This window comes from Serinus canaria, chromosome 2, assembly GCF_022539315.1.
Source record: "Serinus canaria isolate serCan28SL12 chromosome 2, serCan2020, whole genome shotgun sequence".
NCBI classification, from domain to species: Eukaryota; Metazoa; Chordata; class Aves; order Passeriformes; family Fringillidae; genus Serinus; species Serinus canaria.
The window spans coordinates 104,873,348-105,112,013 of record NC_066315.1 but is presented as its reverse complement, the minus strand read 5'-3'; the positions used below and the strand labels follow the sequence as shown (position 1 = coordinate 105,112,013).

Below are 238,666 nucleotides of genomic sequence, written 5' to 3'. Positions count from 1 at the left end.
TGACCAAATTTCCTTCATGGTCAGTGAAAAGAGGGCTGCCCTCACAGAGATGATCCTTCTTGAATGTATTGCTGTGTTGGGAAGTGCATATTTCTCTGTAGATAGAAACTAGTAACTAGTCCAGACAAAAGACACATGGTTTCTACAAGGCTACAGTTACTGGAGGCTTCAATCTAACAAATTCCTCCAAATGGGCTTGAAAATATGGCTACATTTTAATTTCATGTAAAACACCATAGGTTAACAAGGAAGGTAAATTTTGCAAATGTTTGCAGTCAGTTTCTATGACTGGAGAATTTTAGAAAGAGATTAGTTGGTTTTCAAAAAAAAAAAAAAAAAAAAAAATTGCTGCAAAGAGAAGCTTGTAAGAGAAGTACTCTGGTCAATATTGTACCTAAGCTTATCTCAGTCTGTCACAAAAGGTCTCTTCATATGGGCATGTTGTCTGTGCATGCTGGGTCCCACTCTCTCTCTCTTGAGTTTGGCATGAGCCATTTTTTAGCCAGGTGGTGACACTCAGGTTTGGGAAGAAAGGGGGAAGAGAGGGACAAGCATTGTAATGGGCGCCACCTGTAAAATCCGTGTCTCCTGGGCTGTTCTTTGAGTCCACTCCAGCTAGCTATGGACCCTGGCCCACATGGTGTCATATGGATGAAATCAAAAGACGAGAAACGCTCTTCTCCACGTGGGGACAAGTGTCCTATTCAAGGGACACCTCAGACTCTGGCAACCCCCCCAGGTAGGCAAGAGCCTATCCCCTTCTTGCAGGGGACTTTTATACCGGAGGGAGTGGAGTGGGGTGGGGGAAGAGGACCGCAGCCAATAGGATAGCATTGAGGAGGGGCGAGGGGAAGGGTAACCAGGGGGGCAGGCCACCAGGGGTTTAGGGCAGAGGGAGAGACCATGTGATGGGAGAAAGGAATAACAATTCGTGCAATATAAGGACTACTCAGTGCAAATTTCAAATCACCCATTGCAAAACCACAACTAAAGAAACTACTTAGTTCAATACAACAAAGCATGAAACAATAAATGGAGCACTAGTCCAGAAACCAGCATGATCCATGTGGGAAGTTGGGCCCATACACCCATACACCCATGAGCCATGACACAGCTAGCCATGGGTCCTATTGGCATTCCAGTCTGTGAATTCAGACAGTGCTGGGAGTGATGGCTGCAGCATTCTGGCTTTCCCCAGACAATTGTCTCTGCCAGCCAGTTGTGCCAATGCAGTAGAATCCTTGCTGTGCCACCTTTCTGCTGACTTTGAAGTGAATAGTGACCCTAGGAGACCTCATGGAAGAGTCCCTGCGTGACTGCCGAGGTTTTGCAATCGTAGCTGGAACCCTTGCTGTGGGAAAAGCTCATCTTGTACCTCTCTTCTTGCATAACTTTCAAGGGTAGGCTGCAGTCTGTTGTGTTTTTTTCTTCCTCTATCTTGCCTGTGCTGTTCATAGCAATGTGCAGAACACCCATTTGCTTTCTTGCTGGTGGTCTCAGTGGAAAGGCACTGGCCAAACCAACAGCCAGGGCTGCAATAGCACTTTGATCAGAGGGCATCTGGGCATGGCTGCAGGGAGCTTGTTTGGCTGCAGCCAGCATTTCTGTTGTCTGGGCTCTGGGGGAATTCAGTGCCTGCATTAGTATCCTCCTGCACAGTAAGGCAGCTGCCTTTTTATTTAACTCACGCTTGTTAAACAGCACTGAACTGTTTAACTTCTGCTTGCATTTTTTTGTGCCTTAGTGCAACCTGCTTGCATTTCTGAGACTCTGCTCAAGGTAAGTAAAAAGCACTGGTTTTAAACTGATTGCTACGTAAGCAAATCAAAGAACCACAGTTAGCAGTGGAGTTGGGCTCCTCTGTCAAGCACAACTGGTTCAGTACTCTCTGAACCCTGTGGAGCAGCATGAAGCTCATCAGTCTTGCTGAAAATTGAGATTAGGGTGGAAATAGAGCTTAGTGGCCTTCAGAATCCATTTTTGCATATTTGGACTTGACTTAAGGTGTTGAAGGCACGGCTTGGTGTCCTTCTTGCTCAGGCTGTGGCAGAGGGGGCAGCAGGGCCAGGTTCCAGTGTGGCATCTGCCTCTGGGAGAGTTCTGTGAGCCAAGTTCAGTGCTGCTCACAGTGAGCTATGAAAGGTGGGGCAAGCAGTGATGGGGACTTCTGGCTGTTGTAACAAGTGGTGCCTTTCTCAACACATGTGTGCTGAGTTGGGAATGCCAGCCAGGAGCAGGTCACCAGCAGCAGCTGCAAAGCCCCAAGATGGCATCTCAGCTGCCAGCACAGAGCAGGTCATACAAACCTAAAGGTCAGCTCTGGAACAGCACCAAGAAGACTCTGGCTCTCCACCACTGCCCTTGGGAAGGTGTCTGTTCCCACCAGTGGCATCCAAGAGAGGAGAGACACAGAGCTGGTTGGGCTCCCTGATCCTCACAGCCCTGGGTGAGCAGGCAATGGCAGCAGAGGAGAAATGTGGGCGGGGCAGGCACTACTGGCTGCTTGCAGAGGTTGGGGGCTGGAGGGGATGGGGTAGAGCAAACCTGGTGATTTCCTGAGAAAGCAGTGCCCTGGTCTTTCATTCAGCTCTGCCACAGAAGGAGGGATGCTGCATAATAAAGAACACACTTCAGGGTTGTTAAAGTGATCTTTAAAGCAGGAAACCTCAGAAGCTCAAGCTTAAAATGGCTCTTGCAAGACTCGTGAATGGTCATGTTAAGTAATTTGAAGCAGGAACATGCAAGGTTGGACCACTTATATCTAATTGACCTTTTTTGAGTCATTCAAAAATACAAAGTGCCGAACACACAGCTCTGAGGAAGGAGGAGCTCCTTTAGGTTGCAGAGAAGCAATGACACTGATTAATGCCTGAATGCAAAGCGCTGGCTCTGTAGCTCAGCTGATACAAAACACTCCACATTGATCGGTATCCAGCATTTAAGGAATTTACTGTTCTTGGGTTGTCAACACATGAGACTGGAGAGAAAAAATGGAGCGTGCTGGTCTTTCTAAAAGGCAGCAGGTGCTGGAGGCTGTCCCATCATGCCCTTTTCACATCTACTGGTTTTGATCAAATCACTGACAGAGATGGTCCTGAATCATGTCCTACCTTTTTGATTCTACCTTGCTTACACCTATTTTCCAAGTGTCTTTTTTTTTTCTTACAAAGTAATTGGGACAAGGCTTTTGTTATCCACTGCAGTGGCATGACTCATGCGTGTGGCTGGCCTTCATCATAGAGAGCATCTGCTTAAAGCCAAGTGCCATCAAAAGAAGACTTGAAGAGTAAAGCTGCTGGATATGGACTACAAGTGGATTACAAAAATGCAGGCCACAGGGATTCTGTTTTGAAACAGTCTTCTGGATCTGGCGGCTGTAACATAGCTTCCATCAGAAATGTTATTAAATTAATTAAATGAATCTGATACTTAACACTGAAGTGAATCTTTTGTTGCTTGTTGCTACGTTGTGTTGGCAGAGAATTTATGCCAGCCTTTCAATAGAAGCTGAAAATTTGCAGAGCAAGTGATCTTAGCAAAAAGCGATCGGAAAACTTTTAAAATCTTTTTAAAAGAAGCTCTGTACATGTTAAAATATTTGGTAAGGGATATAATTCTGATTTACCATTACTTTTTGTAACACCTATATCTGAGTTGGTGGATGAGTATATATATTTATATATATGTATATATATATGTTCGTTTCCCACCCTCAAACAAGATGTAAAGAATTCAAGAAATGTGATGTCAACATAGCATATGCTTTGAAAGCAATGCTTTATTAAGTATTGTTGAAAAGTTAGTTGCTGGGAGCTGTACTGAGGAAAGGTTTTCTCAACTGAGTGCCAAGGAAAGGTTTTCTCAATCTCCTGTAAGCTGAAGGAGATGATGGGTTGAAGAAAACTCCATGGCGAATTTGCCTTGCCCAGAGCTGAATGAACATCTTGCAAACAGATCATCTGCTACTGTGAACCCAGCAGCAGGCTCAGTGTGAAACTTTAATCCTGTTCCAGAGGATAGACACAGGGACAGGCTCATTTGGTTTGAAAAGAAGGCGTGGGTGAGGGGAAGGAGATTGGGGGCAGGACTAAAAAAAATTGAGGCTGGCATACTTTTGTACAAGGAGATAAAATAGGATGAGATTTGCTTCTGAAAATGTGTTTCTTATTCATAGGTTTGGGGAGTGGAGGATGGGGCTTTTCTTTGTGGGCTTGTTTTGCTTTTTTTAAATTAGGATGTATTACAAATACATGTCTGTTTAGTCCCAAAAAGGAATTAGAGGAGCCTATGAAGGTTGTGTAACTATTTCCATATTATTTGCCTGGTTTGGGAAGCTTAACCCTTCTTTTAACTCAAGTGTCCTTGTGTAAGCCTTGATTTCTTCTGGAAAATGGACTGGTTCTTGTGATAATGCTGGTAAAAAAGTTGTTCTCTCTTCTTGATCACCAAGATGGGGAATCTTCAGTACCTGTGATGGGAAAGAGTCACACTACTCTTCTACCTTTTAATCATTGCCTTGGCTTCCACAGTAAGTGAGAGTAGCCTGCCAGCATGTTAAGTTCTTGGTTTGATGGTATGCAAAACCCCTTAGAAAGCCACACTGGGAGCATGATTAGTAAATTTTGTCTCTTGTTCTGTCATTAAGATTTGAAAACACATAGCCCAGGACTTGTTCAGCTGTGAACTCGCTGCCCCTATAGAGAAGGATGTATATAGGAGAATATTGTGACATGGGTGTGTCTCTCTCTATGCCCCTGCCAGGCAATGGGTGCAATCCCATAACTGCACTCACAGATGTGGCTGTGGGAAACCCTTTGACTGCTTGAGCTTTTCTGCTTCCTGTTTGCCGTCAGCAGTCCTGTACCTTTCATGACTCCTGACCATCATCGCTTTGAGAGGGAGGAAAACTTACACATTCATAGGTGAGGCTGGTGAAGAAGTGGTTACTCTACCCTAAGATTCTTGTTGGTTCAAGTACTTCAGCTTGGGAATCAAAGGCCAGGCCCATTTCCCTGTAGGAGTTTGATCCCTGTTTACATTTAAACTTCACATTTCTGTACCACACTGATGGGGAAAGCTGGTGCACCAGCAAGTTTGTTTATGCTGCAGTTGCAGGCAACCAGTGCCTTGTGATACTGTGTAAGAACAGCACCTGCCTGGAGCAAGCTGGCTGAATAAAACAACCAGCACAGCCCTTTTGAAACTGATAAGGAGAAGGGCTGATGTTGTTTGGAGGAAATGGTTATTCAGATTGAATCTGGGTCATTAGGCAATGAAGATGGAAAGTGGAGAGCTGGGAATGCTGCTTGCCATGCATAAGCACAGAAGAAATATCACTGACATCAGTTAGACTAACAAGAGGGCTGGAGTTTCTGCTAAAAGGACTGTGTTTCAGGCATGAAGCTGTTGTTAAGCAGAAAGGTTTTGGAGATTTGCAGATGTCCACTGTAAGGACTGTGTGGCTGTAATTAGCAGTCACATGGCAAAAGCAGAAAACATTCATTGACTGGGATGGGAAACACCTCGAGGCAAATAATTCTCAGATCTTCCTTTGAAAGCTGTGGAGACCGAGCTAGTCTGGCTAATCATCCCCTCTAGCCCTGGCTGGAGACAGAAACCAAAAAGGTTTTTTTGCTCTTTCTCTGTCACATACCTTCTGGGACACCAAGGGATGAGCTTGGTCTCAAACATGGAAAATATCTCTTAAGGAGTCACTTCTCCCTTACTGATCACCTAGAAACTGGTCTGTTCTTTCCCTTCTCAGGAAGAGGTCTATGTGCCAGTTGCCATCACAAGTTCACAAGTTAGCAAATTAAGTTCCTTCAGGTTTGGGCAGGCAGGAGAAATTTTAATTGAGACTCTTCATGCCCATAAGTCTGCAACCCTGTGGGCAGTCCAATGCCTGGAAAAAGATTATCAGCATGTTGCAAAGGATGCTCAGCATGCTCAGCCCTTACAGTGAATTTTTCCATTTAAGCTGAATGACAGAAGTAACAACCCCATTTCAGTGTCAGTGGAGATCAAGCTGGAGGTACCACTATTATGTGACTCTGCAGGCATTGCCCTGGATCTTGCCTGCCAGCCTTTGAACAACCCAGTCTACTGGTACAGGAAGCTTCAGCAGTTGGTAGAGAACATCCCCATAGCTGCAGTGTAAGAAGCACAATAAATTTTAGCAGGCAGAAACAAACAGCCTCCAAGTTCTCTTCTCCATTTTGCTGTCGGCTGACTCCCTGCCAAAGCCTGAGATCTGCAAATCACTCCCATAATGGCCACTCAGAAAACATAGTTGAACTTTCTTTTAAGCATTGTGTTCCTTTTGGGTGAAGTTAATTGTTTTCCCTCATTTGGTGTCTCCAGTTATGGTCAAAGAATTATGATGTAGGATAGACACAGAAGCTAAAAATTTCAGCAAGGCAGCTTTTATTTCTTTATTATAGTTCTCTGTTCATATTGTCTTCAGCATGGGTTCTCCTTGGTCTTATTATTGATGATGAATAAGAACAGACTGTGCAGAGATTAACACAGATGGTTGTAGCCTCAAGACTTGATGAGCTGTTACCAAAGAAAATAAATCTCTACTTTGAAGGAGAGCCTTACACAACAGAATTTCATGTGGTTCAGCTGTATTCAAAGGGGAATATTAAAATTGCTGAGCAAAAAATTGAATGGCTGCTGTTGTGAATAGCCGTCTGTATGGGTAAGTTGCTTACCACAGTCTCTCAGATGGAAAAAACTCAACTATAGTGTTTTCTTTTGGGTTAAAACAAACAAACAAACCCATAAAACAAACGCTCTGTGATTCAGAAATGTTTGGAGAGAAGCAGTGTAGCTCACCAGAGCAAATGCTGAATTGCAAAGGCAGCGCCACTGAAAATTTTGACAGAGGAACCCTTAACCTCCTGCTACAGAAATAAGCGCAAAAGCTGTAGGATAACTTCCCCTTTCCTTTCAAAATCCCTCTTACATTTTTACTCTTCTTGTCTCTGAAAACGTGACACAAAGGCACCATTCTGGTTCAAACCCCTCTTTGAAACTGTAGAAAGTCAGTTTTAAAGGAGTATCTGCAGTGGAAAACAGCTGAGATGGCTGTGTAACCTTTTGCTGCCAGCATCTGGGGCTCCACCAGATCGTGGGAGGGTTTTTTAGACTAAAGGTAACTTGGGTCTACCACATGTTCTGCTAATAAGCCAAATCTTTTAAACTGATGCAAATCAAATCTTCTATGTCAATCATGTTCCTGTCGTCCCTTTGTATGGGCTTCAGGCTAGATACAGCTCCTGTAAACAGATGGCTGTGCTGATGGGAATGTCTTAGGCTGTGGCTTCAGCTAGGAGGAGGAAAAGAATGGAATATTATGTTGCACCACCTCCCAGTCCTTGCACTAATTTCATCCAAAAGTAAAGACTGGAAAGGTTTTGCAAGCGTTTGTGTTTCTTAGGGAAAGGAGAGAATGGAACATGCTCTTAACTGTGTTGGTCTGTCTGGGAGACTTCATGAACTCACTTCATGACAAATTCTTTCACGGGCTGGAGATTTGGCTGTCTTGCCTTAATAGGAAGGTACCAAGTTGTCCAAAATATTTTTGACCACTCCAAAAATATGTTCCTGCTATAGAATTCTATCATCATTTTCCATGTAACAGTTTAAAAACAAACAATAAAGCAAGACCATGGCATGAGATTTCTGCTAGAGGATTCTTTAAGGTTTTGTTTTCTTGGGGAGGGTGTGGGGGGGGTGGTCGTAAAATGAATTAAGTTTCCATTTCATCATAGTGGTTTCATTTCCCCCTGTATTCTATGGTAGTTTTATATAAGTAGCCATAATTACAGTGATACTTTTACTTTATTGCTACACTGTTAACTGCAAAAAAAGAAAAAACATCATATGAGGACAGTATTGTTATTATGTCAATCAGTGGGTTTTAAAGCTGCAATTCTGCTTGGTTTTACAGCTTTTAATTTAATTTTCCCCTAGGAATCCCATTGCTAGGCTCTAAGCTTGGTTGGGATTTGAAAAGTCTCTTCACTGATTCATTGTCTTCTGCTTCATGGACAGCAGCAATCCATGTGCAGATTGTTTTCCATGTACCTTGAGGGGCTTCCCCAATGTCTCATCAGGTTTTTATTAAAGGTGACTTCTCTAAGCCCTTTATTCGAATGAAACTGCAGAATTACTTCTTCAAGATTCCTATCACTTTCTCAAATCAGATGGGTGTCATCAGATATGTCTCACATCTTTGAGAGGTGAATAACTTGGATGGTTAGCAAATAACATCGCAGTGAAAGGGGTTCTGTCCTGTGTGTTCAATTTTGCAAAATGTTTGAACTTCCTGCTGGTGAAGAATATTTTAATTCCATAGCCCTGTGGTCTTGCAGACGTCTTGTGACCCAAGGATCTGCTTTGGGTCAAAGACTGCCATTTCTTTAATATCTGCCTGTAATTATTGTGCTGTCTCCATCAATTAAATTCTCCAGATATTTTTCTTCCTGGTCTCCTGCAGCTTTAATCTGAAACTTTCCATTTTCCTGTCCGTGGACACCATCACAGCCTGAACAGGGTCCAATTTTCCATTAATGGACACAGCAGGCTTTTAAAATAAATCAGACGAAGGGTGGAGTCTGCAGCTCCAGATGCACCATGTGAAAGAGTAAGCCAGACCCAACTCCCAGCACTGCATCAGCTTCTTTCTGTTTATCTTTGTGCTTATTGAAATAATAAAAGGTGAACAAAAAAAAAAAAAAAAAAAAGGTGGGTGAGGGGAAAGGAAAGTCAGATGCCTGAACAGCAGCAAAGAGAAAAGCACATAACATGGAATAAAAGAGGAAATGGGGTCTAGTTCTTTATCCATCTGCACAATACATAATTTAAACTGTCATCTGAAGTGCTCCTTAGAAAGTACATCTGAATGCAATGCCTCCTATGTTCCACTGACTGGTGGAGGTCTGACTTGGCATGATATTTCTCAGGTTTGAGGAGATGCAAGATTATGTACTTGACCAAAAAAAGGAAAAGTAATTTTTTTTTTAATTTGGGTTGTTGTCTTCATTTATGTCCATTCTTGCAGAGTCTTGTATTTAGAAAATATGAATGAACCTTTTGGGCTGTCATGGCAGATGAGCACTTTGCAGTTCTGGTGCTTGTTTTCTGTGAGTTGTCATCTTGGCCCATGGGAATAGCCCAGATGTTGGTACCACAGTCTCTGCTGCTCATGGGAGGATGTTGCTGTGGAGGAAGGCATTAAATATCGAGCTTTCAAAAACATGCTGTGCTTTTGGAAGATCTGCATGTAAATGATGTAAATGCCTTGGGGTTGCTTATTAAGCTGGAGTTGGTCTAGCTTTGACTAGAAAAAATGTTCACAACTAGAAGAGACTGACATAGTTGCAACCTACTGATGTTTGGAGATGTGTTGGATTTAGTTCACCCCAAAAGTGGAAGTCTGTGCTTTGATGATTTCCTGAAATGCTTGTGTTCCCCAGGGCAGTCATGCCTGGCTGTGCTGTGGAAGGTCAGAGCTCAGACTAAGCCCTCTTCCAATAGCCCACTTCAGACCTTGGAGGCAGAAGGAAGGTTGCTATCAGTTGCACTTCAATAATGCTGTTGATTCAGCAACCTCTTAGTCCTCTCACAGCTGCTGGGAGAAGAGAGGCCCACTTCTTAAGATGAGATGAAGGTGAAGATGATGATGATGATGCTGACTATATTGACAATGATGATGACTGGGTAGTCACTGCATCAGTTCTCCCTCCTTCTCCCTTTTCCTCTAGGGATGTTACCATGGACAATTGTCTAATGATCGCTTCCTTCCCTTCTTGTCAGTGCTGTGGGTTCCTTTGCAAGGGAAACTGAATGGGTGTGGGTGGATCCACAGGGCTTATCCCAGCAGGTAACTAAGAAGCAGCCAATGTATCCAGGTGGGAATCAGGCCTGCACTGAGGACAGAGCTGCATCTTTCCCAATTAAAAAGGACTGCATGAGGCACTTTAATTGACAGGTGTTAATTGCTTCACAGGCTGTGAAGCTCTGAGCTGTGAGCTCTCACTCACAGATGCAGAGCAACATGAAGGAGGTGTCTGGGGCTCGGGCTTCTGGTTACAGATGTGCTGGCAAGTGGCAAGGGACTGGGGGAACAGTGTGGTCTAGACCATTAATCCAAATCAAATGGTAGCAATTCAGTCTTTTTTGACTCTGTGGGAGCAGTTTAGAAATAAAAGTGTCTTACGTGTCTTTTTAAAACTTCACAGCTACTGTTTCTTCAATAGTTTTTTCTCTTTTTTAACAGAACTCCCACCCCAATATTCAGCCTTCTTTGGTTGTCAACAAAAAATACCACTAGAAACCACAGCCTCCTGTTGTTTTCTGCATATTTATAATTCTGCAAACCATTCCTCCTTCCCTCACGCAGCCTGTCAGACCCTTCAGCTCTGCAATTCTTCTGAATCTATTCCTGGCATGTTGTCTCCCCTCCCCATCCAGCGTGGCTGTTTAGTTAACAGCATGTTCAGTTGTGAAGGGCTGGGGGAGGCTGTCACGAGTGTGCTGCATCCCCAGCCAGTGACTGCCATGAGCATTCCTTGCAAGAAGGGAGCAAACCAGCATGAAAGTCTTGTGCTTACTGTTTGGTGAGCTTGCTCTTTTCTTAGCACTCTATAAATATGTTGAGATTTGGCATCTTACCTCCTTTTTATTTTAATTTGGATGTATGTGATGACTGGAGAAGTGTGAGATGAGGAGAAAGAGCTGAGACCTGTGCACTCCCAGAGAATCCTGATACACAAACAGATGGGAAGAAATCTGGGGACCAGAACAGGGTTGGTTCTTTTAGTCTTCTGGTGTGGGAGTTTAAAAGCTGGTGCCATGCCTGTAATTTTTGTGCTGTGAAACACTGCCACTGTCCTTTGTAAAAACCCAGCACAGTTCAGCCCTGTGGGCAACATAAATGGTACACCAACAGGAGAAGAACAGCTGGCTTAAGATAGTCTAGATGTCTCCAAACCCTTCCTTGCTGGAAGGCTTCAGCCTAAAGAAAAGTTTAGCTAAAGCTCTGAGAGAAAATCCCAGTATTCCTCTCCTAAGTCAATGAACAGAATCCATTCCTGGTAAACCAGTCTTTGTTTTTGAACACAGGTGATTTAGTACTGGTTTGTAAATTAACCCTTCTGTCTCTTCATCCTTTTGCTCTCCCAGTTAACTCTCAAGAGTAAAAATCCTCCAGGAAGCAATGGAGTAGAGGGGAAAGTTGCCCTTTGGGTGAAAGAAGGGCTAGAAGGGTATAAAGGCTTGCTCATGGATGCTGCTGCATTGAAAATGAGGGAAGTTTAGGTCTTGTGTCAGTGTTTCTGAAAACCTGACTTGCACAGCTTCTTCCCCGGTGGTTGTACCCACCGATGTTAACCAAGACTACACTTCACTACACTTGGAGGCCCCTGGGAGAGGATTGGCTTTCCTGCCTCTACTTTCTCCTTTTTGTGTCTTGCTTAACTAAATTCCAGAATATTATTAAGGATTGGTGTTAAAGAGCACCACACACCAGAGTTCACTTAGGGGAGAGATTTCAGTTTCAAGTTAGATGAAAAACTAACATGAATTCAAAAAGGTACAAATTGGTCACCAGTGAAATCTGACTGCAAACTGGAAAATTTCTTCAGGTTTGAGGAATTAAGCCCTGGAGCATCTTGTCTAAACAGAGGCAAGGGCCTAGCTGGCTTAAGATGTTTAGCAAGGTTATGGAAAGGAGTGTATGGCAGGATAGATGTGTGTGTAGGAAGGGAAATTTATGATAGCAGCCAATATTTAGGTCTTGTTAAGGGCAGGATGTGTTTGCTGCTCAACTCAGCAGCAAATTCTTGGTTTACCCCTGCCTTGCTTTGAAGGTTTGCAGGCCACTTTCCAGGATCATGGTTCCGGCTCTTTCCCAGCACCATGTTACAAGCACAGCTTCTCTCTCTCTGGTGGTCCTGGTATTTGCTGCTGGGTCTGGGCACAGTGTATGTTTGTTGTTTTTTTTCAGGGACTGAAGAGCTCTCCTCTGAGCTCATCTGGACCACCAGGTTCCAGGCTGAGGTGGGGACCTCTGCCTGTTACTGGTTCTCATGACTTTGATGCGAAGTTTAGGATTGATGCATCAGTTTAGGATTTTGCAAAGGCCTTTTTTGCTTTGCACACAACATTCTGTGAAAGGATGCACCTGATGCTTTTTTCCCTCTTTTTTTCCTCCCTCTTCAGTACAGAGTTTACAGTGGCAGATGAACAAATTAACTTCAAATCTGCTTCCCACACTCTCCTCCCTTCCCAAAGGTGCAACTTGGGACAGATTTCAGTCTCAGCTAGTGATGTTGGCATTGTTACTCTGATTGCTCAGTCTCTCACCTCGCTCAACTACTTTTACCTTGTTTGTGTATTTTTACATGTTTATTGTGGGGCCTGGTGCCAAAATCCTTTAGCATCGTGGGAAGGTGCAATCATCTCTTAGCAAATTACTCCTCACTGCTTCCACACAAGTCTCATGCTCTGTATTTTAGGAGGCTGGAGCAATTAGCTGAAGTTGTGTCATTTAGATATGTTACAAACTATCCCAAATAAGCCACTGCAAGTTAATAAGTAGTTTAGGAAAAAAACTGCCAAGTATTTTTCTGTCTGTTTGCATGTTCTGGTCTGTGTAAATCATGGTAATGTTGGTATTGTCACAAATATGATTTAAAGTTGGGTCTCTGGAGCGATGGGTAAAGGCAGGGAGGCAAAACTTTCCCATAATGTTATTAACAGGGAATGAAACTACAAGTAAATGGGTGTGTACCTAGACAGGCATTGGATTTGGGGGGTGTCACAGGTGTCAAAACAGAGCTTGAATGGAAGCACGTGGTGGGCAATTGGGTGTGCAACACGTGAATGTCCAAACCACAACTTTCAGCCTCCAAAGAGGAAGCAGCTGCTTGTGAACCACATCTGGCACATGGGCTGGTTGTAAGTTTTACCACCACCTGGACTAACCCAAAGTAGCATATTCCAAAGCCTCCTGTGAACAAGGGGTCATGAGATACGAACAGTGCCGGAGAGCCTGCCTGTGCCTCATCCTCAGGCATGCCGACAGCTGGGAATCAGAGACCCTGCTTCTGGCAGTTCCGGGTGCTGCCAAAAAAGAAGGGCTTAAAATCCCAACAAACCCAAAACAGTGGTCTGGGAAGAAAGTTATGATCTTGAATGGAGGGAAAAATGTTTGAAGTGAGGGCTCTGCAGGGAGCTGAACACCAGGAGATGGCCAGGATCCTTTGGCAAGCTTATTAATAAGTAGCTGTGTGTCCCAGGGGGAGACAAAACCAAACCCCTTTTCACATACAGATGAGAGACAGAATAATTTTACATATTGTCATTGGTGAAAAACAGTCTGTGTTTTTCAATTTTTTTTAAAACTTTTATTCTTTTTTTTTTTTAGAAAAGGAATAACTCTGCATGGTAGAGTGTACGGTATATAATTTCAAAACAGAAGAAGTTATATGGAATGGATTATTTTCCCAAACTATTTAAAGTTGAACCTAAAATCATTTGTAAATCAACACTCATTGCCATGTAAGACAAAGGAAAACAATCAACATGTTTTCTGTTTGGTACAGATTTTCTCTACCTCTTCAGCCTGAATTTTCCCAGGGCTGGGCAGAAAAGGGGGGCAAATCCTGCCCATTGTCCTAATCATAATTGTACTGACCAAGCTTTGTGCTCTGAGATCTAGCAACATATGGCTTTATATACGTTCCTAAGTGAACAGTGCAACATCCCCACCACCTTGTTTATTCCACATTCAGACTGTAACTGAACATCACTTGAAACCCTTTTCTGCCCCCAAAGCAACAGTGATAACAATGAGAAGCAGAAAGTCTCCAGCAATCAGATTTCATCCAGAAATCTGTGTAAACTGTAGATCAGGGTTGGGTAGCAGCACAGAAGGCAAGAGATGTGACAGCTTGATTCAACAGCATCTCTAAAGACTACTATGACTGTCATTCTTTAGTCTGCATCTTGCAATCACAGTTTGCTTTTTCCCTGCAATGCTATAAAGCAATATAAGAGAACAATCAGACTCAAAAGCAAAAGGTAGAAGCCTTGGTGGAAAGGTAAAGCTTCTGCTTAGCCTTGAGTGGTCGCTATTAGAAACAGATGTCCACAATCAGAAACATATCTTGAATGTATATACACAGTTTGGGTGGAAAGGGATATGGCCAAGGGTGAAAGCCCTCCTAGCTGACCCACAGACTGTTTTGGATCATAGGTCCACACTACACCCACTGCCTTTTTGGTCTGAATAAACCAGCAAGGCTGCCACAGGCTCCAGGTGTGCTCCAGGCTCTTCTCTCCACTGCTCCTTGGCTGTGTGGGGGCCAGGGGAAGGAGGAGAGGGAGGAGGAGGAGGAGGAGGAAGAGGAGATTGCCCCCTCTCCCCTCACTTTGCAGCTGGCTGAGTGACACATGGGTTGCAGCAACATGGGATGTTATACTGGTAAGCTTTAAGTGCACACTTTTCTCTTTACCCCCTCCTCCCCAATCCTGTTGGAATGCATCTATATCAGTAATCAGGTAAGTATTACTAATAACTGTAAGCTAGCACGGTCACCTTCCCCTTTAGAATGGGGGAGAGCAACAGCATCAACCAAATTCCCATTTGTCCTGACGTGTAACCTTTCTAGATCCTGTAGAGCAATTGTATGCAGGCTTTTTTCATACTAGAATTTAAAGGAGTCAAAGCTGGTAAAGAAACTGGATGTTTCCTGGCTTAACTGAAGGAAATAATAAAACTGATTAAAGTAAGAGTGAAAGAAAGTAAGCATTAGTGTGTTCGCATCCTCTGATATGTCCCACTTCTCGATGTTCTGCTCCCAAGCCCTTTTCATACTCTGAGCAAGCATTCCCAAACTTAGAGAGGTAAGGCTTCAGCTGAAATCTCACAGTTGAGACTATTATTTATTTTATAATTACCACAAATGTAATAACTTGACTTTAGCAGATCCATGTGGGGCATGTTGAGGACAAGTCTTGTAAAGTGAACCAGCACAGGAGACGATTGGACAGGGGTGGAATCCCACATGATAACAGCAACTCAACAATATCCATCAGCATGGCATTAGCTTAGCGTGGATATAGCATCAGGAGCTTGGATAAAGCCTTTAAGCTTTCTGGGTGTCCAGTCAGAACCAGGGAAGCTGCAAGAAGTTTTACCATAAAACTCCAGCACTGCAGTGTCTAAAGAAACTGGATCTCAATGGGCACAGATTTTAGGTTTTGCACAGTCAATCCTAATTAAAACCCCAAACTATAATGGCTGATGCCCCTGCTGTTGGAGCCTTAAGACACCCATTAACTGCTGAGCCCTACACTTTTTTTTTAATAAAACACTGTTTTAAGATAAAGCACAATAAATGTGCTCATTACGCACTCTAACATAGAGCACAGAAATACAACACTACAGAGTGCAAGTCTAACCATCTCCACAGTGGGAAAAGTGCGAAGGTTAAAAATATGCATGTGGCTTAACACAAGATATTTTTAAAAAACATGACACGGAAATCTTATACTAATGCTTTCATCTTTACCACAAACATGACTGAAAACTTAAGGTCAATTGCTGATCCTTCTCTCGCAGTAGTAGTAGTGTAATCCTTTCAAAGGTACAATGTTGGAAAGATCAGAGAATAAAAAAACCCAAGTGTCCAAAAATGATCCCATTTACCACTTTTCCAGTAGTTACGTTTTTCAAGGAGTAAACGTGTAAGGTCACCTTGATCTTCACCATCAGTAACTGATACACTTGGAAACAGCTAAGCCAACCACCTGGACTGAGATCAGTTCGGTGTCACGCACACACACACACACACACGGATACACACACAAATACCCCACAGGAAAAAGTGCACTTTCAATTGCTGATACAAAAATAGATTGGCACATTCTTTTTGACACAGTGAAGATATCTTCTTTAAAAGCTTTTTCACTTCAAGAAGTTCTCTTGGATTTTGCAGCAGGTCTGTAGAAAAAGCGCTACAAGAATGCACTCAGTGGGCTTCCAGGGTTTGTGTGATGGAGAGAGGGGTGGTCATGGAGGCTGCCCTTCTAATTCTTGCCTACTTTTATAGCTGTAGTCCCTACAGGTAGGGTCAGTCGCCACCCAGTTTCAGCACGTGAACTATTCACCAACAGCTCAGTCTTCACCTGCTTTGAGAAAGTAACGATACATAAATTCGTCAAAGCCAAGAGTCGATGCAGTATTTCCTGTAGCCAGAAAAACTGCTTTGGGGGGGGAGAGAGAGAGTGAAGTGTTAGGAGTCTGATTTTGCATTTCCAGTAGTAACTGCGGCTTGGGAGAGCCAAGCAGAACAGTCGGGAGCCCCTTCCCCGCCGGCAGCCAGCGCTAGGAGTTCTGCACCAGGCGTCTGTAGTGCGGCATCACCTCGTGCTCGGGCAGGTGCAGAGCAAACTCCAAGGCCACCAGCACCGGGAACTCGAAGGCGATCAGCTCTCGCCTGTTCAGCCGGAACTTCTCTTCCAGTTTCTGCAACCACAGCCGAGGGGGAAAAATAGAAATGAACAACAATGGAACGAGGGTTTGCCTTTCTAGAGCTTTCCCACAAATGACATTCAAAACATGCATGCTGCTGTCATTACACTGATGGACTCACATAATTCTGGGTTTAGAAAATCAGGACTGTGTGAACTGGATTTTCGGAATCTTTACTGTGAAGGTGAACTCACAGAGCTCAGCCAGCCATGCTATTTCCAACACGTTCGTCACTTCACTCATTCCACTGTGAGCAGATACATCTTCTAACAATCACTGTGATTACCACAGCAGCAACAGGAAATTCCTAGCTTCATGCAAACATCAAAATCACTTGTGTAATGGAAGACATGCATCTTGTAATTGTCCATGAACTTCCTGCACTGCTTGAAATCACTAGTTTTCCTTTCAGCATTAGACTGGGCTACAACACCCTGTTGGAGAAACTATTTTGCCACAATTTGATCTTAATACCTCAGAGGCAGAAGGTGTCGTAAGAACAGTGAGTAATAGAAACTGCTATCCTCAGGGGGGGTGAGATGGGTTTTATAGTTTTTTTTGTGCTGTAGTGTACTAAACCTCCCCTATGCTCTGCTGTTTTCACTGGATTTGGATGCCACAAGTAGGCAACGACTTGCTCAGGGGTATTTCCCCCCTCATCCTCTTAGGATCTCCCTGGCTTGTTACTTCTCTGCCCACTGGGCCTACTGCAAAGTTCAGTGTCTCATGGACCAATGTTTCACAACAGCAAAAGAGGCCAGATCTTCCAATTCCCACTTGGCTGATGGTTTTTTTTGGCTGTTATTCAGAGGGCTTTCTAACAAACTGACTGTCAACCCAGCTCTGTGACTGTGGGAGGAGGGCATGAGTCCAGTCCTGTCCCCATCCACGATCCCATGTCTCTTCCACTGAGTGAGCTGGTTGTAGCCACATACCAAGACACCAGCCCAACTTTCTGCAGTATTAAATCAGATTGGTACCTCAGTGCTTGCAGAGGATTATGGCATAACACCCTCATGTTACCTCTTTCATGTGGAGTGGGAAGAAGACCAAACACCTTACTCTGAAAACCATCTTGAATGAGGTGTTCTGATGGGAACACCTCCTTAAGTTTTCTTGCCCAAAAGCTGAACTTCATAAATATAAATATCTATTGGACTTCATCTGAAATTAGTATCTGCATTTAATTCCCGAAGGAGAATCCTTACTGACAGTCTTGAAAACACAATTAAAAGCAAAATTAATTTCCTGAGGGCTCCCCTGTTGCCTTGTATTGACAAAATGATGGGCAGATACATCTCAAACCTCACAGTATCTGACACCAGGGCCTTCTATCCCATAAAACAAGCTTCCCATGCCTCTGCAGGGACATTGATCACTACTACTTCCACAAAAACGTGTAACAAAAAAAGATATTTAGCTGGCTGTACATCTGGAAGCCCGAAAGAGAGCATGTCCACTGACAAACAGGCTTGCACAGACCACACACTGGCACTTCATGCAGATGGAACACTGGAAACCTATGGATACGTACATCTATAAGATGCTTGACTTCATGTTTTCTGAGGTCACTGCCAATTTTGGCTGCTAAAAGAACACAAGCTCCAGCACAAAGCTTTCTATTCTGCTTGTTCAGCTTCCCCTTGAGAGCGAGCTTCTCAAAGTAGACAAAGGCCATGGCCACTGTGGGCTCTTCAAAACCGCATTCTTCTTGAGCAAGCTTGCGCATTTCTCTCTTCAAGCTGAGTAAAGAGACCAGACAAGTATGCTGTGAGATGAGCTTTAAAGCACTTCTCATTTCACCCTAAGAACCATGCTTTCAGAGATTCCTGCTTAGTCAAATGCAAGGGAAAACATAATTTACTGGGCAGATATCTTTATGCTGTTTTGGGGGCACATTTCATGGCACATTTTTACATCACCAGTCACCCTCACTGCCCCCAACAGACAGTTGTGTCAAACTATAAAAGCAACCAAAAAAGCTCAGACAGTTTAAGCAACAATACTTTATCAGAGGTCCTGCACTGCATACCATTTGTTTTGTAACAATGTTTTGATTACTGGTGCTCTGAATGCAGCTTTTGCTGCTGGTTATGGTTGGCCAAATCCAAACTGACAGTTCTGTCCATGTACTGCAGCACTGTCTGGTTACAGAGCAGTGTGGCTCAGTGTCCTTCTGGCCACCAGGGTCAAATGAAATTATCATTACTTCAGTGGAGCAATATGTCCAGCCTGCTACATCAGAAACAGAGATGGAATATTACAACTTTGCTGTGAAGCCAACTACTCTTTTTGCTTCTGGCTAAGGCACAAAAGCAGCACTTCTCTTTCCTCAGTCTCTTTTTAAGCCAATTGCCATGAGCTTAGAGACTCTGTTGGGTTCTTTTTCTGGCTATTTTAACATAGTGCATGCCCAGCTCTCATCCCCATCCCGTTAGATGCTGTGTTTAACACTTGACCAGCACATGTTTGCACATTCCTCTATCCTGCTTACTCATCCCAGTAATCCAAGCAGTCATCTGACTTACTCTGCACCTCTGCTGGTCACTGCTCCTGGAAGATCAATCAGTGCTGTGCTTCCCCTCATGCACAGCAGGAATTGCACTGACATGTGAGACAGCTGCATCACGTTGCAGCCTTAATGAGCTTTGCAACATACCTTCTTATTTTACTGAGGGTTAGCTTGATGTGAGGGAACTTCTCCTTAAAGGTCTCATTCATGTCCTTCTTGAGATCTGATGGCTTCACGTAGTCTATGACCGTGGTCTGTAACACATGGCAAGAGAGAATGACTCAGTTTGTAACAAAGAAGATCACTCCATTCTCAGAAGCAAGGAATACCAAACAAGTGCAAATCAGTCCCAACACTTTCAGCAGGCAGGTAAGTTAAGTCTGAACTAAGGCAACTGTTTATTTGTGACTGACAAAATAAATGACTTGTTCAGCACAAGCCTTGAACAATACATACCTCATGAGCATCCTCTAAGTATTGCTAAGAGTGATTTGAAGATGAATGTGGCTGGATGAAACCTACTTGAGAAGCCTTGTAAGAGAAAAAAAATTCATCACAATAACTGCTATGATGACCAGATTATGGTGCATACCTCCTTGTGGTTCTGAGACCCATTGTGAGTTTCTCTCAGATTGATTCTTTAAAGAAACCACAGGTACAAACTCTTGTCTGCTGTAGTATACATTGATAATAAAGTAAGTAGCCAGCTTATATGGCAGGTCACTCAGTAGAGTGGAAGGCAGGAATGCTGTGGTAAGTTAGGCAGTAAATGGACAAAAGAGCCAGGACAACATTCTAAGTGTACAGTCTACTTCCTTTGAGCTTCCTATTCCTTTTTGTTACAGCCTAAGGAATCTCCCCAAGTTGCAGAGGGTTCTCCTGGCCAACGCAGCCCCTGCATCTGTGGGTGTCCAGAACTTCTCTTGTTCCCATAGTTCTTGTTCAGGGAGCACTTTGCTCAAACCCTCTGTCACCATTCAGCTTTCCAAAATCTAGCACCTCAATGACAAACCAACCTTTATTTTGGGAATGTGTCAATTCTCTTCCAAGCTTTGACAGCTCTGCCCATTGGACAGAAGAGGAGCCCCAGCTTGGGCACCTGGGGGACAGCCTGGTCCCCAGGCATTCAGCCCCCTGCCAGCTTCAAGCATGTAAGAAAGCAGCAGTGGATAGTGCAGCACATTCTCCTGCTCATAAAATAATTCTTCACTTCTGATTTCTGGTTTTGATTAACTTGTATTATGGCAAAGAGCTGTGAACACCACACAAGAGGTGGAAAGAGGTATGTGAAACCTTTGCTGCACGTTATGCCTTTATAGAAGGTGGAGCTCTGCTGAAATGTATCCTCAAGGGAATTGAAATCAGCCAAAAAGACTGACTGAATATGCTTTCAGGCTTTTTTCTGTCATTAAAATAATAAAAGGAAGGGCTTGGGGAATACAAAGTGCAATGGCTCTAGAGAGAAAGCAGACAATTCCCTTTATCCAATCATGTTGTTCTCTGTTTCCAAAATAAGCATGAAGGAGAGTAAAACACACCTAACTTTTCCTGCACTTTACTTATGAGATTACTGAATTATTAGGAAATTAAAACAGAGTAGAGCATGTGCTTCCCCTGAATAATGCCCAGCAGTATTTGATGCAAACAAAATAGAGAGGAAAAACCCAGGTTTTTGCCATGGGGTGTTGTTATGGTCATTCACAGGTTTTAAAACACATCAACACTCCTCAGCCACACCTGCTTCCCTGCACGTGTATGGATGAGCCTGACTGCAGGTGGAGGCAGACAGTGCAGTGCCTCTGAGGTTAAAAATTCATAAAGCTGCCTTGATGCTGAAGCAGGCAATGTGCTGCCACACCTGAATAAAAGGAAGAGAAGAAAAGACAGGAAGGAGAAGCCCTGCCCCACCAGGGTGGGAAAGCTTCAATGGAATGTGTGGGCCTGCCTGGTTTTAACCCTGCAGAGGCTGGAAGGATGTAGGATGTATGCATGCACTGTGCAGCCAGGGCTCTTCACTGCAGACAGCTTCTCACATGCTTCATCTCACCTGGCAGGGCTCAGACCTCTAAGCAGAAGAATGAAGATCTTAACAACTATCCCTTTTCCTTTCTTTCCCTGGAATGTTGCAGCTGGCCTGCCTACTCCTTGGTATTGTTGCCAAAGGATCATCAGCAAGCTGGGTGCTGCTGATGCACAGACATGCTAGGAGTTTTATGTGTTAAGAGGCAGAATTCCTCTTGGTACTGCTACAAGAGGGCACTGAAACAAGCCACATCTAATTTAGACCTCAGGGTATAGAAACAGGGTACTCAGGGTATCGAAACATGAGTCCATGATGCTCTTGTTTACAGAGCCAAGAGACACTAACCAGATCCATCCCATTCAATGTAAAGATGATTTTAGTTACTACCAGTATCTTTTGGTTGTCTTGGGCAATCCTATAAATAGTGAGCTCAGTGTTACCTTACAAAGCTGCCTGACACCTTATTTCATGCTTCACTACAAACCTAACTGCCCATTGTTTGTTCTTCATTACCACATTGCTCATAATTTCATCTTAATTAACTTGCTTTTAGCTCTCTCCAGGTTATCTTCTTCTTTTGCTCATGTGCAGAACAGAAACCACTTCCCAACAGAAAGGGAAGGCCTGTCCATCCTCCAGGCTCTGCTGAAGGGCTGCGCAGAAGTTGTGCCACACAGCAGGTTTCAGCTGCTTTCACCTCTAACTAGTCAGGGTGGCTCTGGGGGCCACTGTGCAGAGGGGGAGTGAGCCCTGGGCTCTGCCACGCAGCAGCAGCAGCAGCAGCCCCCTGGGATGCACCTTTCCCCATGGCTGCTCTGCAGGAACCGACTTGTTTTACCTGGGACTCCTCCAGCCTGTGGGAGGTTTGCCAGAATTCAGCTAAATTCTCTTTAGAAGGAGAAAAGCTCTTTTTAAAAATTTCATTTAAAGCAAAGCGCTCAGAGGCTTGAGACTAAGCAGACAGCTTAAAACTAAGAAGAGTACAGAGGTACAGTTATTTTTAAACACAGAGATTTGTCAATTTTGTCCTGTGATAAGGATCTCCCCCTCTCCAAGTCTGAATACTGCCGCTTCCTGCGAGACAACAGTCTCTACGATACAAATCACAATAATGAAATCCAGATGAAAGCTGGTGTGTGCTGGTTTTGATTCATGTAACAGGATAACAGCAGCATGTTTGAACACACTGGCTCGAAGGCAGCTGTCTCATCTTGTCAGTGCCATGCTGGGGAGCTCAGCTAACTGCCCTTACTCTCAAGAAAAGGATTTCTGCAAGTTTGGGGTTTTTTTGTCCCTTGATTTTTTTCTTCCTTCATAGCTGCTGCAGAAGCTGGACTTTGAGCAACAGGATGCTGCTTGTCCAGCTGGTCCCTACAGAAATGCATCCTGTGCATGCAGGACCCTGCCCAGCAGAGAGGCAGGCAGAAGATACCCCTAAAAAATACCTGTTGAGAGGTAGTTTAAAAGCAATGTTGGATAAGCATCTGTGAGTGATGGAGTCAGTCACCCTTTCAAATGGTTTCTGACCAGGAACCTGAGCACCCCTGTTGCTGGGGCACAGCACTCACAAGGCTACACAGAAATCTCGGTCCCCAGCCCTGATCCTGCCCAGGGCACCTTATGCACCCTGCAAACAGTTTGCTACTGAGCAGTAACCCCCACTGCTACCCCTGCCCACGAGTAAGGGAGTGGAGCAAAGCTCTGGGGTGGTCCAGCAACCCACAAGAACCAGCTGGGCTCTGACAGGGGAGGACTTGGACACAACACTACTCTCCTCTGCCTGCTCCCTGATCAGTGTTTATGCTTCTCTTCTGTTTCAGGCCACGCCACTGCCCTTGAGCTTCCTGTGTGTCCCACACGAAGCTTCCATGTGAAGAAAAACACATGACTGTCTGTCCAGGACAAGTCTGGTATTGCTTGTGTCAGGGCTCTGATCAATACTGATGCTCCAAAATTTTATGAAGGGTTTGCAAATATTTCTCTAAAAGGAGCACAGCTTTTCTCCATCCAAACATGCTTTCTTATACACAATATTATTCCCTATCAGGCAGGCACTCTGTACTCCCAGAGCTGTCAGACACATGAACAAGGCACTGGGAACTACTAAACTGTCTCTCTCATAGTCTAATCTCCAATGTTTTTAACTTCTGTCATCCAGAACCGTCTGTCTTGTTTCTCACAGCTTATTTGCAGGGAACACATTTCTATTCAGCATTCAGCAATACTCCTTTGTGGGCTCTGTTATGTTCTCTGTGTACAGATCTGTGTATGTATATTTTACTTGGGTGATGGAAGCTGCACAAAACAAATGAAATCCTTGATATATGGTAGCTGACAGATGCCTGGACAGAGTGATAAATGCTTCAGCCCAAGTCTCTACTCTGCACACTTTTTGCTTGGCTGGCAGTTTTGAACTTGGAGCTCAGCTCGGGTGTTATTCACAAGCGTTTTCAGGCAGCTGCTTTCTCATAGGAAAGCTGTATATATAGTTTCATAAATATGGGAGGAGAGAGAATGCCTGAAATGGTTGGTAAGACTGGCAGGATGAAATATTGTAGAAAATAAATCCTGCTTTGGCATGCAACCAGTAAAAGATGATCTAGCCTTGGATGCCTCTATCTCTTAGCTTAAGAAGGATAAAATCAGAATAAAATAGGTGAATAAAATAAAGGATGTATGATAGGCTCTCTTAGCTGCTGTTACTGTGTATCCCTGATAAATCTGCTTCACAGAAAGCAGACGGAAGACTGACACCTGAAGCAGACTTTTGGTAGGTCACTGATAAGGTCTCAGCCACACAAGAAGTGAAGTCAATAAGTCTGCACTCTCTGACTACTTTAATGCATCCCACAGGTGACCAGCTACGTACCTATCAACTGCCAGTAACCTAATTCATACACTTATGGCTTACAATGCATATATTATGAGAAACCCTGACAGAAAAGAGACTTTAAACTGTGATGGAACACGTGAGTGATCCCGAATTATAATTAAAAGTCTAAAAAAGGCAGCTAGACTAAAATAAGATGTTTCTGTTGTTACAAAGTTATTAACATTCAAGGACCTTAAACTGAAAGATTTTGAATTTCACAAGGCAAATAAGTTTCAAAACTGCCTCTTTGAAATTAAGTTCATGGAAAGATGCCAGTTTATTTCACGTTGTTAACACTCAGGAATTATTCTCAAATTAGTTATTTACTGGAGTCTCAGCCAAATATAGCATCAAATGCATAGAGCACAGGATTTATATATGATTATCTACCACTGCTATCCTCTGCTCCCTGAGACTTTTGGGTACAAGGTCAGTAGCTGACAAAAAAGCAGTCTGGAGATACTTAGTATACAGCTACAGAAGAGGCTCGAAGAATAGGGCGACAGCACTGAAGGACGCTGGCTGTACTGGAGTCTGCCTGACCTTGGTGCTCCTTGTGACAGACAGAACGAGAGAACGACAGACCAAATGCATTATATCATCATGCAGGGCTTTTGTTAGACCAAAGGGCCAGGGCAGCAAGCAGTTCTAATTTTAAAATCACACTGGAGGACTGATATTAAATACCGCAGCCCGGCTGTGCTCGCCGCTAGCGCGGTACCTGGCAAGTGCGGGCTGGCAGGCAGGCACTGCAACAGCTCTGCAGAGTTTTGTGACCTGCTTCTTTTATTAGTGGTGTGGAGATGTCAATTTATTTTTATATAATTAAACCAACACACTGACACTGTAGCTCAGTACCCAAACCTAATTCCACGTGTATCCTTTGAGCACAGAGAGATGGATATTTCAGGGATGCGACTACAGAATGGGTCACTCAAAGTCAGCGTGCTGCTGATCTGGGCTTTTCTTCTTCTGCTGCAAGTTTTGGCAGCACACAGTGACCAGCTAACATGCTCCTGTGCTTCTGTGTTACCAACAAAAGCAGTACTGCAGGATCAGCCTCGAGCCTGTTGAGAATGAGTTTTCTAGTCCAGCACAGAAGGAGTTTCTGCTGGAAAGAATGCAGAGAGACCAGGGGGGCACTGATGAGTCTGTACATATGCTAGTCAACATGAGATTTGAGGAAAGAAATTAATGCTTAGTCTGGTAGATAAAGTTCCTGTTCTAGAGAGATTTAAGAATCTGCACAAATTCCTGTTTTAGCAGTATCAGCCAGGAAGACATCTGTTAACCATGACATGATGTTTCCCTTCCCCCCCCATCCCCCAGCATGAATTTTTTCTACCTCTTACTGTTTATACTGCAGCAGAGACTGCAGACTCTCCTACAAAGACAACACAAAATGAAATAATTTCCCCAGAGCAGACTAGACTTTAAATACAACTAATACAATTAATAGAAGTCATAGAATTGGTAAAGTATTGAAAAATACTTTTCAGAATTGTCCCGACAGGCAATTTGTGGGTATTACTTATAGAAATGCAACAGGGAAGTGTATGCTCTCTTAAGTCTGAGACTTTGCTACAGAAAGAAACAAACCAAGCCAAACAAAAAAAGAACAAACAAACAAACAAACAAACAAAAAACATGCAAAACCCCCCCAAAACAACAACAACAACAACAATAATAAAAACCACAGAAAACAAACAAAAAAAAAACCAAACCAGACTAAACCAAAAGCACTTCTGCTTCCCCAGAGCTATCCTCAAGAGGGAAGCTCAGCTTCTCCTTGAAAACAGCTGAGGACTTGCAGCTAACACTTCTCTCCAAGAGTCAGGGCTAATTCAGCTCAGTAAAATTAAAAGACTATAAAGTCAATGTCAGTGATGATAAACTCAGGTTCCACGAAAATTGAGCACACAGAGTGCTAGTTGCATATATTTCTGAGTAAAGTCTAAACCGGACCACATATTTTGTCTGTCCTATGCCTCGGGATAAAGCCTGAAGTGTTTACTGATGCAGCATTCACACAGACTTCAACAGAGCTTTCCCAGCAAGCAAAGAAATCCTGGCCTAAGAAGCACAAGCCAGGCTCATGGGAGTAATAGCAGTGCATGCAGCTCCATCCCGCAGGCAATGACGCAGCCCGGCATCCACTCCTCTTCCACACCTTCCCCCCATTAATTGCTCTGACCTCCATAAGGAGGGGTGAGGGGAATATCGACAAGCTTGCAGCTGTCAAGCATTAATGCTAAATCCTGGCCAAGTACCGAAACTTTAATTACAAGCTGCAGCTCTCCGTGCACAACAGAATGCTGGGTGCTGGCATCAGAGCCGCTCTCAGTTGCTCCGGCGCTTGAGGGTGGCAGCAATTCCAGCCCCATTCCACCCAGCTCTGAGGGGCAGCAATTCCAGCCCCATTCCACCCAGTGGCTGCTCTGGCCCCTGCGCTCCTCTGGCAGAGGTCTGGCACTGCGGCAGTAGTTGTACGTGGTCAGGAAAAGAGCACAGGTCTCTGGCTGGCCCCAGACTGCAATTTGCTTTAATTGCAGTGTGAGCCGATTTTTATATTTGGGGGGGAAGAAAATGACTTGAAATTATAAAGCTATTATGCTCCTGTCAGACTGATGTGAACTGCAGGGAGAGGGGGAGAGAATGTCAGGAGAGTCAGAAAAGTCTACAACAGATGTGAGTAAAGTCTCCTACATTGCCAATATGGCCTTATATTCAGCTCTGTTGCCCAAACTGAAAATTCCTACTTTACCTGCAATCTCCCCGGACACTCCAGCACTACATTTTCTCCCTTCTCTTGGTTGAAGGAAGCACCAGCACCTTGTAAAATCTTTCAGCTGAGCACTGAAGAACAACCATCCACCCCTTAGTTTCTTGCAGAGCCATGCAGCTCCTGCATAGGATCACAGCTATGCTGCTTGGCTGTGGGCAGGCAAAACCCCAGCTGAGAGAGGCCTTGGCACCTGCCTGTGATCAACCTCAACAAAAGAAACAGAGCACTTAATGTCCTTTAACCCTTTCTTAGATTAGTGGCTGCCTTCAGAGAGGAAGGTGGGAGTCCCAGAGACCCTCATATAGTCATGAAGAAGTGATGTCTGGAAGGGTAAAAAAACCCTCAACTGTCAAATAAGACATTATTTCAGACACAGCAGTAATTAACCCTAGAGAAAATTTAAAAGCAGGGAGACCCCTGTCAATGCAAATATATTCTAGATAAACAATGACACTGATTTTAACAACTGTCCTTGAAGTCCATTTTTTACCTTTAGGGCATCTAGTCACACCCCTTGTCAAATCCCCAGGCAGCTTCATTTTTACATCAGAAGTACAAATACAAGACTTTCAAATGCTGTGGCCAAGCAACATACAGAGAAGAATGGCACTGAATACCCATTCCTGGATGGAGAACTCCCTTGCAGGATGCCATCCTGGCTGCCTCATTTTTTACTCATTTAACCCTGTCCATGAGAACATAAAGTTAAAAGGGGCTCAAAGACCTTAGGTGATTCTGGGGGACGTGTACTGCCTGGCAGAAACCCGCAGCCTGAGGAAGGTCAGAAACACAGCCACAACTGCTAGAGCTAAGTTCCCTTTGGATGTTGACTAACAATGGCTTTCTCCTTGAGGGAAGACAGTTCCCTCTCCATGACAGTAACCATACCAAAACCTGACAAATATTTATTTTCCCCCACAGATGTATCTGCTATAAAAGGTTGTCACTTTGTACATTGGCAGCCAAAAAATAACTCGCCAGCCCTTAAAGGAAAACTGGTAGCAAGTAAGCAGAGGACACTCTGGATATGCCATATGAAAATCTAGAATAAACACAGCCTTAGAACTCAATTAAGCCTCTGTGTACAACCAGATAAACATCCACATAAAGCACTTAGAGCTTATTTTGAAGAAGGAGCACCCACGAGCCAAATAACCCCTGGGGTGGGGGGCAGATGAGAACAAAGAAAGGCTGTATCTTTACATACATTAGCAGCTTCTTAAATAATGTCTTCTGTTCCAAATTAAACATGAACATGGACAACACTTTAGACCTCAGTGTTTCAAATCCTATCATATCTGTATATAGATAAGAGAAGTAGGTCATCATGTTGGGGAAAAAAAACCCCATTTTCCCTACAGCCTACTGTTACCCTGGATGTACAATCCAGACTGATACATGCTCACATGTGTATGACTGCACTGCATCTTGCAACAGGCCTGCTAAAGTAATCTACAGACTTGGAGCAATCAAAAGAAAGGCTACAGAAGTATCTCACCACAGAAAACATTTAGTCAGAGCACAGACCACAGAACAATTATGTCTCTGTACTGTTAAAGGGTTTGGATATAGTGGGAAATATACAGACTCTGCTCGTAATTGCTGCAATTAAAGGAAGGACTATCCCATGGTGAAATAAATACCTGGGAAACCAAGCTGTTCAGAGGAGTGAATGATTAGCATCAAAACACAGCGTAGCTTCATGACTTCAGAAAAACCCCAATGGGCATCCTCCTATTTTGTAAGAGGTGCCAGTTTGAGGAAGTATCAATTTTCCCCTGAATGCCAGAGAATGAGTGCATTGTTTGAACAAGCCTTTCATCTAAAGCATTTATGAAATACAGTGGTAATAAAAGTGTTTGCTTTTGTAATACCTCCAAGAGTTTGTTTTAACATGCCTTGAGAAGTAACTGTCATTTAGAACAAAGCATTCTGAACAGCTCTTACTAGTAGATTAAAAATAATAACAGTCTTCCTAAAATACGGCCAAATGAAACCTCAACCTTCAGAATTTTGTTATGGGAATTCCTCTGTCCTCACAGAATCACTTACCATATATGAAGGAAATATTAAAACCCGCTTATGTTTGCCACATGGCCACTGGGGATCATCTAAAAGATTGGGGTCGTATTCAACAAAGTCTCCCAGGTCGCTACCTATAAAACAACAGTTTACATATAGAATTTTGAAAGGAATTCATTACATCAAGACATCTCTGGTCTTAACAGAAGTGGCAAATGAGTTCACAGATAATGGACAATATTATCCCCATGCAAGATTTTTTTAAAGAGATGAAAAATTGTTCTGAGTCTTGACAACTCTAAATATTTCTATATTAATGTGATTTGTCAAGACATAGAGGACCTAGAGCTTATGAATTACCTGCTAAATGTGAATTTATGGCCTAGAGAACTGCAGAATTATATAAAGCTCCACAGTGACTTTTGTTCCCAGCAACAAGTTTTCATCTGTTCAAGCAGATGTTTTGATTTGTTTCATTTATCATGCCAAAGTATTTTAAGCATATAGTGCTTTGGCTTATGTTTTGTGTCCGGTTTTGTAAACACAGCCCTTTCCAGCCTAACAAAGGTCACAAGTGGAATTTACACCTTCAGCTTGTGACTACTGTGTTGCCACTGTAAATTTTCCATAGCAAAGGAAGGCAAGGACAAGCCTGATTCAGGAGGAACAAGCAATGCTGATGACAGGAGGAGGCACGCCGGGTGCCATCAGGGCTGTCAGTACCACCGCTTGTTTATTTAACTTCCATCCTCCACAAGCAAGCTTTCTAAGAAAATATGGAATAAGCTGTGCTTCACCCACAACAGAAGACTGTATTTATTTAATTTAAGCTAATAGGGGGACTAAAACACGTGTCAGTCCTTTGCAATAACTGCCTACCATCAGGGTATTAAAAAGAGCTACTCAAGAAGTTACCTGCATCAATGCTCCCCTGGGTGCTGTTAGCTCTTCCCAAAGAAAGGCTACGATGGCTTGCATTGCGAAATTGGGAGAAAGATGAGGTGGAGTCTATTGTGTTCCTCCGAGTTCCCAGAGCATTGGTGGGAAATAGGAACTGGGTATAAGAAACCGTCTAAAAAAAAGAAATGTCAGAATGGACAGACAGTTACTTTCAGCCCAGCTTGGATGCAGTGGGATGCTTTTGGGGCATTCCAACTGGAAGCAAGAGAAGCCAAATTAATGGAGGATTTTCTGGATTTAGTAGTTAGGCACAGATGAATATAAACCAGTCACCTACATTTGCTTCAGTACAGTCAGTTTATTCATGCAAAAAATGCTTTGTGAAGGCATTAGTTCTTCAGCAAAACACACACATACACACACACACAAAAGCTCTAATACACTGGATTTACAAAATCCTACTCAAGGGTCAGATTAAAAAATATATCAGTTTGGTCAGGTTTTTTCCAGTGGGCCTTCTCTCTAGCACATTTCAGCAGCTTCTTTACTGAACTAGCATCATCAAGCTGTGTGCTGGGTCCCTCAGCACACAGCTGCCAGAGGGAAATCACTAAACCACTGCTAAACTGAAGCACTTTGTCCGCTATTTTTCTTTCCCAGGACTTTGTCTGGCAGAGTCTTATTGATGTGATAAGTGAGCTCCAGTTCACAGCAATCATTGTGGGAGATCATTTACTACCCTCCCACCATGGACTAAGTGTGAATGAGTAACTTGTGACAAAATTATTTTTAGAGTGCACTGATTCTCTGCTTGTACCCCTGGCCAAGAAAAAGCTATGCCTTGCTTCTTGTTGGCTCATTTTCCAACAATAACATTGCATTGAAGAAAAAAAAAGAGTTTGAGACTCTAGACTGGTTTACAAGGAGGTCAGAACAGGTGTCAAATAAAACATGTAGCAATGCGAGCTTTCTGCTTTTTATAAGCAGACAGATTGTCCTCAGGAATTTACAGCCTGTGGTCTGGCCTGACACCTGGTTAGGTGAGCACAACATCTGTAGCAGCATTGACCCAGGGCCTTTAAATCCATAGATGACAGCAGACTGAGGAAAACTGAACTGTAGAAAGTAAATCAAGCTTTCAGGAAAAAAATGTTTTCTTCTACAATTAAAACTGTCTCTCCTCTATATATTTATTTAAAATTGATCAGTTCCCTAAAGGTTCATATTTGTTTATTCTATTCAAGTGAATGAGCTTCTGGATTTTGAAAGGCTCATCAACTTTGTGCCACTGTCTTCCTGCTCTCTGGAAAAATATTGAGCAAAATGTTATTAAATACAATTGAAAGCAAATAGAATTACAGCTACAACTCTCATCAGAAATTATTCTCAAGCTCCTGACAATATACACTGCAGTGATACCTCCTGCTAGAGCAAGGGGAAGGCTGTGTAATTCAGTAATGCTTTACACACTCAGATATTGCCAGAGGCAAATTTCTTCAAGGATACAGAGTTGTCTATATTGACAGCTTGGGCAGTCCTCATGAATTTCTACTAAGCTTATTTACAGTTGCACATACCACGATTTAACTACTGTGTTACACTGCATGTTGCATTTGCACTTGTTATTAGTTAAGCCATTTTTTCTCCTCATAACATCAAATCTAAGGGAGTAGGAACTGAAGCATCCCCACCTTCCCATCTGCTCCGAGCTCCACACCTTCAAGACCAATTATTTCTTTCAGACACACTCCAGTAGAATGGCACTGGCGTCCACCATCCAGCTTCATGTCCCTGGAAGAAAGAAGAGCAGAAACAGCTCTTAATACACACACCTTGTTCACCTCCCACCACCAAATGCTGAAACAAGGTACAGCATTAATCCAGACACGCCAATGCAAAGCACAGACCAGACAACATTTCCTGTGGCAAGCACTTTTGTTGTCTAAAACACCTCATAGAGAAAACCCCCGCTTTGTTCACGGTTGCAGCTCAAAGCCCAGCCTATTGCACAGAGCAAGGTTCCCCATCAATGGGTACCTCTGACAGAACCTGGATTTGGGAAGGAACTGGAAGTCATACACACTTCAGGTGAGATACAACAATCCAGCCCGAACACTTGACTGCCATGTATCCAGCAGGCAGATGTTCCCAGAGCACATACCCACATTCCCCTACGTGAGACAGAGGTAATTTCCTGTGCAAGATTCCAGGAAGGATTCCTGCTTCTTTGAGAACACAGGAGAGTGGCCAAAGCCCAGTGATCCTTCTGCTGGAGGCTGACAGGAGAAAGCCAGTTTTCCATGAGCCTGGCATGGAAACTCGGGGATCTGCTTTAGAAGGACAGACCCACCTGGCATCTTCCATTTGGAGATAAATGAGATTCCTGAGACAACCAGGCTGTATCCCATGCTTTAGCACCATGACCAAAATGGGAGCAGAGGTGGAAAGGACAAGGAGCAAATCTGTGCTTCACAAATGACAGCTGTATGAAACTCCATAATATTTATCTTGCAATATTTTCCTGGCTGGTTGCTGCTGGGGTCCAAGTGTGTGCTCAAAACTCCATGCAGGAGAGATGCTGATGTGGAGGTCAGGAGAAGCCCTGCAGGCTCTTCACTCAGTCACAGGCTGGGCTGTCTCCTGCTGTGACATACAATACACCCTGTTTCCAACCTATCACACATTTTATTTCTCTGAAACACGGCCATCCTGAGCCCCCAGTAAGACATGTACCTCACTGCTGGAAAAATCCAACACATCTATCTTCTGGAAAACACAGTTCAGTGATAAAGGAAAAGGCTGTATCAAGTTTCTAATCCCAACAAAGTCCTCTTAGTTTCTTGATTGGAGTTCACTTAGCACAGTGTCATATTATCATTCTTGTTTCCTGATATCATGTTACTGAGGGGTTGGACTAATAATGATGTAAAAATAGCTCTCTGTCACAAGCACGGTATTAGCCTCTCTGCTCCTGCACAGAAAGCACACAAGGGAACTATTTCTCACAGAGATAAATGCCAAATTGTAATTATTTCAGCAGTTTTCTATGAAACAAACACACAACCCGAGGAACCCCAAAATGAAAACAAATATCTGAACTACCTGAAATCAGAACCGTGTAGTTTCTTCCCATTCAAAACCCTACAGATACAGAGCAAGATACAACTCTGAAAACAGAGTTTTGTCATGGATAAATTTTTCCATGTAATTAACAGACATGGATAGATAACTTTGCCATTCATCAAATGGAAGTCCACCACCCTTTGAAGAGTCAGCACAGCAGCTTTAAAAAATAAAAAGCAACTCAGTGCTTTTGAAGCAGGAAGCAGGGTCAGCTGGCAAGTGGGAGCACACACAGGAATGATTCCTGGACATTAGCTGAAGATTGATGGACACTATTGCCTCCATTCCCCATCCTTCTGATGTTTCTAAAGAGGTTCTCCTTTAAGGACCCTGTGAACAACACTGCAGTAATTCTCCCTGTTTTGCAAAAGCTACTTGGGGTGTTCCCCTTCTCCACATATGCTCTATATTTCTAGAAAGTATGTGACTGCTTGTGTTGTAAATTGGAGTAATAAAGTGTTACTGTTTGGAGAGAAATATCTCCATAAAACAGAAAATTAAATTCCTTCTCTTGAGGAAAATCAGTACTAAACAATGTGCACTTTCTTATGAGCATATAAATGGAAAGGCTCATCCTGGCTTATGCACATCCTCCTCTCTCTTGTAAAATGGCTTGGTTAACACCTAATAAGAAATTCCTAAGCAACTTTATTGGACCCTTTTTGAGTTCCCTATCAGTATGATCAACAGCAAGCTAACAAAATTTTTTGCATGACAAGCCTTTATTTTTTTTTTTCCTCACTCCTATTAAACACAAAGAGCTCAGGAAGGTCTTGGCAAAGCTCTTGCTGGGAGAGCAAGCCCAAAGGCTGCCTGCCCACTGCTGGGGGGAGCCCCAGCACAGCTGCTTCCTCCACACAGCCCAGACATCCCAAGAACAACTGGGAAAGATCTGGGGGATGCTTTCCCTCAGACCTCTCCAAACGGGGAAGGCTCAGGACGGTTGTTTGGGTACAGCCACTGCACTGGTGTGACCATCCACTGCCACCAGGTTTTGTAGGACATGTCCTAACATGGCATCAGGGTCAAGGGGTCCCACAAAGCAGGAGCATATGGAGGACAGGTACTTCATAGAAAAAACAAATCAAGCTTTCCCTGTGTTTAAGTTGTTCTATCTACCAATGGGACTGAGGAACTGCACAAACTACTATCCAGTAGTAAATGGTGCTTAGAAAATGCAGAAAAGGAACAATAGTCCTTGCCAAAGAGGCATTTCAGTAAAGAAAACTTCCTTCCTCCTCTTCCTCAGTTTTGATTTTCCTGCTTTATTTCCAAAAGTGCTTTTTAGGCAACTTCAAGGAATTCAAGCAGATACCCAAATCCAAAAATAAACTATGGGAACTAATTTTACTACCTTCACTTTATTTGAGCAGGGAAAGCTTGAGAAAATGAGAAGATCAGGGATAAGATTTCCTTAGGAGGCAAAAAAACTAGATCTCAGTTTCTGACAAAGTTTGGGGAGTTACCCTGATTTACATCAATGTCAAGCTCTAGATATTCTATTCATGGATACCATTTCTGGAAGACTGAGCAGTGTTAGAAACTACCCTCAAAACTAAACATATTGTCTCAGTTATCCATGAGTGCAGAATGTTAAGGAATACATGAGGTACAAGTAGCTGGGCTCACAAGCTGCAGACTGAGCTGCAGATTGAAATGCAGAGCTCCAGCTAGGAGCCTGAGAAGAGAGGCCATGAACTGCCAGCCTTTGGGATGACACAGGGCATGATGGTGGGTGACACCAGCCAGGTGAATGGACCCTGGGAAACACAGGAGAGCTGGGAACTGCAGCCTTTTGGGCAACAAAGGAGATGAAAACCAGTGAGCCAGCAAGGTGGATGGACACAGAGAGGGGGGCAGGAGCCAAAGACTTGGGAGGAAGAGGAGACTTCTGGAGACTGTGAGGGTATAAATGCCCAGGGGTTCCTTGGCTGGGGATCTGCCTCAGAGGCACCAGCTCTGGCTGTTCCTGTGTTACTGCACTGTGAATAAATGGCTTCATGGAACGAGACATCTGGGACCTTGCCACAGGAAACCTGGGGGTGGAAGTTGTGAGGAAACCTGGTCTGAATGGGATATGGGAGGAGTCAAGTGGGGACCCATTGGGTCACTGGAGCCACCCACCAAGAAGCACCTTCAATCCCAGCAGGGAAAGTCTCTGGCATTGGAATGTGACCAGCAGTCTCTTGAGCAGTCAGACTTGGTCGTTTCCTTCGCAAGAAAAAAAAATCAAAGTTTCTCCATCTAACAGAGTTCACAGATTTTCTAGGAACCATACCAGGCGACATGGGATCCCAGATTTGTTGTCAGATGGTGAAAAGTTTTACTGAGCAGATAGATAAGGATCAAGACAAGCAATCTCATGTCTTCTACTAGCCAGGCCAGGATTAACAGAGTATGAATTGGATGCTGTTGCCTTTGGAAGTGTAACACTTCTTTAATGAACCAAATGTTATGCTTTGACATGATCTACAAAGTCCCATGCAACACTCCTGCTGGGCACTTGCTCTTTAAATGACAGTAACAGTTGAGCACTCTAACCTGTGAATAATTTAGGAGTCCATGAAATATTAAACAGACTTCCAGATACATGAAAAAGCCTTCTGCTTATTGCAAAAAGGAATCTGATAATTGTTGTTTAGAGATGACAGCCCTCTGTGCCTGTATTTTATGCTTAGCTATTCCCCACACACAGCTAAGGTTTATTTTAAAAGCAAAAGAGGTTCATGAGACATCAAGAAAATATGCCATTCTCATCTGTCAGTGTAAATAATTTTTACTTATCATCTCTCTTTATAGACAAGGACAATCAGAGCTCTGGAAAAGATGCACTGCAAGTCAGACTAGCAGCAGATCTCCCACTGCCTGAAACTGCCTGCTACAATTGATCAAGAGCTTTCAGATCCTAATGCCATTAGTGTTGCCAGAACAACTCCAGCTGCAATTTACAGGGAGAAGGAGCAAAAAAACTCCTGGAAAGATGGGTCTAATGGGTCAGCCTCCTTTTTCTCTCTCCAAGGATATTTAGCTGTCAGCATGCCAGCTCTTTCCCTGATGTTTTGCCCAACACAGAGTAGAAGTTCAAAATTTAAACTTACTAGCTTTTGGAGATTCATTTGTCAATTTCAATCTAAGGGAACAGGACAACTCACAAGAACGAGCAATAGTGGCTCTATAAAATTCATACATGAGATGAGTTTTGAAATGTCCTGTTGTGAGGAAAAAAACTTCAGATTTATGTGTCTTTCTGTAAAGCTAATATACGCTTGGTTTCATTTTTTGTTCAATTTGTGAAAAGCAGGGAAAATAGGCAATGGTAAAGAAATGCTGAGATATTTCAGCTTCCCTGTCACAGGCTAAAAACAGATCATTGTTCTTCCCCAGGCCTACAGAATGATACATGCTCAGGAAAAGCACTCAAGATTGATGACTTAATCAAAACTGCCTTTGCATACAAAATCTGTTGGGGAAGAACAGCAAGGAACTCTGAAGGATGTAACAGAGTATCCTGCTTTGCTGTCTGCTTATGGCAGCTATCCATATGGCAATTTTGATGCTCTCATTTCTCCTGTAAATATTGCCCTGTTTTCCACACCCACTAACCTGCCAAATTACTGATGGCAGCAAGACAACCACACAAGTCCTTCTTTTTGCCTCATTTTCCATATGCCTTTCTCACCCAGTTTAAACACTAAATATGAACAAAGATTGCAGAGTTTAGGTAAAGAAGGCTGTTGGGAATGCCAGGTCTGTGGAATAATTGATCATTTTGTTTAGATATTATTTGGGGTGATGATATTGAAAACCTCTTGCTCCTGGCATCATTGAACATATTGTCCTGGCCAGCATTTAGTTAAATCTGACGTTAAATCCAGCAGTGACTTATCTTTAGAAACTGGATGAAGCTGGTTAGTAGCATTTCTGAGAAAGACACATATTCTTTTTGTCTAGTGACTGACTGCTTTACTTCAGAAGAATGGTCTGTTTCCTGGGCTTCAATCCATTTGATTACTCATACTGCATTATTTCCTTTAGCTGCAGGCAAGTTTCGTCAGAGGAGTACCTGTATTTTTGTCAAGACAGCAATATTCGGCAGCTATGCCTGCTGCAGGTAAATTTCTAACCACTGAATGAATTCAATGCCACAAAGAATAAAAGATGAGGTGAACTGGCCATCTTTATAAGGATGTGCACTATCTGATGCTCTGAGTTTTCTATCCTGTAGCTCATCACCTCCAGCCCTGCTGTCAGTCAGTCACTGCAAGCCCAGGTCTGAGTGCTCATGTAAGACTAACCAGGCTGCAGTGCTGCATTTGTGTCATACTGCCAGCTCTCCTCCTCCCCCAAGTCCTCCAGATTCATCTTCTGGACAGGACTTCACAGGAACTTGGAAGCTCTTAAAACAATTCTTACAACATCACAAAAGATATCATCACAATAGGTAAAATTTCAATCTGTGGATGCTTTTGCCATTGATAAAAATGAGCCTAAAAAGTGCCTTTTCCAAAACACATTTTTAAATCATGAAGCATAATGGTGTGTGCCAAAGATAAAAATCAAACCACACTGTGTCAGAACTGCAAGCCCAACTAACTGCAATACCTCTTATTTCTGGGGTGAAAAATAACACGGTACCTCCTTCCTCATTTTTAACACTTCTAACAGTGACCTTTGTCACTCTAACATTGTCCTTTTTTGAAATTGCTTAGGCTATACTAAGGAGGACTGGATTGTTCTCACTTGGCTGCAAGCATATGCAGACCATTTTTGCAGGGCAACACGTCCTGCTGGACACGTGGAGCAACTTCAACGACATCTGTGAGCACCGCCAGAGTGGCACCATCTCCTTGGAAGCTGATGGAGAAGTGGTGCCTAGAGAAGCTTCAAGAAGAGGCAAGCAATGGAGAATAGGCTCCCTTCTCCCCTGCCTAGGATATCTGCTTTTTCCAGGGTAGGCAGAATTGAACCTGGTTCTTCTCCATCCTGGCTGGGGCCATATGGTGGGTCCACAGAGTGCCCTTGCACATACCACGTGGGGAGAGGGGTGGGCAGAAACCTTCAGGAATGTTCCCAGAGTCTGGCTGTAACAGCTCCTCTTTAGGGACTCGAGTGTCCAGAGCATGACCTCCCTAATGGCTAAAAGGATAATATCTGCTGTGTCTGATCCCTGCCTCCTGTCTCAAAGGGCTGAAATCCAATTCACCTCAAACCATCTGGAACCCATCTCCAAACATAATTCCTTCAAGCCTTACTTAATCCATCTGCAAATGGCTTCACTCTTTAGTTTGCCAGGACACAAATCCCCTCTGAGCGCCCAGAGCAGGTCAGCATGTGGGTGTACATGCCTGTGCTGAGGGTGTCTATGGTAGGACAGCTACCTGCTGCTGACCTGAGGCATCTTACCCTGTCCTGGAAGTGGAACAGTATTGAGGCTCAAGTCCATTTGCTGTGAGCTTCCACAGTGACAACCAACCTCTGACGGAGGAGGTGTGTGCCACAGCAGCTCAGGGGATGCAGAGGGTGCACCTCTGCTAAAAATGGGAGGTCAACACCTCCAATTTTCTGCCCATCTAGAGAACTAGATGGGGATTAATGCTTATCTGTGGCAAGGAAGATAGGAAATGGATACTGAGACAGTTTCAACACGGTTCACAAAGTAGATCTTACATCTCTTGGAATATTATATTTAAAGAAGAAAGAAGAACTCTGTGACCATTAAGGTTTCCAATGCATTGAAAAACGAGAGGCAACTGCACAACCCAAACCTGCAGTACTAGCACTTGTCTCTAACCTGTGCACCACACAATGACTTTGTATGTCATAAAGCCAAACATTCAGGAAACCTTTCTCTGTGTCTGTCCAATTGAGAATGGAGGCAATAACACTGTTACAAGTGTTTTCACATCACTACATCACTCCCCTTAGGTACCACTCAACCCTGCCTAGGGTCTGATGCCTTTGGGCTGATGACATCAAGAGGCACTGTAGGGCAAGGAATGCCAGCAGGCAAGATGCTCAGCACCTCCTTCAGCTCCTGACTTGCAGTGAAGCCTTCCTTACATTGCCTTTGCCTGGCTATATCTGCTCTCACACTTGCTCTCCTGGTCTGCATAGAGGAAGAAAAGTAAGCATTTAGGAAACTTATTCCAGGGGCACCTGAAACTTCATCCCCTCATGTACAACTATGTCTCTCTCCCCAGACCTCCATTTGTATTGGTACAACCACTTAAAACTCATGCTTTAGCCATTTTTTGGGGAGGGCTCTTGCTGTTGTAGTTTGACCTCTGCATGGAGGGCAGGCAATTGAGGACCACAGTCTGGAGTACACTTCTCACACCTCATTGGTGAGGGGATGCTGCCCCATCCACACAGGACAGGTACATAGAGTTTCTGAATTTGGGACTTCAGAAAGTTCCTTTTACCATGTTTTTACAATGGATCTGTTCCTGCAGACTGTATCTACCAGCATTTGTAGAGTGCAGCTCTTCTGCACTGCCTTGAGTACAACGTGGGCTGGCAACCTCCACAAAACAGCTGTGCCTGGACATTTCCCCACTGGTCACAGTGCCTGTGAGTTGGAGCAAAGGTGGTGAAGCAGCAGCAGCTCCACTCTGTGCTCCTCTCACACAGAACAGTTCCTCCTGCCTGCTCATCCATCCTGCTGGGGCTCTCTTCAGGTCAAATTTGAGATGTGTCCATAGCTCCCTGCAAGGACCTGCTTCTTTCTATTAACTACTCAGTGGTATTTGCAGAACACAAACCAGCTGGGACATCTTACCTGGGGACAGACATTAGCAATCCAGGGATTCAGAGAAAGCAAAGCTAAAGGATGCTGTCATTACAGTACTTCACAAGAGTATCCAGTGTCTCTCCCCCCTCCTACTTCACATCCAAAATGTGCAAGTAAGCAAGCACTGTGCAGCCTGAACAGAGTGCTACAGTTTATGCTATACTGCCTCATCTGTTCTTGGCACCAGCTGTTCCTGGAAGGAGGTGCCAATGAATTGTTCCTCTCTTCCTCTGATGCTCTGGAAGAAAGACAGAGGGCATTTTTTTAAATCTTGGCTTTTTAGCCAAGGGAACAGGGTTGGATTGTTGTGTACTGGCACTTGCTACCTTCTCATCCCATGCCCTTCTTGCTGTGCAAGCACAGTAACATGACATGCTGAAATAATATTTAGTTTTGCAGCTGGGCTCGTTACTGCTGTAATTTAGAAGGTATAACCAGTCATCAAAATCTCAAAATGTGTTCAATTTTCAATAAAGAGGCAATTTCCACAGGATGATGACCATAAAAAAAATGACAGTGTACTCAAGAACAAAGAACAAATCTGCCAGTCTGTCAAGAATTTGCCTGATGTGTCATCATAGTTTAATTAAGGGAAAAAATTTACTGTAAGAGTGAGCAGACAGAGTCAACCTTCTGACAAAGGTGCTTCCTTTCCTTTGTGCATTAAAAATAATCTCCCTTTGTTTTGAATTACTGGTGCACAAGGAGATTGTGACAAATCACTCTCCAGAACTAAATAGATGGCTGGAAAATATGAGCCAAATTTGTCTTTTCTACAATGGAAAGATTTGACTGTAGATGATTTGTGGATCTTTCAAACCCCCCTCAGTGTATCAACTAACTATTTCCCACACATTTTGTGTTCTGCAGCCACTGAGTCAACCACAAGGTCTTCTCAGGTCTCTGGCAAGTGAGCATGGTGGCCATGCTATCCCCCCTGCCCCAGGGTCACAGAGCTGCTGCCCACCAGCATTGCACCCAGCTGGCCATCAGAGCCTGCCAGGCCACATCCTCCAGCCCAATCCAGTTTCTTCCACTTCTGTGGTTTCAGTGGAAGAGCTAAAAGCCTTCTCAGTCTCTGGAGAACTACTTTATTCCAAAGGAACTTTTCTACCAGAGTTACAGTGTCTCAGCATGTCAGGCAATATGAGGCAGCTGCACAGACAGCTATGAACCTGTATAAAATTATCACCAAAATAATGCTTTCACTGACTGAATGATCTGACCAGTGACTAAAAGTATTAAATTAAAAAGTGTTCTGTTTAAATCCAAGTATTTCTTTATAGTTCTGGAAATCTAGGAGAAAGAGACAGCTTAGATGGCTTATAGAAATAAAGTCATGCTGTCTAGAGTATTTGTTTTGTCAAAGATGAGTGAAACCAGAAGAAACAATAAAAGGTGCATTTTTTTCAAGAACATTGATTTCATGGGAGTAGTTTTCTCCAGCTTAATAATCAAAGATACCACAACACATATAAATAAAGTGGGGACTGAGAGCTGTAGTTTCAACCTGGCAATAGTCCACAAAGCAAATACACCTAAGAGCATTTATCTCTTCTCAGAGCAGACATGTAAAAGCATTAGGGTCCATCATGCTGTGTTCTGTTATCAGCTCTACATGCAGGCCCAGAAAGACTATGCAGTACACGTATGAATATACATACCCGACTTGGGTACAGTCTCGATATGGCAGCACTGAAAATATGCTACAGAAGGATCTTCTGCTGCTGATAAGGACTATTCTAAAATATAAAAGAAAATAAAAGAAATCAAAGACTAAAATTTAAAAATCCCACCACAATAAGCAAAGCAATTGATGTTACCATTGAGGAATTTGCAATCATAAAACTTCCATAATGGACGATTTCTCTGTCCTCTTTTACATCTCACGGATATTGTGCTACGGAGTCTTCACAGAAGTGCTGAAGCCTGTGCCACAGCAAATGAGCAGTGAATGAGTAGTAGAGCCCCATTTCCTCTTCAGGCTTTCTAAGAAGACTATCTTGAATATGTGACTTGGAATCCAGGACAGATGCTTTCCTAGTGAAAGAAGTCTACCCACAGAGGCACGGGACCATTCTGTCAACTCACTACAATGGCTGAAACCCAATGAAATAGGATTTATCTATCAATCAGGCTGGGTTTGTTATTATGTTTTAAGATCCTTTCACTGTTTCCAGGCTTCCTCTTTTGAGTCTTCTCCAGTTTTGCCCCATCACCTTTCTTGGTCTCCAAGGCATTATCCCTGACCTCAGAAGTTCCGCATCTTCCAGTCTTACCTTTAGGATCAGCGTCTAGCCACGACACTCTGCCAGCCTCTGTGCTCAATAATCACATTAGCCCTCTTGGTTATGATGCATTGATACTCAGGCATAACCAACCCCACAGCTCCCATCTGTCTCAGTCAATGTCAGGGTTGAATCCCTCCTCCTCTAAGCATGGTTTGCCTTTGCTCCTCATAGGCAGTTAGCCAAGATTTGGCTACATGAAATCATACATCATCTGCCTGCAGAGAGCTTATCTCAGAATCCAGGACAGCCTTAGAGCAAATGCCTTGGATTTTTAGCCAGTCTCCAAATCTCTGCAACATCTGCAAAGTCACTGTGTGATAGTGTCCTGGTTTCAGCTCAGATAGAGCTCATTTCCTTTAAATCAAATAGCTTGGAGCAACCTGTCTGTTACACAGCCACACTGCTGCCTTCAGCCATTAGGCTCTGACATATTAGGCAACACCAAAACCACCTCGAAGTCAAGACCCACTTCCCATAAAACAGAGTGGGATGCCAGCAGCTACATTATTAAAGTTCTGGGAGATGCAGACTTGCAAGAAGCCAAGAGAAGCTTGGTCAAGAAGTAAGATATAATATAAAATGCCAATAAATAACTGTTTACAAATAGCCCCTTTTTCCTTTTTACCTTCAGGACACTGAGAATTGTACCATTGTACAACTGACCCTTCCTCCCTTCTAAAGCTGGCTAACAGGCTGCACCATGTCGAATTCCTCAAAGACACAGCGACAGCAATTTGTGATGTTTTCTAACCTGATTGGTGTTAGAATTTCCTGATATTTTACCTTTCTAAAAATCTCCACTTGTGGTGAAAATGTTAGGACCTACCACTACACTGGCTGTCAGGGCTATTGCACTTCCTTGCTCTGCTCTCCAACATTGATTTTTCTGACATTGTGTCCCACAGATCTGTATGTGAGGATTTAACCTGAATTTTTCATCCTTTGTCCTGCACTGGTCAAAGCTGGACAACAAACCCTACCAAGCTCCTTTGCTCTTTGCTGTCTGAAAACCAGACACCTATGAATCTCATACCAGTTACCCTGTTATTAGAACACTGTTTCCTTAAGGGATCAGCTTAGTCATCGTTCTTGGAAAAGGTTTAGCTCCCCAAGAGAGCTGCTGCTGTAATCCTTGGAAAAATGCAGAATGATCGATTTTCCTTCTCCTGGATTACTCCATTCTAGCAATCCTATTTTCTTCCTTAAAATCCCGTTTGAAAGCAAAAAGGGATTTACCCTTTAATGAAGAAGGGTTTCTAATAATAAACACACATACAGCTTTAGGAAGTTCTCCTGCAGCAGATGAAGTACAATCTCATTGTTGTCTGAAGGCTGTAACACTCCTTACCTAAGGGAAATCAGGGAAATCTCAGATCCTTCAAGACGGTCTCACAGTGTGGCACTGAGTTACAGAGCAGGGAGGAATGATTTTTCCCATTTGAGAACAGCAACCCACAAGCAAAAAAACCCTGGCATATGATTAATTTTGTGCTTGCCACTGCTTACTGCTGAATGGTTGCTACTCACAACAGCTTGCTTGTTCACTGGAAGCCTTGTTTGCTGATGTATGAAACTTGGCACAGGTTTCGAGGCTGACATCAGAAAGCATCTTTGAATTCGGAAAACCACAGTACCCACTAAGCATACTATCCCCCTCCCTCTGGCTGCTTCTGGAAATACAGCTCTTCCACCAACGCCCTACACCTCCCTAAAAATACCACTCAACTCTTAATACTCAAAAGAAAAACAAACTGATGCTTCCATGTCCACAAGCAAAGACAACAGTAGGAAGTTACCATAGAACTGTGTGTATCAGAAGGAATCAGACAAGAAAGGAAATAAAAAGCACCAGCCCAGCCTCTATTTTTTTCAGATTTCTTTCCCTCGGGACCCAAGTATTGCCTCTCTTTCCATAAATCAACAGATCCTCTTTACACAAAGATCTCCCAGGCAGAGCACGAGGGAGCCCACAGCCTCCACTGCTAGGATGCCACAAAACCTCATCTGCAAAGCTGCCAAGGGAGAGTGATGCAAAACAGCTTTAGGAGCTGGACTGGAAAGGAAGTGGGGAAAGCAGTGGCCAGATACTTATCATGGAAGGATAAATGGCATTTTGTGTATAGGTCTGATGACATGCATGGAAGCAAAAAAAATTCTGAAGGCCTGCAATGGTTTGCTGGGGCAGAAAGTCCAGAAACTTGCCACAAAGTATGCTCTGGAGAGAAGTCATGGTGGAAGTCCATTGCTGACCAAGAAAATCAAATTATTGCTTATGGAAGAAAAGTATTTTCCTGGATTTCAACTCTTCAACAAAGGGCATCTATGATCCTGCACACCTCTGAAGGAGTTATCTCAGAAGCTGTGTTAGAGTATTTACATGCCTTGATTCCAATTGTGCCACCTAGACGTGTTTAAAACCATTTCACAAAAAGGTTTTCATGCTTTAATTCTCACATTTCACTGAAAAGTTGTACTAATTATTATAGTTCAGAGCAACCATTATTTTGCAGAATTCTGACAATGTGCAAAAGGCTATAAAAGCTAATCTTCCAATTTCTTTATGAAGTGTATACTGCAAAAAAACTTAATGAGCACAAAGCTCTCAACAGAATCAGTGACTTGATAGACTTGAAGAACAATGTCTGCTTATCTACCCAGCACCTGTCTAGGTTTGGTTGTGTTCCACCAAAAGGCTGCCATCAGGCAATGCGATACACATCATATATACCATCCACATGTGGAATGCTGCAGCCTCTTTTCTCATTCCTGATTGATGATTTTTGACTGCCAGTGCTCTGTTGCCCTGCACACAAAGGTGAACACACAAAACATGGATAGAAGCCCTCATTTTGGAGTGCCAGAAGTTCAAGGGTAATTACAAGGTGGCTGAGAGTTATTATGAACTGTGAGGGTGCCACCAATCACCAACCTCTTAGCCTGCATGTGTGTGCAATTAAGAGAGCAGCAAAAGAGATATTTCATGATGGTGTTTGGCTTTCACTCAGATGTGAAAGCCTGAGAAAAAAACCTGAGAAAGCAATGGCATGGGGGTGGGAGAGGAAGGTTGTTTTACTGCTTTTTATACCTGCTATATATGATAACTCTGGAGACCTTCTTGTCCCATTCTCACCAGTAACTGCTTGTTCAGCTGGCTCAGGTTGCCATTTCAGTGGCTCGTTTTTGCTAATCCTCTGCTTCAGTGTTTGTGGAGGATATCACCAATAAACCTGCTGAATAAAGTGGGTAAAACCATATGCTGGTGCCTACCTGTGCTAGTTTGTATGTCAGGGCTGACTTGTCTTTGTCTTTAAATGGGAAAATTTATTTTCTGCTGTTTTACAAGACTGCTTTGCTAGCCTAGTCTAGGAACCCTAATTTTCCTAGGAACCTAGGACCCAACTCCTTTAATAAGCCACGACCTAGAAATCCAAAGAAACCGGTTTAACCAGTGATCAGAACTATCAACAGGAAGCTTTACAAGGACTCATTGATTAAGCTCCAGTCTGTGTATTTTTCTGTAGGATCTTTTTCTCTGTGCTAAATAGCTGAACTCTTATTTTAACCACAGCAGGTCCTGCCTTGCTGCAGGACTGCCAAAGGCTGGACCGAGAGCATTGTTGCTCAACATATGTCACCCCTGAGGCTGAGAGGGGAAGAGCTCTCAGTGCCACAGGACAAGGACACATCACCTTACAGGCTGAGAGATGCAAACAAAGGCAGCTACTGGAGAGAGGAGTCCTGAGCTATCACTCACACTGCAGTTTTCTTTGCTCTGACACAGTCACAAGCCAATGAAATAACTTCTGAAAGTGCTGGCTATTTTAAAACCCAGTCATCAAATTCACCACCCAAAAATATATTCAGTGTAGGTATTTTCAAAGCTGGGTTCCTCATCTTAAGTGAAAGACTGACATGCTGTGACAGAAGGGTCAGGGGTTTTGGAGGGAGCTCGGAGCCTGACTCCAGCCCAGCTCAGCACCTGCATCCTGCACAACCATGCATGAGCCACCTGGGACAAGGTTTCAGGCAAGGAAAGGAGCCCCAGGAGGATTTTCTATCCACTACAACACCTGTGCTCCTCTGAGTCACGGGCAGCTGGGGAAGACACCAGCTTCAAAGGTCTTAAAGTACTCAAAAACACTGTTGCTTTTAGGATGAATACACACAGCAGATTCACCTGCATTTCTAGAGGTCCTTTTAATCCAGAATGCCTATTAACTCCAGTGACTGCATCCAGATCCCTGGGAAAAACAGTCTGCACTTAAATTACTTACAGCTAGACACAGGGGTGACACAAAGTGTTAACTCTGCATTTTATTTTTAACTAGCATCACTGTGGCTCTATGACCATCGGATGAAAACTATTGCCAAAATTGTGTCTCTCATTCTTACTGTATTTGTACTCTAGATAAAGAGATCTTTATTATGATTGTGGAAATATTCTGGAAAACTGTGTCTGCTGATAAAGACAAGAAGCCAGTTGAATAACAGAAGCTTTCTCACAGCTTTCTTAGCTAGAAAAATATTCGGTTACATTGTCAAGACATAATGACTGATCTTTGAATTAAGGTAAAATATTGCATATATGCTACAAATACTTCTTTGCAAAACATCGAGAAAGGAGTTTACAAATCAAACGTTTATTCATTCTTTTGCAGGTATTATTTCTATCAAGCTTATGCCTAAATTTTATGTACATATCTCAGAAATTTTTCTCTGTGGAATTTGCATACCTCATAAGTATATTCTGCTGTAAGAAATTCCCAGAGTATATATCTACTTATGCTCAAAATGGACTAAAATTAAAGGGTTGCTTTTCAGTGTTTGATTCCACATGTATTATAAAGACAATAATCAGCAGCTAGTCAGACAACAGTTAATAGTTCAATAGTTCTGCATGTGTCTGTTTGATACTAAAGCCGGGTCTAAAAGCTGTTTCTAAAATCTCTCAGGGCCACCTTGCACAACATTCATGTTGATTACTACCTTTCACTGCATTCAATCGTATGTGTGAGAATAACAGTGAAAACTTTTCTTGAGCCAATTAACACCTATCAGAATTCAGTTCATAAAACCTGTGGTTCAATGCAATGTTAGAATTTCTACTGACATGGTTCCATGTCTGATGGAAATCAAAGGCTACAGGCACAAATCAGTCCAACAGAGCACACATGGTTCTCAGCCATGGTTCTCAGTTTTATGAGAACAGGCACGTGCAAGGGTCAGCTCCCACTGACATAGTTTAGCCGACATGCAACCTATTCAGGTGGCCTAGTTCTAAACTACTCAGATTTTTTATTCTTGTTCAGGAAGAACAAGAATTAAAAAAATCACGAAGCACAGGGAGAAATTGTCATTGGAAAAATCAGAGAGGACAGGCATGTTCTTTATAAGCAGGGAGGAGCCAGTTTCACCTCTGAGCTGGATGACACCGCAGTAGAGAACCCATTTTGCTGATGGATACACCTTCAGCTGAGAGGAACAGGCCTTTGCAGTAAGCCAGGTCTCAGCCACTGTCTGCTGCACAGGTCCCACCAGTGCCTATGGCTGTGACCTGGGCACATCCCAGTTCAGGGTGTGCTGCAGACACAGGTGCACCTCTCACACGTCCCCTGGAAGCCTCTCTGCCTACATCTGCCATGGAAACTAGGATCCCATGCCTCATCTTGCCACGACCATCCTTGGCTGTGCATTTACCAGCAAGCTATATCCACTCAGAGATGCTAGCTGTATCCTTGAACCATTGCTAAACTTGGTCCAGGCAGTTTCAGCTGTGTGCCCCTCTCACTCTTAGGACCTGACAACATCCTTGAAGAAATGCAATCAGATTATGCCTAGTCTGCTCCAACATCATCACAGATTTTCCTTTTTTGCAGGTTATTTGCATTAAGGAGACGCATGCCTTAAAATCTGTGGGCTAGCACTTCCATTGACACGTACTTCCCTGGGGGACAGAGCATGCACTGCAGCCTACATCCTCAGGGATTATTTGAAAGACCACTGGGTGGTGAATGCAATGTCTGTGCTGTTGCAGGGGGATGCTGATCCTGCCCCTTCCCTCACATCCCAGGGGCTGCCTCTGCAGAAGCAGCCTCTGCATGTACAGTACCTGCCGTTTCTGGTATCGTGCTGCCGCATGTTCTTGATAAAATGAACCTTCTTAAAGTTCTTTGGTCTGGGTGATCCTGAGAGTGTCCGACATCTGAAAAATAAATCAGTTGCAAGGGAGGGGAGGGAGAAGAAAAAAAAAAAAGTTCTCAGTTCCCTGCTGTACCGCCAAGAAGTCATCACAAAAGCAGGAAGGAAAGACGAGACAAATGATTCAAGTCACCCTGTGTTAGGAATCAGCAAGAACAATAAAGACAATAAGTCTGGAAACGAGACAGCTCAAACAAAAAAAAAATATTTAAAGTAATAATGAGAAAAGGCACCATCCAGCTCCCTTCATGCAAAAAAAAAAATTATAAAATAATCTCAGCAAAGTAAAACTTCCTGTAATCTGCCATGACAGCTAAGCCCAAGCTTTCAGAAGAAAAAAAAAATTAAACCAAATCAAAACCTAGTAAATATGCAATTTTCCCCACTCGCACCAACACCCACGCTTTTGCATGCTCCTCAGCTATTGATAAAGGAGCCATTGAGGGAAGTTCTTTCTTGTTTTAATTTTGGAAAGATTTAAAATCTCCTATTTGCAAAGATAATTCCTATTTGATTTTAATTCTAAATATTACTTTTCACATTTGTAACAGTATACAAAACAACTGAAAATAAAATAAACTACCCCAGGAAAAAAAATAATCGTTCTTCAAAACATTAAGCCTTAAATCTATTTTACATCTGAATGCGCTTTATAAATTGCAGTTACAGAAAGAAATTGCCAGAGGGAGGAGAGATGAGACAAATAGCAATATCCTCCCCCTGCCTTCCACCCTTGCTCCTTCTAATCAGCTGAAACCACAGCACATATGAAAGCGTTCTCTGTTTCATCTCAGAGCCGTTTTGTTGCAGGGCGAGGCAGAGCCCGCAGGCACTGGAGATGAGTCCTGTGCTCTCAGCACAGCCAGGGCTGACCGTGCCTGCTGCACCCTCCGTGGCACCTATGGGACCAGCATCCTGTGCCGGTGCACGGTGAGCTTCCCTAACCCATCTTCTCCATCCTCTCCCCTGCAGAGGCAGAGTTCAGCTGCTCCTCGAGCCTGTGAGGTCATTATCTTGGACTGAAACCACAGATCTTGGACTGTGCCAGTCCCTACTACTGTATCCAAACACCATCGTGCTGCACAGGCACACCCCAAGAGGGGCACCCCATCACTTTGCTGTTTCTGCCTTCCTCCTGCTAGTAAAGGCCTTGAGATTCCCTCACCCTCTGATTACAATTAGCCTTGTTAGCTTCTTCACAGGAAAATGGCACCAAGAGAGACATTCTACCACCAATTCTGCAAATTAGCAAGTAAAAATACTGCCTGGCAAACCATACTTTGTTTATATCTTTTACCAATTATACATGTTTGAATCACTTATGGGAACACTTCATAACATTCTGGTAAGCATGCAACAGTGAGCTTTGTAAAAATAATCAAGCTTTGGTAATAAGCCAATTGGTACAGCCTCTGCTATTCTTTGCTTCGAGGTAAGGAGAGGCAGCCAATCTGCATGTGGATAAACAAGGCTGCAGGCTAAACACTGATATAAACCAGCTGAATTACAGGTCCTAAGATAAAGAGGCAGGCAAACTTGGGCTGGACTGGTCAGCCGGACAGCTGACCTGGAAGCATTCCATGCGCTGGTCAGATTACTGACCAGCCAGCTTCTGACCTGTTAAGCAGTTGCTCCATTTTCCATCACCCCAGAGGATTGCCTAGCGACTAATTGCTGTGGTCCCCAGAGGAGGAAGCTGTGGTCTCCCAGATGCACAAATCAAACCACACTGAAGTGGCCAATATACAAGGATGGGAGCAGTTTTATTAGTGGGGTTGCAGTCAGAAACCTACCAGCCAACACAGACAGCAATGCTGGTAACCAAAATAAGCTTGCATGTGCTTAGAGAATAGACAGTATAACTTCATTAAAAATACTAGCCTTCAAAAACTTACTGTATTAAACCATCTGTACATACTTTTTAAATGTACCACAGATGTTAGGGCACTACTGACTAAGGGCTAGTCATTCATGTTGGTGACAACGAAACTTTTCTATTAATCAAATTTGGCATTTTATTTCCAGACATTTCATCTAAATACTGCCTTTTTGTTTAATGACATAAAGCCAGGGAATGTGCAATTCATATCAGCCAGCACCTCGCAGGGTGTTTGAAGTTTCAACACTTTTACCCACTATGAAGGATATCTTAATGTGAAGACCCAGCTACTTTTCAACATTAGGAGGGGGAGCAAGACTGCCCATGCATGTGCTTTACAGAGAAGAAGCCAGAGAGAGAGAGTAAATAAAATGACCTCCGCAGTGGGGCATTTTCCTCGATGTCCTCCAGAGTCTCCAGAGAAGATCGCTGGGAGATCAGCCGACGTCTGCAGAGAAAGCAGAACACAAAACATCACTGCTGATTAGAGGGCACAAGGAAGTCCTCAGAGCTGTTATTGAGTAAAGATCACAAACCGCCCTTCACTAGCCAAGCCACACCTTTGGATATTAATAAATTTTGTTCCGTTCTGCTTATCTTAATCTGTTTGATTCCACCCAGAAGCAAACTTACTCCATACAAGCTGCTACAGCAGAGCAGAAGTTTCAGCTTTGCAACAGCTCCTCCTCAGTTTGTGCTCCTCTTCCTTCAAGGGTTTAACACCCATCTAACACAGTCCCACATATGCTGCAGTACAGCTGGCAACGCTACAAGTATAGAGCTCTGACAAAATAATGCAGACATAGATCCACAGAGACTGCTTGTCCTTTACACCGCCACAGGGGAACTTCTCTTTGCCCCCTGCACTTTCTACCAAGCAAGTGACACTTGTTTCTCCATGATGTCTATCTCATCGCTCCTGTGAAGAGTGTCTGAAGTGAGATGAAAGATGATAGTGCCAGCAACACTGGTTATAAAGCAGCAGTTTAAACAAAAGCTCTGACCATCCCTATGAGCAGCACAGGTGAGCTAAGCTCTGTTTTAAACTATTTTCCTATACCTGAGTCACATCCTTCCTCCAACTTCAAAGAAATAATTATGGAAATCTTAGCATTACAGGTTTTCAGACTGTTCTAGCCTGCAGGAAAGATGCCCCAGTACAATCTTTGTCTTAGCAGCCATTGCTGCTGCACAACCTCCAAACACCCTGACAAAAGCACAAAACAAGAACTGCACCCAACCCTCCACAAAACCACAGTAAATACCATAAATGAATGTGTAAGACACAGCCCACCCGCAGGCACACAAAGAGAAATTAAGCTGGCAATCACTGAAGCTACTCCGTCGTCGATGGGCGTCAAAACAGCTGCAGCAGCCAGCAGAGCCATGGCACTGTGCCCCTGCACCCGGCTGGCAGGAGCTGTGCCAGCACCCATGGATCCCCAGGGCCATGGCTGAGGCACAGAACACCTCACCAGTGACTTCATGAGTATGAACAACAAAAGCCTTCAAACACCATCTCTGTTTCTTCCCCAACTCCCACTGAGCTGCCTTACTCCGTTCATCTGCAAGCAAAGAGTTTCAAGAATGTCATCAGCACTCCTATATGCTTGAAAGGTGCTCATTAATTTATTTCTGGGCTGTATTTTCATAATAAATTGTTTTCTCTGCTGCCAGTATGAGCAGTTTCTAATCCTTCCTGCAATTCCCTTGCCCCTCCAGTTGTGCTGCTACAACTGTTCCTGCAGCCATGCTGCAAATCTGATTACCAAAATGTTTTTCAGTTCAAAATAACCCTAAGGTTCAGTGATTCCATTTGCTACTAATTCAAACACCAAATTTCTATTTCTACTAACCCAGAGACAACACATTTCAGAACAATTTGAATGTGCATGCAGCTTCTTCTGTCCTTAGAAAATCAGAAAACCCCTCTAACAATTTATAGATCAACTAAGTGTGAAGCATAATCCTCTTAGAAAAAATATGCAAAAAAAATCCTCTCAGGCTTTGTCTAAACTAGGATTTTAGAAGATCTGGTGCAAGATAGGATACACCTTCAAAATGCTAAAATAAAAAGTCTGCATTTCAGGATGTGCTGGCATAGTCAAGGAAGAAGAGACCAAACACCTGACTCCGGCACCCATGGGTGCTCCCACAGCTCCATCCATAATCAGAGAGGACACAGGAATGCTCTTATTGGGAGAAATTCAGATCAGGAGGAGCTCCTCCTCCTTTTTCAGTTTCACTGAACCATAAGTAAAAGCTGGAAGTTTCAACTACCAGCACCACTGATAGACGACGTGGCAGATGACAGCTGTTGGCTTTTTAATACCTCTTTATACATCATTAGCTTAATAACACAAACAATGGCACGCTCCCATCTTGTGGTGTTACAACACCAAAAGCATACTTGGCATGTTGCTAGTCAAAGGGAGATAAACAATGGTACAACCTTGCCACCTTCTTCATCCTAAATTAATCAAATTAGTCATGCTGTATCTCCAGTAGATGCCAGGTGCTTGTACAGCATCAGGTGCATATTCCAGCTGCCACTGAAGCCTTTTTCCAAGAGTCTCCTTGCCCAAAATTATGCACCATCCTCAACTTCATTGCTGACAGTTTGTCAGACACGGGTTTGAAGATGCTACATTTGCATCTCAGTGGGTGGCAGGAACACACACAACTGCATTTCACCAGCTGGTCATCCAGCTGCCTGCTGGGGTTCTCTGCCTTCCCTCGCTGCTCTCAACTTCTTAAACCAGCCACCAGGGATGCTGCCTCCTGATTTTTGCTTGCTAACCTCAAATGCAGCACAGGCTGGATGGGAATCACTGCCACCCCTCGCAGCATGAAAGACCTCACACCAATTTTCACCAGTGCTGATTTTGCAGCGTTTTGGGTACCTCATATAGCAAGTGAGTTGGCACAAAGGAGTGGGGGAAACTCTTTGTTCACCCAAACTTGGGAAAGGAGCACTTATACCTGAGCTCCCTCTCAACTAGGGCACGATACAAGCATAACTGGATAAATCCATCCAGGAAGAAAGAAAGAAAACACACATAGAAGGTACTGACACAGGTAGCAGTGAGAGCGAGGATATCCAGCCCAGCCCCCAACCTAGCTGAAAACTGCCACATCTTTCAGCTCTCCCCAGAATTATTAGTTTTAATCACTTCAACTCCCAGCACTGTCAAAGGAGCACCAGAGAGGTGGATTTGGAGCAACTCTGTTAAAATCAGTTCATACTGTCCAGGAATCACATCCTCTTTTCACTGAAGAAGCTCAGCTGCAATGAAGGATGTACAATTATTCCACTTTATCTTAAATCTTTATTTCAAGACCTAATTAAGATGACCTAAATACCAGTATTTTATAAGCTTTCCACAGCTGGATATTATACTAGAAATGCCAACTAATGAACCTACCTGCTGTGAACAAAGTCACATCCTGTGCCACACACACGGGACAAAAAACAATTCTGGAAAAGGAAAGCTTTTGAAAGGATCTTCCAGGGAATACAAGAAAAATCAGTTTTCCACTGACTTCATTAAGAATTAATCATCTCAACTGGTGTTTAGTATTTAAATTAATCATCCTTCTCTCTTCAGGCAAGCAGCCAGAATTTGTCTATATGATTCCTAAAAGAGTTATTTTTCAAAAATTGATTAGCATGCTATAGCAGCTGGTATATGTAGACACTTGCACTGAAATAACCCAAACTGTTTCATATCACACATCACCATCATTCTGATGTAAAGATGTGTTGGTACCTATTTTGTGTTTAAAAATGCCCTATTTCAATAATAATTATAGGAAAATCGTTCTACTGTGGAGGAAGAATACATGCAGAACAAAACAAAACAGCACTGTGTGACTCACACAGCATTCAAGCTTTGGGGTAAGTCTCTAAGCAGATGCAATTTCAATATAAAATGCTTTAAAACTTTTGTAGACTAAATGTCAAGCTAACACAAAAAATACAATTGGCCTTAATAACCAAATTGAAGATATTTCAACAAAAATGTTAATTTCTCCTAGTCCACAGAAAGCCTTTAAAAACTTCCTCCTGGTTTAATCAGCACATTCTAGGTGTACCAAACTTACCCTCACTCTGTACAGAAAAAGGCAGTTCAGTGCTGGAAAGATGATGACCACCTCATTCTAATCATCAGCCCTTGCAGGACAATGGTCACAGTTTCATGCAACTTACAGACTTGTTTTGTTTAAAAACCAAATAATATCACTTTCCCTTCAACACCTACCTAAAATACTTTTCACCTGTTTCCTTGCTGTTGTTTCCCTGTGCATGTGCCCAGAAATAAATAATACCCCGCAATCAAATTCCAAGTGCAGACCAAAGAAAAAAACATCTGAGAGAAACATCTGATGCCATAGTATTTTAAATGGCTGTTTTCAAAGATACTCATGACTCTGTTTGCATACTGGATTTATCTTTGACTAGCTGTCTGAATCTCTGTGGAAGTTTCTTAAAAGCTAAAATGTTGTCTTCACTTCCCCTCTCCAAAGTCAGATTAATGCATGGCTCAGTTGCAAAAATGAAATAAAATACAAGGGCAAAAAAAACCCCCCAAACTAAATACAAGGAAAAATTAAACAAGGGAGGTCTGTAGCCAAAACAGCAAATAGCCAAAGCAAGTAGACTGCAAATATATTCACCATAACCACCCCACCAACCAGTGGAATATTATCTTTGCTCTCAGCTGCTGCAAAATACTCAGCTCAGTTATGTTAAACACACAAAATCTTAAGCCACATAGACAGGAGGTGATAAAAAAAAAAAGGAAGGAGCTGCAATCAGAACACTGGATAAATTCTTCCAGGAAGGAAGGAAGAAATGAAGTGGTGGAAAGAAGGAAGTGGCAGAAGTGGCGGAAGTGGCGGAAGGAAGCCAGTGATAATCCAAGAGATAGGGAAATATAAATCCATGTGTAATGACTTTCTATCAGAGCTACAAAATCAGGAGGAAAAAGCTGTATTTTAAATACAACTAATTTCTGTGAAAGTTGGGAGAGTAATTTCCCTGCTTCTTCTGTTAAAATTACAGACCTGTAACAGCTGAAGCCAGCAGTGTGGGTGCTGCTGGCTCCCAGAACACAAAACACTGTTCAGGATAAGCTTCTCCACTTTGTCTGGAACAACTGCATCCCTTCAGAGATGCAGTGACATGGGACACACAAGTGCCAACCACCTGAATGCCTGCTGGCTGCATTAACACTGATGGGAGAACCTGGGACGACAAAGACATTTCCAGAGCTGAAGACTGTTGGCAGTTCCAATATCCACTGGGCTATCTCCTCCCTTTAGGTGGCCAGGCAAAATCACAGAGCAGAAACTTCTGGGCTATTACCTTCTGATCACAGCTGTGTTTATACTAATGTGGCTTGGAAGCATCAGACAAGCACAGGACTGCTCAACACTTTGAAAATGTTGGATTCTTTATTTCCACTGTGCCTTCATCAGAAAAGATGTATCCTACACACAGAAACACCACCCTGGATAGGTGCAGAAAGCGAGTGGAAAGAAAGAAGCCATAAAACTTACAGTGTTTGGGAATGAGATCAGGATACCTGTAAGGATACCTCAGGACCTGCCTAGAGGTGCAAGTGAAGGATCCCCCTCTGAATCCACCTACCCTCTGAAAGGTGCCAGCTCCAGACTCAGAGGTCTTGCTCAAAAGCCAACCTGTCCTTTCCAAGCACTCCCTGAGGAGCTACCAAAACATATTCTGGACTTGCAGTTCCCATAGGTCAATCCAGGCAGAGCATCACCTTGATCCTCTATGGGAACAGCAACACTAGGGCTGGTTTTTGGGTTTTTTTTTGTTTGGGCTTCATATTGTTCCTTCCAGCACCAAAATGGTTTGAACAGTAAAAGGGAAACAAGGAGAATATTCAATGAGATCTAAGATAAGGCTTCCATGTAGTAGAAGAAAAAAACCCCAAAACACTAAAAGTAAATTAAAAAATAGATACATATATATGTATATCATATATCAAAATATTATGGCTACAAACATATCTCGCAGGCTACTCTGAGTTTTGAGTAAGTCATCATTTGCCATTCTCTTCCCTAACTCCTTTGGATTTGGGTATGAGCAGAAGTGCAGTGCTGGCTCTCTCCCCACTCTGGGGCCAGGGGAGTAGGTATAAGCAGAGCTGCCAGACGCAGGCCATGCCCTGTCCCCAGCAGCTCCAGCCCCTTTGTCACTCCAGGGAAACTTGAATGCCACTTCTCTCCAAGTCCTCCTCAGCCTCTGCCCAAACTCCCGGGCTAAGCTGCAACAATTAATTCACTCTTCTGAAATATTATACAAGACATCAGCTGTGAACGAATCCCCATTCACTTCCTGACCCCTGACTTCATGCCCCAGCATGAACCCAGATGAAAGACCCGCTAATGAGTCACCTCTCACCCTCCCTCTGAAGCTTTTACTGGGATTCTTATGTCCCAGCTCATTTTCTTCCTATCTTTTGCCAATATTACAGGAAGACAAACACAGGAAAAACAAACCCTGAGACTATTGAAAATTATTAAGGGAAATAGAATTTCCAGGAGCTACCCAAAGCGATATAAAGCCATTTTTAATTGTGTGCTATCATAATTACACAGCAGAGCCATTATCTGCAAAGAACATCAAACTCCATTTAGGACTTCCACACTGCACAGTGTATTGTCAAGGCATTAACAATGGGAGTTAAAAGCATCTGGCACATGCTGAAAATGGGTTATTTTGTTAATTCAGCAGCCCAACCCAAACACACAGAGAACATACTGAGAGCCCCCCGTTTAGCTGTCACCTGTGTGCAGGCAGGATGCCAACACATGCTAAGACTACAGCTTTCTGTAGTGGGCTGTGAAGAAAGTCCTGGAAGCAGAGATCCTGAGCTAGCAGAACTCTCAACAACCTGCCTTCCTGGGATATGCACTGCAAAGAGACAGACCTTCAAATCTAGTGATAACTAGGAGAATAATGCCATGCCAAATGTCTCCATCAACCTTTTGGGCATAAGCAGGAAGATGGACAGAAACAAAGAGATGACAGGAGAGCTATGGCATGGACATGGCTCCATGCTACACCCTCCTCCTAAACCAGGGGTACCCCCTGCACTCAATATTTCACCTATATCGTCATCCAACTCCTTCTCCAAGCCTCATCCTCCCACAATATCCAAGGCAGAAGCTCTGAAATACAACAGCACTTGAACTGCTGCCTCCTGACCAGTCTGCACATGACATCTCAACACGAAAAACACTTACACAGAGGTAGGATGTAAGTAAGAATAAGGTAAGAATGAGGAAAGAGGTTAAGAAACAATGAAGAAAATAAACAGGACAATACTGAAGTATCCCACCAACCTTTCACAATGCAACATAATGCTCTCTTCCCATACTATTATGCAGTTTTACACACATGATCCTTCAATTAGCACGCAAAATTCTAGCACAGCCCTGTCCTGATGCCCCAGAGGGATCACCTGGGTCTCATTAAATCAAATATAAAAGAATATCAGCACTCCAAAGAGATAAGGAACTTTCACTACAAGTGCTGAGTAGCAAGCACTTCACTGACAAAGCATTTGTATAGTATGAATGCGTACATGCAACTGTTCAGAAAAACAGAAGGTATGGGAGAACAGGATTTTTGGACTTTTTGGGCTTTTTTCAGCATCATGCACAATTCAACTTGACACACTATTAGTCTTTCTAGAAGATGTGATTTCAAGAAATCTCTACTGAAGGGAAAACAACTCCCAGCGTTTAGTCTAGGGAGAACAGAAGAGTAATCACCACAGGTTGCTAACTCTGGGGAACATTTAATGTTCACCTTCCCCAGTAGGACTCCCAATTCTTCAAAGATGTATCTTGTTTGAAACCTACCATCATGGTTTAGTGGTGGATTTGGCAGTGCTTGCTAATGGTTGGACACAATAAACTTAAAGGTCAACCTAAATGATTCCATGATTCAGTGATGCTATCTTCCCTCTGCAGGCAGCTGCCTCTGCAGCCAATCCTCACACTGCTGGCTCTGCCCAAGCCATAATGAGGAGCTACAGCCACAATTCAGGAAGATTCATCTACACACAGCAGAGCTCCCACAGATGCTGAAGCGACAAAAATCTACATCCTGTTACCTTTATCCAGTGATTTACAGATTCACTGTCTTCACTCTACTGACTCTGCAGCACTGTGATAGCTTTCAGAAGGCTTCTCTGCAGTGATTCATTCTGAGTATGCCCCAACACTGCCATAGCTATATTCTTCAGAACAGCCATTACCTCATAACCTAACACAGATTATCAAGGTAAGACATCAATGGGCAGTTTTGAGACACTCAAAAGTAGGGAAGAAGCAAACAACACGATTAATTGTCTGATCTTATGAAAACAAGGATGCTTGCCAAAGCAGATACAATAGCACTGTAAAGAACATACAAACTGTCCATCTTTATGTCCTTTTGTGGCAGTAAAACCCACACCCTAAAAGCCTTCATTGGATTAACATGAATCTAACAGATTCTTCATGTATCATTTATCCCTGACAAAATTGGGCATTGCAAAACAATGAATATTTAGTTCTGTTCAAAATAAGTATTTCCCCTTAAACATCACATCCCAGGGAAATGAAGCATCAACTTTCAAACTGAGTATTTGAGAAAACCACACACTGCCAGAGTGTGTGCAAGTCTCTAAAGTATCAAATCACAAAATGTTGTATTCCATAACACCCAACGTCCTGTAATTAACTAAGAAACTCACCTTCAAGTCAAGGCTAAATGCAGTAGATACCAGAAAACATGGAAACACAGACATGCACTACTAAGTCATCTGAAAAAAAGACTTTAATTCTAGCCTGCATACATAACCATGCAATTAAACCTCCAGCCTTTTCCTCTTTCATTTGAGGTGTTTTTTAGGTTTTCTACAGCTCAACCTCATATCCCTGTCTTGCTCCCAGACACACATGTGCTAGCTAGAAGAACATATTCCACAATCCCACATCTTAATATTCTTAGACTTAGAAGAGATCTGAACATACAGTTAATTACACTGCTAAAAAGATATATCCTAGACACTGTGAATGGTCTGAACAGAGTTCTTGACAGAGAAAGAAAAAGCCCCTGTGTGAGCAGGGCACAAAGAACAAGCAAATAGGAGAAAGCTTATTCGCTTATGAGGCATTTTGGGCATGAGATGCTGGCACAGGTGATGGCAATCTGAGAGTTCACTGGTGAGTACTTTAGTTCTGGCTACATATGCTACACATACCCCTGGGATCAGGCACTTTCCCCAGCATCTCATTACACACCCAAGAGTCAATGCCCTGCTTTCCCTGGCCATTCATTGCTGAAGAGCAAGCATATTGTTCAGAGATTAGCTATCATGTTGGACAGCTTAGATATCTTAACTTTTTGATATCTGTGATAAGGTGAGGCAGTCCAGTGCCCTAATTTTAAATATTATTACATCTACAGGAATTAATGCCTTGTTGCTTGCTAGTTCATACACAGTCAGTTTCAAAGCCAAAGGCCTTTGAGTACCAAAATATGTATTTACTTAAAATACTGCAATTACTTACGCTTTACTAAGAAACATATTAGCAAAAGAGGAGACATGTTCCAAAAACAGAGCCACAAGATCCATTATTAGGGTAAAGGCAGATCCTAACTGTCCAGGAGAACTGCTTCAATGTACCAATGAGCTTGGGGACCTGAGTCTTGCAGGGGGAGAGCTTGGTTCTTCTGCTTGTCTCACTAGGGACAGATCTTGGAGCCACACAGCATTTTACACTCTGGGAAAAGCAAACACCTTCCCCTTTCCCCCATCCCTGCCAGCATGACTGGGCACAGCACCTTTCTGTCACTTGGCCACTGGGTTTCTGCTGGTAGCAGAGGGTTAGATAATTTCTTCTCTCTCTTTTGAGGTCCTCTGCACAGCATGGCTTATGACAATTGGCTCATTAGCAGTTTAAGTTACTCTCTCCTGGTACAGAACTCTAATTAAAATGTAACTCTAATCAAAATCCAGTTTACGCCACTGTGAACATTTAGTTCTGCAAGGTGAAAGACCAGCTACAGACTGAACACCATGGTTCAGCCTATCACAGGTGCACAAAAACTAATCATGGTTTAAAAGGTAACATTTAAGAGACTGGATCTCCACAAGAAACTCTCGCTTCCCCCTACTTCCAGTAAGGAAGTATTGCAGGAATTCCCACAACACTGGCAACATTTGGTTGTGAGACCATCGCTCTCTTTGAAGGTATGGTGGCTATAGTCCTCTCCAATATTTAGAGAGGCTGGCCAAGAAGCCTCCCCGCCTGTTTTCACAGCAGAGAGTACCCAGCAGTCCCCCTAATGAGCAATTCATTGACTTGGCAAATGGAGCCTACATCTGCAGGCTGGGGAGCTGCCTTTCCCGGGATCAATACGCCCCCAAAAGCACACATGGCAACGGGCTGAGGCCAGAGGCTAGAAAGCACCTCCTCAGCTCTCTGCTGAAAACAGCCTCTTTCCAGGGCACCATCCCCACTCACTCAGAGAACACATGCTGCTCTGACACCCCACACACAGCTGCATGTGCAAACTTGAATGGTTTCCAAATTTATGGCCTTTTATTTTCTTATATTCCCCCCATACTGCCACAGTGCTGGGTTATAAAATGTAATCTGAGCAATCTCCTGCTTAGTAAATTATGTAATTACTGGAGAACTGAATTTTTGTGGGTGCCAATAAGGTGGCTGGCTAGGAAATACTCAGCAATGAGATATCAGTTTTCAATCAGTTTTTGTGGGGAGAAAACACACAAAAAAACATCAAAAAATTTGGACAATGCCCTTAACAACATGCTTTAACTTTTGGTCAGGCAGTTGGACTAGATGATCCTTGCAGACCCCTTCCAACTGCAATATTTTATTCTATTTATTCTAAAAACAGATTCATTAACACATCAAAAGTGAGGAAAATCACCAGAGCACTCTGTTAGACTGAGTCTACTGATACTTTATATTATCAGTAGGATAATATTATGATAAAACAGCATCTCATAGTGACAAAGCTGGCCAACAACAGTTTAGGGGACTGATATTAGAATGCAGCACAAGACACAAATTTCACTTTTTCTGTATTTCCTTCCCTGTCTTGGTTTCCTCATGCTGTGCCAAAAGGATCAGAGGGGCAGCAGGTCTGGCTGATGCAAGATCAGGCAGCCACCTTAAAGCACCACTGATACCAAATAACCTCAGTGATGATTCCCAACTTGTTCAGGGTCTTGCCAGCCCACTCAAATGATTTGTTGCATCCATACTATGCAAAGAGGAAGGGTAGAGGTTGGCTGACCAACCCCAACGTTCGCAGTGATCCACTTCAAATGTGTGTTGAGCCCCCAGCTTGATCTAGTCCATAGAGCATATAAGCAAATAAATAGATAAAGCAATGATTAAAGCAAAATAACCAACTTAACTGCAGTTACAAACCCATCTCCTGGTAGAGATGATTAATTGGGAATGGGGTCACACCCTGACCTTACAGGAAGTCTGGAGGACCTGAGTTACCAACCTCTCCCTGTCACAAACAAACAACACACCATTAGGCTGTGATGAGTTGATATAACCTGTGCATTACTTCAGACATCTATACACTTGGGAGGTGGGGGCAAAAAGTCTAAAAGTTACTGTAAAGTCCCAGGACACACAGGTTGATTGTGCATCTCCCTCCTCCTCTTCTGAGGCTCAGGAGAGGCAGGGATGGCTTCCATAATCCCACATTTGATGAAGGACATCCCCCCTTCTCAATATCTTTATAAAGAAGTATTCAGAAGGGCATAAAGCACCACTCAGCATAATCAAATTTCCCAGCAGTCAAAGCTGGCTGCCCAAGGTCACTGCCTCCAAGTATCTGGGAAGCACAGGAGCAAATCACAGTACCAGACCTGGAAAACACCTGCCATGGGGCCCTGAGCTGATGTAGTGGTTGGTTCTTTCAAAGCTGAGGTGTGGTCCACTGACTTAGTCTGAAATTACCTAGTTTGAGTGATTTCCAGGGTCTGGAAGAATACTGTTGTGGCTGTAACTGTAGCCATGCTAAGTACAACTTTAGGCAGACCTTTGGATGGCAAATGCCATGACTGCAGAGGCAAAAACATATTTAATTCTTCTTTAGCAGAGACCCTTTATTTGTGTGTGTTTTTTCTTGTTGGTGTTTAATTTCTTTATATACATGCACTTTTTAAATGGTTTTAGGAAGAAAAACCACTAAGCCAATGCAGAAATGGATATATTTGATTTTTAAAGGCTCTGCATATCTACGTGGAACAAATCAATCACATTCCCATTTCCCCGGGGTGAACAGGCATACCGATAAAACCCATGTGGATGTAAGACTCACTTTTTCTGGTCTTCCCCTCCTTTTCTCTTCTCAAAATCTCTGCACTTCCACCAGCAGCCTTTAGAGACAAAGGGTCTGTGACTTTTTTTCTGAGTTGCATTATGGCCTAGTCCTCCCTCAGTCAGAAGACTTTTCTTGATAACATAAAACAAGGCACTTTGTCATCTGACTCAGTGGCAATTTTAAAGCTCTGCAATGAATTCCAATGAATTTGCAGCTCATTAGCAATGAATTAAGTTGATGAAAGGTCACAAGGACCAAGGACAATTTTTACAAAGCATCTCCAGGCAGTTTTTCCAGACCATCAGCTCTCTTTTGCTAACCCAGGAACACATCTCACACTCTTTAGAAAGCCAGCCGTCTGTTTCCCCATAAAAAATTCCCAAAGTATTGCCTAATGAAACACACAAAGAGCCCTTCTCATGCTATGGGAACACATTTCAGGATTCTGCTCACATGTTTTTTACTTAGGCATGCTTTGATGTAATAGCAGGGGAGAGAAATTTTGAAGGATTTACAGATTAATCAGCCAGAGCATGGATGTAGGTTAGGACTATGAGAACTGTGCTCCTCCGGGATATTATCTGCAGCTCAACTTACCCAAGATGAAATGAAACGTGCTTTGGGAATGCAAATGAATTAGGATGTCACAAATAGTAATTCGATTTGCAGCAGTGGGGTTTTCAATTTGGTTAGTTACATACAAGACCTTTATTTAACTGTAAACCTGGTACTATACTCACTACAATTTCCAATCTGAAATTCATTTTACTGCTATTTTAAAAATCAGGCCTGATAACTACTAACAGATTTTCAGGTCATGACTCTATTATATGTATGTATATCTCTATGCCACTGCATACTTCTGGATGCTCTGTAACAGATCTGTGGGATCTCTCACACATAAAAAAAAGAAAAAGGGTAAGACTTTCATTCATTTCACCACTGTGGAAGAGGTAAGTGGAACAAGACAGCTAATTAGTCATTCTCCATTTCAATCCTCGATAAGCACGAAGAGAGCTTGTTTTTTTACTGCAGGCATTGTCTTACATCAAACAATTTGTAGATAAGAAATACCAGTTCTCTTCCTGAAGGCACATACGCAAGTATTTTGATAGAAAAGATGAAACAGCATTAGAAATTAACTGTAACACTTCTTCCCTTCCCTAGCCATCAGAGTATGTCCATTAGGACACATTGCTAATATACAACTATATTATTCAGACTGACAAATTTTGCACAGTCTGCTGTTTTGGTATTACAGAGCACAAGCCATTAATAGCTGACTGTCTCATTCAAATGAAACAAGACAATTATCAGCTGTAACTTACACAATCAATAATACTGCTGCCAGCATTTTCAGCAGAGATTTGATTCTTTTATAGCTCATTTGAAGTCTTTAGGGAACGTGTCATTAGTACATCTGTCCTGCTGTAAACATAATTATCATGCTAAATTCCATTTATCATGCTGATCAGGAAGCACTTTCTACCAGCCTTTCAGACTGGGAACACTGATGAACAGGGAAGGGAATTTGACTGCCCCAGCTATGAGGGAGTGTGCTCACTGCCGGGACCACTGCCCTTTCCAGCCCAGCCTGTGGGAATTTTCTGAATAAAGATGTGCCCCAAAGACCTCTGACTTTTGACTCTGATGTTTGAACTTGGGGTACATACTACTGGACACTGCTTGCTTGTATCATTAGTTGATTTTATGTTCTCTAATTCCTTGCTCCTCTCCAAGACCACACTCAGAGGTGGTTCAGGCTTCTGGAGCTGCTGCACAGGGAGCAGGTAGCAACTGGGTTCACCATGATCATGGCCCTTCATGAGCAGCATAAATCAAGCCCATGTCACAGACAACAGGCAACATCTGCTTTAACAGAGCATGGCTTTTAATACACAAAACTGGGCTGGGGCCAGGTGTAAACAAACAGCAGTTAAACAGATGCCAACAAGCGGGGCTGAATTTCGGCTAAAACGGGCATGAGGTTTTAAGAAGTGAATACCATCAAGACTTCTCAAACTCTGATACCTCACATGCAGAACAGCCCACAACTGCAGGCTTGATGCACAGAGAAACTGTCTTCATGGACAACTTAACCCCTGGAGACCTGCAGAATATCCTGACATCATAGTAAGATTAAGCAAAGTAAAGGTCAGCCCATGCAAAGACCTCCTGCAAACTACAGCTTCAAATTGGTTTAAAACAGCCTCATTTATACTAATAAGCTGATGCTGTGACCAAAAGGCACCATGCTGCTTCAGCCATCTACCACCCCCTGCATCACACCCACCAGCAAAAGGTCTCCTGCAGCCAGCCAGGTAAGGGAAGCACACAATTAGTGATCAGCTTCTCTTGGGTTTTGTGAGGGAGAAAAAAGATCTGCTGTGCTCAATGACATCAGCACAAAACAGTCCTCAAATCACAAGAAGAGCTTAACTATTCCTGCATGCCAGGAGGCTGCTCCCATAGCTGCTGGCTGTCCTCACGCCTTCCTCCACTGCAGCTGTGGGTGCCTCCTCAACCCAGCCAGTGAGCAGCACCTACAACAGCCACAGGGAATAGGCTGGACTGCTTCAAGCTCAACAGACAGAGATACCAAACAGGCCTGTGGCTAATATTGGTCACACCCAGTCTTTGGAACTTTACAATTTTTTTTCCCATTGGTTGAAACAATCTTTTTTTTTTTTCCAGTGTTTAAAAATCGCCTGACAGGACCTAAGGGATCTGCTGATACCCTGAAGTTGATCAAATCATACTGCTGCAGCAAAGGGCAAAGGAGGAGGAGACCAACTCCTGATCACATCAGAAAGCAAATGTTGTTTCAAAGAGAAATTATTTGACTGCTGATAAATATGTGATAAAGTTATGGGTTGTTTTCTTTTTTAATGTGGGAGAAATTCATAAATCTAACTCAAGAAAACTGCCATTGCAGGCTGACATTGGTACATGCAGAATAGCTGCATGACCACAGAAACTCCTAAGGTAATCTATTGAGCCATTAGGGATTGTATTTTAGGCAACTTATTTCCAGATCATTCTAATGTTTCATTTAATTGTATTAAGACAGGGTGACTGTGAGAAATGAGTAGCACAGTGGTTACATCAATTACTCTCTTTAAATTCAAGAATCATGCATATCCAGATTGCTTAATTTCTCCCATACATCTGCATTTGCATATCTTTATTCTCTGAAGAGCTTTCAAAAGCTCAAGTTTTAATCAGAGGACTATTTTTGATCCTAATTTTCCAAGCTGCACTAAAGCTGCTTCATGACCTAATCCGATGGAAAACGTACCATCGTTATACAGCGGTTTCTAGCAAGTTGGACAATAACTAATCATAATGTTTCTTATTTTTAATCACTGTTACACCAGGTGCCTTGTGTCCAATTAGAGCTATCGATCTGCAGACATTGCTTTAACTCAGACTGGCAGATATCTTGTTGGAGCAAGCACTGCCTGGGGTGAATAAAATACCCTGCAGGGCAATGTCTGCACAGCAGCCCCCCGAGACACACCCCAGCACACCAAAGCTGTGAGCCAAGGCAGCCCTGCCTCCTCCTGCACCCAGCTCTTTCTGCTTTTATTTTTGAACTATTCACAGCAAAATCAAAAAATCTCCTATTTCATGGGGAACAGAGCATTTTGATTTGCCCGAAGCCAATGTTTCACTTAGGTTTTATTTTCTTTTTATATACACACAAGCATACATATTCATCTATGATATGTAGGATACAAAAGATACATACTCAGGAAAACAAAAGAATGTTTCCCACTGTTTGAACATGCCCCCTTTCTGAAGAATTTTGCTTCCTGAAAAAAAGTTCACAGAGTTTCCTCTGGTTTGGCTTAACAGCTTTAAATGTTGTGCTTCCAGACAGACAGCAAATCTGGCTTACCCACAGCTTCCTCCCCCTGCTCCACATTTAACAGGTCGCTGTTGTGACCACAAGAAAGACGGCGACCGCTGCTAAAACTTTAATCTCCCCCAAAAGTCGTAATCTTTATATAGCAAATATAATGAGCTTTCTCAGTGACATATTTCAACAATGTTTAACAGGATTGCATAAGCAAAGTTATGTTTAAATTCACTGAAAATGCAACCCAATTCTCCTCAGTCTGCTCTGGTGATAATTAATGACAGATATCATTAATACTCATTTATCCAATTTTTTCTTGTAGGATTGTGTCCTGTTAACACAAGGACAGCAGAGAAGAATTGTCTTCTACTAAAGAAGCTCTGTTAGGCATCACAGATAACATATGAAGCGTGGCCATGCTGTTCTCTATCCTCTATTACCCCTCAATTTTATTCTCTAGAAATTGTTTCAGCTGGTAGTTCCAGGCTGTAACTAGAGGAGGAGCAGGAGGTATGCCTGACTGCTTGTCAGGCAAGCCGGTGGAGGGCAGAAAAGGAAAAAGTTTCAAAGTATTTTGCAAAGTAAGCAAAGACTTGGAGGTGGCAAGGTTTCACCAGGGAACACCAAATTATCTATCCTATTCTTAAACAGGAACAGTCAAGAGACACTTTTCCATGTTAATGAAATTTCAGTTTCTCAGGGCAACACAAGGATGACACCACAACAGCCTGCCTCTCTAGGGCAGGCTTCAGGAATGCTGCCCCCAGCTCTGCACTTAATGCAAATGTAGGAAAAATCACATGAAGCCATATCCCCCAACCACTCTCACAATCCACATCTCACACAAAAGTCTTAAACCCAAATCTCTGCAGCATTTTGAGATCCTCCCAGCTATGGGGGAGGACAGGGAAGTGAAGAGGAAAGTGGGAGGAAGAAGGAAACAGCTGCTTCCCCTTCCCAACCTGGTATTTCTTCTGAAAGCTTTGATCTCCACTTTATACATAGAGTGTAACAGGAGATACTTTCTTTTCCTCTGTCCTGCAAAATGATGGACAAAAAACTTGCCCTCCTTTACTCTTGCAATCATCTACCCTGTCCCTGCCAGTTTTGCTAGGGAGCTGAAGCAGCATCTTTTGCTGGGCTGCAGAATCCTGTGCAAAGACAACTGTCACTCCCAGCATTTAGTTTTAATTCCCATCTGAAGCCCAGTGAACTACTCCAGAGCATAACAAAAAGTCCATTAAACTTTCCACAGAACCAAGTCTTAAATTTCAAAAATACTTATCTGCATCTCAAAGGTGCTCACTCTAACTTCTGACTCCTTGGACAAATGATTTGACAGACCATACACACATAAAAAATCAGCAACTGAAAGGAAATTCAGTAACACCAACCTCTCAAGCTATGGACTGGGAAGCTGGCCATGGAATTGCCTAATTTAATGAATATTCGGGAGGAGCTACAACTTTATTTCAATTCACAGATTACAGCAACAACTGGAGAGAAATTCTTATAAATAAAGCTTACAAGTTCAAGGGGCAGCTGTTTGTCCCAGCCTGACATTACTTGTTGGGACAATCCTGCAGTGCAGCTGCTCAGTTTTCAAGGTATTTTCACTATTGTCAGTGAATGTATTATTGTCAAACACTGTTCAACCACACCCAGGCATTTTAATCAGACACCAGGCAGCTGGATTCATACCCCAAAGCCAGGGCTGTGGGCAGCTGTCAGCCCCACAGCCACCACAAAGCCAGCAGCTGCTGTTGGGACAAGTTTCAGCAAGAGCAGGCAGTGAGCTACTCGCAGACACTGCTGTCGGTATGACCACAAAACAGGTAATTCTGAAAAAGCTCCAAGCTGGATCTGAACATCTCCAGCCAGCAGGAGATCACACCCCTTCTCACTACAGGCTAACAACCTGTTGGGGATTTGGCAAGCCCCAGAGCAGCTGGCTGGTTTTGTTGTGACAGGCAATGATGGCCCTGGGTCACATCTAGAAGAAGGTGTTTTTGAAAGAGGAGGCAATTGCCTTGCTGAAAAAGAAAAGTAACAATAAAAAGAAATAAAATCAGAAGTCCCTCCTGATGGACTTCAGCATAAGTTTCTGAGAGAAGAGAACAAAAGCTGTCCACACACCCAGGCCATAACATCAAATACCACTGGGTGGGTGGGTGGAAGATGCAAGAAGAGTCAAGCAGCCAGAAGGATGTACTGTTCCCCCTGCATTTCCCTACCTCCTCCTCCAACTCAGGAACCACACTGCTGATCATTAGGGTGTGGTGGCTTGTTTTCTAGTTTCACATCTACCTTACGCTGGCTCCTGCTGGGGTAGATGCCAGTGCAGAGGCAACCCCCCAGACAGCCCTCCCTACTCCTGGGGGACACTTTGGCACCTGAGCTGCCCCAGCAGCTGCATCTTCCTGTGACAGCAGGACCAAGGCAGACACTAAAAGCAGCACTGCAATGGGCACAGTTGTGACCACTTCCATGGTGATATCCAGCACTTTCCAGAGAGCCTCATCTCCATGAAAACGTATACAAAAAGACTCTGCATGTGCTAATGCTGCATTCAGTATTCATTGCTGAGTCTCTAAAAGTGGAAGGCATGAGAGACCTGTGACTCTGTTCAAACAACAAAAACAAAGCTAAAGCATATTAAACATTCATGACTTTCTGTGAATCCTTAATGAATGTTATTTTCTGCCTCCTGTTATGTGGCTCTTTAGGGGTACATCTTTTTAATTGTTTTTTTAATCTTGAATGCTAGAAATTTTATCAAAATGGCAGAATGCGAGGGGATTAGACTGAGCATCTCCACCTCTTCTCAACAATCCACTGACTTTGAAAAGTCTCTACCATAGACTGGAAGACTCTGGAGCTGGAAATACTGGAATAACTTCCTCTACCACAAAGATGGATAGGAAACATGGGACCCTTTATTAGGTCATGTCACTCAGAAATGTTACTAATGTCTCCCACCATCATGAAAAAACATATTACAATCTTATGCAGAAAGAAAAGAAATAAAGTTTGAGTCCCTGAAAATGGATAATATCCACCTGCTGGCTCCCCTACTCCATTCAGTCAATTAAGCTGTGTACTTCTGAAAGCTGAAAAAATTAAACACGTGGGTAATATGAAGCCGAGGCAGACCTCTGTGCTGGCTTAACGCAGCAGCTATTTGAGTTTAAGGTGGTACTTTGGGTTGTGAAATAAAATCTTGGAATTTTGAACATATTTGCTTCAGTGAGCCTCTGCTTTGGGGCCACTAATCCCTTTAATTGCCCCAAATCACCTAGAGGCACCTCCCGCAGAAAAATCTTTGCTCTATAAGCAGCATTATGCAGACAACAAAAGCCTTAAAGGCAAAACCAGCTGGGGAAAGTTTGATAGCAGCTCCATCATGTCTTCTTAGATTAAGTATATTAAAAAAAACTTAAAGCAAGAAGTGCCTTGAAAAAAAAATCTAATTTTGACCCCACTTTGGATAAAAATGATTTTTTGTCATAGACTTCAGATTTAGTGTCCAGTATTCTCGCAGGCTACATTTAGCTTTCAGTATTACAAGAACTAATTGCACACATTCATTCACAAGAACATCTCAAAACTTTTCCTCCAAGATTTTAAAATATACCAGCCTAGTAGTGCAAAGAAGTCACTTATACCGATAAATTGTTCCAATCCTGTAAAAACTCAACACACTTCAGTATTCTTAAAGGTGCTAACTGCATGACTGATGATGCATTTCTGCAGAGACCTCAGCTGATGGGGCTCATGCCGAAATCAAAACTACAAAACTACTAAATTTTACTATTTTAGGTAATGTCTTTATGAGTCAAAGGTAACAAGTTACCTGGAAAAGTAAGACTGAACATATTTGTAAGTGTTTGCAGGATCAGGCTCTATTTTTATACAGCCTTCTATCAATGACAAAAGCTAATTTTAAAAATCTCCTCATTCAAGAGATGGCACTAAATATAATACAAGGAAGATTTACTTTATAACAGCCTTGAGGGTGTGTTAAAACAAACCAAAATCTATCTTTTAAAAAGGATTAAGACGTATTTAGATGGCACAGACATGAAACGCAGACCGAACAACTCCAGTCCAGATACTAATCATGTGAAATGGATAACCTCATAATATCACACATCTTAGATCATCTGACTTGTGTGTCTGTCTGCATATTCAACATCACAGCCCCAAGCTGAAAAAACACAGACAGAGAAGAAAGAGATTCTTGTTTCCTGGTAAAGCTTCTTGCATTAAGGAACTGAATGCAGGGCAAAAGGCCCATTCAAAAATGTGTCACAAAACACTTCACCACAGACCTAGGAGCTTTGTTGTGAGAGGAGAAAGGGAAAAAAAAAAAAGGATTTTGAACAATATTGACTAATGGGATTATGTATATCCAACAGTTTCCCATTCACAACTCCCTCCCCGGGTGCTGAACACAAGCTCAATTTTACCTGCGCCAGTAACAGTTACATCATTTTCTGACAGATATTAAGCCAACAAGGTACAGACCACAAAGCTGCTACCAAAAATACTTAATCTTCCAAGGAGGATATCAGACAGGCAATTAAAGGAACAGTAATCCTCCCCCAAACATTATGTTTTATCATCTGTAAATGATAAAACGCAAATCTCTCTCTTTGCTTTAAGTAGGAGCCTGTGAAACTCCTGTAGAGTATTTTTGGTAATTTAAAGCTTTCAAATTATATGTAATGTAATACCTGGTTAAGTAATACACAGAAAATAAAATCCTGATAACAATGTAACAACACATGAATACAAGTATTCAGCTTCCTTTTGAACTTGTTTGCACACTAAATCTTTTCTGTATTCATATTAGAGAAGGAGTATAGAGAAAGAGGCCCTAGGAATGAGTATTCCTTCCCTTCTTTTTAATATATGAACTAATTTTTCACCTAACCACAGCAAGCATTGCTTTCTGGTTAATTTTTTTTTCCTTTCTTTTTCTTAAAAACCTTTGAAGGTTTTTAAGAAAAAGAAAGAAAAAAAAACAGAACAAATTTGGGAGTAGAACTGCTGCAGTTCTAGACAGGAAAAACTGTTTTAGCAACCAGAAAAACTTATTTGTGCACCTCACAAAGAATAAATACAGCTAAGAATACAGAATAAACTTCCTTGATTGTACTAATAAGAACAAATATAATGTAGACACACAGCTATTGTTCGAAGAAAAGCACATCCAAAGCTTTCACAGTGACAACTCCAGCCCCCTGCCATGCTCCTTCAGGCACTGCACAGCCTTGCAGACTGTCAGGACAATGTCAGCAAGGAAAGGGATGGCCAAGTAACCTGATGGCCACCACCATGAGCCTGTGGTGAAGCTTTCTGGGGCAAGGAGGGGTCAGGAGGTTGCAGCAGTGGGGAGGAGAGAAGACACAGGGTGTGCAGCCCGTGCTAGGGTCCCCCACAGGCATTGTTGTGGGGCAGTGAGTAACACTACCAGCAGTGGTAGTTGGGATACTCGATCTGACAGCAGGAAACCATCTTCACAAATTCAACAAGTAAAATGAGGGATGCAAGTGCTAACAGAACAGCACTCAGCTACCTGTGACAGAGCAACAATGAGAACTGTGAAGAGAAGATTTCCTTTCCTGGCAGGATCTGCTAACTGCTATTTGGAAAACAGGAGATTCAGACACCTTTATTTTTCAGTTTGAAGCAGCAGGATAATAATCTGTCCAGATAAGGAACCAAAACCACACTTCTGTTGCTGTCTCTTCAACTGCCCGAGAACCCACGGCATTTTCCGTCCTTCCCAGTCGCCTCTGCAAAGGAAGAAGGTTGCACAAAGTGCCACTATACAAGGGCCATGGCCCCCACAGCCACAGGAAAAAAAACAGATTATGCAAAATTTGCACTGTTTTGCTTCTGTCACCCTTTGCCTCCTCAGGCCTGAACAATAATGAGCTTGTCTAGCATGGAGGAAAGGGTGCAATGGCTTTGTGCTTGGATGGGTCAGAACAGATAAAAGCAGAGATGTGCTGGCCAAATCCTACTTGCATCTGGTTGGAATAAGGAAGAAACACAAAGGTGCTTCTCACAAGGGTGAGAAGCTGCAAACAGCAGAGAAGACCACAACCCTCCCCCTCTGTGCCTTGGTAGTGGTTCCCCCTGGCAAATCTCTGGAGGATTACAACATGTAGGTTCATTTGGTAGCTACTTACACAGAAGTTACAGGTTAAATTTTACCTTATTGCTTCCACTGAAAGTGAAATCAGCTACACTTTGTATAAAAGTGGGGCTGTTTATTTTCTTTTGATTTAAAAAATGAGCCCCCCTTGCCAGACCACACAAACAGAAACCTCTACTTCCTCAGTCACTGCATGCTCAGCTCTAAAAAAAGCCCTGGACAAGGGTAAAACCATGCTGGGTATGACATCAGACTGCCACACTGATCGAGCTTACAAACTGCCATCAACATGCGATGGCAGTTTTGAAATTTTGAAATTTTTGGTTTTCCTGTTTCACTTTTTCCACTAAACAGACAGGAAATATGTCTGTTAATGTGAACAACTTGATAAAAAAAATGTAATGTTTATTTTTTTAGGATCTACCAAAATACAAAAATAAAATCTAGAGAGCCCACAACTGACCAGTAAAAAGAAAACAGTTCCCTCCCCATGTCACCAGGGATGTGAATCAAGTTTTCACTACCATAACCACTCATCTTAGAAAGTGGATGCAAGGCAAGGGTCAAGAGCCTCTCAAAAGATATTTTCTTCCAGCATATGAAAAAGACACACACAAAAAAAAACCCCAAACCAACCAAACAAAAAAACCAGGCATGATGGTGTTGAAATATTCCTGGGGAATCATACAAAACAAAGAACTGCAACAACTGCAAGGTAAGTGCCAGTTAGACAAAAGACCGTGCCACCCCTGACTGTCGCTATCACATTCATTTATCCAGTAAGATATTCAAGATATGCAATTGCTGGAAGGGCTGGAAATACTACCTCTGCACTTAAAATAGAAAAGACAGGTCTAATCCTGTTCTCATTTGTACCTGAGCAGCCCTGAAATTAATTCAAAGGTTGGTCGTTTTCAGATGCCCTGATCCTTGCAAACAGGCAGTGGCTTACAAGCACTTTTTCACGCCAGCCTCCTTGCTCTCAGCCCATCCTCCTCAAGGGAGTGCATTCCAATTACAACCCACGCCCTTCTGCAGTGCCCTACTGCACTAAACAGGTCTTGGGCTTGGGGTTTAGCTCCTAAGGAACACGGAGGAGTAATGGCATTTTGTACAGCACCGAGCACAGCACCGGTACTGCACTGGGAAAAACATCCTCGCTCCTGCTGCAACGCTACATCTTCCAGGAGAAGGAAGCCTGCGAGCTCACAAACACACTGCGAGAAAATACACATTTCCATTCACATCATCTGTTCAACCTTCCCACAGAGTGCGAGGGCAGCAACAGAAAACACTGCCTTGAAAGTGCCTGCTCAAGGGGGCTGGCAAATTCATACAATTTGCGGGTTTTATTTTCAAACGCGTCTGCTCAAAGTTGCTCCCTGTTGCACCCCAGCACTATCTTTGACTTGAATAGCCTAACATCAATAATGAAATTAATGAACAAACAAGAAACTAGTATTTCTAATAATCTCTTTAAAGCAAACAGAAGCAAAAAGCCTGGGACAATGAAGTCTGTTTCTTAAAACAAATGTGTGCAGTCAGTTGCTACTTGCGAGGCTGCTCTCGAGTTCTGCAGTACCTGGAGTGCCTTCTAAAATAGGAGAATATTTTATCTTGAGGCAAGTCATGCACATGGAAAAATATGGATTTTTCCAGATAAATCTCAGAGGTCACAATGGAGGTACCTGACAGTGGCACTTTGTGTTCTGCTGTAAATAATTCTGCCTTTTTAAGCAACCACCTCTGAGCTGCCACTTCTTCTGGATTAGCTTAAGCTAAAAGATAGGATTCTACAAAGCAATGAACACCACCAATTAAAAATCAAACCCAGTTTTGCTTTAGGAAAACAGCCTCATAAAATTAAGGAGGTTCCACAATGCTGAAGACAGAGGGTTACATGAACTCCATTTTTAAAAATACAAACACAACCCTTTGTGTTTTAAAGGCCACACTTCCAAGTCTATTAATAGCAGATGGAGAGTTTTCCACACCTTTTTACATAACCTGATGCAGCACCTGCATGACACACCTACCATTAAACTGCACTTTGCACTGTAGCACCTGAAAGCTGTTTTGCCTCTCCTCCTATTATCCAAAAAGACACCTCCATGTTTTCTAGTCAGAAACAGTATCATTCACTTAACTAAATTCAGGGAGCTGCAGAGCGTGCTTGTAACTACCAAACCTCCTCAACTGTGCCCACGTCTCAGGTAACAAGATGGGTGTCTTCAAGTAGCTGTCACCTAATGAGGACTTCACTCCCTGTTGTGCCCATCCACCACACCCCAGGGACACGTGGGCAATACTTCTGTCACCCAGCATTTGTCTGGGTGTAGCTGATTGCAACCTTGACTGGAAAAGGAGGAAATTCATCTCCTTTTATGTTGGTTCTGTAGGTACTAGCAGAGGTGCAGAAGCAGCAGGAAAATAAAAGTTTGAGAAAAACACAAGAAATAAAGTTGGTGAGTTAAAACCCCAGAAAGATATTTTCAAGTCACATTTCAGACCACAGCTTCTGCTTTATGCTCCACCCTTCACACAGGCTGAGCAGAGTGAGGTGGGGAGTGCAGGTTCCTAGAACACGTCCTTGTGAACAGGGAGCAATGAGAGCATTATGTACTGAAGGTATGGGCTGCACTTGTGCATATGCAAATGTATGTACATGATCCAAGCAGGCTAGAAGGCAAAGGGCCTTATGTGACATTCACCTCCTGGCTCCCCCTTTCTCCATCCCTACGTGTGCTAGGGGTACTGCATGAAACCAGACAACCCTCCAGCTGCCACAGTGGTCCTTCCTGAGTGCCAAAGGCATCCCGTCTCCTTGGGGCAGTGAGGCTCTGCTCTCCTCTCCTCCAGCACCATGCACCCAGGAAACTCAAATTCAGCCTCCCTCTTTCTGGAGCAGGCTGGTGAAGCTGTGCTGCTTGCACCCTCCTAAGGGCACACCTCAAGGCTGGGGGTAAAATCCACTTCTCTGATAGCAGCTGCCGTGGGCAACAGACTGCTCCAGTGCTGTGAATTGTCTCTGTAAAAAGCAATGGTAATAATATCTGACCCTTTAATCATGATGAAACTAAATCCATGCCATTCTGCCAGCATGGATGCCCTGTCAAGAAGGGAGAGGGCTCAGGGTCTCTTGCCTTCTTCTCTCCCCTTTCTGGTATATGAACCTCTGTGTTATCCAACCTTGTTGGAGGGCTGGGACATCTCCCTGCACTTCCACCCATGGTAGATCTACCAGAAACAATGATGCTGGAAATGCCAGAGCCTTCCACATTTGTCCATTCAATTTTCTCACTGTTAGCCACCTGCAGTAGCTCTTTCTTCATCCTGGAATGGGAAAGGAAATTATGCCCCACAGAAGGGAGAAGATAAACCTGTCACCAGCCGTCCCACACTACAGAAGAGACAAGCAGCAAGGACAGCAACAGTGCCTGTGGTTGGTACCTACTGAGGCTGCACCACCACCACATCCCAGTATCACTTCTCTGTCCCTCGCGTACACAAAAAAATCTGCAGGTATGACCTGCACATTCATGGCTGAAGCCACACACAGCAGACAGCACATGGATGGCAGAAAAAACAGCTTAGTGCAAGCAAGCTGCTGACCCAGAGGCACTGACAAATTCTTGGTGCCCAGCATCCTACCCAAAACCCAGAGAAAGGGAAAAGCAAGCTCAAGAGCTTCATCCCTGTTTGTTTCATACAGCTCAGTTCCAGCTACATGGTGCAGAAAGAAGTCATAATGTCACATTACAGATTTTTCCTGTTACACAATAAGGGGATTTTTTTTTCTTTGCAGGAAAATGCATGCTTCTTTTGAATGCCCTTACCTACAAACTGATGTGCCTATGTCTGATTTGCCTTGACAGCATGTAGATTTGAAAACTTAATCATATTTACCTTGGTAATATGATTATCTCTAGAAGCACCAAAATGCAATCCATTGTTGACTGAAAAATTATAATAAACTTCTCTAGCTTTCCATTTTTTAATCCCACCAATACTATAGAGTCAAATCCCTGATATTGCAGAGATTTACTTACTAGGAAAACGTCGTACACTGGTGCTTGATTTAACAGAACAGTTTTATATATAAGTAAATATACAGCCCAGGCTTTTCAAGATCTCCTGTCAGAGAGGACACACCTTCCTCTGTCATCCAAGAATGAGTGGAAAAATTTCAATTGTGGTGAGTGAATCTTTCCCCAAACTTCCCCATAAAATTGCTAGCCTGATCTGTAACAACGCAGGGGAAAACACCACTGCTTGCTAAGAACATGCAATTGTGCTTTATTTTCATAGATGAGGTGAAAGGTTATTTTATTTTTTTTAATACTTCTTTAGAATAGAAGTAGCTTTGGCCTCACTACTCATTCACTTCTCAACTTTCCACAACAGAAAACCCTCCTTAGGCAAACACCCTGAAACACTGCTTCTAAAAGCAGTGCTGGCTTTGAAATACATAATGAGAACAGAAAATACATTTACCATTGATGACAGGAAAGCAGTTGCTACGAACATAACACAGTAGCCCTTGTAAAGGAACCTTACCTTAAATATGTATGCCCCTAAATCTGCATACTGCACACTGAAAAGCAAATCCCAGGAGTCCTAGAAGTCTCCCACTGGCACATCACATTTTCTCCAACTACCATTAAATTTTCTTCTGCTAAATGCTCAACAAGGCTCTCTATCCTACCTTTGCAGTAAAAAAAAAAAAAAAAACCAACCAAAAAAACCCTCCCAAAAAAACAAAACAACCAAACCCCCCACACACATACACAGACAAAAAAAAAAAAAAAAACCAAAAAAAAACCAAAAAAAAACCAAAAAAAAACCAAAACAAACCAAAACAGAAAAAAAAAAATAACCACAAAACCCTGAAAACTTCTGAAAGCCCTTCCTATGAAAACAAATACCATTCCTTAAATTTCTCAGCATGTTATTTGCAAACGACAGGCCAGCAAGCAGATACTCTCCATATGCCAAATTATGTCATTTCCATTTTCTAGAAAGAATACTTCTCACAGCAAACTGGCAAGGGTTTTTTCAGTTGGGTTGTGAAAAGAGCCAGCTCTGTGTCTTGCTGCACCTGCTGCGTTGCTAAGTCTGGTATCTGGTGGCAGCCCCACAGCTATCCATGGCAATTCTGGGTCCAGAAAAGAGTTTGTCATAAAGGCTGAGTCTACCCTCAGAGCTACTGGCAAATGTTCAGGGGTGAATTCTGTGGATATTTGCATATAGATTTCTGTAGACACCAGCTTGTCCCGTTTGCAAATAGAATCTGCTTTCCCACGCTTCATAAGGGACAAGCTGGTGCCTACAGAACTTTCAGTGTATCCAAGTCCCAACATATAAACCAAACTTCTTCATTTTTAGGTTAAATTATAAAGAGTAGCCTTTTCATTTGTGTAGTGGAGAACTTACACTACAAGAGTAGTACAACTGAAATCAGAGGGAAAAAAATTAAAAGAAAATAAATAAATCAAAATTTGGTTCTTCTCACCTTTACCTTCCATCATACTCGCTGCACTACTGAGTCTCCAGACAGCCCACCCGATATCTATTTTTTTGAAACAAGGAAATCACAGAATTACTAGAGGATTGGGCTTTTTTTTTCTTTCCAGAGAGCAATCTCATATTTGTGTTTAAGGTGTTTTGAACTGTTTCAAGCTAAGCAGTGTCTTCCACCAGAAGAATTCTCAAAGTCATAATAATTGCAGACTAAAGCACACTTCATATTCAAAAGCTATCATTAAACTATGATCTGTCATTATCCTATTTATCTACCATGGAACTATGTTTTTGTCATGGTCTGGAGGGCTAGTGACTCACACAGCTGCTACCAATCTTCACCATTTCAAGGTGCTTTCAACACTACTGTGGTGCTGATGACAGCTGTGTAGCAGGCTTCTAAGGAAAAGACCCAGTTTGGCTGCCTGCACAGGAGCTTTGCTGGTAAAGAAAAGGGTGCAAAGAAAGATCAAGTAGTGGAAATGCACCCACCACATAAGCAAACCCGCTGAAATTTGCTCCTTCTGCTCTCCTGACAGCTAATGAGGGGTCACTGCACACCAGCCAAGCACCTGTGTGGTACAACCACAGCACGTCCCATGGCAGGGCTGGACCTAGAAAGCTTTGAATTGGCAGCCAGTGAGGGCAAACAGGACTTTTCACATGTTACCAGCTCAGGTCTCTTCATGGGGGTTAATGTGCACCCACCCAGGTATATCCCTCTCACCTGTCCAGCTCCAAGGCTGCCTCACTCTGAAACCTGCAGAGTCCTGAGGCTCTGGCAGACACAGCTGCCTCTCAGCCTCTGTCCCTCTGTCAGTCTCTCTAATTAATTCCCTAGTACTCATGAACACCATGTTCTGTCCCACTGTTCTACTCTTCAGAATTGACAGCAAAGGGTTGGGGGTTTTTTTGTCTGATGAATATTAACCTTTTTTATCTGACAGAGATGCTCACTAAATAGTATAATAAGAGCCTAAAATATGCCAGAGCAAATTCCTGAGGGATTTGTTTTTAAAAGCTTGTGTACTAAGGGAACAAGGGTTCCTGCATCTGTGGTATCCATCCATGTGTGTGCCATCCTACTCCAGGGACTTCCCAACCACTGGTCAGCTTCAGCTAACACCTGGAAGATGACCCCATTTCCACCAGTTTCAAAGGAAGTAACAGAGGGAGGCACAAACATCTGCACCCTGAGCAAGGGAAATGGCTGGCAGAGACCAGTGGTGGCGAAAGCCAGTCCCTGCAATGTGGGGCTGGCCATGCTCAGCACATGCACAGCTCAGAGAGCCCAGCAGCATCAGTGAGTGCCCCTGCACAGCTCGTGGTGAGGACCCAGCCTCTCAGCGTGCTCGTGCTGAAGGATGTGCTCCTTACAGGACTCATGGAGCAGCTTGTACACTGTGTGCTGCTCCTGAAACAGCCCTTATTACCTGAGCCTTAACCCTGCTGCTGAACATTCCCTCTTCAGGGAGGCACAGGAATTCAGCCTCCTGAAGTGACAGCTGAGGTCAACAAGCATCCCCTTCTTTAGAGCCAGCAACTATCAGTGGTATACAAGGTCAAACACCTAAGAAAAGATTTTGTTTAGCAAGTGCACTTCCCACTGACTTCTTAGACCATTAAATCACTGTTTTCATGCTATGCTTGTATACATCATTCTGAAATTCAGGCTGCCCAAAAGGCTTTAGGTTCAGTGAATAGCAGCGTCCATCACACACTAAAGGGCTCATGTGTTTCCAGCGGCTCACAAGCCACCTCCTGATGTTGGGATGACCCCACGGGGTGGAGGGTTCTCCCAGCTCTTTGTTCTGCTCCCCTTTCAGGACTCTGCCTGTAAGACACTTGTTCCTTAGAGATTTTTCTTTTGTCTCTTGTGCGTTCAGTTTGGGGGCATCTTCTGCTGTGGGCTGAAACTGCACTGCCTGCCTGCCTGCCCGAGGCCATGGAGAAGTGGATTCTGACCTCTCAGCCCTCCATCACAAATACTTAATGGCAGGATTCAGCATCCTGGAGGCTTCCTCCAGCACTAACAACTGCATTTGGTTTGCACTGAACTTTGCAAACCAAATGCATCTGTCCTTTCTAATAGGTAGAAATAAATTGAATTTGCACAAGCTTTACTAACTGTAAATTAATTTTAGAATTAATCAGGAAATGAGATATATTGTAAGTCAGTAAATTCTGAAGAAAAATCTATTTGGACCATGATAACCTCAGTGTCCTTCTGAGTGGACCTCTCCCCAGTGATTACTCAGCAGATACTCTCTCCTTGCTTCCCAGCACCTGCTGCTCCCAGAAGGAATTCTTCTGCCCATCTGCCTTCAAACCTCACATGGTGGTGACACAGACAAATGCAACTATAAGCAATGTTTGAACTCCAAATCCAATCACCAATTTGCTTCCTTAGAAAACAGAAAAAAATCCAAAACCAAACAACACAAAAAAAGAGCATGTGCTTTTTTCTAACCACGTGGCCCACTGGAAAGGAAAATTCACATATGGAAAGAACAATATTTTTCCCAAAGAAAACTATGGCAAGGAGAATTCTAGGCATACACAAAACCAGGTACCTGGACCATCCCCTAATCCACAGGATGTGCAATTATTTTAAACCAGTGTTCCTGAAACCTGTCTTCACAGAACTCCTCACTAATTTGAGATTATTCTATAAAAATTAATTATAATTTCACACGAAAGAAACCTTGGCCCTAGCTTCTAATAAACTCATGCCCTTGTCCACTTATTCACCACAAATTGAAATAAACTCCTGCAGGAAGACAGGAGCCTTTGGCACCAACCAGCCAACTTTTGAACAAGCCTACTTCTTGCCATTTACATATAATTACTTACTAGCCTCCAAGCAGCTAGAAGCTCCATGTTCCTTTTTTGTATTGTTTGTTTCTTGTGAATACACATAGAGCACAAACCCAAACCACATTAATGATAACCTTGTTAAATATAAACTAGTGTGCAATTATACAAACTGCTAACACAAACAAAAAAGCCAGGGAACTCTGATTATATGTTCACAATGGTTTCTGAAAACCAAATAAAAATAACAACATAAGGCAACCTGTCTTGCCTGATACTGCAACAGAAAAAGGTTTCATGTTAGTTTCTCAGCACACAGGACTGGTCTGTCAAACAACTCCTCAAACTCAATTTCAAGCTCAGTCACTGCAAGGAGAGCAGAAGGGTGGGCGGAAAGGTGCACACGTGAGCAACCAAAAAAATCTAATTTTCCTCTCTGCATCATCCTTCAGATGAGCTAATGCCTGTCCCGAGGCAGGTGCTGTGATTTTCACCCTGTCACCCTGAGAAGGGCTGGCTGTGTGCTGGGGATTTGGCGCCTTCCTCTCCATTAAGAGAGCAGCAGAAGGGCTGCTCGAACCCTCTGTTCTTGGGCATGTGCCAGCCTGGTGCATGCCTGTGATTTAACTTCTGTGCAGCCACGGGTGCACCCAGCAACCAGAGCTCCTACCACACCTTTTCATTAAGAAGATGAGCTGCTAACGTTTGTGCAAACTCTGTGGTCTGCAGCTGCCCGTTCCTGGTGTTTAAAAATATATACCTTTCCCAGAACAGACACAGATCTATTGAAGGCAAAGCCTGCCCTGGACTGCACATGTGCAGCACCAGGACAGCCAGCAAAGGCGGGGACATTACCCAGAGCTCTCTGGCACCAGGGTCAGCCTTAAGCAAGTGCTACAATGGAAAGCCTCATACTTGTCACTGGAGTAATGCAGTCTTCACAACAACTGAATCCAGTTCTCAAGAACACAAAACAGCATGAGAAGACCAGCACTTTCCTTGCAGCCTGCATCACAAGAAATTATTTGGCACAAATGACAGCCACCCTAGGACTGGAGGAGCATCTTGGAAAGGCTTCCTTAGGTGATTTCCCTTGCCATGGACTTGGGTTATCCATTCAGTTTGTTTGCATGCTAGCAGCACAGCTGAACTTGCAAGACTCTGGATTTCTAGGTTGTAAACAAGAACAGTAATTACTTTTCCCTCTTAAACTCCACTCTGTTCTCAGGTAATAAAAAAACCAAACCAACAACCAAAAAACCCCACATAGGCTGCGGTAGGAGATCTTCAGAAAGTGGGAAAAAGGAGCAAGGGGAAAAAATGACTGGTAGAGGAAGGGCTAAGTGGAGTGATACCAGTGAGATCTAAGCATCCTTCCCAGAACCAAGCACAGGATAAAAGCATGCAAGAAACAAAAACTAAGGATGATCCCTGGGACTCAAGAAAATTAATACTGGAATCCTGCATCAATAACAAACTCACTCAGGAGAAGGTCAGGAAGAACCCAGTCTCTTGAATGCTTAGTTGAAGAGTAGAAAAGCAATTCCCAAATCATGGTGGGTGGGTCACTTCTCCCCTACAAGGCTGTGGGCAGCATCACATCACAGACTAAAATGCATGAGTTGTGCACAGCTGTGCAGTTGATCCATGGAGCAATTAGAGGGTTGTCATGCAGAAAATGTTTTGAGAGAGACGTGACTGGGAGAAGAAGGGTGGTAACTCACCAGCAGGCATGCTACTTGGGAAGGTGGGGCTCCCTCTAGCACAGCATCTGAAAAGGGGCTCAAAAAAGCCACCAATACAACCCAGATGGAAGGGGGGGTGGAAAAAACAACCAAGAGTGGGGCATGCACCTAAGATAACTTTCCCCTGGAATACTTCCAATTTCTCCAAGCTGGTTGGTTTTGAAAGGGACTTTTCTACAGCGAACTATGCTCAATTACCCTTATAAACCCTTGCAATAACATGTGACTCAAAGTCTACCTATTTGTCCAAGGGAGAAACAAGGAGGGAGTGTGGCAAACGGGGAATGTGGGAGTGGCTGCCGATGTGGGCTTGGGGAGCACAGTCATTTCCTACAGCTTCTTCCCCCCCTCCGTCTTTGATATCTGAGTATGTTGTTGAGGAAGTGAAGGAAGGTGATTTTGTATCCACAGGCATTCACACATTTTACATGATTGCACCTCCTTAGCCAGAAGTCTCAGCTTGAGACCTGAAGCAGGTGAGGCTGTTCCTTCGGGAATTAAAAGGCAAAAGAGTACCCGGCAGCAAGAAACGACCCAGAGGAACAAAGTGCTTGGAGATAAAGAGCTTATTTATGGTGGTAGCGAGACGCTGCTTAAACCATGCGCTCGCACCGTAATCCGTGGATTTCGATGCAAAGATTTCCTTCCCCCTTGTGGGCTACCAGACCTGGCTACGGCTCGCTTGACTCTGAGCCGGTTCCCAGCCTGCTGTCTATAGGACAGGCAGCACGGCGGGCTGAATCCGCCACCAGTCGGGAGAGCGGGGTGACAGCCGCTGCTGGGCTGGGCTGCGGCGGGCACGGCGGCTGTGCAGCCGCACGCCCGCACTGCTGAGCGGCAGAGAAACTTTCAGCCACTCGCGCCCAGGCGGGACCGACCGACGGACGAGCTGCTGCCGCCTGGGAGGCTCGGGCACCTCCGCTGACCTTCCCCTGCACGCTTGCACATCCCTGCCGCTGCTCCCCCGGCCGGACGGCAGCGGAGCCGGCACAGCGGAGGGAGGCTACCGCCCGGTGGCTATCGGGCCTCCCTCTCCCCACAGCTTCCCCCGGCTGCCCGGCGGCCGTGCCCGCCCTTACCGAGCCCATCGCCATCCTGCGCATCCCTTATCCCCGCATGCCGAGCATCCCTCATCCCCGCGGCGCTGCTTACCGGGACCGCTGCAGCTCGAAGGCGGCGGCGGGGCCGGGCTGTCCAAGCTCTCCGCTGCCGCCGATGCTGCCCTGGGGGCTGGTGCGGCCGAAGGGCGCCGGCAGCACCCCCGCCGTGAAGGAGTTGAGCCGGCCGCGGCTGCCCGCCGCCGCGGCGCCCAGGAAGACGGCGGGCGGCACCTGCACAGCGGCGAAGGCGTCCTCCTCCTCCTCCTCGTCTTCCTCCTCCTCCGGGGGCTCGGCGGGCGCCGCCGGGGGGCTGCCCAGCCGCGGCGGCGGCTGCGCCTGGCGGGGCCGGGCGGCGGGGCCGTCGTTGCCCGGCGGCGGGGGCCGCCCGTCGAGGGAGATGCTGGTGAGGAAGGAGAGCGCGGCCTGCCTGCGGCGGGGGTCGCTGCGCGCCGGCGGCGGCGGCTGCGGCGGCGGCTGCGGCGCTTTCCTGGGGCAGGGCTCCGCCGGCGGCGGCAGGGGCCCGGCGGCGGGACTGCCAGGGCTGGCGGCGGTGGCGGCCGCCGCCATTGTCGGCCGGCTCCCCCTCCCCTCGCCGCTGGCCGGGCGCTGCCTCTCGCTGCCGGCCCGTCAGGCGGGCGGGCGGCGGGGCATGGGCGCCGCGGTCCCTGCGGGGTGCATGGGGGTGTCGAGGGGTGCGCTCCGCCCGGCCGCGCCGCGCTGCCCCGGGCCCCTGCCGCCCGCCCGCTCTGTATTTATAGGTGCAGCAGCCGCGCCGCCGAGCGCCCTGTGCAATAACACGGCAATCACGTGTGGGAAACGGGGCGCTGGAGGAAAACAAAAGCCCGGCCAGCAGCCCGGAGGAGGAGGGAGAAGGGTGGGTCTCGGCGAGCTCCCTCCTTTCAACCTCTCTCTCTCTTTTTTTTTTTCTTCCCTTTCACCCCCTTCCCTCCTCCTCTTTTTCCCTTCCTGGATGCGTGGGGGCGGGCGGGAGCCGGGGAAGGTGGAGTCTGTGCCCGTAGTACTCGGCACATGGCCCTCGGGGCTCGGCACAGACCGCCTCGGACCCAGGGCTACGGCTCGGCTCGGCCCGGCCCGTCTGCGGCACCGGGAGGAGCACTGGGAGCGGCACCGGGATGCAGCCTTGCCGTGCCAAGCGGCCCTGGCGCTGCCCGCTGGTTTACCCGGGTGGGGGCTGGTGCCCGGGGCAGGCGCTGGGAGTGCCCGATGGGCACGGGGGACAGTCCGGGACGGGGAGCGGCCCCCGGGGATGAGCTTGAATGCCAACGGTGCGTTCTGCGATGCGGCAAACCTGGGCTGTCCGGGTCCCTGCTGCCCCTGCTGCAATCTGAGGCGTGCGAGTGCCTCTGTGTGTGCAAGTAACATCTCAATATTAAAGCAACCTCCTCCCCAGTCTTTCCTTCAACTCCGTCCTCAACCTTTCCCTCTCTCCTGCGGCAGAGAAAGCACATTTGCTTCACTCTTTTCCAAAAGGGCATATAGCCCAAGCCCCAAATATCTGTATTCGTGTCGTCCCCAAAGTGAAGGCTGTTGAGCAGATGACTGCAGGTCTGCACCGTCTGCAGCTGTGGCTTGCGAAGGCAGGCGGCCAGTCCACCTCAGCATCGAGCTCCTTCATTCCTTCATTACTTTATTGTGATCAACTCAACCGTGCTACAAGCCTGCTTGTCCTGTGATGATAATTTCATCAACGGCTTATGTAAGGGTTGGATAACAGATACATACAAACAGAGGAACATATGGTTGTCGCAAGATAGCAACACGCGCTTTCTTCATAAAGCATTACAATGGCTTGTATTGCATTCCAGTTATAGCTGGTGGATGATTCACAAGCCATCCCAAACTGTCACAAAATATTGTGATGTCTCCTACAATTTTATCAAAACCTTGCTAATTTGATGATTAAAAGAAAAAAGGATTGATCAGAAAGGAGAACCTGATCCCATTGTTAGAGGAAGCTATGGAGCCAGGTATGTGTTTCTCTCAAAAGTGTTATTTTGAACATTCAAAGATCTTAGAATCGCTCTCTGTGACTTGGATTTACTTCTGAACCTTGGGCCTCTACTAACACTGAGTACCACAACCCCCGAATTTAGGCACCAAGTCTCTGGGGTGTGCTACTTTTTTTGGTAGGGGACACTGCATGGGCAGCATTCTGAGCAGGAGCAGCGAGAAAGGGAAGGGGAAATGATGGAGGAAAGAGATGTTTTCCAGATCACACCTTCTTGGAGAGGTTGGTGAGTGCTATTTTGAGATGGACATTCTCATTTCAGCTTGCTTTCTTGAGGTTTACACTGTTTTTTTCTTTCTTACCAGAGGATACTTCTGTGCCTGTCCCTGTGGCATGTCAAGGATGGATCATTGGGATGGAAAGTGGGTAGGCCAGAGTGCTAAACTCTCCTCCCCAGAGAAAAGCCTAACTGACATGTCCCGTCTGTTGGAAGGATGCTCTGTACCCCTGTGGTTGCAAAGTGGTTCCTTCAAACTTCTGTTTTGGAGAGGAAGGCTGAGGAATTTCATGCCTGACACCTTCGTTTGATGGCAATGCCTTTTTCTCACTGAAGGCATTGTCCCTGCAGTGGTAACCAGTGAGATGTCAGGGCACTAATGCACTTGGCTCCTGTGGGAGTTCCAGGCTTCTTTTACCACTTCTAAAAGAGTTCAGGACTTTTTGGAGGAGGACTCCTGGGTCATAGAAAAATGTCACAGCTCTGTAGCCTGGCAGTTGGTATGTTACTAAGTGCTTACCCCTGGTCCAGGGACTACTACCAAGTGGTAAATAGGTCATGGAACTCAGGCCTCCCACCTTGGAACCAGGTAAGATATACACTGGGATATTTTTTTCCTCTTGCATTTCTGAGCAGCAACAGTGTGTGTTTTCCTCTGGAGCTCAAAAACTCAGTATGGCAATGGAGTGCTGGTGTATATTTCCCAAATTCAGCTTCTCACAGTACACAGGTCAGGGAAAGAGAACAACCACCAATATGCCAGATAGGGTTCCAGAGGTTGGTTTAACTTAGGACATTCTTATGAGTGCAGAAGTGTGCTCTCCTTTCACAGGATTACTCTTGTGATGAGATAAATTTCTATCTGTTGGAAGCATTATTTTAAATGAAGCCACAACCTCTGGTTTAGAGCTACTCTGCAGCTGACCCAGAGAAAAAAGTTAGCCCTTCCCTTGTCCGTTTGTGCATCTGAATGATTTTGGCACCTGAATTCTACAAAATAATTTTTTACAGTCTCTGCTATCAGGAACATTTGTGTGAATGGTTGAGCCTATCAAACTGCTTACATTGAAATTAGAGTGGTCAGGAGAGATTGTAGGTCTTTCCAGGCCTGGCTCATCCAGCTGAGCTTACTTTGTCACTGTGCAAAGTGCTTGTCTGTGCCCACTAGCCTAAATCCTCCCATGGACCCAAACAGATGCTCTGGTCTAATATGCACAAGCTGCCTCTGGGGCATACTGTCTTTTCCAAAAATCACACTGAAGGTTGGTTAAAACATCTCTTCTATTGCAAGTGAAAATAAACCCATTTGAGAAAGCCACATACAAGAAGAAAATTACTTTTCCAGTCTGAAGCTGTTTTTGATTACAAGTGGGGTACCACAGTACAAAGATAATTGGCACATTGGAAATACCCAGTTCTCTATTTATACGTTTAGTAGCAAATTTAAATTAATGTGCACAACATAATACAAATTTTGTTTCCAGTTACTTATGTCCTTTTGATCTGTGCTTAGCAAAACTTTATGTGAAAGCATGAGCTATAGAAGTCCTGTGTGCTCCAGGATATGTGAAAATATTAAACAAATTGATTTTTCTGGTTGAACCTTTTTTGTTTTTGTTTGATGGAGAAGCAGTGGTTGACTGGAGGAAATAGCAAAGTTGAAAGGAAAACCAAAAAGGCACATTCTGGAAGCTTGCTTCTGTGACTGTTTTTTCAATAATTTCCTTCTCCAAGTTCTCTTCCAACCAACCAGCTCTACCCAAGTGCAAGTAAATGTTTTTATTTCAGAGGTCAAAGGCTTATGTAAACGGTTTGATGACAAGTGGTAATGGGAGTGATGGAGCATGATGGCTTTTTCACCCAGTGCACCGAGACCTGCAAGAGAGACTCATTGGTTGTGGGTGTTCAGAATGAGATTAGAGAAACAGTGCCTCTACATACCTGCCCTCAGAGGAATGTTAACACATGTGTAGAATCCTCGTAGTTTAAATGGTGTGGGTGCAGTCCTGCTGCAAGGCAAGTGTGTGGCCAGCAGGATGTGAAAAGCCAGCCAGAAAGGCCACAGATCTTGAGCTAAAGTTGGGGTCCCGAGTAGTTTGTCAGGCCAAGCTAAAAACTATCTTTGCACATGAGTTGAAAACTTCGCTCAGGATTTGAGTTAGAGGCAAGATTTGTGTTTTACTGAGAGTTAACTCTGAGAGAATAACCAGTCCTGAGTCACCAGTGTGAGTCACCAGGCTAGTTCTTGAGTGACTTCTGCACAGTGCTTGCTTGCTTTGGGGACAAAAACAAAGTTTCTTATTGTCACTGGTACTTGTTAGAGCTGCAGGACCTAGGCAGATAGGGGGAAGAAAGAGTAAATGCAATTGGCATTTGTAATTGTGACACTCTTGTTTTCTGTCAGGCTCAGTCAGGTAATGCTGTTGTGTGAAGTTTAGCAAAGATGTCTGGTGAGAGTGCTCCTGTAGGTGAGAACAGAGATCATTATTACCAGTAGTCTTGGATGTCACTATCAGATCCCCATAGCCAGGCAGAGTGCCTGTAGCCTGTGAGTACTCTAATCTTGCTGTGCAAGACTTTGGAGAAACAATCCAAATCCAATCTTTATAAACACTTTCTTTTTCCTTTACTTTGCACAAAAGAATTGCACTTCAAAAGGGGAAAGCAGTTGTAACATTGGAGAAATATTTGGAATGTGAATTTAATAATCCTTGTCTTTAGAAGGAGTGTCTGGCAGAAAAAAAGTTGGGGGAATTGGAACAAGTTTCACTGAGAGCCGTAGTCAAGAATGGAAATTGGATAAAGACAGTACAAATTCTTTACAAAAACTAATACTGCATCTGGATAGCGAGACCTCTTTTAGTGCCAGGCCCAAACCTTCAGTCTGTTGTAAATTTAGCCTGATTCTCAGAAATGCTAAGTGCTTGTGCTTTTCACTGGTGATTTTTGGGGAGCCTGAATGTTTTGCCTGTTAAGGGTCACCTTTGCTAATTGAAATGTAGAATTTTGACAGTCAGAAGAGTGTCACCTTCTTGGAAAAGCAGTGTTCCTTGGGTAGGATTGGTCCATGCTTGCCTCTCTGTGCAGAACCTAATTTTGCTTGCATCATTCCAGGGTAGGTGCTGACATCACCAAGTTGACATGAAACCAAATTCAAATACAGTAGTGGGAAAGTGAGAGAAATCTGTGGGCACTGACCATCATGGTTGGAGTGGTGTGTGTGAAGCAGGTGCCCTCAGCAAAGATGAAACAGTGTCTCAGATCAGCTGAGGTGTGGATGGTCAAGGCACCCAACCTGCCAATTATTTTGCTTGTCAGAGGTGTGGCAGGCATGGTATTTGTGTTTGTGTTGAAGAGTTCCTGAGATCATCAATAAGCTGGTTGTGCACATACAGGTGGTAGAACCAATTTGATAGTTGTTTGTCTGTTAAAGAATTTAGGCCATTCTAGTTAAGTCGAAACTGGCCTCTGTATCATTACTCCAATTTACTGCACCTTCACTAAGGATACTTAATTTTTTTCATTGCTAGATCCATGCTAGATCTGATTCAGGCCAAGCATTTCTTGGAAAACTGGTCAAAATGGTTATGTGAGCTCCAAGGGAAAGACCACAAAAACATGTGCATGCACACAGCAGGGGGCCTGAGGGCTTGCACACCCAGCATGGATTCCTCCTCACTTCTTTCTTCCATCCGTGAGTTTTTGAAGTTCCTCATTCAACTTAAGCTGGCTTAGAGGTTTTTTGTTGTTGTTGCTGTTGTTTTTTCACTTTAGATAATATGAATCCTTAAAGAACCCACACTACACTGGAAGCTCCATTTTACTGGATGCTGCTGAAATACTCTCCCATGTGTCAGTGAGCTTGCAGGATGACTAGACAAAACAAGGAAGATGGCCATGTAGGAACTGCAGCTGGAATGTGGCTGTTGCTGGCTCCTACTGGCTTCTACTAGAGTGATTAAATGGGAACAGGGCCACATAGCTCCTCCCTCCCCTGAAAAACAAAAACTGTGGGCATTTGTACAGAAAGCAACCCCTGTTTCTGTTTGTCCTTGTCTTCCTGCAGTTTTCTTCTTTGAAATCAGTGTTTGGGTTTTGGGTTTTTTTCAAAGTCATAAGTTAACATAGGTGTGAGGTTCAAAATGGAGTGGTCTTTATTGAAACAAGGAAGGGGCAAATGTCCTGTTTGCTTGGAAATCACCTTAGGCAGTGGTGTAAGTAAAAATCAACTTCCAACTGCAGTAGAACAGAGTGACTGGTTGCTAAGAAGAGCTGTTTTAAGGTTTTCATTAAGTGACAGCGATGATTTATCCTGTTCTTTACCATTCTGAGGCAATTTGGAATCAAGTACAGAATCACTGGACATTCAGAGGGAAGCCTGGAAGAACATCCATCTTTGTCGGTGTCTGTTAATTTTTAATCACCTCAGGATAATTTTAAAACAGGCTGCAGGTCTCTGAAACATTCATGCCAGCAAGTCGTTCAGTTTGCTGGTTGCTGAGGGTAAGAAAAGCCTCCAGTTCACAGGACAGTCAGCCCAAGGAGCTGGATGAGAAAGAAAACACTGTTGACACCTTCTCAGACACAGCCTTCAGTGAGTAAAAACACTGAATAAATAGAATCTAAGGTTCCCAGAGGGACACGCTGGTGGAGTGTCTCAGAGACTCTCCTACAAGTTCAGCTTCACTGGAAATGTTTAATATCCAAGAAAAAGAAATAAAAAATGTTAAAAGGAATTTTTTTTCCCTCCTCTTAAAAATATTCAAGGAGCGTGACTCCAAGGGGAATGCAGGAAGCAAACGGAAAACTTCTGGTGGCAGAAGCTGGGTTTTTGCGCTCGGCGTTTTCCTGTCTGCAGGCAACACGATATCCCGTAAGCACCACACTTGGTTCATTCCAAAATTTCAGGGAAGGTTTCAGAGCCATTTTAACTTTGAAAGATCCTCAGTGGGCAGTGCTCATTGCAGGCTGGTGAAAGCTTGCAGTCAGAGGGGAGAAATAAAACCTGCGCCTGCATCTTTGTGGCCTGTCACCTTGGGCCATCTGCGTGCGAGTCCCAAGGGTCTGCAGCCACTTTACCTTGCCCCCAGGACAGGGCACAAATCCTGCCTGGATCCCTTGAGCAATATTCCCGGCTAAATATTTGCCACTGGCAAATTTCCAACGTGATAAAACCCAGCCAGGTCAGCTCTGCCTCTGTTCCAGAGTGGTCAGAAAAGCTGGCACAAGTGCCTGGGCTCCTGAGAAGAAAGGTGAAATGGCAGTGACTTGGGTGGCAGGGAAATGTGGGTGGGAGGAGGATGATGGGCAGCTTCTCTCTCCCCAGACTTGTGAGCTGCCAAAGGCTGTGCACTTCTGATCTATCATGTGCCCAGCTGCAGATCTCATCCAGCCAGGTCAAGTCTCAGGCTTCCCACAGCCCCCAGAGGTCTTTCACTGCTCCCTGCTGCCCTGGGCCGTGGCTGCGGTGCTCTTGTGGGGCTGCTGCCTCCACTTCCCAAATCCTCCCACTTGCCTTCATGTTGCAATGGGAGGGAGTCCAGCCACCCGCTGGAGGAGAGCAAGTTTACCTCCAGAGGAATGGCCATGGGTGCCCCAGCTGCCCAGTGGGGTCTGCCAGGACCAGGGGGCTGCCTGTGGGGTGGGAATGTCTTACTGCCATTGCAGGGGAAAACAGCAGCTCAATCCTACCCCCAATAACCACAGCTTGCCACATACTTGTTTTAAATAGCCTGATAGCAATTAAAGCTGCTGAAAATTGGTCTAAACAGGATACATTTGTCCTCAGAATGTTTTGGCAGGAAAGTTTTGTAAGCAACAAATGGAAAATACGTAAATGGAAAGGCAATCCCCTGGCAAGACAGATCCAAAGTCTTCTGCATTCTGTGCTCAAATTGAATAGCACCTTGGTGTAATAATTTTCATGTTGAGATCAATGAGGTCGTTAAATAAATGAAGCATTCAAGTGTAGAAGAAAGTAAGGGAAGAGAGAGATGGCATTCGACTTGAAAGACTAAAATTCATGCTTCCTCAAGCACCAAGGAAAGGATAAATCCATTAAGTTGTGAAGAAATAAGACATGGGAAGAGTAAGACCTGGAAAGAATCTGTCTGATCCATCCTAAAACTTATGACAAAATAAAACTTATGGGCCAGAAAGGAAACAGAAAGAAATGGCAACGTAGCAGGAGGGTACAGCTGTCCTGGCATGGCTTTTGGTACAAACTTGGTGCATCTGCAGTTGTTTCTTTTGGGATGTTTGACACACTGGTGATTCCTTCTTCCAAAGTAAAAGTGAACAATTTAGTTCTAATTTACTTCAATGTCTTTAGAGATGGCTGGTTTTTGGGTCATCCCCCCAGGAAAAAGAGAAGAAAAAGGAAATAGTTCAGATGCACAGCAAAAAGAATTAACAAGATTTTGGTTCCCTCTGTGTGTGTGTGTGTGTGTGTGTTTGTGCATATGTGCATATATATATTTCACTTTGCCCTGTGAGCATGTAATTGTAATTTCAACTAGATATAAAAGGACATAATACATACAACTCAAACCAGAGCAGTAGAAGGAATACATAGCAGAATTATTCTGCTGGATGATTTTGGAAATGTTTGAGCTGTCTCCATGTGGCCAGAGTGACTGTGTTCCTATGGGAACAAGCTCCTTCAAAGCAAAAGGGTTTTGTAGCAAGAGTACAAAAATGCTGGCTAAAAACTTGGTGTTTAGCACAAAATTAAATATTCCGTAAATATGAAGCATTCTGCAATATTCTAATTAAATTCACTCATTTTCAAAACTAATTGAAATAGTTCCTTTCTATTCTGCCAACGAGGCGAGATGCAATCAGTCACATTCAAACCATCATTAGGACTAATGAGGACATCCTAGGTAGTAAAAGCTTGTTTGCACCCTCCATGCAAGCACAGTGTTACTTCTCAGAGCTGCAGCCTAGTGATGCTCTCCCTTTTGAAGAGCACCTTACTGCAGGTGTAATCCCATAGGCTTTAATGGGACTCCTGCCTGATTTAAGTACTGTTCTGTGGGAGGGAGCACACTGGAGTCTGGCTTTAGGTTAATGTTTGCCCTAAATGCAGATCTCTTCTGAAAAGCAAGGTCTTGCGTTATATATTTTAAGTGTTTTATGTTGTCTTAATGTTGACTTGTAGCAGGAACAATGTTTTCTAGTAGAAAACTCTGGAACTTCAAAACTCTCTTGAATATTATAAACATCATGGGATGGGTGAGCAACTGCTCACAGCTCGAGAGCAAAGTGAATGGGGTGACATCAGACTGGGCAATCCCCAAGTGTGTGGAGTTTAACAAGTGACGGATTTTGCACCTGGAACAGGGCAACCCTGGATTTGTGTCCAGGCAGGAATGAAACTCTGCAGAGTGGTGCTGTGGAAAAGGGACATGAAGGCCTTGCTTGGTGGCAAGTTGGATATGAGGCAGCCAGGAGGGCCAGCCATGTCCTGGGGTGTCTCAGGCACAGCATTGCCAGCTGGGCAGGGATTGTCCTGCTCTGCTCTGCACTGGGACAGCCTCACCTCGAGCCCTGTGTGGGCACCACAGCATATGAAAGTTGCAAAGCTATGAGAGAACATCCAAAGGAGGCTCCAAGGGGAAGGACCTAGAGGAGAAGCTGTACGAGGAGTGGCTGAGGTCATTTGGCTTGTTCAGCCTGGAGAAGAGGCTGAGGAGAGACCTCCTAGCAGTGCACAGCTTCCTCTCAAGGGAAATGGAGGGGCAGGTACTGATCTCTCCTCTCTGGTGACCAGGAGCCAAGGCAGTGGCATGAAGCTGTGTCAGGGGAGGTTTAGGTTAGATATTAGAAAAAAGTTCTTCTCCCAGAGGTTGGAACAGGCTCCCCAGGGAAGTGGTCACAGCACCCAACCTGACAGAGCTGAGGAAGCATTTGGACAATGCTCTCAGGCACATGGCACTCAATTCTTGGTTTGTCCTGTGCAGGTCCAGGAGCTGTACTTCAGTGATCCTTGTGAGTCCTTTCCAGCTTGGGATATTCTGCAGTTCTATGAAATGCCTTGAAAAGAAGGGATTCTGGGGAACAAAAACATTAATTTGAGCCGTTGGTCAGAGACCAGAGCAATTGCTGCAGCTAGCTGAATACTTATTTGAATCTGTATTCTGAGTGTTCATTCCCTGATGTGAAGCTGATCAAAGGTATCTGTGCTTTACTTTTAACTCTGGGCTGCTGCAGTGGCCAGCCAAGTAGTTTTTATGTCTGTAAGTGATCAGGGAAACAGAACTTCACCTGCAGTTCTTTGCCAGCATGTAATGAATGAACAGACTGGAAGTTAGAGGAACACTAGAACTGAGATTTCAAGGCAAGATTGTAAATTGGGGGAATTACACAGTTAAATGGAGTCAGAAGTCCTGTACATCAAGAGTAGGTCTGTAAATGAAACCCCAAGTGTGGTCTCGTTAGGCTCCATCTAGTACTAGAAGTGCAGAAATACCAGTTTTCTAATGCAAAGAAATGAAACAAGGATGCCAGAGCTGTGTCCTCCAGTCAGGGTCTTATCACTCCAAGACCCCTCTTAACCACTGCTCAAATGCCTTCTCTGGCTCTGTTCTTAGTCCTGGTTCATCTCCATCTTGTTCTATATCTGCTGGCATAGCCCTGGTTTGCCTCACTGCTGCTCTTAAACCAACACAGCTTCTCTTGCACCCTGCTTGAGGTTCTGAGGGGGTCAGGGTGGGACATAAACATGCTACAGGTGTGGGGACCATTTGTGAGTGCCATTTCCCCTGTCACCCTTAGGGAAGAGTGTGGTGAGGAGGCCCTAAGAAGAAAATCCTAAAGGTGCCTAAGAAACCTTTATGTTTAAGGCAGCAGTGAAAACATGCAAGGAGGTTTTTGGTCATGTTGTGGTAGGATTGACACTTGGCGTTGAGAAACTTGAAGCACATTTCAGGAGTTGTCTTTGCTGATTTACATGGTACTGGTGTTTTCGACCACCTCAGCAGCTCACAAGAGCCCTTGAGGTGCCACCTGCCTGTACAGTTTCACCTGAGTGATTGTGTATTTTGGGAGGTGTAAGCTTGTTTACACCTGTGAGGAAAAAAAAAAAAAAACAAAAAAACCAGGAGGAACAGGCTATAGAGAAATGCTTGAAAATGGCAGAACTTCAATTAGTGTTGAATTTCCTCTGTTTAACATCAAGAAATTTCCTAGTTTAAATTTCATGCTGCTCCAAACAGTAATGACATGTTGTCACCTCTCCCTATTTTTGTTCTTAAGAATTCATAGCAATTTTAAACTGCCTGACACCTAATCAGCATTTCCATGGACCAAATGCACTATTTGATACTGTATCATCAATCATACTCTGCCCTTGGAAAAAACAAATTGTAGTTTCTGTCTTCAGATCAGCCCTTGCAGCTCACAGGAGAGCCACACAGTGAAAACATGGGTGTGTCAATGCTTTCTAGGCTTGATAAGACCTGAATTTGTTTGAACAGCCATCTGCTGGTCTTGAGCCTTTAGTATTTGCTTGCCCATAGAATGAGATAGGTGAGGGATATGTTGTTTTTATTGCTCTGTACGATATACCTGGATTGCAGAGAGAAGCAGGAGGATGATGGCCCATGAAGGTAAGAGGAAGACAAATGCATGTAGGGTAGTCTGTCCCAGACCTTCAAATGCTCAAATTCAGCTTGCAATTGTTTCTGAAGTGGGCATTTCTAAAGGGCATCAAGCCAAGTAATTTTAGGCCAAAGTTGTGGCTATTTAAGGAAATACATTACAGGGCATGGAGTGACTCCCATGAAACATAATTTTAATTGTGCCTGAATCTGTGCAGTTTTGCCCCAGTGTAGAGCCAGAGAAGCAGTGAGATAGGGCTCTGTAGTGCTCCATGCCAAACAGAGTGAGAGCCAAATCCCAGAGGGTAACAAATCACATTCATGGACAATCTTTGTTTTCCCTCTCCGCTTTGAATATTCCCTTACAAGTGTTACAAAATACGAATTCTATAGCCTCGTGTGGGTGAAACCTAGAAAGAGCAAATCCCCGTGTGAAACCTGCCAGCCCATTTGCAGGATAAACCCTGTTTTGTGCCAGCGTGTCCCGCTTTGAATCGGCAGTGTCCTCTCCGCAGACAGCACCCGTGTGGGTCATCGGCACTTCCCTGAGGGTGTTTTTAGAGGGGAGGAGGTGCGCAGGTGGAGAAAAATGGTGTGCAAGAGAAACGGGACGTGGTGCCGGACCTGGGATTGCTCCCTGCCCTCCTGCAGCATCTCCTCTGGCAGCAGAGTGGCACTGCGCGCACAGCAGATGATTTCAGCAGGCTCTTTGAAGTCCATCGAAGCGATCCTTAGGGCAGTGTGACCAACTCACGGCTTTATTTCGTTCGCGTTAGCTGCATGAGGAAGAAAGCACAGCCACTGGATGCAGGACGTGGCAACACTTTGTCCTGAGCTGAAGCACGGGAGCTTCATCAGGACCGACTGCCAGAGGAACATAATTTTTGCCCTCTCTTTCTTCCTGACCAGGGCCAATGGAGCTGTTTTTCCAGTGAATTTCCAGCTAGGATATTAAAAGAAACTTCTCCCCGAAAGCTTCTGCCTTGAAGCAGCCACCCTGTATTTGCCTTTGTTCTGTAACATCTCTCTGTGATGTTCACTGGGGCTCTCCTCTCCAAGGCTATCCCCTGTGCAGCTGAAATTAACCCCTCTGCAATCTTAGAGAGCACGAATATGCTGCTTCAGTCACAGTGACACTATTTGAAGGACTTAGAGGCATCCTGCCTTGGTGACAGTCTTCTGAATGCCACCCATCAGGTACATCATAACCCAAACTGGATGTTCTACTGTGCCTCACAAATACTTTGTAATTAAGTCACTAGGCAATAGGGTTGTGTCTTTGTTTTGCTTGTTTGTGTTTCAATCATCATTATTTGCACCCAAATTCTAAAGTCTGTGGTTAGGGCACCTGCGGTCAAATTTCCTTTAACTCTTGCTGAGGGGAGAAATTGAGCCACGGCCTTATGATCTGAATATAAGCAAACAATCTGTTGTGACAAACTCACAGGGGGATAAAAAAATATGATGATTCAAGGCAACAGTATCCTCAACCTGAGATCATCATTTTCTCAAAGGCAGGGGGTAACAGCTGCTTGTTCATCAGAGGATTATATCTTCCTGCTGTTACTGCTGTGACCCTAAATAAAACCTCTAATGCCAGCACAGCAGCATGGCCGGAGAACACAGTGGTGTAAGGAATAAGTCCCTCCTTTCTGATTTGGGGAGTTTTCTGTGGGCAGTGTTGTCTTTCTGGAGCATTAACTGAATTATTTTTCCTGTTAGTTCTAGAACTTGGAGATTCAAATAATCTCCCTCCTATCACAGATCCCTTTCTAAAATTGTAAGTGAGGTGTTCCTGTCCGGCTGAAAATGTAATCGAAAGGCATATACAAATGTAGTGTTTAATTCCAAGACTTTCCTGTATTTAGATTAAAAACCTCCTGGATTCTAAAGCTTAGGTTGTGCTGGGTATAAAAACACATGTTCATCCAAGGCCACAACATGAATGAATGTGAGCATTAAATTCTGCTGACCATTCACTTGAAATTTTTTCTGCCGCATGTGATTCCAGGACAAATATTGATTGAATAACCTCTGTGTGTGTGTGTTGTGTGTGTGTGTGAAGTGTGGTCTAACACCCAGAGTGACCTTTCTCTTCCATGTCTAATCACCAGCGATAGCTGTAAGCTTCCTTTTGTATCAAAAATCTTGTTTCATAACCCAGCTCTCCTGCTCTTTGGAACCTGAGTTTCTCCATTTGTTTGTTCAGCCAGCTGAGGTCTGCTGGGATATTTCTCTGTTTGATTTGCTTGTTAGCTTTGTTGCTGGCTGAAATGGCCTGGGCATGGTTTGTTCAAGGCTTTTGTTTTCTTTTCTGGAAGGCTTGGTGGAGGGTTTTGTTCTCCACAAGTCAGGCAGCATTGCTGCCCGTGAGGTTCGCCTCGCTGCCCGCTGCGCACCCACCCGGGCAGGTGGCACCGTGTCTGTGCACGCACATGGGCTCTGAGCATCCCCTGGCCTCTCAGGGGGTATCCAATGGCTCTTCCTTTTCATTTACAAAAGCACTGGCTGATGCTTTGACATGCTGATTTTTTGGGCCACAGCCTCTCTCTTTTCCTGTCTTTCCTTGTAGAGGGGCTGAGCCCCCGGGGCTGATGGAAGGAGAAGCGAGGTCAGGGCTGGTGTTTGTTGGGACTGGCTTAATCAGAGCTGGGGAAATACAGGGTGCAGCAGAGCAAAGGAGTTTGAGTGAGATAGCTGCTGGTTCTCTCTCCGTTCCCCCCTCTCTCTGTCTCTCCCTCTTAGAGATGTTCCTTACTACAGGGAAAAGAGACAAGTATGATAATTGTCCCTATAGTCACTTTCCACATTCACAGAGTGCCATGTATAAGGTCTTTATAGAACAGGTATCTCCTCTGAAGGTTTTGCATGGGAAACTTGGGGAAGAACTGCAGCCTCCCCCACCATGCTTGTCCATACCCAGCCACCCTTCTTGTCTGCAGAACATGACCTATGGTGGCAGCCGGAGCCTGGATTTAGTTGTCTTCTATTTGTGCCATCATCAAAACTACAATAGTTCAGGCCTCCAGTTCCCACCAGGGATGCGTGCATTTGTGTGCACACATTGCTCCCTTCCAGCCTAAGAAACAATATTATTTATTCTCATGTCAACTAAAAATACTCATTTTGTTTTTCCTAACATTGTGATTCTTAGTTCTCTATATAAATATATATAAATAAACATGCACTAAATATATATTGGTAAATATATACTCTATATATACACACACCCATACACACACACACACACACACACACACATATATATATATATATTCCTTCCCTCCCATTTCTGTCTTTTCTCACAGTCCAAGAAGTCCCAGTGAGAGGACAGTAACTTTCCATCACAAATGCTTTTCCTGTGACTGTTTTTGTTTTCCAAGCCTGTCACATGAAAATAGACATAATATTTTCATTTTGGTTGTCTGTAAATAAAGAGAAATTTGACTTCCAGAATGTGTTCCTAGAACAAATCAAGTTGTTCTAAGATTACTCCCTTTCTAAATAACACTTACAATTTATGTGCAGATAACCCCCTAATTTAAAAGTACTGTGATGATGAACCAAAATCTCTGTTACACAGTGGTTAATTACAACAGTTTCAGTTTTGGTTGGTATTTGCTAGTTATTACTTATTAGTTATTCATACCGCAAACAAATAGGCTAACAGCTTTTTGTTATATTCTCTTAGAGACGTGATTAAAACCAAATTTTAGCCTTCACAGATCCAAGCCTGTGTCTGGAGCCATGCACGTGCCAAAACGAGGAGAGGAAGGGCTATGGGAAACCCTCTTCTTTCCCTGCCTGTCCTAATCCAGCTGGTAAAGTCTGGTGGACAGATTTCAGCTGCCAGCAGGGCTTCTCTGAGGACTGCATCCTCTTCCTCCTCAGCATAATGGCAGGAGATTACTTTCCCTGAGGATTTTTTAGGAAACAGTCTATACTCGTAACATTAGCTCAGCTGGTGGAAAGCAGCAGTGCCCCAAGCTGGCATTATGGTTGTTAGGGAGAAAAGTACCTCTTACAATTGAGCATTGCACCTCCTGAGATCCTCCTGGGACCTCCAGGTGGGTCACCAGTCACTGTGATACTGTCAGCATCTGCTGGCTCGCCTGCTCCCTCTCCTTGGCTGCAAGTTATTGCTGGACTACGGCTCATCCCCTCTGCTTGAGGGACAGAAAGCAAGACCTGGAAGGAACTCCACATCACCTGACATTGGGTTTTTTCTGCTGTGAGCATGCATTACCAGTCAGGCCCATGGCATAGAGGCAATCTCAACACAATCTGAAAGGAAAATATGGAAATATTTCCTTTAATGCACAGCACAGGGATCCTGCTATTGACTCGCAGCTTTTAGCTGACTCCAAGCTGCACAAGCATTTGGCAGGATGGCAGGATGCTGATGAACCTTGGTGCTGGGGCATATGAGGTGGCACAGTCCCTTGGACACATTATGTTCACTTCCACTAAGATATCTGCTTATTTCACATGGAAACAAACCTTCCTCCTCCATGGAGGGTGAGAGCAAGCTTTGTATTCAGATGATGGTCCAGTGAATAACCTCTGGTACAAGAAATCTCTGAACTTCAGGAAGCTGGGATGCTGTGCTGCAGGAAGAACAGCTTGCTACACTTTGTTCTTTTCTAGACTTTTTCTTCAAGTCACAGCAGTGGTTTAGTGGAGGTGTTCTTCCTACTGCTGCCTTCCATTCTTAAAATTTCCACCAAGGTGAAAGGGGAGGTTTGTTGGGGTCTGTCTCTGAGTGAGGAAGACTGTTCCTGCAGCATGAATGGATGCTCAGTGTGCTGGTGTGGAACAGATTGTGCCAGACCATTCTGCTTTTGAGTCACTGTATTGACTGCTTACTTTGACCTCTGTGATTCACTGTCCATCTCCCTGGCACACATTTTAGAAATCCCTGCTCCAGAATTATTTACCTGCTGAGGGAGCAGACTGAATATTAGGTGGAGGATGGAGAGATCCTTGTTCCTTTGCTTACAGCATGCCCAGTTAGAGGTTGTGGTGTGTTGACCCTGGCTGGATGCCAGGGGTTTATCAAAGATGCTCTAACACCCCCCTCCTCAACTGGACGGGGGAGATAAAAAGTAACAAAATATACAGAAAAGCTCATGGGTCAAAATAAGGACAGAAAGATCATGCACCAACTGCTATCACAGACAAAACAGGCTTGACTCCAGGAAATTAATTTATTACTAATCAAGTCAGAGTAGTGTAATGAGAAATAAAATCCAGGTCTTAGAACACGTTCCTCCCATCTCTCCCTTCTTCCTGGGCTTAACTTCACTCCCAATATATCTCCCTCTTTCCCCAAGGGGCACAGGAGGATGGAGAAGGGGGTCTCCCCTGTCTCTTGAGACTCCCTGACCCCATGTTCATGGCTGCTCTGCTATCCCAAGGAACTAAACTAAGAAGAGGGAACTGCTTATCTAAGCAGAGGAAGAGGTGAGGGACCATAGGTCTTTCTCCTTCCCAGTCTCGGGGAAGAGACCTCAGGCAAGGTAGAAATGCTCTGGCATTAGAGAGGAGATTGGCATACAGGCACAAGCCAGGGAGATGGGTGCCTTGTGAAAAAGGGGTAACAGTCTGAGGTATGCAGTATGCTGCAGAATGGGACAAAATACTTGCAAGGAAAATTGCATGTTGGTATTGGGCCCTGGCAGTGTTGTTCTGGGCTCCGTGTTACCCCATGCAGCTGGTGCATTATCCACAGAGTCTGTGTTATGACTTTTAAATTACTATACTCCTCCAAGTTTTAATTTTTTTTCTTATCATGAGGCTGTTGGGTAGAATAAAATCCTTACTCACACCCATCTAGAAGCTGAAAATGTCAGTGGGGCTGAAAGTGGTCTCTGCTGAGGGACTATCATGTAGAGATGTACTCCACACTCCTGCTGGTACAGCTGCTGGAGGCAGAGGGTGTTCCTGCTTTGTTGTAGCACAGTCATACCTGAATGTGGGGGGTGGATGTCAATACAGTGTGATGCAGATGGTGACAGATGCCTGTCCCCACCCTGCAGGCAGGACTCTGAGTGACCTTTCTGCCTATCAAAGCACCTGCAGAAGCACAGCTCCAACAGAAGCAAACATGAGGTTACAGTATAGAGAAAAAGAGGTGGCCAGATGATGTTGGACGCCCAACTTGCAAAAACACCATCAGGTAAACCCAAGGCCCCAGGAACAGCCTTATGGAAGTGATATGTTTATTGCTTCCTTTTTTGTTGTTATTTGTTGGGATTTTTTTCCTGTGGGTTTTGTGTGAGGTTTTTTTGGTTTTTTTTTTTGGTTGGTTGGTTGGTTGGTTGGTTGGTTGGTTGAATTTGGGCTTTTTTTTCTGTGTTTGCTATTGCCTCCTTCATGCAAAAGATTAGAAATCAGGAATTAATGCTTCTTTTCTTTTTTTTTAACCTAAGGCTGCAATTGAAATTTCCAGCACAGGACCCTGTCACAGCCCCAGCTGTGTGTGCATCTCCTTTGATGATGCATCTCCTAGGACTGCCCTGTATCAATGCATGGCTTAAAAAAGGTTACGTTTTTAAGGGAAAGTGAGAGTGTGGACCAACTACTCAGACATAGCAATGCTTGCAGGAGAGAAACTGTCCCACTTGGGACCAAAAGGCAGACAAGGAGATAAGGCTGACCTGCTTCCACTGTGCTGTTTGCTATCCTGGTGGGAGGACATGAGGCATCACCTGTACAATTTCCTGTCTCTGCTCGGTTGGGCAGTGGCTCAGGTGTTCCAAACAGCATCACAGCCAACCCAACCCTGTCATCCTAGCAGGTACTGAGGTGACATTTCTACTTGATACCACAATGCAGGGTCTGAAAGGGAATTTTGAAGGGTCTCGGGGGATTTTAAAGGGTTTGAAATCTTTCCATCACTTTGCTTTCAGAAGAAGGGTTTCACTGTGCTTATTCATGGTTTTGATGCTTGGAGCAAACAGATGCTTGTTTAGAATTAGGTCAGATTTCCCAGACTCGTAGGAAATACTCTCTGCTGTATTTTGCACTGTTTAGTACCCAAAGCTAACCATGCAAACTGTCCCTGTGAAAAGTCTGAGCTGTTCCCCCACCCAGGGCACTTCTTGTTCATGCTGAGAGGTCTCAGAGTATGAGCAGTCAGAGACCAGCTGTGCATGGGCTTGAGAAACTTATGTAAATATTGCTGCTTTGAGGCTGGCATTGAGAAGGTGCTGGGCTAAATGATTTATCAGTGTGCTCAGTGCTGATGCTGAGAGGGTTCTTCTCAGGTTGGCTTTTATCACTGACACCTCCTTATGGAGTCTCATTTACTGGAAAATTCCTGGTAACTGGATAGTGGGAGGGACCTGCAGTCCCAGGTCATGTATCTTATGATCTTGAGCTGGAAGCTGAGCAATCCCTCTCAGCATGAGAGAATGAAATCCGCAGGCACGGCCATCCTGGAGGCATGGCCTTGCATTAGTTAAATTTGATGGGAGAAGCTGCACCCTCTACACTACTGGCAGCTAGAAGTTTCTCCCTCCATAGTTTGTTTCTCTAATTTTTCATGGTGGCTGTGCAGCAGTCAGAAATTGCTTTCCCCTGTACAGGTCCTTGAGCAGCCACCAGCAGAGAATGGGTGGACCCCATGTGTCTGTAAGCCTTCCCTGTATAAGAAAAAAATCCTTCATTTAGAAACCCCAATAGTCTAAAACTCATCTTAGGCCACTTATTTATTCCCACTGCCTTCAGCAGAGCAGAGACCTGGGCATGTGGGTTTGGAGGTCACTGGATTCAGCAGCCCAGCAGGTAAAATAGTCTGTAGGCAGGTTGAGTATGAATTCCAAACTGGCACAAACTCAAACCCTGTATACATGTGGCCCCACACCACCACCACCCAGTGTGGTGGTTAAAGCCCAGCTGGCAGCTCAGCTACTCACTCACTCCTGCCTGGTGGGTGTCCAGTGACCTCCAGGAAAGCCAGACTCCATCACACCTGATGGTAGCTTGGGAAGACAAACTCCATCACTCTGAGCATCCCTCCCTTCCTCCTTCTTCCCCCAGCTCCACATGCTGAGCATGATGCCATATGGTTTGGAATGCACCCTTGGTCAGCTGGGATCAGCTGACCCCTCCCAACTCCTTGTGCATCCTGGGCTCCTGCCTGCAGTGAGGAGCACAGGAGCCTTGACCCTGTGTAAGCGGTGCTCAGGCACAACAAAAACATGTCTGTGTTTTCAACACTCTTTTCAACACAAATCCAAAACACAGCCCTGCACGAGCTACACTGAAAAAACCAACTCTATCCCAGTCAAAACCAGCACACCTAGAAAACACAGCACTTGCACAAACAGCACAACAGTTTTACTTCTGTCCCTCTATGTATCTGATCCACAGACAGGTCTGTGTGTTGGAAATACATGCAGACACACCATGTGAGCAGGAACTGTCCTCATATATCCAATCTGTCCAATCTATCCAGCACTTACTGGCACCTGGGGGCACAGGAGCCCCCAGAGGGTTCCAGCCCCACTCATGTGCAGAGACAAACACCTACACGAGGCTATGGACCCCTCCTGTAACCAGGCATGGACACCCAGCCCACCTGGCAGCTGGCCCTGGATGCCCTTATCAATCTTTGGACACACACACATATGCAGACAGGTCTCACAGTGGACTCCAGACCTCACACTCTCCCCTGTGCTTGGCCTGGATCAGTAGCCAGCTCCTCCTGTTTTACAGGTAGGGATGGAGAAATATCTGGCCAGAATACTTCTGCTTTGATATCTGTCTCCCAAGCCACCTATTCCATTTGCCTGCCAGCAGCAGTAGGGAGCCTCTACCCAGGGATGTGGCTGGACACAGTTTGTTGAGCAGACAGGACAGGTGGCAGCAATGAGGTACAGGGCATGGCCAGACAAGGGCACTGACTGGTCTCTTATCTCCCTTAACTCTCACCTATTCTTTATCCCTGAAGCCACCACAATCCCTCCCTTTTGCCACTTCTGATTCCTCCCCATAACATCCTCTAAATTTGTTGCATCCCAAGACATTGTTCCCCTGCACCCCATAATGTGCCAAAGCCCTCAGGTGAGCCTCTCCTCTTGTCTCATCCTGATGGATATCACCCTTGGCCCATGGGGCTGAGGCTTCCCTGGGACAGTCCAGCAAAGGGCAGGGAGTGATCACGTCCCCAGTGAGGTCATCAGGGTCTCCCTGCCTTTTGTCACATAACAACACTGGGTCTGGCATTTGAAAGCCTTTTTGTCCTCTCAGGTCACTTTGCAAGCTTTGCTTAAGTAAAAGCAGAAACTTATACAATCTTTGGATTTTAGGGGCTGCAGCTTTGTTGATACAACAACTGTGGGCTTGGTGATGAGTTCAGGACCCTCAAAAGCAGTGCAGCAATGAAAATAGGAAAGGGGAATGGTCTGAAAACACAACCAAAATACCTGATTGCACACACATAAGCAGTAAAAGAGGAAGACCTCAGAAGTGCTGGCAGTAGGCCAGGAAAACACTGGAATTTCACATGTTGAAAATTCATCAAACCTCCTTGATATAAAGTTTCAAGCAGGCCACTTCTGAGCAATAAATGAGTCTGTATTATCCCAAAGCCTTAAAAAATTGAATAGGCTAGTGAGTGGGAGCTTGGAAATCCTCCCTGAAAAATTCTTCCCTTCATCTTCAGCCATGGCCAAGGAATAGCAGGTCTTTTATGTTTTTGATTTTTTTTTAGCTTTCAAAAAAATGAGAGATGTGCAGAGCACCAGACATTCTGCTTGAGTACTGCAAAGACAGCAGCCACACACATAATCACATTATCTTACTTTTCTACACTCTATCCTTGATATTTTTCCACTTGCATGGTTTATTCTTGGCTACTATATAGCATAAATCTATACAAAAAATTTAGTTCCATTTGTCTCAGTGCTAAAAACACAGCAAAGAGGCAATAGGATTTAAAATACAGTACGCCAGTTTGAAGCATTTGATTCAACAGCCATCACCTGCATGATGGCACAAGGAAAGCTCCTAGAGTAGGTTTTTACAGATGGGTGAGTTTTGAAAGTGGCAGTAGAGTAGGCCAGGATCTGACCAAAATGGTCTTGGAGCATCCTAAAGTTAACATGCTTCTTTGAGAAAATGAAATATTTTCACACAAAGCTCCCTCCACATGAGTTGCTCTCTGCTGTTACCCCTCCTATATCTGAGCTTTCTGCAATGGGATGTGAATTACTGCACCTCGCCTTCGGAGTGCTGCACTCCATCACGTTTTAGAGCATCTTGAGTCTCTTGCCCTTAGAAATAAGGGCCCCTTTTCAAAACACTTCCAGTCTGAGCTGAAAGCCTGAATCCAGAATTGTGGGAGAGATGGGGAATTGTGAGAGAAAAGATTTCACCACCAGGAGTGCAGGCCCTTGATGGCCCTTGGCAGGCAAGCATCAGTTTTGCTCCTGGAAATGGATGTATATCTAGAACTTGAAGAACAAAATAAAGCAGGGTGCTGCCTCTAGGTAGCAAATTAGACTGGCAGAAAGAAGAAATGTTTGGTTTTGGGAGTCTCCTCTGAGTCTCATAACTGCATATTGAAGGCAGCTCCCTCTGGAATGACTCAGTGTGTGCTACAGCTCATGGGTGTCCTTGCTGGGTGTAGAAGAGCTGCCATGGGTTTTGGGGACATGGGTGAGAGCCCCTAGAATAGGTCACGTCAAGTCTACAGACCCATTTGGAATAACCATTTGTAGCCTCTCTGAGTAACAAATGCCTTAAATCTTACTGATCCTATTCTCACGTCCTTCCCAGATCAGTCCTAGGATAAGCAGATTCTGCAGAAGTTTTCTTCTGAGAAAGCCCATGACAGCTATTTTTATATATTCTGAGTTGGAAATTGTTGACATCGCAAAGGGAAATATATTTTAATAGCAATTGTTTCAGTGCCAGCTCACATTTGCTTTAACATAAATGCCTTTTTATAAATGAACCCAGTTCTGTGAGAAAATCATACACGCAGTAACTTCAAAGAGCTGGCACTGCCTGGAAACCACCAGTCTCCACAGCACATACCTGTCTTTTAAAAGAAATACTGATCAGGTTTAATGACTTGTGAAATAAGTAATGTATTTCCACAATACTGTATCAGAACAACACGACCATTTAATGTCTCGACAAAATTTTCACAAAAGCCTCCTTTGCTTATCCTTAGGGTGAAGTGCCACCAATCCCTGGCTCAATGCTCTCTGTTAACCACAGCAGAAGATGGAGCAGATGAGACATAAATGCAATTCCTTTCTTGGGAATGCACAGTACTTTTCCAGGATTGCTAAGAAAATATTCTTTCTCAACACTCAGAGGCTGAGGAATAAAAAAGGCTTTCTCACACCACCCCTCTTACAACACAAGTTTGAGAAGAAGAAAATCATATTTTCAATGATTTCATGTGCTTCTCTATTACTGAAAAAGAAAAAAGAAGTAGAGAGAAGTATGGCTAAAAAAAACATACTTCACAACATTTTACATTTCTTTTCTTCTTTGCTGAAGTCAAATTATTAGGATTAAACTTCAAAAGTCCCATTGGTTTCTCTGAATGGTTTGCCAAGCATTTACTGATCTATTAGCAATTAATAGAGTGTGCTTGGCAGGCTAGCAACCTGGAAAGTATTCATTTCATATCCAGCAAGAAAAACACTTCAGAAACACATATAAAGAGTGCAGTGATTTAAGAGAGGGTTGTCATGATGAGTTTGAGTTTCTTGCCTGCTTCTATTAATTTGACAGTAATGATATAAGTTCGATTGCTAGGGCAGAGTGAAATACTTCAAGAAGTCTAATATTTCAAACTCAATTATTTTATATTTCATTTAATGGAAAATTTTGCTCTATTGTTCCAAAGTGTAAGACTACTACAATTTGAGATGCAGGATATTTCCATGGAATAGCAATTGAAAATTAGATTTTCTGACTTGCAGCTATAGCATCTTGATTCTAATTATATTCATCCTTACATTTGTGTGAGAGGGGACCTGTATTTTTGCAAACCGTCTTAAGTAAAAGAAAATTTGAATTAAAATAATTGTCTCTTCTAGGACATCTGTTCAACATTAAAAGAGTATCAACTCATTATCTGATACACATTATCCAAGATAATGTTAGCTTTTCTTCATTTTATGCTTCTTTTCAATTGCAGCTTAAATTCCCAAGCTCTCTGAAATGGTGAGTCATTAGGAATGTAATTTCAAAGACTGTATTTAATCTCTTTATCTTTTCCCACAACTGATTTACCCAAGGGCACAAGTAAGGCACACAAAACATATTCCTAAAGGCCCCTAAATTGCTATTTCTTTCCTATCTAGCTTTATTTTATTCTCACTTTATTTAAAACTGCTCTAAAAAGACTCATAGAGTTGGTAATTTTGACTGTGAGGGAATTGAGCAGCTTTTATCACCATATGGATTGGAGCTGATGACTAGCTCTGAATTTTGTCTCCTTTGCTTCTTGTTTCATATGTGTTTGATCCACAGCACTGTCTCCTGTCTATTCCTACTGGCTCTGGAATACAGGCATATAAAGTTTGGTCCTCTGTATGGCTACATTTTTTTTTTCTTAAAGCATTCTCCACATGAAATTGTTGCCTTAAGTAGGAACCATGCCAAGTTAGGTACTAAGTAACTGAAAATAAATTAATTCAAAACAGGTATTAAAGTTAGTGACAATCAAAAGTGAAAAAAACCCCAAACCCAAGCAAAAAATCTAACCAATTTCTCCTTTGAAATTTAAAGGCCTGGGTAGACCACTCAGAAATAAGAAAAGGGGGGAAAGGGAGATCTTCTCTATTTCCAAATTGTTGTTAATATTTTATTTATTCTGGTACAGTACCTGAAATATATTAATGTGCATTATCACCACATGTGTGTAATATCTTAGTAGAAGACATGGTGTAGAATAGAAGTACACGTGGAACTCTTCCTACAATTATTTCTGGGGACATTTTCCTCTCTTTTCTTGTCTGAATATGTCATGGATGTCATCAGTTTGTACTGATAACTTTGTTGGTGCATTGGTTAGTTCCAAGTGTAGTCACTTACCGGTGCATCAAGCATGTACCAAATGTTACCATCCTGATTTGGTAACATGTTCTAGTTTGAGGATGCCTTCCCAATACACACTTTTAGCTTAAATCAGCTTTCCCATCTGTAATGAAAAAAACTTTCTCCCATGTTGACCTAAACTCCAACTATTTTTCCTAATGAGATGCTAAACAGGAGCCTTGGCTATAACTGAGACTGATAAGCCTGGTTCATGGTTGCAGCTGGAATGCAGACAAAAGCCACCCAAGGACAAGCAGTCTTCAAATGTCCTTCTCAAAGTTCCTGCAGGGCAGTGTTATCTCCCACCACCGCCAAGTAGGGGAGATAGACCCTGCTGCCCTTGGCTGGAGGCTTTCTTCACACTGAATGTGGTGCAGTAATTTCTCCCAGACCCCAGGAAGTCCATGTGGCTCTGCTGTGATGGTGCTTGCATCTCAGGCACTGTGCCCAGGATGCCAGATATCTAGCTATGTACATATTCTAACAAATATTCTAAAGAGAAGTAGCTTTTAAAGGAGTGCAGTGAGACAGGAGACAGTTGCAAAAAAAAAAAAAAATCTCATATTTATCATTGAGGGGAGATTGATGTATATTTAGAGGAATCATAATTTTGAACTTGATGATCAAAATGAATTGTGTATTTTTATAGCACATCCTTGTTCTAAGACACAACAAAGTGTCAGCCAACCTGTGCTGACACTTTGTAACCTGTAAAATAATTCACAGAGGACAACACTGTTTTTATCATTTACAGCACATAATTTTTTGATAATGGTGACATACAGATAGCAATGCACAGACTAAGGAAGCAAGCTGAAATCTGAGAAAAACACTACATTTCAGGTTTTACTGAAAAAAACTAATCCTAAAGTCAGGTCCCTCTTCCAATGAGTTAACCTTGGGTTTATTTCTGCAGTGTCTCGCTACCTTTCCTTCATAGTTAGGTGTTCATACTTGTAGACAGAGAACACTCCTGGAAACTTTATGCTCTGTGCAGGAACACAACAAAGACAGATTATGTTGAGACCGAGCAGTCTTTCTACACTAAGAGACACTCAGGACAAAGGAAGTGTCAGCTTCTTCTTCCAAATGCTCCACAACTGATTTATTTGAACACAGCAAACACCTTAAATTGAGGATCAGGGCTGATGTTTATTATTTCTAAAAACCAGAGTCCACTGATACCCCATGATGTACCACTAACAAGAACCTCATCATTCTCTTCTGCTCTCTCATGTTTTATCCTGGCCTATGATTTTTCCGCTCTTGTATTATTTTTCTTTTTTCTTTTGACAGGAGTTTCTAATTACCAGCACACAGACATAGTTTTCCTTCTGCTTCATTAGAGACAAGGCATTTATTCTTTCTGTGTGAGAAAGGCAAAGTTCATAAGCACATCTAATTAAAAGTAACTAGCAACCAGGTCGGTCTCATGGGCAGTGCAGGAAATAGCTTGCCTGTGAACATTTTACCAGCAATTTGACTTCTGTGCTCCAAGCAATCTCAAAAACCATTTTTTTTGATCAAAGGCTTCCTTCTCAGACTGAGATTGTTTGTAGAGTGGGCAGATTACACTTTGGAAGTGCTAAAGCCATGACTTAGCCATCTTTATGTTTTTGAGAATGACACTAAGCCACCAACTTGAAGTTGTACAACTGTTGGGTCCACACCAGTGTCTGAATGTCACATGTTGGAATATATGCCAAGAATCACTAGGAATGTGCTGTACTCCAGCAGGCCATAAGCTCAGCTGAAACCCAAGAGGTTTACCTTAATCTGAGTTCAGAAAAACACAGAAGCCCATTCCAGTTTTCAACCCATTCCAGGGAGGGTGGTTTTCACTGTTGTCAAATTGATGAGTTCCTAGATATTACTGTTTCTTTGGGGGTACTTCCTACATGAATGTCATGTCCTCAAGCTCTTCCAGCCATGACCAATATTATATCAGTATTTATTTGCATAACTGCAAGATGCACAAATCTTAGCATTGATTACTAAGTTTTCCCTTATAAAATGAGAAGAGGCAGCATGAATCCAAAATCCTAAAGTGTAGTCCCAGCCAAGGACAGGAAACTAGGAGAGAGCTGTGGCTATCCTGGCTGTTCTGCCAGGTGGTGGATGCATGATCCAATAGGCTCTGTAGTTCAGAGATTCCCACTTGGATGCTCATACTTCAATACACCTGAAGAAATTTCTCCCACTCTCTCAACTTCTGAGTAATGCCTTCAGGTAAGAAACCATTGAATACTTAGCTTACAAATATTGGTTTTCACCCCAATCTCCTCCAAAGACAGAAACCTACTTCAGCTTGTGGTTTTTATGATTTTTTTTTCCCTGCCAACTATGGAAAACCCCACAAATCTCAAAGAACATAGTCCGCTCCTCTTGACAGCCCAGCTGACTGCAGTTACAATGTGCTGCCACGCCATAAAGAGAACAAAGATAGCCAATATGTATAAATGTAACAATATTTAAAGTTTTTTGTAGCAAACTTTCCTTGCTGGCTCTGATTTGCTTCCTTTTTTCTTCCATTCCTTCTGGGCAAAAGATACATATTATTCCAAAAGTGTCCTAAAAATGCAAGTAAGCCATTATTAGAAACATCTATATAGAAATATTTAACTAAATTTTTAAAATTTATAAACTTCAATAATCTTTTTGGTACACAAAGGTTGCTTAGACTTCTGGTTCCTTATTTTTGGAGGAGAAATCAGTCTGTTTCTATTCTTGTTTCTTGATTTTTACAATCGATCGCCTGCTTCTCAAGATGAAGCAAAACAGTTTTTCTGGCATTAGAAGAGCTAGACAAAAGATCTATACTTTTAAAATCAATATAAATCTTATAAAATCAGCCAACTACAAAAGGGTAAGAAAGAATTCTTACACTGCTTTAAGCTCAAAAGCAGTTCCTTACTGTCCTCTAGTGGAGCAGTAATATCCTCATAGACACAGTGCTCCTTTCGTCTTGAAACTAACCTGCTGCCCTTGGAGAACAATCCTTGCTCTCGCCTTTCCTCTTCATGACTTATCAGCATCCATGACATCCCTTCTTGTGTGTGTAGGGGTTCTGCTCTGCAATTTCCCCCTCTTCTATATCCCAGTTCCACTTGCTCAGTTAATAATTTAACAGACTTCTCCCTTCACCCTTTCTCAGAACACAAGTAGGCTGAATAAAATTCTGGTAAAACGTAGTAGAATCCCACTGTGATGTCTTATGTACCTTTCAACAGGCATCCTCTAGGAGAGAACTTTTGTACCATGACAACTTGGTTCAACTGTGAGCTGTTGGATAAATCATATTTTGACACCTTCAAAGTATCTAAGAGGCCATCAGAATGGCAGCTGTAAAAAGTGTCATCTTTTCACACTGTATTTATAAAGGACTGAAAATCTTGTTCATTACACTCCTATCCTGAGTTATGGAGTCCCATGACTCCATAACTCCCCAGGCTGCAGCCCCACTGATGTCCTTGGGGTCTTTAAATTCTCAAGGCAGAATTGTTAACTTTGTTCTCCTTGACCACCACAGCTGGTTCGAGGCCCATGCTCCATGCTATAGTGAGGGGTTTAGCAGTTTCTTCTCTCACCTTCCAATCCATGGGAGCAGGCTCCAATCCTGTCCACTTGCCAACACCCACATCATTGACCTTTTCTGCCATTTCAGTTCCCAACAGCTCTGCCCACCCACCCTGCAAATGTTCCCAGGCACTTCTGTAATGAACATTGCTGTAAAAATCCCATCTTTCCTTGCCATCTTACCTTTAAATGTTCCCATTATTGTTTCATCTTGTTTGATGACAAAGTTCTCAAAATAGGATTTCAGAAACTGTCTCGAACTGATGCCTTGAGAGGCTACCTAGAACAGAGGCTAGACAGTGTTAAAGGAACAAAGTAGGTATTTATTAAAAGACCTTCAAAGGATACATCTTGGGCAGTACTAGAGCCTGGCCGTGGCTCCAGCCAAGCTGGATGGCAGGTCCCAAGTTTTCACACTTTTCTAAGTTTTGGTCCATTTACATATTTGGGTTAATTGTCCAATTACAGCTTCAGGTTATGAAGTCCCATCCTCCTAGATTGCTCTCCTCAGTTTGCTGTTGTTTATACTTTTTGGGCCTAAAGCTGCAATGGTGTCCATGGTTCTCAGGCTGGAAAAGCATTGTTTAGTCTAACTAAGCTGTGAAGAGAACTTGCTAACACTTTATATGAAGCTCAGTTATATGCTAATGCAGTACAGAATCTGGAAAATATGAAAGCTAAAACTTTAGGCATCAGAACAGCCTACTTCATAGCAAAATGTACACTTGACGAGTTGCAGAGTACTGTCTACTTTTCTTTTACACAATAACGTTTACTGTGTAAAGGCTCTCCCTAGTTAAAAGCAGTCTCCTACCCTACTCTTCTTGCTAAAACTGCTTTTTTAATGGATAAATATTTATGCAGACCATGAAAAATATTTATTTAGACCAATAGTTGTTCTAAAATAATTTTCAAGATACCTGCATGAATTCCACTTTTTGGCAGGACCTGTTTTTTTTCAATTAAAAAAAAAATCCTGGAAACCAGACTTACCTTGGAATGGGTTGACTGCCTGTTCCAAGAAATGATTTTACAGTGTTGTTAACATTTATTGTCAGCATGTATTAGTATATATGGGAAGGACTAAAGACTTTCATTGTTATTTGGCTTTATGCCTTTGGCATTCCTTAGGATATACCCCTGTGAAGTGCTGAAGTAAGTAAACAATCTAAGCAGGTAGGATAGGGACAGTGCTTACTGTTATCCCTTCTTCTACTTTTCTGCAAGGCCTGTAACTTCAACCTAAAAGGATTTTGTGTCACTTAGTGTTAAGTTAAATTGATCACATTTGTTTTAGTTTTCTTCTTGGGCCTATGCTACAACCTCTCCACCAGCAGAACCTGCCACCATTCCTATATAAATATAGCTGAATTTAAATGGTGGTCTAGCCACCAAGTTTTTAAATATATTTTTATACCCATACATAAAGTATAAAAATAGAAGTTACAGATACATTTTTATATATAAATATTATACAGATAGACCCCCAGATGTATCTGTACTTTCTATTGTTTTTACTTCAGGTATTTCAATAGTTGCTTCCTTTATGATCTCTTTTTAAAAGAGTTCTCACTGCTTGAACCCAACTATGACTGTAGCTTTTTTATTCCTAGGGATCTTATGGTGATCTTTGGCTTGCCTACCTATGTAGGTGTTACTCTGCGATACTGTATGATCTTACTTTTCCAATGCAAGTATGGAAATACCTTGCTACAAAAGATTGATTTAAAATATCTCTGGATAATAATTTGTAACCTAGGTGATGACTACTGCTGTCCACTAGGAGAACTCTGGGCAGAGCTGTCACCCAAATTTAGAAATAACAATGTGTATCTCTATCAATAAATGATACACATATATGCAAAGAGATTTCAAGGAAAAAATAAAAGGAATATTGGATATTCTAATTTAAACACTGAGGAAAACATGGTGCTATACATTTAACACCAGAATTGAAGAAAGAGACTTCCTGGTTTTCACACCTCCTAACTAAGAACAGTAGATACATTTCATATTTAATGCAGCTTTATTTCAAGTAGATACAACCATTATTGCAACAAGAGAAAAGAAATACAAGAAAATCCAGAGCAAAATAAAAGCACCCTAGAAAATTGTCATTTCTATTTCCATTGACAGACATTTACTCTTGCAAAAACATCTGATTTCAGTGACTTCAAAGCAGTTACTCACTGACACAAAGTTCAGACAGAATTACTGGAATTTCAGCTGCTGGCCTCAAAGAAAAAAAATGTAGGAGACTTCTCTGACAGGTGCAAAAACAAATACAAAATGTATTAACACAATATGAAACAAACATACATTAAATAGTTTTGTTTCCTGGTACATCAGACTTGCAAATGAATTTTATAAAATTTACATATTCAATTAAACAATTTATCTATCATTGTGGAAAACACAGTTCATTATTTCAAGTTTATATTAACTATAAATATCTACGGACAGGAGAGATTCACTTCAGACTGGCACTCCTCACTTCCCCATCCTTTATGTCTTCTGCTCTTTGGCTTTTGGAGAAAACATCACAGCATAAGGCTGCCGCCTTTTTGGACGTTGACAGGGAGCAAGGTCCTCTTTAATGTAACCTTAAAAAGAATGAACCTGGGGTAAGAAATACTATATAAAAACAGCCATAACAAGCTTTAATGTGTGTTTAGCCTCAAAAAATAACTTGTACATTTTTTTTCCTTTTGGGGCAACTGGTTCTGACTTCACATAAAAGTTTTGAGATCCCAGTGTGCAAATATCATTCATTAAAATACACAGCTGCTTTCTAGTAGGTGACTGCACAGTAATGCAATACAGACAGTTAACAGTCAAGAACAGAATGGAAGCTATGAATTTTTCATCTATTCAAAACACAACTGCACTTTCCATTTTTTTTCTACAAGCATTTTACATACAAGTAACAAGTATGCGCTTTAAATCACTAATACGAAATGTAACCAGTAACAAGTATCTAAGTTCAATCAATTCACTAATAAAAATCACTTTTGAAAATGTAAATCCTAGTAATACAGAGGAAACTTCAGGCACATGTGTTTTGTAGGTATAAACAGTACCTCCCTCTGTTTTCAGAGCACCCAGATTTATAAAGACTGGAAAAAGCTGAACGTGAGCCTATGGATCAAACACACCTTGAAAGCTCTCTGATAAGAGAAGTGGATAGAAAATTTCTATAAGTGCTCAACTTAGCTAACACTGACAGTGAAAAGACATGTTATGTAAGTCAGTTTCAGCATCTGGCTTTTGTCAATTCCTTACTGTTGATCAGCAACAACATCCACCAAAATGAGAGTAGTAGATTTCTACTTCATAGTTGGAAAATTTTCCATAGTTGGAAAATTCAATGTAACTCAGTTATCAAAAAACAAAACAAACAAAACAAAACAAAACCAACCCAAAACAACACAAACTGATGGTTCAAGATACCAATAAGGAGTAGAAAATACCTATGTTGTACCCCACTACACTGGAGTGGCAAGAGCAATTGCTCATCGTGGGAGCTCTCTTGTGTTTTAGTTCTCTTGCTGCACTGCTATAAAGTATTTCATTTTCCAAGGGAGGGTTGATCTAAAGTCTGTCTCTGATATGCTGTTGAGAACCATTAACAACTGAACAGCTCTTACTTACTCCAGAAGAACAAGGAGACAGCCAAGAAGCTAATTTTTAATAAGGCTGCAAGCAGATTCCAAATGGGTAGTAACAAGTTATATGGTCCATAAAAATCAAGGCTCCCTGTTGTGAAAGATTAAGGATGATACTGCAACACTATCACACAACACACATACACAACTCTGGCTACATTTTCCTAGGCTTGACCTGACTCTGTTACAAGAACTAATAAAAGCAAAGATTAATGTCTCACAGCTAATGCACAAGAAAATATATAAATGGAACTCAGAGAGTTCCTGTGGGCCTCCTCACCCCAGCACTTCACCACTTTTGAAGAACTGCACATAGAGTATGTCACAAACTCACTGTGTTTTAACATAATTTGTAAAACATTTTTACACCAGGCTCTAAGATTTTGAAAAATTATTTAGAAAGAACAAACTTCTATGTCAAGACATGTTTAAAAAAGCCCCAAAACCAAACACCACATCTTTTCATTGTCACTAACAAGCAGGGTATATATATGAAAAACTGTTTAGCTACACCTTACCTGCAACATTTCCATTATCACCTGGTATTATGAAGCTCTAAAAACACTAACAAAGGACATCAATAGTGCTGCCTGTCTCTACTAAGTAAGTACAATATCCTGGTCTTTACTTTTGAAAATCCAATTCTTGCTTATAGTCAAAAATATATAGGGTTTAAATAAGGTTCTATGAAAATACCAATTATTTCTGCCTTCCCTATCTGGGCTCTAAGAAATTCTCCTTCTATTCCTTTCTTAGAAGTACAGGAACTGCTAAAGCCAGGCAATGGTGGCTGCAGTGGCTGATGATAAACAGACTTCAACAGGACTGGGTGAAAAAGGCTGCTATGAACTAGAGATAATTTCAGGGGGAAAAAAAATGGGCTTTAAAAAGTACTTTTCAAGACTTTTCGGCACAAACCTCTTTCCACACAGGTTTGGGTGGAAGGAAATCCAACCTCCCAGAAATTTTCAGGAGTATTTGGAGGAATGTAGCGAAATCTATGTCTTGAACAGGAAGCTAGTTTCTTCTCTCTCTCTTCTTCTGGAATGTCTGCATAATACTAAATGTAAGGGGGGGAAAAATCCCAGTTAACAAATTCATACATAATAGAAACTGCTTTACACAATTGACATTATCAATCACTGTGTTTATTAACACAGTTATCTAAAAACAATGGAGAGGACAGCCAGAGTAGAGATTCGTTATCCAAGTGACAAACAGCTGGCAATTATCCTAAAAGCTTACTGAATTTACAGACTAAGTATAACTTTATCGTGGCAAATTTGTTAACCTTCTATCTTTTAACATACCATAAGTAACAAGGTTGAGGCATGTGTACAATTACTTATGTCAACAGTCTACTTACTGATTTTACAAAGCTAAGTAGCACAGGTGTTGAAAGAGTGGAATTTTTAAAGTTTATTATGTGTCAGCTTTCATCTAGAAATAAAATTTTAAAAGGAAGAAGAAAAAAACCCCACTGCAAACCCCATGCTGCAGAATTATTTCCAGTATCCAAATTTACAGTAGTAACTGCAAACTTAAGTCAAAATTCTTCCTACTTACTTAGCCTCAAATCAGAAGTAAATAAAGAGTTAGTTTAAGTAGCTGACTGACACTGGGACTTCAGAAATTATCTGTCAGCTGAGCATTCTCCATAGTAAATTGGCTACACTCTTCCACCCCTGTCAGCTGTACTGGGGGCTGCAGTGAGAAAAGCATATACTCCCTCCAAACCTTTTTGCTGCATGTTTCCCTGAGTAGCATCATAGAAAGTTAGAGTATATTTTTTCCATACAGTTTTCTACTGTTTTAATTTGTATTTCTAGTTGGATTTCCTAAAAATACAAATCTGGACCTTAGAGCACACAGAGGGTCAAAATATTTTAAAAGTGAATGCACTGTTTGATTCAACTAGTAAGTCAAGAGTCACAGCCACACAAGAAAACTGACCTTTGTGAAAACAGTAAAACAATTCCACTGAAATGGCAGTGTTACAAGTCAAAAAGGCAAATTAAAGTTTATAACTCATTCAATCAGACAGAAAGTGACCTAGACTGGGGAACTCAGGAAGAGAACAGGATACCTCTATCAAAAGAGATTATTTCATGCTCTCAGTTACTGGCATGATTTCAGAAAACCTACTTGAAATTGTAAAGTATGCTCATTTAATTTTTACTGACAAAAGTTAAGAACGAGGTGTTAAGTCAGCAAAATTAACTATAAGAATTCTAGAATGACTGTATAAGACAAATATTGCTGAGTTTTATTTAGGGATAATTAGCAGTGCTCCTTATTTTGTCCTGTAAATAGCCTGAAATTTTAGAAATTAATCTACTTGAAGTTTTTAATGTGCTGCATTTTTAAAATTAAACAATTTATGATTAGTAAGGAATAATTACAGATCCAACAACGAAAAATACAGTACAGTTTAGTAGGAACAGAAAATAAGAACAATCAAAAATCAAGATAAGCATGTTTGAAAAATAAATTAGAAAGAAACTTCTTTGGTGTCTTTAGAAATCTGTTAGGGTTGACAGAGAATGAGAGTTTTAATCCACACAAAACATTCAAGCTAGCTTTTCCATGTGTGAAGATACTGCAATCTCATCCTGTCTTCCCTGTAAAAGAATTGTTTATAGAACTCTACAATTTGCAGTTTCAGAGTGAGCAAACCCTAAAAATGTTCCTCCCATTAGTTTAGCAAAAATTTGCAGAATAATTCCTGTAATCTAAATGCATATAAAAATGCATCTGAGTGGTCCTCCTACTACCTAAGTGTAGCTACACTTGATAACCACATTAACAATTGTTACTTTTACAAGCTACCTGTAACTTCTGCCTACAATCTTTCTCTGATAGCATCACAAGGTCATAAAAAACCAAAACTAGACTTCTTATCAAAAGTTCTACACTGTAAAGTGAATGAGATGCTTCCACAAAGCTTTAAGATAAGCATTTATAAAGGACTTCAATATCAGCCTGCTGCAGCACGTGCAGAAGTTAAATCCCAGGTCTTCTCAGAGTGACAGTAACTGACCTCACTGACACCACTTGCAGTACAGGGCCAGAATCAATTTACTGATACTCCCTAAATATTCCCTTAGACTTTGGCAACTTTTCAAACCCATATGGCCAATCAGCAAGCCAAGACTTTTCTAAAGCATCATTTATGCTTTATCCAATACTCCCTTTTCTCACAGGCATTTAATTCAAAGTTAGTTTTATTATTGTGCAATGACACAGCCAAGCATTCCACACGTTCCAAGACATTAATCTTGAATGGTGTAGACTTAAAAAAAAAAAACAAAAACAAAAAGCCAAAACCAACAACAAACCCAAACTTTTTTAACATTTAATGTAGAAACCTACTGTTACAAAACTGGAGCCGTGAATGTTTCCAGACACTATAGTTATCACTCCAATTTGACAGAAAGTGACACGAATTGGATTTACAGAAGGAAGATCTCTAGCTTAGAGAAACAGGAAATTAAAATGCTTAACACATGGCTCTGGAACCATGAAACAGACTGAAGGCTGTGGGCTATTTTGTTTTCTTTCAAACTCTTTAAACCAAACATATTTTAAAAAATGGTATTTATAGTTGACTGTAAAAATTAAATATTTGTATTTAGTGAGTTTTACCAATATTTTTCAGAAAATATTTTCATTAAAAGCATACTCTAATAAATTTCTTCAGCTAAGTAAATGAGACTTGACTATAAAGTGAATAGCAGGAGAATCTCTGAAAAATGTTGGTTCTATATTTATGTGGAAATTAAGTGGAAAGATTCCAGAAAATCCATCATTGTTCAGTCATTAATCCACACTTGTACTGAGTCATCATTTATTAGCTCATAACTCTATTAATGGCTAAATAAAATATGTTCTTATTACGCATGTAATTATGTTGATATTTTATCTCTACACCATGTATCTGAAAGCAGCTTAGGAAATAGAAAGGGAGAAAAAAAATGTGTAATGTGAAATTGAAAATTTCACACTTTTTAACAAGTATTTTAAACAAGTAACTTTAAACATTTTTGCATGCATTTGCATAAATATATACATTGTCTCCTATGCTGGTGTAATTATCTGAAAAAATTAATCCAGAAAAGAAAGAAAAAAAAAAATCAACCAAAACGAGATCTATCTATATAAAAGTACAATAGGATACAGAACTTATTCCAGCACCCATAAAGTTCAGTAGAGCTTTTGATCTAAAGTTTGGAACCCTGTAATAGCTCTTTGACCAGCTAATGTGTTTTTTATTAACAGTAATTGTACTGGAACCATGATGTAAGAAACTCTTCTGTCATGCAGATACGCACAAAAAATCAAACGCAAGCCTTTCCATGCTATATGTGGTTACTGCACAAAAAACAAATGAACCACCTGCAAATTTGGTTATCCAGCTTTGGTAAACACTTCCCAGCTACTGTAGGTAATGATGATGATGCAACCAGATTAATAATTAAAAACAGCACTTCAGCACTGAGATACTGTCTGGAGTTAGAAGAATGGAAGACTGACAAATTTTAAAGCACTACTTACTATTTCACATTCCTTACAAGTGTGGCCAAGTAATTTTCTTCTTTCTTCTTTTTTCCGAACAACCTCAATATGAGGAAAATCTAACACAGTACTCTTTCTGAAAAACAAAAATGCTTTCACATAATAGTACTTTCACTTCTTCTACGTGACTGGAATTTTCCATTTTTTTACAACACAATGATGGACAAACAATTTAAAAAAATAATTCAGAAAACAAATACAAAACCCAAATCACACTGCCTTTCATAGTTGAATAGGGCAATTTCTATAAATAAAACAGTTTTCAAATGTAATATGAACTTTAACATCACCAGAGAAGCGTGTCTCATTATTATGGCTTGTCATAGTGTAAAAGTAATTACTATATAGAAATTACTCAAATAGAGATCTTCTATAGAATATTTTTGTCCAAGACAGAGTTGTGCTTACAATGATTCCCATGAGAGGAACATGTGTTGGGGTTCAAGATCAGTAGGTTCTTTTCAACTTAAGAGCTTTCAAAACAGTAAACAAGTTTTCCTATACAAAGAAAACATGCTCTGAGATAAAATATAAGCTACCAGAAGGGCTTGGTATCATTATGAAAGGAAGACTCAGACTTCTAATTATGATTATACTGGAAGGGAACAGAGGGGGCACTAAGAGGTACAGTAGTTGAACACCATTTATTGCCTAGAGAGCAAGGGGTAAAAATACCAGAGAAAGAAAGGTTTTCATTTGTACAAGCAGCCCACAGGTCCTTGGCTCATAAATTCAGGCATGACCACATGCCTGTAAGAAGCCACATAGATTACAGAACACTGCACTCACTATAATTATAAAAAGCAGAAGAGGCAGTCCCTTCTCTTCAGCAAATGTAATAGGCATCTCAACATTTTTTTCCCTTACCACAGTTTTTATCTAAAGTCTTTTATCTAATGTAGTAGATCTTCTGCTTCTGCATCTTCATCTGCTAGGCTGTTACACACAAACACGTTTATTTTATGGAAAATCAAGTTTCCTATAGGGAACATACAAAGATCCTTAAAATGACCATAGAGAACAAACTAAATTACCTCTCATCACTTTTGAAATAAGGCTCCACAAAAGCTTTCTGCTTGGCTTTATCTTGTTTATCCTCATATTCTGTAAATAGACATGCAAAACAAAATATAAGGTTAACAGACTGCCTGCAGAAACTTCTGTAAAATTATTAACTAAGTGTTAAGAAATATAAAAATGCCATGTACATTTCAGTCTGAGACAACGGATTCAAATAGATACAAAACGTAATACAGAATTGATAGAACCATCAATAAAAAGCATTACTGGAGCAGAAGGAAAGCAGCAGTGACACAAGCAAAAAAGGCAAGAAGAACATCCAAGGAAAGGCTGCTTACAATACAAAATACTGTAAAATCTTCTATAGAACCTAGAACAGTGAGAAGAAAGGAAGTAAATAACTGTAGCCAAAACCTGGTGTTTCTTTTAAGAGTCAATTTAATGTTCTACTGCTGTGCCAACTTCCACTATACATTCCACATTTGTGTGGTGATAAATGAACTACCAAAAAAAAAAAAAAAAAGAGAAATTCATATTGCTTTATATTTTGTCCTTACAAATAACCAACTTTACCACAAACCAACTGATGCAAAAAGAACTGGTGGTTAATTTGGCATATTTGTTCCTAAAGAACAGTCTGATTTCAAAGCAATTCTTGTCGTTTAAGTAAGCTAATAAAGACAAAACCAAATTATATCCCACTCTTTAGTTTCTTGCTTGCTGCTGTTAATCCCTTATCCTGCTCTTCATCATGAAGAGTTTCTCTTTCATCACATGCAGGAGGACTATCTTCTGGTAGGCAGGATTCATATTCTTCATGGCTTGTTCGATCAAACATATCTGTTATTTCTCCTCCTGTTATTAAAAGCACAAAGAACATCCAAATCAGTGTCTCAATGATTTTAGTCAAGAAATTGCATTTTGATTAAATTTGTATCAAAAGAATAAACATTGCTTACTGCTCCAGTACCAATTAACTCAAAAACAGCTCACCTTAATTCTTGCTGCAACTTCTCTGTCAATCTTTCAAATGTGGCCAATGCTCATTTATTTTTCAAATACCTTGGATCCCTTTTCTAAAATCTGATTAACTGCTAAAATCACTGTGAGGTACCTTAAACCCTAATACTGGATATGTGAAATTTTTGTTCTTGTAATTATGGACTTATCCAAGAAAAAGGAAATACTTTTTGTGGGTAGGAAATAGTCACTGCCCTGCAGCCATGATTCACCACATACCATACGGTAAAAGTGATATAAACACATTTGGATTTATTTTAAACATACTAGTTCTATTTATATGTAATTAAAAATGAAATTAGTCTTCTCATACAAAGTATAATGTGATTACATAGAAATCTTTCAAAGCTGTTTACTGCAGGTGAGATCAGAACTGTTATATGGTTAAGTATTTCACCCTTTAAGCACTGTAAAGGAATAGCTAGCTACTGGCTCTCTCAGCACAAATTCTGTCTTTTTTCTTAACCTATGTTAAAAAAAAACAACCTCCAAACCCACCACCAACTCTCTAGGAAACAGACTGACCCTGTGTAACCTATAAAAATTCATCACCAGTTTTTTACTGCAAACCATTTTCTACTATCTAGCCATACAGGAAAAAAAAAGTGCCCTTTTACTCTTTCCTCCTCCTCCTCAGAAAATCAACCAAACAAAAAAACTCCAACAAATCCCCACCATACCACAAAAAAGCAAACCAAACTGAAGAGGGAAAAAAAAAAGTCTTACGTGGACTGCTTTCCTGATTTTGCTGTTGATTTTTCATTTCTAATAGCACACTGTCACTAACATAAGTATAATCCATATCAACAACTTCTCCTCCAACTCTGGTCTGAGAACCCCCCTAGGGAAAAAAGAAGCAAACATGACAATTGCACCCAGAAGCAATTAGTTAGTCAGTGTCAATGCCATGTATCTGAAACATTTTCAAAGCAGTTACTGGCTTCTTTTTGGACACTGATTTATTTTTTTTTCCTGCAGGTTACAGCCTCATTAGAATTCTTTCTCTCAACCATTCGTCCACTTTCATACTGAGAATATTCCTGTTGAGTTTATGAAATACAACTAAACAGTGGACATGTTTTAGGATAACTATAGCATGAACAAATATCAAATGAGCCAAATTTTATTAGAAAGTAGGTTTGGTCTGCCCAGAACAATGTTCAGGATACTGCTTTGCAGGCTTTTCCAACATCACAAAACATGTAGACTTATTATAAAAGTTCACCTTTGTATCAATCACAGTAATGTCCATTTTGTACTGTGAAAGGTCAGCTCCTGGGTCTATGCTCCACTGGAAGTTTTCTAAAGAAGGTTTATCTTTCAGGTCTGTATGCACAGAATATGAGAAAAAAGGGACAAATAATTAGAATCAAACTCTGCCAGAAGCATCTGATCTGCTGGCTGCTCTGGATGTGCTTTATGACGGCACTCAAGGTGATCTGGGATCAGCCTAGTCAGGCTGACAGGCTTGCAGTTCCCTGGATCCTCACTCCAGCCCTTCTTGTGGATGGGTGTCACATTTGCTCACCTCCAGTCAACTAGGACCTCCCTGGTCATCCAGGACTGCTGATAAATTATGGAAAGTGGCTTGCTGAGCACTTCTGCCAACTGCCTCAGTACCCTCATGTGGATCCCATCTGGCCCCATAGACTTGTGTGTGTTTAAGTGGTGAAGGAGGTCACTGACAATTTCCCTTTGGACTATGGGGGCTTCAATCTGCTCCCTATTCCAACCTTCCAGCTCAGGGGCTGGGTATCCTGAGAATTACTATTAAAGATTTAAGCAAAAATGCACTAAGTACCTCATTCTTTTCCTCATCCTTTATCTCTATGTTTCCCCCACATCCAAAAAAGCTTATTCTTCTTAGCCCTACTTTTGTTGCTGATGGATTTACAGAAATATTTTTTATGGCAGTAGCCAGATTACGCTCTAGCTGGACTTTGGCCATTCTTATTTTTATACCTTATATTTTATACTTTATATTCTTATTTTGTGTGCAATCTCTAAACATCCTTGTAGTTTTCCTGAAGCTGCCTGCTCCCTCTTCCAAAAGTCAAAGTCTTCATATCTGAGTTCTAGCCAATGCTCTCTGTTCAGTCAGGCTGGCCTTCTTTCCCTTAGCTCACCTTGCAGCACACGGACAGCCTGCTCCTTTAAGATTTCCTTCTTCAACAATGTCGACACTTCTTGGACTCCTCTGCCCTTCAGGACCACCTCCCAAGGGAGGACTATCAAGTGATCTTAAACAGGCCAAAATCTGCCCTCTAAAAGTTCAAGGTAGTAGTACTGCTACCTCCCACTTCCTACTTCTCTGAGAATGGAAAACTATCATTTTGTGACTGTCATGCTCAAGATGGCCCCCAACCATCACTTTACCTACCAGTCCTTCTCTGCTTACAAATAACAGGTCCAGGAGGTGCCTTTCCCAGTTGGGTCACTATTGAAGTTAGATCAATGACAATGCAAGTGTCAGGTCTAAGCAAAGAGTACAAAAGTGTCTGGTCATTGCTCCAAAGATGCCTCTTGATTAATCTTTGAGGGGAACATTTAGATTTCAAGCTACATGGCCACATCAACTACTGGCAAGTATCTTTTAAATTCATAATGCAACTATTTCCAAATAAAGTATGCAGTGTAACAGCTTGGCTGAGGAGTACCGAAGCTTTGATTCTAAAACACTAGTTCAAAAAGTTAGTTTTCCAACTGGGAGCACTTAAGAGGAAAGAAGATACATGCTCTGGAAAGAATATATGACAGCCTGTGTTCATTATCAATGAAGGTACAAATTTCCTTACCAGATCATTAGGAATAACGAAAAATACTAAAAAAATGACTTATGCTTACACTTGAGTAGTTTTCAAGTATTTGATATAGATAGTTGAAACTCAAACTTCATGAGATTTTATTATTACACTGCAACAAAGAACAATGCTAAACAATCAAGACAGAACAAGATTCCTGGCCTGTCGAATGTACACCTGAATAACAATGATATATTTATTATACGGTGGCAAAAGTATGTCAGGAAGACACAGATTTGTACTTGTTGGGGATTTCTTGAGAAATCCCAAATAGAATGTGACTGAGAAACAGAACAAAGGATTAAAGTAGAAGAAAGGAAGATAGGAAAAATTCTATTCGATCTGAGCACAGGCTGAGGGGGTAGGCAGGCAGTAAAAGGAATATTTTCATCAAGTTACCTTGCTCATTTTGCTGTGCTTTACTTTTTGATAGTCTACAAGGGTTTGGCTGAAGTACAGATGCTGGTTCAGACTCTTCATGTCCTGTTCTTGTTTTCTTTCTATTTGGTACATGGCCACTGGCAACCTAACAACATATTGCAATTTTACTATTACCCAAAACTTAAATAAAATACTTCAAAGGAGAAGAAAAGAGTCAGAAAAGCATACCTTTACATCATCAAAAAGTTCCTCTGTCTCTGCAGAACTCGGCAGTGGTGCAAATTTGAAGGGAGGAACTTCTTCTTTCGTTGGGATCTGGTTTTTCCTGTCAGGGAATGCTCTTCCCAGCACTGCCTCTTGTACACAGGATTCCTCTTGTAAATCTCTGCCCAACAAACAGCTCTCATTGTTGGCATTTTGAACGGATGCTGAACCTTCAGGAATGGTTTTCCCTATGTGTGAAAAAATGTCATGCAGAGTCACTTGCTTCAGTCTGTTTTTATATGTCTCCTCATTTCCTTGTTTTTTCTCTTGAGCACGAACTCCAGAGAAGCGATCAGACAGATCCAAGGGCTTATCCCCTGTATGTTCCCCATTGACCTGCTGAACATCAGATCGAAAGGGCACAGAGTTCTCTTTGCTGAATGATGTTTGCTCACAGCTAACTGAATTATCATCTTCAGCTTTCTTTCTCTTAGCACACCTGCCTTCTAGCTGCCTCTGGTATGCAAGGAGGACATCACTCTTGATCACCTCATTTTTAGCTGTACAGGTGTTTCCAACACAGGTTAAAGCCTCATTAGAATTCTTTTTCACAACCATTTGCCTATGGACAGAGGCCTGACTGATAACTGAATTGATTTCCGCCCCGAGATTCAGTGGTGCAACAAAAGCAACATCTTCAGATTTTGATCTACTTTTATGAGATCTGGTACTGGAAGGATTGTTGAAGAGGTTGGTTTTGAGATGAGGCTTCAATCCTGAATCTAAAATACAAGGAGCATGAACTGTACTTGAGTTGTTCTTCATGCTGCTAGAAGCTCCAAAAACAGGAGAAGCTATCCGAGAATCCCAGTCATCATGTGGTGGAGTGTTATGAGATGGATCTGAAATACTGAATACAATGAAACATGAGAGATTTTTCTGGTGTACAGATGGAAGGAGAGAAAGTGATATAAAAAAATATCTTTCCTATTGCTGATCTGCTTTAAAGCTGTGTGAGCTGCTAGTATTAACAGAAAACAGAAGGAAAAACAAAAATTAACCTATTCTAGGAATAGCTACTGTTGCACTTAGAGCTGTAGAAGGCAAACAAAATGCAGATCTTGTTCTTCATTTTGGTGTATGGTATGAAATTCTGTTCCACATTCAACTGAGAACCAAGGGCAGAGTTAAGCTTGCCTAAGTATCTCTTCTATCCAAGGACTCCCTACCTTTCAGCGCCATGAAAGGAAGAAAGTGAGAATGATTGCAATAGGATTCTATTTAGGTTCTTGTATACATCTTAAAACCACAACAGATTCTTAATGCTTCTGCAAGTGAAGGGAAAAAGTGCAAGCTCCTTTCAGGTACTGTTTTTTACCTGTCATCAACAAAACACATTCAAGATGACAAATAGGGCCAAAAAAATCCAGTTTAGAGCACAATATCCTGAGGAGAGTGGGAAGGGCAGCAGTCAATTGGTTTGATACCTAATCAGAGCAATAAGATCCTTCTTGCATTCCAGCTCTAGGCCCACTATCCACAGGGTTGTGGGCCTCAGAAGATACCTTATGATAACAAGAAGTTAGGAAAGAAGGGACCGTGTACACAAAAAGCCCAAAGAAGAAGTTTGTGAATTAAGTAAAAGCCTACAGTTTTGCATTCTATGAGTTTCTTTGCTTCTCATGTTATTTACTTGAAAGAAACCCTTCTGATACAAAATATTTATTTCCACTTCTATACTTTAAAGCAAAATGTTGCATGGTTTGAAATTCTACAAATACCCAAACTTCTATAAGCCTGCTTAAAACAATTATAGCTATTACAACTGAGTGGAAACACACCCTAAAGTGTTGTCATCATTTCTTGATTCAGAAGCTGGATGTTTTCTTGAGTCTTCACATTGCATGCTCTCTGAGGCCTGGCTCGTAACTGTATTAGTGAGGGGAAGATTCAGTACACTCTGGGACTCCTTGCAAGTGGTAAAGGAAAACAAAGAAAAGAAGTGTGAGAAGATACTGGATTTAAAATTAGAAATATGCTCGGTTGGCACATAAATACTCTGAAGACCCATTTAAATCAAAACATTCAAAACTCTTAAAAATCACAAAAGCTAAGAGATGACCAGAAGCTTTAAAGAAATCTTATGGAAACTGAAAAAATTCATTCACATCCATGGACACAAAAATATTCTTCATACTATAACTTTCATGGTAGTTACCAACCAAAACCATCAAATAATCTAACCTGAGTCACCAATCAGTCTCATGGCCAAGAAACATTTTTCAGTCTCTTTGATTACTGCACAAAGGGAATTTATCAGACCCAAGGATTTAGATCACTGTATTAACAAAACTTGAAAGGAGGAACCATGTCTCTACCCTCTTCAACCCCCCCAGACAGGTCAGCACAGTTATATCTCTTCAGTCAGCAAAGACTAAGCAAAAGCAAACCAAAGTGAGCTTACTGGAACTCAGAATATTTTTGCAGAATTTTAATGCAAAAGAGAAAAACATTGTTTTTGCAAACAACTGACCCAAAAAGTTGGTTATGTAAGAAATTTGGGAATACTTACAGATTCCTCTTCAACACCAAGTCCAATTGTTTCTGCAACGACTGCAGCCAAGTTAAAAGATGGCTTTGGAACAGGGTATCCTCCCACTCTTGGTTTATCTTTGTGAGTAGAAAGAAGATCACAATAAGCTACATATGCATTATACTATTGTGCTTGACTAAGAAAGATGGTGCAAACACAGAATGAAAAAGATCACAAATTAAAACTGGCATTTATGGAAATAGTTTGATCTCTGTCAGATAAAAATTGTATCTGAAAGTAAGCGGCAAAAGGGGCAAAAGAATTTCTGATGAGAGCAAACTGCTGTATCAGCACAGAGAAATATGTGTCAAATTAGAATAATACAGCTCCCCAAAATTAAAAATCAATGTATAAGTTGCCCTTCCCACTCCTGGTCCCGGGCACAAAGAGTTTGATAAAAGCATGTAGAACAGAGATAACATGTATTTATAATACAATGCTTGTCTTGCATATTTCTTAACTGACAGTCACCATTATTTTTCATGTGTTTTTATTAGGAAAACAAATGGATGAGTTCCCCTTCTTTGAGGGGTTTAACATTACTCAGTTAATTAAACTGGGGCAAGATAATAAGATTGGAAAGCACAAGAACAGCAACCACCACAACCCTGACTTGCATGAATAATTCCATACTGATTCTCAGTCATTAAGAGTATTTAAAAAGGTTTGCGTTTCATTAGGTTTTATGTGTTAAAAAAGGTTAAAGAGACAAAACCTCACTTTTACAATATTTTTGCCTTATTTTGAATGGAATTAGAACTAAATCTATCAATACACTTACTTGGCACAGGGGACAGTTGTGGATCACAGGTGTCTGTCACTAGTATCTCTCCTCCGTGGTGAGTACTCACTTGTGTGGAAAAGAGTGGAATTTTTCCAAACTCTAGGAAATATGGAAATATTTTCACATGGTGAAATTAGGTATCCTGTTGTGATAATTTTGCATAGATACAGACAATGACCCAGATCTGAAAAGCACTTTAATGTATGATTTACTATTTTAGTAGATCCAGCAATGTAAGCACGTCTGATAATTTATGACAATGATATGTCAGAATAAAAATAAAATTATATATATTTTATATTAATCCTTTTCTCACAAATATGACTTCAGCCAGTCAGCCCTAAAACAATACTAACACAAAATGACACCACCATCTAGTCTGACCACATAAAAATAGTTATTAAAGCTGTATTGGATCTGTAAATAGGGGAATGAAATTATTGAAGAGTAAACCATCCAAGGCAACAATGTTCTGCATCAGCTAAGGTAATAAAAAAGTGAAAAACTTGAGATTTCAATCATGACAAACATATGCCATGCAGTCCTTTCTACCTTAATGACCAATAGCTTTTCAAAGCCATTAACTGTGACAGATATTCACACCACTTCTAACATAGTAAACTTTGGATTCATTTAGTAGCTCAATTTTTTATACAGAATATGGAGAGAGAAAGGTATGCTTAGAAAGGAGAAACTACTCATAGCACTAAAAATTTCAAATGCAAAATAAAGGGCATGAATAACCAGCCCACCCTTTTCATCCCACAGTTATCCTATTTTTATTCTTGGGAAGAGGCTTTTAGTCAAGACTAATACTTAGATGTATTCATACTTAAAATATCTTTTTTTATGCCACAAGATAAATTGACCTGGATTATAATATTTCCTGTGTATCAATAAAACACAAGCACAAAGTGCCTTATTTTACAAAAATACTTTTTGTAGACAAAATATATTAGTTATTTCTATGACACAACAAAAAAAAGTCTGGAAATTAAATGCACACAATACTTCTGAACTTAAGACACAAAACAAATGCAAACAGTGTGGAATACATCATCAGATCATGTAGATATCTACCAGTTCCAGTTACATTACTTCAGTTGCAGAATAATTTCAGAATGTGGCAAAATATATGTTTCGCTCTCCACTAGGTGGTGACATTGCTGCATGCACAAGTCAAACCTGAACAGATGCTTTTACAGCAAATTTGCAAGTAGAGAAGAAATATAGGCTGGAAAACTGTTACATTTGCATGTGCACATGGATGAATAAAAGTAGAAGGTTGAGATAAGTTCTGAGCATATCACTGATATAACAGTTACTACTATAGACGTTTTTCCCTGGACTCCTGCATTATCACATAAAAAGAGAAAAGGCAGAGCAAAAAAAAGCACAAGGTTTTGGTTTTATTTTTTAGTTTTTGCCCTTTGCAATCAAGTTTATACACTATATTTCTCTTTAGCCCTTAACTAATTACAAAATAAAAATACTCTTACCACTGTTGCTTTCCCTAAGTTCCAAATTTGGGGGTGTATGTTCTGTATATCGGACATGCCTATTCTCTTTTTTTCTTCTCATACGATTAACCACAGAAAATGAAGATGTTAGAACTGGAGAATCTGGAATAACTTCTTCTGCCTCCACAGCTTGCTGCTTTTGCATCCTGGAGACCAAATCAAGTGGTCAAATAAAACCCCAAGTCAGCAAGATGAAGAGTTTTCACTTCAGCAAGCAGGACAATCACACAGTATGAGAACCCAACAATTCTGTAAATACAGCCATCTCAACAACATTGCACTGTAAAAAAGTAAAACTCAACCCAGTTTTTAGATACATCTAACAAGAGATTGACCATTGCTTCATCAAGTCCAAGAACACCATACAGCCCTAGCTCTTCACATTTGAAATCAACATATAACTGCACTATGGAAGCCCCTTTGCCCAGAAGAAACCAGGTACTATAGAGGTTATAGCTTATGCTCTGAAGCAGGTGCTTCTTTAACAAAAGCATGCTGAAATGGATGGATCAGTGTCTCCCCCTTGTATGAAAATCCTTGTACATCTTCACAGTTTATGACCCGAGATTGGCTGAGTTGGTTAGAGCATGGTACTGGATAACACCAAGATTCTGGGTTCAATCCCTGGATGGGCCATTTGCTTAAGAGCTGGACTTGATGATCCTTGTTGGGTCCTTTCCAATTCAGAATATATTCAGTGATCAGAAATACTGCCTTAAATACAAAATAAAAGCTTTTAGAAATTTTTGTATAGTACTGAATAGCACTGTATTCAAAGCAATCCCCCTCCAAAGCATTGATATTACCTCTAACTCAACTCAAAAAGGTCTTCAGGGAATAATGTAAAAAAGCATGGAAAACAAGTAATGTAAAATACAAGATGAGTTATGAAGTTTACCTTCTCTCACACTGTCAGCTCTAGCAGCCTGCTGGAGAGTCAGTATATAAAAACTGGTGTAACAAACAACAATGTCATTTCTCTCCAAAAACTCTAAACATAATGAGGAAATAACAACAAAAACGGACTGATTTTGGATCTTTGAATTTAAATAGTTTGTTTAGTACCTCACAAGGGGCTATCTGCCCTATGGTGGTGGCAGTGAGATGTGGAAGAGGCAGCAAAAGAAAAGTACACAGAAATCTAACTCAGCCTGCTTGGTCATCTTCCTGCAGTTGCACTTTCCCTTATGATTCTCAAGAGAAAACATAGGCCAAAAGATAATTTCCTAACTAGAAAGAAAAGGATATAAAGTTTTGATCTAAGGGAAGAAGAGGAAATACAGATAAATTTTGCTTGCATTGAAGCTGAACCACAACAGCTTATATAAAATAAGGTAATGGAAAACTTTAAAAAGCTGTCTGGCTTAAGACAAAAAGCATTTTTGCAGTTAGGCTTTTTACCACTACTAACTTTGAACACTTAGTGACAAATACTGATGAATTGATGTTTTCAAGTCTTGATGAATCCCTTGTGTGATTTTGTAATTCCTCTTTTCTAGCACATTTACAAAGAAAGCACTGAAAAACTGTATTATCTACTAGCAATATCTTAAGACACAATCAAAATAAACAACAGAGCAATAGATTAATCAATTTACTTTGCAAAATAAAGTTAGCTGTTAGAGCTCTCTTTCAATTTACTGGTACACATGGCCTTGTTTGAGAAATGAACCTACTAAAAATATATTTTTCTGCAGCTTATTTCTATATACCAAGAGGTAGTTTCTACATACCATCACAGAAAAAGCCATCAAATGAAGCAGCTGCCATACATACTGTACATCATAACTATGTTATAAATAACTTTTGAATCATGGATTTATCTGAGACTCCAGAAGAGATTTTTGCAGAAACTTCCTTGCTGTTCCCATCCATGCATAATGAAATCTCAATGTCATAAAGGATCAGATAATACAATTCTTCTACACTGATTGCACTTATATGGAGAATTCTCAGATTTTTATTTCTAATATTATAACTTGGTTACAAAATACAGAAGACTGCAAAAATCTGATTTCATATCATGCAGTAGAAACAACCTGTTACTTTGCACCTATAATGTGATGATATTATATCAATCTAAGTTGCTAATTCTAAATAAAGTACCATGACTATAGCTCAACCAAAACAACCAAATGCAGTGACTGTATTAAAACTGCAGTACCATCCTTGTAAATTACTGTTTATCCACTCAACTCTGCACTTATTTGAATGATCATCTAACATGCAGAGCAAATAACGTATTGTGACATTGGTCACTGTCAGCTTTCCTGCATTGGCCAGAGATTTTTAGTGGAAGCTAAAAAGAGAAAATGAAATGCATACAGAAAAAGACAATGAAGGTGCAAAGATGGGAGACAAACCAAGAAATACAAAGGAATAGGACTACAGTCCTTCTGAACTGAACTCTAGTTTCACTCCCTACTGAAGTTGAATTTTGACAGAGACAAGAAATAAACCGCATGCATAGAAAACCCTCTGCATCAAGTCCACATATCCTGTCCCATTTCTCCCAGGCATGAACACAGATAGTCACAGATAGGGAAAAGTGAAAAAAGTTTCAGATGATGTCAGACCACAACAAGAAAGGCACACTACCTCTGCCTTGCACAGTACACCACATTCACATATTAACCGCAACATTAGATGGCACATTCTTACTACAGCAGAATAAAATTTCACAGTCAATTTGTAGCTCATTATTTCTATGTCTTGTTTTCAAAATTTCCTATAGTATTTTTCTTTTTAAATTGCAAAATTATAATAAGTTTATTTTAAAAATGTATTGCAAGATCCTGGGACTTTTTGACTATCTAAGTAACTACTTTTCTGAAGTCTTAGTCTAGGAGGAAACAGAAGGTAAAGAGGCAAGCAAGGAATAAAAGCATGAGATGTAAGGCTTTGCTATATACTGTGATCAGAAGTCAAGCAAAATTTCTATGATAAATTCACTTCTCCGAGTTTTACTCCCATTTTAAAACAAGATGCACACAGCTAAAAGAAAATAAAAATCTGCACAATAGAAGGCAACTGGGCTTATGTTGTTATGTTGTGGCAGTAGGCTATCTTATCACAGTCTATCAGAAAGAGGAAACAAGATTTAAAGACTTTAAAGCTGATATTTATATTCCCAGACATTTCTACTGTGGAATGGGGGAATATCCCAAACAACCCAAAACTTACTCTAGCTCCTTCTGTAATTGCTGGAACTGTTCAGTTAACTTTTTATTCTCATCCTGTAAGTTGTTTTTTTCATTCACTGAAATTTACAAAAAAAAAATAATTTAAAAAATGAATATACACATATTAACATGATAATCTTGTCCTTGAAGGAAACAGAACCAAGTGTAAAATGTAATACCATACAACTTTTCTGTGGTTTACAAAAATTAAGTTTCAAGCCAGTAATTTAAGATGTAGTAAAACGACATGTTAGAAAAGGCAGAAGTGACACAATTACTGTATCACAACATTAGTTCTACACAATCATTAATTACTTTTGTCCACATACACACAAGTGAGACTGTGTTGTAAAGATGAGTGAACTGCTCACTTGCCTCCATGGACAAAATTGCTTCTTTAGGCTAAGGATAACCTATGAAATACAATGCAATTTGCATCTGGTTTTAGCCACTTAAGCAACCATTGAGCCTTTCTTCCATGCTGCCTCAAACTAATGTAGTGATATTCCCAACTCTTCTGTCCACTTTAATGTTTTTGTTTTTATTTTGCTGTTGTCTATTTTGCCTCTAGATTCCTCAAATGATCTTTTCCATTTTTATACAAATCTCAACCCAAACCCATGGGAACCTACTGTTGTGTCACAGCTCAAGATTTGTACCTAATAGGTGCCACCTTGATTTTTAAGGTTCAGAGCTATATTCAGAGAGCGGTTGTACCGTGTTTGCTGCTTATCATTAAACTCACAACTCAGAGTAATTTTATGCAAGTGCTCAATATTAGAAGTCCTTGAAACACTGATGTGTTCTGTATTAGCATAGTATTTCCATAATTTAATTAACCACCAAAAAGCTATTTTTTGTCTAGCATTTCCTGTATTTTAAATCTCATTTATTGTCTGCTTGTTCTTGACAAATAAAGACATCTAAATGATACAAAATAATTCATGGTAAAGATATCATTAACATTCAAAAGTTCTGTCCTTCATTATTCTACGCTTTTTACAACCAATCTTTCCAAACTCTCTTTATGAACATATTTCTGTCCTGCTTGTGTATCACCTGAAACAAACAGTTTAATTTGTGTCACATGTTCTACTTGATTCAAAATGAGCTGGCTATAAGCTGCCTGGTATAAAGCCATTTTTTTGTGTCTTCAGTTGATTATGTGACAGTTATGGGTTTACTGCAGTTAAAGTCTGAGGCCAACTACAGGACACATGCTGGACCCACTTCTGTCTGAACTTGATACTTTGCAATCACTAGCTCCTTTTGAAGTCAGGGTTTTCTTAGGAAAGCTGGCAATCGTTCTAACTCTAGGAATAAACAGAAGCAGTCACATTTTATCTAAAGTAGCTACTTTACAGTGTAAGATTTTCCACGTCAGTTCACTTTCAGTATCAGCACTTCAATCTAAGAAGGTGGGTCAAATGACTAGTCACTGGTATGTTACATATTTTCAGACTGTACAGTTAAGTATCCCCTGACTGAATTTTTTGGGCTTACTAAACACACCACACATAAATTATATCAAGTTACAGGAATTTCTGGAGAACTAAAATAGTTTACAAAATAGCATGTTTTGTCTTCAGGCTTGGGGATAAAACTCACTAAGCTCAGTTATAAGTTTGAGATTCTGCTGCCGGATATTTTCAAACTCTTGCTGCTTCTTTCTCATATGTTCTTCAGTTACAGCACAGCGATCACATAACCCCGCTCTTAATCTACAATAAAATGAAGAGGAAAAAGGTCCTTCTGTTAACAGAATATTGCCATGCATGAAGCAGATACCAATGTTTAACAGACCTTCTGAACAATGAAAACCAGAAAAATTCTGACAGTTATGCAGAATGCCACTAAGTACTGTGGTTTTATATGTTCACATAACAATGTTTTGAGATTTCTGAACTATCTAATACTATATGCTCTAACATTTGCATAAATGATTGTAGGTACTGGATACTTCTAAAACAACATGCATTACTTTATATAATAAAATGGAGCATGCTATACCTTGCCACTGAAATCCTTTGTAAGGCATCCTACTAAAAATACTGTTGGATATAAATCATCATTTTACATAAAGGTAATTCAAGAAAATAAAATAAGCAAACCACTTCAGTAACTAGAATTCCTGCCTCATCTAAGAAGGATACGTACTGTTATTAAGCAAAAAAATAAAATAAAAAGGACAAATAGTAATTTCACTCTGTAACAACTGCCAAGCAAATGTGAAAACCTTTATCTAAGCACCAATAATTTGAAGTGGATCCAAAAGTTCATGAGAGGCGTTGACTCCACTGTCTCTAATAGTTGAGATTAGCTGTTTAAAACACATTCATGATCAGAAAAGGACTGGTTAGAATCCCTGTGTCTTACCTGACACATTCATTCATGCAATGAAATAGGTGTTCATTTTATAGTTGATAAACGGAATGTATTTATTTCTGGTACACAGCAAAAAGCTAATAGTAATGCCAAAGTGAAAACCAGAGTCTCTTTTGCCTGCTAAATAAGGAACTAGTTTACAGTTCCTTACAGCACTGCTGATGCTACTACATCAAGTATTAAAAATCCTAACAAAACAAACTATGTAACTTTCCAATTTCACAGCTGAATATTGGAAGTAAAAACCATACTTGTTTATTGGTGTTTTAATATTGTGGAATTGTGGCAAGAGTAAAGTACTGAAATGCCTTTTCATACTAGCTTATTTGAATGTGTAACAAACACAGCATTACAATTTCCTTGTATTAAATCAACTGAAATACTTATTTTGTTTTTCACAATGTGAGTAATTCATCTGCCAAGGGATTAGAAAGATCCATCCACACCATGAATGCCTCTCTACTTACATGGTCTGAAAGTTTATTATCTGCATGGCTACAAGCTTATCCCTAATGCCTTTCACAGAGAAATGGAGTTGAAAGTAAAAGTAGAGTATCACAGCTCAAAATTAGAGGTAACACAGGAATAGTGGAAAACCGTTTACCATGTAACGATCTCCTGTTCCCAGAAAGTTTCTGAGAGCCTATTAACAGCAGATTTACCCTATACTTTCCAAAACAGGTACAGTATTTAAAGATGAAAAAAATGCACTGTAATTTCATGGCTATTAGTTTTGTTTTGCTGTACCACATTAAACAGGAACAAATAAGGAAAAGGTAGAATGGATAAAAAGGTGAGGAGAACACCCAAGTCCAAAAGAAGGTAACAGACAGAACCTGTGATCAAATTTAGACAAATCAGGCAATTGGTAAAAAAGACCTCCTCAAATCTGAAACAATTCCTAGTGAGTTATTTCATTAGTTTCACAACATATCATAGCCTTTGGGTTTTGAACTTGTATTACATCTTGATCAATATAAAATTTAGCTATACAAAGATGGATACAAAAGAACAAACCCTAAAATGTCTGTTTGCCTCCCAAGCTGCTCTATTCTAACTTCTACTGAAACTGAACTAAACAAGCTAAGCACTTTGAAAAAAACAATACAACTGAAATTGTTATTTATTTATATTCATTACTGATTTTATATTTAATTACATAGATGAGATAGATAAATAAATATCTTATATATTTATTTATTGTTCCTCAGTTAGAAAAATGTAAATTCTACACCTTTCTCTTGAAAACACTATTTGGATTGCATTAGAAAAGGACTGGCTTACTTAAAAAAAAAAAATCAATAATCCCACACCAAAACACAACAAACTTAACTTGCAAAGCATCCAGAGCTACTCTGCAAGAGCAAAATTCAGCAAACTCAAAAGCCAGAAGACACTACTTCACCTGTCTTCTAAAACCTTGATAGTGTCATGAAGTGCTTTTAGCTGTTCTCTGAGCTGTTGGTTCTTGGTATAGAACTCTTCAAGCCTCTCTGCATCCCTGAAAAGGAAAAGAGGAAGAATTAGTTCTAGCTCTAAATTGCAGTAATTACTTTTTCACTAGAGAATTTTCTCTGGTATGTTTATTTCATATCCTTGGGAAATGTGATTATCATCAGCACAAATATTATGCTGAAAATACACTAAGCTAGTGTTTCTGATTAATAATAATTTGCAAATGACAGAGGAAAGATGCAGCTAGTTTCTAATTCGTAATACAGGTGATCTTCTGTTATGTCTGATTTTTGTTCAGGTAAAAACTAGAATTAATGACAGTCAAGACATAAAAGCTAACAGTGTTCAAAAACAATCTCAGAGATCAAACTCAAACATTTCTCTTACACCTTACTGTGTTGTGGAGCTGTAGGGAATCTAATGATAGCTCAATAAAAGTTAAGTGCCTGAATCTGTGTAACATGACAATGACTAATTTCTGAGCAGAAATTCCCAGTTCTTCTTTCTACCATGGAATCCTTTGTATATATCTATGAAAGCAGTTGGTTTCAGTGTGCCTGAGATGAACTATTTGTGGAAGTCATGAAACTGCCTTATGAAAAGCTGTTAAGCACACACACACACCCCAGGAAACAAAAACATATTTGCTAACTTGATACAGTTCTTTTACACAAACAAACTTTTAAATTGGCACTATCCCTTGAACATACGTTTAGCCAACCACATTTTTATATTGCTGGCATTGCAGTAGTTCAAGAAACTAGCAATCATAGGCAATAAAATGAATGGGGCAGCTGGAAGCTTCTACAGTGTACAAGCACAAGCATATTTAGTCTTTAAATTTAAGTACAGATGCTTTATTTTTCTGTACTATCACACAGACCCACATAGGCCATTCCAACTGCATATCCAACCTATAAAACAGTTACATGCAAACAGCACAATGGACCATTTAAGGCTTGTACTTTAACTTGGGAAGCACAAAATGTTAAAGTTCTCTTACTTCAGTTCACTAACCAAGTACAGCCAAGCTATGGCAATATTTGAAGTCTGACAAAAGCAGGTTGTATTTTCCTGATGTTTAGGACATTAAAAAATCCCTCCAACAAAAAACTAAAACCACAAAAAATCCCCTCATTTTTTCTGTTTATGCCACTCACAGGAAGCTCAAATTAACAAATTTAAAAATTATTTCTAGTTAATTCTAAGTCATTCTATGGCACTAGGTCATTTGCAATAAATAAGTAAGATATTAATGTACACTAATACTAGATGCTTTTCACCTAAACCCTGTAAAATGCCCCATGAAGACAGTAAAACAACAGAAGGAACTTGGCTCTTGGTTGAGTTTTCTTTCCTTAAAGTTCCAGTGCACCTGATAAACATGAACAACGTCTTTGGCTATGAAGGCACTGCATAATGGCCGGTCTCTGACCTAGGGTTTACAAGTCATTAGCTCCAATGCTGGAGTGGGATACAAAATAAGGTGCTCATTGTCAGCTGATTACCAAGTTTGAAATACTAAACCTCAGGTATTCAGATGCTGCAAGGAGAACAAGACCTCCTATGTAACAGTACTGTATCCTCAATGTGGCAGCTGTAGACAGATTCCAACAAACAATGACTAACCTATTTGGTATTTGTTCAGTCACAGCATTGATAATATTTCTCATCCAGAAAACTGACTGATCAATTTAAGATTCCAGAACATGGAAGCAACTTATGATACAGCAGGCTAATATCAAAAGCAAGAGATAATTTTATCATTTCAGATTAAAAATTAGCAATTACCTAATTTATAAATTATACTTAAGAAATAACATACCTTGTAAAGAGCTCTGTACATCTTCAGACAACTTTAGCTGAATAATTAAAGTAAGCAGAGTTTTTTTACACATCTAAAGGAAGAATCCATGAAACCTTAATTGATCTTACAAGAATTGCAGCTCATTAATGGGATTCTGACTCTCCTTTAATAAATTATATCATTAGGATGAGTACTTACAAGCATCTTTCCTTTTTCAACTTCGATATTTTCAGCTGTAAACCTGAAAAGTGGAAAGAAGAAATTACATGTTATAGAATTCTGATTTTAAAAAATGAGTGAGACAATAAATTAACTCCCCATTTGCCACTGTTATCTGCAAAGAGAGACAAAAAATGTCACTAATCTGGAGAGAAAAAGGTTCCTTCTGGACTTTTTGAGTGTGTTCTACAGGATCTTGAAAACAAATATAGTCATTGTGATCTCCAGGAAATAGGACTTCTTAAGCAAACACACAGATTTCCACTTACACAAGTAAACAAACACCTTTGTGAAATAACCACATATGAATAGCCAGCACTGTCAATATATTTTCATTGATTATGCTCACAGAAGCAGCCTAAAATATGTTCTGTGTGCACATAAATTCATAATACAATACTGGAAATGAAGCATCTAATGACTAAACTGCTAAATGCTTTACAGTGAAGGACAAGCTCCTTATTTAGAGATGTGCTACCAGACTCTCTCAGTCAAAGCTTCCTTGGACTACCTGAAGGTGAATTGAAGAATGATATTTTATCTATGGCCTTTCTCCCCTAAGAATTCCACACTCCTAACTCTATATTCTTAGCTGAAGGAAAAAGGTTTTCAAAGACAACTGATGTTCTCAGCAGGAGCTGACAGCCCAGGCGAGAGAACACTGTCCAGTCAATCTGCTTGCAAGGTTTTGGGTACATTTGTATGTGCACAGAGACAAGAAGATATCTGTGCACAAAACAATTTAACAAGCAGGATACAGTGCTGTGGAAATTTATGTGATATTACCCACACAGAAGCTGGCCATTCCTATTCCAAATAAACAGAAATAATCAGACACCCATGACAGATCAGTTTCTTAGACAGAAATCCAAGAGAAATTTTCATATCACATCAGAAAATAACATCTCTTAGCACGGTTATTTTCTTCTAACTATGAAAGGTTGCTACCAACTTCAGGTTGAACATTAGGTGTCTTGTAAGCCCTCTTGCAAAAGCATTATGCATTTAGGATAGCAGGATAAACTTATAAAACCAGAACACTTGTAAGAAAAATTCTGACTATTTTAAATTTTAGCCTAAATACAGAGCTGATACTACATCTTATTGTAGAAAATGTAGGTTAAGGCAGCTAACAGACTATTTTTTCTCCACTACCACACTCAACTAGGAACAGCTCTAAGGGAAAAATTAATTGCTTGAGAAGGTTCACTCCTCAGGCCACTTAAAATGTCAAGCCAGCCACAGACTCAGTGAACCCATACTTGCTACAAGATGCCAGTGAGACAATGAGTTAAAAATGCAGACAGACTACTTAAAAAAATTATTAGGAAATACAGCAAGATTTCTTTTATCTCCAAGTGTTCAGCACCTGTGAGAAGTTATGTTCTATCATGCAGATCAGCACAGAAAGAGGGTTTATTTTTTTAAGCAGTTGCTATTCATCAAGTCAATTAGGCATCTGCAATTAGAACCCCTATAAAGCTTGCTTTAAAGCTGCTCCACGCCCATCGGAAGGAATGAAGCTGCACAACAATGCATCTCCTGTATGAACAGGTAGTCTGTTCAGCAAGTATTTAGGATTGTAACTTTGGCAACCTGAGCAACCAATTGAAGAGGCAGGGCTCAAAAGGCCCAGTACTGTGCTACAGGTAACACTATCTCCCCTCTCACCTGAATTCAGGAGGAACTAAACTAGTTACTTAAAGGTTGCATTTTTTCTTAGTTCAAACGACTGCAATGGGAAGACAGGAAACCAGCCTGTTACATTTATCCAAGAGTCTTGAATTTCTACATCTGCTGTAGTCTCTTCCTTTTGCTTTTCCAGAGCATTGAGAGTTTTTAAGCATGCTCATTTATGGAGCTTTGCTTTTTCATGTTTCCTTATTTAACATAGGGAGCACATAAAACTCTGTGGAACTCCACTATGTCCTTTCCCAACTCAATTTTGTCTTTTGCACAGTATTTTTATGGAATAGACAAGCTGGAGACTATATAAATCTACATTACCTAAAGCTTGTAAGTGCATTAGTAAATGACACTACACTTATTAAAGCAAGAGACCTTATTTAAACTATCATTAGGCAGATAATTTAAACTGTGTTATGAAACTTGCTATTTGATTAGACTATATAGCTGTAATATTTCAATTAATGGCTACGATAATTTCTGTTCTGATGAATTTTCAAAAGCATTAAATGCACTTCCTTAAAGCTGACAGTGCCTGGGAAGACCACAGAATCTTTGTCACTGAAGATTTCTTGAAACAAGTTGGACAAGCTACTGTCAGCAATGACACAGACATAATCCTACCTCAAGGGTACAGAGATGGACTAGATGACCTTCTAAAATCCCTTCCAGCTTTGTTTTCTATAATTATTTACTTCTGAGGAACTTCCAGCCATTTCCTTTCCTACAGTAATCTATCAATGAGATTGCTTTCCTCATAAGTGTCTCTCCTTCTATGACTACAGTTTTTGTCCATTGCTATCTTCTGCTTTTCAAGAGGTAAGCAATAACTAAAAAACCTAGACCATTCTTGTACATAAAACACTGCTCACATCTCTACACTGATAGATATTTTTAGAGTTTTAGATTTAAATTAATCCTCAGAAACCATCTCAATCCATGCGCAGCAAGATCTATATAATTATTTCAAGCAAGAGGTAAGAATTACTACCTGTAGAAATAAATCAGTTTACAAAAAGAATTATTAAATTCCTTTGAATCTTCTGGGCATTATGGAAGTATCCCACACATCGGAAATAAAAACAGATTTTTAATGACCATTATTTTGAGTTGTTGAGCGCTTCTGAACTCCATGAAAAGTCAATTCACACTGACCATACCCAACACATTTGGAAACTGGGATGTAGCTGTCCTACCCATTGTTGCATGATGAATTTAAGTTAAATAATAGCTATTTTTGGCTGAAGAAGGCCCAAAATTTGGATCTTTTTTGGAAGTGATCAGTTTAAAAGAACAAGAAGTTGGATATCTTTACATAATGGTGAAAAATCACACCCTTTACAATATAGTAATATCAAAATTCAATAGAATCCCTTTCAAACTGCATGAGTTTATTCTTCAGTCTACATTCTATAGATATAACTCATACAGCATGTCTGACCATGTCAAGTTCATGTGTCACAAATTCTACTTTTCATGATTTTAAACAAGAATAATTCCACAATTTCAGTGTTCAGTACATTGTACATGAAAGAAGCTTTTTCAACAACTACTAACTTTCCCTTAATCCACCTTATACCACCTTTAAAATAATTTTTGCTGACATTCAGATTGGAAACTCATGAGTCAATTTTAATTCTTATTTATAGACTTCAGAAACAAGCAAAGTCTAGGCAAGTCTGTGTTTGATGTTTCTAAAATATCTTCCAGTACCATTTTCTATAAGAGGATCCCCACCTTCTGAAAAAATTAACTATCCTTCGGGCATGTCTTTGATGTTATCATGGAAGACCTAATTTTACCTAACACAGTGTGGGACATACTGACAAAGGGCTAGGCATGAAAAAGACTGCCTGGTGGCAAAATTACCTGGCCACACCCTGCATGCATTCTAAAGAGTATCTTGCTTGCATAAAGAAAACCCAAACTTGAAAATCACGTGCTGCACACCCCAAGAAACTAGAGAAAGGGTCACTTAACATAAGTCTCTACATCAGAGCTTTTTGTTTGTTAAGTTTTTGTTGTTCAGACATGCCATAGATTGCCAGAACCCATTCTGTCAGTACTTCCGCGTTTATCTGTGGTTGACATCACACCCACTCCAAAAAGCACCATCAACAATTAAAAAAATAATTATTAAAAAAAGTTTTTTGGCAAAATTGTAGCCCATATGATAATGTAAAGAAATGCTACTGTCTGCTATAGTTTTTTTCCAGTTGCCATACTGGTATATGCTTTTTGGTTGCTTGTTTGGTCTGGTTTTTTTAAATAATCAACAACAAAGTGTCACGGCCTAGTGCTGCAAATAATTGAATCAAGACTTTCAGTAGGAGGCATGGAACATCTATTGATTATAAAACAATCTCCAAGAGTTTTGGAAACTAAGAAGTGATGGTATAACTGGGCCAAAATGGACAGACCTGAAACTGTTTTGAGACTGGTAGAAACAACCAAGGCCACTGAAATGCACTGTGTAAAGACCCACTTGCTTAACTACAGCTCTTAAATCACAAAAACTCACCCACTTTTATTCCAGCCTAATATAAATACTATTTCATACATAAGGATAAACTTAGAAGACACAGTCTAATACTGTTTTAATTCCATCCAAAAAGAATGGATCATGTGACTAGACAGAACAAAATGTTAACTTACTTTATGTTTTTAGCAAAAAGTCCTTAAGAATACTCCTTGTAAAACAATATTAAAATAACAATACATATAGTGCAATAATTAATGTTTTCTGAATTACTGAAGAATGAACAGACACTAACAGCCAATCTGTAGTAAAATTGTTATTACAAGTCACATAATGTAAGAATAATCATATTATAAAACATTACAAATTTTGCTGAGAAAATTTAGAACACTAAAATCTGAAGAAATAATTTTCACTTCAGTAACATTAATCTCTAGTGTGATTTTGCACAAGTTAGGGGAATAAACAATGCAAATAATTTTTAATGTATCTGAAGCAACTAAAGCAAAAAGCAAAAGAAAAGAATCCATTGAATAACATGGTTTGGAAATTTGAATCACATTCCATTAAAGGTAAAGTACCACACAGATATTTTGTGGGCAAGAAGAGACTCCATGTAACATTGTGTTACTTTTTCTTCACTGACCTAGCAAATCATTTATGTGTGTTGATAGTTTAATCCTGTTAAACCAGGCTTAGGTGGTCAATCTCTAAGGATCACTTGTAATCATCAGGTTCAACTTTCTGTATAACTGAAAACATTAAAAATCTATTTAGTTCCATGCAGAGTATTTGGTTCAAAGTTTTCCTGTGGTAACTGACAAACACCAACTTTAACCTGAAACCCAACCTTCAATGATTTACCTTGTACTTCTTTATCATGACATTCCTTCAGTTTGGACCACAGTTCTTTGAAGAAATCTCCTGTAGGTTCTGCAGAACTAGGGCTGCCACAACTTCCTCCAGATGCGTTCATCTTGCTTTTTCCTTCTCCCAGCGTCTTTGACTTGCAGAACTGGCTCACTCTCAAACTTTATATTTTAAATTACATAGTAATGAAACTGTTTCTGAAGAGGGGTGTACGTCTGTAACAACAGAATAGAAACACATTTGAATTTATCTGAGCATAACTTGTAGCCATGGATGAAATGCAAAGTTTACTGTCTATCCTTGTTGAGGTTATATATTTTTATACTTTCACGCTGACAGTCACCCTGAAAACTTGGACGCTGCTAAGTACTTTGCTGCAGGTAATTACAAACTAACAGAATTTTCCTCCCGTTAAAAAGCTATCAACTTGAAATTAGATTAACCAACTTAAGAGTCTTTATTTTTTTCTTATCTAGAGTTATACCAAATTCCTGTTTTCCAAAAGTAAGCCATAGTGACAAAGTCTGGCTGTCAGCAAAAGCATTTGTCAAAAGTTTTATCAGAGATGGATTTGTCTATATACATCCTTTATATAAACTTGGATTCAAATGACATGCTTTTGCAAAGAAAAGCTCACATCCCCTTGAAGTGTTCACAATTCTATATTAAAATTATTCCCATTCCCTGATGAAAAAACTATAATAATTGAAGAGTAATCACAAAAATCTATAAATCTACAAAACAATAATATTTGAGAAGAACAATCAAAGTCAGCTAGCTCTGTCTTAGAAGCTTGACTGCCTACAAAATTTAGGATATTCTTATCCACAATTCTCACTTGTTTTGAAAGGTTTTTTTACAGAGATGATGCCCTCAGGCAAACTACAGAGGAAGCATGGTACTCAGATCTGGCTCTGAACCAAGGCTCAAGATTCAATTCTACTGGCACTGGTTGTCCAATACTGAAATACTCCTGTAATCCCTTGTCCTTCAGTTCCCTCTGTGTGAAACTGGACATTCTAAGTTTTCCCCATTTTTATGCCGTCAGTTTTAAACAAACACCTCTGAACAGGGACTGTCATTACTAGGTGGACATAGCTATCTCTATGACCTTGTAATATAAAATGCAGTAAGGGAAAAAAAAAAGCTAGATATTTTGTGCTATTCCTAAATTAGCAACTTGAGCAAGCAAACTATCATGCTTATACTGCCAAATGGAAGAAACAATTTGCTCTCCAATTTTTGAGGTATAAGTTATAGTTCAAAAGATACAAGGTCTATGATTAGTCAATAAGCTGCATTTCCTATCTTGAAACCCTTCAAACAACTTAGAGTATCTGAATGCAGCTACTGGTTTAGCTGGTCCCCCGGAGATTAACCGCAGCAAAATGTTCAGTCCAGTGGTCAGTAACCAAGTGTAGGGCCTGGAGGCTTTGGTTCTACTCTCCTGTCTCATCTCTCTGTGCCACGTTTTAAGCCACTTTTTTTCATTCTGGCTGTCTTTACAATGGAGTAAAAACAATGGAACAAAATATTATTCTCAATAGAAACACTTGATCTGTACATTTTCTATAGTATAAGGATATTTAAATGTTACACTATCGAAGCCAGCTTCAACATTCACCTTTACCTGCTCTGTCCATAGCAAATTCAGTGCCTATTTCAGGATATGGCTTCATGTTAGCAAACGTTATCTTCAGAGAAATCCTTAATAAAAAAAAAATTACCCTTTGAAATTAGCAATGCCTACAAGTCTTCAACAGAAGTTGAACAGTGATTTGATTGCATCTTTGTAGCTGAAATGCTCCACTTTGTGTGCAGCCACATTCAGGATCAAGCTTTTTCTCTATCAAGCACTAGAGCAGTGAAAACCACACGCTTGCTTTCACTTACTGTTTCAGATTTAAGTGTGTCAGATGACTCACCCCCATGGAAAAGCCACCTGACTCTAGATAATAAATAGTGTCCGTAGTATTTGTTTTGTTTTTTTTTTTTCCCCAAAATGACTTCAAGAAAAAAAAATACACAAAACCCGCTCAAAGTTTTTGCAAGTTATTAGTGCATCAACCGACTACAAATAGGGAAAAAAGAGCAAGGCATTTTCCCAAGCTTCATCTGCTTCAAGATCCCAAAATGATACATTGCTTCCTGCAGGTGTTCAACCTCCCCTAAAACACAGGGCCCGCAAGTAGCGTTCAAGTCGAGCCTTTGACAGGCCTGGGCATCTGCACAGGTGTAAAAGTGATGGCTTAGTCTCCAACCCTACGGAAGCGCTTTCCAGTCCTTACGGGGAAAAAACGCCAGAGCTGGATGTACGGACACTTGCAGGGAGGGTCAGCTCGGGGGTGGAAGCACAGTGCCAGCCCCTCTCCACATGTCCGGCTTTGCTGCTATCCTGCCGACTGCCGCTTTCATAGAAACACCTAAAAGCGTCCATTTATTTCCCTCTTTTTCCACAACCCAACTCCCTCCGGCACCGTCAGTGATCGCCTCCAGGAATCCATCAGCACCGATAAACGCGCCATGGCTGCTTATCGGTGTTGATACCATTCCGCCGGGGACACACACACAGCTCCTCCGGGATTCTGGGCAGCACACGGCGCCCTGACCCCCACCGGCTGCTCCTACAGACTCAACTCTCCTGCACTTCCCGGCGGTGAACTTTGCTCTCCTTCCCCTCTTGCACGAACACCGCACAGAAAACTCACTCGATAGACACGCAGGGATGCTCTGGGAAATCCTGCCATGACCAACACCTGGGAGCTTCCCGCCAGGCTTGGGTCACACCCCGCAGCCGGGACGCCAGAGGAGCGGTATGGCATGTCCCACACGCCGCTTCTCCCGAGCGGCGGGAGCCTCCCAAATGGAGAGAACGGGGCTCCCTCAGGAGCGGGGACAGGCGGGGCAGTGCCTGAGGAGCTCCCGGCGGGCTCCCGGGGCCCGAGGGGCTGCGGCGGGCCCGGCCCGGGGGCGGGGCACGGTTGGCGCGCTCGCGGTCGCTCCCCGGCGGAGGACGAGGAGAGCACGAGCCGTTACCTGGTTGGCTCCCGGCGGCTCCGCGCGCCAGCGGCGGGAAAAAGTAAAAACCGCAGCGAGCGCCTTCCCCGCCCGGGAAGGCGGGGCCGCGGGCAGCTCTCGCGAGGCTTCCGCGCTGCTCTCGCGAGAGAGGGGAGCGTGAGGCTCCGAGTCCCCCAGCCCGGCTGGTCGCTGGAGAGTTCGGGAGGCGGCGGTGACGCAGTGGCAGGGTCAGGGGATTAGCTGTGTTGGAAAAGACCACTGAGGTCATCGAGTCCAGCCTTTGACCGAACACCACCGTGTCAACTAGACCACGACGCTGAGTGCAACGTCCAGTCTTTCCGTATCACCTCCAGCGAGGGTGGCTACCACCTCCCTGGGCTGTCCATTCCAATGTCTAATCACCCTTCCTGTGAAGAAACTCTTCCTAATGTCCAACCTAAGCCACCTCTGGAGCAACCTGAGGCCACTTCTTTTTGTCCTGTCACTTGTTGCCTGGAAGAAAAGGTTGACCCTCTCCTGGCTGCGCCCTCCATCCTGGTGGTTGTAGGGACTGATAAGGTCTTAGATATCTGAGCCTCCTCCAGGCTAAACAGCCACAGCTCCCTCAGCAGCTCCTTATGGGTCTTGTGCTCCAGACCCTTTACCAGCTTTGCTGCCCTTCTCTGGATGGGCTTCAGCACCTCAATGTCCTTCCTGAACTGAGGGCCCCAAGCCTCATTGGCCTCACCAGTGCCTAGTACAGGATCCTGCTGGCCACGCTATTTCTGACACAGGCCAGGATGCCATCGGCCTTCTTGGCCACCTGGGCACACTGCTGGCTCATGTTTGTCACCAGCTGTTGTCTCACAACACCTCTCCTCCTCTGGCCCAGTACTTGGGGTTTCCACAGAGAGATGCCAGAGGAAGGCCGAGGGGACAAGCCAGGGCCTGGCTGGTTCCACAGTTAAGTGTCACAGCAGGCACAGAACACTCTGGAAAATCAAGGGTGTGAGCGGGAGCCTGCACTGAAACAAATGCTGCCCCTGCCTTCCTGAAAGAAGTTTGCCCTGATTTAGATGTAAAAAGGATCATTGGGGTGTACAACTGTGCCAGAAGTGGCCTTGCCTTTAAGACTATGCAGTGAAATCTTTCTGTGCCCCAGGATTCGTATTCTGGTTGCTGGGGCTTGCACACAGAAGTATGTGGAGCAGCTTCCCCCCCATCCTCCAGATCTTAACAGTTTCCATGACTTGTCATTTTACTGTACAACAGAACAGCTTAGGCATATTTTTGTGGTCTTTGTGAGTATGGGAGCCAGTAGGCACATATAATTAGTACAGTGTAAGGCTGCTGAACTTTTTTTGTTTCTTCTCAATGTAATATTTTTGCCCAAATTGCAGATCAATGTTCCTTCATTCATTGGGACCAGCCCTGCTGTCTGCAATGAGATAAACCTCTTGATTTTTGGTAGTTCTCAGTGATGAAATTGAAACAAAACAGAGTTTTTCACTGTTACTATTCTGCCTTCATGTGGTTCCACTGGACCATTTTGGTATGTATAGGAACCCATTCAGAGACAGCTTGGTGGCATGACTAGGAGACATAATAGTGATCAGTTTGGAAGGGACAGTGCTGCAAACATATACTTTCTATATTGTTAATAGCAATATTTAAAAATTCAAGTGTTCAGGTATTTCATAAATTGTTAGTAGCTGTTCCATCTAATTCTTTTTACATTACCTAGATCACTCAGGTCTCAAGAAAACATAAATAAGGAGCTACAGCATAAATAAAACTGTATCTGAAATACTATTTCAACATTTTTGAGGTATTTTGAAATACTGTCAGACAGGAGATGACACATGATTCAAGCTTCAAATCTGTTGTTCCCCATTGTTGAAAATATTCTTGGTTTCCCATCCAGTATGTACCATGAGTTCTGAAATATTTTGAAAAAATCATGTACTTAACTTTTCTGCTCATTCTTCATCATTTAACCACTTATTTTTTTACTTTAATAAAAGGAGCGTGTTGTTCAGGAGCTCAGCAGCAGATTACTTATTGTAGGATCAAATTTTAAGTTTGATCCTATATCAGATCACTGGACATATGGTAGAACTAAAATTAGCTAGGTGTTTTGGAGGAAGCTGTCATGTCATAATAGGTTGTGATAGACTCTCCAGTCTTTCTAAATAATGCTTGTAGGCAGCTTTTCATTCTACTTTTGAAACTTCTGTAATCTAAAAGTTTGTGATGTAGACAAGCAATCATTTCCTCATGTTAAGAGAAACAGATGTCTTAAATCTGCTCACAGATCTCATAAGTAGCAATAAAATAGCCCTCTTGCTGATTGATCAGATATTTTACCATAAACTGTACCTTTCTTACTATTTATAGGAAGCACTCTGGCAAATAATTATGTCATCCCTTTTATTTCCCAGTAAACTCTGAGCTGTTTGTTTTCATATTCTCTCATGTTGATCTTTACAGCAATATAAATCCACTGGCTTCTACAGTGTTATCCTTATCTACTCCACAGTAAGTGAAAACGGATTAACGTTAACGGTTGAACTTTACTTTTATCTCCCTTCCAGATTTATTTGATTTTATGTACTCCATAATCACATAGCTGGCCACTGAATAGATTCCTGGCTCATTGAATGTGCTAGAAAACTATTGGAGAGTCTGATATTCCACATTTACACACTGGGTGTCTTAAGATGACTAGTCTAACTGGAACTGCATCTCATTCACCTCATAAGAGTAAACACACACACCTAGACAATAAAACTGTGGGAAAAATGTTTCACCGTTGCTGCACTTGAACAGATATGAAACTTCCTGTGGTGTCATGGCTCGTGTCCAGATTTCAAAATAACCCTTACTGTGGCACATTGAACTAGGTGACAGAACACTTATCCATGAGCAATTCTGCAAAGAGGGAATTTATTTTGTCCTAGCCAGTTTCAGACCTGGATGGTCTGAAATGTTTAATCCTATAATAGTAGGTGGAGCTGTCAATTTTCAGTTACAGTTTAGTGGCAATGCCTTTCTTCTTGATGATTGGACTATTTACCAGCAAATCAGCTAATAACTGAAGCTCTATTGTAAGAGTACTGCAATGTTGCAGCACAGATAAAATTAAAAATAGCCTTTAATTCACAGACACCCCCCTCCCTTTTTTGAGGGGTAATACAGAGGCTGCATCAGTTTCTAACCACTCAGGTAGCAGTAGATGACATAGTTCACTGCATATGCATACAGAGTAGGACTAAAATATATTAGCAGAAAGCTTAACTTTTTTTTTTTGTTGTTTCTATTACTTTAAATTTAGATGTAAAGATTAAAACCAGATTTGAATTACAATGGGAAGTCCAATTTAAATATTTTATTTACTTTATGCTCAAACGTAAGTATTTCATTCTTTGCATATATATGTGTGTGTATAAAATAAATATATATGTGTGTGTGTGTATAAAATAAAATAGTGAGGTCTTTATGTATTTGCATCACATTTAATAGATTACACATACATATACATGGCCAGTGTGTTTGCAGCCTCCTCAACTTGCAGATCTGCAACTGAAGGATAAATAGATTGTTTAATTCTCTGGTCATGTTCATTTAATGCACTTTATGTTGTGATTGCCAATAAGGATATCAAAGGAGCCCAACATCAGATGCAGCAAATAAGAGTATGTGGCACAGTTCAGCTGCTACCTAAATGAGATATGAACTGGGAGTGATGGAACTGGAAGTGCTCTGTGTAGCATGATTTCTTACAGCTGGGAAGACACTCGGGACAACAGACACCACCACTGCTGTCTGGCACAGGTGGTTGCTTTCTCTGGAAAAATAGGGAGGAGCCACTCCATCACCCCACTAGTTGAATTTGATTCTTCTCAAGCTGCTTGCGTAGCCATATTTGAAACTGAGCCAAGATCAAATTTCCTGATGCCAGTAGCACTGTTCATTTTAAGGAGCCCTCTTCCTTGAAGTGCTTTCACTGCTCCTCATCTATAGTCAGAAACTGCCAGGGCTTACTCAACTCAAACTCTCAGGTCTCTTAGGAGGACTGGATGGAAGGGGAAAAAACCAAAAAGGCAATGCGAGGGATGCTGTTGCAGGACCCCAGTACAATGTTCCTGGTCTTCAGGCTCTAAGCAGCAGCACCTATCTGTGTTAGCTGCATGTGGAAATGTTTTGCTCATACTGATGTTACTCCGGGTAGCATGACCAGTTTGAGTAGTTATGCATATTTATCTCAGCTTTGGAAAGCTGAAGTAAAAGTTAAGAGATCTGTGCAAAAAAAATCATGCCACCCACCTTTTACTGTAGTAAACAACATGAATTGAGGAATAGAAAAGAAACAACATGTAGGAAGTAATATTTTACTTACCATTTGGGAAAAAGAAATTCCCAAACAACAGCCCCTGCACTTCCAGTCCCCTAAAAAAAAAAAAAAAAAAAGGCAGCTGAGGAAAACCCAAATAAAACAGAACACGTAAACTGGAGGGGGGATGGCAAGCAGAATTTTGAAAAAGTGGTTTATTTAGTTTGAATTTTAAATATATTCAACATGTTCTGTGTTAAAATCCCATAGCTTTAGAAATCAATGCTCTTTTGTAGCATTTTAGAGGCTCTACACAGAGTTCTTATGCAAACCATATAGCACAGCCAGCTGTAATTTTTCTTTGGAGAATGGTTTATCCCTTAGCAAGTTTTCGTTATGCATTTGATAGCAGAATCAACTGAGAATATAAGAAAATGGAACTTTTTTTCCTGATGAGTATTATCAGCCTCTGTGAGACTATAAAATTTTCCAATGTTCTTTTCTGCTTATCTACACTTTGAAGAAAAAATTTTACACACATATACAGTGCTGCTAATGAGAAAGTGATTTCAAGTCATTGATTTTTTTAAGAGGCTCAAGAGGCCTTTTTCTTGGCACTCTACAAAAGAATAATATTAATTTTAGCATCAGCCTGGAAATAGCTGGCAGTAAACATAATTGAAGTTTCCTGTTGTGTGACTACCATAAAATCTTACATAATTCAGTACAGATATTTTGTATCTAGTGGTTTGTATCCAGTGATTCTGATATGAGGTTTTTTCTCATCACAAAAGAGAATGGTAATTGTTTTGCTTAAAGTTAGACAAAATCAAGAATTCCTGGGAGACGGAAGTAGCTATGTGAGGGTTTTTTAAAATGTAGCTACACAGATGTTGAGAAGATTCACAGTTACTTAAGTTAAAGAGTTATTTTGTCCTAACAGGCATGACAAAACCTGTCTTCATTCCTTTCTATTCAGCTCAGCAAGTAGTTCTGTGCCCCAGTAGTTAATCAGTTACCAGATTCCACAGCTTTTGTTTTCACACTGTTTAATTTTTCTTATTTGACACAGAACCTGTGAATGGATTCAGCTGCAGATACAGGTACAACTTTCAGGTCAGCCTACCCTTTATGACTAGCACTGCTTTTTATTGCCATTACCACCACCGTTACTCATTCTAAACAGGTAAATTTCTAATAAGTATGTAGAAAGAAAGCAGTAAGAATGACAAGTAATTTTCCTATCTTACCATGAAATAGGTAAATCTAGGCTTAAGTAGCTCACTCTATAAAATTAAACTATTAAAAAATTTAGTCTGGCATGAATTAGTAACCACACATCTTACTGTAATGGCAGTATGCCTTATCGCAACACTGCTGTTATGTGACAGGGATTATAAAAATGCTGTATAAAAGAGAAGTGGTATAAGCAATACTTAAGTGAACTGCTCAAAATACCAAGTCATTGGCTGTGGAGTTTCTATCTCTCACTGCTGTGCTAGTGTCTCTGCAGTAAATACCCTGCAGACAGCAGATGATGTTGAGCTGCACACAGAAAGCTCAAACAACTGCAATTACCAAAATTCTGTCAGCCAGTGCTGTAGAGACTGGCATTACTCAGACACATTAAGGAAATAGACACTGTACCACTTCAAGCATCAGAGAAATTTTTTGCTTAAGGTTATCTTAAAATAATTTTAAAGAAAGATTTTCAAAACTCACCCTTCTGTTTGAATTGTGAAAAGTTCTGTTCTTGGTCGGGTGATAAATATTTACTATTGACTTCCCCTCCAGCTATAAACCTCAAGTGTAAGTGAGATGAGGAAGCCACTGTGGACCACACTAGAGAATGCCGAGAGGAGATCTGCTGCACCTAAGATATATACAATGTGCAATGGATAACCTAATATGCCTTTCATTTAACTGGCTGGGCAGGTTTCTGCATTCTGGAGAGCATGGAATCATACCAGAATTTGTTGGCATAACAGGCCCGTCAGACCGGTTCCCGGGGCACCCAGGAACCTGCCCAACCAGTCTGCATCAAAGGCCAGCCCAGCATGCTGCAGCTCAGCTCGGCTGGGGAGGCTTCTCCGCTGCGAATTATTCACGCCTCTGTCAACTCCCAACATACTACTCTGAGAGAATGATGTAGCCTGCAGCAAAATAATTTACCGAGGGGTGGGGGAGTGATACATCCTTATTAAGTGTAGCAAGATCTTATTGTTATGAATTTTGTTTCATTTTATATGCAGATGAACTGGGCTAGAGGTCTGCCCAGCATAAGTGCGAAGAGAAACAGAGAAGAAAATGCCCTTTTTTTATAACACTAGCAGTACAGACTTATTATAATGCAACACTAAATCTTTAGAGTGACTAGCTAAACCCCCCCAAAATTATGCAGTAATTCAGATTTATTTCCAGTGCAAAATATGTGTATTTACTGTGTGCATAGGATTCAGCATATCTTTGTTAACACATGAGAAACAGCATACTGGGAGCTTGCATGTGGAATACCCACCTTGTGACTTTGGTGGAGCTCTAGATCGGTGCAAGCTGACCCTGAGTTACTGCACAGCTTATTTCAAGGTGAAACAAGTCAGAGAATATGGCACGTTTGGGCCATGCTTCCATAACTGCAAGGAACTACAGTAGTTGCTCTGCTACAATAGCACATGGGCTGCAATGGCAGCTGTGCTGCTTCTTGTTCATGGCTGTGGGGCAAGAATACTTGCACTGCAGTCCTGCAGATTGCACAGTTATTCAGGCTGTAGGCAGAGATCAGCATATGCCCTGACAGAAGCCTGCATCTGTCTAAACTTAGTACTCTTTTTTTTTTTCTTTTTCAGATACAAATATATGCCATAATTTTCAGATCTCCTACTGTAATTGTCAGAGATGTTGAGTAAAATCAGTAAGAGCTGTAATTAACACTTCTGGAAATGTAACCATGGGTACATATACAATCAGTTGACTAAATGTGTGCTTCTTTTTTGTTTAAGCACCCAGAATGTAAACACTCAGGCTTGAAAAAGTTTGCTGTATTGAATGTTGTCAAAGGCTGTGAGTAACTGTAGAAAGCTGTGTTTGTTCATAGAATGATCCCACAGTGATATTTATCATTTTTTAGATCATCTTCTCTTACTTAATGATTTTAATAATAGTTACTAGACTGTGATTAGAACAGGAAGTTACCACCAAATTTTAACAGTGCTGTGTAGCATAGGCAATGGTGTTTTCACCATTGACCTGAATATGAAGGACAAGCTGATATTTGAATATACTCAAATGATATTATTACAGGAAAGTAACCCTTCCTATAAAACGGCATCTTATGACTGCCTTGAAAGGAAGGCTCCTTTCTGAAGAAGGCAGCTTACTGAGCTGAAATGCAGATGTATGCTGTTTGTGCTTGCACTCACACCACCTTAGGCTATGATTGCATACAGCTAAGCAGGGCTGGGCTGGGTCAGTACTTGGGTAAGGGATTTACAGAGAGTCCGCTGCAGGAAGTGGTTTTGGTGATTCAGGAGGCTATACTGAATAATCGGGCATCACTGCCAAATGTGATGGAGACATTGGGTTCTGGGTATGCCCCAGTCTTGGTGCCATATTTAGTGGAAGTTTTAAAAACTCCAAAGCTCTTTCCACAAGCTCTTAATCTTGAATTGTAAATCCCTATCCAATGTGAATGTACTGTTGTCTGCCTATGATTTGGTTTTATGAGTGTCGCATATGTGTAACCGATTAACACAAATAAATTACCACACAAAATAGCTGTAAGAATGTACAATATGGCTAAGGTTCTGCTTGTACACTAGTCTTAAGGAGGGCTGGTGTGCTTGCTTCAAAGCTGGTCTACTTCCAACTATGTCAGCTGGTCTCATAAAAGATATGGTCTGAAATGTTCCTTTCTGCATCCTGAGCTCACCATTAAACTTGGAGTCTTATAGTGAACCTGATGATGGGTCTCTAAAGGCATTGTACTTGCCATTGAACTCTTTACTGGACTCTGAAAAGCCTAGGGAAAAAGGGATGCTTACTACCTCTTCCTTTGACTTGAGAGCTTTTAAGGAGTTTGTTGTTTCCAGACTCTTGTTCCCCCCAAACAAAACCCACCATGTACACACCTTAGGGATTCATCAGGGGCTTTTCCTTAGTTAGAGTTTCTCATATAGACTTGCTGTCAGGACTGAGATTTTAAGTTATGCTTTTATATTTATTTCCACAAGTTACAGAAATTTAATTTTTCATAAGTAAAAGGCAAAAGTATAAGACAAGGAAGTTATTGTATGTATCAACACATATTTTGACATCAGTTGGCTCTTGTTCTCCACCTCATAACTCATAGCAGTTCTAAATGTAGACTTACCACAGATATAAATATTGTAGTATCAGGCTTCCTTGGAGTTCTCAGTAAGAGAGATCTTTTTTCTCCTAAAGAAGGCAGTATAATTATCTGAAGGACGTATTTCTCACTTATTTCAAATATAATTTCACAGATGAATTCTCTTCAAAACCAAACCTACTAAATAGTAGGTAACAGTAGGTTACATGCCTTGCCAGTTGAGAATAAAGTGTAAGTTGTTTGTCATCTCCAGCTTCCATCAAGAAAAGTCATGTAGTGCTTATCTGTGAAGTCTACCAATTTATACAGTGATCACGTAAAGTCTTCCTCAGGAGAGGAGTCTCAGAGAGGTGCAATTCTGAAAAGTAAGACAATATAAATGGTGCAGGCTTCAACTTGTTCTTATAGTGAAGGTATGCACAAACATTCATGTCTACAAGTATTCATTACAGAGAGTTTACAACATACCTCCCTGTAGCGATCAAGAGCTGTTCAGTACATTCACAAGCAAATTCAGATAACACACATGCCCCCACCCCTTATCACAGTTAGGTAATACTTCTTTCCTCTTGACTGGTTGTGTAGCAGTGTAAGGGCAGGAGACTGGTTCATAGAGGGCATAATGAAAAGTAGGCTAAGTCCAGCCTTGGAAAAGGAAGAGAGGGAGCAGCAGTTAATTTCTAAGCTAGAGGCTAACTAGAGAAAAATGCCTTCAAGTGAGCCAAGGGATGCAACCTAAAGAATTTTTGATTCTTTCCTGAGCAAAAACAGGTTTAGAACTTGTTGCAGCTAATTTGTTGATAACAACAGTTTCTCCTTTACCTAGCCTGAGACAGCAGGATATAAAAATTAATTACAAGAGAACTGTCACTATTCGCACTATAAAAGGAAGCCTGGTACAAAATCTTGCAATTTTTCTCTGGGAGGAAAAAGCCTTGAAATGTTGTTATTTTTTGGTGTCTTACAGACATTTAGGACTGCTTTGCCTTTTTTTCATGGAGATTAACCATTACAGAAATGTGAGTATTTGCTGTAAAGAGAGAATTATAAAGCAGGAACCAGAAGAGGCATTGCTGTCATTGTTTGAATGTCTCAATAATGAACATTTTTTTGTTATTAATATTCTTTTTCAAATTATACTGTATTAAGGAAAAGTCTTTCTATATGAAGACATGGAAGCATGGGATATCATGGACCTCACAGTTATCTTTTCACATGCTGAAATCAGATATTTAATTTTTCTGGTTTGTTGTCTAGGCCTTCAGTTATTTTAAATATGAGAACTACTTTCCCATCCCTTAATCTGTACTTGTGGTATCCTCTGCAGGCCTTGGTCAAAGACCTTAGAAAATCCAAGTAGATTGTCTACTACTTATTTATCTGCTGTTTTACTAATACACCAGATAGTTTTGTTAAGGAGCTACAATTTTTTGTTGTAGGAGTCCTCCTGAAATATTCTTAGCACATTAGATCTCTCTTTGTGTCTCATATGCAAAATGAAAAGGTACTTTAAATCAAGCTATTACTGAAGAAAGACTCACTAAAATTTTCAATAGGTCTGTATTTAAAAAAATAATATGTTATTTCTTGCTTTCTGGTTCATTGAGCAAGAAAATATGTTTTTGTTCTGAAACCTAATGTTACTGAGACAATATCTTTTGTTAGAAACTTAAGATGCCACATTGGTATTAAGCATCTTCAGAATTCAGAACATTGAGGGAAACCCAACCACTCTTACGTTCTGCTACTTCATTCAGCAGTCCTGCTGCAGAATTTTTTCTTCCAATACCCAAATCTCTGTTGGTCTCTCCTGGTTCTTGTACTTAGAAACAGGAAGAGGAAGAAGGTATTAGGAAAACACTAGTTGCATGTGAATATATGTTCTAACTTTTCAAAAGCAAAGCTTTTGATTTTTGCAATTAATGTCTTTCACAAAAAATTCCAAGCTTCTAAAGTCAGAAAAAGCTTTGCTAATGACCTTACTGAAGCCAGATTTTTAGTCCTCTTTTGTCATCTTTATTGTATGATAAAATTTTTGAAAAAAGTACTGGTCCAGTATATGTCTTCTGGCTTGAGCTGTTAAGGGAGCTACTCACTTTTTGAAGCAAGGGGGGAAATATAAACTTAGGCAGCCATTTTTCTGTGCTGCTAGTCCATACACACCATACAGAACCACACTTTATTGTGACTCAAGATTCCCTTCCTGGCCATGCATGATAAAAACGGAAAATCAAGACATACCCTTCAAGCCTCCACCTTTGATTTTTAGCCCATGACTTAAACCATAATTATGCTTGTATCAGTTCAGCACATCACCCAGCAGATCACTAGCTCTACATCCTCTCTCTCTCTCACTTCTTCAACTTCTGTCGTCTATGATCAATTGTTTATATTCAGCAGCTACAGCAGTCACACCATTTAACCTGTTGTCAGCTCTCTTAGGACTTTAAAATGAAAGAGTTCACAGCAGTCTTGCAGCATTATTGAAACTGCATGAACAGAGTGTCTTGTTTTTATGCCTCATTCAGTACCTCTTCTTTATCCTCTTTCAGATTAGCTACCTCTGGGAAATCCCAGGAGGAGATATCTTGTGGCAGAAGGAGGGGAAGAGCAGTGGGAAAGGTGGGGCAGTGCCTTTCCCCTTACTCTTGCAGAGAGTACAGGTCTCTGCAGAGCTTCTGTCCACCTTCCTCTGAGACACACATCTGAAGCCCTGACATTCACAAATGGCAGAGAGGCTGTCACCTTTTTTATTTATCCAGAGGCCAACTTTGCCATTGTCTCCAAAATAATTCAGTGAAAGTGTTGCTGGGCTTTTTTGGTGGAAGGTATCAGTGAAATAGTCTGGTTTAAAAATTTTATACTTAAACAAAAGGAATTTAAAAACCACAATTATTAAATAAATATAATAGCACAGCCCCACAAAAACTGTATCAGGATAGCTGAAGTACCAGCAAACCTTGGCAGGGCAGAAAAAAGTGGAGGGCTCACAGGATTATTTTTTAAAGCAAAACATATTTCATTTTGAAACAAAGGAGTGGTAGCATGTCTGAGGGGCACATGCTCCAAACTTTTCAATATATGAAAGAGATCAAACTTTTGGGAAACTGGTGCATGCACGGTGACCAAAAACTTTACTTAATATGATATGAATGCTGTTAAAGGCCTTAAAATTTCATGAGAAAACTGTATAATGAGCTGACTGCTACAGTATGAGCACATTACTGGACTAAGTCTAGAAATGATGCTATACATTTTCCTCATTTCCACCTGCTTTATCACTAAAGAGGTGGGATCAACTGAAAAAAAAACCACAAAAAAAGACAAGCACAGAAAAGTTAATGGTGATTTAACAGTATCTTTTGTATTAGTTATTTTCCTCCCTCAGGAAAACTGCATGGCTAAAACATAAACTCTTCACCTGCATAGGAAAGATATGAACTTTGAAGTGATTCTTCATTATATGATGCCAGTCAAATTTCGTTTTGCACTGTGTTTACTGTGCTGAGCATAACACCGCAACTTTTTCAATGCTCTAGTGATCAAAAAAAAAAAAAAAAAAAAGCAGTACAATGCATACATAATGTAAGTACTGTTGTTTCTTAAAGTACTAGTAAGCTTCTGAAGATTCCAAGGGAAGTGGCAATTTGCCTTAAGGAAAGTGTATTTTTTTCTGGTGCTTCCACCGTAAGCCCCTGACAGAAGGCAGGATTGTCAGGACTGATGGCTCAGGTTGCCTTTATCTGGTCCTCCACCTAAGGCAAGGTCAGAATCCAGCTGATAGCTAAGGATTGAGTCATGTTGTCTGAGAAAACAGATACTACAGGTTTTAGTGTAGAAGAGCTTTTTGGATGATTCACTTAAGCTAGACCAAATTCATCTGCAGCCGCTTACTTTGACTTCCATTCTGAATCAGCTAAGCTAAGACAGGAAGTCTGGTTTTGAAGGCGAACTTCAGTGATCAGACTTTGGATTTGCTCAGTGTAATCAATTAAAAATGTCTTCTTTCATCACTGTGTCTAACATAGGCAGATTAGAGAGAAGTAAAATAAGGTGTGAATTTACAGCAGTCTAGATACCTTGCCCCAGTCCCTTCTGAACAAATTCTTGTAGGAAGTGTCAATGTATTCTACTGTCAAAGTGGACTAACCAGTGAATTCTGATGGTGTTCCCTAGTCCTTTTGGCAGTGGTGACCTTTTATAGCTGGGACTTAATCCACGGAAGCTTGCTCATATCCCACTCATGAGATTAATTTGTATTTCTCCAAGATAAGCAAAAATTGGGCAACAAAGTCAGTAAGGCTGACCTGGAGCATGTTCTCTAAATTGGTGCTTATACAGGTAAAATGTGTCATTTAATTGAGTGCTATGTAATACAATTATCTAAAAGGAATTGTCCTAATCATCCTTTGTAAAGGTTCTGGCAGTATGGTCTTCTTTAGGAAATAAATGTTTCAACAGTTGATTTTTTTGAAAGTAAAATAATTGGAATTTGATCTAGAGTTTTAAAAAGGAACTTATTCATACAGTGTGGAGGCCTTGAGTGTTTCTATTTGCAAATTAGCAAGGTGTTTTTCTTATGTAAGCATCTAGAAATGCAAAATCAGAACACAGTGGTGAAACCATTCTTTCCTAGGCACAACACCTAGAAAAATAACTCCGATGCACCCCCTAGAATTAACACAACTACTTTTCTGCAGACATCCACCCCATGCTTCCCAGTAAAGTACTTCTAGTCAATACTAACTGGGGAAAAACTATCATTCTCCTCACTTGGCCCAAACACTAATTCTCCACCTACCTTCCTAAAACTGGGCTGACTCATATGCAGTCAGGACCCGACAGTATGCTCTGTAAAATGGCAGCAACTAGAAACCTAAAAGAAAGCAAAGAATACTGACCAACAAATGTTTTTTTAATTCAGTAAATGAAAATGTGTGAGCTAAATTGGAGAACATTTTTTCTCACCCCAGCAATTTAAAGAATGTATGGAATAGTGAATAGTGTATTTGTAACTTTGATATATTTTTTTTCTAACACTCAGGTGTGTAGTTCATTACTTTCTGGCTTGTATTCAAGCAAATACAAGAATATAATTAATTCTAAGAACAAATATCAGGGACTCATATTTGAGTTATGCTTTAAATGGCAGTGAAACAAAAGCAGAAAGTGTCAAACCACATCTAAAGTATTGATATAGGCTCTGCTATTGTTAAAGCAGGCTTCCATGTTAGAAATTAAGGGATTGTTATTTCATTAAGGAAGTGCATAAAATAATTTTTCATCCTGAAATGGGTGATCTCAGTGTAGGTGAGTGAGGAAATTGTCCAGTTGTGCTTTCTCCTTTCACTGCTGCTCTTTAGGTGTTGTGATTTAGGACTCTTCAAAGACTTATCCCTGTTTAGTCTGTGGGGCCACACAGAATCAAGGAATGAAAGGGGTCCCCCCTGTTTCATAAACTGGGCTGGCAAGGATTCTGCTGCCTGGATGCCTGTGCTGGGAAGAACATCTGCATCCCCTGTACAGCTGCTCCTCAGTCAAAGGCCAGCAAAATAGATGAATGAGGACTCTTTTGGGGTGAGAGCAGAGCAGAAGAAGGGGTGATTGCTTTTTGCAGGAGCAATCTGTTGCTTCTGCTTTCTTCACTGCAGCAACAGGGGTGAAGCCCTCAGTTCCTGAGTTTTCTCAGTACATGTGATTTACATTAACCTGTTCTTAGGGTGTCAAGGTCTTATCTTCCCTACATGTTGAGAAGCCCAGGGACAGTCCAGTGTCAGCAATACTGTATTCTAAGAATTCTGCACCCTTATATACTTATGTCTCAGATGGTATCTTTATTGTTTTTCCAATCATGCTACTTATACTTTTAAACACCGAGCAGTACAAGGATTAATGGAATTGGAATGTGCAGACTGGAACATGGCCTGTTTGTTACAGGAAACCTGTGTCACGCGTTCCTGACAATCTGACAGCTTGATTGTCTGCACTGCAGCGTAAAACGGGAAAGTTTCCTTTGGGGAAGTAGAAACCATTTATCAATGGCTAATCTCCAGCTTGTTTTCTTAATGTCAGTGAGAAACAATAATTCAGTGACAGAGAGAAGTTGGTTTTTTGTCATAGGTGCTCTACCTGGGTCAACAACAACATCAGTTTCTTCAGAATTTTTTTTTCTTTTTTACATTTTTGCAGTGCTAAACCAGAGGAATAGCACACACACACACACACACACAAAAAAAAAAAAAAAAAAAAAAAAAAAAAAGAGATGTTCTGGTCTCAGCAAATTTCAAGGCACATTGGGCTGATTTCAGCCAGTACTGGAACTGGTTTAAAAACTGCTCACAGTTGCTTTGGTTGACCCTTCTCACCTTATTTAAAGTTTTTATATCATGTTTTGCCCATTTCTGGGCTGTATAAAAACCTGAAAGCTGAAGTGTGTCCTGGCCCTCTATCACTTTGTTGGCTTGAAAACAAAGCAGGGTCCAGCCCAACCTCTGACATTCAGATCAAAATACCCTTTTCAACATAAAAAGGATTTTATTATTAGGACAAAGGTCAAATAATTGAATTGCCTTGCAAAGTTTCTTTTAAGGGACACCTGAAAGACAGAAAATTCGAATAATGTTCAGCTTCAGTAAAACTATGGGAGTTTCTGTCTGCCACAGGCATGACATACAGGTTAGACTGAGCCCCTGTGGGTGAGTAATATCAGGAGTGATCAAGGGCAGGAAGGCTGGACTGGGTGCTGAGTTTTGTTTTGCTTCAGGCTTATGACAGCCCTATTGCACTGGAGATTTGGTATCTTTTTTTTTTTTTCTTCCTATCTGGTATAATGAAAGTCTACCTCTTCTTCTGGATGCATATGTGTGGGTTGTAGGAACAGGGGAAACTTACTGAAAATGCATGTGGGATCACAGAGCATACTCCAAAGTACTTGGATGGTGACCTGCAGCCTGTAAAGCAGCCCTGTGTTAAGTCTTGTTGGAGAAGGCAGCAGCTGACAGCAGTTGTTGAGAATAAGAGAAGGAGGGCATGGGAACAGCAAGGATGATAGCTGACACAGCAATGGTAGTATGGACCAGAATACAGGTGAGGGGAAGGAATTTGGAGAAGAACACAAGGTGTATTTGAGTTTGGAAGGTTTTGTGTTGTGAAAGTGAATGCCTGCTGCTACTTCCTCTAAATATACTCTCAGGGGTTTTTACTGTTACCCAACTACTTATGAAACACTTCACCAGTCCTGGTCAGAGGCTACCTGCATATTAATTTTCAAGAGAGAAATTAATCTTATTTGTGTGGAGGAAGTGATTAGCACATTTGATAAGCACATTGCTATCCAGAAACCAGACAATTCTAACATCTGAGAAACAACAACATGAATGTTTCCAATCATCTGGCATTTTTAGTGATATCAATCAAGCAAAAGAAATCAAGAAAACATCTTTGTCCAAGCAACTTTTTCCCATTTTTATTCTGGTTCAGATTTTCCTCTGATTCGACTCCAGAATAACCACATTATGGCAATTCTTAGCAAGGCTGGAAGAGTTAAACCAGGGTGAATATGGCCCTTTTGTTTGTGCTATCTGTACTTTTTGTACTCTAAAGCCCAGGGTGACACTTGATATTGTACTTAGTCAAAGCCTTTCAAATGGTGCTCTCTGTATCAGATTAATGATGCTCTGAGTTACACAGGCAGCAAATCAACCAAATCAATACACATACAATAGTTCAGGTGGCTTTTTTTTTTCTTCCCCAAAAGAATGAAGGACTTGCTGTGACAACAACACCGGAAAGATAGAAGTATGTGGGCAGATGGCACACATGAGAAGGGCCTCATTTGGACAAGTGAACAGCCTGAACTAGTGTCATCTCACCTGGTATGTGACCTGAGAGAATTTGGCTCTGAGTTCTTTCCTCCCTTTTGCATGCCCTTTGTTAATTGTCTTTCAGCAGTGGCTGATGTTTGAAATACATATGCTACTGCTACTTACAGAGCTCTAGCACCTGAGGAAAGCCCTAAAACTGAGCTTTAGGGACACTTTAAAAGCAAAAGAACATAACACCTTTCTTGGCACAGCTGTTTAGTCTGGTCTTTTCATAAAGTTTTGCCATTGAGAACGTGGCAGTTGCCTAATTTTGAACTGCCATTACCCTACTGGTACTTTGAGGGGACACTCAGCTCAGCTGGGATCTCTGCACTTCCATCAGGGCTGTCTCAATACCTAAGTGAAAGCTGTTGTGTGAAATATTTTTTAAAAATTTAGATCCCATGAGAAAAAAATAGATAAAACTGCCCATTTTATAAAAATGGGTCAGAACAAGAAAAAGGACTCCACCTGAGGTGTTTGCCTCTACAAGATCAGACTACAAGCCTTCCAGAGAAATTCCAATGAGATTGTTGTTACACATGCTAAAATAGCTTTTCTCTTCCGTTCCTTTCCTTTTTTTTTTTCTTTGTTAGATTACCTTGTCTTATCATTCCGAAAGATCCAAAGACACACAAACATCATGAAAGAAAATTAGGAAAAGATGCAAGTGCAAAGAACCTGGCAAGAGACTGCCAAGTGAGTGGTGTTGAGGAGAGTGAGCTGGCTTCTGGCTGGGTCTGAGATTCCAGAATTAAATTGAGCAAAGTATATGCACTGGCCACTTAGGAAAGGCAGATGTAATACAAGTGGAATTTTATTTCTGTACTTCATATTTCTTTGTAATTAGAAGACAGCTAATAGCAGGAATGCTGTTGCCTCAGATCTGTACTGGAAGAGATGATTTCTTAAGGCTGAGTGTATGTGAGGAAAGATGTTGGCTTCCTATTCAGTAATATTTTCCCTGTTTGTTACACAGCATGACAAATAGAACAACACTTCCATGATGTTTATATGTTTTATAATACATCCTAGCAGTAGAATCAAGACCAAGTGCCAAGATAATTAATTAATTCCACTTTTCCTGAATTACCCATAAGGTTTAAGTTATGCATGGCAATTACCTCCTTTAAATTATTAAGCGTGCAGAGGGTGATTATTGCCTGCTGTCTCTCTGTCTGTGCTGTGGCAGGGACAGTTAACCTTGCTTTGTGTGTCTTGTGGTGACACAGGAGTGCCACATGCCCTGCTGCTGCTGGAGCTGTGACGATCTGCACCGGTGGCCCCACTGTGCCAGGCTGTGTTCCTGCAAGCAGCTGCCAGCAGCTTCCTTCCCATGGAGCTCCTGTTCCAGGAGGTGAGGCAGGAAAGGGTAAGGCAGCAATGCATCATCATTGTGGCTGTAATGGGAAGGAGAAGTAAAGACACAGAGAGTTGAAGTGACAAGTCCAAGGTTGCCCTGAGGAGCTGGAATTACTGTAAGGAACAGAATTCCCTTCGTAACCTGTGTCTCCAGCCCAGGACCTACCCACAGAGCTCTGTGTTAAATCACACAAACCTTAGAGATTTCTTTACAGTTTAGTTTCATCATGCTGCTAAAACAATGCCAGTACCTGGCCATGCTTGCTCCATGTAACTTCAAGGACTCAGGTAACTTGAGCAAACAAGGAAAACCACAACCAGTGGGCAAAAACATGCTGCTCCTTGCTTGGACTTCTAGCCTTGTTTTTTCAGCTGAAGGTGCCTGGTTGCTTTTTAATTATCTTAATCTGATTAGCTTTCACTGGACCTGTTTTAGAATAATGAACCTAAACTTGAACCTAACAGTCTGAGACTGCTGTGTGTTTTTGTAGAGTGATATAGTCCCTCCCCATCTGCTTGCAGGACATTTTACAGGGCTTCTGCACAGAAGCTGGTGAAGTTAAGTGGGTCTGGCGCATTTGGTGTTTTATAGCAACAAATTACCAGATGTCTGCAGTGGGTCCCATGGCCCTGACAGACCTCCCTAAGCTATATGTGAGGCTTCACTGCACAGAACCAATGTACTTGAGTCTACTTTGGACTGCACTGTTTCCTTCAGTGGTTCTTTCCTGGGCTTTCTGGCATGCTTTGAGATACAGCCCTATGTCAGTTGAAAGGTAAAGATGCAGTAGTTGATCCATATTTAAAAGCTAGACCACCATCCATCCCAGCAATCCATAGTGAGAAGGCAAAACCAGAGGACAGTGTACTAGCAGATGATGAATTTCAGCTCCTTCCCAGAGAGCTGTGCACAGAGAAAGGGGTGTTCTCCAGATCACACCTTTTCCTGCATGTCTAGGGACACACAGCAAGGGAGGTGATGGTAATACTGCTCAAAGCTTGTAAAGCTGGGGTCCTTGGAGAGGGACAGTGCTATAAAAATGCCTGCTCTTAGCTTACTAAGAAAAAAAAATAGTTAATGGTGAAAAATTAGAGTGTTTTTATGGTTGTATTTAAAACCCGAGGGGAGCCTGTAATAGGCTAAATAGACTACTTAGAGAAAAGCCCTCATGTTTTCCTCTTTTTTGTGTGTGTTTTAATTTACTGTGTGTAGCTGCCATTATCCATAAACCAAAACTTACGACTCTGTTACAACAGGAGAAAAGAACACTTTATTGTCTGCTGCTGGCAGATCACCCAAAGTCCCCTCCCAACTTAACAAGCGTTAAGCTTCAGTAAGACACAAGACACTTCAGAAAAAAACATCGCCACAAGGCTAATGATGACAACAGCTGCCAGCAAACTTTCCATTGCAAGCAAGTAAAGACTTGAAACAAATTTTAGCTCAAGTTTTGTTTTAGTAGCATCAGTGACATGTCTGTACCGGCAAAGGCTCAAATCGCATTCCTTAACACTAGGACTGAAGACCTATCTCCTGGAGTCATTACATTGCAATAGCCTGGTAGTCATAAGTAGAGTGAAGTCTTTAATGAATCTGACCTTTTTCTTCTTTTTAGAAGAGGTATTTATGCCCTAAAAGGCCAGTAAGACAAGTCACTAGAGTCTCACACGAATGAGAATTTTTGCATGACAAAGAACGTTTTGGTGCCTTTTATGTTTGGAGGAAGGCTTGAGAAAGAGGTTGTGGGTCTCAGCAAAGCTGAAGGGTCAAGAAATTTGTAATTTTGTTTACTTTTCTGATACTAATTTTCTTCTTAACAAGTTATTTAAAGCCCACTGTACATCAGTGACCATACGTACATGAATAAGAGTTTTGTACAGCATGGGTAGGTGAGGTGTGACCTCCCTTCATTCTTCCAGCATACAGTGCAGTGAAAATTTTATTTGTATACATCTCTCTTTCAGCTGGATGAAGTTGGTCTATGTGAAGTTGTTCTATACAGAAAGATAATTAGATTAAAACAACACAAATACCCTGGTAAGAGTAAAATGTCTAAACAATATAAGTACAAGATGGTAGAACACAGGTAGTGAGAACAGACTGATAGGAAGTGAAGTTCACAAGGTCTGTTTTTGATGCACTCTCTCTTCTCACAACAGCTGTTGACACTTTGCTCGGCACCTTCAAGAGCTGAAAAGATATAATGAATAAAGGCAAGCTGAAAAGCCAGCTTCATTGTCTTTTCTGTCCTGTGAAAAGAATCTCCACGTGGGGACTGTCTTGCAGAGGTGGAGGTGGCTATGAGGTTAAAATAGAACTTACTTTACAAATTGTGTTTTTTCTAAGAAGAATCAGGAAATTTTGGGCCACATGGGCTGCATCTCCCCTACCCTTGTGGGTAAAGCACAAGACAGAAAGCTGTGTGAAACAAATGCACTTTCTCATCTGTGTGTCTGCCCTGAAGTACAGTTCAACAGCCTACCTATCCTTGCTGCAGGTACCTTTTTAGAGGGCACCTACACTGCCTTGTCTGCCTTGTGTAATTTTGCTGCATGTTTGAATCTGGACTAAAGAGTAGTATGACTCCAGATCTCTGTTTGAAGCTCTGTTTTGGGTGTTAATATTGAAATTATTTGGACATGAAACCAGTTTGAGCTTAAACGTGTGCTGGGACACAAGCTTGAAATGCAGTCTGAAAGTGACCATTGTGATGCCCACAGCTGTGTAGACTGTAGCCACAGTCCTGTTACTGGAGCCACACAGGGGCACAATGATGTGACCTCCTGCTGTCTATTTGTGGTGCAGATACACCAAGTAAAGCACGTACTTAACAAAAGTACAGACCTCCTAAGCTTCTTCTATGAAATGGTTTGATTTTTGTGGTCTAGTATGAGCAGAGTAGTACAAAATAGGCAAAAGGAGTGTGTTGTTAAAGAGTTACATTGACTAAAGTAAAAAAAAAAAAAAAGCTAATTATAAAAAGTGAAGAGGAATATTGGATTTGAGAGTTTATGCTGAGTGTTTTGTATGGAAAACCTTATATTAAAGCTGCAAATAATCCTGATTTGTATTTCAGGGATGTAATCCTGGTTACTTATATACAAAATACTTGCCTGTCTTAATTATTTAGGATATGTTTCTCAAATTAATTTCTTTTAGAACAGAACAAGACCAAATTTCTATGTTCTTACTTCAAAGCAAAACTCCCACATTTAGCCTAAATGAAACTAACTTGGCTTGATTTATCTTTTAGTCATTTTGTACTGGACATGTTGTGTTATTAATTTAGGCAGAAGGCAGAACACTCATTGTTTTCACTGGAGAGTCCTGCTTAAAGCATGGATCCACATTATACTATCCTAATGATGAACTTGGAGTAGGTAATCAGATCTGAAGAAGGAGACAATCAGATTTTGGAAATGTATTACTTTTTATGCAACTTGACTTTAAAAAAGGAACAAAGAGACAACGTTCAGTTTGAATCATGCCACACAGAATTAATTTTTTCAAATGAAACTCTCTTCTCTGAGAAGGAAACTTCATTTGAGAGGAGGGAAAAAAAAAAAAAAGAAAGAAAAAAGGGAAAAAACCCTGAATTGCATCCTCCCACGAGGACATTTAATTTAATAAAGCAGCCTCCTCAGGATTGCTCCACTGTTGCTAAGGCGCCTCGGGGGCAGGATTCTTCCTCATGAGGGGGAGGACCTTGGCCAGGCATGAGGGAGACGCCAAGGCTGGGTGCTAGGGAGTGGATTTGTCCCTGAGGGCAACATTCCCCTCTCCAAACAGCTGTATGAATTTCTAATGCAAATTCTGTCTTCATTATGTCTGTGAGAGGATTCATTTTTGGGTAGGTCAACTGTTTCACACTCCTTTCTGAATTCCCCTGGATAACCTGCTTGGTCTGGCAGTTTGTAGAAGTGCCCACCCTATGCCCTGGTGTTTACCTGCCACCCCCCTCCATCCTTGCCCCCAGGTGATGGGATGTTGGATAGAAACAGGGTAAGTGAATTGTTGGCAAGTTATACAAAGGTAATCTGAGTTTTGGCTTTAGTGTTGGTAATCCCAGGAAGAACAAGTTAGCCCTTCTGCCTTTCAAGGTGGAGCCAGTGGAGTCCCCTGCCCTGTCTGTAGATGGGGTCTTGAGTGGTTCAGTCAGCTGTCACTCCAGCATCAGTCACCCACCAGCTCCTAGAGCCAGAGCTGATTCTCCTTGTCACACTGTGTCAGTAATTTCTTTTTACAGCATCAGTTTCCAAGGGAGTAGCAAAGGACAAAATCCACTGTATGCTCCTAAAGAAGTGGAAAGGAACTTTCTCTGTTAGCCTCAATGTCAGCAAGACTGAGAGGAAGCCTCCCCCTGCCCTCCCAGCCTTTACAATAGTGCAAGAGTCTTTCAAAATGTGGAACAGATGCCTGCTTTTGGGAAGCTTGGTGTGTACCTGTTGCACACTGCCTTCAACAGATTGTATGTTGTCAAGGAAATGGCAAAGCAGAATCTATTTTACATACACAAATAATACACTCTTCTATCCAGAAGGAATATTCTAGAGGTATAAAATAAGTTGTCATTTGTTTTTAAAGCATTTCAGGCCAAACAAGCAAAGAATGGAGACAGGAATGAGAAGATTTGCAACAAACTTGCATGGAAGAAAGTCCTTACTAGGTGGTTGGCATTTGTGTGCAGCATTTTGACTGATGAGATGCATTCCAGGCTTTGGGGAATTTGTGAAGGACTAGTCCTTTGTTATTGTTTTGGTTTGGTGTTTCTTTTTGTAAGAGGGGGCAGGGTGGACGGGAGTTGGAAGAATGGATGTGTGATTTTGTTTGTTTGATCTTTGTGCTCTTGCCTCCCATGGCAATCTCTCTGATTTGTCTAACCTGTTTGATTGAGTTTTCAAGAGGAAGCCTAAAGGAGGAGAAGCCAAGGAACTGTGAAGGAAAGGGCATTGAAACGCTCTTGCATCCAGAAGCAGGAGTGCATCTGGCAGCACATTCGTGCCTTTAAGCCAAAACTTCTCTGATTAAATATTTTTGGCTAAAAATCAGAATTGATAAGTGCATTGCATATTGAACTCCTTTCCAAAAGCACTACAAGAAAGGAGGAGAAATACTAATCTGCTCAGAAAATCTCGATGGTACTGTATTTTAATATCTATCTATGCATATTTATTGTAAAACATGAAAAGTGGAAGTGGCCGTTGCCAGGGTCTCATAACCAAACTTTTTAAGAAAAAGCCGATGGTAACGCCAGATGGCGCTTAAAGCCCAAAATAGCACTAAAATTGCCTTAACCGCAGGGCTTCCAGTGCCACCTAGTGCCGCCTCCCACCCTCCTGCTCCTGGCAAGTGACATCTCCGGCAAGGGCACCTCCCAGCATGGCTCATTTCTGAAGGAGCAAGTTATGCTCTCTGTGTTCATAATGTGTAACATAGGTGATGGTTTGTGATGGGGAGTTTGTCTGGAGGAAATTTACCACCTTCTAACATTCTAACTCTGTTCTTGCACTCCTCCCATAGCATCATGGACAGTGTACTGCTTTAGGTACACTTTTCTCTGTTCTTGTGGTATTATTTACAGCATTGAAATTTGCTATCAAAAATCACTGGTGCTATCAAACCTCAAAATGTATTAGTAAAAGGAGGCAGCCTGTGAGGAAATAAATATGTCTTCTTCTGTATTCCTTTCAGAGTGATACTTTGCACACTTACATGCCTCCAACAGAGGTTTTACAAACAGTAATGAATTGTTATTGTTATTATGGCTATTGCCATCATAGTTTGTTTGTTTCCCTTTATCCCATAACTCACTAAGTGAAGCAAACAGAAGAGAATGATTGTAGACAGTCATTTTCAAGGATTCATTTGGAGCAGCAAGTCTTCAGTTCCTTCTGCTTTGCTGCTGAGCTTGCAAATACTTGTTGGCAATCTCTGTTGTTCATCATGGGGAAAAATTTTAAAGCAAATGAACATCAAAGTAGTGAGAGGGAAGGATTGGCAGTCTCCACATTATACTAGCCTATTTAAAAAAAAAAAGAAAAAAAAAAGAAAAAAAAGTTGTTTTATCTCTGAATGGATGGGACTTACTCATCTCTCCACAGCTGCCTGTTTTACACAGTCCTCCAGCCTGCCTGAGCATGCATGTTTTCTGAGTGGAAAATGTCCTGTCCTGTTGTATCAGCTGCTTTTCTCCTTGGGAAAAAAAAAAAAAAAAAAGCTGGCAACAATGTTCTTTCCTTGCAGAGCTATGATTTTCTGAGCAATGATTTTCTACATTTAGTGGCTTCATTGCACGCTGAACATTAGCATTTCACACTGAATGAAAATCTTCCTAGTAGTTGAAATGGGTTAATTGTAATTATTTAATAACAAATGCTTACAGGCATTGCCTATTAAATCATTATTTTGCATAGCAGCCTGTTTGCCTTATGGTATTGTTTCCCTATCCATGCCAGTTCTCTATTCCTCCCATGGTTCACAATCATTTACCCACAAGCAATAGGCAAATAAGGCTGTTGCTGTGGCTTTGGGCATCTTTCCCCCCTTCATCCAAGTGTTCGTGGTCTGCTTTGGCTGTAAAGGACACTTGAGCCACCTAGAGGGCTGAGGGGAAGGAGACTTCCCTGGGAGAAAGTCAGTGAAGGAGTGAGAAGGAGACCCCCCAAGGGCTCACTGGTTCTTCCTGGGAGACACACAAGGGACACAAAAGAATTCACAGCAGTGTCACAAGCCAGACAAGTAAAGTCTTGCTCTGAGTTTTGAGTTTGTAACAAAATAAGGGAGAAAATTATTAACTCATCTGGAGAAAGTGTGGGGGAAATAGCAGCCAACTTTCCTGCCAACTGGCATTTTTTAAAAAAACAGAAACGTTACATTTGTGATATAATTAAATTTGCATTTTGGCTGTCAGTGTCACAAAGTGCAATATGCAAGTCTCAAGCCCCAGTTTAGGAGAAGACAGTGACAAACCCTGCACTTCTCCCTGCTTCAGTGGAATGAATTCTCAAAATTAAATGCATGCTAGACATTTGGGGGGTTAAGCACATCTGTACTGTGAGATTCCTGCATAAGTATTTTGCTGAGTCGAAGCCTGGGACACATGTGGACCCAGACTTGCATGTAAAGTAAGGACACCCAGTAGAGTAGAAGCATGACTGAGAATGTATTCCCTCGAAGACACTTGGAATGGCTATTTGTGCCTGCAGTAAAGTTTGTCTGATGCTTCCCAGTGAGAAAATGGGCGCAGAGTAAGTGGGAACAGATGTGGGGATGGAGAGACAAGCCAGGGAGAATAAGAACAGCAGAGTTTTCCAAAAAGAAAATACATTTTTCTTCTGTGATTGAACTGTGCTTTCCCAACTTTCATCTTTCATTTGCTGTCTAACAAATAGCTTTGAAATATACTCATTAAAGTTCTGTCTCATCTGCCTCCCATGGCTGAGCATAGACAATAGTCTTCTACTGTGTCACCAAATGCTCAAGCAGATTAGGACAATCGTAGGCTGTGCTGTGGATCTAAGCTTTTGGGACCTGATGACTACTCATGAAGTTTTCCAGTACTCTGTCCCTCATTTTTTTTTCCTTTAATGGAATTGCATGTAAAACCTACATTATTCAGCTCACAAATCAAGCACTACAAAATAACAAAATATCAGAAATAAGTTGTCTCTGTTACATTGTCTCTTCCATGTCCATGACATTTACATGTTTTTTCCCCATAGAGTCCTTAATTGCACAGTCTGGGCTATATTCTCAGATAAAAATAAAAAAATCAAGCTTGTATTAGTCTTATCTCTGGAAAAATGCAGAAGATGGACCCAAAGTTACAGTCTGGGCCATTGAAAAGTTTCAGTTTCCTATAGTAGTTCTGTTAAAATCCAGCTGCAAGAGAAATTTTCTGGAAAAAGAGATTTTCTGGAAGAACAGCAATCAAATGCTTACTATTTTTCATCCTCCTTCTCTTTTTGAAGCCTATAAAACAATGTGGTTTTGTGTGTGCTTTTTGAACCAGGCAGGTGGTGAATTCCCAAGTGGATTTTGTGTTTCCTGAACCCTCTGCTGTTTGGTTTGGCTGGTAATTAAAATCTTGGGTAAATTACATGGAAAATCTGTGCTGGCTGATTCCTCTCATGGTTTAGGTAGTCCAGGTGGATCAAGAGGTGGCTTCCAATCAGATGAGAGCCATCAAAGACTATGGAGGTTGTCACTGGTACTTGCTGGTTCTTCGCAGACAGCATATGAAAATCACGGTCCTTCAGGTGCTCATTTCCAACAACTGGTTTCAAAACCTCAGCTAAAAGTATGTGAAGCGTTTCAGTGTTATCCATGACCTTTCTGGGCCACTGAGACTAAGTAGCTTTAAGTAGATGATATTTAGAATATTTCATTTGGTCTTCCCTACTGAAGGTACCAGATGTAGGGGCTTCAGGAAGGATCAAATGCCATAACAGATGTGTTTTGGAGGTTCCTGAATGGAGACCCAAGTGCCACCTGAGATTCTTCAGAGAGAATACTTGTGTGCCTAAATGTATATTCCCGTGTATGCTTCTCATACTCAGGAACAGAGTACAAATTGGGAACCCTGGGTCTCAAACTTGTGGCAGACTCATCCCAAACTTGTGCCTTAACTCATCAGATTCCTTCCTCTCAAAGAAAGCTGGATGGAAAATTGTTGTCAACAGAGTTGAGATGATGACTAAAGCTTTTTGTATCTTGTGGGTTGCTTCTGCATCCCTGTGTAAACTGATTCTGACTTAAGGATTCATATAAAGGACATTCAAATATATCCCTAGATCCCAGCCAGATGCCATGAGTCAACAGTCCCAGAAGGAATTATCTCCCTAGGAAAAAGCGAAGAGAGGGATGCAAAGAATAATTTGCTTTACTGGCTGAGGTAAACCATTGTTGCAATATGCATGACCTCTGGTTCTTTTTCTGGGGGAACGTAGCTGATATCTGTTAGAGTTAGACAAGAGTGGAAATTTTTGTGACAAAGAGATATTTTTACAAGTTTGCTAATCCTTCCCTGTTGTAAAATTTTTCTCACCAGATGAAACACATATTTAAATTCATCAGATGACTTTTGTTTTAAAAGCATACACTAAATTATTTTTTGAGTAGCCAAATAAGACCCTGGTGTTGCTTTGACTTGTCATGGAAGGTCTTTGAGGCTTCATCCACACTTAACAGTAAATTGATAGTCACCCTCTGGGTGATCTGGCACAGAGGAGAGCAGGAGGGGCAGTGCCACTGCTGCCCTGCAATAGCAGAGGAGCTGCTGGCAAGGTTTGGCTGTACAGCCTTTACCCCTGCTGTAGAGATGTTTTATGAAAGCACTTTCAGAACTGAATATAGCCATTCATCCTTCTGCCTGCTCTTCTCAATAAAGGATGTAACTGCATTTTAGGCAAAAGCTAAGCGAGGAGAAATTTTTTTAAGTCAAAATGCCAAAGTGATGATTTTAATACAGAGATAAGGAAAGGGTGAAGCAGAAGATATGTCCTCCTTTATCCTTTTTGGCCTTGCCTAGAAACTTTGTTCTCCACTTAAGAAGAGTGTACTTTAAGCACAAAAGAGGTCCTGAAGTGTCCAGAATTATTTGTTTATTTGAGCCCTGATTTTTGATGGAATTAAAACACATCACAATATGTTCTAAAAAAAAGTTTTCTTAGCTTCATTACCAGAATTACCTGTACTGAGGAGCAGTTTCACAAATCTTTTACTCTCCTCTCCTGATGTACCTCTGCTGGATTCCTTTCCCCCACTATTACTATAGTTTTTCTTACAAAAAGAATACACACCTTGTTTATATGAAATTGGCATAGGAGGAAAAGCTTGGTATTTAGAGAGAGAAAACTTGATATGAGACAAAAGCAAGTGCACCCAGATTGCTTTCACTTTCAATCTGCTTCATAAAGAAATGCCTATTTTTGTCACACTCCACAGGTGCCTATCTCTCAGGCCTCTGTAACTTTTGAATCTCACAGAATCACAGAATTGTCAAGGTTGGAAGAGATCCTCAAGTTCATCTAGTCCAAGGTGGTACCACTATATCCATCAAGTTGGTGCCACTATAACCACCCCTAAACCCCTATCCCCAGGGGCCACATCCAGATGCCTCTTGAACACTTCTGGACCTGGTGACTCTGCCACCTACCTGGACAGCATATTCCAGTGCCTAGCTGCTCTTGTAGAGAAAATTTATTCTAATATCTAATCTGAACCTCTCCTGGTGCAATCCTTGAATTTACTGATGAATTTCTGGTTATTTGACATAAGAAAGTTGACAATAATTTCTGCTGTGTTTAGTGAAAATTAGTAGCCAAGCAGAGTTGAGGGGTCCGACTTATTTTTCTGCTGAGGGAAAGACTTCATTATGAGCCAAACATCATTACTGGACATCAAAAAATCTCAATAGGAGAGAAAAGGACCCAATAGATGCCTCAACCTCAGGAAAAGATTCAATCAGAGTTTGCATCTTATTAGGCACGAGATAATTCAACCACAAGACACAAAGCCACAGGAAACTGGACTTTATTTTCTGTAGCTAGTTGTTTTCTTAAATCAGAATATTTGGGGTTTTCCCCTCTCTTCACTTCCAAAGAATTATTACTGTGCTATGATCCTGGGCTTTGAACTTACAGCATTTTTATTTTTTAACTGCAGCTCTTTTTCTATTAGTTTGTAATGCTTCATGAATGTAAAAGTTAATTGCGAAAGGGTGGATAGTAAGTCTAAGTATTCAAAATGTTTTTGTGATGTCTGTCTGCTGATTAACTGTAGAGTTTTACTACTTGTAAACATAGTAAGTAAAAGTACCTTTCCAAGGGCTGATTTAATTTTCCAAATAATAATGTGTGTACAGCTTATTTATAGTAGATGCTATGGTTATGGTTACATCAAGATTTCACTATAGCTCTTGGCTTACAATTCCCTGAGGAGAAAAATGTACTTTTGAGTTAAATTGTCTGTATTTATTTAAAGCCCTGAGGATTAATTTGCTTGGGGGAATTTTTACTGTTTATTAAATTATTTATTTGGTTTTATAGCATTTATTTAGTGAGATCTGTTTTCACTCTTGGCTTACATATGGGAGGAAAAGCAGTAACAAGCAAGAATAAATATTGTTTATATGTATTTCTTCATTTCTCTGTGTGTTCTTTCCTCAAAGAGGCAGGAAGGGAGAGGGTAAGACATTTTTCTTTAAGCTATTAATTGTATGAATTACTTAATTTATTTACTCTTTCTTCTGTTCTGAATTCCATGTAGCAAGTGGGTTGGTGCACGGCATGCTTCTTTGTATGGCAAATCCTATTCAGTCCAGTTCAAATCACCATCCAGTTCAGGACTGCCATTTAACACTTAAATAGCAAGTCCTTAGTTGTCCCCAAAGGAAGCAATGTAGTTAAATTAGGCTGTCCCCAGCCTGAAGAGTTATTGTAAAATAATGAATATTCCATAGTAAGGAAATGGTGGAGGGGAGAAGACAAATCATTGAAGCCTCATGAATGTTGGAATTAGCATCTGTATCAAGACCTAATTAATGTTTCCTCTCTGAATTAATTTTCCATCTAATTGGCCAAGCTCTGATTGGGAACTGGAAATGTCATCCAAAAATATTTCCTCTTACATGACTACTCTAAACAGAGTGATTGTAGCCTCTCATTATATTCCCAGTTTATTCTCAGAACATTGTATTACGTTCTGTGCTTTTATCCTACAAGGATTGTCAGCCATAGTCACTGTATTTGTGGCTACTGTAACTGCCTCATCTGGGTAAATTTTCAGTCCAAATTAAATTGTAAACTGAACTTTATTTTGGGTCAACATAACTCAGAAGAAATAAATGGTGCCCTGTGCCCAGTGTCAGTGCTGTGTGTCCATGTGAAGGACTCGGACGGGCGGAGTTAAGCTCCCTACCCACCGAGCAGACAAAGATGTGGTTCAATTCCCAGCTTTGGTGAGCCATAAACCAGGGACAACCTTGTTTAACATATCACTGAATCTGATTGATATGTTAATATCATCCAGGTTCAAAGCAACACGTCCTGGCAAGATAAATGCTATTTTTTTCTTGTAATTTACCATTTCCTCCTTCCGTAAATCCAGCAGACAAAATAACAATGGAGAGGGGGAAGGGGGGTGGGTCGGACCAATCCTTTTAAAAAACTAAGAATGCTTTGGCAAAGCCTCTCTAACCTGTTACTGTAAACATCAGCAGTCCTGTCACTGTCTCAGCCCGTATAAATATGTTCATGGCGCCCCACCTAAATAAGTGAAATATGTACATAGTTCAGACATACAAGTTAAATCCCAGGCAGCAACAATACGGAGTAGGAACCCGAGGTCTTTTCCCAGGTTTTATCTTTTACAGGCATCAGTGCTGAGAGCGTAGTAATGCGGTTACTAAATCCTTCTCAGCCCGAATCCTGCTTCCTCTGTTTGTGTGGCACTTCCTCCAAGTGTTGTGGCTGGGGCAGCAGAGCTGGGCCCAACACAATAGTCTTGGGCTGAGATTGTTGTTACCTGTCCTTGTTTGTCTCTTGGTTTTCAACCTACTATACCTAAGTATGAAAAGGAAAGCCCATGGACAACTGCTGCTTTTTTTTGGGGGGGGGTGTTTTTTTCAGAGAAAGAGATGAATTGTATTTACTTGACCTTAAAAAACCAAGTCCTGCAGTCAGGGCAGTGGTCTTGCCAGTGCTCTTTCTCCCAAACTTCTCCAAAGTTTGTGTTCCCTGAGACACGACCCCTGTACTCAGTGCTGCTCAAGAAATGCTGTGGTCATTCATTGCTTATTGTATCAGTGGCTATTTTAGAACTGTGGGAGAGAAGTGTTTAAAATTAAGTCCTCTGTGACTTCAAAGGCTCTGCTGGCGTGATTAAGGGTTAGCATGCATTTCAAGTCTCCTCCTGAACTGCAATGGCAGCATGAGTGATGAGAACTGGGATGAGAAACCAGGCTGAAGTCCAGTCCTCATGGACTGCTTGAGAGGACTGAAAAACAACTCTTACTCAGACAGAAGATATTTTGTTCTGAAAGATTTCCAGCTGATTAGGTGACAGGAAAAGTTTAGTCAACACTTTGTCAGAGTACCCACTTATGTTTGGTTGTAAAGTGTTACAAATAATTTGGGGGCTCCACAGTGCTGCTCAAGTCTCTTGCTCTCCAGCTTTCACCTGGATTTTTTTTAATTAGGGAGAGAGCATTAGGTGACTGGGATGATGGATTGACAAGTCTGAATAAGTTGTAAAGTGGTGTGAGGTGCCAAAGTGGTACTTTGTGCACTGCTACGGCCTGAACTTAACCACACAGCAGTATGTTCTCTGGTATCACTTGTGGCCATTCTGCAGGTACAGCCACTGCCTGGCAGGGCTGCTCTGTTCTGTTCCAGATGAGGCTCTCCTGACCCCAGCCAGGACCAAATCCATTAACTGTACTAATTGGTGGGGGAGGTCCCAAGGGTGTGGGACCACTCCACTAACATGTACACTTAGGAAGGAACAAGGGTGTCCCCCAGTATTGGCTGCCTGGGTTCCCCTGGGCACCAAGAGCCCAGCCTTGCCTCAGCTCTCTGAGGCACCCTGGCTCAGGCCAAGCCCCTGCCTGGGGGATCTTTGTGAGAAGAAAAGCAGTGGAGGAGGCTCTACATCACTTTGGGCATCTCCTCTTATCCTGAGCTGGCACCAGGGAAACAGAGTAGGCTGCCCCTTGTGCTTGGAACGGCGGTGCTGCTAAAGCGCTGCTGCCAGCTGAGCTGGTGGCACCTCCTGAGCTTTTATGGGGCCTTATTCCAACAGCAGAAAAGGGTAGGGGTTTTGGATAGACCAGCTGTGTCTGTGACCCCAGGGGAGCACCCAGAGTACTGAGCAGTGCCTCATCCCCTTGCTCAGGAGAAGGAGGTTCATTGCAGGGACTGACTGGCAGCCCTGCTGAGGGGTCACTCTTGTGAATGTTTAGATGGTTGGTTGTGCTCCTTACATAGGGAGGGGGCACAGTTCCTTCTGGCACAGATATGCTGGTGATTTATGCTGCTTGGGGAAAATGTAAATAATTACAAATTTCCATCCTACTGTCCAAGAAAGACAACATCATTTTCTACATTTGTTTTGGTGCACTATAATTATAATCACTATTCTGGAACATTTTTGGAAAAGTTATTGTTCTTTCTGAAACGTTAGGTCACTTTAATGACTTAAAAATTAGTAAGGGTCTGGTTGTACTTGTTTTTCATTTATTATCCAATTACTCTACAAAATTGGCTCTGAAAATGTAAAATGTATTTTTATGGCATAACAAATGTTACAATTAGGTTTTAAAGAGAAGATTGTTTTTAAATTCCTGTAGAGAATATTAAAACTGAATTTAAAATATTAAAAATGGAATCTGAAAATGAACAAAAACATTAGAATGGAATGAAAACAAGTTAATAAAATTATTGATAGTATATGAGCAGGGAAACATTAACCCTTTCACCATTGCAGCTGACAACATTTCTTATCACCACTTTGACAGGGGGCTGACTTGGTCCCCTTTGTCTACCTTGCCTCTTGCTCACAGTCACCCACTTTAGGACTGAATAGCACCCTGAGGAATTAAACCAGCCCAGGTCTGGTTCTGATCCTCATTTAACACTGAAACAATTATTGTCATCAGTAGAGCTCTGCTGGTCAAGGTCTGGGTTTAGTGCATGTAATCATTACTTTGAAATTTAATGCACTTTACAGTTACTTGCCTTTCTTTGGTGCACTTTGGATTTCTGGTTAATTGCATCCAATTCTGTGCACAGATGGAATTTTATTGAATTGCCAGTTTGTAAGAAATGAAGCAAAATAAACATATTGATATTTCTATGAAGATGTGGAGTGAGTTCTTTCTTCCATGAAGTGTCTGGGAACTGAAGTCAAGATCCTTCTATGGGAAGGTTGATGTCTTTTACATCTTGTACAACAGGACTGTGCCCTGCTGGGCTCCATCAGCCTCTGTATCTTTTGCAGTTGAGAGCTCTGTTGTCTTGATGATGAAAGCAAAAAAAGGCAATAAGGAATGCGATAGGGGAAGCACAGTGCTCAGTTGTCATTGTCTGAAATCCCCCATACGTATCTGGGCAAGCAATTTGAGTAAACCTGTTTGCTAAGATTGCCATCTCCCTTCAAGGAAATTTGAAATTATTTATTGAACTTTTTCATGAATCTGCCTCCTTAACAGGTAGTTTTCCAACAGTGGATGGTCAACATTCAGTAGTGAAACTCTGCAAGCAATCAATGTCTGCTAATTGCATAAGTTAGGCTGGTAGAAGGGGCGTAAAAAATACAAAAGAAAACATGACTTTTGAACCAGGAATTTTATTTGATAGTTAATATCCCTTGTTTGCCAGTGGCATGTTCAAATTTAATACTCATTTATAGTAGTATTGAGAAAAGGAGAAGAAAAGGAAACAGTATTATTAGAAATGAATGGCAACTCTTAGCTGTGAAAAAACTTGAATTTAAATTTGACTTTGGATTCGAATGCGAGCATTTTCCTAAGCCCATTCTTTTCATATGATTTTTAAGACTTCACAAAATAGTTCAAATTAAGAGTTAAACTCACTGATGATCCTGTTGCATACTTTAAATATTTGCATTGGGGGGCAAGGTGAGTTCTTTCTCCATGATATTATGTTTATTAAATCTTTTAAGATTATTAAACATTCATAGGGACAAAAGGGAGTACCCAGATTCACTTGTATATAAATTTGCAAGTTTTTTTATTTACAATTACAATGCTTTTTATTAACATTTTATTTTGTGACAAATATTTCTGGCAAAAGAATGAGTGCAAAACTGCTTCTAAGCTAAATTTTTATGTGACTAAGTCCGTGTCTGGCTAAGAACTGTTTTGCCATACATAATATATAATAATTCGTTATTGTTTCATGCTCTGGTGGCAGCTGAGCAATTGTATGTCAAAAAAAATATGACCCCATCTTCTGCAGAGGCCACCAGCACTGAAACATTGTCCATATGAACAAAAACTTTCCACTGGCATGCTGGTATTTCATTCTCTCAGCATATGGGCATACAAACTTAGACATTTCCTAACAGGACAGGAGATAAACAGTCCCAAGGAAAAATAATATTGGGAAACTCAATCAAAAATCTTTCTCATTATAGCATCTTTACTACAAAGATGGCTTGCACACTGATTTATTAGAAAACATTGCCAGCTAATAAATTTGCAATAGCATATAATATTGTGACAGAACTGGCTATAAATAGGGTAGGTAGATATTTTTTTGTTCAAAATTCTGAGTTCAATCCAAAGTTGAAACATAATTTATCCATTCTCTCTACAGCTGTTTTCATATACTTCTGGTAAACTGCACAAAAAAATGTGCCATTCCATGACCTTTAGCTGCTTTTCCCTGGTATTTCCTCTTGTCTCTTGGTGAAAATGGTGGCTGATGTTTTGCAGTCTGTGTGCAGAATGACTTGCTTCTAGTTCCCTTTATCCAGCCCTCCTCTCTCCTTGATTAAAAAGATTTTGTGAAATAATGATCTGGTTTTAGAGATTGGTAAGCAATCTCTCTGGTAAGAGATTGCTGAAAGATTACAAAATGATGCAGAAAGGATGGAGAGAATATGGAAGTGAAGGGTTTGAAACTCTTCTTCTGTGTGTGAATCTAGCAATGTCACACTCATAGTGTACTACTCAAAAGAATAACCTCTGTTTCCAGTAGTGCTAAATACAGTTTGTTCTCCCTTACTTAAGGGACTTAAAGTATGCCAGCACCAGGGAGACTAGGTTGCCCACTCTCACCTAACGGAGTTTCCCACATGTCCTTGCTGAGTAGATGCCAAATACTCTTCTAGCTAAATAATTCTGTGGGTTTCTTTCAAAAATGGTACAATATATCAAACTATAACATACATCCTGCAAACCCATGGCATCACATGGCAGGGAAAAGCTTCAAATTATTCAACTTTGATTTCATTAGCACTTCATAAGCTGACTTTGCTGGTTACTGTAATGCTACAAAACAATTGCTAATATGCTAATAAATACCTGTACTTTTAAATACATCTTTCCTCACCTCTTTGTCCATCCCACTAGAAGAGCAGAAATCTCTCAGCAGTACACGTTGTGCTGCCTTGCCCACCAATAACAGATATGTAGAGTATACAAACCTCATTGCCTGAAAATAGTCTGGCCTGGGGAACAAAAATAAACTTTCCATTGCTCTGAGGTCCCCAAGTGCCATCTCAGGGACACAGAGCTGTTTTCCAGATTTCCACTAGCCCTTGCTCATGCAGTTTTCCACCTGCTGACAGCATTTGCTCAGGACAGACAAAGTAGTTCAGTAGTCTACCTAATATAAACTCTACCAACCAGCTGCAACAGTTAATACAACCCCATCTAAAACCAAATTCAAGAAATATTGAAATGGATTGTTGCCTTTCATGGAGTCACAAGCTTCTAAATCCTGAAGGAAAGAAATGGCTATCATATAATCCTTCCTGTGGATGACTTCACTTCAGACTGCTATCAGAAAAAATCCATTTAAAATAGTAACAGAGTCTCAGTTGGAAATAACATTTTGAGTCACTTTTCCACATCTCCTGCCTGCAAATTTAATCCCGCCATTCTCTGAGGTTGCACTGCAATTATTTTAACCTTGATAATTTGCTGGGAAACCTGTAGCTGGAAACAATCACCTCAAGGTGATATCATGGTGTTTCAGGTGGTTGCCACTTTAGGGGTTTCCACATCCACAACAGAACTTTCATATTGCAGCAGGACAACACAAAACCTCCCTGCAATTATGTGCACACCAGAGACAAATACATAGCTGCATGAGCATGGGGATTCAATAAGCAGAGTTTCTTCTGGTTTCATCCAGAAGTGATTGCACTTGTTGGTGAAGTCCAGCTGAAGGCTGGAATTTGAGCCTAAATAGTAGGACAAGTGTAAGATGTTTTTGCTGGGAAGACCCTCTGGCTGCAAGGTTGAAATCATGGTCTCATCTCAATGTGAACCCCGACTTAGCTGTTTGCATTGCCCCCTTTGCTCTCTTCCTTGTCATGAAGCTTCTGGGAACTGACAAACTCTTTAAGTCATCTCTAACCTGCTGGTCAACAGATTTGAGATGAATGTGAAAGGGACAGTATACAGAGCATGAAAACTTCTCTTTCAAATTAGGCTAAGTTACTTATTTTGGACCCCTTTCTTCATGCATACTGTACATCAGTCATCTCGCATGGCATCTGTTATGTTGCACCTATGTTAGTAAACAGAACAGGGTCCAGGCAGAAATTCAGCACTGGCACATCCCTGCCTGTGGTGTTCAGCTGGTACCACAGTCCCTGTGAGGTTTTGGCCATGATACTTGTGCAGACAACAAGCAGGCCTCTTTCAGGGACATGGGACAATACCACTGCCATCAGAGAACATGGACAAGGCCAGGTTTTCCTGGAATGGGGTGTGTTGGGAGCAAAGAGAGTCTGACTGAAAGGCAAGGCAGATGAGAGCTCTGGATCTTTACTGGCTAGTGTGAGTCCATACAATGGTAGAGAGTCAATAAAAATTCACTCCCCACTTACAGCAGGACAATCCACAAACTCACAGATAAACTTCTTTTTGGCTTTGCATTTCTCTTGCACCTTCTATGGGTAAAATTGTACTTCTGCCCCTCCATGAGACGGGTGTGAAGTTCAGTGTGATGAAGGGTATGTCTGCAAAACACTCTTCAGACTGAGAATCTCAGTTCTAAAGTGTCCATACTGCAGAATGCTCCATGAGACAGCAGCTTTAACCACTGGGCAGCACTGAACTTCATGTCAGCTGCAGCTCTCCTCATCCCAAATCCTTCCCCAAGTTCTAACATTGCCTCAAGCTCAGATTCTTCCTTCAAGCTACCTTTTGGTCCAGGGGTTCAAACCAAGAGCAAATTTGTTACCACAGTCAATAAAACAGTTGAATGATGTCAGAGGTCCCTCTGTCTTTTCAAAATATCTTTTGTATCACAGTTTACATGAACTCTCCAGAGGAATTGGGTCTTCTCCAGTGTCACCATCAGCTTGACAGGAAATAAAGGGAGGTGTTTTTTCCCACTCACACGCTCTCTCTCATACACACATTTTATTTTCTAAAGTATTAGTCCCTGATGGAAACATTTCCCCATGTTGTTCAGCAGATCTGTTTCCATCCACAAACAAGAGGGAAGGGGTATAAACACACTCTATTAATCAAAGGGATGAAATTCAAGCAAAACAACAGTTAGCTCCAAAGAGCACACTATGATTCAAGAAAACTCCAGCCCAGACTTGATCAGGACTGTGCTTTTAAAGCAAGCTGAAGGCAGCATACACTCTATCTTGCTATAAAACATATCAGATGGAACTGACTAAGCAAGATTTACTCGATCTTACCCTGGCATTGTTTCTCTTTAGTGCACTGCAGACAGTTCTTGTTCAGAGAAATCAGTGAACATGGATAGCAGTCATTTCCTTCATCTGGCATCCAAATTGCTTAACTTTTTTCAGCAAGAAAATTTTGAAAATCCAGTGCAGAGCAAACATCATTTTTGACCCAGGTAGCATCTCTAAGAACAATCAGCAATAGTAACAGAGGCAAACAACATGGAGTTTGTTGTTCGACAATATATCATGCATATAAATTAATTTTCTGTAGGGAGTGATGTTTATTCTCCCCCAGGTATGGATTCAAAAGAATTTTCAGTAGCAAAGAAGTCACATGAGACAGTAAATAAAAACCTAGCAAAAGAGACTGATATACAGAAAAGGTACCCAAGGAACAAAACAAATCTTTGCCTCTGTCATTGTTTAATCCCAGGCAGCAACCAAATCCTAGGCAGCCACTTGCTCACTCCCCTCACAGTGGGATGGAGAAGAGAATGGGAACGGTAAACGTGAAGAATCTTGTGGCTTGACATAAAGACAGTCTAATAAGTAAAGCAAAAGCCATGCACAAGCACAGAAAAACAAGGAATTAATTCATCACTTCCCATGAGCAGGTGTTCAGTTATCCTTGGGAAAGCTGGGCTCCATCATGTTTAATGGTGACTTGGGAACACAAATGCTATCACTCCAGAATATCCCCCTTTCCTTCTTCTTCTCCTCCCAGCTCTATATGCTGACCATGATGACGTACGGTATGGAATGTCCCTTTGGTTAGTTGGGCTCAGCTGTCCCACATCTGTCCCCTCTAAACACCTTTTGCATCCCCAGTCTGCTCACTGGTTGGGTGCTGTAAGGAGCAAAAAAGGCCTTGTTGCTGTGCAAGTGCTGCTCAGCAGTAACTAAAACATCCCTGTGTTATCAGCACTGTTTTCAGTACAGATCCAAACCATTGACCCATTCCAACTACTATGAAAAAAATTTACTTTATCCCAGCCCAAACCAGCACAGCCTCTTTTTATTCTAGAAATACTGCCACTAATATAACATTTGACTTCTGTCAGTTGTTTTACTAATGATTCTCAGAAACTGAGTAAGAGTCAAAGCATTTAGTTTTAAATAAACAAATACAAAGTTGCAGTCCCAGTTCTGCAAAATTTACAGAAAAATATTTACTAATACCCCTGCTTTTCTAACAGAACCCTTTCGAAACATGGTAGATTACTGGCCACAGAGACTGTAGAGGTACAGCATTTGAGCAAATACCCAGCATTACTTTTGTGATCCTCTGAGAGCCCTTCTTCACCTTATCAGTGGGGCATACAACATACAGGTTGTCTTGTTCATGCTCACAGATTTTGTGGTGATGTTGTGATTATGGCAAATGATAAGAAGACAGCACATTCCCACTACCTACTGAAAAACTGTATGGCTGGAAATACAGAAATAGAAGCATATTGTGGTACCAAATTATTTTTCATTTCTTACTAACTACTAGTAATTTCCATTATTTTACTGTAGTTTTTTATGCTATTCTAAAGCAGAAATGTGTTTGCCTCCATGCTGGTTGCTAGCAGCAACTGCAGATGGAGGTGGTCCCCATAACACAGATTAGTGAACCTTATTCTACAGGAGGATCTTGTAGAAGTACAGACTGAAAGGCAAAAACATGTGAAAAATATAAAGAACAGCCAGCGAGCTTTCCAAAATGCACAGACATCAGTCAATACTTTGCATTCTTTTTCCTCGAGGTTCTAGTTCTCCATAGCTACCAGAGCAGAGAGATGTCTGTTCTCAACAGATACAGGCCAAGTGACTTTTAAGTGCTATTATTTTTGGCTGTATGGAGCATAATTAATTAACTGGCAGGTTTTTATGGTAATCTGGCTAGCAGTCTCTGTTTCAGTGACACAACATCCCTGATGACTAAAAAGCAGCTGCTTTGTACTTAAGTAGAGAAGAATTGGGATGAACCACCTATTCCTCTCTTAACACAGCTGATGGATTTGAATTAGTAATAGTGCTTATTCAATACCCTGTGAAATATGCTATTACCCATCCTACTACTTTATTGCTTATTTGGCATTTCCATTGTAAGGGAGGTTGGAAGCATCACTTGTGTGTTTCATTTAATAATCATCCCAGGTGGAAGCCAGTTATTTGATACTTTTGATTACTGATGCTCCTCAACTACAAACATTTCTGTTTACACTAGCACTAAAATGGACCTTGGCTCTCTCAGCAGATAAGAGAAGAACAAGAAAGCTTCCTACCTTTAGGTTTTTAGGTGAATGTCCTGCTGCAAAGTACACTGATGTCACTGGAAAACTCCCATTTGCCTCAGCAGTTTTTTGGATCCTCTGGGGTGGTTGAAATACAGAAACGTTAAATTGGTGCATATACTGATCAGCTTAGAGAATGTGTCATTGGTCTCTACATATACGTATCCAAAATGGACCAACGCTCATTTGCATTGACCCTTCTCTTTGGAAAGACAATTTTGGAGTCTGAAGTCCTGATCCTGTGAGGGGATTATTACTAAAGCTATCTTGTCCATCTGCAGAAATTCCTGATTTGGAAATCGTATTGAAACACAGACCTTGAGCAATCTATTTTGTTCAACCTATGTCCTGTCAAAGGAGATGGGATGAGGCATCTCCAAAGCCTCTGAGGACAAGAATTCTTTCTCCAAGTGTTCTTCTCTTGGGTGTTTTTCAGTTTAGGTGAGACTTATTTAAATATTAACAAAGAACACTTAGATGCAAATTCTAAGGTCAAGATTTGCTAAATCAGACTGCAGCCAACAAGATACCCCATGACTGCTGTAATCAGTGAGAACCTATCTAGCTGCAAGGAGATCCTTCCCACATGGTGTTGCAGGGACAAAAAGTACATGTTAATTACACAGGCACTTTTCAATCTATCCAATCTTCCTGTCTTCCCTTCTCCCTCAGATACCTTCTTTTACATTAATAAACTGCGACACTCCCCACCCCTTCCAACAACCATAACTTATACTGCTGGCAAGTGACATTTCAGGAAATGTTACGTTAAGTAGAGCCAAGCAGCAGGATTGTGCAATGCACTTGATTGAGTGCACCGGGGTAGGAAGCCAAGCCAGCCCCCACCGCGGTCTGAAACCCGCGGAGCAGACAGAGCTCCCTCTTCATGCAGTGTCTCCAGATTCCCAGGCCTGGTTGAAAGCCTTCTCCTGATTTATGAGTAATGAGCCTGCTGGTGATTTCTAAGCAGCAAACTTCCAAACAGAAGTACTGATGGGCACTGCACTGCATCATATCAGCTAGATGACACCTAGGCAGACTCTCAAAGGATGCTTTCATTGGGATGAGAAACTATATGGTGATTGAGTGCTCTCCTGTCACTGTCTTCTCTTGCTTTGCACAGTATTTTACCTTCAGATGCTGTTAAACTTGGATTTTTAAAAGATTTTGTTTTAAAGAACTTATCTGCAATCACAGCACAGAAATATATGAAGCCTAGTGGTGAAGGTGCCAGTGAGATTGATTGATGCAAAAGTCTGGTTTTGAGGAGGGGAGGAGGGAGAGCAAATTCCTTTAGTTGTGCTTAAATGTAACAAACTTAAAAACAAGACAAGAAAGTTGAGTGGAAGCTGAGAGGTTGAATGCAAGCTCTGCCAAGATTTGAAAAGTTACAAGCTAGTGCTGGTACTGCATGTTTTCTTAATGATTGAGGAATCAATCATTTTTGTGCATGGAGCTCCTAGCATATAGACAGTGTAAGCTATCAGTGTATTACAAAGTCAGGGAAGTGATTAAATAATTATTTGCTATTGGTATTTTGACTGAAGAAGTAGAGAAAAAAAAAGTCTTAGAACATGTTTTTACTGAAGCATTCTTTGTCAAAGTCTTCCTTACTTGAACTCCAGAAGATGTCTCGCCAAGTTCTGCCTATTACTCTCTGACTTTTATTTCTGAGCAAGACTGAGATGTGGATTTTGATTGCACCTACCTGCATCCTGCACATGTATATGTTACATCTGTGTATCGCTTGAACATTTAAAAAAACCTACCCAGACACACATTTGCCTCTGTAAGATCTCTTTGTCACTATGGACTTCCATGCTCGTACCCATATGGTTGTTAAAGTAGCACTCACAAAATTCTGCTCATAAAGGAAGCAAGACACTTAATGTTAAATAATCACCAGTCTGACTCTTAATGTGAAGTAAGTTTAGGCCAAAACCTTGTTTTTTAAAGCTGTTGAAACTTCATCCAGATCTTGAGTAAGACTTCAAGACAGTTTTTCTGTATCTTTTAGAAGTAACAACCATAAAATATAACAGGAAATGGGACTGTTTGTTATCCTTGAGGAAAAGGGGAAAAATAAGGTAAAATAAGATCTCTCAGGACTTTGGAAGAAAGAATCATCTGTGAATCAGTAAAATAGAAAACTACTTCCAGAAAAGACATCCAGAAACTGAAATCTTCTTGGAGGCCTTTAGGGCTGTGCCTAGCCTCTCATGACCACTTTGGGAATCTCACTGTTACTTTAACACAAATGGCTGTGGCCAGTTTGGAGGAAGAGATGTTGGACTCTTTTTTCCCTCCTCTTTAATCTGGTGAATCTGTAGCTCTGTTGCTTGAACATTTTCTGAAGCTGTGACTCCCATTTTCATCAGGTCACCAGAGGGATTCTGCTAGGCTGGCTTAGATGGCTTTGGCCTTGGGGATGGAATGATGGATGGAATGAAGACAATCTAAACTCATTCCCTCTTCCCATGACCCATGTGGCCAGATGACATGAGGTGCACTTCCCAGGGTGTCACCACTCGGAGGCAGCCAGGTGGCTCTGACAAATGTCTCACTTTGGAGGTGCTACCTCGTGGTCAGGATGGCTCAGTTCAGGCAGCAGAAGTGGGGTGTGAGCTGATGGCCTTTGCCAGTGCTGCAGGGCTCAGAGCAGAGCCTGGCCTGAGCTCCATTCAAACAGCTTCAGATGCCTGTGAAGGGCACTGTATTTTTTTGTGCTGAGTATTGTCCAAGCAGCACTAGAGCAGTTAGTCTGAGATGTCAAAACAACTATATTTCTAACAAAAAGTAATTAAATTTTATGCCAGATTTAGGGGGCAGTTCCACTTTTGTGCTGCTAATGGAGCATCAGAGTTGCCTTTTGGTGTGCTTTATTCACAAGCTGCTCTGGAGACAATTTTTTTTCTTCAAAGTAGTTTTTTTTTTTAAATGATTGTTTGTAGTTTCGATGAAGTTGTTCCTCCTCCAGGCTATACATCAGTGCCTCACTATGCACCAGTTACTCCCTTAATTTACAAACTGTGGTAGTCATTGTGTTTTACTATGTTTTTAATTTATTTATCTGGGAAAGATCCACTCAGAGTCAGTGTTTTTCCTTCCTCACTTCTCACTAAGATCCTGTTTTTTGTACAGATTATGACCAGAGCATAAAACAGCCAGAGTAAGATGCTAAATTTTTCAAAGCACTTGTCTTCCAACCAAAAATTCACCTAGAAAAGGGACTGAAGAAGTGACATGACACCCCCTGTGCTGCTGAACGCCCTTTGCAGATAGCACATTTGCAGGACCATTCTGTATTTCACTTCATATTGTCTGCTCTGTGTTTACCCTGTGATTTTTACAGAGCTTGATAGTCTACATCTAACAGGTTTGAATGCCTTACCTCCTTTCCTACTCATCACATAGAAGCAGTTTAACTTCACATTAAACTTCTCACACCTCTGTTATAAAATTGACATTATTTCTATCTACTGCCTGTTCTAAGACCAAGACTGGGTTTCAAACAACTTTGTGAGATCTACTGTTTGGTTGTTAGTGCTAACCCAAACCCTGGCTCCTTCTGAACTTTCCACTGGCTGAATAATTCTGGCAGACTTTTAAAAAAGGTTTTAGGGGCTTTCTTTGTGCCCAAGGAAAGCTACATTTCTCTGTGGAGTTGGAGACCCATGTCAGGACTCCTCATTCTCATTCCAGGAGCACAATATGCCCTTTGATGTGCACTTACTCAGCAGAACACGAGGTAAAGCTGACTGACCTCTTGTTTTGTGCATAGGAAATTTATGCACTGCCTCTGGGAACACACAAATGACAGGACTTACATGTGTGAACCCTATTTGTGCATGAAATCAAGTGTAAATTTAGAGCAGATGGGGTTTTGACTCATTCGTGATAGAATTTATGGCCAAGATTAATAAAAAAAAGGAGGAAAAACAACCAGAGAAAAAAAGGAAAAAAAAAGTCTAAAGTCAGTTTCCCAAATATGGGGTGTACATATATATATATATATATATATATATATTATATATATATATTATTATATATATATAAATGCTGGAACTATGCAGGGCATATACCTGGTGCTTAGTAGCTCTTGGAAAACAGGATGCTGGTTCGGATTCTACTTTTGTGCCTAACTGAATGGCTTTCTTTAAAAGATGGACCAAGCTGCCATCTAATACAAACCATTTGGTTTGATGATCTTATCAGTGAGCTGCTGCTGTTTATGTGAGTGGAGGAATCAGCTGCAGTCAGAGGTGGGCACACCTCTGATGCAAGGGGTGGGGTAAGTGTCTGAATGGTGGGGAGAGAGTTGCCACTGCCAGACTCTTGTTCTGACACAAAATGATTCTGTAGTATTCACAAACTGGTCAGTCTTTAAAGCTAGCCCCAGTCTAGATCAGTTCTTTTGCTGACCTCCTCATCAAGGCCTTGGACAAACTTTGGCATGAATCAGTGCTGATGGTGTGGTGCACTATTTAATGCAGCCCAGCAGTATCTGTAAAAGATGTTAACCACCCTTAAATGGTGCAGCTCTCCAGCAAAGGCTCCTCAGAGCTGCAAGTTTGTCATTTTCTTAAAATCTCCTTCAATTTATTTGGTGACTGCCTCTGTAAGCTTTGGATACAAGTGTTGTTATATAGTAAGCAATATATGCACATAGTGTATATTCCCAAAGCCAGTGTTTAGAGAGCAGGAGGAGATTTTTAACTTCCCCACTCTTCTCTTTTGTCTTCTGATTCATCCTCTCTCTTTCCCATCTGTTCACAACTAGGCAAGGTTCTTGGCTGTTGACTTTCCTTGATGGGCCCTAGTGTCTTTAGCTGTCCTCCAGGACCTGCCCACAAGCAGTGGTGCAGCTGGCTGGGAGGGCTTTGTGAATCTCATTCCTCCTAAAAAGTTTAAGATTTCCCTCAAGCCTGTGGAAATTCTTTTCGGGAGAGACAGCTTCATGGCATGCTGGGATGTCCATCCTCTGAGGGAACCCTGTCACGGTTATTGATGATCCTTTATTTTAAAAAATCCATGGCAAGGGTGGAAAAAAGATCTTCTGGAATGAGGCAGTCCCTCTTGTTTTGCTGACTCAAGAACATTTGGTATGTATAAACTTAAATTGGTACATAATGAAGTCTTCATAACAGTGCTGTGTGAACATTGTTTGGTATCCCTAAAGGCCGGTTTTCCCTTTGAGTTCAAATCCATCAGTCTTTTTGTTTGACTGTGGCCTCTCTCTATCAGCAACTAAAAAGATTTTATGCTATTTTGAAACACAACCAAATGTCTTAAAAACAAGCAGGCTTCTTTTTGCAGTACATAACATGACTCCTTGTTGGAGTAAGTAGTCATGAATGTGAGTAGAAGGTTCAAAAGGTTACGGATGTTGTAAAATACTAAGGGAAAAATTGGGTTATGCCTTTTTATTTCAGTCTATCCTTTTGTGAGTCCAACTGCCTAAGGCTGTTTGAAAATCCCAGCCTGAAGGATTCATACCCATGAAGCTCAAGATCTAAGTATCCAAAGTGCCACCCTGTTATCTCTGCTGCTCCCTCCCTTTCTCTGTAACACCAATTTGTTACATCTTGTATTAAATTACAGAAAGAGCTTGAGCCAAGGCTGTGGGCTACTATGCACTGCTCTTGATGTTTTTTCTTTAACAAAAGCACTACTGGCCCTGGCATTGCTGCTATGGGTATTTTACAAAGAGACCAGTCTCCTGAAAGGATGGCCTTCCCAGAACTGTGGTTTGTACTTTTCTCCTGAGCACTCAGGAGAAAGGTACAAACTTGCTTGACTCAGTGGTGTAAATGATGTAGTTCCCTGCCACGGCTGCTGAGGCTGCATCGTGCTCTCCTCTCTGGCTGTGTGCAGTGCTGAACCAAACCCCACTGTACAGGGAAGACATCCCACCTCCCATCCGTGGGAGGTGGGATGCTGCACTCACCAGGCTCGTGCAGGGTGAGCACAGCCTGCCCACTCACCCTGTGGCCTTGGCAGGAGCACCCCGGGGTGTGCCAGCTCCCAGTGAGAGTGAGGGAGGGAAAGATGTGATGGGATCCCCTTCTCCTTTGCCGGCTAAATGCAAGGATATCTTCAGAGTAGATCCGGGGCTTCAGCAAGGGCGAAGCGTGAGCCCTCCTGCTGTGCCCTGTCTCCTGCAGCATGGCCGGTGCTCACAGCTGCCCACATCTGTCCCTGGGTGTCAGGAGCCAGAAGGCTTTTGGCGCCGGTGTGACTGACACCCAGCGCAGCGCCGTCGGGGAGAGATAAGGGCAAAAGCACACATGGTAGAGCTCCCCAGGACTCCGTGGCTTGGGTGCAGCCATCTGCATAAGCCAGGCTCCTCTTTTTCAAACTATAAAAAAAATGTCTACCTTAATCCCAAGCCTTGTTGCCGCTTGGCTACGGCTGCTCTGGCAGCCATCAGGGGAGGGAAGCCCAGTGTGACACATTGCTGAGAGGGCAGAGCAGCTGCCTCTGCAGATACCTGCCTCTGTAGGATGGAGCACAGAGCCTGAAGGGAAAAAATAGGCCAAACTTGCTGACCCCTGTCTGATTTCAGCTGGTGTGTTAAGGTGGCTTGAGGCTATTGTAAACAGAGGGACAAAGAGCTGCAAATGACTTATTTTCCCTCTCTCTTTTCTTCCAGATATCATCCTCAACAGCACTCAGAGATTCAGAAGTTACAAGCCAAAATCAGTGGTGTAAAAATGTCCTGAAACTTAAAAATGAGATCTAGCTTTCCTTTGCCATCTGGCTTGGGAGTAGCTTTAGTTAATGTTTTTTTGCTGCTTTTCACTGTTGCAAGGGATGGAGTTTTGGTTTCTTCATGAAGCCCAGGTTCTCAGGTAGAAAAAAATCAAATGACTCCAATAGCTGGAGCATTACAGAAAGCACCACATAAAAGTAAAACTAATGATAAAATTGCAGGATCAGGAAGTCTCACAGAGCCTCAGCCCATGACAGAGTTTGACTGAAAAACCAAAACAAAGACAAAGGCAGCATTACCTAATGTAGATGAGAAAGCGCAATAAAATTGTGAGCCATTCCTGTTCCTTTGTTACTGACAGAGTCCCGCAGCAATTTCCGGGACTGTAAAGACATCCTAATAAATTTCCAGTGTTTCCTCAAGTTGAATGAATCACAGAAATGCTGCTAGGCTTGAATAGGTTTAGCATTCACATCAACTGCTCAATGGAAAACTCAGCTGAATCACGGTGCAGCCAGAAACAGGCTGTAAATCATGGCTGCGGGCCATGAGGTACGGAGGGATGTTTAACAACATAACCAACAACAAGATTCCTTCAAGATGGAAGCAAAGACTTCTTCCACAATGAAAAATGAATGGGTGGGCAAAAGGAAAGACATCACCCTCTGACTGGACTTCTCGCTCAAGTGAGAGAAGTTTAGGATATCCTTAGTGGGACAAGAAATAACCCTAGGGAATCAGCAGGTGTTTCTGTTGCTCCTCACTGAATTTAGAAGTAAAATAGTGCCGTGCTTGGGAAGCACATCTGTCTGGTGGTCAGCTGTCCTGTAGGACTGCAATTCACCTCTACCCCCTGTTGTCCAGTTCCTTGCTGGAAGAAGCTGAGCTTGAAAATGCTCTTGCTGCTTTAAATGCCTGAAATTATTTGCCTTAACTGCTGTGGTATAAACCAGGGGGGAGTATGGAACAAATGCAATTATGTTGGTATCACTGGGATACTCAGGAGGTCTAATTTGGGTTGGTGTATTTGAGACCAACTTTGGAGATTCCTCAGGAGAGTTGTCCTTTTGTAAAGATGGTAAGAAGAAGAAGATAAATGTTTTTTGGCAGAACGTCATGTCTTTGCAGTGTTTCCTTTCAGATGCTCCAACAACACAGGGTGGACCTTGGGAGAAGTGGTAGTTTGAGACTTCTGCTGTTTCAGCTAAAATGGGACAATTGTGGGACACAAGATTCCTGAGGGTGATGGGAACTGGTGGAGGAAGTCCTTTGCTGGGTAAGAGGCAGCCCTTTCCTCTGAGGCCAGAGAGGGAGCACAAGCTGCGAGGCAGGAAGCAACACCAGTGGTGGCCAGCTTTCCTGAGAGACCTGTTAGGCCCAGGTCATGGCAGGGGGACCCGGAGGAGGAAAAGTGCATTGGGTACTGTGAGGGGATCCAGCAAAAAACAAGGGAGAAGGGCACCACAGGTGGGGATGCCAGCTTGTATGAAGGAGGGTACAGTCCCAGAGAATTGGCTGGGAGCAGATGGCTTGGCATGGTGAAGACTCTCAGGAAAGAGTCTGGCATAGCTGCTGGACAGAAAAGAAAGGTTGCAAAAGCAGCAGCAAGCAGTAAACCTGCTAAAAATGTGCTAATCCAGAAGCGCTCTGAAGAACCAGGATAAAAAAAGTGTCCCAGGTATTTGGCAGGGTGGGCGTGTTTGCCAGCGCAGCCTGCCCTCCCCATCTGCCCATCTCCCCGGCACTCCCCACTAGGTGCCAGTATAGGAGCACACCACTGCACGTCCGCTTCCAGGAGGATGAAAAAGACATGGTTAAGACTTTTCAACCGTACATGTGCATGAAAATGTGTTTTCAAATAGACATGTGCTTGTAGTGTCCTCAGTTTTTACTTAATTCTGAATATACAGCACGCACGGTGTCGCCAGTAGTGTCTTAACCAACCCCCACAGGCACTATTGCTTTAAAATGTTAGGTGGATCAGGACAAGAGGGCACCCAGCTGCTTCAGCCTTTGAGTGGTCCCCACTGGCCCTGGGCAATGCCAGCCCCAGATGGGTGGCCATGGACAGAGCCTGTCTACTTCCATCCAGCTGGGAAGAAACCGCATCACCTGATGGTACTTGCTGCTGGAAGAATATTTAATTGTCAAATTCAGGGTTTTATCACAAAAGAGCAAACAGGTTTGGGATCTTTTTTTTCCCTTAAACTACCTGGCAACACTCATTGCTAAACTCCTACTGAGTATAAATAATTTTATTAACTGCTTTTGCTCTTCACTGTAGATGCTTTTGCAGTAGAGAGCAGGATGACACTTGAGACGGAGGATGCCTGGCGGGTACCTGACTAAACCTCAGAACTGAGCCACAAGATCACAAAACACATTGCCAGTACATTTCAAGTTTTTCTAAAAGAAAAGTTGCTCCATAACCTGCAGACCACCTCTGCCTGCACTGTGCACTGCAGATTTAGTTATAAAATTATTCGAATAAACAGTGAATAAAACAATTGGCAGAACAATTCTTTGTTACAGACCACTATGGGAACAAACTGTTGAAGTTCTAATGCCTGTCAAGTCTTAAATCTTCTTCCTGAGAAGAGGTTAAGTTGCTTTGGTTTCTCTGTTAGCCATGCCAAAATAAATAGAATGTGCTCAACTGAAGAAAATAAATACTTGAATATAATGAAAAATCAATAGTGCCCTTGTTATTTGGTAGCAGGTATACAGATCTAATCTGACAGGCTGTATTGAAAGTGTAAACTGAATGCTCACACACATGTATTAGTAATGTCAAGATGAAATGTTAGCTTAAATCTTATCAATTCAGTTTATAGGACAGGGAGGAATTTCTAAAGTAATTTTATCTGAGCACCCCTCACACACCACCCCATTTTGGAAAGGGTAGCTCTCAATGGAGTGTGTATTTGTGTGTCTTTAAAAATGTTCAGATTTCAGGTACCCTTCTTCATTGCCATGAAACATTTAGTAGTGCCTCAACCTGTCAGCTTCTCCAGCTGGGAAGAAATACTAACAACAAACCTATTTTCATGGAGAAATTTAAAGGAGTCTTTCATTCTTGGCCTGATAGCATTATTCCCATGGGCAGAGGACAAAGAAATATACAGCTAAGGAACAATTTCACATAAAAATTGCATCCCTTCATCCAAAAGCCCTGCTCTGTGTCACGCTGTTATGGAGCACATACAGGAACTGCCTCTGCCCTTTTGTACAGAGCTGGCCCTTAGGCTCCATGCAGTCTGCATCCACCGGCCCCACTCATCTAACAGAATGAGGAATTTAAAGAGATTCCAAGCTTTCATTTTCCAAATGTGTGTATTTCTAGTCCTTCTCCATAGCAAATGGAAATATCTTAGGAATGGCATTTTTTTTTCTTTTGCTAGAATTAAAAATAAACAAACAAATGAACAAACAAACAGAGTAAAATACAATCCTCCACAACTACAACATGGGCAAGGAAGGATGTAGTGACAGAAGAAAGGAGACAAGGCTTGCCTTGTATGTCTGACCTGCCATCTAGCAGCCCAGGAATCCCCCAGCAGTGGTCACTACAGCCTGGTTTGGGAGAAAGTACAAGATGAACACAGTTTCACTGCTCCACTGCCTGAACTAAGGAAATGGATTGCAAGCCTGCAAATATTCAAAGAAGAATCTGTCCTATTATTTTTGGAGCAGCATCCTCTGTGACATGTGTAAGTCATCGCAACAGAAGGAATCCAGTGACAATGAAAAAAAGTCACCAGGAGATTTGGTTTGGGAGGAGTCACAAGGAGGGACAGGACCTAATTTTTGAGAATGTAGGCTGTGTCATCATGCAGTCTCCTCTGGCAGCCATGGCAGAGGCCGGGTGGCCACCTGGGAGGAGGCTGTGCAGTTTGGTGTGCTGAGGCAAAGAGAGACAGAGAGACTTGAATTTGTCATGGCCATTCACAAGATGCTCCTCCAAGTTTTCCAGCATGAGCCAGTGGACCTTGTGTTTCCTCTGTGGGACACAGAGCTGATGAGAGTCTGAATGCTGCTGAGGGTGTTGTTGGTGAGGAGCTGAGCTCTCCCAAGATCTCTCTGTTATGGAGGGAGTGTGGGAATGGCTGCACCATCCCTTGGCTTTGGGCAGGACAGCTCTTTTCCTGTGTCTCTTGGGAAAGAGTGACTCAGGCCCATCTGTGCTTTGATCAGCTTGGAGCCAGCACTGGCAAAACTTCAGAGAGCCCTGGATTACCTGGAAAGTTGCAGATAGCAGGTATGCACATTATTTAACTGCAGACAATTATTTGGTGACTAATTTAGGAGAACTATTGTCCCTGACTAAGGAGGGCTTTACTTCTAAGGATCCCTATCTCATCATGACAGAGATTTAAGTTTTATGGATGCTTTCTCTCTTGATTACTCAAGGAACACAAGAACTGTCACCATTAAAATGATCTCTTCTTCTAGACCTCCACCAAAGTGAGGGCTTACAGGGCATACTTCCCATTTTGTAAACAGGACAGGAAATTTTCTGAACATTTTGTATCCAGGCTTACCTGATCTAGAGTCCTTTCTCTTTGTTTCAGTGAAGCTTAGCAAACTATTATTCTTACTTGTAGCAATTATTTCTCAATAGAGGACTGCTTTGAGTTCCAGGGAGTCATCCTGTTTGCAAAGGGGATGACTAGGTTATTGGAGGCTATTGAACTCTCCAGCCTCACTTTGTGGAAACAAAAAGTGCTGTGGGTGCAGCTTACCTCCAGCTGCTGCTGATGCATGGCAGCACCTAAGTGAGATGTGAACGTTAACACTGCCACATCCATTGCTGTTTGGTATGAACAGCACTGCCTTTGCCACCTTTTCCATCTCCTTTGGTGCTTCCTGCCTTTCTTGGGAACATGCTTGGCTCTTTGTGGCTGACTAGATTCTGCACTCCTGGAGTGGGCCAGGCACAGGCTGTCCCTCTAATCCACTCTTGGGAAATGGCATTACCCTTTGTGTGTGTGTGTATGTGTGTGTGTGTGTGTGTGTGAGCACTCGACCCTGGAATTTTCATAGACTAGAAAATGGGTTAAATCAATTAGAGAAACACAAACTGCAATTGGTTTTGCATGAATCTATTTGCAAGATAAGAATTATCTTCACTCCTCCCCCGTGAACAATAACTGACAACATTACACTCCTTCTCAAATGCTTTTGATAGGTTAATGGGCCTATATTGAGAGCATATAATTGCAGCAGTTTTGGTTCAAGAGCTGATGTGATGGATTACACCCCTCTTGATGCTTGGGGTTGGGATACAATACAGAGAGGCTGCCTGGACCCTCTGGTGCCAGAGGGCTTAACACGGTATTGACAGGGCTGTGCATATTAAATCCAGATCAACCCTCTGAATGAACACAGGCACATCTGAACTTACATGGCTGGAAATCTCCTTCCATAGTCTTAAAGGAGTTATTTTTAGCAAAAGTTGTTGAAAAAAAAGAAAGAAAAAAACCCCATACCCTTACTTTACTGCTGAGATATGAGCTGAAGGAAACTCTCCTGTCAGATCTGTTTCATATATGTTACAAGAACAGCAAAACAGAAAAGTTCAGCAGGGTGTTTCTTTTTTTTTTTGTTTTGTTTTGTATTTTTTCTTAAATTTTTTTAAAATTTATGGGGTCTGACAAACCAGTCTGGAGGGTGCCAAGTCCAGGGGAGTCTAAAGGTATCCTTCAACATCGGGTGATAGCTGCTGATTAGTTTTGGCAGGAATGGTTTCCTGATGCTCTGCAAATGAAAATTAACAAACTCTGGGGCTTCTTAGAAAAAATAATGCAGCAGAATTTCTTGCTTTAGAGGTCCATGCCGGGAAGTGCCACTCTCCTAGACTCAGCTTGTGTAGCTCCGCCGGGTAGTACCACACTCACTGACTCTTTCCTTTGGAATGAGCCAGGATCTTCCCAGAGCCAGGCACGAAGCAAGGTGGGGTGGGTAGTGCTTCCTCCAACTTGCACAGTTGCCAATTTCAAAAGAAATCATCTTTTTTTTTTTCTTTTTTCTTTTCAGTATTTGTAAACTCTGATTTTTAAATGTACTGTCAAGTTAAAAGCTCATAAATAAGGACTTCTGTCCTTTAAGAGGCCTGATACCACATCCTACTTCTGGTACAAAGTTCCCTAAATCTGTCAGTGAATCTTTCATTCCTGCCTGACTTCTTCCTATATGGCCCTTCAAGAACACATTGGAGAGCTTGATGCAAGTCCAGCTTACACAAAGGGAATTGTTTTGGAGTTTTGCAATAGGTGTTCAGTGATGTTCTCTCATTTCACGAGTTCACCATGAAACTTGGTATGCTTGTCTTTTTGTGTCAAAGAGATTCCTATTGGAACCAGGCGAATTTTCTAATGACACCCTTCTCTACCCTTTCCTATTGAAAAAGGTCTTGTTTCAGATAGCCTGATACATTTTGCAAACTTGTGTCCATTACAGTAACTTTTCTTTCTTGTCAAGAGAAAGTACACCCCGCATCTTCCTTCGGGCCCTCTCTAGGAGCTGGCAGAAACAGGGTAAAGACTTCAAGAAATTTGGTGCATTTAAAGTTTTTGGAATATAGTTCTGTCCTTCATCCCAGTCCAGTTGCCCTGACTCTTGGTGGTTTTGGGACAGCCAGTTGTCTCTTGACACATCTTCAAGGCCTTCATTCCATACCAGAAGACCAAAATTCTGAAATATTCATAAAATTAATCTAGTGTTTTTCAGTTATGTCTAAAGGGCAAAATTAGTAAGATGTTGAGATGCAAAATGTGCTGGGGCCTTGAAGTGTGCTAGCCCAAACCATGATACTGTTCATGCATCATGATTTTGTGGTATCAAATACACAGGAGTGTTTAGTAGAAAACAAAGACCAATTTCAGAAAAGGGAAGACACTGAAACCCATTGTTTCTGGGTTCAACACCCCAAATTGTCAACAATACCCCATAAAATTTATTTTCAGAAACTGTGAATAGGTTTTCCAGTTGAAATATATAAAATAGTGCAAGATGATCTCTTCTCCTCACCCCCTGAATTTCCACCTGGTGAGACTTACAAAATCCTGGAGACTTTATACTGGAGAGAGCTATGCCACTTGTTGCTCTGTAGTATTTCTGTGAGTAGTCAAAATCAGGAAATTCTGAAAGTGTTTATGTCAATTTTGTTTCAGTTCTGCATGATCCCTCTCCATGCAGACCTTCTGACAATAACAAATTTCTCTGCCCTCTAACCTGTTCTGCTGCTGCTTGCTATCTCCAAAGTCACACTTGATGAATTTTGACATGCTGTAGCTATGTCGGTTGTATGAAGCAGGACAGTGCAAGGGTTTGTTTGGCTATTTGCACTGACATTAAGGGATGCAAGTGCTCTTTGGAGGACATGGGAAATGGTCCTCTGCAATGGAGAGCCCTTGATCTTGCTCAGATGCAATAAGATAGTCTTACTTTCTGTTTTGTTTGAAGAAATTAAAAACTCCTTTTTTTTCATAACCAGACATAGGCAATAATGGTTCTTACTGTTCAGGCTTTGTGGTTCAGATGTGCACTCTGCAGGTGCTTGAGTCTGATGCATTAGCAACACTCTCCTTATCATGGCATTGTGTGCCTCCTCACCTTGTGGAGTAGGACATGGGAGGCTATTTTCATAGATAAAGTACTTTATTTTAATAACTAATTAAAAATCAACTTTCTGGGAGAACGCTGCCTTGCTTTCCATGCTAAGGCCAGACCCCCCCTCCAGAATCTTGTATTCTCTGCTGTGTATTACTGTATTTTGATTAAAAACTGTTTGTTACCTAAAAGCTTGCTTCTCTTTCAGTTCTGATAACCGTAAGCTGGCAGGATGTTCTTGCTAGGTCTTTGATTCTGTATCTAAAGAAAGCAGAGGTGATAAAGGGCCATTGCTCTGGAGATTTTAGTATTTGTTGAGTTAAACATTGCTGAGCAGTTTAGCATCCCCACCCTTGTCATGAATGAATCTGGAAGGAATGAGTTTGAAGTCTTGCTCTGGTTGACTATAAACCTTTATTATATGTGGGATGTTCCTTGTGGAGGGAGGGAGGGAGGGAGGCAGTTGCCTCCCAGACGAAATAAGAGTTCATCAGCTTACTCAGTGCCCTGCTGAGCAGGGTGTGATGGGAGTAATTCAGGGTGCCTGGCACCTGCTGGAGCAGGGAGGCTGGCTGGCAACCATGAACCCGCAATCGACCTTGATGCCTGCCCTCAGTGCAGACTGTAAATAACAAAGGCATTTATTTTATTTTTTCAGTGGGGATAGGAACAGTGGTGAGAGTAAACAGAAGGAATTAACACCACTATGTTGCTGAAAACAGCTGGTGGCATGCCCTCGGCTGTCACCACGGTTGGTCTCTTTCAGAGCTTTTTGTAACAATTTCTACTCAAGGAAAATTGGTTTATGTCTTCTCCCCTTACCTCATCTTCACTGTAAGAAGCAATGGGCACTTGAGCAAATCTTTACATTGAAAAAAAAAAATGAAGCAGAAAATTGCAGAGACTGAGGATAGCCACTTAAATGATGTTAACTGACAAAGACCACCTCTTGCTCCTCCCTTTCCATTCTTAGCCCCCTATCACAGCTGTATCAAGGGATACAACCATGGGCATTTTCATGACTTCACAGAAATCTTTCTTTAACTCAAACTTTGTTTTTATGACATGCTCCAGTAGCTGATGTCCTGTTCCCAGTTAAATCCACTAGCCAGGATCTATAGTGCCATTTTTCATCTGTAAAGGGTGTGTATTTGAGCTGTTGGCACATAATCTTCAGTCAGGTTGGTAATGACTACAAAGGCTGTCATAAAATGCTCACCAGAATCACCCATCCAATGTCAGCACCTTAGCTGGAAATTCCTGGTCCTTATGGATATTATGGGAGTTCACAGCTTCAAGACAGAGGGCAAGAGGGGTTGTGACAGTGTTACTGCTCCTGGCCTAGAGAGATTTTGTCACCTGGTCATTCTGGGCTGAATCCCCCTCATCTTTTCAGGAAAAGTGAGTTTGAAGTCTTGCTTGAAGTCTTGAAGTTTTGGAAAGTAACTTGGGTAATTTTTTAAACTTTGCCTGGCCAGTGATTAGAAATCCCAGGTGTTAGGGTTGCAACTCAAACTAGGAGTCAAAATCACTGACTCTGGAATTGCTGGACCATGGAAAATGGGCTGCAGGCTCAGACTCCACTGACTCTACCAACGATTTCAAACTGCTTTTGAGCTTTATTTTCTAGAGCACTGTAATGTTTCCAACAATGAATTTAGTTCAAAGCTATTAGATGGACAAAGGAGGAAAGCCTTACCTCTAAGGCTGTTAATTTCATATTTTTATATGCAGTAGATTGTTTCTCAGTAGACAGATGCAGAACTGCGAATCATCCTATACAACTGTCCAGGTGCCAGCAGAATACCCGACAGCTAAATGACACATGAGAGCTGGAGGACAGTGCCCACAGGCAGAAAATTAAGCCTTCAATTAACAGGAGTCACTTTCCTGTGATTAGATTTTGTAAAGCTGTGATTTGAATCTCGCTGCTTACTTGCAGGGTGTGCCCTGCACTTCAAGGCAAGCTCTTCAGGTGAAATGCTTCTGCTCCTACAGTGTTTGGAGTTTGTACCTTCAACTGCAGTAAAAGGCATGATTCATGTCACAATTTAAAAAAAAACCCAAAACATCAAGGAAATATATATAAAATGTGAGTGTTCATAATGGTAGAATTCATTTTTACAAGTACTTTTATGGAGAAGTGTTTATCCTGCCATAAAAGAGAGGTGCTAGGTGGGTGTACAATGAATTCTCAATTATTCACAAGCAGTTTATCCAGGTTGTGGATTAACTGTGCTGCAAAGGCCCTGACACTTAGCTGGCACTGTGTAAGGGGGTCCATCTGTACTCATGTGCTCAAGCACAGCGTTCCAGGATCCAGTCCAAAGCTTTAGTGAACTCTGTGTGGTAACACCTAAGCACGCCCTGGCTCCAGCAAAATTTATCCTTGTGGCTGCAGTGCTGCAAACATACTTTGGGTTGCACATTAGCTAATACACCCTCTTGGAGCAGAGTGCAGAAATACCTAAGAGATTGTGCAAACAGCAGGTTGGATCTGGCAAAGCCAGGGCTGAATTGGAGCTAATAAGTCTGGCTAAACTTACATTGACTCTTTCTGGAGTCAATCACAAAGCTGACCAGTCTTCACTTGCAATATGTGCAATGTGCTAAAAGACATACAGGCTCTGTCAGAACTGTTCTCAGGAGTGACTCTGCGCTTCCAGCTCTGGATGCCTCCCAGAGTTTGTCCTAAGAACCTATTGAATTGAAACCTGGAAATGTAGCAGTCTCTTTCTCCTTCTCATCTCTTCTCCTGACCCTGCTTCCCAGGTGGGGTCCAGTGACAGCTCAAAATGCTCTAGATGTGGCACCACAGCAATTAGAACTGTGCTGGATACGCAGTGGATAACATGGTGCAGTTGAAATGTGCTTATCACAGAAACACAGTTCTTGGGAAGTGACCATCTAGAGCCACTGTCATCCATTCTGCCAACACAATCCAGCATGTACTACCATGAATGAAGTCCATGAATTTGGGAAAGTCCATGAGTGTGGGAGGATTTGACCCAGCAGTTTGCTAAAGCTAAAAACATTTGTGTTTTTCTCACTGCCTAAACTTAGCACTTTTCCACCTTTCATGCTGAAATTCCCCCTCTTTATATGGCAATGAAGGAAGTGAATACATCATAAAAATCTTAGAAGGGAAAAAGTCACAGATGAGTCACTCAAAATATTGATAAGATCACTGAATGAAGCTGACCTATAGCTTCCAACCTTCCTGTTTTTCTATGCCCACTCCTCTTGCAGCTTCACAGACCCAGTTATGCCTCTTTTTGGTGTTCAGAGGGGGACCAGAGGGATTTCTTCACCTCCCTGTACCAAGGACATATGCCAGAGTCACAGAATCCCTTCCTTGCCATGCCAGGATGTCACAAAGTCTTTAGCACCTACAACAGCCCCTGAAAATTCTGAGAGCTACTTATAGCAGCAACCAAAATGTCTTATCACACCCCTGCCCTGGTGACAAATTAAAACTGCAATTTGATTATTAACATCTTTCCAAATAAAGGCCTGGATCTCACTGCCCCTGCTGCTGATTGCAAAACTGGACTTCAGTGGGAGCAGATCTGGCCCCAAGGGTATATTTAGAGAAAGCAAGTAGCAGCTATTTTCCTAGTGTTTATTTTATGTTTCAGGTTGAGGCATTTGCAGGAGTGGTTTCTGCTGGACTTTGTATAGCTGGGGCTGTGACTAACAATAATAACAGGAGAAGCTGTGACTTTGCCCCAGCCCCGGAACAGGAGGCCGCCTTGTCCCCAGAGTCATGCAGAAGGCACACGGTGACTCACACCCTCGTAATCCCTTTGCTGGGTTTCCCCTCACTCCACAGGAAAGGAACTTTTTTCTCCTTCCACACTTGGTGCAGCCCATGGTCCCAGCCGTGCTTGTCCCATAGCTGTGAAGTGTGTTGGGAGTGGGACTGCACTGGAGCCCACGGGTCAGGGTTGTTAGCAGCCAAGGGAAGGCAAGCAAGGGGATCTAGTGGGAAACTAGGCTCTGTTTTATTCTGCCTTGAGCACAAACCAGACATGCATCATGGTGTAAGGTGTGGGATAAGGGCCCCATAATGCCACAGCCTTTGTCACAGCTCTCCACAAAACCATGGCTTCAAGGTGCTGTGTGATTTCCCTCCAATCCCTTAGTTTCCAGGTTATGTACATTAGTCAACTCAATACACAAGGTGTCTCTGAGCCTTTTTTCTCTGGCAGTTTCATGCATCAGCTTTAGTCATTCATTCATTAAGACATCTCCTTCCTTGTAGAGCTACCATCCTCAGGTGATGCTGTCCAATGGATCTTAGCACATACAGGTGTTGGCTTCCTGTGAGGTTATGGCTCTGGAGCACTCACACAGGGGCAATCTGGAGAGCATCAGTGTGAGACTAGTGATGGTTGTGAGAGGTTTGGGAAACTGGATATCTGTCAAGGCAGCCTGGCTGTGTCACTCCTCTCTGTCATCTTCAGAGCATCAGAACTTACCGTTGTTTGGACAACAGATAAAATGAGGTTTCTTGCACACTGTCTTTTTCTTTCCAGGCAAGTGCTTTCTCTTTTTTCATACCTTCCACTGTTTATCAGCTCCACTTTTGTTTCTGATAGATTCAATTCATATTTAGGGAGCTGCCTTGCAATTGAATTGGATTCCTGATAAAGCTCCATAACAAATGTGTTAGTGGACAGCTAGATTTGGGTGACACCTGTATTTTGCTAGCAATAAAGTTCCATGTTTTCTCACTGAAATGTTCATGGGCTGATTGAGTGCCACAACCTTGAAGGACCAGCCACATGCATGTCCTTTGCCAGACAAACCTGTACTTCAAGATGGCACAGCCTTTTGAGGAGATCAGTTTCTCTCATGACTCATGACCAATCAAGACTGGAGCAAAATCTAATCAAAGAAGATACAGCTTCTTTGGAAAATGTTCAGCTTTTGCCTCTTGGGATAAAATTTTTGACTGTTTAGACCACTTGGGTTTAGATTCTCAGAATTCTTCTTCATTTAAAGACCTTAACATCACATCATTCAGAAGTTATGCCTCTACTGCTGCTAACTAGGAAACCTAACCTGTGGGACAGAGGATATCTGTACCCTGCAGTCACAGCAGTGACTGCTGTGGCATCTGTATGCCTGAGACAGCTGCATAGCCCTGGAACTGCAGTGCCTTTTGACACCTGCATGCAAGAGGCAAAAATAGTCCTCATGTGTCTAGCAAGTCCCTCACTAACCCTGTTCCTCTGTTGCAAGTAAACAAAACTACCCATGGCAGCCCTTCTGTTCACCTCACTGCCCAGGTGTGTGCATGGTTCCTGTGTGGGTGGTCTGTGCCACAGCTCAGGTACCTGGTGATTGTGGTTTCACCTGCTAGCACAGGACATGGCCATCTTTTCTCAGCCATGTCACAAGGGCACACTTCTTTAATTTTCTCTCCAGAAGAAGTAATAATGTGCATATTTGAGAAAATACTCATAATCTAAATCTCTAGGACTAACTAATTCAGTGTAGTAGATCATACAGGCACCCTTTGAAAGTCCTTTAACATCACTTTTGTGGGAATTAACTGGGGGATTCTTCTTGTGCTGAGTAAGTACAGGCTTTTTACCATCCAGAAAATTTAACTGTGTGTCCTGTCAGAACTGGGATTAGATCGCAAGTAAGAAAATTCCCAAGGTTTGTGATTAAACCTCATGGGAAGCCAACCCTGCAACAAATTCAAATAATTTCTGAGGAAAAACACAAGTCTTATATAAATGTCCTGGAAGTCCACGAATTCAAAGCGACTTTGTGTGAAACCATTTCACCCTTCAGGCATTCTTGGCTGCCTGTTTTGCTCAGTTCGCCTCTTCCCTGCTGCAAAAGCAGTCCCCGTGTGGCCAACAGGAGCTGGGGGGTGGCAGTGGAGGGGGCAGCTGGTGGAGGGGCTGCAGCAGCTCTGTGAGCTCTGTGAGCAGACCCTGCCCTGTGGGAGCCACCCCAGCTCTGCTGCTGAGGGCAGTGTTGGCTCACGGCGCACGTTATCTTCTTGCGGAGCTCCTTCTCCCAGCACATAAACAATTTTGTTTTTGTTTAAAGACTTTCCCACACGAGTGTCTGCCAAGTTCAGAGGACTGCTCTTTGAGACTGCTCTTGAATTTTTTGGAAATGGAGATGAGATTATATAATAAATTCAGTTGGTCTCAGGGAGGCAGTTGGGAGATGCTGTTTGAGGCTGCAACGTAACAGCCAAAGGAACTGAGAAAAACAAAAGAATCCACAGTGTAAGTGGGGAAGGAACTCCATTCTCAATGTAGTAAGTTTAATTTGGAAGCAGATTCACAGGCAAATCACTCATATGGTAAACCTAATTGGATTAATGTCTCTTACAATAAACAGCATGTCTTTTTTCAATACACAGTTTGTTGTACACCTTGTTGTGTACCTATGGACTCAATGATCTCAGAGATCTTTTCAGCCTAAAGAATTTTACCATACAGTGGTTTTCAAGTAACAATCAACTGGGCATTTAAAGAATTATTACTGGTCTTACTGCTGTGACAGAATATTGAAATTCTTGCTGTTTGCCAAGTGTCTGTGGGTACTGATACTTTTTGTCCAGCTCAGGTCTCGCTCTTCTCAATAATTAAACACCCCAAATGCATCAGTTAGAAAAAATAATGCAGGAGAAAGACTCCTTTTTAAATTTCAACTCAGAAACGCAGCATTTCCAGAGAAACTGAAATTTAAAAGCACTGTGGAGTCAAGGAATTGGTCTGGCACTGTGACTGCAGGGAGACAGGCAGGCTGCATGCTGGAGGGGCTGGACACCCACCGTGGCTTCTCTCCGTGTTTCTGGTGGAATTGATGCAGTTGGCCAAACTAGCATTTTCTCATGGAAATGCTGCTGGCAGCGAGGCTGAAATGGGAGGGAAAGCTGTCAGAGAAGCATCCCTGAGAGAGGGGGAACTGCTCATGTACTCATCTTCTCTAATCCTCCTGAGTAATGTCTCTTGTGGTCAGTGAGGGCAGGTATTGCTCTGCAGAGGGAGAAACTATGACACAAAGTACAGACAGCATGAAACCTGGGACATTGCTTGAGTATCCTCCTGTCTCCTTTTCCTTGGATACCTTTCTTATCTTTTTATGCTGCCTTAGTGCCTTTTTATGCTGCCTCACATAGCCAGTCCAACCTCTCCTCTGAAAAGAACACAGAGAATTGGTAAAACAGAAGTAGCACTGATGGGAGGGTTTCAGTCTTATGACATTTTAGATGGTACCATAATAATTTCTCTTTTTTATTGTATTTTTATGCAATTAAAAAAATATAATGATCATTATGCTATCTAAAATGTCCACAGGAAGATAAATTCATCTTGTATTTTAAGAATTGAATAACTCTATTTGTGTACTGAACAAGGAAATACATCAGTTTAACAGTGGTCTCATACTTAATTATTTCTTAAAATAGAACTTGATTCTGACTGCAGAAACTGTAGGGACTCTTGGGAGCTAAAAAACCTTGAAAATCCCCAATTAATAGACCATGGAACAAATGTGTGGTTCAAGATTTTAGAGAGATTAGTTCAACTTTTCTATTCTTTCTATGTAACCAAGGTTGTTTTCTTTTATGTAAGGTCTTTAATTCATACTGCTGGACCAGGCTACAGACTGTTTATGGCATGTTTCTTTAATTATTTAGGGTTTTTTCCATTACATTATAGTTTTTCCATATAAAGCTAAGGAAAAAAAAAAAAAAGAAGCTGCTGTATTCTGAAAGATAAAAATGAAGAACCTGTTTATCATCATGAAATTATGTAATGCTAGAATATGCTGACCTGGAAGGGATCTAGAAGGATTATAGAGTCCAACTGCTGTCCCTGCACAGGACACCCCAAAAATCTCACAATGTGTCTGAGAGTGTTGTCCAAATGCTTCTTGAACTCTGTCAGTTTTGGTGCTGTGACCGCTCCTCTGGGGAGCCTCTTCAGTGCCCAACCACCCTCTGGGTGAAGAACCTTTTCCTGATATCCAGCCTAAACTTCCCCTGACTCAGCTGGATGCCATTTCCTCCAGCTCTCTCACTGGTCACGAGGTGAAGAGATCACTACCTGTCCCTCTGCTTCCCCTTTTGAGTGGAAAACCACAATGAGGTCTCCCCTTGGTACATCAAATGCCCTTTTACTGTTGTTCCCTCAGCTGAAGGAGTGGTTTGGCCTGAATGTGACAGTGACACTTTCTCTTTTTTATCTACCAAAAAAACCTCCAAACCCCCAAAATCCCATAACAAAATAAAACCAAAAAATAACCACCCCCCAAAAAAATCCAGGAAGGGCAAGGAAGGTAATCCAGCTAAAGAGGAAGGTGCCAAGAGCCATACCATCCCTGTTGCAGATTGTGTCTCCTCAGACCTCCTTCTCCCCAGGGTCATGCTGGGTCTCACCTCTTTCACAGCTAAATATCCCAACTCCAGAGCATGCCAGTGATACCTCATCACTTACTAAAGCATAAAGAAACTCTATGTTCTCCTTCAAGCATCTGTAATCCCATCTGTAGGAGATTTCAGCCACTCCACCTGCCTCTCCTGCCTCACCACTGGGCTCCCATCAAGGAAATGGGATTTGCTGCCCAGGCTGGGGGCAAGGCAGAATTTGCCATAGCCCGTGGATGCTGGTGCAGGATGTGTCCAAGTCCTTGTGCTCTTGCCAGTCTTCATCCCCTTGCCTGCAGCCATCCTGCCACCAGACCCAGATATACCATTCCTCAGGTAGAGACATGTGACATCTGAAAAGTGAGAAAAAAAGCTCCTGGAACATCTCAGAGGATTTATACAATTACATCCCTCAGGATGTGGGGTTGATTACTCAGGAGGTGACTTAACTTTTTTTCTGAGTCAATACTGAACAATGACTGGTCTCTGGCACATCACTCAGAGGGACTGTGGTGTTCTGGTGTTGCCTTTTGCAAGAGCCTTAAGTCACACCTCCATTTTCTCAGCCAAAGCCAGTCTGGTCCTGAGAAATGTACTGAGCAGCAAATGCAGCCAGGAGTGCTCATCTCCCACAGTTTTGCCTGGTTGTGCTTGGTGGTGTCACCAAGCATTTGAACCAGAGATACAGAATTAATTTGGGAGGTCAGTGTCCCTGGGCTATATAGCCTAGAGATACCTCTTATGGATGTTTTCATCAGCCTTAAAAATCAGTCATTTTCTGTGAGACTCTTAGGTGGGGACTCATACCAGACGTAAAAAAAGTGAAAACAAGGTTTAGTGTTATGGGGAATGTCTGCCATTCTATTAAAAACTGAGGAACAACTTCTGCTCTGTCACTACATAGAGGAGGAGGAAAATACTTTTTCTAGTTATTAGAAATTTGCATGATTAGTATGATTTATATGCAATGGCCAAGGCAGGTAGCCCTGTGATTATGCCCGTTTGTAATGATGCACTTCTGTATCCTTTAGATGCATTAATTTATCTGGTGACTGTTAAAAAATGCATAGAAAATCTGAAAAGCAAGATAGGCAATGAACTCTCTTCTCCTTTTGCCCTTTTTTGGTGTGGTTAGAGAAAGTATTTTAGACCATCTGTTTCCCAAATTGCAAACCAATCTGGTCCAGTTGTAAAAACTTACAGTTATGCATCGCCCCCTGGAATCAGAACTAATGAAAGTTCACACAATAATCTGACCAAATACAGCCCCAGTTAATAACACTGTTGTTTTCTCAGAATGGTTGCTCCAAGAAAACAAAACCTTTATGTTCATGCCCCAGTTTCTTCTGGACCCTCTACAACAGCAATGTTCAGAAGAGGCTTTTAAAGATCAGTCCTGCTTCCTGAAGAGCACTCATGCTGCAGAAACCCACAGATAGGATCAGACAATCCTGCAGTGTCATGAAAAGGAAAATTCCTCCTTCCAGAGGAATTTACATCCTCACACTTTTAACTGCCCCCAGAATTTATTAGTTAACAGATCGCTGCTTCCTGTTTCTGGAAGTCTTGGTCTTTTGATCATGCCACCATGTTCCTGAAATGTGCAAGAAAATGGAGGTTCTGGATGCCTGTTTCGTTTGATGAGCACAACAGTCCTGAAGCAATCCAAACCATGCATCATTTTTGGCCTGCTCACAGGAAAACAGGCTCATTGTTTAATCATTACTTGTGCCAGATATCAGAACACCAGGTTTACCTCTGAGAGCCCAGCAATTTACCTCAGCAGTGCTATGATGGAAGTCAAAGGGGCTGATGCTGATCCTCGTGTTCTGCTGACATTGCGGTACCCTGGGTCCGCTGAATGACACAGAGTTACTTGCGATCAGTATGAACAAAAAATGAGGGATGCACCTTTGCTCTGACTAGAAGCTGCTAGTTAAGCAAAACTGGAGCTACACTTAGACTAGTAACAGTGTCACAGCTGGGTGTCTTACACAGGAACTTCATTCTGAGAAAAAAATGTATTTGGGACCAGCCCTGGGGATGCTGGTGGATGAAACACTGGACACAAGCCAGCAAAATGCACTCCAAACACAGCAGGGCAACCACATCCTGGGCTGCTCTAAAGCAGTGTGGCCAAGAGCCCAAGGGAGGTGATTCTGCCCCTCTGCTCTGCTCTGATGAGACCCCAGCTGGAGTGCTGCATCCAGCTCTGGGGTCCGTGGTACAGGAAAGACATGGATCTTTTGGGTGGGTCCAGAGGAGGACGATGGAGATGATCAGAGGGAGGGAGCAGGTCTCCTGTGAAGAGAGGCAAAGACAGATGGGTTGCTCACCTGGAGAGAAGGCTTTGGTGAGACCTTAGAGCAGCCCTTCAGGACTTAAAGGACGTTTGTAAGAAAGATGGGGACAAAGTAGGTATCAGGGCCCTTAGTAACAGGACAAGGGGCAACAGTTTTAAACCAAAAGATAGTAGGTTTAGATTGGATATAAGGAAGAGATTTTTTTTATGATGAGGATGGTGAGACACACGAATGTGTTTCCCAGAGAAGCTGTCGATATCCCATCACCATTCAAAGTCAGGTTGAAAGGGGCTTTGACCAACTGGATGCAGGGAAAGATGGTCCTGGTCCATGGCAGAGGAGTTAGACTAGGTAATATCTGAAAGTCCCTGCCAACCCAAGGTGTTTTATGGTTTCATGATTTGAAGTATCCTTCTCCCTCAGATCTGGCTTGCTCACTTGTTGAAGATGCAGTTCATGACCCCATAAGCCAGAGAAGTGGGTGTTATAGATATGGTCATTGAAGAGCTTCCCAGATGATTCTGAGTTCTTGAAATATTGAGAAGAATCAAGATTGAAAAAAAACCCCTTGTTTCTCTTGAGAAGTTCTATAGCTCTTGTGAATTGCCAAAAAAAGAGGGAAAACTTGCCAACGCAATAAATGTCTTTCTAATATGTTGTGACCCAGACTGTGCTCTTGCATCACAATCTCTTTAAGAGCATAAAAATCTGCAATTCCTTTTAAAACATAGCACTGCCACAGTGTTGCCAACCAGATTTCCCCTCAGCACTGGGCTTAATATAAAAAAATTGCTAGGGGAGCCTGAAGATGAAGTGAAAGTAGGAATCAGCATTATTGTAGTTTGATAGCTGGAGCTTTTTGGAAAAAATACAATTTATTGTGTCAGGACATATGCCTGTTTTTTTCAGGGATACCTGGGTATTTTCAGAATTGTTTCCAAGACTTTTCATGTGCAGTGTAACTTTTTGCTTTTCTATCTGATTCCCACTGAATGGAAGTTTTTCACATACTGCTGCCCCTCCTCCACTCCACCCCTCCAGTTCATGAGCAAGTTTACTGAACTCCCCAGCAGCTCATGTTTATTTTCTTATCTTATGTTAGAGTGCGAAATTAAAACACTTGATTTGTCCTTGGCAAGTTAAAATGCATTTTATTTCTATAGCACTGTAGGGGTCTGCAGATCTTTGTGAACAAAAAGAAACTGAAATACTGTGACACAGGGCACTGCATTGCCAGACCTTGCAGACACTCAGACTGGGCACGATGGACTCACAGAGCCGTTCCTTGCATGGCTAACTCCACTGGATGCTTTGTGGATGCATGCCCTGCTCCTCACACCTGGTGTGTCCAACCAGGACGTTTCACTGGAAGGACATTAGAGCCATTGTGCTGTGCGGGCACGGCCCCTGGGGACACTTTCACAGGGCACCTTGGTGCCAGGTGTATTTCTGGCACCAGGTCACGCAAACATCACCAGCCAAGTTTTACGACACCTCAGCTGGGTGTTGCTAGCAGTCAGCTTGCAGTGCCATTGACCTCCAGGTGGAAAAACTGCCTTCACTCACCTTTACAGGAGGTTTTCCCTTTGTCCATGGAATTCCAGGTAGCTCTACCTTGAGGCAAATAGCACCGGGGTAGTGCACCCCACAATGATTCATCATGGTCATAGTAAAGCTGTAGTACGTTATTTAAAATGCTGTTAAATGTTTTTTAAATGTTCCATACAAGGCAAAGTTAAAATCTAAATCAGTTAGATTAAAATCTAATAATATTAAAGATAGTTAAAAGATTAGTTAATTAGATAAAGTTAGTTAAAGTAAATATAGTTATTAGTTAAAAGGTTAGTTAATTAGATAAAATCTAATTAGTTATTAGTTAAAATCTAAATAAATCAGAAAAAAATCTTTATCTATACAACTGTAATTCATTTTAACCTTAAATTTCAGCTAAAAGCACATATTCAACAGGGTCTCTCCTAGTCTGTTGACAGAGAAAAAATTTCTTGTCACTGTTGAATTTGAGGTGGGAATAGTATAATAAACTCTAAGTTTTAAGAAACTGAGTAGTAGTAAGTAAAACTTGAACATTTCACCATTTCTTTATGCAAAACTCTCTAGAGTATGTGCACACATACTTGTGAATGTCTCAGTACAAAGTACTTCTCATAAAAATAGTGGCTACCCAGCCTCTTGTCTAGTATTATCCCTTTATCAATGCCTGCCGTTTCCTGAAAAATAAGCACCATTTCCAAAGAATCAAGTTTAGATCAAGATAGAGCAATTTCTTGAAGGTGGAGGGTAAAGTCAAGCATTTTAAAGTTGAAGTACCACCGTGAATTAAATTCTTTTCCATTTTTCCTCCTTTGCTATATCAGATGAAGGTTATACTTATGAACAAGTAATTTGCCATCAGTTGTTGTAGTTTGCCTTGTAGTTTGATGCCATAAACTTTAGCACATCCAACATCATATTGTTCCAGTTTTAAGCCTATCATAAAAGCATTAAGACTGTTTTGCCTGAGACATGGAAGAAGCATTCAGTCACTTAAATATCTCTCTATTCCCTCCAAATATTTAAAAGTGCAAGTGGGAAATGCTCACCTAATATACAAAAGCAGTGTCCAATAGCTGGAAAAGAAGATCCTTTCAACTGCAGGTTATAAAGATGGTTATCTCTGGGAGAACATTCCTCATCTTTTCCATATGTTTGAAATAAACTGTCTTCTGTGATTCTGAAGTTCTTTTGGCAGGAGAGGAAAAGTGTTGAAATACTATGTTTCACAATTTTCCAGACCAAATAGTAACTTATCTAAACGATACATTACTGTATTTTCCAGCACATAAGCTCACCAGCTCTCTGCAAGTTGATAATCCTTTTCATTTTTCATTACTTGATAGCTAGAGAGGTATCTAGCAGAGTTATCAGAGGCATTATCAGTGCAAACAGTGATATGAAGCCAAGGACCTTTGTGATCATGGCATGTTTTCTGCTTGTATGGGATATTTTAATGCAGTCTCAGTGCCTCATTGAAAGCAGTCCAGCAGACGACAGATTATTTCCCCTAACTGTTTAGTGAGCAACAGCTATTTGAAACATTTGACATTACAATGGCAGGGAGTCATTGGCCACAAACTAAAATCTGTTCTCTTTATCAAAGATTTAGTTTTTATATTATTTGAAAAAAGCAATACGATTGGCAGCATTTGGTGTTGGCAACACACAGAAGCTTTTGTCCTACAAAGTTAAGTGATTTTAGCTCTGAGTGAATCTTGGGAAACCACATCATCTCATTTTCACCATTTCTTTGTGCAAAAATCTTAGAGCATGTACACAAAAGCTCATGAACCACTCAGTACAAAATATTCCTCAAAAGAATAAATGTGATGTTCACGATCGAATTTGCCTGCTGAAGTGAGCATGGTAGAATTTTGGTACCAATTTCTTGCTTCCTTAGCAGGCATCCTCTTGTTTTCTGTGACTTCATGTGTTTTAACAATGAAAAACATTTCAAGAGTTTTGTGCTTAGAAGCTTTGTTAGATCTTTTTTATGATTCACACTCTTTGCACTCTGTCTTGCCGTGAGCAATTCAGAAACTTCTGCATAAGTGACCATGAGTTGTCTGACACTTACTGCCTTCTTTCCTTCTGTCTGCTCCAAACAAGATCATTTCTACACTTATTTGGTAAAGCCAACAATCCTACTTTTTAATTTACTTTCTTTTTCTTTTGAGGGAGGGTTTTTCTTGACATTTTAATGGAAGAGCACCAGTTTAGTTGTTGTCACAGTCCGGATCCATGGAGGGGTGTAATTTGAGCAAATAAAAGTATATGAGTAAACTTAAACTAGCCTTTAAATCACAATGATTTTGTCAGTTTCAAAACCTTGTGTACTAGGCTGACTGATCCCACAGCTGCATACAGTACAGGCAATATTTGGTCCATGACATGTATTTAAGATAAAATCACTTTACATACCAAATTTTTTTTCCTATCCTGATTTACTGTAGCAGCAGCTCTTTTGGTAGGTAGATGACTTTGGAAATTATTTTTACACTCCTTCTTTCTTTTCAGCCACAATGGAAATTATGGTTTTGCAAACTTTCAAAAAAAAAATTTAGGACCCTTTGTCATTAAAAGTGTTGCGCAAGAGCATTATATTATTTAAGATCAGGAATGCAAGACTTCATCTGAAAAAAGAGCATGTGGAAAGATCTGGGGAGGTTCCCACAATGGGATCTTAATTTATGAGGGACTGGTCAGAGGACCTGTCTCTAAGTGAAGTGCCGGTGGAAGAGGTTATGGGCTCCATATGCACGACGAACAATGCCAAGTCGTCAGGACCAGATGGTATTTACCCAATGGCTGTGGAGGAATCCAAGCATCAAATAACTGAACTGCAGTGCTTAAATGCACACTGAAAGCCAGCCTGGCAGCTGAGGACTGGCACTTGGCAAGCTAACACCAAATTTTTAATTGTGCTACCTAAAAAAGAACTTTGTTCAAAGGAATTTCAAGGGAAGTATGGGCATCCTGACGTCTACACTGTACAAAAGACAAAATTATGCCTGTAAAGGGAAGTCTAACGTTGAAATTCTATTAAAATATTATTTATGAAATGTTATTTCTCTGGAAGACTCAGCAAACATGTAGGGATATTCCACTGAGTCAGTCTATTGAATTCTTAAAAGTCTTCCACGAGACCACAGAAGTCACTCCCAGAGAAACTGAAAAACATGGCATAGAAAGTCCCTGTATGCATAAATAACTGCTTAGAAGATAGGAAGGAAAGAGTAGAAAACAAGGTCTATTTTAATGGCAGGTTGTTATCAGTGGGGTTCCAGAAGACCTGTGATAAAACCCTTGATCAAAATATTTATGTGGGATCTGTAAAAGAGCTTAGTAGTGAGATAACACTGGGGACATTTTTAGATTGTTCAGGATAGCAACATGATGGCTGGCTGTGAACAGTTGCAGAGGGGTTTACAAGAGTACGTGGCCAAATGGTAAAATGGTAGATGAAGCTCCAAATAAATAAACATCAGGTGATGCACATGGGAGAAAATGATCTGGAAATTAAATGTAAAATGCCAAGGACCAGGTTGTTATCTCTTGTGAACAACATCTTGGCGCTATAACAGCTGCAGGAAAAAGTCAACCCTGTGCTCATTAAAAAAAAAAAAAAAGAAGCAAATCAGATATTAGGGAGCATTAGGAAAAATAAACAGAACAAAACAGTGACTGTCAGGATGCCACCACTGTATAGGTCCACAGTTTCCATGAGCATGGACTAGCATGCAGGTCTGAATCCTCCCTCCACCTCTGCAGCAAAAGAGAAGCAGTCCCAGCAAGGTGGTGAAGGCAGGTGAAGGAACAGAAGAGGTTTCCATATATGCCACAAGTATGTGAGCAAGGCTTTTCAGCTTGGAAAAGAAGCCTCCCTGGGAGACCTGGAGCCAGAGCCTAAACAGGCCTTGGGAACAGGGCAAGGGGAATCAGAAACAGACTGATCATTGCCTCTCCCATCCTGAGACCTCACATCCAACCAATCTATAAAGTATCAGCTTCGAACAAAAAAAAGGTGGTTTTAAGTTCAATGCCTTCTGATCATTTTTCTCTCTTAGTCCTAGTCATTGGTCTGAATCCCTGTCATTCTGAAATCCAGTTACTCTAGAACCAGCACAGCATCTCAGAGGATAGCTGTGGCCAGTACAGGAATGACACTTAGGTCTTAGCTCCTTCTCTAACAACAGGCTGTTCAGCCTGGATAAAAATTCCCAGTGTGATATTACCTCTTAAAAGCTTTTAAGCTTTGCCAGAAAGATATGGCTTGAAACAATGCTTCAAAGCAATATCACCTAAGGCCTATATGTAGGAAGCCTTTTCTGTTTACAGAACCACTGGTTAACATCTTCTGATCATGTCATATTTATTTACCAGGGTTGCAAATGCAAGAAACTAAGGTAATTTCGTGTTTAATAGATGAAGTCTCAAGAAAAAAGACATTGTCATATCCTTTTTTTTAATATTTCAGAGGTGTGAAACCTTTTCTTCCTGACATAGAGTTTAGTATTTACTTAAGATAAGGAGGAATCCTGCAAGGAAAAAAGGTGATTACCTGATTACCGGAGTTATTCACTCATTCATTGAATCTTCCACTTCCTCCTGTGACCAGTGAATGAAACAAGTGTAGCTGAGGCAGCCCAAGCCAAAAAGCAAAGAAAAGGTAGCTGAGGGTGCAAAAAGGACAAAGAGGAGATCTCTTGGAGAAAAAGGCAAGAAAGAGCTCAAGGAAATAAAAACCCTCCAAGAGAACTAGAATAGGAGAGCATGACAATAGTTTTATTTCTACACTATTTTGAACAGTATGTTCATCTGGGTCTCAGGTATGATTTATAGCAGCACACCGGACTGTAATGTTTCAGTAGTTCTAGTTTCTCTCATTCTTTTTCCTTTTTTCTTTTTTTCCTTTTTATTCCCCTACCAGAAGCAGACATTGGGAATTTTCTGTGAAAAAGACTTTATTCTGTGCTGTTTAAACAGTTCCTAGCATAGAGTCCCTGACCCCATCATGAGGATGTGCTTTGGCAAATAAAAGCCAAGAAGAGAGTGTAGTTGGAGAAGAAATGCTGAGAGCGGGCCTTGATGCTCAGAAAAGATGTTCCTTTGGTATTTGTTTCTGTGTGTTACTATTATTATTCCTTTAAGCAAACAAACACATTAGTTCACCTCATTAAAATCAAAGAGAAAAATCTGAGAAATGTAGCTCAGCAGCCAAAGTCTCAAAATCCACCTTGAAATCTTATTGGCTATCTTCTCGAGGGAGGTGTAAATCTTCCTTTTGTTGGCTTTTATTTCTGAATTTGGCTCTGCTCCTGGAAATCTTTCCTGAGAGGCCTCCACTTGCTATAAACGTTGCAAAAGAAGCCTCACTATTTGCAATGCCTTTCTAATTATTTTTCTGATGGGCCAAGAATCGCCTTGTGGCCATCTGGGGAGAGCCTTGGTCCTGTATTTCTAACTCATCCCCTGGAATCATTATGAACACTGAGCTCTTGCTGCCAGTCAGAACCACTCTGTATCTCAGGCTGGGCCTTCAGTCTGCCCATGGCCCTGCAAACTCAACTGAAGATTTCCATCTGATGGTTGTGATGAAATCCAGCAGATTCCGTGCTGGGAAGGCAACTGGGAAAAGAGATTAAAAAAACAAATAGCAAGGGACATGAAGGGAGGCTTGGCCATAGGAAACCAGGAAGAGTGACTGTATCTTATCTTTTACTTGTGCTCTTCTTCTGGGATCCTGCTCTAAGAGGGGTCTGCACCCTAATTTTGGAAAAACACCCAGTTGTCCACTGCACTCTTTTCCAAACAACAGGGGAAGGATCCTGGAGGGAATGCAGTGACCTTTTTAATATACAACTTTGCTTGGATTAGTGGATGGCCTGGGGTGCTTTTGAGAAAGAAATGCTGTCAGGAAAACACAGCAAGGGCTTGGTGTCTCACAGCAGATCAGATCATTTTGCAGTAACAAAGCAGGAAGTTCAAGCTAGGCAGCTACAAGAAGTTGTTCAGAAAAAATAAAAAAAATTAAAAAGGAAAAGAAACAAAAGTAAAGAAAAGAAAAAAAGGCAGCACAGTGGAGCTCAAATACAACTGTTTGTTTTGCCCTGAGATTTGCTCTGAGCACAGTCCAGCTTGCAGGCTTCACAGAGGTGCTCAAGGAAAGTAGGCTGATAAATGAATGAATTTCAGGGGGCAGGAAATGCTGATGCTAACTTTACTGGGAGCAGCTATAAGACTGCACTGTAACCTTTGAGCTCTGACTGCAAAGAAATGCTGTGCAGCCCCATGTGACACTATCACAAAGCTTATGGTCTGGGGGCAAAGAGGAGGGAAGGGGAGAGAAAGGGGGCAAATAACATCATTACTTACTTTGGTTTTAGTTCAACATTTATCTTTAAATATTTTTTTCCCCTCTGAATTAGTTTCAATAAAACGTGCATCGCTCGTGGAGCTCCTTCAATAAAAAAGTCACTGTTTGTTATACGATAACACTGAACAGACTCCAGGCACTCCATTTTCTTATCTTAGATATACAGTGGAGCATAACTCAAGCAAAGGGGAGAAGTTAATGCATCTGTAACACTAGGTAACAGAAGCAACAGTAGCATGTTAGTGTAGTAATAACTCTCACATGTGGAATATCTGAAGATGGGTTTTATTGAATTCAGTTTATTTAACCAGGATAAACCCTTGAGATATGGATCTCATTTACAAGATGGTGTTGGCAAGAAGGCAGATTATTACAAGCACATGTGGAAGATAAATATAAAACAAAAAGTGAAAGACCTGTTTATATTTTTAATTAGGAGACCCTTTTATCACCAAAAAAGTTAAGTGAAAAGGAACATAGATGGAGATTTAAATATTGTTGTTGATATTAACAGCTATGATCCTTCCTACTTACATAGGACTTTTTTTCCCGGGTGTCTTAACACTGAAAAAAAAAAAGAAAAAGATGAAATGTCCTCCCTTGTTGCACATCAAGTCTGCCTAAGCCTGTTTTGTTCAGGTTCCAGTGAAATGGCCCACGAGGATGCAACAATTGTGTTAGAAGAGGGAGAAGGAGCAGTGCAGACCCATGCAGGGTGGAGAGCCCCATGACTGAGTGTGCTACTGAAATGCAGTCATAGCTAGGTAGTGCTGACACATTACAGAAAAAGCCAGGGAGAACACAATGTACAGCTGAAACTTCAGGAGAATTAAAGTAAGCCAAGTGTAAGTATTCAAAGTGGAATTTGACCAGGATTACCCCTTTTAGTCTTGCTAAAAATACTACATGATCTTTCGTGAGCACAGGCATTCAAGACTCAACTTCAACATTTCACAAAAAAGTCATTAAAACACACATTTATATGAATGCATTTTTTGAAACAGTTACCTTTTAAGTGACCTCTAAACAGGTACAGACCACATTAAAGTTATATGTGGTATGCTGGCACTTGAGGCTGCAAGGTGATGGAGTGCTTTTCTTTTCATAAGGCAATTTTGCTTGATAATCAAATGTCTCTGGTAGGTAAATAAAAAACCTCTCTCCTCTGTTAGAGGAGTTATTATGTTGTGTTTACAATGTATTCTTTTGGTCTGTAGTTAACATACTTTAAATACTCTTAAAAGTAAATGGCTGCCTTCCAGCCAATGACATTTTTGGGCTATCAAGTTGCATATTTTGCTCAGAAGTGTGATGCTGAGTCTGCTGCTCTGCTTTTCCTCTGTACTTCAGGTTTCCCCTTCTTTGTGCAGAGAGCTCCAAGCAGCACAGTCCAGCATCTTTTTCATCTCTGAGAGTGACAGAAGACCAGGCTTGTCCAACCATTCTAGGGTATGGCAACTGCTGGGATAAATATAACAGGACATGACAAAACCATGAAGGAGTGTAGGCCAATGAAAAACAAAACAAAAAGTCTTTTCTGAATGGGAGCCTCCAGGATTTTCTGATGAATATTAACCTGAGCAGTAGGATGCTTTGCTGGCGCCTTCATTGCAAAACTGAGCGTTTTAGTTTCATATGATGACCACAATGCAAACTACCTGTTGGGTTACCACTGCAAAAACCTTTACAGGCTACAAGGATTTCATGGGCCATACCTTGATAATTAATTTTATGCAGCAGCAGCAATAGAAGCTCAGCCCTGCAACTTGCCTGTTGGAATTTCCCCTTGTTTTCTCCTATTTGCAGGAAAGATTTAATTGTAGGTGGTAAACCTAAAGGGTTTGCTGGTTGCCTCCACCGCTGCCCCCTGTGTTCTTCATTTTATTTGAGCTTTTCTGTGTGATTGAACCCTGGGAAGGTCAAGTCTCATGTCTTGCCAGTGGTGGAGTGGCTGTGAGGAGCTCCCCAGGGCTCCTGGCCCCTCAGCATTTAGAAATTTCTTGCCATTAACTTGCACAGAGTGTTCCCTCCCCGTCAGTGCCTGCAGCCATCTGGTGGCAGCCAAAACGTTGCCTGGGGGTATCTGCCTGAATTAATTTGCTTTGGCTGTATTTGCACTTTTGTTTACCATTTGAGAAGTGACATTTATTGGCACAAATGTGCTAAGGAAAGCCAGTTCGGGGAGAAATGTCAATATTTGCTCTGAAGAACAACCAGGCCCCAATTCAAAAACATACTTACTAACTCTAAGTACATGGATGTGTCTCATTGATTTTGTTGAATGAAACCTGATGCTGGGAACAGAGGCAATGCCATGAGCTTTCACTCGCCAATTAAGACAAATTGGTCATTGCCCTGCCTGAGCTAAGATTGTTCAGGATCTATCTTCACTGTGCTGAATCTGAAGAGATAAAACACAGGCCAGGGATTTGCACACATTTGGAAAAACATAGCCCAATCACGTCTGCACAGGGTAGGAGGCAATGTGGCTGGTATGATGAATTGTTGCAGTGTTGAGTCTCTACAAAGGCTGCAGTGAAAAGAGAGTCCAAAAGGAACACGACTGCTAAGAATAGGCTAAAAATGATGCTGGAAAGTCTTGCCTGGAGAGTCATATACTCTACTAGGTCTCCACAGGTGTATGGGCAGAACAGACCAGAACTCTCAGGACAAACAGTCCTGACATATATATCCTTTTATAAAATCTGTAGTTGTCTAAACACATCCACATCAGTGAATTTTGGCTGCAGAAGTGATGGGGGATTTGCAGTCCTTGCTATAAGTAGATTGTAGGTTTTTTTCTGATACTGATCATGTGAATTATAACATCAGTGGGGGAACATGCTTGATTGAGGCTCCTGTCCTGTCTGAACAACTCCAAGGAAATAATATGAGGCTCGAGGCTGAGACCATCATGTCAAATTAAGCCACAACAATAAAGACAGTACAGGAGCACCAAAAGTTTCTATATTAATGTTGCCTAATTTTCCCATTATAAAAGATTCCAATTTTTTTTCCCAGAGATACGGAAAGGGTCAGACTTGCAATTAGGATGGAGCTGCTTGATGTCTCTGAAAAAAACAACAAATTAGTTCAGAGTTGCCTGTGCCCTGTAATGAAAAAACCCAAACCCATTCCTTTTATTTTATTGTGAGCTGTAGAACTTGCCTGATGTTTCTGAGCATTTGCTGCCAGCTGAGCCCTCCCCAGCACCTTCAAGGACTGTGACAAAGGGAGTGGGTTGTCCAGGTCTCCTTACTATGGACAAGCCCCTAAGAAACTGGGTAGGGAGACGGATATGTTTGCTCCCAGAGATCCCTGTGTGATTTCCTTGGTGTCATGAACCAGGGCTCAGGTATTATCTTGAGTTATTCATAGAGACTGAGAAGTTTTTGGTCTAACCCACTGACATCCCGTGCTGAACTCAGCCTCAACTACAGACTATCCCTACACCGTGCCTCTGGCAAGGTTTTACAGCCATGTAAATCATGGGATCAGGCACTGCATCTCAAAAGTGCCTGCAGTGAATTCACACCATGGTTTGGTTACACGGAGCTGTGCTCCTGCAGAGACTGCTCCAAGGAGGACAACCTGCTCAAATGCAGTTCACCTCTTGCTTTGGACATGGCCAAATCATATCCTACATCTTGATTTTCAGCTGAGAAGTGACTTGCTTGCAGTTTTGTGAAATACGACATCCTTCTTTCTCTTCTCCCCCTACTCCTGAACATGTAACATTGAATATACCCCCATGGCCAAGTTCAACAAATTATCAGCCAGATATTTTAATCAGATATTTAATCTTTCAACCATGTAAGTGAGATTTTGTGTTTACAGTGGCAGTAGGCCAGCTCAACCTCAGAGAAAAAGATTGTTAGTAGTGTCCTTGAAGCTGGGGAGCCAGAGAGCAGTGACTCCACTGAGCAGGTCTGGCTGACCTGCAGCTGAAAGGCAGCTGTAATCACCACATCAGTACCTACAGCACTGTGTGCTTACTGAGCAGTGGAGAGCCAAGCAAGTTATTATCATCTTTGGAATAGTGCTGCTCTGTGCGTTCAAAATTATTTAGTGTAGTAAAGAAAAGAACTAAGCTTTGGTGACAGGAGGCCACAGCAGATGAAATTCTAACATACTCTGCTTCTGAATTTGCCAAATCCTGGAGTAATGGGAAGCATCTTCCTAGATCAAATGCCAGTAGTGAAGCTAATGAATCTTCCTGTTTCAAAAGTTTCTTTCCTCATACAGATGCCTTGGACAGATGCATGCCTAAGTGTAGCCATATGCACATTATTCATTCCTGTTTGTAAGGATCTCATCTGATGCTGCAAAGCAGTACATGAACAAGTTGGTTTTTATGATGTTAACCCTGAAAAGCATTTTGCAAAGTGGAATAGGAGAAGCACTTTTCAGTCATACTTGGTGATCATCTTTATGACTGGAAGCTAGGGGTCCAGTATTCTGACATCAATTTTGCTGTGTATAGTCATGGAAAGTTTATATTCTTATGTTATGTCCAAGGCCTGAATGCTTTAAAAGTCTGGGAGGATTTGGTTGTCACCAGGGTCTGGGTGGGGTGGCATAAAATCAATTTTTCATTTGCCCTAAGTACAAACCTGAGCTCTCTGGAGCAACTAAGCAACCCCAGATTAGAACAGAATATTGACTTCACCATTCAGACTTCTCACATAGAAATGTGAAACCCTGTGGGGAAAAAAAATCTTATTTCCTCAGTGCAGATGTGTCTGCAATCAGTGATTTGTGTCAGCCCATCAGTATTCCCAGTGGTGAAGTAGCCGTTTGGGAGGCATTATAGTTCTGTACAAGGAGCCTAAAATTTGTTTACCTTGACTATTTGCTCGGCATTTTTCTGGTAGCCATATGAGAAGTGGATGCTAGGAGATAAGTTTGGATTGTTCATACTTCATTAGAGTCTAAAGAGGTTATACCACCATGTACCAGGGTCAAGTTTTAGTTCCTTGTTGAACTCTCTCACTCTTCACTGGAGGTGCAGACAAATTCTGCCTGAGATAGGGACAGTTTTCAAGAAGGGTGTGCGTATATAGCTCCTGTTGCACAGATTGACACAACCTTTGCTATTTCTAAGTAAAACATACCACTTTGTGTTCTTCCAAATTGTAAATGCTTCCTATGACTTTGATTGCTGCAGTTTAATTGCAGTTGTTGTTCACATAACGTGCTTAATATGATTAATGTCATAACAAGTCTGCGGACATTCCTCAGTTCTTTACCTTGACAGTGGAACAACACTGGTGACAAAGTGCAGGTTAAGGCATAATGGATCTCTCTTTTTTTAAGGAATTACCTAGGAGTGCTTACAATGATTTCAGTGTTGGCATTCACTTATTTGATAATTTAGTTCATCTTCATTTCCAACAGGATAATTCAATTTCCCTGTAGAACTGTGGGACGTGTTGCTCCTGAAATAAGCTGGTTAGCTCATCTACTCTCTACAAAAAACCAAACATCCAGTGGGGAGAAAGAACGGAGCATATATTGACTATAGGCATACTGTATATCAGAATAGGTGTCCTTTTATTCAGACCAGTATGTGATGGGAAAATGAATTATGGCCTGTACATTTATATCTAGTAGGGATAATAGTGTGAGAGATGGCTCAGTTTGGGTTGAGGCCAGGACACTGAAGCGAAGCCACTTTAGTGGCATTGACAGACGATCTCTCCTTGTCAATAGATAGAAAAACATCCATCCATTTTCATCCTCCTCAATCCTTCTTCAACATTTTACACTCTTGACCTGGAGATACTCCTGTTTCATTTCAGAGTGTTAACAGCAGGACAGGGCGATGTAACAAATGGCCAGGTCCCTCTTGAGGGGATGGCAGAGACTGCTAGATGGAGAAAGCTGTTTCTGCTGTTGGAAGACACCAGCACTAGTCAAGTCCCCAGGGATCAATTCTCTCTCTTCTGCTATTCAGAATGTTCCTGCCAGCTGGATGATGTTCCAGCTCTTGGAACACCCAGATAGTTCTGATCCACCTTCTTGTGGTACAGTCCTGTTGTTTGGCTAAGGTGACCAAGGTGACTTTATCTGGATGAGAGCAATACACAGATTAGAGCTATTGGCTGAAAACTGAAGCCTGTCATGATCCAGAAAATACTGACAGAAGAGAGTTTTTTTGAAGAGCTGGTGTGAGATGTGTTCCTCTTGGTGGGAGGCATGAATCAGAGCTGGTCAGTCACTCCCATGCACTAAGGGTGATCTTGTGTTCCCCATTGTTCTCAGAACCTCAGGCACCACTGAACTGAAAGAAGCCTTGTGATTGGACTGCAAGAGAGGAACACACAATATTCTTGACCATCACTAGCCCACGGAAGTTTTAGCTTTCTGTGCCAGTGTTTAACTGCCCTCGCCAATTGAAAATTTTCATTTTATCATTGAAAAGCACCCCACACTGCAATTTCACCTAACATTTTCTCATTTTATCTATCTAATGGACAGAACGAACTTGCATTTTTACTCTTTCTTTCCAGCTGCATTTTATGTATTTCAAATGTATTATCACATCTTCCCTCTGGACTAAACAAGTCCATATTTTTGTCATTCTTTCTCTATAAGTCATGTTGTCTAAACCTCTTATTATTCATGACTTTTCCCAGTTTGTCCAAGTCTTTTATGAAATGTCTTTTCAATATGGGCACAGTTCTTCCCAGATGCCTTCTAGATGCTGAGCAGAGTGGAGGGATTTCTTTTAGCCTTAAATAAAATATTCCCTTCTAAAAATCCCCATAATTTAGATGAGTTTTTACATTAATGTCATAAAATTGACTCACCCTTTATGTGTGGTCCCCCACATTCTCTAGCTCAGTTTTGGAAGAGCTGTTGCCTATTCAGTTCTTCCCTGCACTTGCATTTTGGCTGAAAACGTCTTTCTAGCTGTAGTACTTTACTCTAGTCCTTTCCAATAATGTTATTTTAAGCACTGCTTCTTCAATGTGTAAAGATCTTTTGAATTCTAATCTAACCTCCCAAATGTTTCCATCATCTTCCAAGAAGTGAGAAATCCTTTCTGATATTTTCCAAGTTTTTAATAGAAATGTTGACCCAAGATGGAACCCCTGTGGAACTACAAAGAAATTTTGCAGTCTGGCAATGACTTGTTCCCAGCTACTTGCTAAGCAAAGTTTTCCAAGTGGCTGAGCACCTGCTTTACAATAGTTTTGAGCTCATGTTTTCTTATAATTTCCTTAGGAAACTGTCACATGAGACAGCGTCAAAAGCCTTGCTAGCATCCAGATATGTGACATCAGCTCACAAAGACCCATATCCTGCTAGACAGGAAAATTGAGTTAGGCTTAAGAGAGCTAGTGTTTGTTTGACAAAACCATGCTCCTGTGCAGCTATTATCTCTTAAGTAGCTTGATTGTCATCTGATCTTCTGGCTATACTATATGGCTGTACTATACTGTACATGTAGAGCATTATGCCTATTATTTTTCTGGAAATTAAGATAAAGAAGACAGTCCATGGTTTGTAGACTGCTTCTTATTAAAAAAAAAAGTGTTATGTTTACTTTCTTCTGGAACTCTTCTTCCATCTATCTGGAGTTTTTGGATCACTGATACTGAGTCCAAATTTGTTGTAGTGAACTTAGTCAATAGTAAATTTTTGACAATATCTAACTCCATAAGAGGTAACAATCTGGCATTTTCTACTTTACCCCTGACTAATGGTGCACTAAAAACTTTTAACAAATGAGTTTTATGCCAGTGGAGCTAACTGCAGTCAGCATTTCTTCACCGTTCATTCTATTTAGTGAAGACCAAAATAAAAAGAACCAACTTGGATCAATACGCTTGCAGAATAATACCTCATTTTTACTTTATATCCCTTGGGATTTGTGCTTTGCCTTAGCATTTCCGATTTTCTCTCTATGGCAAGTGATGTTCCTTACAGCTATCCTCAGTAATGTGACGTGTATTTTACTTTCTTTTTTATTCTTATAGAAAGGGTTATTGAAGAGGTTTAGCAAGAGTAATGATCAGTTCTATCTGGAGCTGTTCAAGATATTTTCTCCCACTCTGACAGTCACTGGTCTGGCTCCAGTTATTCATGCCTGTGCCACTTCCTGGCCAGGCTACAGGAAGACAGAAAGCCTTCAGTGAATCAACTTGTGCAGAAACTGGTCCTGCATTTTCTCAACAGCTGAGGTTATTCCAGATTTGTCATATTTGTCCTCTACTCCTTTGAACGGTGTCCAATCAGGATTTGAATTAAGTTTATGGATTTATGAACTATCTCTATGTCCTCTTGGCCTGAGGGGGGAGCCTAAAAAGGCACGCAGTTAAGCTCTGTGACAAAAGTTGTGGTCAAAGACCATTTAACAGGACCCTCGATAGGAAGGGAAAACTGTACAGAAATCAGGGACTTTTCAGGTCTTGACCACTTTCACGGAATTAAATGACCTCTTCAAAAGCTGATCTTACAGCTCTCCACTGTTGGTACCAGTGACACTTTCTGTATTGCATCTGGTTTTGTGTCTGTTTTTATATTACCTTCCCCTGCACATTTTCTGTTGTAGGAAGAGGGAGTCATTCCTGAATGCATCACTGCAAGAGGCTCAGATGCTCCCATGGCAAATGTGATATTGGAGTGTGTACAGAATTAAATAGGATAAATAAACCTTAACGCCAGCATTTTAGCATGAGTATGACTTTGTTTTGTGACAATATGGCTATTGTCACATTGTGAACAATTTTGGGAAAGTGGAAAAATACTCAGATTATTAGTTTGATCTTGGTACTCTGCCACAAGACTGATGGGAATTTGGGGGCTTTGTTCTGGGAACAGGAATGGTGGGCAGGCGTAGGAGGATAATATGAGGAAGGAAGGCTTATTGGTTGAAAAGACAGAGATTAAGATTAGAGGTTTATGACACATGACGAATCTCAGAAACGTTTCGATTTCTCTATCTTTCTTTTTGTCATTATCAAAAGGACAAGAGCACCAAGAGGCTCACTAAGTGACTGTCCAAATCTTCAGCCCATTGCAACGGGGCTTGTGCAGAGGGTTACTCCAGACCCTCACTGGCTTCTGTGTCCCTGTGCATCCAGCGGCCCGAGACGCTGAGGGAAAGCACGTAGCATCACTGTCATTCCCAAATGTGCCTTAGCAGCTACAAAGCCCAGCCAGAGGCCAGGCCAGCCAGCCCCATGTGGGTGACAGCCCTGAGGACCAGCAGCACACTAGGGAGAGCCCTGAACTCACAAGATCAAGACAAACTGCACATGATGTGGTTGAGATCTGGCAGAGCATCCCCCAAGCTGTCACTTCTATCTGAAGACCTCCACAGCAAAAATGGAGGACTAACTGTACTGAGGACAAGCAAACATCACAGGGAACTTTCTCCTAGCACAATGCCTGTCATTTGACTCAGTTGCTCTGTGACCAGAAACATCTCCCTGGTTTTCATTGCTGACAGACAAAAGAGCAGCAGCTCCAAAGATTTCTCAAGGCATTTTTTTCTAGACTAAGACGGCACAGGACCCAAGTAATCATCCTTAGAGGTTTACATCATCCTCTGGTGTCTTGCCCATCAAAATAGAGCCTGCTTCAAAGAAATGACATAGCCCCCTCGATGGCAAAGAGCATGCACTGGGAGAGAGCTCTTGGATTTCTGACTGCTTCACAGCACACATCCTTGACTTAGAAAGATTCAAGCTTACCAGAAGTCCTTCAACTATTTTTTGTTTCATTTTCCCAGTGCCCACCAGATTAGAACACAGCTTGGCAATGTCACTGGAAGAAAGAGAGAGAGAAAAGAAAAGGACAAAAAAACAGCTGCCAGTGTTTCAACTGCAAAGACTGTTGGAAGGGTTTGTGAAACTTGCCATAAATATACTACAGACAGAAATGTTCTTTTCTTTGTATGATTTTTGGAAAGTTTCAAATTTCAGCTGGTACTGTGTGCAAAATCAACAGGCCTGTGTAAATACATCTGGGTCAAGATTGACAGGTGGGAAAATCTTACAAGACCCTGTCAGAGCCACAGAGATCTCTGCTCTGTGTGTGCCAGTGGAAGAACTCCCGCTCTTGCATCACAAAGATAAGGGTCTTTTACAGTAAAATGAAAACAAGGAATCAAAGGGTAAGAATCAGTCCTCTAGTATCTCATCCTGTGTGTGACTTGATCAAGGGATATTCATGACTCCAAGCATCACAGACAGGATGAGAAGGGGAAGTGTGGGATGCTCAGTTTATTCCCTTGCTGCTGCCTGTAGGCAGGAGAGGAACTTTAATGGACACTCATGATTTAACAGAAAATGGTGCTGAGCATCATTTTTCTAACCTCAGTTTCTGACATTCTGTTAAGCATCAGGATATTTTTAAGCATTGTTAGAATGGGCCTGTTCCCCTGCATCCTGATGCAGGAGCCCACAGGAACATATATTCAGGATTTCCACTGCAGACATGAAGATGGAAAAGCTGAGATTATCATAAAATGACATGATTCTGGGAGGCACAGCTGTAAGAGCTAAATCCAGAATCTAACAGAGTTCTGATTTAACTGAAAGAATAGACAGTGCTGGCTCTGCATACTTGCAGTAATGCTTATACTTACTCTATCTTGGACAGAGAGATTTCTAGATCTATACATTTCTATATGTTTCTAACTTACCCTAGCTGCTCTTCTTCTAAGTTCATTGTAAAACTTAAATACATGGAAACATCTATGTCAAACAGGCAAAGTTGTTAGCTCTTTTCTGTTCCTCTTCCTTAACAAAAATTATTTGCATCAAGTGGGTGTAAAGTTATGTCCTATGTGTAAGGTTGTACCTATGGCTTGGTCTTAAGAGAGACTGGCAGAAGAACTGTGTGATGCTCATCAGGAAAAAAAGAAAAAAGCTGTTTTGAACTTTTTTCTGGAGTTTCAAGAGAGGTACACTCAAGAGACACTTGCTTACACTCAGTTGTATGTGATTAAATCTGTTCTTTGACGTGTTCTAGTGGTTTCCAGAGAGAAACACGTATCCATGTCTGCTTAGAATCCAAGCTGGTCATTTCCTTCTTTTTCTGTTCTGGCCCTGGGTCTCCATCATCCTCCACTCCTTGTTCCTGTCCATCTGTAAAACTCATAAGGCCAGGTTTAACACAGTAGTATACACAGGCAAAGGATGACTTGGAAGTGCCTGAAGGAAGGGATGTGCTTCATGATTCAAGTGTTTGTGTCCTTTCGGCAGAAAACTCTGACAAAGAGAGTCCTACACATGGAAAAAATCTGTCAGCTTTTCCACAGAAAAGCTTATTCTCTTGTGCTATGACCTTTAGAACAAAATGTAGAAAACCCTATGGAGGCTTCACCTCTGTGTTTTCACTGAGCCATATTTTTAAAAATTCTGTAGGCAAAGCCTGAATTTTTAAAATATTAGTGAGCTTTCAGCCAAAATGGGGCAAACAGCACAGTCTTTATCACAGTGAACTTCGCAAATATCACATCAAGTCTTAGGTATATTTTGATATTTTTATAATCAGTGATGTAACTAAATTAGAAGGAAAATTTAGGTACTTCCACAGTATAGAGGTGAGGAGGAAAAAGGGGTACCTGCCCAGTGGTTATGAAGCTGGCCTAAGGGAGCAGTACCAGGGTCTAGTGCTTGCTACAATAAATCCTCAACATGAAAAAGCCTAAATATCCAAAGTGATAACTCCAAACGTGATTCTACTGCTGCTGCCACAGCCCTAAAGTTCTCTAAAAAAGGACTGTCTTTAGAAAATGGCCCTCTTCTTTTAGATGAACTTAGGGTCTTCCCTTTTAAACCATGGCTCAAGCTCTAAATGTACAGAGCTTAAATCAAAGTCCTCTCCTGGGTATTTTTCCTGACTGGGGGAGGTAGCCAGAACTGAGATGCTTAACAGTCTACATGCCTCCTAGAGATGCTGTGGGTGCCTAACCTTGGGCTATAGATATACCTAAAAACTCAGTGGATTCTCAGCCACTAGCCACCTTTTCAGTGTCTCCCAACAAGGCTCCTAGAATCATGCCATATGACCATTTAGCAGTAACTACAGGTCTTGTTTTTCACAGTTACTGTTGTGGGTCCTGCCCCTTGATTTGGGGTTGTTCATCTCCTCACAGCTTCACCCTTGGTAAAGGGTGATCTGTAGCTTCTGAGGAGAACTAGAAAATGGATATACAGCCTCTAGCCATAATCCTGATAAGTTTGGGGTTTTTTAAATTATTCTATTATTTTGAGTAGCTTAATCCTCACCAAGAGCTTTGAGAATGTATCACTGTTACCCATCATTTTCCTCACACTCATTATTGTACCTATCAGCTACACACAGGCATCGCTAGGCTGAGATGTGCATGTAAAGCTCATGGTGGGAGGATCAAGCCAATAGCTCCTAATTCAACACAATTTTCAATCCTTGTGAAGAAGAAAGGTAATTTGTGGTTGTTCACATTACTGTGGCACTTCAAAAGGGTGTTCTGGCTTTCTGATACAGCCTGATACAACAGTGGCCCTTTTCATCTAGTAAAGCAAGCCACCTTTCAGGATCTCCTGAATGACTGTGAATCACTTGCACAGTCATTCAGGAGATCCTGAAAGACTGTGCAAGGGGCACATTTTCTGATAGTGTTAAAAATATAGACTCTTTCCCCCCCTTTTTGCTAGGAGCAACGAGGTTGGCAGATCAACTCTACCTGGGTGAACTGGTGTGGGTTCAGGTTGCTGGATGTGGTCTTTGCCATTACTGTTTTCTGCTCTCAATATTTTTGTGAGCTCCATAGTGATAACGGACAGCCTCACTTAACCTAGTCAAAGGCAGGCAAAGTTAACTTCATCCTTTGTGGTTTCCAATAAGACCTCAGTGATCCACAAGGGAATAATCACACAAAATGTGAGTATGAATGCAATGGCCCCCAAAACTTCCAAATCAGGGAGACCTCCTTGGAGCTGCTGGATTATTAAATGTGCTCAATCGTGCTCATTGGGATGACAGAGAAACTAACTACATGGATGTGAAGGAATGCCCTGCTGTATGGGAAAAAACAATGCCAGGGGGAAAACTGAGATAGTGCCTTCATGCCTGGCACTTGTCTCCTCAGGTGAGGTTCAGAGATCAGAAATCTGCAAGATCAAAGAATGATCTTGCAGCTGATAGCAGCGTACCTGTGCATTAACATCCCTCCCTGACAAAGCACAAGGATACAGTCGCCCCAGCCAGGCAGCCAAAATCTGCAGCCCAGTGGGAAGTATCTGCCTCCTGCATGAGAAGGCTGCTTGCTTACTTCCACGGGGGCAGCGGAGGAGGGGTGGGAAAGGAGCCCCGCGGGAGCCGCAAATAATAAATAACCATTTCAGCTGTTGCGGCAGCAGCAGAACAGACCCGGCGAGGACAGTCGGTGCGGAGGAGGGGGCTTCCAAGCAAGTGCCGGGACGTCGGCGGCCGCCTGGCTGTCCTGTCGCCGGGCTCCCGGGGCTCAGGACACGGGTGTCCCCCGCGGTCCGGGGCTCGGGCCATGCCGCCGGCTCCGCGGCGCTCCTGTTGTTGTTGGTGCGGGGCAGGAACTTGGCAGGGGCGCGCAGCCGGTCCCCGCTTCGGGTCCCACAGGCAGGAAAAGTCTCCCAGCCTGCGGAGGAGACAGCCTGGCTGAAAGAGCCCCGCCAGCTCTGCTGCAGATAAGTTAATGTACACAGAAGGGACGTAAATTACCACGACCCTCAGCAGCAGGACATTGGCCAGGGCCTGTCAGGAGGAGGACAAGCGCCGGCGAGCTCCGCGCCTCGCTGACATTTACCTCCAGATAGAGCCGCCGCTGCCCGGCGAGGAAGGACCTGGTGGAGCCAGGGCTTCCTTGAAAACAGCTGCCTGTCCCTGACACCTACAAACTAATGCGGTTTTAATCAGGGGAATTAACGGAGGGCGGTGCACTGTTTTCCCAAACGATTTACATGGGGACGGCAGCCTTTTCCCCCCTCCGCCGCCTCCTCCGTGGCTCCACTGCCATTTCCCTTATGTTTCTTTATCTGAGCTGATTTTTTTTCCTGCCCCCCCAGTCCCCCCCCTCTCCGGGGAGCCAGACGTGCCTTCATATCCACCCCCCGAGCCCTGACGACACTCACCTCCCTGTTTACACACTGACATCACAGTGCAGCCTCCCTCCAGCCCAGAAATAACCCCCGGGAATAAAGCAAACAGGAAAAGGCCACTGCTGTTGCCTCCTTCGCAGCTCCAGCCACATCACCCCTTTCAGGGACTGCACCCGCACTTACGGAGCGATGCCCGGGATCCTGGGAGATCCCGTCCGGCCCCATGTCGCCGTTGTGACATTGAATCACACAAGATGCCCGACTGACAGGCTCTGCTTGGCAGAGGGGTGGCAGAGCTGAGATGGGCCAACTGCATCCAGAGAACAGAAGGAGTCGACGGGAGGGCCAAGGCTGGACACCAAGACTTCTACTTCAGCCATTACACCATGCTTCTCCACGAAAATATGTTTCCCTCTCTCCTTCCCTGTGTTTCATTTCCTTCATGAGGGGACACAGTTAAACTGAAAGCCAGGTATCCTGAATGGACGATGGGAACAACAACGGGAAAATGTCTGCGGGGTCACCCTCAGTTTTTCCAAATAGCATCTTGTAATGCACACACAGCCCATTAATTTCAGCAGGACTGCTTGTGTGGTAAGCTCCTTCCCGAGATGTGTGTGGGAGGCTCATTTGGGCCCATGGAGATTTCATTATTATTGTAAGCTTCAGCTTTAGAAGGCTCCAGGGGACAGCGCTTTGCTCTCGCTCTTAGGGAAGAGCCAGGCTGAGTCAGGCTGATTTCTGTGTCTTTAACATTCTGCCTGCCCTTGCTTCCATGAGCTCGGCTCTCTTGTGTTTGTTAATTACCCTGTCTGGACACCTGGCAGCAGTCACTACCGTGGCTGCACTCACTGGAATTATGCTGGATTGTTTAGGTTGCATAAGTGTCCCTAAATGCATAACTTATTTTCCCTGGCTTTGGAAAGGCAATTGCATAGCAGGAAGGAATGGGTAACCTTAGGAGGGGCAGAGAGCAGGTGCTGTGCCCAGAAAGACCTTTTTGCTTTTCAGTTTTCCCCCAGAGATGCTGGGTACAGTGTGATGCTTTTGGACCAGCCTGTCTGAATCCATTATGGTTTTATGCAGTTGGTTTCACAGGCATATCTGGACATGGAGCTGGAGAGAGTAAGCACAGGAGGCTCTTGCCCAAAGCCTTTATAGTCTGTGTTAGAGACAGCAAGTATGTACAAAGATCACACAAAAACACTGCTTTTCTCATAATTAATTTTTAAAAATATATATTTACTGAGGACAGGATCTCCAGTGGTTTCTCATAAGCACCACCATTCCCATCCACATTTTGAAATGCAGAGTCTGTGCATAATCATGGCTGTGTCCTAAGGGGTGGCCTGAGAACATTGCTGGAACATCCATTTCCCCAAAGCAGTGTCTCCCACTGTGCCACCACAGCCTGCTAATGCCATACAACCTCTCAGTGACACAGTGTGGGACACAGACTCTCCAAGCTAAAGCAATGCCCTTTTCTGGGGCCCTCTGCCATTGCCTTTTCCCTTCTGGCAAGGGGTGACAGGAGAGCTGCAACCCTCCATGTGCCTTCTTCTTCCCTCCCAAAAGAACTATGAAGAACAACAAAGGTTGTCTGAGGAAGGTCAATGGCAGAAAAAATACATGGCCTGTAAAACTCAGGTTGCAAGCACTTTACAACATGACTAGTTTTGGGATACACCAGGATGAAAGAAGCTGTGTCAGTAGCATGGATAGTAAAAGACAGAGGTGATGTGCCTACCATTCTGAGTGAAACTACCCTCTAAACTGGCTACTTACTGCCCTGCATATCATTATGGTTTGAAAAAAGTAATGACTTTAAATCAGGGAACCAGTCAGAGGATTGAGTCTCTTTCCTGTAAGCACAGTACCTCATGATATCTCCTGGAAAAGAAGACTGCTCGAGTGGATGCATACTTCTCTTTTTTTGTTTGTATTTGGTTGGGTTTATTATTATTATTGTTATTATTTTGGTCTTGTTTAGTATTTTTCTTTTTTTCTGGTGTGTGCTTTAATTTTTTTTCTGCACTGTAAATAAAAGAAAAACTGGCAGTAAGATGTAGAAGTAGGTTGATAACCAGGCATACATTTAACAGAGAGCAATGACCTCTCTTCTCTTCCAACTTCCACATGCTGGGTAAGGGATAGAAATATTCTTGACCTTGATGGAATTATTCCAGCATCACCTGTTGTAGTGGCTTTTCTAGGGTTGTTACAGGGTCAAAGTGTGACCAGTGTGTAAGGGTTTGGTCATGGCAACATAACCTTTCTGCTCAGGAGTGGGAGAGGGTAGATCCCCATGGGAGTCTGGGAGTGCAGCATGGCCAGATGGCCAAATCCTCTCCCACCTCCAGGAACGGTTCAACTTCCATCCCTGGAAAAGAGAAGGGGCTGGGGTCTGTTCTCTGCTATGTTCCTTCAGCTCCAAGAGAACAGAGGAATACAGGCTGCTCTGCTGCAAGACAAAAGTGAATGGAGCAGCAGCCATTCCCTCTGTGTGTGTGCCAAGGACAGGAGCCTCCAGTGCCTCCATCACTCCATCTGAAGATTGGCTTCCCTGGAGAGCTGGAGTGTGTGAGCTGTGGCACTGGCAGGCTTCACTGCCTGACGCATGTTTTCATCTCTTCCTGCACAGAATGCCCCCCGTGTTTTCTTCCAAAATACATCCACGTTCTTGGCAATGGAAATCTTTTATCTTTATGTGTTGTTTTGAGCACACCCACTGCTTCCTGACTTAAAGCAGTTATGGCATAGACAGAGATTTACTGGCATCAGATAGTGGTTTTCTTAAAGCTGCTTTAAGCCAGATTGTTCTTTTGGTGGACATGACACAACTGGGCTTCATTTAGATGGAAAATAAAGATCAGTTTTCCTAAAGCGATCATGTTTGGAGCAGGAAACTAAACTATGAATGAATGCATCTTGAATGCTGAGGGTAATGGGAAGGACTGGTGTAATTGTGGCTGGAGCAAATGCTGGTTTTGATTCCACAGGGGCTAAAATCTGATTCCAGTTTGGGGGAACATGCCTAGCTTCATGGCAGGTGACAGTGACTTCAAACCAGGACCACAGCCATGGAAAACACATTCAGAAATACTCCAAATGGCACTTTCTCAGTCCATCCACAACATCAGAAGTGAGGAAGAGGACAGATAGTACACAACAGGTTTCCTTATGGGCCCTACAACTGCTTCATCCTTTCTCCTGTGCTCAGTCAGGACCATCCCCCCCATACTGCAGCCCAGCAGGACTGCTGCGGGCTGGAGAATCCAGCCTCACATTTTTTGGTGATCTGTTGCTATGTTCATACCCTTTCAGTGCACTTTATTTCAAAACCCTGTTCTTTCTTGTTTTCAAACGGGGCTTCTGTAGTGAGTCACCCCTAAAATACCCAGTGGTATGTAAACATGCCCAAGCTCCCCTGAAAGAAGGAATACTGCAACAGATGCCCTGATGAGATGCTATGAGAATGCCTAAATGTCCAGGCATTTTTCTTCAGCATGCAGAGGCCAGGGTATAGTTTTCCACTAGTGTAAATGCAGATTTTGACACACAGGTGCTGAGGGATTTGGGGAGGTATCTCTGATTCAGAAAAAAAAAAAAAAAGTTGTTTGACTGTACAGAGATGGTCTCTGGCTTCCTTCAGGGATACTCCCCCTTTCCCCCAGCCTTGCACTTTGAATAAGCATCCAGAGGCTTGCAAGCTTATCCAGACTTATCCAAATCTCTTTGAAGCGATGGATTAAGGCAGGAACCCTGGGACCCAGGCCAAGAAACCTCAACAGCACAAGTCAGTGAGAAACCAAGAGTCTATCCAGGGGAGCTGGCTAAGGAAAAATGAAGAAGTCCATCCCAGGGAGGCGACAGGAAGGGATCATCTGTCTGGGGAAGAAGGGTTCCATGGGGAGCTGAGTGAGGGGAATGAGAGAGGGGGAAGGGTGTGAGCCAGACTGTGAGGGCTGGGAGAAGGCTCACTGTGGTAGGCTCAGGCCCCAGTTGCCTTAAGCCAAGCCTGCCTTATGGGTCTGTGACCCTGGCTGCAAATCTTGCACAAAGGAATTGTGATGGGAGGCTTCTGGTGCTCTCTGGCAGTGGCTGCATCAGCAACACTGGTGGAGGAGCCTGTTATCCCAGGACAGATTACCTTGTGGGAGACATAAATGAGGGGATACATGACAAAATCTAATGAAATAATAAATGGTCCCAAAGAAGAAGACCAGAAGGTTTCTATTCACCTTGTTCCATGGCAAAGGATAAGAGGACATTTAATGAAATGTTGATATATAGCAAAATAAGAACTGATGAAAGGAAATCCTTACAGCATAGTCTAACCTGTGTCATTCTTTGGAACAA

At 41.8% G+C, this 238,666-nt stretch overlaps 3 protein-coding genes across 8 annotated transcripts; 1 reads left to right on the top strand and 2 right to left on the bottom strand.

The window, feature by feature from the left end:
- Positions 1 to 13,386: 13,386 nt before the first annotated feature.
- CABLES1 (Cdk5 and Abl enzyme substrate 1) lies at positions 13,387 to 84,300 on the bottom strand. 2 transcript variants are annotated; one of them, XM_030227620.2, is made up of 10 exons: positions 83,607 to 84,297; positions 50,318 to 50,389; positions 47,974 to 48,066; positions 41,238 to 41,315; positions 31,352 to 31,451; positions 29,676 to 29,832; positions 28,791 to 28,894; positions 19,206 to 19,312; positions 18,081 to 18,288; positions 13,387 to 16,540 (listed from the first exon to the last, which is right to left on the bottom strand). In XM_030227620.2, the coding sequence occupies exons 1-10, from the start codon at positions 84,119 to 84,121 to the stop codon at positions 16,400 to 16,402; spliced, it is 1,575 nt and encodes a 524-aa protein (XP_030083480.2). In that variant the 5' UTR covers positions 84,122 to 84,297; the 3' UTR covers positions 13,387 to 16,399. The 2 variants fall into 2 exon arrangements, with proteins under 2 accessions (XP_030083480.2, XP_050826717.1); XM_050970760.1 differs by lacking the exon at positions 41,238 to 41,315 and having other exon boundaries at positions 83,607 to 84,300.
- On the top strand, positions 83,571 to 107,485 carry LOC127059259 (elastin-like). Its single transcript, XM_050971026.1, has 5 exons — positions 83,571 to 85,809; positions 85,889 to 90,394; positions 90,568 to 90,673; positions 101,441 to 101,580; positions 106,588 to 107,485. Exon 1 carries the CDS (start codon positions 83,571 to 83,573, stop codon positions 85,104 to 85,106), a length of 1,536 nt encoding a protein of 511 aa, XP_050826983.1. The 3' UTR covers positions 85,107 to 85,809; positions 85,889 to 90,394; positions 90,568 to 90,673; positions 101,441 to 101,580; positions 106,588 to 107,485.
- Positions 107,486 to 114,053: 6,568 nt separating this feature from the next.
- On the bottom strand, positions 114,054 to 153,909 carry RBBP8 (RB binding protein 8, endonuclease). 5 transcript variants are annotated; one of them, XM_009102487.4, is made up of 20 exons: positions 153,745 to 153,908; positions 152,089 to 152,138; positions 144,687 to 144,907; positions 139,637 to 139,679; positions 137,582 to 137,677; positions 135,400 to 135,512; positions 133,793 to 133,868; positions 130,589 to 130,755; positions 129,087 to 129,188; positions 128,285 to 128,382; positions 127,554 to 127,681; positions 125,737 to 126,622; positions 125,527 to 125,653; positions 123,552 to 123,652; positions 123,053 to 123,167; positions 122,009 to 122,161; positions 121,321 to 121,390; positions 120,266 to 120,362; positions 116,630 to 116,771; positions 114,054 to 114,649 (listed from the first exon to the last, which is right to left on the bottom strand). In XM_009102487.4, the coding sequence occupies exons 3-20, from the start codon at positions 144,796 to 144,798 to the stop codon at positions 114,552 to 114,554; spliced, it is 2,724 nt and encodes a 907-aa protein (XP_009100735.1). In that variant the 5' UTR covers positions 144,799 to 144,907; positions 152,089 to 152,138; positions 153,745 to 153,908; the 3' UTR covers positions 114,054 to 114,551. The 5 variants fall into 5 exon arrangements, with proteins under 5 accessions (XP_009100735.1, XP_050826693.1, XP_050826695.1 ...); XM_050970736.1 differs by lacking the exon at positions 114,054 to 114,649 and adding an exon at positions 115,675 to 115,802 and having other exon boundaries at positions 153,745 to 153,909; XM_050970738.1 differs by lacking the exons at positions 114,054 to 114,649; positions 152,089 to 152,138; positions 153,745 to 153,908 and adding exons at positions 115,675 to 115,802; positions 147,729 to 147,831.
- Positions 153,910 to 238,666: the final 84,757 nt, after the last annotated feature.

Excerpts from the sequence above, each read along its gene's own strand:
- LOC127059259 (XM_050971026.1), top strand. The coding sequence starts at position 83,571 with ATGCCGAGCATCCCTCATCCCCGCGGCGCTGCTTACCGGGACCGCTGC.
- CABLES1 (XM_030227620.2), bottom strand. The coding sequence starts at position 84,121 with ATGGCGGCGGCCGCCACCGCCGCCAGCCCTGGCAGTCCCGCCGCCGGG. Across the intron at positions 29,833-31,351 it reads AGCTCGGAGCAGATGGGAAG|ACGGTTTCTTATACCCAGTT; the intron begins GTGGGGATGCTT and ends TCTTTTTTTTAG. Across the intron at positions 28,895-29,675 it reads CCAGGGGAGCATTGATGCAG|GTAGCGACCTGGGAGACTTT; the intron begins GTAACTTCTTGA and ends GTTGTTTTATAG.
- RBBP8 (XM_050970736.1), bottom strand. The coding sequence starts at position 144,798 with ATGAACGCATCTGGAGGAAGTTGTGGCAGCCCTAGTTCTGCAGAACCT. Across the intron at positions 137,678-139,636 it reads TTGAAAAAGGAAAGATGCTT|GGATGCAGAGAGGCTTGAAG; the intron begins GTAAGTACTCAT and ends TTTCCTTTTCAG. Across the intron at positions 133,869-135,399 it reads CAAACTTATAACTGAGCTTA|TGAATGAAAAAAACAACTTA; the intron begins GTGAGTTTTATC and ends TGTAAATTTCAG.